General features: G+C 35.7%; 1 protein-coding gene across 2 annotated transcripts; it reads right to left on the bottom strand.

The window, feature by feature from the left end:
- Nucleotides 1-79,596: 79,596 nt before the first annotated feature.
- Nucleotides 79,597-214,791, bottom strand: RNF180 (ring finger protein 180). Of its 2 annotated transcripts, XM_045566071.1 has the most exons (7): nt 182,565-182,699; nt 170,616-170,711; nt 168,266-169,225; nt 165,309-165,344; nt 121,823-122,048; nt 102,909-103,034; nt 79,597-80,651 (listed from the first exon to the last, which is right to left on the bottom strand). In XM_045566071.1, exons 1-7 carry the CDS (start codon nt 182,697-182,699, stop codon nt 80,452-80,454), a joined length of 1,779 nt encoding a protein of 592 aa, XP_045422027.1. In that variant the 3' UTR covers nt 79,597-80,451. The 2 variants fall into 2 exon arrangements, with proteins under 2 accessions (XP_045422027.1, XP_045422028.1); XM_045566072.1 differs by lacking the exons at nt 79,597-80,651; nt 102,909-103,034; nt 121,823-122,048; nt 168,266-169,225 and adding an exon at nt 214,681-214,791 and having other exon boundaries at nt 165,285-165,344.
- Between the last annotated feature and the right edge of the window lie 73,567 nt (nt 214,792-288,358).

Below are 288,358 nucleotides of genomic sequence, written 5' to 3'. Positions count from 1 at the left end.
TATTTTCTTTGTTGCTGTATTGAAGGGTATTGAGTCTTTGATTTGGTTCTCAGTTTGACTGTTGTTGATGTACAGGAATGCTAGTGATTTCTGTACCTTGATTTTGTAACCTCAGACTTTCCTGAACTTGTTTATCAATTCCAGTAGTCTCATGGAAGAATCTTTGGGATTTTCTAGATATAAGATCATATTATCAGCAAAGAGCGATAATTTGACCTCTTCTGCCCCCATATGGATGCCCTTGATTTCCTTCTCTTTTCTGATTGCTCTGGCTAGGACTTCCAGCACTACGTTGAATAGAAGCAGTGATAGAGGGCAAGGGTTCCGGTTCTAAGTGGGAATGCTTTCAGTTTTTCCTCATTCGGTATGATGTTGGCTGTGGGTTTGTCATATATGGCTTGTATCATTGTTAGGTAATTCCCATCTATGCCTATTTTGTTAAGCATTCTTATCCTAAAAGGGTGTTGAATTTTGTCTAATGCTTTTTCTGCATCTATTGAGAAGACCATATGGTCTTTGTTTTTGCTTCTATTTATGTGGTGAATTACATTTATAGATTTGTGTATGTTGAACCATCCCTGCATCTCTGGGATGAAGTCCACTTGATTGTGATGGATAATTTTTTTGATAAGCACCTAAATTCGGTTTGCTAGGATTTTGTTGAGAATTTTTGCATCTATATTCATAAGGGATATTGGTCTATAGTTTTCTTTTTGTGTTACATCCTTTCCCAGTTTTGGTATCAAGTTGATGTTGGCTTCATAAAATGTGTTGGGGATGATTCCTTCCTTCTTGATGTCATGGAATAATTTCTGCAGGATAGGCACCAGTTCTTCTTTGTAGGTCTGGTAAAATTCAGGTGTGAAACCATCTGGTCTGGGACTTTTCTTTTTCGGAAGATTTTTGATTGCTGCTTCAATTTCAGTACTTGATATTGGTCTGTTCAGGAATTGTATTTCTTCCTGTTTGAGCCTAGGGAGGCTGTGTGTTTATAAGAATTTGTCCATTTCCTCCATATTTTCAAGTTTATGTTTTTATAGTATTCAAGTTTAGGTTTTTAGTTTATAGTATTCAAGTTTAGGTTTTTATAGTATTCATAGATGATATTTTGTATTTCTGTAACATCAGTTGTACTTTCTCCTTTTTCATTCCTGATGGAACTTATCAGAGTCCTTTCTTTTCTGCTCTCATTAATCTAGCAAGAGGCTGTCAATTTTGTTTATTTTTTCCAAGAACCAACTTTTTGTTTTATTAATCTTCCGTGTAGTTTCTTATTACCAATTTCATTTAGTTCTGCTCTGATATTTGCTATTTCTTTTCTTCTGCTAAGTTTGGAGTCAATTTGCTTATCCTTTTCCAGTTCTTTGAGAAAATTCATTAGATTGTTTATTTATGATCTTTCCATTTTGGGGATGTGTAGGCATTTATAGATATAAATTTTCCTGTCAGGACTGCTTTAGCTGTGTCTCAGAGATTTTGATAACTTGTGTCTCCTTTATCACTTAGTTCAAAGAGTCTTTTGATTTCCATCATGATTTCCTCCTTAACACAATAATCATTCAGCAGAAGGTTGTTTAGTTTCCATGACTTTGTGTAGAGATGAGAGTTTCTGTTGGAGTTGATTTCTAATTTTATTTCACTGTGGTCTGAGAAGATGCATGGTATAATTTCTATTTTTAAAATTTGTTGAGACATGCTTTGTGGCCTAGGATATGGTCAATCTTAGAGGATGCTCCATGAGCTGATGAGAAGAATGTATATTCAGTGGTTTTTGGGTAGAATGTTCTGTAAATATCTATTAGGCCCATTTGTTCTAGAGTTCTGTTCAAATCCATTGTTTCTTTGTTTATTTTCTGTTTGGAGGATCTGTCCTGTTTTGACAGAGGGGTGTCGAAGTCCCCAGCTATTATAGTGTTGCTGTTTTTCATTTTGTTTAGATCAGGTAGGATTCGCTTTATGAATGTGGGTGTACCTGAGTTGGGGGCATAAATATTTAGAATTGTTATGTCTTCTTGTTGAATTGTCCCCTTCATCATTATATAGTAACCATTTTTGTCTTTCATTACCTTTGTTGATTTGAAGTCTAAGTTATCTGAGATCAGAACTGCCGTATCAGCTTTCTTTTGGGTTCTGTTTGCTTGAAATATTATTTTACATCCCCTAACCTTGAGTCTGACTGCATCCTTGTGGGTTAGATGTGTTTCCTGAAGACAGCAAATACTTGGCTCATGTATATTTATCCATTCGGCCAGCCTATGTCTCTTTAGTGGGCAGTTCAAGCCATTCACATTTATTAGAGAATTGATAAGTGGGGCAGATTTCTGTTGATCCTGTTGAGTTGAACTTTGTTGCTTTGTTTTCTCTCCTGAGCTATTGTGGCATCTGGCCTTTGACCTTTAGCTTTTGGATGATTTTTACATTCTGGAGTGTTTATTGTGCTAATCCATGTATAACACTGTTTTGAGTACTTCCTGGAGGGTAGGTCTTGTCTTGATGAATTCCCTCAGTCTTTGCTTGTCTGAGAAGGCCTTTATTTCTCCTTCATATATGAAACTTAGTTTCGCAGGGTACAAAAATCTGGGTTGGTCATTATTCTGTTTGAGAAGAGTGAGAATGAGCCCCAGTCTCTTCTTGCTTGTAAGGTCTCAGTTGAGAAGTCTGCTGTTATTCTGATGGGTTTTCCTTTGTAGGTTACCTGCTTCTTTTGCCTTACAGCTCTTAGGAGGGCTTCTTTGGTGGTTATTTTGGTCACTCTGATGACTGTGTGTTGTTGTGTCCTCCTGTTTGCAATGAATCTCCCAGGAGTCCTTTGAGCTTCTTCTACCTGGATATCTAGATTTTTAGCAAGGCCTGGGAAATTTTCCTCTATTATACCCTCAAATAGCTTCTCCAGCCCTCATGTAGTTTCTCTGTCACCCTCAGGGATGCCTATGATTCTCATGTTAGGGCTCTTCACGTAATTCCACATTTCTTATAGGCTTTGCTCTTTTCTCTTATTTCTCTGCTCTATCTTTGTGACTGACTTATTTAATTGAAAAGTGTTATCTTCAATCCCTGAGATTCTTTTGTCTATTTGATCTACACAGTTCTTGAGGCTTTTCACTGTGTTTTTTAATTCCTTGAATAAATTCTTCATTTCTAGAAGTTCTGTTTGATGTTTCTTTTAATATTTCAATTTCTTTAGTGAATTTTTCTTCCAAGTCCTGGATTTTGTTATGGTTTCTTTGTGTTGGTTATCCACTTTCTGTTGTAAATCATTGACTTTTCTTACAATCCCTGCTTGAAATTCTTCTTCTGTCATTTTAGTGTTCTGAATTTGGTTGATATCCATTGCTAGAGAGCTGGTGTTCCACTTTAGGGGTGTGCTTTCCATTTGATTCTTCATATTTCCAGAGTTCTTTCCCTGATTCCTTCCCATTTGGATCAGCTGTGGCTTCTTACATTTAGATTTTCATTTGGATAATGACAGGCCCTGTTTAGTCTCTGAGCCAGTAGGTGGTGTTTGTGGGTGAGATTCGACCATACCCTATATGATGAGTCAGTAGATGTAGTAAAAGGGTGTGCAAATTTCCCTGTCAGTAAGTGGTGCTTGCTGGGAGGGGCAAGCTGCAGTGTTGTTTTTGGGTCCTATAACCAGCTCTTGTTCCTCTGGAGAGGCACTCTAGTGCCTCAGGTGGCGCGTGGGCCCTGGGACTTCCAAGTGTGTCCTTATTCTCCACCTCAGTGGTGGCAGGCGGGGGAGTGAGGCTGGGTGGAGCTGGGTTGGGTGAGCCTGCCCTCAAGCTCCACAAATGCTGTTAGCAGGGGTCAAAGTTCTGTTTTCTACTTCTGGGCAAAGCTGCCAGGGAGTGGCTGAAATGGCCCCACTCAGCCGAAAAATCTATGTGTCGGAGTGGGGCTGTCTGAGACCTGCAGTCTGGAGCATGCCTGGCTCCTTTCCACCCTTCCCTATTCTGTGGTTTCTCCCAGGCCTCTGCCAAGAAGCAGGACCTCAAGCCAGTGAATCTCCCCTGGCTGTGATGCCGGCTAGGAGGTTCCCTGCTCAGGATCACAGCCTAAGCTGGGAGCACGGCCGTCCCATGCGAGGACGGTTGCCCCTAACGCATGCTGATCTGCCCCTGAAGGCACACACACTTCAGTAGGCTCCTTCACAAATATCCCTTCTGTGCCTCCAGGCAATGGAATCGAGACCTGGGTGTACAGAATCTGGTCTATAGGCCTGTCCCCTGGGCCCTGGAGATCAATCCCTGACCCTGCCAGGGGAAAGAGTGCTGGTCTGAAGTCACACACACAGTGCCCAAGCTGGATCAATGTTTCTCCACCTCAGGATTTGCCCTGCTCTCCTGGAGTCACCAGGGAAGTAGCACCTGGAAGGACTGGTGGGTAGGGAGCTCACAGTCTGAGTGCCCCTCAGTCCACTGTAGGGCCCCAAAAGGGAAGGTCCCGTTCCCTGCAGATGCCTCTGGGTGGTGGCTAAATTGTCTCTCTGCAGCCACCACGGGTAGGGAAGAGGAAGGAGAGAATGAAGCAATATGGTGCCTGCCTGTTGGCTCGGGTCTGCAGGCTGGCAGGTGTCCTGAGGGAGCTGAGAGCCTGGTGCTCTGTCTGCAAGAGACTCACTGGTCACTGGCAACAGCCGTCTCTGGGTGTGTTAGCAGGTCTCTCCAACTGCTTAAGAGCCCACCAGAAGTCCGAGATGCAAGGGAGGGGAAATTTAACTGCTCCACCTACCCTTGTTGCTGGTCTCCAAGCCTCTCCCAGACCTTTCTCCTTCCAGTTCTCCTCTGCAACTTCTTCCCGTGGAGTCTCCTGTGGTTTCAGGCATGCTTCCTTTTGACCGTCATCTGATCTATATTTGCCTGTTTATTTTTTTCACTTCCTTCTAAAATCTGTCTTTCTTGCAAAGACACTCTGGCTGGTGGTTTTTCTCATTCTCCATCTTTCCCCCAAGGACCACTTAACTTTATCAAAGACTTATTGCATCATTTGCCATAATCATTTAATTTTCTATTTAATACATTAATATGGTGAATTACATTGATAGATTTTTCTGACTTTAAAACATTCTTAACATTCTTGGGATAAACTCTGAACAATGTAATTTTGAATTTTGCATAAATCTGGATTTATTTTTAAAAGGTAATTATATGCCCTCATTTATAAATAAAATAAATAAAATTATCTTATAAAAAGATAAAAGTATAAAAATCATTTATACTTTTATCTTCCTCTGTTATTATCTGGTTTTGGAATCATGATTACACTACATAAAATAACCTGAGCAGCTTTGCACAACTCACCTATTAAACATGCTTGGCCTGTAGCTTTTTGGAAGGAGAGATCGTTGACTACTGTTTCAATTTCTTTAATGTTCACTTATTTGTTCAAGTTTTATTTTTCTTATTTTATCAAATTTGGCATTTTGTATTCTTCTAAATGTATCCATTTAATAGAGATTCAGTTGAGTAAATGGACAACTAACAATATTCCAATGGGTTGCAGCACTCTGTGGTAACATAGTGATTGACTGGGTTCCATCAATCCACAATAACTACTGTAAAATATAAGTCAACAGAAACATTAGTTTTTCACTTGCTCTGTTCTCACAACAATGTCAGAGCCCATACCACAAAAGAAGACAGTATTTTATTGTCATATAGTTAGATGAGATGGAAAACTACAATTGAAGAATCACATGGTAAATCAGAAAACAAATTGTGATGTGCCTAGATTTTAAGTAAAAATGAAAGAAGGAAAGGCTCATTTGGATTATCGTAGGGACAGTAAGGCGGCCCCAGGATTATGGCAAAGTTTAGAAAGAAAGGACCCACGGTGAGGTGAAGGCATCCTGTATAGTCTCCCCAGGACAAGCACTATTTTGTTCATTTCTTAGCACCATGCACAAGTAGCTGGTATAAAAGTGTTTAATTACTTTAAATTAATGGATAAATTGAAGGACCCGCTTAGAGAGACAGAGGAGGAACCATAGAATTGGGTGCAAGTAAGGTTTTATTGAAAGAGTTCTGACTAACAGCCTTCTATTTTTCTGTAAAGGCGGCAAAACGCATACAGAGCGGAGGCATAGGGATAATCATCAAAAATGTTTGCACAGCAAGATTTTACAGAAATGACTTTGGACTACACTTCCTAAACCATGAGTGCGGCTAGTTTGAAATTTGCTTCACACATCCTGGGAAAAGAAAAGATCAAAGGCACTAGAGTGGCCGTTAGGCTCTCAACGGCCCTCACGCCCGTGGCCCGGACGTCTCCAGCCCGAGGCCGGCCAAGCTGCTCTCGCAGACCGCGGCTAGCGCGGGAGGCGTAGGGAGAGCCCCGAGCAGCGCGCAGGCCGCGCCCGTGCTGCGCATGCTTCGGCCGCCATCCCGGCTCTCTCATCCGGGGCACCGAGGCTGAGAGGACATCGCAGCCACCGCCTACTCCTTCCCCCGGAAATGGAGGCCGCGGAGGAGGCTTCTGCAGTGGCACCACCTCAGCCTTTTGAGCTGGAGGCAGAGCGTTCTCCAGTCACCTGGGGGGAGAAGTCGGGAGACATCGGTCCTAACGACTTGACCATCCTTCATTTCAACGACGTTTACGACGTGGACCCGAGGCCTGAGGAGCCCGTAGGAGGCGCCGCTAGGTGTGGGCCGCCATCTTCCCCGTCAAATCCCGGGGGGAATTCGCGGTGGTGACTTTGGAAACCTGCGAAGAAGGCTTGGAAGCTGTGAGGTCTTCTTCCGCAGGTCTTTGTGGGCCACTGTTGCAGCTCCCTGCTGGTCCTAGTTAGAAAATTGGGTGGTTTTTGAAGCCAGGAGTTAGTGGCAAGGCTAAAGGGAAGAACCTGGAACTAGTGCCATCACTTGTCAGAACGGGAATGAAAACTTTTATTTACATGTGAGCTATGGGAAATGCCCTTAATATGTTTAATTTAAACTTGGGTTCAAATCCAGCTTTTCCACTAACCATTTGTGTGATTTTGGACAAAGACACTTCTTGAGCATGGTTTCATCATTTGTAAAAAGAATTGTTTTTTGTTCCTCCTCAGCATTAAGTGGGGTAATTTATGCTAAGTATCTGTTACAGGGCATGCCTGTGGTAAGCAGTTGTTAGGTTCCAGTTTTTAATTTCTTTTTCCTTTTCTGTATTATGAAATTGTCAGTGTTCAATGAGACTTCTATAGCTACTAATAGTCAGGAACCTAAATATTTTTAGCACATCTTTTCTTTCTCCGTTGCCAAGACTGTTACAAACTAGTAACTCGGGAGTGATCAAGAAAGGCCTTTGAATGATATTTAAAGAATGGATAAGGTATAAATAGATGGCTAGGGGAAAGATTTCAGGATTGACATTTAGGGAAACTAGGCTCTTCTAGGTTTTTTTTTTTTTGTTGTTGTTGTTGTTTTAGTGCTACTTATGTGATATGAGCCAAGTCACTTTAACCTTCTCTCTGGGATTTATTTTTATTTATTTTTCTTTTTAAATTAGGAGGTTGGACTTCATACATCTGATATTGCTCACAGATTCAAAGATGGAAAATAGTAGGAAATAGGGAAATAGAATGGGTAAGGCAGTGTGGTGCTAATGTAAAGGAGAAGTGAGATATAAAACTAGGGCTTGTAGAAAACTTTGAATGCTTGGCTAGCAGTTGGAGAACTAGTCCAGGTTTTTGAGGATGATCAAAAAGGTGTTTGTGATATGACTCAAGAGGTGTTTTGGAAATATTAAGGGTAATTTTGGGTGGAAAAGCTTAGAATGGGGGAAAATCTGTTAGGAGAAATCAGTGAGGCTCTTTGCCTTAGTATAGTTAAAGTCAGTCAGGTGGGGGAATAAGGATCAACAGCAATAGATGGATTTGAGAGAGCAGATACAGTGAGCAAGACATGATTGCTCAATTATGTGTGTGCGAGAAAGTGTATGTGTGCATATATACATACACAGAAAGGGAAGGCATGGGCTCAAGTGGAAGAAAAGGGAGCGATCTACAATTGTTCTGTTGTTTAATTCTGGGTAGCCATAGCATTGAACTATCTCTGAAGGAGTAACTAGTATGGTAGGAATTGGTGTTGGAAAGGGAATGTTAAGTCATTTGAATTTGAGATGATTACCGACTATGTAGGTAGACATAAATAGTAACTAGCTGGGCCTATAATATCGCCCAACTATTCTTTCTCTTTCCAGCATTTTAATTCTTTTTTTCCCCCACAAGCTCTTTTGTACATGTATAGCTCTTCTGTATCTTGGGAAGAGGGTCCTACCCTTTAAATTATGTGTCTTCTCAGCTGGCCGCGGTGGCTCACGCCTGTAATCCTAGCACTCTGGGAGGGCGAGGCGGGCGGATCGTTTGAGCTCAGGAGTTCGAGACCAGCCTGAGCAAGAGCGAGACCCCGTCTCTACTAAAAATAGAAAGAAATTAGCCAAACAACTAAAATATATACAAAAAAATTAGCCAGGCATGGTGGTGCATGCCTGTAGTCCCAGCTACTCGGGAGGCTGAGGCAGGAGGATCACCTGAGCCCAGGAGTTTGAGGTTGCTGTGAGCTAGGCTGACGCCATGGCACTCTAGCCTGGGGAACAGAGTGAGACTGTGTCTCAAAAAAAAAAAAAAAAAAAATTGTGTCTTCTCTATGGAGAAGTCCATTTGTTGTGGTTCCAGCCATTTTGGGGACTACTTAGTACCCCTTCATAGGGATAGGCTAGTTTCTTTTCTTCAGATACTCTTGCTTACAGTTGGACCATAGGTTTCCAGTAAAGACTGGCTATTTCTAGACAGTCTTGAGTATATACTTGGGATCATATTCTGATGATCAGGAAGGAAGCTTCATATATCCTTGATTGTCTTTAAAATCTATGGTGTTTGCATTTACATCAGAATATAAACTACTCAAAGCATGAAACTTGTTTTTACTATCACTTTATTTTCAACACCCATAATAATTTCTGGTACAAAGTAGGTACAGAATAAATAATTTTTGAATGGATAAGTATGGGAAATGATGGTACAAGCTGAACCAGATAAGAATGGGTCTGAAGGGCGACATTCATTGTAAGTTAATCTGACTGTGGTGGTGGTGGTGAACTGAAGTCTATGGAATCCTGGTCATTGATTTATTTTTAATAAACTTTATTTTTTGAACTATTTCAGATTTATAGAAAAACTATGAAGACTATTTTCACTTATAAGTGAGAGATGAGCAATGGGTATACATGGGACATACAGAGTAGAATAATAGACATTGGAGACTCCAAAAGGTGGGAAGGTAGGAGGTGGTGAGGGCTGAAAAATTTTCTATTGGGTACAGTGCACACTATTCAGGTGATGGGTACACTGAAAGCCCAGACTGTGCAATATATCCATGTAAAAAAACTGGTCTTGTACCCCCTAAATCTATAAAAATAAAAAAAGAGAAAAATTACAAAGATAGTACAAAGAGTTTGTAGATTCCCCCTATTATTTACATTTTGCATTAGTATGGTGTGTTGGTTACAATTAATGAACCAAAGTTGATACATTATTGTTAACCAATATTCACACTTGATTCATATGTCTTTAGTTTTTACCTAATATCCTTTTTCTGTTTCAGTAGCCCATACAGGGTACCACTACATACTATCTGTTATTCGTAAGTCCTTAGGCTGCTTTTAGCTCTGATAGTTTTCTAGTCCTTGTTTTTAGTGACGTTGACAGTTTTGAGCAGTACTGGTCAGGTATTTTGTAAGACGTCCTTTACTTGGGATTTGTAAAACATCCTTTATTTGGGATCATGATGTTTTTCTGATGATTAGATTGTGGTTTTGATTTTTTAAGAGGAAAACCATAGAAGTCAAGTGCCATATTTATCACATTTCAAGGGTACCTATTTTCTACATGACTTATGACTGTTTATATTGACCTTTGTGAGGTTTTTTCCACTGTAAAGTTACTTTTTTCTCCACTTCCCATACTGTACTCTTTGGAAGGAAGTAACTTTGAGCAGCTGACACTTAAGGAGTAAGGAGTTATGCTCTATGTACTTGATGGGGAAGTGTCTGCATAAATTATTTGGAATACTTTTGAATGGGAGATTTGTGTCTTCTTCCTCGTTTATTTATTTAGCTAATCATTTATTTATCAGTATTATGTTAGTTTCCTAGGAATCCTGTAACAAAGTACTACAAATTACGTGTCTTAAATAATAGAGATTTAATCTCTCACAGTTCTGGAGGTTGGAAGTCTGAAATCAAGGCATTGGCAGGGTTGGTTCCTGTAAAGGTTTTGAGGGAGAAACTGTTGTATGCTTCCCTCCTACCTTTTGGTGAAGGCCCGCAATCCTTGCCTTGGTGTTCTTTGGCTTGTAGATGTATTATTCCTATCTCTGGTTCTGTCTTCAAATAGAATTCTCCCTCTGGGAGTTTCTGTGCCCAAATTTCCCTTGTCTTATATGGACCTTAGTCATTGAATTAAGGCTCACCCTGATGACCTTGTCTTAACTTGATTACATATGTACAGACCCTGTTTCTAAATAAGGTCACATTCACAGGTACCAGAGGTTAGTACTTCAACATATCTTTTTGGAGAGGCAATTCAACCTTTTAAAAGTGTAGATTCATGGATGCCATTGATTTTTAAAATTATTTTTAATTGATACAATAATTGTATATATTTATGGAGTACAATGTGATATGTCCATTCATGTATGCATTGTGTAATGATTAAATCAGTATAACAAGCATATCCATTACCTCAAACATTTATCATTTCTTTGGGTTAGGAACATTCAAAAATCTCTCATAGCTGTTTGAAAATATACAGTAAACTATAGTCACCCTGCAGTGCTATGGAATACTACTTTTCTCTAGCTGTAATTTTGTGTCTATTAACCATACATCTTTCTATCCCCCCCCACCCTTTCCAGTCTCTAGTAACTGCTATTCTATTTCTATAAGATCAACTTTTTTTTAGCTTCTACATATGAGTGAGAAAAAGTAGTATTTATCTTTCCGTACTTAACATAATATCCTCCAGGCTCATCCATGTTGCTGTGAATGACAGGATTTCATTCTTTTTTTTTTTTTATAGCTGAATAGTATTTTATTGTGTACATATACCACATTTTTTTTTTTTTTTTTATTTCAGCTCATCATGGGGGTACATAAGTTCAGGTCATATACATTGTCCCTGTCCCGCCCATCCCCCCGAGTCAGAGTCCCAAGCGCGTCCGCTCCCACTCTCCAGACAGTGCGCCTGGCACTCGCCATGTATTCATACCTCGATCCCCTCCCCCCCCACCTCCCCGGGTCTGCACCCTCAAGCATGACCATTCCCCAGAGGGTGCGCAATGCACTCGTCATGTAGGCATACACCCATCCCCTCCCCCCACCCCCCCCATCCCAGTCTGATATCCAATTGGTATCCTTCCCTGATGTACATTTAGGTGATGATCAGGGAAACCAGTTTTCTGGTGAGTACATGTGATGCTTGTTTTTCCATTCTTTGGATACTTCACTTAGTATAATGGGTTCCAGCTCTCTCCAGGAGAACCAAAGAGATGTCGTATCATCGTTATTTCTTATAGCTGAGTAGTACTCCATGGTATACATATACCACAGTTTACTAATCCATTCGTGGATTGATGGGCACTTGGGTTGTTTCCACATCTTTGCGATTGTGAATTGTGCTGCTATAAACATTCGGGTACAGGTGTCTTTGTTAAAGAATGACTTTTGTTCTTCTGGGTATATGCCCAATAATGGAATTGCTGGATCAAATGGTAGGTCTACTTGAATCTGTTTAAGGTATCTCCATATTGCTTTCCATAGGGGTTGCACTAGTTTGCATTCCCACCAGCAGTGTATGAGTGTTCCTGTCTCTCCGCATCCACGCCAACACGTGTTGTTTTGGGATTTTTTGATAAAGGCCATTCTCACCGGAGTTAAGTGGTATCTCATTGTGGTTTTGATTTGCATTTCCCTGATGATTAGGGATGTTGAGCATTTTTTGATACGTTTTTTGGCCATTCTTATGTCTTCTTTTGAAAAATTTCTATTCATGTCATTTGCCCATTTTTTGATAGGATTGTTTGATTTTTTCTTGCTGATTTTCCTGAGTTCTAAATAGATTCTTGTTATCAGTCTTTTATCTGATGTGTAGTATGCGAAAATTTTTTCCCATTCTGTAGGCTGTCTGTTTATTTTCGTGACTGTTTCTTTGGCTGTGCAGAAGCTTTTTAATTTAATCAGGTCCCATTCGTTTATTTTTGTTGTTGCTGCAATTGCCTTAGGGGTTTTCTTCATAAATTCTTTGCCTAGACCAACGTCTGTGAGAGTCTTTCCTACATTTTCTTCTAGAATTCTAATCGTTTCCCATTTAAGGTTTAAATCTGTTATCCACCGTGATTTGATTTTTGTGAGAGGTGAAATCTGTGGGTCCTGTTTCAGTCTTCTACATGTGGCTATCCAGTTTTCCCAGCACCATTTATTGAATAGGGACTCTTGTCCCCAGAGTATGTTTTTGTCTATTTTGTCAAAGATTAGATGATTATATGAGGATGGTTTTATATTTGGGTTTTCTGTTCTGTTCCACTGGTCTGTGTCCCTGCCCTTGTGCCAATACCAAGCAGTTTTAAGCACCACAGCTTTGTAGTATAGTTTGAAGTCTGGCAAATCAATACCTCCCATTTTGTTTTTATTGCTTAAGATTGCTTTTGCTATACGGGGTCTTCTCTGTTTCCATACAAAGTGTATAATTATTTTTTCTAAATCTGTGAAAAATGATGTTGGTAATTTAATAGGAATTGCATTGAATCTATAGATTACTTTGGGTAGTATAGACATTTTAACGATGTTAATTCTTCCAATCCATGAGCATGGTATGGATTTCCACTTATTTACGTGTTCTGCAATTTCCTTCCTTAGCGTTTCATAGTTCTCTTTATAGAGGTCCTTTACCTCTTTAGTTAAATATATTCCTAGATATTTTATTTTCTTTGTTGCTATTTTGAAAGCATATACCACATTTTGAAATCCATTCTTTCATGATGGTCAGTTAGGTTGATGTCATATCCTTGCTATTATAAATTGTGTTGCAGTAAACATGGGAGTGACGATATCTGTTTGACATACTGATTTCCTTTCTTTTGGATGTATAGCCAGTAGTGGGACTGCTGGCTCATATGGCAGTTCTAGTCTTAGTTTTTGAGGAACCTCCATACATTTCCCATAATGGCTATTCTGATTTACATTCACACCAGCAGTGTATAAGAGTTCTTTTTTTACCACATCTTTGCCATCCTCTGTTTTATTTTTGTGTCTTTCTGATGACAGCAGCCATTCTAACTGGGGTGAGGTGATAACTTATTGTAATTTTGATTTGCATTTCTGTGATGATTAATGATGTTGAGCATTTTTTTCATATACTTGGGCATTTTTATGTCTTATTTTGAGAAATGGCTATCAGGTCTTTTGTCTATTTTTTATTTAGATTGTTTTTACATTATTGAGTTGTTTGAGTTTCTTACATATTTTGGTTATTAATCCCTTGTCAGATAGATAGTTTGCAAATACTTTCTCCCATTCTCTTCACTTTGTTGATTGTTTCCTTTGCTGTGCAGAAGCTTTTTATCTTAATGTAATTCCATTTGTCTGTTTTTGCCTTGGTTGCCTGTGCTTTTGAGGTCATTCACAAAAAAATCTTTGCCCAGACTAATGTCATGTATCAATTCCCCAATGTTTTCTTTTAGTAGTTTCAGACTTTCAGGTCTTACATTTAAATCTGTAATCCATATTGAGTTGATTTTTACATATGGTGAAAGATAGGGATCTAGTTTCATTCTTCTGTATATGGATATCTAGTTTCCCCAGCAGTATTTATTAAAGAAACTGTTCTTTCGCAATGTATGCTCTTGGCACCTTTGTTGAAAATAAGTTGACTGTAAGTGTGTGGATTTATTTCTGGGTTCCATATTCTGTTCCGTTGGCTTGTGTGTCTGTTTTTGTGCCGGTTCCATGCTGATTTGGTTACTATAGCTTTGTAATATATTTTGAAGTCAGGTAGTGTGATGCCTACAGCTTTGTTCTTTTTGCTCAGGATTACTTTGTCTATTTGAGGTCTTTTCGTAATTCCTTAACATTTTAGGATTGTTTTCTCCATTTCTGTGAAGAATGTCATTGGTATTACATTGAATCTGTAGATCACTTTGGGTAGTATCATCATTTTAACAATATTAAAATCATAGGATGTTTTCCATTTTTTTATATCCTCTTCAATTTATTTCATCAGTGTTTCATTGTAGAGATATTTTACCTCCTTGGTTAAATTTATTCCAACGTATCTTATTTTTTGGTAGCTATTGTAAATCAGATTGTGTTCTTGATTTCTTTTTCAGTTAGTTTGTTATTGATATATAGAAATGCTGCTCATTATTATATGATGATTTTGAACATTGCAACTTTACTGGATTCATTTATTAAATCTAAGAGTATTTTGGTGGAATCTTGAGGTTTTTCTGTATATAAGATCATGTTGTCTGCAAATAGGGGCATTTGACTTTCTCCTTTCCAATTTTCGTGTCTTTTATTTTTTTCTCTTGCATAATTGCTTTGGTTAGGACTTCCAATATCATGTTGAATAAGAGTGGTGAAATTGGGCATCCTCGTCTCATTCCAGTTCTTGGAAGAAAAGATTTCAACTTTTTTTCCATTGAGTATGATGTTAACTGTAGGTTTGTCATATATGACCTGTATTGTATTGAGATATGTTTCTTCCATATTTGATTTGTTCAACGTTATTATCATGAAGGGATGTTGAATTTTATCAGATGTTTTTTCTTCATCTGTTGAGATGTTCATCTGGCTTTTGTCTTTGAGTCTATTGATGTGATGTTTATTGATTTGCATATTTGAGCCATCATTGAATCTCTGGGATAAATCCAACTTGATCATGGATTATAATCTTATTGATGTGCTGTTGCATTCTATTTGCTAGTATTTTGTCGAGAAATTTTACATATATGTTCATTAGGAATATTGGCCTATAGTTTCATTTTTTAGTTATGTTCTTGTCTGGTTTTGGTATCAGTGTAATGTTGGGCTCATAGAATGTGTTTGAAAGAATTCTTTTCACTTTAATTTTTTAAAATAGTTTGAGAAGAATTGATGTTAGTTCATTTACTTTAGGTAGAATTCAGCAGTTAAAGCTATCTAGTCCTTGACTTTTCTTTGTTGGGGGACTTTTTATTATTGCTTTAATTTTGTTACTTATTATTGGTCTGTTCAGGTTTTTTGTTTCTTCCTGGTTCAATCTTGGCAGGCTGTATGTGTCCAGGAATTTATCCGTTTTCTCTAGGTTTTCCAATTTGTTGGCATGTCTCTAATGATCCTTTGTATTTCTGTGGTATCAGTTGTAATGTCTTCTTTTTTGTTTCTGATTTTATTTATTTGAGACTTCTCTCTGTTTTTTATTAATCTAGCTAAAGGTTTATTGATTGTTTTTCAAATACTTTTTTAAAAATTTCAGAATATTATAGGGGTACAAATATTTTGATTACATGTTTTGCTTTTGAGTCAAAGTTGATTCAAAGTTGTAAGTGTGCCCATCACCAAGGTAGCGTGCATTGTACCCATTAGGTGTAAATTTACCCATCCCCTCCTCCACCCTCCCACCTACTTGATTTCCATTGAGTTTTACTACCATTTGTGCACATGGGTGTTGATTGATTGGTTCCAATTTAATAGTGAGTACATGTGGTGTTTGTTTTTCCATTATTGCAATACTTCACTTAGAAGGATGGTCTCTAGTTCTATCCAGGTTGTTACAAAGGGTATCAGTTCACCATTTTTTATGGCTATGTAGTATTCCATAGTAAACATATACCACATTTTATTAATCCACTCATGTATTGATGGGCAATTGGGTTGATTCCACATCTTTGTGATTATGAATTGTGCTGCAATAAACATTCAAGTGCAAGTAAAATTACTTTTTTCCCTTGGGCAAATACCCAATAGTGGGATTGCTGGATCAAATGACAGGTCTACTTTTAGTTCTTTGAAGTTTCTCCATACTATTTTCCATAGAGGTTGTACTAGTTTGCAGTCCCACCAACAGTGTATAAGTGTTCCCTTCTCTCCACATCCATGCTAGCATCTGTTGTTTGGGGACTTTTTAATAAAAAGCCATTCTCACTGGGGTTATGTGATATCTCATTGGGGTTTTGATTTGCATTTCCATGATGATTAGTGACGTTGAGCATTTTTTCATATGTTTATTAGCCATTTGTCTATCTTCTTTTGAAAAGGTTCTCTTCATGTCTTTTGCCCACTTTCTTATGGGGTTGTTTGATTTTTTCTTGCTGATTTGAGTTCTTTATAGATTTTGGTTATTAGCCTTTTATCAGATATATAGCATGTAAATATTTTCTCCCATTCTGTAGGTTGTGTATTCACTCTATTGATTGTTTGTTTGGCTTTACAGAAGCTTTTTAGTTTAATCAAGTTCGATTTGTTAATGTTTGTTGTTGCTGTGGTTGCCTTTGGGATCTTCTTCACAAATTCTTTGCCTAGGCTGATATCTAGAAGAGACATAAACCTATGGATCAGAACAGGGAACTCAGATATAAAACCATCCTCATATTGCCATCTGATCTTTGACAAAGCAGACAAACACATACAGTGGGGGAAATAATCCCTATTCAACAAATAGTGCTGGGAAAATTGGATAGCTACCTGTAGAAGACTGAAACAGGATCCATACCTCTCACCATTTACAAAAAAATTACTTCATGATGGATAACAGAAAAAAAAATTAATTCATGGTGGATAACAGACTTAAACCTAAGACATGAAATTATAAGAATTCTAGAATAAAATGTTTGTTGATTTTATCTTTTAAAAACACCAACTTTTTGTTGATGTTTTGTATTTTTTTAATGTCTATTTCATTTATTTCTGCTCTGATCTTTATTATTTCTTTCCTTCTACTAATTTTATGTTTGATTTGTTCTTACTTTTCTAGTACCTTGAGGTGCATTGTTAGATTGTTTATCTTTCTACCGTTTTGATGTAGGCATTTATTACTGTAAAATTCCCCCTTAGTACTGCTTTTGCTGCAACCCATAGGTTTTGCTGTATTGTGTTTCTGTTTTCATTTGTTTCAAGAAATTTTTAAATGTCCTTAATTTCTTCATTGACCCATTGGTTATTCAGGAACATATTGTTTAATATTTGTGTATATGTATAGTTTCCAGTGTTTCTGTTGTTATTCATTTCTAGTTTTATTCCATTGTGGTCAGAAAAAATACTGGAAATGATTTTGATTTTTAAAAATTTTTCAGCTTGTTTTGTGGCCTAACATATGGTTTATCCTGTAGATAGTTCCATGTGCTGTTAAGAAGAATGTGTATTCTGCAGTTGTTGATCTGTTCTGCAAGTGTTCAGGTCTATTTGGTCTATAGTGCAGTTTAAATGTAATGTTTCTGTGTTGATTTTTTTGTCTAGATGACCTGTACAATGCTGAGATTGGGGTACGAATGTCCCTAATTATTATTATATTGGAGTCTATCTTTTCCTTTAGATCTAATAATATTTGCTTTATATATCTGGGTCTTTTGCTGTTGGGTGCATGCATATTTCCAATCATTATATCCTCTTGCTGAATTGATCTTTTTATCATTGTATGATGATCTTCTTTAAAGTTTTTGAATTAAAGTCTATTTTATCTGATGTAAGTATAGCTATTCTTACCCATTTTTGGTTTCTGTTTGTGTGGAATGTCTTTTTCCATCCCTACAATTTCAATCTATGTGTGTCTTTATTGTAGGCAGCATATAACTGTGTCTTGTTTTTTATCCATTCAGCTAGTCTATATCTTTTAATTGGAGAATTTAATCTATTTACATTCAAAGTTATTATTGATAAGTGAGGACTTACTCCTGTCATTTCTGTTGTTTTATGTATCCTTTCTTCTTTTTGTCATCTCTTATTGTTTATCTTTTTGGTTTAGTGGGTTTTTTTTTTTTTTGTAGTGATATGGTTTAATTCCTTTCTCTTTCTCACTTCTTATATGCTCTACCAGTGAGCTTTATACTTTCCTGTGTTTTCATGATGGTAGTTATTGTTCTTTAACTTCCAGATGTATGATTGTCTTAAGCATTTCCTTAAGGCTTGTCTCATGGTAATGAATTCCCTCATCATTTGCTTGTCTGGGAAAGACTTTATTTCTCCTTCATTTCTGAAGGATAGCTTTGCTGGGCATAGCATTCTTGACTGACAGTTTTTTTGTTTTTCCTTTCAGTACTTTGAATATATCATTGCATTCTCTCCTGGCTTATAAGATTTCTGTGAAGAAATCTGTTGTTAGTCTACCGGAGATTCCCTTATATGTGACTTTGATACTTTTCTCTTGATGTTTTCAGAATTCTTTTTTTCTTTTAATATTTTGACTATAATGTGCTTTGTGTAAGTCCTTTTGTGGTTGAATTTATTTGGGGACCTTAGATCTTCCTGGATCTGGATGTCCATATTTATACCTAGATTTGGAAGTTTTCAGCTATTATTTACTTAAATAGATTTTCGATACCTTTCCCTGTCTCTTCTCCTGCTCGCACTCTTATAAGGAGGATATTTGTTCACTTAATGGTGTCGCATAAGTCCTATAGGCCTTCTTCTTTTTTTTTTTTAATTTTTAATTTTTGTCTTTTTGGGTTATTCCAAAAGACCTGTCTTGAAGTTCAGAAATCCGTCCTTCTGCTTGGTCTAGTCTGTTTTTTAGGTTCTCTATTTTGTTATTATTTCATTTATTGAATTCTTCTGCTCCAAGATTTCTATTTGGTTCTTTCTTATATCTGTCTCTTTGTCATATTTTTCATTAAGAACATGAATTGTTAGGGATTTTACATTAACCTTTTTACCACAATGGGGGTCTTTCTTAGCTACAAGCCACTACTAGCTGGGTTTTCTGCTTTATTCTAGATGCTGCCATCTAGAGTCTTATGCTTCAGAGAATTTTTGTCACTTCCATGCTGAATTCTAGTGTTTTCCTTTAGACATTCTACTTGCAGTGCAGTTATTTATTGTTGTTATGGTCTGTCTTTGTGGAAAAGATGAGCATCTTGATGTCTCCTGAATGTCATTGATTTTTAATAGGATGCTTTTTAGTTTTTGTACAAGCCCAAGGAAAAGCCACAGATTGACTTTTGATGCATTAAAAACAATACATTATATATCAAGTGGCAAAGTGGCATTTAGGGAATGCATTTTTCTATAGATTGTATAGTTCAAAAACTTCTTGGTTTTATTGTAGGATTTCATCTCACCTCTTATTCAAACATATCATTCATATACACGTTAGTCATATAAATGAAAATGTCAGCCTCAGGTAAAGATCAGGAGATTATGGAGCTGCAATGTCTTTGGAAGGTCACAGGTATGAAACTCAAGAGAGCATATCAAGAGATGTTAATAAATAGAAAATACTTAGTGACTGACCTTTGAAGGAACCATGAAAGTATCCATCTCATTTCTAGACTATTCTGATGATGAAAAGATGAAAAGAAACCTAAGCTCATTGAGTGAATATTCTTCTATGGTTGGCATTTCGGGAAACATTTCTGTTCATAGTTGTTCTTCCTAGCAAAGATATTGCCTGTAAGTTACCTGCTGCTTTTGCCTTATGGCTCTTAAGAGCACCTCTTTTGTGTTTATTTTGGCCAGTCTGATACACTGAAGTTATGAATATATCCTCCCATGATTTCTTTTAGAAGATTTATTGTTTGGGTTTTTACATTGGATCTGTGATCAACTTTGAATTAATTTTTGTATATAATTCAAGTAGGGGGGTCACCTTTTTCTCCTTGCATCATTCATATATATTTATAGTTATATATTTATATTTAATGTCATCAGTACCTTTATTGAAAAGACTGTCCTTTCCACATTGAATTCAGGGGTGCCTTTGTATTTAATGATAAATCAAGTGACTGTGTATATGTCTGTCTAGTTCTGGACTCAAAATAATACTATATGGTCTTAATTACTATAGCTTTATAATATGTCTCAGTGCTCAGCTGTGTAAGTCCTTGGTTTTCTTGTTCTTCAGTATTTACTTGTCTATTCTAGGACTTTTGCATTTCCATATAAATTTTATATCAAAATTTATCAGGTCAATTTCTATCTAAAAGGTTTTCTATCCCAAACCCATGTATTCCTAGTTTGCCAATAATAATTCTTTTTTTAATCAAATAGCTTTTGAATTTTCACATGCTTTTTCTGTGCCTTTTTTAGATAGGTGCAGGAAATCATGATTTTTATCCTTTATTAATGTGATAAAGTTATATTTATTTTTGAATGTTAAACTATTCTCACATTCCTGGAATAAATCCTTCTTAGTTTTGATGTCTTATTCTTTTTACATATACTAGATTAATTTTGGTAAAATTTGCTTAAGAATTTTGTGACTGTATTCATGAGGGATATTGACCTGTAATTTTCTTTTCTTGTAATGTTTTTTAGGTTTTGGTATTAAGATAATGCTGACCTTATAAAATCAGTTGGAAAGTGTTACTCTTTTTCTCTTCTATGGAACAATTTATGAAAGACAAGTATTTCCTTTTAAAAATATTTGGGAGAATTCAGTAGTGAAAATCGATTACTGGAGTTTCTGTTGTTGAAATGTTTTAAATTATGGTTTCAATTTCTTTAATAGATAAAGGAAAATTCAGATTTTTATATCTTTTTGTGCTCATTTTGATAAGTTGTATTTTTCAAGAAATTTGTCTATATTATCTAAATTGTCAAATGTATTGACAGAAGTATATTTATAATATATCCTCTTTTTAAAATATGTTGGATTTGTAGTGATATTTATTTTTTTATTTCTCTTATTTGTGATTTTTTTCTCAGTCTTGCTAGTGTGTATCAATTTTATTAATTTTTTCAATGAGCACATTCTAGCTTTGTTAATATTTTTCTTTGTTGCATATTTGCTATTTTGTTTATTTTTACTTTTTTCTTTCTGCTTTATTTCAGCTTAATTTGCCATTTGTTTTCTAGCTTTTCTTGAGATGAAAGTTTGATTATATATTTTTGAATCTATTTTTTTGTTATATGCATTTCAAGCTATAAATTGTCATTTAAGCACTGCCCTATTTCCATTCTACAAGCTATAATGTGTTGTGTTTTCATTATTATTCACTTCAAAATTCCAGTGTGCTTATTTCTTTGACCTACAGGTCATTTAGATTTGTGTTGCCTAATTTCTAAATATTTAGAGCTTTTTGAATTATCTTTTTATTATTGAGTGCTTGTTTAATTTCATTATGGTCAGAGAGCAGACTCTTTATGTTACAGAACTTTGAGGTTTCTGATACTTATTTTATGACCCATCTGCTCTATTTTGTTACCTAATTCATGTCCTCTGAAGCAGAAGTATATTTTTTTGTTGGGTATCATGATCTATATGTCAAATTTGTCAAACTAGTTAATTATGTTCATCAAATATTTTGTATCTTAACTCATTTTTTGTTTGCTTATTCTATGAGATAGAAGTCCTTCAAAATTGACAACTATGATCATGAATTTTTTCCCCTTCCCCTTTTATCTCTGTCAACTTTTGTTTTATCCATCTTGGGGCAGTGTTGTTAGGTATATACAAATCTAGGATTTTATATCTTTATGTTGAATTAACACTAATAACTAAAAAACTTATCTTTTTATCTGTAGTAATACTCGTAATACTTCTTGCTTTAAAGTCTACCTTTTTCTTAATATAGCTATATCAACTTTCTTTTGGTTGGTGTTTATATAGTATATCCTTTACCATTTCTCTCAACTTTTAGTATCCTTATATTTAAAATGCATCTCTTGTAAGCATATAGGATTTTTTATTTTTAAATTCAGTCTATGGATCTCTCTTATTTAATGGGAGTTTTTAGTCCATTCACATGTAATCTGTATATCCTTTACTATAGTCTACCTCAGGTTAGTATATCTGTTACTTCCTAAACGATGTATAATAAGAACCTTAGAGTACTTTAACTCTACCTTCCTCCTGTCCTTTGTGTTATTATTGCCATATATCTTACCTCTATCTAGTTCGTAGATTTGTATAATCAATTTTTTTAAAAAAACACTCACATATTTACCTTTTCTAGTGCAAGTTGAATAGCAATATATTTGCTCAGTTTTTGTCTGTAAATGTTCTTATTTCATTTTCATTTTTTAAAATAATTTCTTGTTAACTGTAAAATTCTAGGTTAGCAGGTTTTTTCCCCCAGTACTTTAAAAATACCATTCTAATGTTTTGTTGTTTCCAAGGCTTATTTTGCAGTGTCAGCCATCAGTAGTTTCCTACCACCATCGCCCTTGCCCTACTTTAATTTTTTTCTCTTTCTTTTGTTAGCAGGTTGACTACGATGTACCAAGGTATGTTTTTCTTTGTATTAATATTTCTTTTGTGTGGTTCACTGAGATTCTTGAAAATGTGAGTAGGTATTTTTTATTATCCTTGGGAAATTATTGGTCATATCTCTTCAAATATTATATTTGATCCATTCTATTTTTCCTCTCCTTCTGAGATTTTAATTACTTATATGTTGTATGTGTTAGACTTTTTTTAAAAAATACTTTTCCCATGTCTTTTATGCTCTATTTTTTCCCCATTCTTTTTTCTCTGTGCTTCATTTTGAGTATTTTCCTAAAATAAATAATAATAATTTTGCAGTTTTATAAATTCTATTTGGTTTTCTATTGGAATTTTCATCTCTTTATTCTGCCCATTTTGCTTCTGATTTCTTTATGATTTTAAATTATTTTAAAGCCTTTGAAATTCCAATATCTGTATCATCTGTGGGTCTTTTATTTTTTAAAAAAATCTTGATTATCGGATATATTTGTGTCTCTTTTCATGCATGTGTTTAGTAATTTTTTTTTATTGCATGCCAGTCATTATATATAAGGAACTATGGAAGTTCTGATACTTCTTCCAGAAATGGATTCCCCTTTTTTTGTCATATAGATGAGGTGCTAATCACCTCAGTCCTATCAGCTGAGTCAGTTTTGATTGCAGTTTTAGTGAAATGTGTTCTGCCTTTGGTTCTTCCTTATTCCTCAGACTTATCCTTTCTGTGCGTTTTATTGAGAATCTGCTGGATCTTTACTTCATTAACCTTGAAAGGTGGGGAGATTCAGTCTGCTCTTTGAAACTTTGTTCTTTGGCTTTCCATTCCACACTGTTTATAGATTTGGCAGCCATCACCTCTGGTAGTACTTAGTCACTTATCTACCATAAGACTACAGTACATTTTATTCTACCCTATAGAAGTTTCCTACACTTCTCAGAAGCACCAAAATGTAGCAAACATATTGTAGGTTAGCTATACATTTAGGACTCCTGAAATTTCCAATTTGTTACAGCAAAGAATTTCAGGTCACTTACTTCTTTTTACTGCCTTAGATCGCTAATGTCTTACTTTTGTTTGTTGAAGTGGGTATGTGATCTGCCACAACTTATTGCATTCTACCAAAGACTAAAAGTTAAAGTTAGTCACCAACTAGATTTTTAAAGCTCAAGTTTAGGTAATATTCCTCATACTTTTTATAGTACAGTACTTAACTAAATATTTGGTAATTGAGCTGAGATTTTGATTTGGGTATTATATAAAAATATAGACTGTAGTTGAGAACAAGTGAATGGATAAGTTTTGTAACAGAGGAATGTAAATTTGGGATATATTTATTGAATATATTATGAGTGCCAGGCATTCCACAAATTTAAAAACACTGGGAATTTAAAGATGACTTAGACAAAAATATTTGTCCTCAGAAGCTTAACAGTTTTAGGGGATGGGGGGAGACATGTAGATAGATTAAATGCCATACCCACATCATGAGGGTAGCAGCAGATTCTTCACAGAGCTAACCAGCCTTAAACTGAATCTTAGGGAACAAGTGAGAGTTTCCTGGATTGGGTTGGGAAAGGGTATTCTAGTTTTGAAGGAAGCTTCTCCAAGGTCCCTGTTACTAGAGTGTATTTTGAAAAAGGAGGTAAAGCTGAAAAGACATGCAGAAACCAGGTAGATCTTAAAAAGGTCTTTTTGATGGCCAATGCAGGCATAACAGTGAGTTGCTGAAGTGGACTGGAGATGGTCATTAAAGTAGAGGAGCCTACTAAAGCTTCTTCTCCAGGGTGTTAAAGTCACCAAGATGGCATCAGAATGTGAGGTAAAGGGAAAGGTGTAAGCCATGTGAATGTGGGGAAATGAATGGTTGTTTTCACTGGGGAAAGCAGATCAGAATCACCTGGGTAGAGATTTCCAAATATATGGGTTGGTGGTCCCCAAAGCTAAGGCTGTTATTAGATACACGTCAGAACCTCCTGGCATGCAGGGTGATAGATTTAGATCCTTTGAGGCTTACAAAGGAGGAGAGTTTTTGTCCAGTCTGAAATTAGCATCAGGGAATGCCTGCCTCTTTTCTCCTTACTCCCCTCATTATCTATTCTGCTTATTGTGGGGAATCAGAGACTGGGTAGTGGCCAATAGAGAGGGCTAGCATAGTAACTGCTTTCCTCAGGGGAAGTTCATATTTCAATGAAAAGCAAGGGGAGGCAGTAGGATGAAGGAAGTATTCAGTAATGAGGTTGAGGAGATTTGTTTACCATTGGAACATTAGATTATAGGGCTGCGGAAGGGAATTATCTTACATCAAACTTGATGCAATAAATTTAATTTTAAAAACCTAGTAAGACGTCAGGAAAATCTCCTTTCATCTTGCTCCCAGGGGATATAATTTATATTTAAGGGTTTATATTTTGTAGCATAGCTTGAATTTTCCTCTGTGCTTTACAGTGTTTTCTTTTAAGTGATTTCAGATTATAATTTGAGGTATAATATATTTCATATTTAAATGGAAAATATGATTAACGAATTTCAGAAATTTGTTTTTTAGCTTATCCTTTCAGAATACAAATATGTTAAAAGGTGAAGTATGTTGGTTATAGCAAATGATCTTATTAAAAACATTTTTGTTTTCAGGCTTTAGTTTTTATTCTAATTTTAAGAAAAATTTTTCATATTGCTATTTAAAATATTTTCTTTGTTTTTAATAAAGGCATAAAATTACAGCACATAAAATTATTTTTTAGATTTGCGACAGCTGTGAAGAAGTTCGGTTTCCTGAATCCACTTTTGATTTTTAGCGGGGACTGCTTAAATCCTTCAGTTTTAAGTACAATAACGAAAGGAAAGCACATGATTCCTATATTAAATGAATTGGGAGTACATTTTGCAGTTTTTGGTAAGTATTCATAAGCTATCCTTTTTATTGTTATTTGAAGTTTATGAAGTAATTACAGATTACTTTTAGATTATTTGATGTAAGAACAGTTGAATAATCTTGTTTATCAGCAGATAGGCCCTGAGAGCATTCGGAAGCTCATTAACAGGATTGTTCAATGAATCTGAAAATTTGTAATCAAACCCAGGTTTGATATTATGTGGTAAGATTTTTAATTGTGTCTCTACAAAAGTGAGATATGTTATTATAGTAGTTAAGATCATGAACTTTGGAGTTAGCTGGGCCTGGGTCTGAATCCTGGTTCCATCATCCTCTAGTTAAGTGATTTTAAGAAAGTGACTAATCTCTTAAAGACTCAGTTTTATCAGAGGTAAAATTGGGAGAAAAGGGTACCTACCTTTCAGAATATTTATGAGGATTAAATAAGATAATATATAAAGTAAATGAAACAATGCCAGGCACATAGTAAGCACTCAATATATTTTAGCTGTTTTTATTAAGATGAAAAAGAATATATTTGAACTGTTCATAAAATGTGTTAGAGTTTTGTGAGAAGATAGCAGTTTAGATATTATTTTCCTATGTTGAAGAGATAATTAGAGAATTTAGATAGAGGCTGAGATTAATAGGGATCTCTCCCTGTATCTAACCACTATCTTATTGTAGGAATATATATAGTGGTTAATAGTGGTTATATTTGGATGGTATAAGAGATTTTTATTTTTTCCTGTGAGCTTCTTTAGATTTTTATACAACGAACTAATGGGATCATTGATTCCCATTGTTTGGCCATTTGTTCCCATTGGTTCGTCATACTAAAAGAATACTTGATAATACATTGTGAACATTTTGCCATATTATGAAATAATATTTTTTATTGTAAAATATACATAACATAAAATTTATAATTTTAACCATTTTTAAATGTACTGTTCACTGGTTTAAGTACATTCACATTGTGTATGAAATAATTTTCATAACATTTTTAATGGTTGCCTAGTATTCCAATGAATGGATGATGTTTCATTGTTTACCTAATCTATTATTAGATATTTAGGTTATTTTCATTTTTTTGTTATTACAGTAAAACCGGGAATTTGGAAAGGATCAAGGGAACAAAAGGATGTTGGCATATTTTAGACAGATACTAGCAAATGTATATTGTAAAAGTAGGTAGGATGGCAAGACCAAGTAGTTAATGAATGAAATGGCTCCATAGAGTTCTATAATTTATGCCATCTTTCCCAAATCCTGAATGGATTTGTTTCTTTGAGTGACAAAGAAGATAAAGAAGCAGGAAGAGGCAGAATCAGCCCCAGGATTTAACTGTTCTTTCTTTATTTTAACCTACTTACCATGTTCTTTGTTTTGTCTGCCACAGACTTCTGGAACTCATTACCATGTGGATTAAGAAGTCAGAATCTAAAAATGTTCCACATTTAAATCTAGTATATATTTGGTTACTAATTTTAGTCCACACATTGAATTGGACCATATGTCCTGACTTTCTTCTACTTATCTATATTATGAAGAAGGGAACTGTGAATGTTGAAAACCTGATATACTAGTAGCATACTTTGAGCTCTGTAGTGTTTGACTCCCTTTTCTGAGGAATGTATAGATTTAACTGTAAGTGATATTATTTTCAGTTTATTTGACACTCTGTTTATACTGCAAATATATATTTGAATGATTTCAGTTTTCTTTTTGTAGGCTTTTTGTGAGTGGGTTCTATTGTAAGAAGGTGAGAACAAATAGTCAATCCCTGTTGGTTATTTTCAGCTTATCAGTTTGCTAAGTATTATATTGCATTTGTGTTTTGACATGTTAAATTATTTTTTATGAATTTAATGCAATTTGAAGAGTACAGAAAAGTATCAAGAAACAAAAGGTAATCACTCATAATGCCATCATTTTAGGTTAATATTTTGTGATATTTCCTTCTAGTTTCTTTTACATACATTTTTCATGTAGTTGAGATCATACTGTAATTGTACAATTTTGCATGCTACTTTTTCTTGAACATTATATCAAGCATTTTCCGATGTGTATCAGCTTCATCCTGGTGGAAAAGAGTTGACATAGGCATATGGGTAATTTAAGGAGAGTTTAATAAAGACTATTTACAGAAGAATGAGGAGGAGGAGGGAAGCCATAAGGGAGAGATAATATAATATTGAGCACTTAAAAATGTGGCTAGTATGAATTGAGGTGCACAGTAATTTTAATGTATGCACTGGATTTCTAAGACTTAGTATTAAAACAGAAGAATATAAAATATGTCATTCATTTTTTAATTGAATACATGCTGAAATGATAATATTTTGGGCATGTATTGAATGACCTATACTAAAATTACCTTCACCTATTTTTTTAAATGTGGCTGCTAGAAAAATTAAAATTACACACATTGCTTACATTATATTTCTATTAATGCTAGTATGGAGTACAGTGTAAAGAGGCATCTCTAAGCCTGAAAAGGGAAGGGAAGAGTCACATGGAAAGCTCAGCTGATAGGATACATGACCTTCAGTAGAGGGTTGCAGCTAATCTACATGGACCTGGAAGGAAGGAAGGAAGATGTCTGGGGAATAAATACCTGGTCCTATTCTCTTCCTTGACCATTTGTTCTCAAATTCCTACCTATGCCTACTATTGGTTTAATCTAATAGAAAGCCAGCAGATAAGGAAGCCAGTTGATGCAATCCATAGAGGTTGACTTACCTGATCTCGGGGCAGGGTAGAAAAGGTAGAGAGTGAATCTGGAGAATCCTATGAAGATTTCTAGCATATTTTGTCATTAAAATGCTTTGCAAATCTAATTTTCAAGAACTGCAATTCTATTTTATGTATTATTAATATATTATATTGTGAATGTTTTGGGAAAAGTTATAATGTCTAATTGTGGGAATTATTTAGGGTATGTTGTTTAGTTTAATATAAATAAACATAAATCAAATGGGGCTTTTAGTTGAAATAGCAATCAAACTGTACCCTGATAGAGGTTTATTAAGTGTACTCCAGAATTTGAAAATTGATAGAATTTTGACATTGCCTGGTTTAAGTATGTCAATACTTAAAAGTAACGTTTTCTATACGATTAAATTTTTTTCTATCTAAACTGATGGTGGGGTATACAACCTTGATTTATTGGGTTGAATTTCTTTACATTGTTTTCATTTATTGCTTTAAAACTGAGATATTGATTGATAACCATTTTAATGGAACTTGATTCCAAGGTGATGTAATTTTTAAATTATACTTTGTGATTAAATATAAATTACATTTAATTTTTAATAATTTAATAATTATAAAATTGTAAAATACAAAATGAATTACAAAATTATAAGATAAAGTGTAAAAATGTAATGAAATTTAAATGCAATTTTATTCATTAAAAGCATGAATTTTGCTGTTAATAAATTTTAATAAATATTAAATTGTTAACAAAAATTTGGTAAATAGAAGACTTAAAAGGCTGTCTAGGACCTTTTCTTACATTTATCTAAAGAATTGAATATCTGTTAAATACAGTGTGAATATATTATGATTTCTTACGCTAAGGAGAATGTACTATCATCATCAAAATCCTTAAAATTTGTTCTCAAGTAGTTTGAGCTGTGCCCCTACAATATACTTCTGCTTTGTACTTTGTTACAGACATTACAATGTAAATATCTGTTTAGTTCTAAAATCTAATATTCATTCAAAATTAGTGGAATCAACATTACTATTTTTATTTAAAAATTTTTCCTTTTATCTATGCTTTTATTAGTAGTAATATTTTGGAATTAAACTTATAGCATATGAAAGTTTTAGTAGATGATTATTTTGATCATTGATATGTAAAGAGAGACAAAACTCAACTGTAGTTTGTATTACATTTAGTAATGATTACCTAGTTCTGAAAATGTTTTAAGACTAAATGATAATCCTTGTTCTCTGAAATAAACTTGCTGTGGGTAACTTAATTATTGTTTTATAGTGTATATTATTTTATTAATAATGTAATAGTATACTGTGGTATACTAAATAGTAAATATACTAAAATAGTGTAATAAAATATACCATTTTATTAATGTATTCAACTTTTTCATATAGGTAATATATTCACATGGTTCAATAACCCAAATTTTTAATTATAGAGTAAAACAGCTCTTTCCTATGCTTGATTCCTTTTGCCCAGTTTGTATTCTCCCAGGTAACCTTCCTTTTAAGTTTTGTAGGTTTCTTTCCAGGGTTTCTTTATGAAACAATGAAAAGATGAACAAATAATAATAGTGATGTGATGCTTATTATTTTTCCCCTTTATTACACAAATGGAGCATATTACATTACATATTACATATACTTTTTTCATTTACTCTTGTCTTGCCACTTTTTCCTACATTTAAAAAAATTTGTGCTTGTGGCCTTTCTTACTTTTAATTTTTTTAATTATTGGAGAAATATTTTGTCAACATTTTAATCTCTATTGTGGGAAGATTTTTTTGAATATTGTTCCTTGTCTGGTAAGTTTTGCTGCTTTTCTTATCTTTTTTCTTTTACCAGGGTTGTGCCAGGTAGGATTCAGTGCAAGCTAATAATGGGGAATCGTATTTGGAGTTGTTCCCATAGCTTGTGGGTTCCCAGGAAACTGAGTCTCTCATCTTCTTTTTAGGGAAGTAAAAGCACTTACCCCAGCACGTGCTAATGGATGAAAGTAGTGACATGATATATTGTATCTGCTCTTGTATCAGATTGTTCCCGAGAGTTGGTTATTGGTCTCTTGCTTTTTTAGTCTAGCTGTTTGTTGTTCTGGCTTTTAATGAAAGTGACTCAACATTCAGGGATGAGCTCCCCAGGTACATTGAAAATGTTTAGGAGCCCGACCAGGAAAAAGTAACCTATAAATCTTTGTAAAGTATATAGCTAAAAGTTACACTCTGAAATTTCAAAAATAACATTGATATCTGAATTCAAGTTTGTGATAGCTAACTTCATATCTAAATTGAACTGTAGTCTCCAGCTATTTTAGAAGAAAGTCTGATGTCCAAATAAAAACTAAATCTTATTTAGAGTTTGTCTGATCTTATTTAGATTGTAAGCATTCTTGCCACAAAAAATAAGAATGTGAGGTAACACATATGTTTTTTGACTATAAATTGTTATGTATATTTTATTTTAAATTTTTTTATTTTTGAAATTAATATTTTAATTGAATAGTCATAATTATATTTCATTTATGGAGTACATTGTGATGTTTTGAGATACACACACACACACACAAACAAACAAAATGTGGGATGATTAAATCAAGCTAATTAACATATCCATCACCTCACTTAATACTTTTCTGTGGTGATGCATTTGATTATTTGAAATATACAATCCATTATTATTGACCACTGTCACCCTGCTGTGCAGTAGATCTCAAAACTAATTTCTCCTGTCTAGCTGAAACTTTGTACCCTTTAACCAGCAACTCCCTTCCCCAGTCCCTCCACATCCTTCACCTCTGGTTACCATCATTCTACTCTCCACTTCTATAAATTCAACTTTTTTTAGATTACACATAGAAGTAAGGTTGTGTGGCATGTGTCTTTCTGTGCCTGGCTTATTTCACTTATGTTCTCTAGATTTATCCACATTGTCACAATGGCAGAATTTCATTCTTTTTAATAGCTGTATGGTATTTCATTATCTATATATACACATTTTCTTTATCCATGCATTCATTGATGGCTACTTAGGTTGATTCCATATCTTGGCTATTGTGAATAAGCCTGTAGTGAACATGGGAGTGCAGATATTGCACTTTGATATATCGATTTCAATTCTTTTGAATACATTCCCAGAAGTGGGATTGCTGGATCATATGGTAGTTCTATTTTTAGTTTTTTAAGGACCCTCCATACTATTTTTCTTACTGGTTGTCTAATTTATATTTTACCAACACTATAGAAGGGTTTTTTTTTCTCTGTATCCTCTCTAACACTTACTGTCTTTCATCTTTTTGATAAAAGCCATTCTAACAGGTGAGGTGATGTCTCACCGTGGTTTTAATTTGCATTTCCCTTATGATTAGTGATTCAGAACATCTTTTTCATAAATCTGTTGGCTATTTGCATGTTTCTTTTGGAGAAGTATCTGTTCAGGTCATTTTTAAATTGAGTTATTTATTTTCTTACTATTGAGTTGAGTTCCTTACACATTTTGGATATTAACCCCTTATCAGATATATGGTTTGCAAATATTTCTTAATCTTTTATTTTTATATATTATTTATTTTGCATGCAGAAGCCTTTTAGTTTGATACAATCCAATTTGTCCACTTTTGCTTTTGTTGCCTGAGCTTTTGGGGTCATATCTACAATATCCTTGCCCAAACTAATATTTCTTTCCCTAAGTGTTCTTCTATTAGTTTCATAGTTTCTAGTCTTACATTTAAGTCTTTAATTTATTTTGAGTTGATTTTTGTGCCTGGCATCAGGTAAGGGTCTAATTTCATTATTTTGTATGTGTACAACCATTTTTCCCAGAACCATGTATTGAATAGACTGGCCTTTCCCCATTTTATGTTCTTGGCAACTTGATTAAAAATCATTTGATTGTAAATTTGTGGGTTTATTTCTGGTCTTTCTCTCCTGTTTCATTGGTTAATGAGTCTGTTTTTATGCTAATATTATGCTGTTTTGATTACAATTGCTTTATAAATATTTTGAAGTCAGGCAGTGTTATGCCTCCAGCTTTGTTCTTTTTGCTGAAGATTGTTTTGGCTATTGAAGTCTTTTGTGGTTCCATACAAATTTAGGGATTTGTTTTATTTCTGTGAAAAACGACATTGAAATTTTGATTGGGATTGTATTGAATCTGTAGGTCACTTTGCATAGTATAGACATTTTAACAATATTAATTCTTTCAATCCACGAGCATGGGATATTTTTGTATTTATTTTTGTTTTCTTCAGTTTTTTTCATCAATGATTTATAGTTTTCAGTATAGAGGTCTTTCACCTTAGCTAAATTTATGTCTATTTTATTTTTTTGTTGTTGCTGTTGTAAGTAGGATTTCTAAAAATTTCTTTTTGAATAGCTTATTTGTAAAGTATAGAAATCTACTGATTTTTGTTTGTTGATTTTGTATCCTGAAACTGTACTGAATTCTTTTATCAGTTCTAACAGTCTGTCTTTTTTTTTTTTTTGAGTCTTTAGGATTTTCTATATACAATCACGTCGTTCATCAGAGATACTGGCCTGTAGTTTTCTCTTGTGGTTGTATCTTTGTCTGGTTTTGGTATTAGGGTAATTCACCAGTGAAGCAATTGGGTCCTGGGATTTGCTTTGATGGGAAACTTTTTATTATGGCTTCAGTCTTATTATTTATTACTGGTTTGTTGAGGTTTTGGATTTTTTCTTCATTAAGTTTTGGTAGGTTGTATGTGTCTGGGAATATATCTGCTTCTTCCAGGTTTTCCATTTTGTTGGGATATAGTTGCTCATAATAATTTCTAATGATCTTTTGTATTTCTGTGGAATCAGTTGTAATGTCTCATTTTCTTATTTTATTTACTGGGTCTTCTGTCTTTTTTCTTAGTCTAGCTAAAGGCTTGTCAATTTTGTTTATCTTTTCAAAAAACCAACTTTTTGTTTTGTTATCTTCTGTTTTTTTAAAAAAATAGTTTTAATTTCTTTTATTTATGCTCTGCTCTTTATTATTTCTTTTATTAATTTTAGGTTTTATTCTTAGTTATTTAGTTTTTTGAGGTACTTCATTACTTTGTTTATCTGAAGTCTTTGTACTTTTTCGATGTAGGTATTTTATTGCTATAAACTTCCTGCTTAGTACTATTTTTACTGTTTCCCATAGGTTTTGGTATGTTGTAATTCCATTTTCATTTGTTTCAAAAAGATTTTTAATTTCCTTCTTAATTTTTTTGTCAACCCATTCATCATTTGGGAGCATGTTTAATTTCCAAGTGTTTGTGTGTTTTCCGAGTTCCTTTTATCATTGATTTCTAGTTTTATTTCATGTGGTCAGAGAAGATACTTGTATGATTTCTATTTTTTTGAATTTGTTGAGACTCGTTTTGTGGCCTAAGATATGGTCTATTCTGTAGAACATTCCATATGCTAATAAAGAGAATGTGTATTTTGCAGCTGTTGGGTGAAATGGTCTGCAAATGTCAGTTAGGTCTGTTTGATCTAGTGTGTAGTTTAACTCCAATGTGTCTTTGTCGATTTTCTCTCTGGATAATCTTTCCATTACTAAGAGTGAAGTATTGAAGTCTCCTACTATTATTGTATTACAGTTTATCTCTCCTGTTAGATTTATTGTTTGCTTTATATACTTGGGAGCTTTGATGTTGGGTGCATAAATATTTATAATTGTTATATCCTCTTGTGGAATTGTTCTTTTTGTCATTATTTAGTGACCTTCTTTGTCTCTTCTTACAGTTTCTGATTCATGGCCTATTTTATGTGATATAAGTATAGCTACTCCTGTTCTTTTTTGGTTTCCAGTTGCATGGAATATCTTTTTCCATCCCTTCACTTTCAGTCTATGTGTGTCTTTGAGGTGAATTGCATTTCTTGTAGGCAGCTTATATTTGGATCTTGTTTATTTATCCATTCAGCCACTCTCTTTTAACTGGAGAATTGAGTTCATTTGCACTCAAAGTTATTATTGATAAGGATTTACTACTGCTATTTTGTTGCTTGTTTTGTAACTCCTGTCTTCCTTTCTTACTGTCTTCTTTTGTGGTTAAGTGATTTTTCCTGATAGTATGTTTTAAATCATTGCTTTATATTTTCTTTGAATCTATTATAGATTTTTGCATTGTAGTTGCCATGAGGCTTTCAAAAAACATCTTATAGATATAACAAATTATTTTAAAGAGATGAAAAGTTATCTTAGATCATAAAGAATAGAAACAGAAAAAATGAAAAAATTCCACTACACTGTAACCTCATCCTTCCCCCTCTTTTGACTTTGTTGTCTCAATTTACGTATTTTTATATTGAATATCTCTTAACAGGTTGCTGTAGCTATTATTGTTTTTTAAAGATTGGTCTTTTGACCTTCATGCTAGAGTTATGAATGGATCACCAGACCACAATTTTACTATTAGCACATTCTGGATTTATCCATGTGCATAATTTTACCAGTGGGTTTTATACCTTCAAATGTTTTCTTTTTGCATTTTGTTGTTTTTTTCCTTTCAGATTGAAAAACTCCCTTTAGCATTTCTTGTAAGTTGGTTCTGGTGCTGGTGGATTTTCTAAACTTTTGTTTGTCTGGGAGCAACTTTTATCTCTCCTTTATAGTTGAAGGGTAGCTTTGCTGGAACAATATTCTTGGATGGCAGGTTTTTTTTCTTTCAGCACTTTGAAAATGTCCCACTTCTTTCTGATTTGTATGGTTTCCATTGAGAAGTCTGTTGAATAGATGAATTTTAGCTTCTTTATATGCTATTTGTTTCTTTTCTCTTTTTGTTTTTTGGATTGTCTATTTTTCCTTAACCTTTGAAAGTTTGCTTATTATATGCATTGGGGTAGTCTGATTTGGGTCAAATCTGTTTGGTGTTCCTGTAATTGGATATTTATATCTTCCTTACATTTTGAAGGTTTTTTATTATTTCTGTGAATAAGCTTTCTACCCCTTGCTCTTGTTCAACTCTCTTTTGAACACCAATAATTCTTAGATTTGGTTTTTTGAGGTAATTTGCTCTGTCTTGTAGGCAATCTTTGTTCCTTTTTATTCTTTTTTCTTCTCTCTCCTCCGACTCTATGTTTAAGTAGCCTGTTTTCGAGCTTATTGATTCTTTCCTCTACTTGATCCATTCTGCTGTTGAGATCCAATAATGAATTTTTTAGTACAGCAAATACATTTCTTAGTTTCAAGATTTTAAAAATTATTTCAATATTTTGTTATATTTTTCTGATAAGTTTCTGAATTGCTTTTCTATGTTACTTTTGGAGATCATTGAGTTTCCTTAAAACTGCTATTGTGAATTCTTGATGAAAGAGTTCACATATCATGATCTCATTAGTGTCATTTACTGGTTCCTTTCTTTATCTGTTTGGGAGGTCATAGGTTCCTGTTTGCTCTTGTTTCTTGTGAATGTGCATTTATGTCTTTGCACTGATACTTATTTTCATCTTTTCTGTCTAGCTTATTTTGGGGTTTTTTTGGATATGTTTTCTTTGAGATTCTTTGTAATTTACCTGTTTTATTTTTCCTCTAGGTCACTGCTTCCTTTTTGGCACTAGATGGCACCTTCATCCCAGGTTTGCTTTGGTTCTAGTAAACAATTAGAGTGCTGGCCATCCCAAATGGAGGAGGTCCCAAAGGAGATATCCTGGTATCCTGGGAAGCCTGGCTAGGTTCCTGGTTCATGCCCAGAGAATCTGTGGAATGAACCTCTGACAGTGTGATGCTGCTAAACAGCCACTCTGCTTTGGCATCTCCTTTGGCCGAGTTATAGGGCAGAGTTTCTAAGGCTGGGGATGGTAGATTTGCCTACTTCCATTGTCTCTGGCTATCCACAGGGCACTTGAGATATTTCAGACACTTGAGATATTTCCCATGGGTTGAGGCCAGGACAGGTCTCCTGCCAGGGAACCCAAGATGGCAGGGAAGCTGGTGGTCTACCTTGGTCCCACTTTTTCCAGTGTAGAAAACTTGAGTTTGGGGGAAGTTTTCTACGTGCTTAGTGCCAGATTGGGGGAGGGACATTGCAGATATGGAAGTCTGATTCTGTTACCATCTGCTCAGAATTTTTTCACTGTGCTGTGGCCCTGGAAATGATCTCATCCTCATATTTGAGTTCTGTGATATTTTGGTGATAGTCTCAGCACTGTATATTTGTTTTCATTTTCTGTAGTGGGTTGAGGAGACTGGATCCGGTTTGCTTCTGTGCTGTCTTTGGAACTAGAAGTCATTAAATGCCCAGAAAAACTAACATCTTGAGAATATTTTCTCTCTGTCCATGAACATGGAATATCTCTCCATTTATTTAGTCCTTCTTTTTTTCTGTCATCATGGTTTTGTAGTTTTCCTCATATAGATCTTATACGTATTTTGTTAGATTTATACCTATTTCATTTTCAGGGTGCTGGTGTAAGTGTATTGTGTTTTTAATTTCGAATTTCAGTTGTTCATTGCTGGTTACAGTAGTTTATCTCTACTGTATAGGAAACTACTACTTGGAGAGTTACAATATTTCAGTTTGAAAATGGAATAACATTCTAGTGAATTAATTCTAAAACTTTTTGTTTTTATTTTTAGGAAACCATGAGTTTGATTTTGGTGTGGATATTTTGGAAGAATACATGAAACAAATGCACTTTACATGGTTTCTCAGTAATGTCTATGACAGATTTACTTCTGAACCTCTTGGACATGGTGCAGTAAAAAAAATAGTTAATTGGAACAATATAAAAATTGGCTTAATGGGGTTAGTTGAAGAAGATTGGCTTGATACATTGGCTACAGTTAATAAGTCAAATGTAAACTATAAAGATTATGTCGAAGTTGCTAATGAAATAGCAGTAGAACTTAAAGAAGAAGGAGCAGATCTTGTTATTGCAATAACTCATATGAAATGGGGAAATGATACAAGGCTTGCCCAAAGAGCAGAAGCGGTCAATTTGATTCTAGGAGGCCATGACCATGATTATGGAATCAAGAAGGTGAATGAAACTTGGATTGTCAAAAGTGGATCTGATTTTAAAACCTTGACAAAAATCAATATAAGACTCTTTGGTGCATCTTTCCAATATGTATTTGAGAAAGTAGACATTTTGAATTACTTGGAAGAAGATTCATATATTAAAGCAATAGTAAAAGATTTTACTCAAAACATACAGGTGGGTGGATATAGCTTATATCATTTAGCAAAATTAAAAATTGATGACATGTACATTTACTGTACAATACTGTAACATAATAGCATGTAATTAATGAATAACCAACACTGTAAATGGCATCTTTAGTCATAATACATTAAATTCTCATTTTAGCTTTATTGGATTTTAATTTTCATATTCAATTTATATTTTATTTTGTCTCTATATTTAAGAGGAATTTAGACCTATATAATGCTTGGGATTATTTCAACTATCATGAAAATATTTATTTTTTAATACTCAAATTCTGCAAGAATCTGTTTCTTTACTAAAGGGATTACTACTTCAATTTAGGAAGCACTGGGTTAAGAAAAGAACAGGTGAATTTTACATCAGCATGTAATGAAAAGGTGCTTTTTCCTGCCTTCTCTTCTACATAACTACCTTAAATTTCAAGTAGTTTGCAGTCAGGCCACATCAACTTTTATACGTGTTTGAAACCTTGAGACTTGTCTTTTTTCCAGGGCCTCACACACTTGGAAAACCTGCAGTGCCCTAACGGGGAGTATCTGTGTGTTATATTTGTAAGAGCTAATGGGAAATATGAGCCAGGTTCTATTTATTTCTGTGCATGCATCTCATATAACCTCTGGTACTTGAATTGGTTCTATGTCAATGGAGCTCCCTATTCTGATTTGGGTCTAATATTAATGGATGCTACACATTTAGAACAGCTTAGTGTCATGAATATTAGATATTTTTATGACAGTTTTCTGGCTCTGGAAGGTGTAGATGGGGGCTCCTAAAATTTATGATAACCTGGCTCATTAAATGGCTCTGAAGAGTAAATCATTGTTAGGATATGCAGTATTTTGATATCCCTTTAGTACTTTGATATTTGGAGAGGAAGAATTTCAGTAAATTATCTGATTTTGAGCTGGAGGTGAATAAATGGTCAAGAGGAGAAAAAAAATTTTAAAATAGCTTATTTTTTCTTTTTTTAGTATATGTTAAAAGAAGTTCTCTGCCCAATTGATATGGAACTAGATGGCCGTGAAATTACTGTAAGAAGATCTGAGAGCAATCTTGGAAATTTGGTAACTAATGCAATGTTGGAAGCTACTCGTGCTGATGTAGCACTACTTAATTCAGGTGATTTAATTATTTAATTTGTGAAAATTAGGCAATTATGCTTTAAAAATGACTAAAATTAGTTTTTCAAAATTTATAGTAGCAGTAGACTGCTTTTATGACATGCAAAGTCCTATTAAGAAATCTGTTCCATTAACTTCATGAGATAAGCTCTTCATGTTTTGTTTTGTTCAGGTACAACATTTAGAATTAGATAGTTTGGTTTATTTGAAAATTAAAGCATCAGGTTTTAAAAATTTTAACTTTTGTATTCAATGATATTTTGAATTAGGATGTTGCCTTGTCATTTTTCTGTTTTAAACTTGGTATTCAGTCAAGCCTTGATTATATCAGAAGCATTGGACTTTATAAAAGCTTTCATTAGAATTTTTGTTCTTTTACCAATTCTCCCTTCTTAGCTGCAGTAAGAAGTAGTGAGAGAAATCTTGTAAGTTGAATGGGTAATCTGCTCCCTAACCTAACCATTTTTGTGTACTACTATAGTATTTTGAAGTTGGTCTAGCTAGGGTTGTAAGCTAGGGTGTTAAGAATCTCTATAGATAATAGGAAATTAAAACTTCTATTAAACCAACCTCAGTTCATATGCCATAATACAGAGCTTTAGACACTATGACTATATATAGTTACAGTGATTAGATGACCGATTATTTTAAAAATGTATAATGTGACACATTTAACATCCTAATAATAAACTTTTTATAATGCCATTTCACTGAAAATACAAGTGATTTTAATCTCCCATATGAATAATTTAGGTTAGTTTGTGGAAAAATTTCCTAAAAGTGAAATTTGTTAAGCCTTAGAATTATTTACTTATAAAATTTTTCCCTTTAGAGATCTTTAAAAATAGATGATATTTGCTTTGGGCTGCCTTAGGCATGATCCTATCTGAAAGCAGAGGCAGAGGTAGTGGCTTTTCACTTGTTACATTCTGTAATTAAAGACAAAATGATAGATAACATGAAATTAAATCTTCTAAAAATGAATATGCTAGATACAACCACATGATTAAGATGGAAGTAAACATGGGGAGGGGTTTGGAAAAATGATTAGGAACTTTTGGCAATGTGGTGTATAACTTTGTAATTTTGAATATAACAGAGTCATATATAATTGAGTCAATATAATTGAGTCATAAAGGTGACATTTATGCAAAAAATGAAATCAAGATATGTATTTTTTTCCCTTAAATTACTATAGGTACTCTCAGATCTGATCGAATACATCCAGCAGGGAATTTCACTTTGCATGATCTTTTGGCTATTCTTCCCATAGTGGATCCAGTTTTAGTTGTCAGAATAACAGGTGCTCAGCTGCTTGAAGCACTTGAAAATGGGGTTTACAAGTACCCAGCTCTAGATGGGAGGTATGTATATATGTTCCTACTAGTTGATGTACTCATCAATTATTTTTTGTATAGTGGAACTGAAATAAAACTCTGAATTTAAATGTGGTTTAACATCTTTAAAATTTAAATGTATAAAGCTTTAAAATATTGGTATATCAGGATAGTTTTTTAAAAACCCATTCTTTTTTTTTCACTAAATAGTGTGAAATTGGCAAAACATTAGTCTGTAAAAATTGTACTTCCTATTAAAAAATAGGATTACTTTTAGTTGTATATGGGTATATTTGGGAAGGCCCTGAATTTAAGTATTTAGGTACCTAAAATTCTTCTTTTTCTCCTTTTTGTTATTTAAGAAATAAGATACTACTTTGTTGGCTGGGTTTATTCTCACTGCAGAATTCTTAGGTAAATGATGCTAAACTAGCAGATTTAAGGGGTTGGGATGCTTCTCTCCCTTCTTTTAATCCTTGAGCCAAAATGTAGGACAAACCTGCAGCTCAATATCATAATCTATGGTATCATTATACTGTATATATTATAGGGTACCATGGTGACAAGAATTAAGAAGAGGCTGAAAAAAGAATGAGACCAACCATCTGGAGAGAAAGCTTATAGAAAAATCTTTTGATTTTATAAAATGTTACATCAAGTTTTATTTAAAAAGCTTTATTGAGATATCGTTCATATACCATATAGTTCATCCATTTAAAGTGTGTAATTTAGTGGTTTTTAGTATGTTCATAGAATTGTGTAACTATCATCACAATCAGTTTTAGAAAATTTTTATCACCCTCAAAAGAAACCCTTGTATGCATTACTGGTCACTCACTATTTCCTCCCAAACCCCGCAGCTCTAGGCAAACACTAATCGACGTTCTGCCTCTGTGGATTTGCCTTTTCTGTACATTCCATATAAATAGAATCATATAATATGTGACCTTTCAACTGGCTTCTTTCACTTAGTATGCATTCGAGGTCCATCCATGTTATATCATGTATCAGTACTTTTCATTTTGTTGTTGAATAACATTCCATTGTGTAGATAACACATTTATCCATTTACCAGTTGATGGACATTTGGATTATTCCCTCTTTTTGGCTATTATGAATAATGCTGCTATGAAAAGTCATGTTCCAGTGTTTGTGTAGACATATGTGTTCATGTTTCTTGTGTATATATGTAGGAGTAGAATTGCTTTGTCATATGTTAACTCTGATCTTTTGAGAAACTGACAGACTGTTTTCCAAAGTAGTTGCACCATGTTATATTCCTTTCAGCAGTATATGAAGGGTTCAGTTTCTCCACTTTCTTGTAAACACTTGTTATCTATCTTCTTGATACTAGCCATCCTAGTAGATGGGAAGTGATATCTCATTTTGGTTTGGATTTGCATTTCTCTGATGGCTATTGATATTGAGCAGCTTTTTCATGTGCATATTTTCCATTTGTATGTCTCCTTTGGAGAAATGTCTATTTATATCTTTTGCTGTTTAAAAAATTTGGTAGTTTAAAAAATACTGAGTTATAGGGGTTCTTTATATTTTCTAGATATAGGTCTCTTATTAGATGTATGATTTGCAAGCATTTTCTCCAATTCTATAGTTTGCCATTTTATTCACAGAGATTTATGCCTCGAGTTTCTTCCAAGAGTTTTATAATTTTACCTCCTATCTTTGGGTCTTTGATCCATTTTGAGGTAATTTTTGTGTATGGTACAAGAAGGTGGCCCAACTTTATTCTTTCACATGTGTTTGTCCAGTTGTTCTAGACCATTTGTTGAAAAGACTTTTTCCCCCATTCAATTGTCTTGGTACTCTTGTTAAAAATTAATTTATCATAAGCATAAGCATATTTCTGGACTCTCAATTGTGTTTCATTGATCTATATATGTTTATCTTTAATGCAGTAGCACATTGTCTTTATTACTCTACCTTTGTAGTAAGTTTTGAAATCAAGGAAATGTAAGTCCTCCAACTTTGTTTTTTTCTTTCAGGATTGTTTTGGCTATTTTGGGTCCCTTGTATTTACATATGAATCTTAGAATCAGCTTGTCACTTACTGAAAAAAAGGAGCTAGGATTTTGATATGAATTGCATTGAATCTTTAGATTGGGGAGTATTGCTGTCTTAACAATATTAAGTCTTTCAATTTAGCAACACAGAATGTCTTACCATTTATTTAGTTCTAGTTTCTTTAAACAATGCTTTATAGTTTTCAGAAGTCTTGCATTTTTATTACATTTATTCCTAAATATTTTATTCTTTTGGATGGTATCATAAATTTTTATAAATGTTTTCTTAATTTTATTTTTTCTTACTGTTCATTGTTAGTGTATAGAAATACTATTGATTTTTGTATATTGAGTATATTGAGCCAATTATGTTTTAAAATCAAACCAACCTGGTGCTAATATAAACTGGTGCAAATAAACTCAAGGAGAAACTTATATTGGTATATTTGACTTTCTACATATAGAGTTTAAGGCAAAGTGCTTATGAATCTCTATAAATACCTTTTTTTCCCCCAAAAGTAGAAATGGGAGGGTGTGGGGCAAGATGGCTAACTACAAACATTGGTTGCCAGATTATCTCAGAACAAAGGAAAAGTGTTAGATTTTAGCTTAGGTGTAATTCTGAGGGAAAAGTGCCAGAACCTACTAAAGATTCCATAGGAAGAAGTTGTGGAGCAGCACAAGAAGGAGCAAGATTTCAGCAGAGATCAACCCCTTGAGAAACTTGGAGTCCCATGGAAAGGGTAGATGGGGTTTTGTTTCTCCTTCTCTCACACCTCTGGTAGTCAGCAGGCTCCTGAGCTGCCAGAGAGCTGCTCTATCCTCAGAAGTCCAAAAGCTGTTGCAGCCAGTGAACTGGGAACTTCTTAAAAATAAAGCACTGGGCTGCCAACCCCCTCAGAGTTGCTCCTGTCACCACAGACCTAGGCCGGAATGGTGGGCATCATATAGCTTCTCCACCCAGTGTGTGCCTTTGTCTTTCCCAGGGAGCTTCAGCCCTTCAGTTCCTGTGTCACTGGTCCCTACACAAACATTTTCCAACCCCTACTCAGACCGCAATGGCCACAGGGGCCAGCGGGCCCTGGGGGAATTGTGTGATCCCAGAGCTTGGACATTCCAGGTAGTCTGCCTTCTGGGGAGGGGAACAAAGGGGACCAGAGTGCCAGCTTTCCTCCATTCAGATTCTTTTCCTCCCTATTCTATCCTCTACCCACTGTTACTGAGTGGTATGGGTGCTCCAAGGGATGATTGAGCTGAGACTCTCAGGAGCAGCTGCTGCCTTTCTCTTGGTGTGATGGTATGCCCACCACACCAAGGCTTGCACAGAGAGTGGGGCACACACCTTTTCTCTTAGAGACCTGCAATGGACAAAGAGGTGCTCAGACTGTGAGCTCCTTGATTGCCAGCTCTCTCCAGTGCTGCTCGCCTGCCTGCTCCAGTAGGGCAGGGAATACCCTGAAGTGGAGGCACATTAAGCCTACTTGAGCACTCCATGGACAACTCGGGACCAGCACACTTCTCCCTGGCACGGTCAGGGATTGAACTTGGGGGACCAGGGTTCAGGCCTGCAGGCTATATCCCATATCACCAGGAATTGATTGTGTTGTTTCAGGGCATGGTGGGGAGATTTGTGAACTGATCTTGGGAGTCAAGAGAGCTTACGTGGGCAGAACTGAAAGGAGAGTGCAGTGTGAGTCCAAGCTGCAGAGCACTCATGGAGCACTTCTCTCCCCACAGGAAAACCACACTTTTGGTCCAGGGCAGGATCCTGGGCAGTAAGCTTACAGGGCAGGATCCTGGGCAGTAAGTCTACAGCACCATTGTTGATGAGCTCAGCTAGTTTGGGCTGCTGCTTGCAGCCAGGTGTTAGATCTGTGGGACGCAGGAGGAGGAAGAGTAAAACCTGTTCCCAGCAAGCCAGTCTGTGAATCCCAGGTAGTCCCTCTCCCATAAACAGAATTTCTCCCTGGTGGCTTTCCCCAGTAGCCTGGCAACTGACCCTCAACCCTTGCCAAGCCAGCTCTTGTGCCTGCTTTTCTGGAGCCTGAAGGCAGACTAATCTGACTCAGTCCCACCCAGCTGTGCTCCTCCACCCACCTTGGCTGTAGTGGAGCACAAGAAGGAGTCCTCTGGGAGCTTCAGGGCCCTGCCAACCACCTGGGATATCCAAGTGCTTCTCCTGATTGACTATTGCTGGTCAAAAGTCCTAAAAACACCATTGCACCTGGATCTTTCCTGCAAGTGCCACTGATTGGCAGGGAGGACAGCCCATTGTAAAGCCCATTACAGCATTTACCGATTCAGTCATATAGGGCATGGGTGACTCTTACCCATAAGCATCACTTACTGTCTCAGAGATTAAACTGGGCATCACAATGTAATTCACACTGTTAAGAAGACCACAGGGCTGGGGAAATAGAAAGGATTTCAAAGACCTCCATCTTCCCTTGTCAACAGGAGAGATAGAATCTGTCCACACACATAGTATACTACCACTATAGTCTGCAAATAACTAGCAATTGAGAAAACCACCACACTAAGGATATCTACAACCAAGGCATCCATTCAGAAACTAGACCCCCATCAAAATATCCACAAGCAAAGTGAAAGGCCCTTACCCAACATACGCTACAGACACACCCTTAAGAGTGAAGGGGAAAAAAGAAAAATCCCCATCTAAACAAAAGAAAATCTGAAAAAAGAAGTGACAGCTGCTCCAGATGAGAAGGAATCAGTGCAAGAGCTCTGGAAGTATGAAAAATCTGGTGTGGCCATGCACTACATTTGGCGAAGGAATGGTAGCATTCATGACACAAGGCTTGAAAGGGTCTTGTGCTTTGCCATTGCCATGAGAAGAACTTCCCAAGGTAGCACTGCCACTTTGGCCTGGGTGTCTGAATGAGTATACAGAGAATAGATGTAGCTCAATATGCAGTGAGGAGTCAAGCTCAGCTAGACCTACAATTTGAAGCAGAGCCACTGACCTGCTTAGATCACAGCTGAGTTGGGGATCCAGGAGGATGAGAATAGAATGCTTATTGTTGTATGCCATTGAGTTTGGGGTAGTTTGTTAGGTGGTATTATTGTGGCAATTGCTAACTGATATGGCCTCATATGGCATCCTTATTTTTTATTAAATAATTTCCATTACTAATAGAAACTTTCTTAACTAACCTACTTAATTTCCTTTCTGGGTTCACAGACATTCCATTCCCACTCTAAAACAATCTGACTGATGCCCATGATTCATTGATTGTTTGTAGCTGTACCTTACTCTTTATTGTGCTCACATGCTTTTGCTCGTAACAGTTGTTTCATTTTACAAGAATCAGTTTTAGTTGTGCTCAAATTTGCCAATACCAGTTGTACCTCCATGTTTTAATTAAATATTATGTAAATTAGAAAAAATAGAAATGCTTATTTCCCACAGTAAGTTCAATTAAGAAGACTATGTGGTAGCCAGTTGTGTTATTTTTCATAAGCAATCGATTTCTTGATATTAAGTGTAGGCATGTATCCAAAAAGTGATTTTAAACATGATTTTAATTGAGCCTAGATTTTAAACCAACTTTTATTTAGGTGGTTGATTTTTTTTTCAACTTGCAGTTATATTACATCTTACAGATCTTTATCCTATGTCCTCCTTCCCAGTATTTGTTATTTGCTCCAGGGAAATTATAGAGATGGGTAGAAATAGATTTTTATGATGCTTGCCAATATTCTGATCCTTGAGGCAGTTTTTCTTTCTTTTGGAGTCCCCCTGGTATGTTCTATGTCATTTGCCTCTTTGAATGTCCACAGTACAAAAAATAGTATTAATATCTTGCACATAGTAAGATATTTCATAAATTCTTAACTGATTTTATAGTATATTATGAAATTAGGAATAGGCAAGAGTTAATATTTGATCTATTTTGCTGGAATAAAGGCTGAGGGGTAGGCATAGTAGGGGCAGGATGGAGTTTTCAAGTTAAAGTTAAAAAAAATGTAAAATTTATTTTATAGTTTATCAGACTTGACTTTGGTTGACCGGGTTTTAGCCAAATTCTAAGATGTTAGTTTGGTAGGGTTAAGATGGTGTTAGGAAGGATCAAGCAGTAACAAAGAGATAATGTCAAATGAATAGAACTACTTTTTTGTTCCTCCATAACAGTGTGGCTAATGGGTGTTCTAGGAGTAAAACTGATCTGAACTAGTTGACAGATGCTGCTGTTTGCCTGGAGCTGGGCTCACTTAAACAGGCATCATTCTGTCAGCATTAATTGGGCTGTGAACGGGAGACTGAGTCAGATGCCAAAATCAACCCAGCTTCAGGCATATAACAGTATACTTTGTCAGCTTTTCTTAGTGAATAGCTATTTGACAAGCATTTGCATGTACCCTATCTCAGGTAATCATTAAACTGCTGTGTACGTAAATTCTTATATTCTTTAGTGTTAACGAGCGTCAACTAGTAATGTATTTGTAGGAAAATCCTTAGTGATTCAGACACTGAATCTGTTATTAGGAAAAGTCAGAGTTTTTCAGCTAAGGGTTAATTCTGTAATACCAGAACTTAAATTTTATCCTTTTGGGTGAAAACTTATTAAAATGTACTATGTTCTTTTCTGCCTTTAAATGTGTTACTAAAGTTTATCTGATTTAATGGACTCCAGGTCATCAACATTAATTTTAGGTATTATAATGTGCTGAAGATATAATTATATGCAAGTATCAGTGATGTAAGCTCACACAGAAAGAATTCATTTGGATTTTGCTTTCTTACAAAGTTCCAAATATCACTTTTAAGAAAATTAATAGCTTTATTGAGATATAATTCACATATCATACAATTTACCCATTTAAAGCGTATAATTGAATGATATCTAGTACATTCACAGAGTTGTGTAACTATCACCAATTTTAGAATAGTTTCATCATCTCAAGAAGAAACTCTGTACTCATTAGCAATCACTGCCCATTTTCTCTGAAAACCCCCAGTCCTAGGCAGCCACTAGTCTATTCTCTTTCTGTATTGATTTGTCTATGCTGCACATTTCATATAAATGGGATCATATAATTCATGGTATTTGTGATTGGCTTCTTTCACTCAGGAGATATTTTCAAGGTTCATTCATGTTGCAGCAGACATCAGTACTTTATTACCTTTTATTGATGAATAATAGTCCATTATATGTATAAATCACATTTTATCAGTTTGTGGGTTTGATTTTTTCTGCTTTTTGTCTATTATGAATAATAGTATAGTAAATGTTAATGTATAAGTTTTTGTGTGGACTTGTGTTTTCATTACTTTTGGGTATATACCTAGAAGAGGATCCTATTTTTTTTTTTTTTTTTGGTTATTTGCTTTTTTCTCACAACAATGAAGTGAGATATGTACACTGGTAAGACATCTTGGGCAATATAGAATGTAGAATGGCTTCCTTTCTGAAAAATTAATTAGAAGATCAAAGACTGAAGTTTGTTATAAATGGCTCTCCCTCTAGAAATTTACCATCTATTTTTTTTTTTTACTATTGTGGTTTTTTTTCTTACTTGTCAGCACCATTTCAAAACATCATCTAAATATTTTAAGATTGAAAGTCCTGGATAGTACCTGCATGATGGACCAGTTTTATCATGAAGTATTCTCATAGTTCGAATAATACCATTTTCCATAGACTGACCTAGTGTGGGACTACTGGGGAGCAGGAAAATGGAAAAATATTCCTAGTCACTGCAATACTTTGGGGGTAGATTCTAGAATTGTATATTAAAAGAATAGCTTTGATATTCTTTGGTAAGCCTACGATTCTGAAAAGATTATTCAGTAGTTATTTTTAAAAAGATAATAAAATCAGTGATAAAAGTGTTACTTCTTAGCTTATCACTTGTTCTTTTTTTATCAAAAATTTATTGAAATCCTGCCCTGTGCTAGGCACTATAATTGGCTCTGAAGATTAAAAAATGCATAGGGCATGGTTTATACCCATGAGGAGCTTATAGTGTAGTAGATTTTGTATCTATCTATATCTGTATATATATGCCTGTATATATATCTCTGCTAAGAATTACAGTACAGTGCATACTTGAATAATGTCATTTCATTCCACATCATTTCATTATGACATTGATGAGAAAAAAAAATCAATTCCTGGCGGGGGCCATTGTCTCTGTGGAGTTTTCATGTTCTCCTCAGGTCTGCATGGGTTTTCTCCACGTACTCTGGTTTCTTCCCACATCTCAAAGATGTATATTTTAGGTGAACTAGAGGGTCTGTATTGTCCCAGTCTGAGTGAGTGTGCCCTGTAACAGGATGGCCTCCTGTCCAGGGCTGGTTCCGCTTTGTGCCCTGAGCTGCTGGGATAGGTTCTCACCACCCGTGACCCAAACTGGGTGAATAATTATCTTACTTGCTTTTTATTAATCTTGTTTTTATTAATTTTTTTAATTGTATGTATAGCTCACATTTATTTCAATGTTTAATATTAGATGTGGTTTGGGTCTTTAGAACTTTGGTGATGTTTTTGTGACTAGAAATATATCCTAGGAACTTAACTCTTGTTTATATCAGCCTATGGTTAAATTGGTTTTGTTTTATGTCATTTTGCTTAAAGTTGCAGTTTCCAAGAACCTATCAAAGACATTAAATGAGGACTTACTGTATAGTATTCTATAATTAAAATATGTACTTAATATAGGAATAACTAATTTTGCTTAGGGGATTGTCAGAGACCTTACACAGTGGAGGATAACTTTAAAGCTGGCTTTTAAGGATAAGTTTGAGGTAAAGTGGGAAAGGACATTCTAGGCAGAAGGCACAGAATGTTAGATATTCTAACAATCCTGATATGTTAGGCATTATAATGAAGTGGTTCTTATTAAATGGACTAGCAGAAGCATAGAGTGCATGTTAAAGAAAGGTACAGGTTTGTAAAGGTAAGATAAGCCAACTTGGGAATTTATGTCCAAAATTATTGGAACCTTTTACTGTGGTTTATGGGGAATGGTTATTTAATTTTTAGCCAGGGAGTGACATGATCTGATTTATATTTTAGAAAAATAACTAGTGGCTATGACAGAGTGGAGAATAATCTGTAGAGGGGCTGTGGGGGATGGATGCATGAGATATTTCTAAGGTATAATCAGCACTAATTGAAATTTGATTAGACTTGTATACAGAGGTTTTGTCAGAAACTTGATTAGATTTGGATGCAGAGGTATTGTCAGATATCTTTAAATTGTGTTGAGACAAAAGATGCAGATATTTGGAAGCCACTTAAACCGGTCTCCTAGTATGTATTCAGTTGTTCAGCAGAATGCAATTTCAATCTTGAACTTATTCTATATTCATATCTGTTTAATGTTCATTGCATTTCCTGAATCTGATATTCCGCTCTTTCTATGCCTATTTATTTCCTTGAAAAATCATTTTTCCACCTCCAATTTTATTTATAAGTAGACTAAAAATTGTTATCTGATGACTGAATTTGTACACACCTAGAGAAAAGTCTTTAATGTCTGGGTAAAGCATATTGCCTCTAATTGAGAAAAGAAACACTGAAAGAGGATCAGGGTTAGGTTAAAAGCCAATAATGAACAATAGACAATTGTGTATCATTCTTGAAATCTATATGGTGAAATATTTTAAACTTTAAAGATATATTTTATATGACTATGGAGCATTAGCCCAAGGAAGAATAGTCAACCTGTTTTAAACTTGTAGGGTCTTGATTCAGTGGTTCTTGGCAGACTAGAAGTTGTGAAGCATCAAGAGAATTAATATGTGTCATGAGAATTGTAAAGCTCTTGAGGGTATAACTTGTATTGTCTTGTTACAACGTAAGTTAGATCATGTCATTTCTCTGCCCCAGACTCTTCAGTATCTTTCCACTTCATTCAGAGTTAAATCTGAAATCTTGGTTGGGTGCCGTGGCTCATGCCTGTAATCCTAGCACTTTGGGAGGCCAAGGCACAAGAATTACTTGAGTTCAGGAGTTCAAGACCAGCCTGCGCAACATAGCAAGATCGGTCTCTACAAAAAATAGAAAAATTTTCTAGGTGTGGTAGCATATGTCAATAGTTTCAGCTATTCAGGAGGCTGAGGCAGGAGGGTCACTTGAGCCCAGGAGTTTGAGGCTGCAGTGACCTATGATTACACCACTGCCCTCATGGCCAGGCAACAGAGTGAGTCCCTGTTTCCAAAACAAAAACAAAAATAAAAATAAAAACAAAAACAAAAACAAAAACAAAAACATACACAGCCCTACATGTACTGTTCCTTGTTAACTTTCTGACTCCATCTCTTACTACTCTCCTTCAGATTCTTTTGCTCCAGTTAAACTGGCCTCTTTTATCAGTGTGACTCCTTGAATATAGGGAAACTCCTTTTGCCTCAGGGCATTTGCACTTGCAGTATTTCTGCTTGGAAAACTCTTTCCCAGATAGTCACATGCCTTGTTCTCTCACTTTATTCAAGTGTTTATTCAATAGTTACCTTTTTAGTGAGGCCTTCCTTTCTCACACTGCAAAATTTCAACCATTCTAAAATTTTATATCTCCTCCCTCTCTTTAGCATTTACCACTGTCCAAAATAAAATATATTTTATGTATTTATTTTATTGTTTCCTTTCCTCTACTATTACAGAAACTCTGTGAGGGCAGAGATTTTTGTATCTTTTATCTTTCCACTCCTAGAATAATACCTGGCACATAGTAGGTATTCTAAAATATTTGTGGAAGGAAGGCGGAAGGAATAAAAAAGGGCATAAATTCTCTGTGATGCCGTTAAATTTACTATGACTTTCATCAGCTATCGAGGTCTTCTGTAATCATCTGTTTCAGTGTAAAAGCTCAAAGCCAAAAGCCTGGATATCAACACATGGCCCAAGTAAACTCCATTTGCTTTTATATTTTTTTCTGATTTTTCAGTTAACTTTGGACCAGAGGAAGGACACTATTAATCTTTGAATTGTGCTCTCTCTCCCACCAACTCTTTGCCCAGATTCCCATGTTGAAGTCTTAATGCCCAGTACCTCAGAATCTGGAAACAGGATTGTGGATGATATATTAATAATTAATTAGGGTGTGGTTATGCTGGACCACCGTTGGCCCATTATCAAATATGACTAATGTCCTTATGAAAAGGGGAAATCTGGACATAGACATGCCCATGGGGAGAACGTTGGGTGAAGGTGGCAGCAGAGATCTACAAGGCAAGTAATGCCAGCAATTACCAGCAAACCACCAGAAGCTAGGGGAGTGGCATGGAACAGATTCTCCCTTGCCGTCCTCAGAAGGAACAAACCCTGCCAACACCTAGATTGTGGAGTTCTAGCTGCCAGATAGGCAATAAATTACTGTAGTTTAAGTCACTCTGTTTGCTGTATTTTTTATGTCAGCCTTAAGGAACTAATATGGCACTCTCAGATTCCCTCATTGAGAACCGTTTAAAAAGAACCATAATCTATGAATTTGAATTTAAATATACATTTTATATGGTATGTTTATGGTTTTGTCTTTGAAAATATTTTTTAAAATACAGCAAATTTTCAAAGGATAAAATAAGAAAATCTATATTTAACACCTCAAATGAAGTGATGGCCATTTATTCAGATTTTCTTTTTAAAAGCATTTTATTTACAAATAATTATAGATTCATAGAAATTTGCAAAAATAGTAGAACAGAAAACCCAGAAATAGATCCACACAAATATGGTCAATAGATTTTGACTTAAGCCTCACATCTTATATAAACATTAACTCAAAATGGATCACAGACTTACATATAAAATGTAAAATTATAAAAATTTCAGAAAAATGATTATGAGAAAATCTTTGGGACAGAGGGCTAGGCAAAGAGTCCTTAGACTTGACAACAAAAGCATGATACATGAATGAAAAAGTGACAAATTTGACTTTACCAAAATTAGGAACTTTCATGGCCTGAAAAACATTGTGAGGAGGATAAAAACAAGCTACAAACTGGGGGAAATATTTAAAAAAATGTGTGTCTGAAAAAGTGTGTGTTTAGAATATGTAAATACCTCTCAAAATTCAACAGTGATGAAAAAAATTGCCCAATGAACATGTGGACAAAAGACATGTAGAGACAGTTCACCAAAGAGAATAGTCAGTGGATAATCACATGAAAAGATTTTCAATATCATTAGTCATTAGGGAATAAATAATTAAAACTATAATGTATATTACTGCATACCTATGAAAATGGCTAAAGTTAAAAAGTAGTGATAACATGAAATGCTGGTGATGATTTGGAGTGACCATGTTGCTGGTAGAAACATAAAATGACATAGCCACTCTGGAAAAGAATATGGCAGTTTTGTTTTTACCAGAAAATTGTACACTTACCATATGACTGAGCTATTGCATGCTTGGGAATTTATCCCAGAAAAATGAAAACTTATGTTCCCATAAAAATGTATACACAAATGTTCATAGCAGCTTTTTAAATAGTAGCCCAAAACTGCAAACAGTCCAACTGTCCTTTAACAGGTGAATTGTTAGAAAAGCTGTGGTACCTCCATTATTCCCCCAAAAACTCCCTCAGTTTTTATAATGTGGTCCTATCTCCCTGTCATCTGAATTCACTGATCTGTTCCCAATTACTGTATTTTTTCTTTTTGATAATGTCACATAAATGTGATTAACCTTTTAAAAGTAGCTTGTACTCAGTGTAGTACCTTTAAAAATCATTCAATTTGTTGATATACTACTCTGAAATAAAAAAGAAATTATTGATTCACACAATTTGGATGGATCTCAAGGGCATTATGTTGAGTGAAAAAAGCCAATCTCCAAAGGCTATATACTATATGATTCAATTTATATAACTTTTTGAAATGCCAAAATTATGGCAATGAACGGACTAGTGGTTGCCAATGTGTGAGGGAGGCTGTCACTATAAAAGGCTAGCTCTATAGGTCCTTGTAAAACTATTTGGTATTTTTACTGCTGTGGGGTTCACATGAATTTGAACATGTAATAAAATTGCATAGAATTAAATACACAGATATATAAATGCATTCATGTGAAACTGATAAAATCTAAATTAATTTAATCATTTTTTATTAATCAGTATTTTAGTTTTTTTTCTGGAGCTATGGTAAATGGTAATTCTTTAAAAATTTTTGCTTTCCAATTGAAAATTCATAGTATATTGAAATATGGTTGATTTTTCATGTTGTTTGTATGCTGTCACTATGCTATAGTGGTGTAGATTACTTGAGATTTTCATCATGGACAATCATGTCATCTGCAAACAGGGACAATTTAGTTTCTTCCTTTCCAATATTTATACGTTTTATTTATTTTTCTTGCTTTATTGAATGTCTGGGACTTCCAATATGATGATGAATAATTGGTGACTGTGTATGTCCTTGCCTTGTTCCTCATGATATGAGGAAAACATTCAGTCTTTCACTGTTAAGTATGATGCTACCTGTGGGCTTTTTGGTAGATGACCTCTATTATCTCCCAAATGATCGGTGATTGAGGAAGTACCCTTCTATGCCTAGTCACTGAGATTTTTTTTTTTTTAAATCATGAATGGATATTGAATTTTGTCAAAAGCTCTTTTTGTATTAATTGAAGGATCATGTATTTCTTCTTCTTTAAACTGTTGATATGGTGGACTACATTGACCAATTTTCAAATGTTGAATGAGCTTTAAATTTTTAGAATAAACCGTACTTAATCATGGTATATTTTTTTGATATATTGGTGGATTTGATTTGCTAACATATTGTTGAAAAGTTTTTATCATATCTATATGAAAAATATTATTGTGTAATTTTCTTTTTCTATACCGTCTTTGTCAGTTTGGATATGAAGATAATGGCAGTCACGTGTTAACTAATGTTTCTTTCTCTTCTATTTTCTGAAATACATTGTGTAGAAGCATTGTAATTTCTTTTTAAAATGTTTAATGCAGTTTGGCAGTGAAACCATTTGGGCCTAGAGATATCTTTTTTGGAAGGATTTTGACTACAGATAAAATTTCTTAATGTAGTACTATTCAGGTTGTGTCTTTCATTTTGGGTAAGTTTGGCCAGGTTGTGGTTTTGAGGATTTGGTTCATTTTTTTAATCTAAGTTGAATTTATTTGTGTAGAGTTTTTCATAATATTCCTTTACTGTATTTTATAATATCTGTAGGGTATGTAGTGATAGCCTTTCTTTCATACCTGATATGAGTAATTTGTATATTCTTTTATTATTTTCCAATCTTGCCTGATAATTATAATTTTTATTGGTTTTTTATTGATGCTTTCAGAGAACAGATTTTGATTTCATTGATTTTACTTATTGATTTCTGTTTTCAGTTTCATTGATTTCTGGTCTTATTTTTATCATTACCTTCTTTACCTTGCTTTCTGTTTATTTTTCTCTTTTCCTCTAGTTTCTTATGGTGGAATCTTAAATTGTTGATTTGAGATCATTCTTCTATTCTAATATGAGCATTTCATGCTGTAAGTTTCCCTCTAAGTTCTACTTTATCTGCATCACACAGATTTTGATATGCTGTATTCTTATTTTTTAGTTCAGAATATTTTTAAAATTTCCTCGAGACTTCCTCTTTGAACTATGGATTATTTAGAAGTATATAGTATATAAGATTTTCCTATTACCTTTGTTATTATTATCTAGTTTAATTTTGTTATAGTCAGAAAATATACTTTATAGGATTTCAGTTCTTCAATATTGCAAGATTATTTTTTTTATGGCCCTGGATATGGTCTTCTTTGATGTTCCGTTTGTGCTTGATATTCAACTGTTGCTGGTGAAGTATTCTATATATGTAAATTAAATCAATTTGGTTCAGTTTTTCTATATCTGGAAAATTTTCTGCCAACTAATTCTATCTGTTACTGAGTAAGGACTGTTGGACTTTTCAACTATAATTGTGGTTTTGTCTCTTGTTTTAGTTCTATCAGGTTTTACTTCATGTATTTGAAGCTCTGTTGATAGGTACATGCATATGCAGTGTTATATCCTCTTGATCAGTTGACCATTTTACTTTTATATAAAGTGTATGATTCAGCAAACTATGGCTCGTTGGCCAAATCCAGCCTGGCATCTGTTCTTGTAAATACAATTTTACTAGACTACATCCGAGCCTATTAATTTATGTATTCTCAGTGGCTTGTTTTATACCACAATGACAGAATTATATTTTTGCAAGAGAGACTGTATGGCTTGCCAAGACTAAAATGTTTACCTGGCCCTTTGTAGACAAAGTTTGCTGTTACCTGATATAATGTTTCTTTTTGTCACTGGTAATTCTCTTGGTTCTGGTATTACTATATCCAGTCTAGCTTTCTTTTGATTAGTGTTTGCATGGTATATCTTTTTTATCCTTTATTTTTAACTTACCCATGTCATTATATTTTTGAAGTCAGTTACTTATAGACAAAATATAGTTGGTTCATGTTTTTTTTTTTTAAATACAGTTCACAATTTCTGTCTTTTTATTTGTAGGTTAAGAGCATTGCCTCTAATGTAATTATTTTAACATTTGGAGTATTTTTAAAATTTTAGTATTTATTTTTTTGTTTATTCTCTGTTTTTCATTCCTGACATCTTTTGTGTTACTTGACTATTTTTAGTGTTCCATTTTAAAGTATAGTGTTTTATTAATATTATATTTCTTCATTTTTTTAGCTGTTGCTTTAGGGCTTACTATATGTGTATTTAACTTTTCACAGATTACTTGGAATGAATATTTTGCCACTTAAAGTGGAGTATAGAAACCTCACCGCTATGCAGTACTGTGCTCTCTCCTGTTTATGTTATAGTGGTCTTATACATTACATGTAGTTACATTATAAATTTCATCACATGGTATTATAATTTTTGCTTTCAACTGTTAAACATATTTTAAAGAACTCAAGAGGAGAAAAATAGTCTCCTATTTACCCAGGTATTTTTATTTCTATTGCTTTGTTTTTCATTTCTTATATTCTAAATTATTTTCTGTTATTATTTCTTTTGTCTGAAGAAGTTCCTTTAGAATTTCTTTGAAAGACATGTCTGCTGGCAATGAATTCTCTTAATTTTCCTTTATCTGAGAATACCTTTATTCCTGAAGGAATTTTTTCCTGAATATAGAGTTTTTGGCAGACAGTGATTATTTTTCAGCTCTTTAAATATGTTGTTCTACTCCTTTTGAACTCAAGGATTTCTGATGAAAAATTTCAGTCTTTGAAATTATTTTTCATTTATATATATATAGCATTGTTTTTCTCTGGTTGTTTTTCTTTATCTTTCTTTTCAGCAGTATGATTATGATGTTCCTTGGGCGTAATTTCTTTGCATTTCTATTCTTTAGGCTTTGCTGAGCTTTTAAATCTGTATGTTTATGTCTTTTATCAAATTTGTCAAGTTTCTAGTCATTATTTCTTTGAATTTTTTTAGCATCGCACTCTTATTTCTCTTTTTGTGGGACTCAGATGACACAAAATTACACATTTTGTTATAGTCTCATAGGTACCTGAGGCTCTGTTCACTTTTTAAAAAGTCTTTTTTTCTCTCTGTTCAGATTGAATAATTCCTATTGATATAGTTGCTAGTTCACTAACTTTTTTCCCCCTGTTGTCTACATTCTGCTATGGAGGCTATCCAGTGAATTTTAAAGTCTGGTTATTTTATTTTCAGTTTAAAATTTTCTTCAGATTCTTTTTTATATTATCTGTTTCAGTGTAGAGACATTCTATTTATTTCAAGAATGCTTTTGATTGCTTGCTGGAGAATTTTTATAATATAATGGCTACTTTAAAATCTTTGATAATTTCAACATCTGTATTATCTCAGCATTGACATTCTTTGATTATCTTTTCCCCTGTGGCTTGACATTTTCCTGGTTCTTTGCTGAGTAATTTTGGGTTATAATCTGAACATTTTGAAAACTGTCTTATGAGACTTTGGTCTTACTTCAATTCTAGGGAGAATGTTAATAGTTTTGCTTTTGGTAGATAGTCATCCTGGTTAGATTCAGGCCATTGGTTCCAACCCATTTCTGTAGGCTGTGGTTTCAGTGTCAGTCATTTTCAAGGTCTTTGTAGTGCTGTGTATCTTTGCTGCGTGTATACGTACCATCCAGGTGTTCAGTCTTGGACCTGAGCTATGCTTTATATGTTCAGTTTTCAAAGTCACTGTCTGCGGAATAGGATCAGTTCCATACTTGCGCAGGTCAGGGTTGAGCTTAGGAGATCATAAATAACCTTATAGGTTTGCTTTCCTGAGCTTTCACCTCTCTACAATATCCCTCTAATTTTCTAGATTCTTGGGGCTCATTTTTTAGTTTTTCAGCCAGAAAGCTAGGACTTTAGTTACCATACATTGTCATGTACTTCTTCAGTTATTCTGCATCAAGGGCCCAGCGGCAGCGAGCAGGGGGATTGAGGGAGAAAAAAAGCAATGGGAATTTTTCCCACAGTCTTTGAACCACAGTGCCTCTCTTTCAGAGTTTTGGTTCTTGCAGTTTCCTGTTGGCTCTGTGTGTTGCCCTACCACTGTGTTGCTTGGGGCATGGCTATAGGGGAAAGGAGCAGTCTCTGTGAGCTTTAGTACTTATCTTTCCCTTCCTGGAGCCAGAGCTAATGGGCTTCTTTTAGAGCTCTCTCTGCCAACATGCTGGTGCCCACTTCTGGTATGTTGAGGTTAGGCTGGGAGGTTCCTGGAGGGGAAAAAGATAGTAAACTCACTGCTAGTTTAGTGACATTTCAAACTCTGTTTCTTTTCCCCCCAAGAATCCACCTGCAACAGTTTACTGTTCAAAGTCTTTAAATATTTATTCCATCCATTCTGTCATTATTGATGTGTTCATTAGTATAGACAGGGTGGAGTATACTTATATCCAACCCAGAACTGGAACCTCCCCTAGATTGCAGAATGTAAGTATGCGACCACTTTTGGTCAGCCTAAAATATTATGCTATCAAAGACTCCTGGGGCCTGGCGTGGTGGCTCATGCCTGTAATCTTAGCACTTTAGAAGGCTAAGGCAGGAGGACCACTTGAGGCCAGGAGTTTGACACCAGCCTGAGCAACATAGCAAGATCCCATCTCTACAACAAATTAGAAAAATTATCCAGGTGTGGTAGTACACCACAGTAGTCCCAGGTGTTCGAGAGGCTGAGGCAGGAGCATCACTTGAATCAGGAGTTTGAGGTTGCAGTGAGCTATGATGATGCCACTGCACTCTAGCTGGGCCACAGAATGAGATCCTGACTCAAAAAACAAAACAAAACAAAACAAAACAAAAGCAAAACAAGGGCTGAGCATGGTGGCTCACACCTGCAATCTTAGTACTTTGGGAAGCCAAGGTGGGAGGATCCCTTGAGGCCAGGAGTTCAAGATCAGCCTGGGCAACACAGTGAGACCCTGTCTTTACTAAAAAAGATTCTTCCCTACCCCCTTTCTTTTTAGAATCTGGTTGCTTCTGATCTCACGTAAATTGGTAGAGGGGAAATAGAAAGGTGTATGTGACTTTGCTTTTTTCTTCCATCCTAAGGCCAATTTTGTTTTCTTTCTTTTTATTGTTGCCACCATTCCATTGGCCGAGCCTGCTCCTAGCCATCTCTGTTAACATTGCTCTGTTACCGATTGCCATGTCATCCCTGCCAGCAAGCAGATCTGCTCATGGTCAGCTCTGTGTGCTTCTCATTCAGTTTTTTTCTTCTTTTTGTATCTTCTTACTATTCATTTTCTCATACTTCTCTACTTTTATGCAAAATCCTACATGTCAGACCAGTTTTTCTTTTCTACCAATGTACCAATTACAGTGAAAATAAGGTGTATTTTTTTCTCATTGTCTTTGTGTTGTTTCTCTTTGATCAGGACCTGGGGTGTGTGTGTGTGTGTGTGTGTGTGTGTGTGTGTGTGTGTGTAGCAGGGTGGGTACTACGTTAGTGATCTGGAGACCTATTAGAAGCCTAAGGCTTTGGGTAATTTGGTTTTGTTGTTTTTTAAGATTAAAACACCAGTGTGGGTTTTTTCATTTTTTGTGTTAGCTAGCTATATGAATTATTTCTTAGTCTTGATGCTGTGTTTAGCACTTTTCTATTATATCAAAGCTTAAAAGAAAGAATAATTAGGAGATTTGTATCTAATCATGGTTCTAGTACTAGTTAGGTAATATTGAATATTAATTTTACTACTTATTCATTATATTTTATTTATGAATGAAGTAATAATGACTAATTTCTACTCCAAATCTGGGTACCAGGCAGGCTAGTTTGTTTTAGTCTGAAACCTCAAGAGGAATGGCAGGTGCAGTAGGAGAGGAAAAGAGAATACAAGCAGTAGAACCAAAATGAAAAGTCCCCCAAGAAGGTCATGCAAGACTGAGTTTATGAATTTAGAAGGCAGACTCTGTAAGGGAAGAAAGCCATTCTGTTTTTCCTTTCCCCACTTTTCCAGTTTTACCTCAATATTACCAAAAGCCTAAAGGGAATAGAGGAAATGTCTATAAACAGAAGTAATTATTAGAGAAAAATGAAAGGCTATTTAGGTGTACACTTTAGAGATGAGAAATGGACTTTGCCTCTTCCAGGCCAGGGTTTGATACCCCTTTTCTTTGTGAACTCACAGCATCCTGTGCTCACTTCTATTTTATTTTTTTATTTCAGCTTATTATGGGGGTACAAAAGTTCAGGTTATATATATTGCCCATGGCCCCCCCATCCCCCTAGTCAGAGCTTCAAGCGTGTCCATTCCCCAGACAGTGCACATCACACTCATTATGTAGGTATACACCTATCCCCTCCCCCCTCCCCCCACCCCCCACATCTGTCCGCTACTCAATTGGTGTTACTCCCAAATGTGCACTTAGGTGATGATCAGGGAAACCAATTTTCTGGTGAATACATGTGGTGCTTATTTTTCCATTCTTGGGATATTTCACTTAGTAGAATGGGTTCCAACTCTCTCTTAATTCTCATCATTGTGTGACCATTTCCTACTTACTTAACTGTTTTCCTAACTAGATGATAGTATTCTTGATGGTAGGATTTGTATCTTTTTCACTGGATGTTTCTAGTACCAGGCACAGTTCCTGACACAAAGAAGGTGATCAGTGATTATTTTATTAATGAATGTATTTTGAAGATATTGAAAAAATAACCGATAGCAGTAAATTCATTGTAAGCAAAGGAAAATACATGAAAATTGCTTGAGTATTCTAATCGTGAGGTTGAATAAGACAGAAAATGCTTATTAAGATGAAAAGTTATAGCTTACTTATACTCTATAATATTCAGAAGAATAATTAACCATAATAATGACATTTTTAAAATTTCTGCTGCTATTCACTTTGAGCACATTATTATAAAGTCACCCAAATGAGAAGCAATTTGATTCAAATTTCAGAGAAACTGTCCTTAAGACATTCAGTTTGGTGGTTTTGTTTGAAACAAGTTTTCTTTTTCTCTGCCCAAAGTTTCTTAGTATGTATATATTACAATTTGGAATTATGTAAGCTTCTTATACTTTGGTTTCAGTTACTCCAGAGGCTTTCTGCCTGACTCTTTTAAGGTGCTCCCTTGGAAACCCTCAAGTAAAATTCACATTTGCCATTTTAGATAGTCTGTATTTTAAAGCAGACCATCACAATAATGGCCTATAAATGTAGTAAAAATAATTCTAGCCATTTCTTAATGTTGAAATAATAGGCAAGCAGAAGCTAGTTGTTATATACATTTATTATGAGCTGTGTACATAGCAAAATTTTTAATAGACACATCTATTATCTGCTTTACCACTATATTTCGGAATATATTTAGGAATTAAGGATGGAAACTGAGACAACAGAAGTTGTAGTTTAAAGTTGTAGGCAAATAAAAATTCTTGAAATGATCTTTGAGTGAAAGAAAATAAGGATAGAATTTACCATCACCCTTTTATTTCTTGAAAACAGGTCATTTGGCCAGTTCTTTCTAGTTGTGGTATAGCTGCCAATGTGTACCCACACTTTTGGCAGTTTAAGTAGCATAATAAAATGTGCTCACTTAAATTTTAATGCTTTCTCTTATTATGAATATATCTCATGCAGAATTATCAAGAATATATTTTTACATTTCAGATTTCCTCAAGTTGCTGGAATAGAATTTGGATTTGATCCAGATGCAGAACCAGGACACCGAATCATAAGAGATACTGTAAAAGTTCAAGGACAATACTTAAGGAGAAAAAAAATTTACCTTCTTGCTATTAAGGAGTATATTGCAAATGTGAGATTAATTTCTTTTGAAAATGTCTTAAATATTAAGTCATTGTCTTATGTTAATACATTCACGTAGATGCACACGACACACATATAATTTTCTTTTCATGATTTCAAACCCTTGGTAGTTTCAGTAAATGTTTTCCATTGTATTTTTATAATTCATGAATTAAATGGATTTTTATCTTATATGCAGGTATAATTTCACTGTTAATTTTTTGTATTATCAGATTTAAAAATACAGAATGTCCAAAATTCATGCTATTCTTTAAATGATTGGCAAATGGGCCACTAAACAACTATGGAAAAAATGCCATAATGGATTGCTGAATTTTAAATTTAGTAATAAACACTTCTAAACATTTAATGTTCATATTTTAAGTACATTTTAATTGTTTATATCATATTTAGTTATGTACAATAAAGCTTGGATGACTAAATCTATAAGAACTTTTAGGTTTTTAACTCAGTGAGTTCTTTAATAATCAAGTCTAAAGCAGTGTTAGGGTACTAGCAGGAAGCTTGTAAAAAGTACAGATTCCAGAGTTCCAATGCTGACAGCCATATAGTAGGTTTTAGATGAGTTTCAGTAATACTATTCTAAAGAGACCTCCCAGTTGATTCTATTTTACAGCCATGTTTAAGGACAGTAGGCAGCCTGTTCCTAAAGATGTTAGGCAATGTAGGTAAGGACAACAGGTTCATGGATGTCATGACTAGACCCAGGGAGTAGAAGAGGAATTTAAAGTGTATTAGTTTACATATATGGAAATCTATGGCTTTGTACATATTTATGAAATTGCATTTCAATGCCAACTATAAATTTAAAGTATATATTCATCTGGATTTGTTCATATTTCTGTACTAGAAAATTATGTTTTGATATTTCAGGGGAAGGATGGTTACATTATGCTTAAAAGTTGTCCTCGGATGTTTGACACAGAAACTGCACAAGTACTTTCTACAGTAGTGATGAATCACTTTGAATCAATAAAAATTGTGCAGGGAAAGAAGCAGTGCCTTTCAGGCCATCGAATGAGTTTAATTACTGCTACAAACAAATCACCATCACTAACAGGTGATAATATAGTTTTATTTTGTTAGAAGTGTTTCTTTTTTGAATAATTGTTTTGTCAAATTCTGGGCATTGGATAAATATTATTTGGCACTCTATTTTCTTATGTTTGGGGAAATATAATAAAAGATAAACAGAATAATAAAGACTAAGCTTTAGGAGCTCTACTTGCACAATCAGCGCATGGTACTGATAAGACTAAGCTTTATGTTCAAAGACAAAAGGCTAAGCTTGAGGGAAATACAAACAATTATAAGAAAGATATAACTAAAAATTCAATGCTAAAAAGCACAAATAAGTTCTATATATATATTTATATATTTTTCGAAGTCTTCTAAATTCACAATCTTGCTACCTTTACAGTTTTTTCTCTTGCTTTTATCCACATAAACCATTCTAATTAGTCAAATTGGCTTACTTAGTATTCTGTAAAACATCTTGTCTTTTCCTACCTAATAAGTACTGTGCCTTGGCATATAGAGCTCATTTTATTGATTTAGCTTAGAAGTTTTATTCTTTTTAAAAAAGTCACTTAGCAATAATTTGAGACCTGATTGGACCAAATTCATAATGGGCTTTAAACTGGTTATTTGATAGAATAATTGTCTTCATAAATGTACCCAATTTCTGAAAGTAAAATGCACCATATTTTAAAGAATCAATGTCCTTTCAATTCTGTATATATTGTATGTATGTCTCCAGTGAAGTTTTATTCATGGTCATATAATTGTGGAGAATGGATATTCAGAGAAATTCAAATTTTATAATTGATATGAATTTCATTTCCTGCATTCTGAAAACTTTAAGGCTTAATTTTAGAATATTTATTGTGGGGGACATGATGTATTTTAACTGGTTTTACTGTACTTACAGCCTTTGAGGAAGAATCAGATAAACCATCGGCAGTAATTGCAGTACCTGGCATAGAAGGACGGATTTGTCATATTTCTCAGGACATGAAAGAACATTTGCACCAACTTAGAACTGAAAAGAAACAAGGCTTAAGAGCTTTCTCCACTGTTAGTGATAATACATCTGAAAATTCTGATTCTGATTGAAATACTTTATAGGCAATATGTTTTATTAGTCAATGTCAAAATCATCTGATCAATTAACATACAACTTTAGCATTGTTAAGTATAGTAATATAATTTCTATTCTTTTGTATTGTTCTGGAATTAATTTTAATACTAGTGATATTGCTGTAAATGGTCTTCTTTTCATTTTATTCTTATCAAGTCATGTAACTTTCACTGTTCAGTATGTTATACAGGAAACGATACATGTACACTTATGAACATGTTGTTTGCTATTTAAGTATATACATTGCATAATGTTTCCAGATTAAATGACTTCGATGCTCACCTTTTCACAGTACTTATTTATATATTATCCCTTTTCCCACTTAATCTTGTTTAGCTTAATTTTTTTCTGTCTGAATGAAATATATGTCCTTTTCCTTCTGTTGGCTTAAAGCCACTTTATTCATTCTCTATTATGACTCATACTTGATGCAGAGTAGGGAAAAATAAGACAAATGTATATACCACTGATTATTATTATTTTTTCCAGTAAATGATGATGAAGTTATAACGTATAGCAATGTGATATTAAATATTTTATATTTAGAAGTCCTGAGTTTTTCATCTTAATGAAATAATGTATATTTTTTATACAGTTTGTTTACCTGTTATAATTTCAGTTAAAACAGTCTTTATCCTTACCAGAAAGAAATGAGAGGGAATATTGTAGCACTTACAAGAAAATATGATAAAAATTTCACTTCTCAATAATTTAAAACCTGATTGGACCAGATTTATGAGTTTGTAACTCATTAATTGATAAAATAACAGTTCCAAGTATACCTCATCTCTGATAGTTTTAAATTTATAATTTTTGAAAGTAAAATGTACCACCCTTTAAATCTTCCTGCCTTTTCTCAGCTGAAATCTGTACATATCATAATTAGGGCAAAGGGTCATTTCTTTTCTAGGGATGCCATGTATGTCTTTTTCTATTGTAAAAAGAAAGTTTCCATCCAATTAGTATCTAGATAAGAAATGGTGTATAGCAGTAATTGTGAGATATGCACAATAGCATAGTTAATATAAGGGGAAGTTTATCTGGTAGAAAGAGCTGTGATGTTCATGACCAGCCTGGGCAACATAGCAAGACCCTGTCTCTACAAAAAATAATTTTTATTAGCTGGGTGTGGTGGCACGCACCTGTAATCATCCTAGTTACTTGGGAGGCTGAGGCAGAAGGATCATTTGAGCCGAGGAGTTTGAGGCTACAGTGACCTATGATTGTGCCACTGTACCTCCAGCCTGGGTGACAGAGTGAGACCCTGTCTCAAAAACAAAAACAAAAACAAACAGAATTGTGGTGGTGTAATTTTCATGTGCTAACATACATATATACTGATTATCTCTGATGAATCCATGGGTATACAAAGCAGAGATGAGTAGAAAACTGCTTCCAACAGTGGTGAGCATTGTAGAAGGGAAGGGCATGCCTCTAATCCTTGCTTGGGCGAGACAAAGACATAAAATGTAGCCAAAATGTTTGTACCCTCATAATGTCCTGAAATAAAAAAAAAAAAAATCAAGTGAGACCCATGAAAGAATATAAGCAGCCCTTCATTCTGCTAGAAATGAGGGCTAGAAAACTTGACCTGTAGTCGTTTTGCCTGACGGCCTAGTTAATGGCTCAATGCCTGGCTGTGCTATGGTGATCAGCTTCAGGGAATATAAATTATAATAGTTAAGATTTTAGTTGTGCATGAACAATAAGTCTATTTTTACCCTACGTATATCTTTAAAAAATAAGAGTTTTTCTTAGCTCTTTCATAAGCTTTTTTAAATAAGGGGAAGGAAAGAGAAACACATTGAATGCTTGCTTTTACTAGCATTATCTCTTTTAATCCAAAGTATTATATTTTCACTTTTTATAAATGAAGAAACAAAAAATCACAGAGGTTAAATAACTTGCCTGTTATCAAATATTTGATCAGTATTGCCCTGTCTTTGCATAATTCAGGTCTGGTTTTAGTGACTTTCTTGGTGAACAGAAAGGAGCAGAAACATTCTAAGACTTCTGAGCCTGGTCATAATAACCTTTGAAGCTTCTGCCTCAGTTTTATGGACACTCCTTCTGAGAGTCCTGAGCCACCATGTGAGGTATCTGGCTGCCTGAGACTGCCATGCTTGAGAGACCATGTGATTTAGGTGCTCCATTTGACTGTTTCAGCTGAGCCCAGTTTTTCAGCCATCTCTACTAAGACACCAGTCATGTGAGGGAAGCTATCTTAGACCCTCCAGACCAGTCCATCTGTCAGCTGAATACCACCAGCTAATCTGTTGATGCCAAGTGGAACAGAACAATCATCCAGCTGAGCCCCGTCTGATTCTCTGACCCACAAAATTGTGAGATAAAATAAAATTTTTAAGTCATTAAATTTGTAGTAGATTGTTACTTAGGAATAAATAACCAAATTGCTTACATAGAACATCTAAGCATTTTTATGGTATGGGAGAAGAATTATTACAAGTTATGCTATAAGCTTTTAATTTAGGTTTATCTTGATTTTAAGGTTGGTTATTTATTTTTTTTTTTTATGAATAGCACAAGGTTAAAATTTAGTGAAAGGGCAGTTAGTTGACCATACCAAGTATGATGGCTTTGTGGTATGTCATCTTGGCTAGGCTAAATAAACTCTATTCCCTAGAATTTCCTTTCCAGTACATTTCTAGTTAAATGGGCTAAAAGAGATATTCTCTCAAGAGTTGGAAGATGGAAGAGAAGCCTCAGCTGCTTTGTAGTATACACATGTTCTCCTAATTATTGAATCAAACACTGGTGTGAAGAGGTTTTGATTAAAGCCCCTAGTCAATCAGGGAGATTGTTCTGGATGGGCCTCATTTAATCAGTTGAAAGGCTTTAAAAGAGAACTTAGATCTTCTCTGGAGAGAGAATTAAAACTGCTCATGGACAACAGCTTCAGCCAGTGTCTGTGGGGCTCCAGCCTTCTTGTGATCTTTGCTTTTTGACTGCCTGGTTGCCCTCTGGATTTGATTAACCAGACTCCAATACTGGGTAAGCCAATTCCTTGTTATATGTGCATGTATACACACACACACACACACGTACACACAAACACACTTAACATGCATGAATAGATAGACATCCCCTACTGGTTCTAATTGTCTGGTTGGACCCAGATTTTTGTACCAGAAGTGGTTCCAGAGGAACAGGTTTTAAGCATAAGTTCTCTGAATTGGTTCTCTAATCTGATAAAATTTGAAGACATTAATAAGCCTGTTTACACTGTTTTAAAAGACACTGGTAGTCTATGGCACGATGTGGTGGAAGAGTTGCTCAATTTATTACCTTTGGATACTATAATGGAGTACCTGCAGAAGGTGAGATTCAAGGTGACTAAGTATGAGCCACTTGAGAACATTTTAGTCAAAATAAGGGGTAAAATGGAATTGGTTGATTATTCTTAACTGCACTGGAGAAAGTGGGCAAAGAAAAATGAGCTTATGGCTTTAAATTGCTAGTTAAATGACCTGAAAGCTTCTATATCTGCCCTCTAAGAAATTCTCTCCTGTAGTTATAAGGCTGTGGTTTCTGAAAATGAAAGCCAGAGATTACTCCCGTGAGTTGAAAACTGAATTCCCAGCCACTTCTCTTAAAGTTTAGTCATTGGTTGGGAAGGAATGGGTTTCTACAAGTGGAAGTGGCAAAATATGGGTAGATTCTGATAAAGCTGGAGATCTCAACCTCCCAAATGAAACTGAATCTTCTTTGCTGGTAAAAGCAGTCCTTCCACCTCTGCCTGAGGAAGTGAGACAGTTAATTTTATGTGTCGACTTGACTGGGCCACAGGGTGCCTATATATTTTGTCAAACCTTATTCTGGATGTTTATGTGAGGGTGTTTTGGGGTGAGATTAACATTTAAGTCAGTAGAATGGATAAAGCACATTGTGTTCCATAATGTGGGTGGGCTTCATCTATCAGATGAATGTCTAAATAGAACAAAAGGCTGCTCCTCCTCAATAAGAAAGAGAATTAATTATCTTGTCTGACAGACTTTGAATTGGAAAATCAGCTATTCCTGGTTCTACCAGGTTCTGCCAGACTTTAGCTGGAACATTTTTGGCTCTTCTTGGTTCTGCACAGCTTTTGGGTTTTAGATTTGAACTAGGACATCAACTCTAAAGATTTTGGACTTGCCAGTTCTTGCCAGTTTCTGTAAGTGTGTGAGCCAATTTCAGAGATATATATATATCATTAGGCTATCGATACAATTTTATATATATTCTGTTTCTCTGGAGAACCCTGATTAATACAGGAAGCTAGCCCCTCTACCTAAAGAACCAGGGAAGACCTCCTGAGGAAGTTGCTTACCAGGTACTCCTCCTGATCCTCCTCAGGACTCTCTTCCTAACATCGCTTTTTGTTTCAAATGTATAACTAGACTCAAATTGAAGCATCCCTCAAAAGATGAGGTACAAGATGTGACTCATGATGAGGTGTGATATATACCATAAAAACTGCATGGCTTTTTTCAATTTATATAGAAATCTAGGGGGGATGTATGTGAGAATGGATATTAAGGGTATGTGAAGGAATATAAAATTATCAGGCTAAATTTACAGGCTCACTAATCAGAGATTCAATGTTTTAGCTCAAGGAGTTAGGAAGGGCTTAACTGGTTGGTTGGTTGATTGGTTGGCTGGACCAAAAGGATGGCCTACACTAAATAAAGTTGAAACACCTTGTTACATTGTAGAGAAAGGTACCTATTCAAAGGCTTGAGGAAATTGCAATGTTAGGGTATATTTACCATGCAAGACATAATTACTATGCAAGATTGCTCGCCAATCCTGGGAGGACATGTCTTTCACAACAGCTTGAAAAATAAATTTGTTGGGGAGTGTCAGCATCCTTGAAAGCTCTGTGGTCTCTCTTCTTTTTAGGTCAGAAATTACAGAGGAAACTGCTACCATTGAACTAGTATTCCTAACCTAAATAGAGATAATAGGACCCTGGGATGTCAGGGGACAAATGGTGGCACTTAATTGCCAAAGATGAGATAGACATGGTTACCATAATGGATAATGGAGTCAAAATAGTAATCAGAATAGTTTGACTTACAGAGATTATGGTGTTCATGAATTATGATGTCCCTTTAATAGAAATAGATGGCCAACCTATTAAATTCTTATTTGATCTGTATAAGCAAAGGAGTTCTGGGTCTAGTGAATAGAAGTCTGATTTGAATTCCCAAATATAGAGTCAATTCCTTCAATCAATTCCAAATTTGAGTCAGTTAACAGACTCAAAACCCATTGAGAAAGGATCCCACTACACTGCCAAAAACTTAGACTGTTAATATTTATCTCAGTCTTCCCGAAAAAAGGTCTTTTAACAAGTGGACTACGCATTGGGGGAAGGGAATTCTGAGGAATGAGGTTTAGCCTAGCTTGGTTGACATACCACAAAGCCATCACAGTCTACTCCTTGTCAGTTTGGTACCCATAAACATTTCCTTAAAACTTCTCCTTAAAACATACTGCATGATACAACTATGCTATATGCAACTGCAAACATGCCAACCCTTTCCCCAGAAGAGGATTCAAAAATCCTTGGGTGGCAATGTAAAATCTCGGGCCTACCCTACACCTTCTGAATAAAAATATGCATTTTTAATGAGATTTATTATAGGCATATGAAGGTTTTTTTTTTTTTTTTATTTCAGCTCATCATGGGGGTACATAAGTTCAGGTCATATACATTGTCCATGTCTCGCCCATCCCCCCGAGTCAGAGTCCCAAGCGCGTCCATTCTCATTCTCCAGACAGTGTGCCTGGCACTCACCATGTAGTCATACCCCCATCCCCTCCCCCCCCACCTCCCTGGGTCTGCACCTTCAAGCATGACCATTCCCCAGAGGGTGTGCAACGCACTCATCATGTAGGCATACACCCATCCCCTCCCCCCACCCCCCATCCCAGTCTGATATCCAATTGGTATCCTTCCCTGATGTACATTTAAGTGATGATCAGGGAAACCAGTTTTCTGGTGAGTACATGTGATGCTTGTTTTTCCATTCTTTGGATACTTCACTTAATATAATGGGTTCCAGCTCTCTCCAGGAGAACCAAAGAGATGTCGTATCATCGTTATTTCTTACAGCTGAGTAGTACTCCATGGTATACATATACCACAGTTTACTAATCCATTCGTGAATTGATGGGCACTTGGGTTGTTTCCACATCTTTGCTATTGTGAATTGTGCTGCTGTAAACATTCGGGTACAGGTGTCTTTGTTAAAGAATGACTTTTGTTCTTCTGGGTATATGCCCAATAATGGGATTGCTGGATCAAATGGTAGGTCTACTTGAATCTGTTTAAGGTATCTCCATATTGCTTCCCATAGGGGTTGCACTAGTTTGCATTCCCACCAGCAGTGTATGAGTGTTCCTGTCTCTCCGCATCCACGCCAACATGTGTTGTTTTGGGATTTTTTGATAAAGGCCATTCTCACTGGAGTTAAGTGGTATCTCATTGTGGTTTTGATTTGCATTTCCCTGATGATTAGGGATGTTGAGCATTTTTTCTTACATTTTTTAGCCATTCTTATGTCTTCTTTTGAAAAATTTCTATTGATGTCATTTGCCCACTCTTTGATAGGATTGTTTGATTTTTTCTTGCTGATTTTCCTGAGTTCTAAATAGATTCTTGTTATCAGTCTTTTATCTGATGTGTAATATGCGAAAATTTTTTCCCATTCTGTAGGCTGTCTGTTTATTTTCGTGACTGTTTCTTTGGCTGTGCAGAAGCTTTTTAATTTAATCAGGTCCCCTTCGTTTATTTTTGTTGTTGCTGCGATTGCCTTAGGGGTTTTCTTCATAAATTCTTTGCCTAGACCAATGTCTGTAAGAGTCTTTCCTACATTTTCTTCTAGAATTCTAGTCGTTTCCCATTTAAGGTATAAATCTGTTATCTACCGTGATTTGATTTTTGTGAGAGGTGAAATCTGTGGGTCCTGTTTCAGTCTTCTACATGTGGCTATCCAGTTTTCCCAGCACCATTTATTGAATAGGGATTCTTGTCCCCAGAGTATGTTTTTGTCTATTTTGTCAAAGATTAGATGGTTATATGAGGATGGTTTTATATTTGGATTTTCTGTTCTGTTCCACTGGTCTGTGTCCCTGCCCTTGTGCCAATACCAAGCAGTTTTAAGAACCACAGCTTTGTAGTATAGTTTGAAGTCTGGCAAATGAATACCTCCCATTTTGTTTTTATTGCTTAAGATTGCTTTTGCTATATGGGGTCTTCTCTGATTCCATACAAAGTGTATAATTATTTTTTCTAAATCTGTGAAAAATGATGTTGGTAATTTAATAGGAATTGCATTGAATCTATAGATTACTTTGGGTAGTATAGACATTTTAACAATGTTAATTCTTCCAATCCATGAGCATGGTATGGATTTCCACTTATTTACGTGTTCTGCAATTTCCTTCCTAAGCGTTTCATAGTTCTCTTTATAGAGGTCCTTTACCGCTTTAGTTAAATATATTCCTAGATATTTTATTTTCTTTGTTGCTATTTTGAAAGGTACTGAGTCCTTAATTTGGTTCTCCGATTGAATGGTATTGGCATATATGAATGCCTCTGATTTGTGTGTATTGATTTGATAACCTGAGACTTTACTGAATTCATTAATTAATTCCAAGAGTCTCTTGGTTGAGTCCTTGGGGTTTTCCAGATACAACATCATGTCATCAGCGAAGAGTGAGAGTTTGATCTCTTCTGTCCTCATTTGGACACCCTTGATTCTGCTCTCTTGTCTGATAGCTCTCGCAAGGACTTCCAATACTATGTTGAAAAGTAATGGGGACAGTGGGCAGCCTTGTCTGGTTCCAGTTCTGAGTGGGAATGCATATGAAGGTTTAACACTGCTGTTGACTTCTGATCTAGGTTGACTGCTATTCTATACTCTTGTCTGCATGATTTACCTTCAGATACTGGAATTAGAATAGCCAACAGCGTCCATTTAGTCCTGTAGAACTTGTAAATCAGGGCTCTACTTTGTTTTTTGAATTATAGTTTATATTTTTCTGAAATGAGAAAATTAAACTACATGGCGGCTATATCATTATGTTTTAAACATGTATGTATTTCACAACTAGGTTCCTATTAAGCTTCTGTTTTAAGTAGTTTACTATTATAGTTAAGTTGGAATGCATCACAGTGTTATTAATTATAGTAAGGAAACTACATTTTTTCCTCCTCAACAAATGGAAAGACCAGATTCTAAAATGTTTATTACTTTCTGTGCCCTTATCCAAGGATGAAAAATGTCTGAAATTGCTGGATTCTCTCTCATTAGTCTTTCCCCCAGTAATGTGATCAGCAAAGTAAGATATAGAAGTTTCATAAATAAACGTTAGCTGCTGTCTTCTCACATTTCTCTTTTCCTCTTAATGGTTTTGTTGGTAGACAAAGTGACACCTGTAAAGCAAGTAAAATATTTGCAAGGTTCTTACAAGAACAGTATTTGTCTCTTGCAATGCTGTTATTAATAATAAAATTTCACTCTAGTGGGCAGTTACTTAACCATTCTGTTACTTACTGGATATGCTTCAGGTGAGGTTTTTAGACTTTATGTGAAAGAGTAAGGGAAACTTAGAAGGACTGTGTCTTACAGTACTTAATATATTGATTAAGAGTAAGGAAAACTGAGGAGGACTGTGTCTTAATAGATTGATGGTTACATGTACAAAAAGAAGTAACCATAAACTTTGTGGTAACAGTCCAATCACTATTTTAGAAATGTTAAAATAAGAAAAATGATGCTCAAAGTATATCTACTGTGCTATATGAGAGATCCTAAACAACAGTGGGAATGGTATTTTTTTTCATGATCCTGTAATAGGAACATGAATGTAAGAAAACTACGTATTGCAGTGGGTACTTATTATTGTAATAGGATGTTAATACCATAGTCTAAAGATACTTCTTGATGATGGTTCTCCTAGGATCTATATAAGAAAAAATAAGAACTGAAATGTGTAAAGCAATTTTTATTATAGCTGTTATCTTCAAGAAAAAGGAAAAGGAACTGAAACTTTACAAGCAAGAAGAAGTTGGGGCCCCATTCTCACTCTTCTGAAACAGAATAACGCCCAGCCTAGAATCTTGTACCCAGCTAAGCTAAGCTTTCTATATGAAGGAGAAATTAAGACATTCTCAGATAAACAAGGACTGAGGGAATTCACCAAGACAAGACCACCCCTCCAAGAAGTACTCAAAAGACAGTTACACATGGATCAGCACAACAAAGACCCATGAATGTAAAACCACCCAAGAGCTAAAGATCAAATTCCAGCCACCACAATGGCTCAAGAGAGAAAACATAGCAATGAAGTTCTACCCAACAAGATGAACAGAAATCTGTCCCACTTATCAGTTCTCTCACTAAATGTCAATGGCCTGAGTTCCCCACTCAAGAGACATAGACTGGGCCAATGGATAAAAAAACACAAATCTGCTGTCTTTGGGAAACTCACCTAACCTACAAAAATGCATTTAGACTGAAAATAAAAGGATGGAAATCGATATTTCAAGCAAACGGTAGCCAAAAGAAAGCTGGTGTGGCAGTTTTAATTTCCAATAACTTAGCCTTTAAACCAACAAAAGTAAGAAAAGACAAAGATGGTTACTGCATACTGGTGAAAGGCACAATTCAACAAGAAGACATAACCGTACTTAATGTATATGCACCCAACCTAGGTGCACCCAGATTCATAAAGCAAACCCTACTTGATCTGAACCAAATTATAGACAACAATACTGTAATAGCTGGAGACTTTAACACTCCACTGACAGCACAGGACAGATCCTCCAAGCAGAAAATAAGCAAAGAAATAGTAGACTTAAATACAATGCTAGAACAAATGGGCCTGACTGACATCTACAGGACATTCTACATGAAATCCACTGAATATACATTCTTCTCATCAGCTCATGGGACAGTCTCTAAGATTGACCATATCCTAGGACATAAAGCATGTCTTAAAAAATTTAAAAAATAGAAATCATACCCTGCATCTTCTCAGATCACAGTGGAATAAAAGTAATAATGAACCCTAACAGGAACTCTCATTCCTACTCAAAGTCATGGAAGCTAAACAACCTTCTCCTGAACAACTATTTCGTAAAGGAAGAAATCCAGTCAGAAATCAAAACATTCTTTGAATTAAATGACAAAGGAGACACAACATATCAAAATCTATGGGACACAGCTAAAGCAGTCCTGAGAGGAAAATTCATTTCCATAAATGCCTATTTCAAAAAGACAGAAAACTTACAAATAGAGAACTTAATGAATAGACTCAAAGAACTGGAGAAAGAAGAATAGACTGACCCCAAACCCAGCAGAAGGCGAGAAATTATTAAGATCAAATCAGAATTAAATGAAAAGGACAACAAAAATACTATAAGGGAAATTAATAAAACAAAAAGTTGGTTCTTTGAAAAGATAAATAAAATAGACACACCACTGGCTAGACTAACCAAGAGCAGAAAAGAAAAATCTCTAATAACTTCCATCAGGAACATGAAAGGAGAAATCACGACCAATGCCACAGAGATATATGACATCATCTATGAATTTTACAAAAATCTTTATGTACACAAATTGGAAAATGAGGAGGAAATGGACACATTTTTAGAAACACACAGCCTTCCCAAGCTCAACCAGGAAGAAATAGAATTCCTGAATAGACCAATATCAAGAACTGAAATTGAAACAGCAATAAAAAACCTTCCCAAAAAGAAAAGTCCTGGTCCAGATGGGTTCACACCAGAATTTTACCACACATACAAAGATGAACTGGTGCCCATCCTACATAAACTATTCTCCAATATCGAGAAGGATGGAATTCTCCCCAACACATTTTACCAAGCCAATATAACATTGATACCAAAACCAGGAAAGGATGCAACAAAAAAAGAAAACTACAGACCAATTTCTCTCATGAACATAGATGCAAAAATTCTCAATAAAATCCTAGCAAATCATATCCAAGTGCTTATTAAAAAAATAATTCATCATGACCAAGTAGGCTTCATCCAAGAGATGCAGGGGTGGTTCAACATACGAAAATCTATAAACATAATTCACCACATAAATAGAAGCAAAAATAAAGACCATATGATCCTCTCAATAGATGCAGAAAAAGCATTTGACAAAATTCAACACCCTTTTATGATAAGAACGCTTAACAAAATAGGCATAAATGGGACCTACCTAAAAATGATACAAGCCATATATGACAAACCCATAGCCAACATCATACTGAACGGGGAAAAATCGAAAGCATTCCCACTCAGAACTGGAACCAGACAAGGCTGCCCACTGTCCCCATTACTTTTCAACATAGTATTGGAAGTCCTTACAAGAGCTATCAGGCAAGAGAGCAGAATCAAGGGTGTCCAAATAGGGACAGAAGAGATCAAACTCTCACTCTTCGCTGATGATATGATGTTGTATCTGGAAAACCCCAAGGACTCAACCAAGAGACTCTTGGAATTAATTAATGAATTCAGTAAAGTCTCAGGTTATCAAATCAATACACACAAATCAGAGGCATTCATATATGCCAATAACATTCAATCAGAGAACCAAATTAAGGACTCAATACCCTTCAAAATAGCAACAAAGAAAATAAAATATCTAGGAATACCTTTAACTAAAGAGGTAAAGGACTTCTATAGAGAGAACTATGAAACACTAAGGAAGGAAATTGCAGAACACATAAATAGGTGGAAAACCATACCATGCTCATGGATTGGAAGAATCAACATTGTTAAAATGTCTATACTACCCAAAGTAATCTATAGATTCAATGCAATTCCTATTAAATTACCAACATCATTTTTCACAGATTTAGAAAAAATAATTATACACTTTGTATGGAATCAGAGAAGACCCCATATAACAAAAGCAATTTTAAGCAATAAAAACAAAATAGGAGGTATTCATTTGCCAGACTTCAAACTATACTACAAGGCTGTGGTTCTTAAAACTGCCTGGTATTGGCACAAGGGCAGGGACACAGACCAGTGGAACAGAACAGAAAATCCAAATATAAAACCATCCTCATATAGCCATCTAATCTTGACAAAATAGACAAAAACATACTCTGGGGACAAGAATCCCTATTCAATAAATGGTGCTGGGAAAACTGGATAGCCACATGTAGAAGACTGAAACAGGACCCACAGATTTCACCTCTCACAAAAATCAAACCACGGTGGATAACAGATTTATACCTTAAATGGGAAACCATTAGAATTCTAGAAGAAAATGTAGGAAAGACTCTTACAGACATTGGTCTAGGCAAAGAATTTATGAAGAAAACCCCTAAGGCAATCGCAGCAACAACAAAAATAAACGAAGGGGACCTGATTAAATTAAAAAGCTTCTGCACAGCCAAAGAAACAGTCACGAAAATAAACAGACAGCCTACAGAATGGGAAAAAATTTTCGCATACTACACATCAGATAAAAGACTGATAACAAGAATCTATTTAGAACTCAGGAAAATCAGCAAGAAAAAATCAAACAATCCTATCAAAGAGTGGGCAAATGACATCAATAGAAATTTTTCAAAAGAAGATATAAGAATGGCTAACAAACATATGAAAAAATGCTCAACATCTCTAATCATCAGGGAAATGCAAATCAAAACCACAATGAGATACCACTTAACTCCAGTGAAAATGGCCTTTAACAAAAAATCCCAAAACAACACATGTTGGCGTGGATGCGGAGAGACAGGAACACTCATACACTGCTGGTGGGAATGCCAACTAGTGCAACTCCTGTGGAAAGCATTATGGAGATACCTTAAACAGATTCAAGTAGGCCTACCATTTGATCCAGCAATCCCATTATTGGGCATATACCCAGAAGAACAAAAGTCATTCTATAACAAAGACACCTGTACTCGAATGTTTATAGCAGCACAATTCACAATAGCAAAGATGTGGAAAGAACCCAAGTGCCCATCAATCCACGAATGGATTAGTAAACTGTGGTATATGTATACCATGGAGTATTACTCAGCTATAAGAAATAACGATGATACGACATCTCTTTGGTTCTCCTGGAGAGAGTTGGAACCCATTATACTAAGTGAAGTATCCAAATAATGGAAAAACAAGCATCACATGTACTCACCAGAAAACTGGTTTCCCTGATCATCACCTAAATGCACATCAGGGAAGGATACCAATTGGACATCAGACTGAAATGGGGGTGGGGTGGGGGGGAGGGGTTGGATGCATGCCTACATGATGAGTGCATTGTGCACCGTCTGGGGAATGGTCATGCTTGAAGGTGCTGAGTTGGGGAGGTGGGGGGAGGGGATGGGGGTATGACTACATGGTGAGTGCCAGACGCACTGTCTGGAGAGTGGACACGCCTGAGGCTCTGACTCAGGGGAATTGGCGGGACATAGACAATGTATATAACCTGAGCTTTTGTACTCCCATGAAGAGCTGAAATAATTAAAAAAAAAAAAGAATAGGAAAAAGGAAAATAAATGTATTCTGGAGAAAAGCAGACATTAGTAGAATTGTAATATTCTCTAAAAATTTACTGAATATCAGAAGCTCTTCAACAAGTAAAAACTAAGCTTGTTAAAGTATGCAAAACTTTCAGAACACTTTCCAAGATGACAGTGTTCTCTGGCTTCACCTATAGAATTCTGTGAAAAATCAAAGACTTTAACTGCCATTGCATGTAATCAGAGAATGCTCTTCTATAAGACATTCCTTAACAAATGATCCATATAAAAGTCAGATTTTTAAGAATATGTATTCATTTAGCAAGAGAAGACATTTAAGTGAAAATTTTATTAACTGGTTGTCTTTGTTATGCCATTAGAACTATCTTAGGAGCAAGATTCCAAGGCAAAAGTGAAACTGATGGTGGTAGTGCTATTATATTATATTTAGCATTTAATACTAGTATGGCATTAGTAATATATAAGACGTAGAAATATTGTTTTTTTTTTTTTTTACCATTCTTGAATTTGGTAATTCACAGTAGAATCTCTGTACAACATAAATTCTGATCCCTTTTCCATTTTGTCTAATTTAGATCCCCCTAGCTTCTGCTGAGTATAAAATAAATGGGTCTTGGATTGTAAATTTACTTTTTTAAAATTAAGAAATAAATTATCTGCTGAAAATATTCAGATATATACCTCAATCTGGGCACTCTTCTTCTTTTTTCTTTCCTTTTTTAAATTATTTTTTATTTCAGCATATTACGGGGGTACAAATGTTTAGGTTACATATATTACCTTTGCCCCACCTGAGTCAGAGCTTCAAGCATGTCCATCCCCCAGATGATGTGCACTGCACCCATTAGGTGTGACTATACCATTCCCTCCTCCCCCCTCCCATCTGCCCGACACCCAATGAATGTTATTACTATATGTGCACTTAAGTATTGATCAGTTAATACCAATTTGATGGTGAGTACATGTGATGCTTGTTTTTCCATTCTTGTGATACTTCACTTAGGAGAATGGGTTCCAGCTCTATCCAGGATAATACAAGAGGTGTTAGATCACCATTGTTTTTTGTGGCTGAGTAGAACTCCATGGTGTACATATACCACATTTTATTAATCCACTCATGTATTTGACGGGCACTTGGGTTGTTTCCACATCTTTGCAATTGTGAATTGTGCTGCTATAAACATTCTAGTGCAGGTGTCTTTTTTATAGAATGTCTTTTGTTCTTTTGGGTAGATGCCCAGCAATGGGATTGCTGGATCAAGTGGTAGTTCTACTTGTATCTCTTTAAGGTATCTCCATATTGCTTTCCACAGAGGTTGCACTAGTTTGCAGTCCTTCCAGCAGTGTAAGAGTGTTTCCATCTCTCTGTATCCACGCCAACATTTATTGTTTTGATAACTTTTTGATAAAGGCCATTCTCACTGGGTATAAGTGAATATCTCATTGTGGTTTTGATTTACATTTCCCTGATTTTTGGGCATTGTTTTAATAAACATGTAAACATGTTTAAAATTAACCTTCACCACAATTAAGCTCAGTAGAAATAGAAATTGTTAGTGATAGCTCATAAAATTAAACTTATGAAATTTATTAATGACAAATTTTATAATTCTTTAGTTTTAGAATTTTTCTTTTTGTTTGGCTCTTTATTGGAAAATGAGTTTTTATGTTATCAATACTGTGAGAGATGCCAAAGAACAGCATGAGAATTTTTTGTTTTACCCCAAAGCTCATCCATATATTTTATTTATAAATCCAATTATCTATTGAATGGCTGCTGTGTTCTATATGCCAGAAGAAAATGGTTTCTTTTCATCTCAGGTTTTATCTGGCTTCTTATAAACTTATAGCTTTAGGAAATGCTATACTTCTTATTTAGTAGCTTTCAGCACCATTTGTATACAATTTGAAAACATTTTAAAGTAAAACTAGTAACTTAAAATTTTCTAAATTTACTTTTGACAAATTATGTAATTTTCAGATGATGTTATTCATCAAGATATATATGATAAATCCATTTGGAATGCTCTTCCAAATTATGCTGTCTTTTCTTTGAGTGTATTTATTTAAGGGCATTATATATATTAGTATATAGTTTGTAGATACAGATCTATAAACTAATATGTATCACTGACCTAACAAATATATAGCGAATCAACTTTGTTTCCCTGAGAAATCTGTATCTATATTACTACTTATTTACTTTAATTTACATACAATTAAAGTAAACTTTTAAAGTAATATAGGGATGAATGAAGACATTTGCTAGAGCATATAAGCCAGGAATTTCCTGGGAAATGGTTGCAATTTATTTTAAAATTCTTAAGACATTTTATCCCCTCCATACATGTTTTGTCAATTTTAAATCTTAATATATATTTTAGGAGGACTGACATTTTCCCTTATATTTTTACATTGAGCAATAAGTTAGTGATTATATCCATTTATGAACATAAATTTATCGCTGTTTCTGAATTGTATTTAGTTTTCTGCTTTCTGGATTTGATGATGTCTAATGTATACTTATTTTATAGACATAATTTTAAACACAATGAAAATAGTATTAGAATAAGAATCTGTACCATTCTTCTATATTTCTGGGAACATTACATACCATCATACAAGTGCTTTGGCTCAAATACAGTTAATAGAAATAAGGCTGAATTTTGACTTTTCATAGATTGAATTGTTAAGGCCTGGTTGCTCCCAGCTTTGTTTTGGATGGTGGTAGTATTTGTAGTACCATGACAGACTCATCTATTTTTATGTAAAAATATGCCTATTTAATTATTAGGTATATGACATCATAGTGTAGTAATGTTGGAATAATAGTTCATAATCAGAACTTCTGTCCTAGGTTTCACCAAGATCACCTGAGTAATTGAATAAATAAGCTCATGTCTCTTTCTGCTTCAGTTTTCTCACTTTTAAAATTGGAATACATGCCCCAATTCCTTCCCACATCGTAATGATTCAGATCTCTTTTTTCCTTTTAATAAGAAAAATATTATAGGATTATTGTAATTACAAATAAAAATAAATGTCAGGTTTTCTTTCTAAAAGAAAGAAATAGGCTAATAGGCTAATTTCCAACAATTCTTTATTCCAGACATCAAATCACTTAATAACAATAAAAAATTAAAAAGCCATTCTTTATTGCACATTTACAATATATTTGACAATCTTCTAGTTAAATAAATGATAAATTAATTATATTTTGGACATGCATTGTTCTTTTAGACTACTGAAAATTGGTGAATTTTTTATTTCTTCAGGTTATTCATCCTGTAATTTGGAAAGTGTTAATATAGGTCTCTAAAGTGTCTATTGGAGGGGGTTAGTTTCAAAGTTTGTAGTATTAACATAGTTTTACTCTTCTGTTGCCTATAACAATTAAAACTGCTGTACTAATTAGATCTGTACAAAAAGGATAGTCAGTTTTCTTGGTAATAGAAGGGGACGTAAGTAAAGATATTGCTAGATTAGTTCCCAGAAAATGTTATTTATCTTTAATGCATATAAGTTGCTTGAGAATAAATAATGATTGACTACATATTTTATCAGTTAAGATATTGTCTATTCAGATTATCATTTCTTTTTGTATTTTTACTATTTTTAAGAGGGAAAAACCTCAGTCTTTACAATTAAAATAAGTACAAAAGTGACATAGTAAAATTCGAACCCCAAATCCTAAACCAAAACAACTATGAAATTAATAGTGCATTGTTGCTAAGTGCTGGATAGATTAGCTCTTAAATAAAGTTGGTTTGTTACAAGAAAACATTAATAAATCCATTATTGTCAGGCTTTCTATAAACACCAACAATTTATATAATGCAACATTATGAAAACTTCAAAGCACATTTAAAAAATGTTTAAGCAATTGTTATTTACATCATTTATGATTGTTCAACTGTAATACTAAGGTATGAAAATTCCTAAAACGGAAAGAAAAAATAGCAAAGAAAGCAGAAAACAATGAATCCAATGACCCAGTTCACTGAATAAATATAGATGATCACCATATCCATGTCAAACCACCATCCACGGCTGTCATCTTCAAAGTGCAGGTAATCCATCCTGTGAGCACCATGTGGGAACTGCCTTCTCGTAACTGGAGCTGCACGTCTGTGGAAACCTAGAAGATGTATGAACATATTAAAGCTCATTAAATTCAGATAAGTGCTCGGAAAGAAAGCTGAATTATGAATACAAGTACCATGAACAGAGCATATCTTGATTTCACTGAATGGTATGTTGTATTCCTGACCGTTTTTTCAATGATGAGCAACTACCAGAAGCTTCTTCTAACGGAGAGTGTTAGGGGAAGGGACGGTGAAGTTACCAAAGAGCACAGGATATAGAGTCAGGAGACTCACCTAGTTCTGTCACTTTACTCGGCAAGTTATTTATCTCTGAGTCTCAGAATTCTCATCTATAACATATAATCACTTCAAATATTGTGAGGATCAAATGTAATTATTTCCACATAAGGACATTTTCTAAATAGACTCTTTATCACATTTTATTTTTACAACTGCTGTCACTGTTTGTAACTTCTGATCACTAACTTAACTTTGAATCTTATGCCTTGAATTTCATTCAGTCCAGTTACTGCATCAAAATTTTGAGAAGAATGTCTCTTATCTTGTTTTAGCACTGAGTAAACTGGAGAGACATAATGGTTCTGTGAAGTTCTAGCTTGAAACAAATTCTGGTTTATCCATTTTAACAATTGAGTAATGTTAAATATTATGTTGTAGATCAGGCTGCTTATTCTGACTGTAAGGTTACATTCATTTGGGTATTAGTATAGTTATTTAAAAGTCAAACCTTGCTGTTTCTGTAACCTGAGACTTTGCTGAATATATCAATTCCAGGAGTCTCTTGGTGGAACCTTTGGGGTTTTCTAGATATAAGATCATATTATCAGCAAAAAGTGATAGTTTGACTTCCTCTTTCCCAATTTCGATACCCATAATTTCCTTCTCTTGCATACACAAATCAGTAGCATTCATATACACCAAGAACAGTCAAGCTGAAAGTCAAATCAAAGACTCAATACCATTCACAACAGCTATAAAGAAAATAAAATATCTAGAAATATACTTAACCAAGGAGGTGAAAGATCCCTACAAAGAGAACTACTAAACACTGACAAAAGAAATCGCTGATGATACAAACAAATGGGGAAATATATCATGCTAATGGATTAGGAGAATCAACATTGTTAAAATGTCCATACTTCCCAAAGTGATTTATAGATTCATTATAATCCCCATCAAGATATCAAAGTCATATTTCACACATCTAGAAAAAATAATTCTATGCTTCCTTTGAAACCAGAAAAGAGCCTGAATACTCAAAGCAATCTTGAGCAAAAGGAACAAATCTGGAGGCATCACATTACCAGACTTCAAACTATACTACAAGGCTATAGTAACCAAAACAGTATGGCATTGGCACAAAAATAGAGACATACACCAATGGACCAGAACCAAGAACCCATATATATATAACCATCCACATACAGCCAATTGATCTTTGACAAAGCAGACAACAATATACACTGGGGAAAAGAATCCCTCTTTAAAAAAGGTACAGGACAACTGGATAACCATATGCAGAAGAATGAAACAGGACCCTTATCTTTCACCACTCACAAAAATGAATTCAATATGGATAAAAGACTTAAATGTAAGGTATGAAATCATAAGAACTCTAGAAGAAAATGTTGGAAAAACTCTTCTAGATATCAGCTTAGGCAAAGAATTTATGAAGAAGACCCCAATGGCAATCATAGCAACAACAAAAATAAGTAAGTGGGACTTGATTAAATCAAAAGCTTCTGGCAAATAGATCACCTACAGAACAGGAGAAAATATTCACAAGCTATACATCCGATAAGGGACTAATAACCAGAATCTACAAAGAATTCAAGCAAATCAGCAAGAAAAATACTCAAACAACCTCATTAAAAAATGGGCAAAAGACATGAACAGAAGCTTCTCAAGACAGGCAGATGGACAATAAACATATGAAAAAATGCTCAACATCACTAATCATCAGGGAAATGCAAATTAAAACCACAATGAGATTTCATTTTACCGTAGTTAGAATGGCTTTTATTAAAAAGTCCAAAAACAGCAGATACTGGTGTGGATGCAGAGAGAAAGGAACACTTATACACCTTTTGTGGAACTGCAAATTAGTATATCCCCTATGGAAAATAGTATGGAGATTCCTCAAAGAACTAAAAGTAGACCTACCATTTGATCTAGCAATCCCACTACTGGGTATTTACCCAAAGGAAAAGAAACCATTTTATCAAAAAGACACATGTACTTGAATGTTTATTGCACCACAATTCACAGTTGCAAAGATGTGGAATCAACCCAAGTGCCCATCAATTCATGAGTGGATTAACAAAATGTGGTGTGTGTATACCATGGAATACTACTCAGCCATGAGGAAGGATGAATTAATGCCTTTCACAACAATATGGATGGAATTGGAGATCATTATCATAAATGAAGTATCTAAAGAATGGAAAAACAAACACCACATATACTTACTATTAAATTGGATCTAATTTATGAGCACACATATGCATAGAGGGAAGTATAACTCAATGGAAATCAATCAGGGGGAGGGGTGAGGAAGGGCTGTGCAAAAACCTACCTAATGTGTACAATGAACACTATCTGGGTGACAGGGACACTTATAACCCTGACTCAAGCATTACAAAAGTGATCCATGTAACCAAAAACATTTGTACCCCATAATACTTTGAAATAAAAAAAAGTTAAACCTCTTTAGTCAAGAATGATCCTATTTTAAGCTTATGTATGCTTATTTGTAAATTATGTTTACTTGTATAGATATAAAATGTGAAATTAAAAGGGATGAGATAATGAAATAAGTGATGTTTTGCAATAAATTGTAGAGTCATATTTCAAATAGTTTTGATAATTTCTAATTGTTTTTGGCTGATTTTCTATATTTGATTTGATTTTTAAAAATGACACATAATATTTGTACATACTTATGGAGTACATGTGATATTTTGTTACATATATAGGCTGTAATGACCAAGTCAGGGTATTTGGGGTGTCCATTACCTCAAGTATTTATCATTTCTATGTGTTAGGAACATTTGAAGTTTTCTCTTCTAGCTAATTTCAAATATGCAAAATATTGTTAACTATAATAACCCTGCTGCGCTTTTGAACATTAGAACTTATTCCTTCTATTTAACTGTACCTTTGTGCCCATTAACCAACCCCTTTTTATCCTCCCCCACCCAAACATCCTTCATCCTTCCCAGCATCTGGTATCTATTATTCTACTCTCTACTCCCACGCGATCAATTTTTTTTTAGCTTCAATAAATAAGTGAGAACATGTGATATTTGCCTTTCTGTGTCTAGCTTATTTCACTCAGCATGATCTCCAGGTCCATACCTGTTGCTGAAAATGACATTTCATACTTTTGTGAGGCTGAATAGTATTCCATTGTACATATATACCACATTTTTTTTATACCTTTGTTCATTGATGGACACTTCCATATCTTTGCTATTGTGAATAGTGCTGTAATAAACAGACAGCTTTGTCATATGGATTTCCTTTCCTTTGGGTAGAAACCCAGTAGTAGGATTGCTGAATCATATGGTAGTTTTTCATTTTTTGAGAAATCTCCATGCTGTATTCCATAGTGGCTGTACTAATTTACATTTCCACCAACAATACATAAGAGTTCCCTTTTCTCTGTATCCTCACCAGTATCTGTTATTTTTATCTTTAATTATAGACATTCTAACTGTTTATAAAAACAATTTTACTTCAGAATGATTTCTCTCTCATTTCCTAGAAAATAAGGCTATCACTTTTTTTTCCTATAGAATATGATTCAAACATACTCATCATCAAAGACCATAAGGTGAGCTCCATTATTTTGAAGTTTCTTTCAGAGATAGAAAAACTGTCTCTGAACAGTTGTCTCTCTCATTTTTGCAATTTCAGCAGTTTGCACTATGCTTATAGTAGATACTCAATATGTTAGCTGAATGGATGGGTGCGTACCTGCATATAAGGATAGACTTTAGAGAATTAAGATGAATAATTGGAATATTTTCTGAGAATGTCCTAAATCAAGACTTCCAAATGTATTTTCAGCAAGAGTTGAATATTATTATGAATGTATTTGAAAGAAATTTTACAGTTCTTATGAAAAAATATTCTTTAGAAGCTAATCCAGAGGGCCTTGAAATCAGTATTAATGTCCTATCTTTCACATGTGATGGGACAGACAAAAGGTTAAAGCACAGTGTTTTACTGTTCAATATCCTTCATATTACCTAAGAATTTTGTTATGTTAAAGTTGATTGATATAAGTAGGTCTTAGCAGAGGTGGAGTGATATATTTATAGTTATAAATAAGTATAGAGCCATTGTTAATATGCTTAAAAATTTAATGCAAAATAGATTTCAAATTTCATCTTTTCTCCTATATATTCAGGCTTCCAAAGTCAAATGTATTAATCCTTAAAAAATTAACCTTTTATAATGAATAAATTAAAATGTATTGCAGATTATTTACAACTCTGTAACACCTGCTTAAATTTCAATATAGTTTATGAAGTTAGGCTAAATTACAAATTTTTAAATGTTTAGGTTCTAGAACAAGGTAAAAAGTGAGTACCAAGTGTTTTGTAAAAATATTTTTATTGGTTAAAATATATATAACAAAGTTTGTATTTTAACCATTTTTAAGTGTATAATTCAGTTAGGAGCATTAATTACATTTACCATGTTCTACAACTATTACTGCTATTTCAAATTTTTTTCATCATCAGAAACTGTTTGGGATGATGAAAAAAATAATTCTCCTCTACCCCCTATCCTCAGCCCCTAGTAATCTCTGTCTATATGAATTTGCCTATTCTCGGTATCTTATAAGTGGGATCATATAATCTCCTTTTGTGTCTGAGTTATTTCACTTAGTGTATAATGTTTTCAAGGTTCATCCATATTGCAGTATGTATCAGAACTTCATTCATTTTTATGGATTTTATTCTTTTTTATGCATTATATTTTTATACCACATTTTATTTATCCATTCAACTGCTGATGGAAAATTGGGTTGTTTAACTTTTTGGCTACTGTGAATAATGCGAAATGAACACTCGTATACAAGTATATGTTTGAGTCCCTGTTTTTAATTCTTTTGGGCATATACTCAGCAGTGGTACTGTAGAGTCATTTGGTAATTCTATGTTTAGCTTTTTGAGGAACATCCAAACTGTTTTCACTTTGGGCTCCACCATTTTACATTCCTATCAGCAATGTACAAGAGTTCCAATTTCTCCTTGACAACACCTTATATGGTCTGAATATTAAACTCTTCTCAGATATGATTTACAAATATTTTCTTCCAGTCTGCAGGTGGACAGGTTGCTTTTTCACTTTCTTGATAAAGACCCTTGTACAAAATTTTTAATTTTGTTCAATTTACTTATTTTTTCTTTTATTGCTTGTGCTTTTGGTGTCATATCTAAGACTCAATTGGTCATAAATATTTACCTCTCTGTTTTATTCTAAGAGTTTAAAGATTTTTAGCTCACATTTAAATTCAGTTCAAAGTTGCTGATTCATTTATTAGCTCCAGTACCTTTCTTCTGAATTATTTGGGATTCTCTCTATACAGAACTGTGTCATCTGTAAAAAGAGATGGGTTTACATCTTCTTTTCCAATTTGTATGCCTTTTATTTATTTACTTTTTATCTAATTGCTGGCTAGAGTTTCCAGCACAACGTTAATAGCAGTGGTGAAAGCAAGCATCCTTGTCTTGTTCCTAATTTTAGGGGGAAAGCTTTCAGTTTTTCACCATTGAGTGTGGTATTAGCTGTGAGGTATTCATAAATGTTTGTTGACAAGTTGAGGTAGTTCTCTATTCTTAGTTGTCTGAGTATTTTTTTTTCTTATCACGAAAGGGTACTAGATTTTGTCAAATTCCTTTTCTGTATCAATTGAAAAGATCATTTTCCTCCTTTATTTTATTAATGCGGTATATTACCTTGATTTTATTAATGTCGAACCATGCCTGCATTCCTAGGATAAATCCTATTTGGTCATGAGGAATCATCCTTTTAAAATGCTATTGGAATGTATTTGCTAGTATTTGTGGAGGAGTTTTGCATCTACATTCAAAAGTGATATTGGTCTGTAATTTTCTATTCTTGTGTTATCTATGTCTGGCTTTCATATTGGGGTAATGCTGGCCAAATAGAATGAATTATGAGGTATTTCCCTCTCTTCAGTTTTTTCTTTCTTTCTTTTTTTTTTTTGACACAGAGTCTCACTCTGTTGCCCAGGCTAGAGTGCCGTGGCATCAGCCTAGCTCACAGCAACCTCAAACTCCTCGGCTCAAGCAATCTTCCTGCCTCAGCCTCCCGAGTAGCTGGGACTACAGGCATGCGCCGCCATGCCTGGCTAATTTTTTCTATATACATTTTTAGCTGGCCATATAATTTCTTTCTATTTTTAGTAGAGACAGGGTCTTGCTCCTGCTCAGGCTGGTCTCGAACTCCTGAGCCCAAAGGATCGACTTCCCTTGGCCTCCCAGAGTGCTAAGATTACAGGCGTGAGCCACCGTGCCCAGCCTCTCTCTTCAGTTTTTTTTGGAAGAGTTTGAGAAGGATTGGTATTGGTTCTTTAAATATTTCATAGACTTCATTAGTGAAGATATTTGGTTCTGGACTTTTTTTGTTGGGAGGTTTTTGTTACTGATTTAGCCACTTCACTTGTTATGGGTCTGTTGAGATTTTCTATTTCTTTAGTTATTTTGTGAGTTCCTGTAAATTTGTGCATTTTACCTAAGTTATCAAATTTGTAGGTGCACAGTTGCTCATAGTATTCTTTTATAATCCTTTTTATTTCTGTAAAATTAGTAGTAATTTATTCACTTTCACTTCTGATCTTATTTATTTGCATCTTCTCTCTTTTTTGTCAGTATAGGTAAGGCTTGCCAATTTTGTTGATCTTTTCCAAGAACCAGCTTTTGGTTTTGGTGATCCTATTGTTTTTTCTTTTTAATTTCATAATATTAAGGGGGTACAAATGTTTTTGTTACATGTATACCTTGTATAATGCTTAAGTTGGGGATTTTACTGTGCCTGTCACCAGAATAGTGTGCATTATACCTGATAAATAAGTTTTTACCCCTCATCCTCTCACCCCTCCCCATTTCTTGGTTTCCAATGTCCTTTACATCTCTTTGTGCCCATGTGTGCCCATTGTTTAGCTCCCAATTGACCACATGTGGTGTTTGTTTTTCCATTCCTGAGATATTTCACTTTGGATAATGGTGTCTAAGTTGCTGCAAAAGACATTATTTCATTCCATTTTAGGGCTGAGTGGTACTCCATAGTATACATATATACCACATTTTCTTTACCCATTCATCAATTGATGGGTACTTGGGTTGATTCCACATCTTTGCAATTGTGAATTATGTTGTGATAAACATTCAAGTGTGGGTGTCTTTTCTATAAAATGACTTCTTTTCCTTTGCATAGATACCCAATGGTGGGATTGCTGGATTGAATGGTAAATCTACTTTTATTTCTTTGAAGAGTCTCCATACTGTTTACCATAGTGGGTGTACTAATTTGCAGTTGCACCAACAGTGTATAAGTGTTCCTTTCTCTCTGCATCTATGCCAGCATCTACTGTTTCTTCACTTCTTACTAATGGCCATTCTGACAGGGGTAAGGTGGTTTTAATTTGTATTTCTCTGATGATCAGTGATGTTGAGGATTTTATCATGTTTGTTGGCCATTTGTCTATCTTCTTTCAAAGAACTTCTGTTCATGTCTTTTGCCTACTTTTTGATGGGGTTATTTATTCTTTTCTTGCTGATTTGTTAGATGTTTTTGTAAATGCTGGATATTAGCTCTTTACTGGATGTATAGTTTGTAAATATTTTCTCCTATTCTGTAGGTTATTTACTCTGTTGATTATTTCCTTTTCTGTGCAGAAGCTTTTTAGTTTAATTGAATCTCATTTATTTATTTTTGTTATTGCTGTATTTGCCTTTGTGATCTTAGTTGTAAATTCTTTTCCCAGGCCAAAGTCATGTATTGAAATCATATGGGGATTGTTTTTGCTTCTGTTTATGTAGTGAATCATGTTTACTGATTTGCATATGTTGAACCATCATTGCATCTCTCCTGTGAAATCCACTTGATCATGGTGAATTATCTTTTTAATGTACTGTTTAATTAAGTTTGCAAATATTATGTTGAGGATTTTTATACCTATGTTAATGAAGGAAATTGGGCTGTAGTTTTCTATTTTTGTTGTGTCCTTTCCCGGCTTTGGTATCAGGAGATACTGGCTTCATAGAATGAGTTAGAGAGGATCACTTCTTTCTCAATATTATGTAATACTTTCTATAGGATAGGTAGTAGTTCTTCTTTGTAGGTCTTGGAAGAATTTGGCTGTGATTTGGTCTGGTCCGGGGGTTCTTTTGTTGGGAGATTTTTTATTACTGCTTCAATCATGCAGCCATTATTGGTCTGTTCAGGGTTTCTTTCCTTCTGATTCAGGTTTGGGAGGTTGTGTGTTTACAGGAATTTACCCATTTTCTCTATGTTTTGTAATTTGTGTGCATTATAGTTTTCATAATATTCACAGATGATATTTTGCATTTCTGTTGCATTGGTTATAATGTTTCCTTTTTCATTTCTCATTGAGCTTATTTGAATCCTTTCTATTTCTGGATAATATGGATAATGGTCTATCAATTTTGTTTATCTTTTCAAAGAACCAACTTGTTATTTGATTTTTTTTTTTTAATTTTTAATTTTTTTTTTTTTGAGACAGAGTCTCACTCTGTTGCCCAGGCTAGAGTGCCGTGGCGTCAGCCCAGCTCACAGCAACCTCAAACTCCTGGGCTTAAGCAACCCTCCTGCCTCAGCCTCCCAAGTAGCTGGAACTACAGGCACACACCACCATGCCCGGCTAATTTTTTCTATTTTCGTTTGGCTAATTTCTTCCTATTTTTAGTAGAGGCGGGGTCTCACTCATGCTCAGGCTGGGCTCGAACTCCTGAGCTCAAGCAATCCTCCAGCTTCGCCCTCCCAGAGGGCTAGGATAAAAGGCGGGAGGCACTGCGCCTGGCCTTCATTGATCTTTTATACATTTTGGTTTCCATTTTGTATAGTTCTGCTCTGAGCTTTTCTATTTCCTTTCTTCTGCTGGCTTTGGGTTTGGATTGCTCTTCTTTTTCTAGCTCTTTGATATGTGACATTAGATCGTTAATTTGTGCTCTTTCTGTCTTTTTGATGTAGGCATTTAAGGCTATGAACTTTCTCCTAAAGACTGCTTTTACTGTGACCCCTAGATTTTGAATGGTTGTGTCCCCTTTGTCATTCAATTCAAGGAATCTTTTTATTTCCATCTTAATTTCATGTCAGATGCAGGGATCAGTAGGTTGTTTAATTTCTGTCACTTTTTATAGATTTGAATGTTTCTCTTGGAATTCATTTTCTAGGTTTATTCCACTATAGTATGAAAAAACACACTGTATGATTTCAATTTTTTTTGTATTAACTGAGACTTGTTTTGTAGCCTAGGATATGATCAATCTCAGAAAATGCCTCATGTGCTGATGAGAAGAATGTATGTTCAGTAGTTTTTGTGTAGAACATTTAATGTTTTTCTTCCCTAATATATAAAATGTTTTTTTCCTTACTTCTGTCAATATAGAATACAGAATAATCTAGATTTTATCAATTAGTCTATTTATAATTGTAACCATTTGTTAAAAATTTAAGTATCAGTATAACAGCAAATATAGCTTAGCGATCTCAACTCTTAAATTTAACCTGATCTCTAACATATTACAAAAGAATCTTTTGTCAAGAAATATATCAAAAAGCCTCACTTAGGTTGTGACACAGAGTGTACTGGATCATTATTATTATCAGCAAGTTATTTAGGATAGCGATGTTCTTCCATTTTACAGATTAAAATTTAAAAAGACGACTCTAGGCTTTGAGAATGCAGTTGATTTGCCACGGGTCACATATAAGTGATAGAGCTGAGTCTTCAGCCAGTTTCTGTTTATATATCTATGAGAGTCCTGTAAATTTCAGATATATCAAAACTATAAGACAATTCAAGTATCTTCTTTCAGTAGCCTGACATTTTATAAAAAATATTTCACAAAATTTCTATTCGAGAAGACAGCTATTTTTTAAAACCATTTTATCTATTCCCTCTGAATATTTAAATATATCACACTTTAAATTCTTTCTGTGACATTAAAATAATGAGCAACCCTAATTAATATTTGAATCTATTTGTAACCTCAGTTGTTCTCAAGGAGTGGTGATGGGAGACACTTGGAAATACATGGGGACTTTTTTTGAATCAAAAGTTGGGGGATCTATTTCTGGTCAGGTATGTTAAATGACCAGCAGTGTTAGGTTAGCCTCATAGCAGCATTGGGTTAGAATTGACCAAGCGTGTGCTTTTGGGAACACTGTAGAATTCACTTATTTGACAATCTTTTTGAAACAAAATAAAGAATTGAGAAGAAAATGGCCCATGGATGGTTCAAATCATAACTAAAGCTTATTATTGGCTAAGTCTATCTTATCAAATCATGGCTCAGACAAGGAATCAGTTAAGTAGCAATATCCATATCAAACAGAAAAATTATTTCTATAATTTCTAAATCTACAAATAGAATTTATTAGAATGACTTGGTGAATAATTCATCTTCTGAGTTATATCACTTGGTAATCAGTTTTATAAATACACATTAGTTCCTTAGAGAAAGAAAAGGAATATATTTTATAATTTTTGACCTATTTAGAGATTTTATGTTACTAGTTGTTAATATTTTGAATATTATCCTAATAGGAAATGTTGTTCAGAAAAGTCAGACTCCACTAATTTAACGATAACACAATTCAGTAAAAAACATTTTATCTGATTGAGAGATTATTTTCTTTGAGGGTTTAAAAGAAAAAAGCACCATTGATTCAGCTATGTCTTATCTTTTCAAAGCTTTGCTAGTATTTTTGACAAAGTCAGTGTCCATTTGATAGAAGTCATATTATCGAGTGCAGCTTGAAAAACCTCATAGATGGCCACCAGTTTATATAATCTCTTAAAAGTGAAATAGTAACCTATTCTTTTGTTGTATGTGAACTCTTAGTACATACTTAAGGAATGTAGAATAAAATAACTTGAAAGCATAATGCTTATTTCATAGTGAACTCAAAGTTTCAAGTAATTTAAATTCTCTCTGGAATATTTTGAGAAATTATGCTATGGCCTTTCATTTTCTCAGACTAGAAAAAAGTAACAAATGAAAAAGCAGTCCCTGTGACATACAGTATTGTTCTCTCTCTTTGCTATTTTAGGAAAAAAAGGATAAAATGTAGTATTGAATAAAAAATTAATGAGACTGAAACTAAATATTTTCAGATAGATTATATTTAAGTTTATATTATAAAAGCTATAAATTATATATAATTGCATTATATACAATTTACCTTTAAAATACTTCAGCACACCAGAAATGCAGAAGAATATATATTTTAAGAGACAATATAATGTGGTAGCATTACCAATTATAATACCAATTATAATACATACCATATTGTATTACCAAAATAATGGGCGTCTTCATAAAATAGTATCTATTACTTCTCAACAAAACCTGAATTATTAATATTACAATATAACCTTAGTGAAGTTAATACATGTATGCAGAGTAACATTTTGCTAATAAAAACTATTTCACTGCCAGCATAGTTATGAAGTTTTTCTATAATGCTTTATTTTTGAGTGAATAAAATCTTAAGCTGCTTTAATTGTGACACAAGCCTGACACCAGTGATGGTAAAGAAGAAGTTTTAAACTGTTCAATTTTTGCAAATTTTTGATATCAATTATAAATCTATAGACATTAAAACATTTTCATATCATCCTATTCATTTTAATGAATACTCTAAGAACTGTTGAAATTTATGAACATACATCTCATTTAATATTCATTTGTTTTAAGCCATAATAAATAAGTCCACTACTTCATATGTACTGCAAAAATGAAAGATACAGCTACAGTTATGATATGGTAGTAGCTCCACCAGCTGGCAAAAAAGGTCTGAAACTTTCAAGCCTATCAGATCATTAACATATTCCTCATGTCCCCAAAGGGAAGAAATTGGGACTGTCCTGCCCCTCTTTTCCAGATACTTGTTACCTTTCATTTTGGGACAACTTTTCCTCTGCCAAGACTACGCTGATATGTATTTTAACCCACTTTCTTCTTTTTTACAGATTTTTTTTAATGTAATTCTTTACAGATGATAAAACAGGCCCACAAACTTAATGCCTTGGATACAATATTGAAGTACTAAAAACACTTTGTGGTCTCCCAAATCGCATGGCATTTTCCCCAGAGTGCTGTTGTTCTAAGCATATTGGTTAAACTCTAATTTGTGTAATTACTTGCAGATTTCTTAAATTTGCACCATATTTTCAATTAAATTTCTATTTGCTATCCAAAGCAAATAGACAATTACTATGTGCTATTAAACTATCACTATATTATGCCAGGGTTAACTTCATTTCCATGTAAGACAAACACTGTTCATCTCTTTTATAGCATTGCATTCCTTCTGACTAATACATTCTTTATAATAATTCAGATATGTTACTGCCTGGAAGTCAGAGAATAAAAACAGGATCTTTTAAAGTTCCTTTGCATTCTGATCCCACAATTCTGTTCTGCCTTATATTCACAAGCCCTATCAGCTTCTAGAGCAGTGTATTTTATCCTTGATGCTTTGGCTGCTCATTGGAATCACCCAGGGAGCTTTAAATAATACTGATGTTTGAGACCCATCTCCCAAGATTCTGAATTAACTGGTCTGGGATATGGCTGGGGCATTAGGATTTATTCGAAGTTATAAGTGTGAAAGAATAGAAACTAATACCTGGAACTGTTTTGCTTCTTCTCTTCTCACGTGCAAAAAATAATAATTTTCTCTTTCTCATCTGTCAAAGTGAATTGAGGAATTCTTCAAGATTAGATGAAAAATTCTTTTTCAGAATAATGGTCTTATTTTGTAGTTGCTCTATTTTGGGAAGCCCAATTCCAGAAATTCTGGATTAAGATTATGAATGCTGATGGTTATCTCTCCTGGAAATCCTTTACCTTTTTATTAGTTTTATCAAGCTAACTGCTCATTTGATTGATTGAAATGAGTTGCTGAGTTTACGTTTTACTTTCCCTAAGGAATCAGTGATTACAAAAGGTAATTTCCTAGACGCTGGTTATTTTATGTCATTTTAAAAAATATTTTAACTGTGGAAATATGATCATACTTCACAGGAAAAATCAGAACAAAAATTCCTTCCATAACTTCAGGAATTTTTGGGTTCTTAAATAAATTTATAAGATTGATATATACTCAGAATAACAGCTTATAAACAATACTGGGCTTTTGGTCAGTAATATGAATAATGTTGGATAATTAACCAATCCTTATGTAAAGAAAAGCAAATTATTTATAAAGTGTTCCTTTTTGTGTCTATCATGATAGGTGTTCTGAGTGTTGTTGGTTGGAAGTTGCCCAGCCTTTAAAGAGAAATCCTAGCTTTCAAATAATTTTTTATATATCTGAATGTTGTAGCAAATTCCATTAAGACATTTCTTAGACTATAGACTGCATATCTTCAATCCATTTTTAATTAATACATTTAAAATTAATTTTATTAAATGAAAATCTGCCCATTACTTTATTTTTCTCTTATATAAATGTTTGGGTTATTATGGTACTTTCTGATAAAGTTATGCACACCGGCCAAGAAATAACCCCATGGATAGTTATCTTTTCCAATGGAGAGTCTTTTCTCAGGATCAAGAAGCCAAAACTTTCCCTGTTTATCAGAAAAGAGGACAAGATGTAGAGTGCCATATATGGACAATTCTGCTGTGCTCTGCAGAACTCCAGAGCACCCTTCATAGAGACAACTATGTCAGAGGTACTTCCTGGAGTTGGGAAGTGTGGGATCCCTGATTTCAATGCTCTCATTGCTTTCCTAACTTGGAAGAATCCAGGAGGTACATAAACTCAGGTTGATAATCCTCTATGATGAGGTGGGCTAGAAGCCCCTTAGAGGGCTACAAGCTGAGGCTGTAAGCTATATCTTACAAATTGTATTATCTAGATTCTGGTGAACAGTTCACTAGCCAAATGAGAAACAAAACATTGTTTTCATTAGTACAGGCAATCACAATAACCCCCAATGCAAGGCTTATTAGTAAATTGGTTTGAAAAAATCAGGGGCTTCCTTGTTCCCTTCTCTAGTCTACATCTTGGGATCCACATACAGAGTAAGAGGTAGAACTAAGCCTACAGACTGAAGTCTCAGTTCGTTTATTCAATGAACTCAGCTGCATGGATAAAGGAGCAGAACTCAGAAAAGTATGGCAGGGTTGTATTATGCAATCTGTAACAGCCAAAATAGAATGAGAACAGTGGATTGACTAAATGAGGCCCTTTTTGAATTTAGAGGAAAGAAGTGCAAGGGCACCCATTGTGCTTCAGTATAGGAAGTGCAAGAAGTAGGAGGGAAAAGAGTAGGCAATGCCACTCCAAAGCACTGCCTTTGAACTCAAAAACCCAAGCTACTAATATATTAACAATAACATGAGCCCCAACCTTTGAGATTAGCCACTACTCTTCCCTGGTGAAGGATCTTCTAGATCCTTATTGTGTATGTGTGTTTCTTTTTTTCTACCAGTTCTTGGGAGAGATGTGTTGAAATCTCCAACTGTGATTGTGGATTTATATCTATTTCTACTTTTAATTCTGCCAAATTCTGCTTTATATATTTTGAAACAGTTTTTAAGTTGCATGCAAATTCATGGTTTTATATTTTCCTGTTGAATTGTCCTTTTTATTACCATGAAATGTTCCTTTTCATCTCTAGTAATTTCTGTTCACTTAAAGTGTAAATTTTTTAGATTAACATAACCATATCTGCTTGCTTTTGATTAGTGATTGCATGATATATCATTTTCTATACTTTTACTTTCAACCTTTCTGTGCCTTTATATTTAAACGTTGTCTCTTGTTTAAAAGCATGTAGTTGGTTCTTGTTTTCTTTTTTAATCTATCTGCTAATATTTTAATATGAATGTTTAGGATATTTACATTTGTTTTTTATTTGTTGTATCTGATTTTTATTCCTGTATTTTTCTTTTATTGCTTTCCTATGGATCCCAATCAAACATTTTTTTATTATTCCATTTTCTCCACATATTAGCTTTTTCTTCCTTTTTTTTCCCTTCTTTTTTTTTTTTTTTTTTTGAGACAGGGTCTTGCCCTGTCACCCAGGCTGGAGTGCAGTGGCCTGATCATAGCTTACTGTAACCTGGCTAATGTTAAAATTTTTATAGCGATGGGGTCTTACTCTTGCTCAGGCTGGTCTTGAACTCCTGACCTCAAGCAATCCTCCTGCCTCGGCCTCCCAGAGTGCTAGGATTAAAGGTGTGAGCCACCGTGTTGTATCCATCTAATGCATTCTTAATCCAGATAGTGCACTTTGTATTTTCAGAACGTCTGTCTTATTTTTTTTTTTTATTTTCTAGTTATTTTATTTCTTTTTTTTTTTTTGAGGCAAAAGGAGAATTTATTTACAAAAATGACAAAAATATCAAAGGGAGAGAAAAGCATAGTTGTAATGTAAATAATTTTTTTGTCCTCAGGCACTGCAGCTTAAAGTTTAATGGCAGAGACAGACGTAAACAATAGACAAATACATGAGGCTGAGGAATAATAAAATTTATGAGGATAATGCTGATTCTTAACAATGAACAGGCTGATAACAGACTGCTTTTGCTGGAAAGAGGACAGAAAAGATCCACATTTTTAGATCAATTTATGTACAAATCCAAAAAGTCCAGCTGAATAGACATATAGCAGGATATACTCACACAACCTGCAAATCAAGCTGTCTGCAAAGATTATTTGCCTACGTTAAGTTTTTATTATTATTATTATTATTTCAGAATGTTATGGGGTACATATGTTTTGGTTACATTGATTGCTTTTATACTTCTTGAGTCAAAGTTATAAGTGTGTCCGTCACCCAGATAATGTACAATGTACCTGTTAAATATGATTTCACCCATCCCCTCTCTCCCCACCTGCATGATTTCTGTTGAGTTTTACTTCTGTCTGCATATGAGTGTTGATCAGTTAGTTCCAATGTAATGGTGAGTACATGTGGTGTTTGTTTTTCCATTCTTGTGACACTTCACTTACAACAATGTTCTCCAGTTTCATCCAGGTTGTTGGAAAGATATTAACTAATTTTTTATGGCTGAGTAGTACTCCATGGTATACATATGCCACATTTTACTAATCCAATCATAAATTGATGGGCACTTGGGTTGATCTTTGCCATTGTGAATTGTGCTGCAATGAACAATCTAGTGCAAGTGTCTTTTGGATAAAATGAATTTTTTCCTTTGGATAAATATCTAGTAGTGGAATTGCTGTATTAAATGGTGGGTCTACTTTTACTTCTTTGCAGAATCTCCATACTATTTTCCATAGAGGTTGCACTAGTTTGCAGTCCCACCAGCAGTGTGTAACTGTTCCTTTCTTTCCACATCCACACCAATATCTATTGTTTTGGGACCTATTGATAAAAAACATTCTCACTGGGGTTAGGTGATATCTCACAGAAGTTTTGATTTGCATTTCTCTGATGATTAGTGACGTTGAACATTTTTACATGTGTTTATTGGCGGTTAGTCTATTTTTTCTTTTTTTAATATTATTTATTTCAGCTTATTAGGGGGGTACAAAAGTTCAGGTTATATATATTGCCCATGTCCCGCCCATCCCCCCGAGTCAGAGCTTCAAGCGTGTCCATTCCCCAGACACTGGGGGGTGGGGGGAGGGGATGGGTGTATACCTACATGATGAGTGCAATGCGCACTGTCTGGGGAATGGACACGCTTGAATGCTCTGACTCGAGGGGATGGGGGTGGGGGGAGGGGATAGGGGTACACCTACATGATGAGTGTCTTATTCTTTTTTATAGCTTCCATTTTCTATTGACATTTTCTACCTTTTTATCTATTCTGTCCATCTTTTTCTCTTTTTTCATTGATTTTTTTTCTAATTAGATATTTTAAAGTCCTATTTTGCTAATTCCAACATGTAGATCAACTAGAGATCTGTTTCTATTTTGTGCTTTCTCTGTTGATTATCGGTCACATTTTCCTAACCCTTTGCATATCTCATAATTTTTTCTTGTATAAGAAATTCATGTAGAATAAAGTTGATTATTTCCTTCCAGAGAGGGATGGACCTTTCTTTTGTCAGAAAGATAGCATGAGAGGTTCATCACTTCAATCCAATAATTAACAAGCAGGGTTCGGTTTGAATTTAGGTTGCAGGTTTCATTAGACCCAGTCAATCTCTGATTTCAAATGTCTAAAGTGCATGACCTATGTTGTGTTTACTGCAGTCTCACTCCTTTAATCAGACTTTATTTCCAAAAACACTATGGAGTTCATCATGGCACTGCAGGAAATTTTCAGTGTCTTAGTGTTTAGTGTATTCTGTTTTTCAGGTCTGGACTCCTCCTTTGAGCATGGTCCTCTGGGTTTTTTGCTTAACAGTTTAGAAGGTCTCTAGCTCCTCTAACTTGAAAGTTCTGCTTTTCAGATGTTGTGGATGAAGCTCTTTAGCCTTTCATCCTACATAGGTTTAAAATATAGGAAGTGTTTTAAGGAGTCTTACTGTGTGCTGTAGATCCCTCCCTATAGTATAATTTGATTCATAAACTCTGTTAGACTGTAACAGATTTAATTCTGCCTTTTTGAGTCAGCTATTTAGCCTTTTGTACTGCCACAGCTCTTAGCAAATGTCTCATGTGGAAAACTGGCCATATGTTTGGACTCCTTTTCCAATCTGACATGTTGGTCCATGTGGTTATCAAAACCTCTGCTGATGTGTCTTCCCCTTCGTAAAGTTCTCTGTCTATGGCAAGACTGATTCTCAAATAATTCCCAGACTAAGAAAATACTCCCAGTGAAGCAAATAGCTGGCAATATTAGCTTTCCTACAGGGCTCTCAGAATACTGGAATTTTAATTCACCTAGTCTTCTGAGCTCCTCCACTTCCTTTCTAGCCTTTGCTTATCAAAGGTTCGAAAAATTCAGTTTCCAGTATCAGAGTCATCTTATTACATATTTGAATGCTTTAACTTGATGCCATTTATTCTTCAGCGTAGTTAGGGAAAGCATTAGTTTTGGGACACAGTAGTAAAACTATGGGCTCAGAGACAAGGTCAGGACTACATGGTCACCCTTTCCCACTAAGGTAATTTTTTTCCTGTGCTAATTTCAGAGATCTTGTGGTCAGTGGATTTTTAATGGACATACATATGTATGCATTTGTTTCAAATGCAAGTGTTTTAAAATGAAGGCAGCTTTCTTACCAACACCCAATTTCATATGGAATTAACAAGTAAGTTCTATAAATGTGAAACAATGAAAAGGATGGAATTTTCAGAGTGTGTGTGTGTGTGTGAGAGAGAAAGAGGGAGAAGGAGAGGATAGATGGGGAGAAAGAGAGAGGAGGAAGACTGAGAAAATAAAACACTGCTCATAACTTTTAAAATAACAGGTATGAAGCAATGATATTTGACCAAAATATATAATTTGTAATTTATTTGAATCATAAACAATGTAGAAGGAAAATGCTTCTGAAATAAATTTTAAACTCATAAGTAAACCCTATAACAAAAACATAACCCGATTCGGCCAAAATAAAAAGAAAGAAAAAGACATTTCAGAATTTATAGGCCCCTTCAAAATACCTTGTGAACAAAACTGTGGCTATTTCAGAGGAAATGTAAAGGATAACGCACCTTTCTCCTAAAAGGCAGAAACAAGATTATAGCATATTTTTAAATTTCTGACTTACCTTAAACTTTCTGAGAGGGCAAATTTCTGGGACATATTCCAACTCATGTTGTTTGAGCATGTACCATTTTGTTTTCTATTAGAGACAAACATTGTTTTCCATCTGGATATCCTTTGATTTATAATGAACATGTTTAAACTTGCAGAATCAATTTAACACCTTCAGCCAAACTAATGACCAAATAAAACTCCCCCAGGCTTCATGAGAAATGGATGGATTTGTCATAAATATATGTCAGACACCTGCATTTCAGCTGCGTGTTTTGTTACAGCCAGCAATATTAAGACATGGAATTTTAAAAGCTTTTAAAAAATTTAACTTGAGTATATTTTTTAAAAAATTCAACAATGTGAACTCTTTTTTCAAAAACATTTTAGGAAAACCTCTTAGCTAGCTTGCCTTGTGTATGTATGTATATATATTATACACACATATATAATTATATATATGTATGTGTATATATTTTTATATAATATGTGTGTGTATATATATATGATTAAACCATGTCAAATGGACTGACAAAATAAACTGAGGATGCAATGCCTGGAAATGGTATTTCAGGGAAAGGAAATGCCACTGACAGAGTCATCAGTGCATCTAGTGCCTGATAAGAAATATCTATCTCACATTTACCAAGAGTATTTCCATTCCTTTTCACATTACCCATTTTATGTATTATATTTAATATGAAATATATATTTGTAAGAAGAAAAAAATTAAAACATATCTGCTTACTCATCAATATATTCAAGATACTATTTCATAAAGTGAAAAGGAATGAGTCTATTATAGGTAAGCGTGAGGAAGTTTCATGGCTGAGTTCAAGAAGAGTTTATATACAAGCTTCATTGGTTAGAAAATCTATAACTATGTTAAGATTTTTTGAGTATGGAAAGAAACACTAATTTTGTGAAGCCAAAGGCAGCTACAGAAATGTCTATTCTGGCCGGGCACGGTGGCTCACGCCTGTAATCCTAGCACTCTGGGAGGCCGAGGCGGGTGGATCGCTCAAGGTCAGGAGTTCGAGACCAGCCTGAGCGAGACCCCGTCTCTACTAAAAATAGAAATAAACTATCTGGACAACTAAAAATATATATAGAAAAAATTAGCCGGGCATGGTGGCACATGCCTGTAGTCCCAGCTACTCGGGAGGCTGAGGCAGTAGGATCGCTTAAGCCCAGGAGTTTGAGGTTGCTGTGAGCGAGGCTGACGCCACGGCACTCACTCTAGCCCGGGCAACAAAGTGACACTCTGTCTCAAAAAAAAAAAAAAAAAAAAAAGAAATGTCTATTCTTTCTCATAAGATCCTCCTGCCTACCTTACCTCAGTCTACCAACCATATAAAACTAAGCTGAGAAGTAAATTTGTTAGGGAACCTATTAACCTAGTAGAGGTGGCATCTTATGTTTTATAGTGTGGTATCACTATAGGAATCACAAAGGCTAATTTTTCAATATGATCCTGATTTTGTACAATTTTATTTTTAATCAAGATGATTCTATCAGTATGTAATTAAATGTGGTTTATTATTAAAAATAATTAGAAATCAAGAATAACAAAAATACATGTGATGAAAGGGAAATTTATGGCCTTAAATAATAATTTAAAGAAAGTAAACCTAAACTTTTGTACCCCCCTAATATGCTGAAATAAAAAAAAAAGTAAAAAGGATAAAAATTAATGACTTAGAAAGTCATGTTACTATGATATAAAAAGAACAGAGTAAATCCAAGGAGAATAACAGTAAGGATTTAATAAAGAGCAGAAACTAATGATATAGAAAATAAAGATATAATACAATAAAGTCAATTCCAAAAATTGTTAATTTAAAAGGAATAATAAAATTGACAAATACCTGGCAATATCAGGGGAAAAAACCAAAATAAAGCATAACTAAATAATATAAAAAATACAAAGAGAGCATAATTGTAGATACAGGAGAGATTAAAATATTATAAACAACTTATGCCGACAAATTTGAAAACTAAAAAAACCAAATTCTTAGCAAAAAGATATATAAATTGATGTAAAAAGAAATTAACAAAGCATAGTGTAAAAAAGATACAATCTTAACCATAAATGTAGATGTAAAATTCTCAAATATTAGCAAACCAAATGTAACAGTGTATAAAAATGATCAAGCTGAGTTGATTCCAGGAATACAGCATAAAACGTTAGAAAAATTGATCATAATCTATTAATTCCATGCATTAACAAAGTGAGCAAGTAAAGCCATATGATAATTCAAGAAATGCTGAAAAACATTCACAAGATTTAAACCCAATTCAAGAAAAACTACAGGTATTAGCAAATTAGGAACAGATGAGAACTTTCTTAAAACTTGATGAAAGGTACCTACCAAAAACACATAGCAACAATTATACTCAAGTATTAAGAGCATTTCTTTAAAAATCAGGGATGCTGTTATCACTTTTTATGTTCAAAATCAAATAGAAGTCCTAGCTCAGAATGTAAAGTGAAAAAAGCATATGCATTAGATTGAAAGATGTAAAATTGTCCTTATTTAAGATAATAATACAATTGTCTTCATTGAAAACCACCCAAACCCTATAAATAATTAGATTCACTAAGATAATTTACTAAGGTTGTTAAATATGAGATAGTAATTATAATAATAACATTTCTTTGCAACAATAGTTAGGAAATAACAAAAATTCAGTAAGACTATATAATAAATACTCAGAAAAGTAGGCTATTTTTGAAAATAGACATATGTGAATCCTCTGTAATATAATATAAGGGGTATATTCTATATAAAGACCTAAACATGAAAGGTAAAACTATAAAATAAATATTTAAAAAAATCTAAGTGAGAACCTTTGTGACCTGGGAGTAGGGAAAAACTTCTCAAATAAAAATTCAAAACACAAATGAAAAAGCAAAAAGTGGATTTAATTATATCAAATGTAAGGATTTCTTACAATGAAGAACACTGTGGACAAACTTAATATGCAGATAATAAATTGGGATAAGAAATCTGTAATTTCTAAAGCTGAAAAGGGATTAAGAAATTCTCAAAAATCAATAAGGGCAGAAACCACCTTAGAAAAATGAGCAAAGTAGTTACAAAAGAGGAATCCAAAAGGCTAATAAGCATTAAAAGGGATTTTAAACTATTAGCAATCAGTAAATGCAAATTAAAATAATAATGAGGGTTCCTAATTCCCATTCCCTGCCAACACTAGTTGTTTCCCATAGGTATCCAGACTGGTCATCTGGGAGAACTGTTGACACTATTCAGTCAAGTTAAATATACTCATACTCTATGATCCAGACATTCTGTTCTTGAGTCTATGCACCAAATAGATATTCACAGTTCATATTAGTTTCCTTACCTCCAAAAAGATGGAATGCTTTTTTGCAGCTTGGTAGAGGCCATTTTGCACAGCTGGATTTATGAAAGCTTTGTTTTATTTTCAAATATTCTTTAGTAAAGAATGTTTTTGTGGCATTGTTCAGTTCTAGAGTAAAGCAAAAGAAAATAGTATTTTTAACCATTAATTTGAGTAAAATGGCAAGAATATGACAAATGATTGCTGTGGTATTTTGATAATAAATTCATATGTCTTTAAGTCAGTGAAGACAAAAGTGGATTCAACTTTTTTTTTTTAAATTCAAGTATATACAACTCCCCGAAATTCACATTTGGTGCAACATTGATATGCCTACACATAGAACATACATGTATTGAATTAACTATTATGTCAGGCACTATGCCATGTGAGGAATATACACGAGGCATCATGCCTGCCCTCAAACTGTAGACTAAAAGATGAAAATAAATTAGTAGACAAAAACGGGGAATAATGTGTTACAGGTGTAGCAAAAGAACAGCTAAAATGCAATCAGGACTCAGAAGTGATACTTTTTACTTCATAATCCATTATATTCTATTTGCTTTTACATTAGCTCATTGCTACAGATTTGCTATAAATTTGAGAGTTTAAAAAATGTAAAAATTCTCAAACTTTCAGAAGCCAACTAATGAGTTAAAAAGGAAATATTCAATTGAAGTACGCACAGACCAATCACAGAACACACATGATGACATTCACTTTAGTAGAAAGTCTTTTTATATGAGCCATGGAAAGCCAGGATTGAGTTAGACTGTTTAAATGGAGAAGCTCTTCTTAGGCCAGTGCAGAGTTGGTTACTAATCTGAGAAGCAAACTAGGTTTTCCATCAACCATCCACTCTTACTTTTTATCCCACAATTATCACCTGTAGCATTTCCTTAGTTTTGATACTACTTCAGGCTTTGAGCTTCAGCTCAAGCCAGTTGCATTACATTTTCTCTATTTTTCCTAATCACTGCCTTGGACTGATTATTACCTAAGGAATTCAAAGGGAAAATTGATTCAAAAAGTTTACAATTAACAACCAAAGGAACAATGTAAGAAACAGATTACTCTAGGCAAGTGATGTTATGTATTAAACCTGCAACTCCAACTCCCCTCCAAATTGTGCACCTATGAACCAGTATACAAGTTAGAGAAAAGGTATTTTTGTAGTCTCACCATGTATTCTGAGGGGGTGAGGGTTATTATGGCTAGTACATTTTTTATACCTTACATGCTTAACAGTTAAATCATTTCAGGTTGGATATTCTCACACTGGTTTCTACAATGATACACAGCTGTTTTATTAAAGTCCACTTTGCCCACTGCCTGTTTATAGCCCTTTAGTACAAGATAGTCATGGTACTACCACCTGGTTAAAAGGGCTCATCAGTACCCTTCATATGATTAAGAGAATGGAAGAAGTTATCAAATGACTTGAAACACAATCATTTACAGTAACTATGGTTTTCTTGCAGGACTGATCCTTAAGCCCTGATGACTATGGTTCAGAGTCATTTTCTGAGAAGTTAAAAATCCCCTGATCAGGTTGACTGATAAGGAGCTAAAAAAAAAAAAATCCCCTAAGTGGTATTGTGTTAACAATTAACTCTTGGGCAAATTGAGTCACAGTTTTCTAAATGCCCTTGTATATGAGACCCATGTGGCCGGTCAGTGATGATTTCATATGGGAGATAATACAAACCAAAGTGAAGAGTTTGCAACTCAACACTTTTTATTTCTCTCCTTTCACTCCCTTCTTTTCCTCTCCCTTCTTCCTCCTCCTCCTTGAAAATTTGCGGCCATGTTCTAAATTGTTGACATAATAGCTAGAGAATGCATTGTACTACCCTATCTTATACTGAAAACTTGTTTGGAAATATAATTGAATTCTAGTACAACAGATCAAAAGGACATCATAAGAGTCATCCAATACCTGCAGTTTTGATAACTAGCCACACAATCTTTTTCTAGGGGGTAGGTGAGAGAAGGAAAAGCAAATAATGTCTGTGATATTCTGTTTTCTGGCTTCAAGGAACTTATTACACAATGAACTTTTAAACTATTTCACAAATTCACATATTAACACACCAAAACAGGAAGGTTTAGGAAATATTTTCATAACACCCAAGAAAATTATGATTGGAGAGATTACTTTATTAAAATTTGCAAGATGAGATGGGACTTGTACCTACAACTTATTGAACATATACACCTGTGTATCCATAACATAATCTTATGAGTCCAATGATTTTGGATGATTTAATTTACTATACTTGATCTGAAAGATTGTTGGAGAAGAGAGGATCCAGAAGTCATTTCTTTCCATTGCTGGGCCAAATAAGAACTGGGTTCTAATACCTCTTAACTTGGGGTCTTCCACAAATCACTGAACTTCTCTTTGTACTCACTTTCTGCCCTATCTCTTGCAAACGTTGATTTTGCACCCACTCTGTGCCTGGCACTTTGCTGATCTAGCTAGGAATACGGAGATGAATTAAATGTAATTCCTGCTTTGCAGGGCACTGTACTAGATTAGTGATTCCAACATGCTTGGCTATGCATCAAAATCACTTAGGGTACTTGTTAAAAGGACAAATTCTAGAACCTCACCTAGATGTATTAAAGCAGAATTGTATGTGATGTAGGAGTCTGTGCTTTCTAATAAGCCCCTTGGGTGATTCTGACGCACAGCTAGATTTGATAACCACTGGATGAAATGATCGTAGGTCCTTTTCTGTTCTAAAATGATTTGAATTTATTTAAATATGGTAAGCATTATCTCACTCCACTATAAAACTGTATTAACCTTACCCATGGATATTGTTCTTTCTATAGATCTGTGTTGCCTCCAATCCAGCAGCATTTGAGTTTAGAAATGCAGGATTTGGCAACAAAGAGAATATTCAACAATATATTTCCTAAAATTACCTGGAAGAAACATTAAGAAAAATCTAAGGGTAGACCAAGGTGTAGTGCTCTGAGTAAAAGGTGATGAAAGCTACCTTTATCCCCTCCTCAGCCAATGTTACCAGTAGGGAGTAGTAGATGATTCTTATTAAAACACATATTATAATTTACCAGATTTTATCAGTATTTAATACTGATATTAGATATGCTAGAAAATAAATATGCTAGAAAAATAAAAAATAAACCGAATATCCTGGAAAGATCTAAGTCTATTCCAACCATACACTTAGATAAATGTGGTGGCAGTAGCAGTGGAAACAGCAGCATTTTTGTGTCATGCTATCATCAAAAAAGTAAATGACTGTTCAGATAAAGGAATTCTAGTCTTCTTGATTTGGCTAAGGTCAGGCGCTAACTGCCAACTATATAAAATCTGAATTCACATTATTACAGGGTGTATTATCATGAGATTTCATGGTACTATATCACAAACAATAAAAAAGGACAATCACATGCATATTGGGATAATTTTGAACTACAGAGTGCATCAATAAGGTGGTGCAACTTTGGTTTCAGCTGCATGCTTAAATGTTGGTAACTTTATTTTCTATTTCAGCATATTATGGGGGTACAAATGTTTAGGTTATGTATATTGCCCTTGCCCCTCTCCATCAGAGCTTCAAGCGTGTCCATCCCTCAGACGGTGCGCATTGCACTCTTTATGTATGTATACACCCCCCCATCTGCCTGATGCCCGATGACTGTTATTCCTATAGGTGTTGATCAGGTAAAACCAATTTAAACAATTCATTATAATTACATAAAGAGTTGTTTAGAATAGTTTCAAGCATTCTACTAAGTGCAGGAATTAAAGCTGTGTAATAGGCATAGTACCTCCAGTAAGTCCTGTCTAGTAACAAGGCCATCCTAAAGTTATGAGGTAAGTGTTCTGATAGGGTTAATTCACGGTACCCTAGAGTCTTATTTAGCAGGGGAACTTGATAAGAATATTATTATAAATATAAGGCATAGTCATTTAAGTGGACCCAATGATATTATGTTCTATTTAAAAGACTACGAGGTGTGTATATGGCTATCTTATTCAAATTATTAAAGGCCTTGTTTACCCATTTAAAATTATTTCTCATTATTCTGAAAACTTTTCCCCCACAATTCTTAGTTCTATGTTGTTTGATATATAATATTTCATTTTTTTTCTGGAGATGCAAAGCACAAAAAATCATCTGACAAAGAGGAAAATTGTAACATGTTGTAATAATAATAAAAAGACTACTTCTTCAAGAGTTTTGAATTATATACGTGTACCAGGATGGGTCCTGAATTTGAGTAAAGACCCAACTCTCCCAATTTTCAGTAGGTGCTCGTGTGTGCTTGTTCACAGGCATTATTTGGTTCAAGGAAATTAATGTACAATAAAGGACATTTGCAAGCAATAGAACAAGATTGGGAATTAGAGTCCCAGTCAGTGGACATTTGTGTAAAAAGGGAGATCTCTAAAAAAAACAATCTTTATTAGCTGATGCTAAATCCTCGTTACTTAACATAGCTTTTGGTTTAGTAATATCTTGTGAATGATCTTTGAAACTTTTCAATTAGTTTTATCTCACTCTTATCCCTTAATATGTTGATTTTATTATATTTCAATAATATATACATTAAAATAGTTTTCTCTGTGCAAGAGTAAGGCTGAGTTAGGATGCTGTACAAGGACATCCTTCCCTTCCACAAGAATGGAGAAGGGTTAATAAATTTGGCATTTGAACCTGCTTTACTGTGTATTTACGACAATCTCAAAACTATCTTCAGGGCTTCAGGGGCAATGCTTACTTTGCACCTCTGAAAAAAGGGCAAAAAGGGCAAAAAAATCCCACTCCTGATGAAACTCATTTTGTACCCATGTGAGGCACCCAGAAATGCTCATCTGTCTATAAGGTGAACAACACAAGTTAGAAAAAAGTTTGGATCTGCTGTTACAGCTTATATTCAACAGAAAATTATCAGTTTGAATCACAGAAATACGTAATGTAAGTCTGTAAGTCACATACCCAGGTCTTGCGACCTGGCAGGTGATCACCATGTGGTAGCTGCAAGGTCTCACTGTACATCCTGTGGGATTTGGGGGCCAAGAAGGGCTTTGTATGCTAGGAAAGCAGAGGCCAACCAGGAATATCTCACCCAATATCGATGAATACTTACCTATGTATCCTTTGACAGTAAATCTGAATCTGATTTTCATACCTTTTCCTAGTGAACTGTTCAAGGTTAAAATCTACTTTGGGAAATCCCATTGTCCAGCTGAATATGCAGCCTGATGACAGGCATATATAACAGGGACAGAAATAAAAACCATAAATTCTTTACCTGACATTTTCAAAATGGAGTTATGGGTTTTATAATATCTAAGTCATTATAGAAAGCAAATTATTGTAATTTAAGAGCTCCTATTTTATTAGCTAGATAAGCACTATTTAAAAATTTATCCATTTTAAGTCGATAATTCCATTTGGTATTTGGAACTATAATATTTAGTGCTTACAATTCAATATAATATTTGTACCAGGATAAAGAGTTGTTGCAATCATTTTTTTAACCATTTGCTCCAGGAGAAATCTGCTAATAAGACTTTCTTAGGTTAGAGCCTTTACCCAAGCTTTTTACCTGAGGCAGTTATATTTACCTTGTGTTACTGATGTCCTTTAACGGCTTTGGAGCATTAAAAAATCATTTCAGTAAATGTTTCATTACTCAAGAATAACTATAATAGTTTGCCCTTTGTTAGAGGGATTATAAGGCCAAAAGGAAATCTATTAAATTAAGTCCAATTCAACCATAACATTTGTTGAGCTCTTACTATAAGCTCTACTTATACCACAAGTATTTTGTACTGTTCTGATGTTTATTATTATTTTGTATGTGAAGTTACAGTTCAGGATTTAGGACAAGTCTATGGAGGGATATATTAGTGGCTCCACAAAAGGTGAGCACTGCATCCATCTCAAGCCATGATTCTCCTGTATGAAAAGAAATAGGACTTCACCTTCCCTGCTCACCCTCATCTTCAAATTATCCCCAGGACAGAGGATAATTTTTCATTGTGTGGGACTGGCCCAAATGCTATAGGATATTTGTCATCCTTTCACTGCTGACTAGATGCTAGAAGAATCCTCCAATTATTGTGACAGCCTAAATATTCCTGGTGAAAAATTGCAGGTCTGTTCTATGCTTTAAAATCCTAGATTAGCTTAAATGTCATTTCCTTACTTAGTTTGGGACTTCTATAAACAAGGTAGAGAATTAGATATTTCCTTTTCCAGTGGAGTTCACCAGTGTATCTGCTCATCAGCACCGAGTTCCACCATGTAAAGGCCCAAGAGTAGTGGCACTGGAGGGTAGGAGAGTGGTCAAAAGGGAGAGTGGGATTGATGAGAGGAAAAAAATGGAACATGGATAGGAATCTTCCTTGCCGAGGTCTGGGTGCATTGTGAACGTGGATGGGGTGAGAGCAGGGAGTGATTTCACAGTTGGGAGGTAGGTTGCACTGGTCCTGTGGCTCCCCTTGTAACACCTGCGACACTATCATCTTTCACATGACTGTGGGCTGGGATCCCTGAACAGTTGATACGAGGTGTGTTAGCAGGAATGCCTGCAGGAGGGTCCTCTAGAGTCCATTCACAATGGGGGAAATGGCATGCTTGGTTTGAAGGCTGCAGTCAAAAAGTCCATTCAACAAAAGATGATGTCTTTCCTCAAAATAAGACCATGATCTCCTTGGCTGAGGGATTCCTCCTCCCTTACCTGGATAATGCCACTCCACATTGTTTGCAAATCCTGGCCTTTTCTCTTCCTTGGCCTGCAGATTCTTTTGTGTAGCATTTAGCACCTCCCTGAACAGGCCTACTATTGAGATGATAATGTGAGAGCTCCCAGTATCAAAACATGTAGTGAAGTTATCAATGAATGGGAAATGTCCCACCTATCCTGAGGCCTTTTTCCCAAGCCTTACCCATCCCAGGGTCCTTCTCATTTCCACAGATAAAAGAACTCTAGTTAATTTGGGACATACCCAGAACTCTTCCCAACCTACAAGCAGACTTGGAGTCTGCTGTGTTGAAAATTTATTAAACTGTTTTCCAAAATGACCACATTTTAAATTCCAATCAGAAATATATACAGGTCCCAAATTGTCCATATCTCTACCAACACTTGTTATTGTCTATCTTTTTGATTACAACCATTCTAGTGGGTATGAAGTGGTATCTCAAAATAGTTTTTATTTGCATTTCATTAGTGGCCAATGATGTTGAGCATCTTTTCATGTGCTTATTGACCATTTTTATATCTTTTGGAGAATTATCTGTTTAAATCCTTTGGGTTATTTGTCTTTTTACTGTTGAGTTGTAAGTGTTCTTGATATATTGCAGATACTAGATCCTTATCACATACATAATTTACAAATATTTTCTTTCATTCTGTGGTTGGCTTTTCACTCTCTTGATAATATCCTTTAAAGCAAGGAAATTTTCAATTTTGACAAAGTCTATTTTTTTCTTTGTTTTATTTTATTTTTTTTATTTCAGCTCATCATGGGGGTACATAAGTTTAGGTCATATACATTGTCCATGTCCCATCCATCCCCCCGAGTCAGAGTCCCAAGCGCGTCCATTCTCATTCTCCAGACAGTGCGCCTGGCACTCATCATGTAGTCATACCTCCATCCCCTCCCCCCCACCTCCCCGGGTCTGCACCTTCGAGCATGACCATTCCCCAGAGGGTGTGCAACGCACTCGTCATGTAGGCATACACCCATCCCCTCCCCCCACCCCCCATCCCAGTCTGATATCCAATTGGTATCCTTCCCTGATGTACATTTAGGTGATGATCAGGGAAACCAGTTTTCTGGTGAGTACATGTGATGCTTGTTTTTCCATTCTTTGGATAATTCACTTAGTATAATGGGTTCCAGCTCTCTCCAGGAGAACCAAAGAGATGTCGTATCATCGCTATTTCTTATAGCTGAGTAGTACTCCATGGTATACATATACCACAGTTTACTAATCCATTCATGGATTGATGGGCACTTGGGTTGTTTCCACATCTTTGCGATTGTGAATTGTGCTGCTGTAAACATTCGGGTACAGGTGTCTTTGTTAAAGAATGACTTTTGTTCTTCTGGGTATATGCCCAATAATGGGATTGCTGGATCAAATGGTAGGTCTACTTGAATCTGTTTAAGGTTATCTCCATATTGCTTCCCATAGGGGTTGCACTAGTTTGCATTCCCACCAGCAGTGTATGAGTGTTCCTGTCTCTCCGCATCCACACCAACATGTGTTGTTTTGGGATTTTTTGATAAAGGCCATTCTCACCGGAGTTAAGTGGTATCTCATTGTGGTTTTGATTTGCATTTCCCTGATGATTAGGGATGTTGAGCATTTTTTGATACGTTTTTTGGCCATTCTTATATCTTCTTTTGAAAAATTTCTATTCATGTCATTTGCCCATTTTTTGATAGGATTGTTTGATTTTTTCTTGCTGATTTTCCTGAGTTCTAAATAGATTCTTGTTATCAGTCTTTTATCTGATGTGTAGTATGCAAAAATTTTTTCCCATTCTGTAGGCTGTCTGTTTATTTTCATGACTGTTTCTTTGGCTGTGCAGAACCTTTTTAATTTAATCAGGTCCCAGTCGTTTATTTTTGTTGTTGCTGCGATTGCCTTAGGGGTTTTCTTCATAAATTCTTTGCCTAGACCAATGTCTGTAAGAGTCTTTCCTACATTTTCTTCTAGAATTCTAATCGTTTCCCATTTAAGGTTTAAATCTGTTATCCACCGTGATTTGATTTTTGTGAGAGGTGAAATCTGTGGGTCCTGTTTCAGTCTTCTACATGTGGCTATCCAGTTTTCCCAGCACCATTTATTGAATAGGGACTCTTGTCCCCAGAGTATGTTTTTGTCTATTTTGTCAAAGATTAGATGGTTATATGAGGATGGTTTCATATTTGGGTTTTCTGTTCTGTTCCACTGGTCTGTGTCCCTGCCCTTGTGCCAATACCAAGCAGTTTTAAGAACCACAGCTTTGTAGTATAGTTTGAAGTCTGGCAAATCAATACCTCCCATTTTGTTTTTATTGCTTAAGATTGCTTTTGCTATACGGGGTCTTCTCTGATTCCATACAAAGTGTATAATTATTTTTTCTAAATCTGTGAAAAATGATGTTGGTATTTTAATAGGAATTGCATTGAATCTATAGATTACTTTGGGTAGTATAGACATTTTAACGATGTTAATTCTTCCAATCCATGAGCATGGCATGGAACTTTAGGTGTTATATCTAAAAAAACCATTGCTTAACCCAAGTTCACAAAGATTTATACCTGTATTTTCTTCTAAGAATTTTATATTTTTAACTCTCATAATTAGGTCTTTGTTCCATTTTGAGTTAACATATATATGGTGTGAGACAGAGGTCCAAATTAAATCTTTTGCATGTGATTATACAGTTGTCCCAGCACCATTTAGTGAAATGACACAAAGACTAATTCTTGGAACACTTGTTAAAAATCAGTTGACCACAGATGTATGAGTTTCTTCTGGACTCTCCTCCATGGAGCTTGTTTTGGTTATTGTTTCTTTATTTGTTCAATGAGTTGGATGGACTAATTTAATGAAGCCTATTTCCCCCACCGTGTGCAGCCTCTCATCGTGCTCCACAGAGCACAAGCTTAGGCACACACCCAGTTTTACTGACCACCAGGGATGACTGTACTTAGTTTTAGCCCAGTCTGCTTTGACTCTCTTTCCCTGATCACTCCTTTAAGCTCTGGCTGGGCTTCCATTATTAGTATTACACACAGCTGTTAGCCTCTACCAATTGCTTGTTGATTGTTCTATTGTTTTCCACAATGCCCTGGGGTATAACATGCTCTACGGTCTGATTCATAAGTCAGGTTCTTTTGCAGGGGCACAGTGTTGCCAGTCTCTGAGGCTTACTACACCTTAGGAAGCCTCTTCTTAGCTTGCTCTTGCCATGATTATCTTCTAGCATATTAAGTATTTTGCTTTTTGCTACTAGAGTCATGGAGCTACCAGTCTGCCCTAAATTGCTTACCACCAAAATCTCCATTGTTTTCAACAACGCACTTAGGTATGAACTTCCCCACATTCTGTTCTAGATGAAGTCAGTTCCCTGAGAGCTGCGGAGCTCTCTGCTCTTACTGTTTGCCACCCTCCTTGGCAGAAACTCTGCATCACTGCATTGGAGCTGGGCATGGGGACAGTGGTCTGTTTGTCCCAGAGTGACACCTTTCCCCTATGAATAGGGTACTCGCTCCTGATATTTTTTGACTTGGCTTGGCTCTCCTGGCTTGGAATCTCTGCCCTATAAGCAAACTGGGTTGGGTAGATCAGGGCTCAGCATACTTGGACTGCTGTACCTAGAGTAGAACTTCCACCCTGCAACTAGGGGATAGGTGGGGAAGGGAGCTCCAGTACTCTTGGCTGTGACTGTCTGAAATAGAGCCTCTGCAACATGGAGCTGGGGAATGAGAGATATCAATAGTCTGCTTTGCCTAGAGTGAAACTGTAGCCCTAGACTGGCGGTAGGAGAATGGATGGAGGGAGTCCCATCTTCCTGGATGTATCCACCCGAAGTAGAGCTTTTATCACATTGAGCTGGCAACTAGGGGTTTAGAAGCTGGTCCTGTATCGAATCCTATAGGCTCTTGCTGTTCTTACCTACAACAGCAGTAGGTTTTAGTAGATATTTTTGAATAAATGCTTTTCCATTTGCTGTATGTCCTTAGGATAATTTACGTAGACTTTGATTTTTTAAAAATTATTTTCATCAGTTAAATGGTTGTTTTGCTGGGGGAAGGGTCCATTGAGTATCTCACACTATAATTCCAGAAATCTTCTTTACTATTTCTTGATTTATAAACTTTAAATATTATTGATTTCCCTCTAAGAGGATTTAAGTTTTTTATCCTATCTTTCTTCTCACCTCTCAAATTTTTGTGAATCATATCATTTTTAGTTTTTTTTTCTGATTATCATTATAATATGCTTATATCAGGTAGGTTGCTCTTGGTTGAAACTATTAATAACAGAAAATTGACTCAAATTGACTTAGTTAACAAGTAATATTTCATGTAACAGAAAATTCAAAGCTAGGGTGGGGTTCAAAGTTGACTGAATTGGTGGTTTAACAATGTAATCAAGAGCCCACATTCATGTCTTTTGTTCTGCCATCCAAAATAAAAGCTTCATACTAAGGCTGGTTCCCAATTGCTTATAAGATGGCTTCCAGTAACTATCTCTGTTATACACTTTCTTGTTCCTGTTCAAAGGGAGAATGAATGGTTTTTCCATTTCATGTCTTAAAAGTAAAGACACACTTTCTTCTCATCTCATTGGCCAAAACTGGATCACATGCCCATTTGTGAACCAATCACTGGCAAAGGGAATAGATTACCAAGGCACAGAGGATGGGGTCTGCTGCCAAGAGCCACTGGGTCTATGTTGGGAGACTTGAATACTCAGGGTTATGTTAGGAAGAAAGAAGGAGGTTATGGATACTAATTAGCAAACAACATTGACCCCCACAAATTTGATTTCTTTTCTATTAGCTGTCAACAATATATACTGACCTCCATTAAAAAAAATAGATATTAATGCATCTTACCCTTTTGTGTACATATCCTATCCCACTTCACCTTTTCAACTAACAGCCAACAGTGGTTAGTAATTTATGTGAGAAACTAGTGAATGTTATAGTTTAGATTTAAAATCACTAATTTGCTAGAGAACACTCTCTATGGAATATATCTGGGAGGAATTTCACTGTATTTCTATCCCTTGAGCTACTATTATAGAATTCTGTTACAAGCAACTTCTTATTCATTGTATTGTACAAATATCTTCCTTTTAAAAAATAATAGCCTTCCCACATTAACCTTTGACAATAACTATCTCCCCTGGCTTGTACACAACTGGAATGGAGATACTAGGTAACCAAGATAATAATTATTTAATAAATAACTTTTCTGTTACTAGTCACCTTACTGAAACCTAAGAGTCTAAAACTGGGAAACTAAGTTTCCCATAATATTTAATATCAACAAAAGCAGCAATAATAAGAGAAAAAAGATCTCATTTACAATAGCAACACCAAACATATAGGCATAAAGATAACAGGAAATGTACAGAGCCTTTAGGAAGGAATTATAGAACATTACTGAAAGATGATATACCATAAAAACAATCACTCAATATTATAAAAATGTCAATTAAAATGCCAATTATCCTTAAATTAACTTATAGTTTGATTCACTTGTGAGTTACTAAAATGCTAGAATAATTATAAGAGTGAAGTAATAGGATATGACAAGATAGATGAATGAAAAAGAATGGCTGCCAAGAAACACATACTTCAATAACAATAATAATAATTTTTTAAAGGAAGACAATCCAATCAGCATAGAAAGAATGGATTGTTAAATGAATGTTGCTGGGATATATGGCTAAGGAATGGAAAAGAAAGATATTTTATTTTTTTTACCAAATCATACACCTGAACAAATGGATTGGAGTTCAATGTGGAGAAATGAGAACAAAATGAAACCTAAAATAAATATAGGTAAAGAGAAGGTCTATATAATTCTGTAGTGAGTAAAGCTTTTTAATACCTAAAATGATATTGAAATCAGAAATTATAAAGGCAAAGGTCACTACATGAGACTACATAAAAATATAGAAATTCTGTACATTCAGAAAATACCATAAACAAATTTAAAGTACAAAATGATAAAAATGGAATATTATTTGCCATATATGACAGAAGTTGACATCAAATATTTTTTAAAAGACCCTTATCATGAGGGATTTAAAAGGAAAATGAGGATAGTCAAGGCAGCAGAGACAAAAAGCCCTCATACACTGCTGCTTACAATAATTTTGGAGAGTAATTTTGCACATATATACCCTCAGAAATAGGTAGGCTTTAACTAACGTATCTGCTTCTAGAAATTCCTCCTAAGGAAATACTCTGTGATGTATTCAAATATTCTCTGTGATGTATTCAAATATTTATCCACATATATTGGTAAATAAATTATATATAAAAAACAAACTCAATGTCTCATAACAGTATATTGGTTAAGTAGAACATGATATAATCATAAGAACTTTAAGTTAAAGCATATTAAATACCATATTTATATTATAATCTGATTTTTCTTGGTAAAAACAAAGAAAAAAATTAAGTATATACATAAGAAATATTCTGGAAGGCAACTCACTAAATGCCTTTAATATAGACAAGAATATGGGTGATTTTGAGCTTATAATATTTATTTGTATTTTCTGACTTTTCTATAATAAAATTGTATTATATAGTTTTGAAAGTTATCTTTGTAAGAAAACTGGACCATATTTTTTTGGCTACTAAAAATATTGCTTTCATGAATTTATACTCTTATTTCCTCAGCTTTTATCAAAGAATACCATAAGAAATAATGTAAGAACTATTATTTTTGAGGACATTGCCTACTCCATCTCAACATGCCCCAGAGGAGGAACTACATAAAAAATTCTTTTTGAAGGTAAGTGTCAGAAACCTTTCCTTACACTGAGGAATTTTTTTTTTTCCCATGGACCTAGAATCATGTAACTGTACTTACTTTTCTTTCTGTTTTGTTTTTTTTAATTTCAGAATATTACAGGGGTGCAAACATTTTGGTTACATGAATAGCTTCTGTACAATCTGAGTTAAAGTTATAAGTGTGCCCATCACCCAGATAGTGTGCATTGCCCTGTTAGTTGTGTATTTACCCATTCCTTCCTCCCTCCTCCCCCCTGCTTGATTTCCATTGAGTTTTACTACCATATGTGTACATGACTGTTGATCGATTAATTCCAATTTAATAGGGAGTACATATGGTATTTGATTTTCTATTCTCGAGCTACTTCACTTAGAAGAATGGTCTCAAGTTCCATCCAGATAGTGACTTAAAGGTATGAGTTCACCATCTTTTTTTTTATGGCTGAGTAGTACTTCATGGTATACATATACCACATTTTATTAATCCACTTATGTAATGATGGGGACTTGGTTTGATTCCATATCTTTGCAATTATGAATTGTGCTGCAATAAACATTCTAGTGCAAGTGTCTTTTTGATAAAATGACTTTTTTTCCTTTTGGGTAAATACCCAATAATGGGATTGCTAGATCAAATGGTAGGTCCACATTAGTCCTTTGAGGTATCTCCATACTACTTTCCCTCAAGGTTTGTTTTTTTCTGATATAAACATAACCATTCTTCCTTGTTTTTGGTATGCATTTTCTGTGAATATATTCTTCTACCCCTTTACCTTGATTCTATGAGAATCTTTGTGGTTATGTGGGTCTCTTGGAAACACTAGATATTTTGGCTGTGTTTTTTCATTCATTCCACCAATTTATATCTTTTAAGTGGGACAATTAGACCATTTATGTATAATGTTAAAATTGGTATGTGAGATACTGTCCAGACATTGTGTTGATTGTTATTTGGTTAATTTGTATTCTCCCTTCTGTTACTGTTTGATAAAAGCTGTGAGTTTTTTTCTTTTTTAAACTTTGGGGTGTTTTTACACTGGTGAGTATTGACTTTTCATTTTGATGCTTAACCCTTTGAGCATTTCTTGAAGGGCTGGTGTGGCAGTCACAAATTCCCTTAGCATTTGCTTGTCTGGGAAAGACTTTTTCTCCTTCATTCATGAAACTTAGTTTTATAGCATACAAAATTCTTGGCTGGCTGTTATTCTTTTTAAGAATACTAAAAATTGGACCCAATTCCTTCTGGCTTGTAAGGTTTCTGCTTAGAAATCTGCCAAGAGTCTGATGGGTTTTCCTCTGTAAGTTACTTGATGTTTTCATCATAGCTTGTAGGATTTTCACTTTCACGTTCACTTTGTCTACTCTGACTATATGCCTTGGTGATGTCTTCTTGCAATGAACCTTCCAGGAGTTTACTGAGCTTCTTATACCTGGATGTCTAAATATCTAGCAAGGTCAGGGAAATTCTCTTCCATTATTACCTCAAATACAGTTATCATGTTTTTTGCTTTATCTTCTTCTCCATCAGGGATACCTATGATTCTTATGTCTGGATGTTTTACATATTCTCATATTTCTCTAAGATTTTGTTCATTGCTTTTGATTCTTTTTTCTTTATTTTTGACTGTCTAGGTTCATTCAAAAGTCCTAAAGGGGTGGGGAACCTGTGGCCTTCTGGATCCTTGAGTGCAGCCTTTTGACTGAATCCAAATTTTATAGAACAAATGCTTTTAATAAAGGGATTTGTTCTGTGAAGTTTGGATTTTATCGAGGGGCTGCACTTGGGGATCTGGAGGGCTACATTTGGACCTGAGGCCACAGGTTCCCTACCCCATTCCCTAAATGACTCTTTCATTTCAAGCAGTTTGTTTTTTTTAAATCTATCCGTTTAGTGAATTTTTTCATTCATGTTCTGAATTATTATTATTTTTTGGTTACTTTGTGTTGATTTTCAACTTTCTCATTGATCCCATTGAGCTTGCTTGTAATCCATATTTTGAATTCTATATCTGACATTTCAAAAATTTCCTTTTGGTTGGAGCCCATTGCTAGAGAGCTAGCTAGCGTGATCATTTGCAGGGTGTTGAAACAGCTTGTTTTTTTCATATTGCTGGAGTTCCCATGCTGGTTCCTTCTCATCTGGAACTGCTTCCCTCAGTTCAAAACAGACAGCTTTGCAGTTTGTTCTCCTCTTCCAGGAACTCTTGCTGCTCACTGTAGAGAGGCAGAGGTACACTGCCTTTGGCTTGTGCAGGAAGAACCCACTGTAGTGTTGCTGGAAATTTGGGTGGGTTGGACCTCAGACCCCTGGGAGAGTGTTCAGGTGCCACTGGTGGTGGTCTAGGTTAGGTAATCCTTGGTCCCCAGGCCTCTGGATAGTGTGCTTGAGTCCCGAGGGACCAGACTGAGACTGGGCTCAAATCTTAAACCTCCCTGAGTTCAGGTGCTGGTTGTGATAGGGAGGGGTGGGGTGATCTCCTGGTCTGGAAGAATGCTCAGGCAGGAGAAGGGTGGGATGCACTGTGAGCCTGTCATAAGGCAGGCGGGTCCCTCTTGATGAGATTAGCAGAAGCAGGCAACTGTGGGGTACACAAACCACTCATACCTTTTTCCCTCAGCAGAGGTGGTAGTTTTTGTTTTTGGGGTACCCCAAAGTACCTGGATTCCCAGCTCCCTTCCTGGCTGGCTGTAGGAGAGGTGGCGGAGAAAGTTCAAACCTCTGTGTGCTGGGCTTCCAGAATGGCTGGGGACTATCGCTGAAGTGCTCCCGCAGGGGAGGGGCAGCTGTGCTAGGGAACTGCCTCCAGAGAGGGTAGGCTCTTCCCAGAGGAGACAGCCCGGGGAGGGGAGAGGATGGCTCACCGTGCCCTCCCTCAGCAGAGGTGGTAGTTATTGTTCTTGGCATACAAAAGCACCTGGGTTCCCAGCCCCCTTCTCGGCCTGGCTGTGGCAAAGGTGGCAGACGAAGCTTGAACCTCTGTATGTAGGCTCCCAGAATGGCTGGGGTTGCTGAAGTGCCCTGGCAGGGGAAGTGTAGTTTTGCCAGGGACTTGCCTCCAGGAAGGGTAGGTTCCTCCTACAAGAGTTAGCTCAGGGAGAAACTGCTAGCCCTGCCTTTCCTCAGTGGAGCTCTTGTTGTAGCTTTCTAAAGGGAAAAGAGTGTGCCCCACACTCCGTGAGAGCCTGGATGTGATAGGTGCTCTGTCAGAAGGAGGCAGCTGCTTCCAAGTGTCCTGGCTTAATCATCCCTGTGGAACCCTCGCCGGCTCTTCAGAAACTTTTCTGTAGGCAGTTGGAACACTTGAAACTGAATACTTCATTTGATTTAGTTACTATGTAGGGCCATATGGCTTATATATCTGTCCATTTCCCCTCACCTAGTCTTTATATTCCATTTCAATTTATAATTCCCTTGCCCTGCTATTTCATTATATGTATTTTATAAGTTATTTCAAATCTTTCTGAGGGTATAAATTTTAATTAATTTATAGACAGGGTCTCACTCTGTCACCCAGGCTGGAGGTGCAATGGCACATCACAATTCAGTGTAGCGTTGAACTTCTGGGCATTAGCCATCCTCCTCCCTCAGCCTCCTGAGTAGCTAGGATTACAGGTGTACTCCACCATGCCTAGCTAATTCTTTTATTTTTTGTAGAGATGGGGTCTTGCTATGTTGTTCAGGCTGGTCTCAAACTCCTGGCCTCAAGCAATCCTCCTGCTTTGGCCTCCCAAAGCGCTGGAATTATAGGCGTGAACCACTGTGCCCAGCCAAGGGTATAAATAATTAAGTAGGATATTCCTATTTTTATTATCAGTCTCTAAATGACAGTACACAACCAAATATAGTCTATATTGGAAGAGACTATAAGTATTCCCAGTATAATTTTAGAATCATTCATTTTTAAAATAAAGGAAAATACGAAATTGTTGTTTTGATAAATGAACCAAGAGAGACTTGAGTCATAAGATGTGATGGAAATAAATTTTAAAATCCCGATCAGTGTTAAACAAGATCATGGAAGGCAGGGACAGCATCACTTTAAGCACCATGTCCACCACCTTGATGTTTCCTATCAAAATAAGCTTTTAGTAAATGTTTGCTTGCATAGCTGGCCAGAGGAAGAAGTGTCATTGGTGCTCCTCTTTTTGGTCACCTCAACAAGGAATCTGATATTAGAAAAGAACCTTTGTCTCCCACCTCAATGTTCCAGACATAGGCCAGAACAGAAGGGTGTCCAGTAAGCTTCTGCCTTTTCATGGAAGTGCTTCCTTTCCTTTCTCCACCCTTTACTGGCTCAGGAAAGGAGGAGTAACTGAAGTGCCTGGTGAGACTGATGACAGCCTGGTGTCCTGACCACATTACTGGGTAGAATTACAACTGTGTTTGGCAGGTCCTTTCGTGTCTCGATCTGCCTAAGCTCACTGCAGTGATTTTGTGTGGCAGTCTACGTGCACTAGGCAGATCAGAGAGGCATATCTTTACATTCTCTTCATCATCCGATTACTGAGCCTGTAAGGCAGTTTGCAAGTCTTCATGCAGCCGGTTAGGTTAGAACACTCAAAGCTTACTTTAATAATCTAATTCTTCCATGTAGGTGGGTCCTTGGATTTCTTTCAGAGAAGTAAAATGCAATGTGTAGCCTATACAGTTTTACTACTAATGAAGTTCACACTTTGATCCTCATTTGGCTCCTGTATGGCTGAGATGAGAAGATAGAAAATTTCCCCCTAACATTTAGCATACAGTAGTGCATTCTATCATTCTACCCTTTATCCTTAGTTCTCTATGTTCTACATTCATTAGTTTTTAATCTCTCCATTAATGTTTTAAATACTGTGTTATATATGCCATCTTTATATGACAATTAGGCCAGCAAATCCTTGCTCAATTTTATTTTTTTCTGTTTAAGAAGAAAGACCTCAAGAACATTAAGAAGATTTAGATTTTGAGTTTGAGGGGTAAGATGTAATAATTGTCCTCAGATATTTACAGATCTATTCTCTGTGACTCCAGAGGAAATAACAAGGACTGAAAAATGAGCAGTAGTGGAAGGCAGATGTGAGGAATAATCAACACCTCAAATGGAATTTCCTTGACAATGGAGATGTTCAAGTAGAGACTGAACAACAACTAGTTATGACATTTTAGACAGGATCTGAGTGTAGAGTAGGGGATTAGAGATGAGGATTTAGTCTCATCTATAATTCTATGATTTTAACACAGTGTTCAGGTATAAAAGCACTGTTTGATAAAGTGGAGTCTAACAAAGTATGCTGTACATGATTTTCAAGAACTTTTTTATAATTTATAAAGTACGTTAGAACTAGAACAAAGAGGCAGTCAGAATAATCAGACAATCATGTTAGTGAAAGAGAACAGTTACCTGTCTGGAAAAAGACTCTAGAAATAATTGTCCGACATAATGGGCAAGGAGTGCTTGCAGGATTGTCTTTGGCCAGAGTTCGTAAGCAGGGCTCACAGAAGATGTGGTGGCAAGGGTAACACATGTAAGGGTTGAAATAAACATCCAAACACACTGCACAGATGTAGCTATCCTTTTCTTCTGCATATTCATTGTCATCATCTGTACTCATCTCATTATTCAAAGTCTGCAAAACATAAAAACAATTTTTCTTAGTTCAGTATGAGATTGGTTTCCTTGAGATTGACTTTATATTTTGTTAAAATGAATGAAAATATTTATGAGACACACATATCTTTTTCTGTGACATAGTCAGTGACAGAAGTGCTGCCTTTCAAAGTGAGAAGAAACTGAAAATATATACAGGAAAAACCCAGAAGTCTAATTATTCTTCTTAGTATTTTTACAAATTGCTAAATGCTAAAATATACCAGAGCATATTAAGTACACCTGTGTCTCCATTTAACTAGCCCTATTTAAGTGTTAGGTGTACCAGTCCCAGGAATATAGATTCTTCTTCTGTCTCACCTCTACCACAGCAAATAAGCTGACTGTCACAAAATTATAGAGCCTTAATATTGGCATCCACACATGATGAGAAGTAAAAGCCGGAGGCCGTCATACCTCATCCCCATACTGTGCATGAAGCATTCTCTATTCTATACTTTGCAGCTTCCAGGACCTCAAAGCCAAGAAAGATCCAAAGCCTAGAGTTGTTAGGAGGTAGGCATGGCAAAGAAACCTGGGATAACTAAGGGATTAGCCATGCAGCTGGGAAGCATGATGAGCCTCTTCACTCTTCAAATGGAAGGGTTAGGAAAAAGGTACAGCAGGTCCTCGAATAACATCATTTTGCTCAATGTCATTTAGTTACAATGTTGATGAGAAAAAAAATCACCTCCTAGCTGGGGCCACTGTGTGGAGTTTGCATGTTCTCCCCATGTCTATGTGTACGTGGGCTTTTTCTGGGTACTCCGGTTTCCTCCCACATCCCAAAGATATGCCTGTTAGATAAACTGGTGTGTCTACATGATCCCAGTCTGAGTGGGCGTGAGTGTACCCTGTGATGGGCTGGTGTCCTGTCCAGAGCTGCAGGGAGAGGCTCCAGCCATTCCCCATTCTTACCTGGAATAAGTGGGTGAATAATTATCTTGTTTTTATTAATCTTTTTAGAATATATATAGAGCTCACATTTATTTTAATGTTTAATATCAGAAGTGTTATTTAGAAGTTTGGTGATGTTTTTGTTACTAGAAATAGGCTATGGGAACTTAACTCTTGTTAATTAGCCTATAGTTTCATTATATGTCATTTTGCTTAAAGTCATAGTTTCCATGAAACTATTGGTGAGAACTTTGAGGACTTACTGTAGTTAGGAACTAGGCAGCTCAGAGGTTAGTAGCACAAAGTCTATTAGCAGAATTCCTGTTACTCAACCTAACAATTTCCTCATCTGTGCAGTAGATATAAGGATGGAATGAGGTAATTTACTTAAAGTGTTTAGTACAGTACCCGGCATGTAGTAAATATTCAATAAATGTTAGCCATGGCGATACTCCTCCTCCCTTCTCCATTCCTTCTCTTCCTTCCCCACAGGCTCTGTAGTTATGCTAAAGCCTTGAACATTTTCCTCAAACCAGGCCTGGACTCAGTCCAGTGAGGCATAATGGGAGTCTACAGGGTGTATTTCTTTTCTCCTCCCTTTGATGTTTATAAAAATGGAGATCAGTGATTAATACTTGAAGGAGCCTTGGTTTTAATAAATATTTGTAAGTTACATGAAATGTAAAAGTTATGTAAATGAGGCAACAGAACTTTGAGAACACAGGAAAACCTTCTGCTATGGTTTGAACGTTTGTGTCCCCTCCATAATTCATGCTACCATTTAAACCCCAACCAAACAGTATTAAAAGGTGAGACATTTAGGAGGTGATTAAATCATGAGGGCGCAGTGTTATATAAGCAACCTTATACAAGGGCTAGAAGGAACAGCCTTTATCTGTTTTGCTCTTCCACCATGTAAGGACACAGCATTTATCCCCTCCAAGGAAGCAGTGCTCAAGGTGCCATCTTATGTCATTTAATCTCTTCACACAAACTTTTAGCATGTCTACTTTTCTGTAAATCTTATGCTATTACATTTTTTATGCCTGACACAAAATCCCCATTATGTCATGGAAAAAATTTTAGATACTAAGGTTATCAGAAAATAGCAGTGATTAAGAAATAACATATGGAAGTTGCTTTAAATATATAGACATATATGTTACAGAATTCTTTTAATTTCTTATTCTTAAATGTAAATTTTTATAAATGTCATTGTTGTGTCATAAGAATTTGTATTTCTAGTCTCGGAATGACTTCAAATTTGCATAAATACATATTCCAAATTTGACAGTTTTGGATTTCTAACATATGCTAGCTTACATACCAGTCATCAAAATATATATTTTAAGAAACAACTAGAAAAGTTTTTTTATATAGTCATAAAAGACTTTTGGTCTATATGTTGAACCAAGGTGATGCAGGAAGTCTCCCTCTAGTGCTAATTAGATAAAAATTCTAGTAAAAGCTTTAAAACCCTAATATATATAGTGGGGATATAGGTTGGGAGTTAAAACTCTAGGCTGTATGTATAGTAGCAAGGTAGAAAGGGCTGTTTGGTCCCAGGAATATGGTACAGAAGCCAGCTACTCTGGACAAAGCATAGAAAAAGAATCACCAGAAGGATACCAACACTCCAAACCTGCACAATTTGTGGGTGTAAAGCTGTATTACCACTTCCCAAGAAGCCAGGAAGAGAAACCAAGATGGACACTTGTCAGACCGTCCCAGTGGGAAGGTAGGATATTGGACTGAGGAGAGGGGAGAAAAGTCACAGCTCAGGTGTGGATCTCAGACAGTGACAACAGAGACAGCTGGGAACCCCATGGAGAAAAACTGCGAAGCTGAGATGGAAGATAAAGAGAAGATATCGTAGAGGATCAAACCCAGAGAGGCTTGGAGCCCAGTGAAAGGGTAAGGGGGGATTCCCCTCCCCTCCTACATGCCTTTGGTGACCAGCAGGCCACTAAACTTACGGAAAGCTTTTCTACCCTCCACAAGCCCAGGTGTGGTGGAAAGTAAGGAACAGTGGGCCCCAGGAATTGGGGCAGTCCATGAGGGGCTTCCCCTGGCAGAGCGCCACTAGAGGCCTGAGTGTTGACTTTCTTCCATCCAGACACTTCCTCTTCTGTACCTCCTCTAACTATTGCAGCAAAGAAAGCAGTCTGAGCTCAGATTGACCAGGAGTCATGGCCCCACCTGACCCATTACAACTGTGAGAGTAGTTTAAGCCCAGAAGTTCCCAAACAGCAGCTTTTCTCCCACAGGGTGCACACTGGGGCTCAGATAAACCTGGTCTTGGTGTCCACTGGACATGAGAGCGGTGAAGGGGGATGCAGAGGAGAAGTCTGGGAGCTGGACTTGGGTAGCAAGGAAGCCCACCTGGACATATCTGAAAGGAGAGTGTGGTGGGGTACTGAGGGACAGGGATCTGGGAGCATGCCCATCCCCCCCCGCCCACTGGAGAACCACCATATTGGATAAGAGTATGGCATTTGGAGAGGAACAGCCTAGCTCCTGGCTCCATGGCAATCAAATGCCTCACACTCAGGCCTGCTGGCTGACTGGGTGCTGTGGCCCCTCCTCCCACTCATTACAACAGAGAGAGCAATATGCATCAAGAAGTTTGTGAGCGCTCAGTTCTCTCCAGAGGGCAGTACTCCAGGCTGAGGTCCCCACAGAGGGGCCTGTACCTCTTTCTTTGAGGACTTGTAGTGGAACAGGGGTGCACAATCTGGGAACTTCCTGCCTGCCAGTGTTTTGTGGAGATGCACACAAGTGGGTCAGACACACAGACTGGGGGAGGTCTGAGGGCTGGATTTGGATGATGAGGGAGCATACACGGGCTGATCTGAGGGAGCGTGCTGTGGGGGTCAAAGGAGTGGTAATTTGAGTGAGTACCCACCCCTCCCCACAGAAAAACTGCACTACTGGATAAGGGTGGTATGATCCCAGCCTGGGCCTTAGTGCTAAAGCCTTTAGGCCCCTCTCCAGAAAACAGGCGTACCAGTTTGGAGAGCTTGTCCTGACCCTCCTACCGGTGGCTCCCCCTAGGGGCCAGAAAACTAACTTCTGAGCCCTGCTGGGTTTTGCAAAGCCTTTCAGGCTCCCGAGACCTAGTCACAAACTGCCTCGCTCCTCCCTCCACTTCAGTGGTGGCAGAGATCAAGCACCACCCTGGGAGCTACAGGGTCCCTCCTAAAGCTTGGGGCACTCAAGTACTCCACCTGGGGGACCAGAGCCTACAGGCGGCACAAAAGAACATCTCGGCAGCTGGTTCTTTCACACAAATATCAATCAATGACAGGGAGAACAACTCTACAACTCATCATAGTAGCTCCCTATTCAAGTAAACAGGGTGTGGCACATTCATACTCACACACACCACCCACATTATCAGATTAAGCTGGGGGACCCAACACAATTCACACTGCTGGGAAGAAGTGAAGACACCAGGACAGGGGCAAACTGAGAAGATCATCAAACCTGCTTGAACACCCCATAGGCAACTTGAGACAAGCACTCCTCTCCCTGTCACAGATAAGGACAAGCAAGCCAGTCCCAGTATTCCCAGGACTCAACCAAGAGGCCAGATAAGAAGGAATCAGCAAAAGAACTCTGGAAATATGAAAAAATCAGAACAAAAGGACACCCCCAAAAGGAAACAACAATTCTTCACCAATGAATATGAACGAAAACAAAAATAACGAAATGACAGATAAAGAATTCCAAGTTTGGATTATAAGGAAGCTCAACGAAATACAACACAAAGAAACCACACACACACACAAAATACAGAAACTGAATGAAAAATTCACTAAAGAAATCAAATTATTTAAAAAGAATGAAATAAACTTCAGGAAATGAAAATTTCATTCAAGGAAATACAAAACACAGTGGAAAGTTTTAAGAATAGACTACACCAGGTAAAAGAATGAATCTCAGAGCCTGATAACACCTTCAAAATAAACCAGATAGTCAAAGATAAAGAACAGAGAAATAAGAGGAATGAACAAAGCCTACAAAATATGGCATTATGTAAAAAAGTCAAACATAAGATTCTCAGGCATACCTGAAAGTGAAGAAGAAAACACACAAGGGTTGGAAAACATATTTGAGGGAATAATTAAGGAAAACTACCCTGGCCTTGCTAGAAATTTAGATATCCAGACACAAGAACCTCAGTGAACACCTGGGAGATTCATCCTAAAAGAGGCACAACTCATAGTCATCAGAGTGGCCAAAGTCAATGTGAAGGAGCAACTCCTGTGAGTCATAAGGTGAAAACATCAGGTAGCTTACAAAGGAAAACCCATATGGCTAACTGCAGAATTCTCAACTGAGACCTTATAAGACAGAAGCGATTGGAGCCCCATTCTCAGTTTTCCTAAACAGAACAATGGCCAGCCTAGAATTTTGTATTCTGCAAAACTAAGTTTCCTATATGAGGGGCAAATAAAGATGTTTTCATATAAGCAAACACTGAGGGAATTTGTCAAGACCAGATAAATCCTGCAGGACGTAGTCAGATATGCATTATACATCAATCAGCACAACAGACACCTACCAGTGTAAAATCACCGAAGAGCTAAAGCTCAGAGCCCATACAAAATAACAGCTCAAGAAGTAAAACAAAGCAATAAGGTTCTACACAACAGGATGAACAGAAATGCATCTTACTTGTCAATTCTTTCAATAAATGTGGATGGCTTGAACTCCCCAGTCAAAAGACATGGGTTGGCTGACTGGATAAAAAAATACAAGCCAAGTATCTTCTGTCTCTAGGAAACACATGTAACCCATAAGGACTCATTCACACTCAAGGTGAAGTGATGGAAGAAATATTCCATGCAAATAGAAATCAAAAGAAAGCTGGTATAGCCATTTTCATATCAGATAACCTAGAGTTCAAATCAACAATAGTAAAGAAAAAGATGGTCATTATATAATGGTAAAGGGAGGGAATTCAGCAAGACATAACAATCCTAAATGTGTATGCATCTAACACAGGTGCACCCAGACTCATAAATCAAACCCTATTATATCTAAATAAAGTAATAAACAACAGCATCGTAATAGCCAGGGATTTCAACACCCCACTGACAGAACTGGACAGATCCTCCAAGAAGAAAATAAACAAAGAAACACTGGACTTAAACAAGACTCTAGAGCAAATGGGCTTAACAGACTTTTACAGAACATTCTACCCCAAAACTACTATATTCATACATTCTTCTCATCAGCACATGGAACATTCTCTAAGACTGATCACATCTTATGCCACAAAACATGTCTCAACAAACACAAAAAACAAATTATGCCATGTATCTTATCATTCCACAGTGGAATAAAATCAGACATCAACTCCAACAAAAATACTCAGTTCCACACAAAGTCATAGAAATTAAACAACCTACTGCTTAGCAATTATTGGGTTAAAGAGCAGATTAAGGTGAAAATCAAAAGATTCTTTGAACTAGATGAAAAAGGGGAAACAAGTTATCAAAATACATGGGGTTCAACAAAACCAGTCCTAAGGGAAAAATCATGGCCTTAAATGCCTACATTGAAAAGACAGATCACAAATCAACAGTCTAATGAATCACTTCAAGGAACTAGAAAAGAAAGTGGAAACCAAACCCAAACCCAGTAGAAGAAAAGAAATAACTAAGGTCAGAGCAGACTAAATGAAATCAAAAACAAAAAAATAATACAGAAGAGGTTAATAAAAAAAAGTTGGCTCTTGAAAAGATCAAACAAAATGAATAGACCACTCAGTAGATTAACCAGAAATAAGAAAAGGAACGACTCAAAGAAGCTTAATCATAAATGAAAAAGGAAATATTATGGCCGATACCACAGAAATACAAAATATTATCTGTGAATACTGTAAGAATCTCTATGCACATAAACTCTAAAATACTGAGGAAATGGACAAATTCCTGGAAACTCACAAACTCCCAAGGCTCAATCTAGAAGCAGTAGAACTCCTATACAGACCAATAATGAGCAACAAAATAGAAGCAGCAATAAAAAAAATTTTCCAACAAAAAAAAGTCTTGGACCAGATGGTTTCAGAGCCGAACCAGGAAGAATTGGTACTCATACTGCAGAAATTATTTCATAACATCAAGAAGGAAGGAATCCTCTCCAACTCATTCTGTGAAGCCAGTATCACCTTGATACCACAGCCAGGAAAGGACACAACAACAACAAAAAAGAAAAATGCAGACCATATCCCTAATGAATATAGATATAAAAATTCTCTATAAAATTCTAGCAAACTGAATTTAGCAGCATATCAAAAAAATAACCCACCACAACCAAGTGGGCTTCATCTGGGGATGCAAGGATGGTTCAACATATGTAAATTCATAAATGTGATTCATCATATAAACAGAAGCAAAATCAAATACCATATGATCATCTCAATAGATGCAGAAAAAAATTTGACAAAATTCAACACACTTTTATGATAAAAAATCTTAAAATAGGCATAGATAGCATATATCTCAAAATTATAAAAGACATATAAGGCAAACCTACAGCCAACATCATACTGATGAAGAAAAGTTGAAAGCATTCCCACTTAGAACTGGAACAAGATAAGGATGCCCACTGTCACCACTTCTATTCAACACAGTGCTGGAAATCATAGCCAGAGCAATCAGGCAAGAGAAGGAAATGAAGGGTATCCAAATGGGGGCAGAAGAGGTGAAGCTATCACTCTTTGCTGATGATATAATCTTATATCCAGAAAACTCCAAAGATTCCACGAAGAGACTCCTAGAATAGAAAAATAAATTCAGCGAAGTCTCAGGCTACAAAATCAATGTAAAAAATCAGTAGCATTCCTATACACCAATAACGGTCAAGCTGAAAATTAAATTAAAGACTCAATACCTTTCACAATAGCAACAAAGAAAATAAAATTTTTAGGAATATATTTAACCAAGGAGGTGAAAGATCTCTACAAAGAGAACTACAAATTACTGAGGAAGGAAACTGCAGATGATGTAAGCAAATGGTAAACCATAGCATGCTCACGGATCAGCAGACTCAACACTGTTAAAATGTTTATACTAACCAAAGCAATTTCCAGATTCAATGCAATCCCCATCAAAATACCAACATCATTTTTTGTAGGTCTAGAAAAAATAATTCTATGCTGCGTTTGGAACCAGAAAAGAGCCCAAATAGCCAAAGCAACCTTAAGCAAAAGGAACAAATCTGGAGGTATCACTTTACCAGACTTTATAAGACTATAGTAACCAAAACAGCATGGTAGTGGCACCAAAATAGAGACATAGACCAATGGAATAGAACAGAGAACCCAAATATAAAACCATTTACATATTGCCATCTGATCTTTGATGAAACAGACAACAATATACACGGGGGAAAAGAACCCCTATTCAATAAGTAGTGCTGGGAAAATTGGATAGCCACACGCAGAAGAATGAAACAGGATCCAAATCTCTCCTAACTCACAAAAATTAATTCAAGATGTATAACAGATTTAAAACTAAGACATGAAACCATAAGAATTCTAGAAGAAAATGTTGGAAAAACTCTTATAGATATTGGCATAGGCAAGGAATTTATGAAGAAGATCCCAAAGACAATCACAGCAAAAAAAAAAAAAAAAAAAAATTAAAAAACGGGACTTGATTAAATGAAAAAGCTCCTGCACAGCCAAGGAAACAATTAACAGAGCAAACGGACAACCAACAGAATGGGAAAAAATATTTGCATGATATACATCTGACAGAGGATTAATAACCTGAATCTACAAAGATCTCAAGCAAATCAGGAAGAGAAAATCAAACAACCCCATTAAAAAGGGGGCTAAAGACATGAACAGAAGCTTTCCAAAGAAGATAATTGCCAATAAACATATGAAAAAATATTCAACATCACTAAATTGTCAGGGAAATTCAAATCAAAACCACAATGAGATATCACTTAACCCAGTGAGAATGGCTTTTATCAAAAAGTCTCAAAACAACAGATGCTGGTGTGGATGTGGAGAGAAAGAACACTTATACAATGTTGGTAAGACTGTAAACTAGTACAAACTCTTTGGAAAATAGTATGGAGATTCCTCAAAGAAGGAAAAGTAGCCTAACCATTTGATCCAGCAATCCCACTATTGGATATTTATCCAAAGGGAAAAAGTCATTTTATCAAAAAGATACATGCACCTTGAATGTTTACTGCTGTATCATTTACAATCACAAAGATGTGGAATCAACTCAAGTGCCCATCAATTCATGAGTGGATTAATAAAATGTGATATATGTATACCATGGAGTACTACTCACCAATAAAAATGAATTAATACTTTTTGTAACAATCTGATGGAACTGGAAAACATTCTCCTAACTATTGCAAGAATGTAAAATCACCACAGGTACTCACTATTAAATTGGAATGAACCAATGCACAGATGGAAATAAAACTTAGAAATCAAGCAGGTGTGAGTGGGGAGAAGGGGACAGTTGTAATCATATTTAACGGGGACAATGTACACTATCTGTGTGGAGGGTACACTTATAACTTTGTCTCAAGCAGTACAAAAGCAATCCATGTAACCAAAACATTTGTACCCCTGTAATATTCTGAAATAATAAAAAATAGAAGCCTGGAAATCCTGAGCAGAGAAAATAATATTAAAACAGGTTCTTTACTAGTAAAAGTCATAAGCTCACAGCAAAGTCAAAAAAAACGAGCCCTACAGAGTTGATTCCACAATTCAGGACACACAAGACTCACACAGAAACAACTTCCATTAAAGACAAGCTCACAGTTATAAATTACACAGTATGTAAGAAAACAACTTCTAATCAAGTATAAGCAGATGTATGAATAGAAGAATTCACTTTTGAAGACTATATGTATCTGAGAAATCTATAAGAAACTTTAAAATGAATATGTTAAAAGAGATTTGAAAAGACAAATATTGTCAATAAGGTAAGAACAGGCCATGATAAAAAAGAAAGAGTAACTTTGAAAAAGTTCTCAAATGAAGATTTTAAAGAGGAAAAGTCAAGTTTAAGAAGATTGATTTAGTAAATTGGAAAACATTATTAAAGAAAACATGGAACAATTAACCTTCGAGATTCTCAGTTTATTTTAGAGAGACGAGGTAGAGGCTCCTTGAACCCTTCTAAGTCATAGCTTAGTGCTATAAAGAATTTTTAGAAAATCATCTCATGCAAAAGTAAAGTCTGGAGCTTCCCTGAAAGTCTCTTTCAAATAATGCTCTATACATATACATAATTCAACTGTACTGTATTCTTCTAGATTGGCACTCATCTATTCCATGGTCAGAGTTGTGGGAATAATTCTAAGATGTTTTTTTCTGGCCTCCACATTAAGCCACTGACTGGCTCTCTGATAAGATTCTGCTGAACCTTCACCATTCCTTTCAAATTCTTCCCAGATCTATAACTTTTTTCCCTCTAATGGCTTCTCACATTTAAAAACCAAAAACACAAAATCCAATAGTACTTTCTTAGTCTTGGCTTTTCTTCCAGCTACTTCCCTGTCTTTCCTGTCACAGCCAAACTCCTCAAAACATTGTCTGTACTTTTCTTAATTTTCTTACTTCCACAAGCATTCTTCAACCAATTTCTTGCTGCTACTAGATTCAATAAACATTTTTCAGTCTTCATCTTTTTTGACTCCTTGGTTATATTTGACACTGTTGACCATTCCCTTCTTAACCATTTTAAAATGTCTTGAAATAGGTGTAACTTTTCTTTATCTTTATGATACAAAATTCTATTTTCCTACCTTCTTGCTCGTTCTTCAAGTGCATCTTTCTCTATCCTCCCATAAAGTTGGAGTTCATTAATGCTTGGTCCTAAGCTGCAATCTCTTTTTTTCTTCTCAATTTAGGCAATGGACCCACAGGTTCCGTTAATATTTATATACATATGAACTTCAGATTTAGAACTTCAACCTTAACCTCTCTTTTAAGATCCAAAACTATACATTTAAGAGTATATTGGATATTTTCATCATGATGTCTTAAAGGCACCTCAATTCAATATGCCCATACTGACCTCACAAACCACTTCTAATTTTCCCTGATTCATTTCATCCAGCTCCACAAGCTAGTACCCTAGGTGTTATCCGTGACATTTATTGCCAGTTTACTAGTAAACCCTGTTGATTCTGGGCCCTGAATTTCTCCATTGCTATTTTTTTATGTTTACAACCACCACTCACTCTCACTTGGACCACTTCAATAAGCTACTAACATGGTCCTTACGTCCTTTCTTACATCTCTGCAATAATTTTTGCACATTTTGCCAAAATGCTTTCTTAAAACTGTTATTCTTATCATGCCCCTCCATCATTTAAAACCTCCGATATCTTCCTATTTCTCTCAAGCTAAGTACCAACATCTGTACCATGGTCCTTTCTACCCCACTCCAACCTCACCTAGTTCATCTTTCACCACCTATATCATTGTCTTCTGAGTCCCAGCACGTCCTTTTCTTCTTTAAATGTACCATTCTCCTTTAGGATATGGACCTTGGCACACGTTGGTCTGTTTTATCTGTAATGTTTGGCACTCACACCTCTTTACCTTGTTAACTCCTACTCATTTATTAGATCTTGGCCAAAAAAGATACTTTTTCAAGAAAGCCTTCCCTGACTCCTCAGTCTAAAATAGGTCCCCCACTTACATGTTCTCATAGCAACGTGTACTTCTCCTTCATAGCATTGATCATACTTTGAATTTTACATATTTGTGTGAGAGCTTGATTAATGTGTGCCACTTCCACTAGACTTTAATCTCTACATTGCCTGATATAGTAGCCACTCAATATTTGTTAAATGATATATCACAATAATACATGTTTAACAGTTATATACGTTTGCAAATAATTTAGTTTTCAAATTCCTTATTTCTAGTCTATTCTATTTTATATATTTTAAGTCTATCTGCATTCTAATTTTCTTTTTTGACTGAGAGAGAAGGGGAAGGGTTACAATTGGGGAACTGGGAACTATGCATAAATCTGGAGATGTCCCTGAGAATGTGTGTGAAATTCTTCTTCATTTGTGTCAGCGTGGGAAAACAAAAAATAAAAACAAAAAAAACCCCCTCATAATTGCTGCTCTAGATTGCCAACTAATAGCTTGTTTGTTTATTTAAATACAACTAAAGTTCTAAGAAAAGTAAAAATAATCTTGAAACACAGTATGCCTCTTTAGGATGGTCAGCAACATGTGACTGAGAGAAGTCATATTTTATTCACTCCATTGTATCTGCTGTGTGGTGTCCTAGTTTTAATCGTCCCTCCAGGAATAAGCAAGCTTTTTTGATAAGTAACTGTAACAGGCAGAAAGTAGAACAATAATTCAGTTCTCCAAATTAATGCTTCAAATTTAGGGGATATTATATTCTTTATACTGGTAGTTACACAAAAAAAGAAAATTAGGTACACGCTTTATTCTAGTTTCATGAGATCAATAGGATCAATAGGATCAAAGTTAAATTCACATACACAATATTTACTTTAGCCTTTCAAGCATGATGCAGTATATAATATTCTAAAGTAAATTTAAATGTCTTGTATTATCTGTGGAAATTTATGATATCTTCCATTTAAATGGTTGAATGTTATATAGGACATATTTTTCTGATTAAAAAGGTAATAAATGGAAGAAAAACACAAAGGAAATAAAACCCCAAATCACATTTTATTCTAATCACCAAGATAACCATTGTTAATATTTTACATATCATTTGAGTTTTGGTTTTGGTGGTTTTTTTTTTTTTTAATATCATCATGTTCATATTTTCCCATTGTGAACATTTTGCAAATCTGTATTGTTTCCTATTCTTCATAATGGATGCAAAATACTCTAGGTGGTTTTTAACCAGGATAATTTTGCTCCAAGGGGACATTTGGTAGCGTCTAGAAACATTGTTTTTTGTTATGACTGGGTGACCACTGGGGATATGAGAATACTATTGGCATTTAGTGTGTAGAGGCTAGCAATGCTGCTAAACATTTTACAATGCACGGGCAGCCCCTATAACAAAATTATTCAGTCCAAAATGTCAATAGTGATAAGGTTGAGAAACCCTGTTTTATTATACAGTGCATTTTAAATGCTGCAATACATTGATAGCGAAATTAAACCTTACACTGCATTGTCGTTAATTTCTGAAGATATATTATTAAATCTCCACTGTACTATTTCTATGAGGATGCATAACGTTCCTTTTAATATTCCTAAAATTCTTTGTGATTTATTACTATTGGGTAGCTTTTGAAAAGCAAAGACAAATCCTGACATTCAATCCCTAAACATTTGATTGTGAAAAATGTAATTCTTAACTGAGCATTGTACACTTTCATAATGCTGTGAACCTCTTCTTCCTAGAATTTATCACAATGTAATTTTATATTGATTTATGTCTCCTCCATTAAATTATAACTTCCATAAGGGTAAGGACCATGTCTGTCTTTTCTTGTCCTTATTGTTCCCTAGCACGAGGCTTTACATAAAACATAGCAAGCACTTAAATATTAAATGAACGAATAATATTTGTAACCAGTACAATAACGTATTGCTTAATGTGTTGCTTAATGACAAGGATACATTCTGAGAAATGCATCGTTAGGCAAATTTTGTCATTGTGCAAACCTCATAAAGTACACTTACACAAACCTGGATGGCATAGCCTACTATGTGTCTAGGCTATGTGGTATATAGGCTACTGCTCCTAGGCTACAAACTGGCATAGTATGTTACTGGCTTATGGGATCACTGTCATATATGCAGCCTGTTGTTGACTGAAACGTCATTATATGGGGCATGATTATAATTACCTTTTATGTTTTAGTTACAAAAATCAAAGAACATATAAATATAAATAAAGTGAAAGTAATAACGTGTAACTATTTAACATTCAAAAGCAACATATACATTTATTATATCAAATGTCTAACATTTGAGGGATCAGGATAGTTAAAATGTCAGAAAATACCACAGTAGGCATTTATATACCTTGTACTTTGTGATTTTTAAAATAAACGATTTAATATAATAATCTGGTTTACAAGTAGCTGTAGTTTTTTGTTTAATTTCTACATTTACTAGTTCATCTCTCTACTTTTAGTTCAGATCAGTACACAGGTATAGAAGATCAATCATTACCAAGCACATGAAATATTGAATCCCTTCAAATTAAGTGTTTTATTGCCCAATTCTGTTTTGTTTCTTTCAACTCTAGTAGGAGTCAACGATCAAGAATTATATTTTAAAAAGTCCATTAAAAGTATTTATAAAACTGTAAGCTGATATTTCAATGGTACAAGGTAAACAAAAAATACATCAGTTATTTTGTGGTCATGATCACTTCCTTGTTTTCATTAAAATTATCTGAATTTACCTTCAGGTAAAATTTTAGTAAGAACAAAAGATTTTGAAATTATATCCTTTTCTCACCAACTCTAATTCTAATTGAAAGAAGCAAAAATAGACAAATAGCTAACAATTAGAGTACAGGTAAGACATAGACATAAATTTTTAAAATCCTTAAAGGCATAAGTTGAATTCCCAATTTTGCAATTTAATGGATTTTGTGATCTTAGACACAAATTATTTGATCTGAGTCTCAGTTTACTCATCTACACAATGGGAATAATACCACTTACTTCACAGAGTTGTTGTAAGAATTAAATGAGATCACATACATGAAGGGCCTGACACAAGAGTGCATTAAATAAATGTGCTTAAGGCTGTGGGTATTTTCAGCAAACATAATCCAGAATCTCTCAGATTCCTGAGGAAGAAAAGTAAGAACATTTTGCAGTAGTTGCGAACTGGTTAGATGGCTATATAGAGAAACGAATAAGCACATTTGTACAATTAATTTCCCTTTGCCCTACGCAGCTATTTACTGTCAAATTGAAGAAAGAAGGATACAGACTCACTGCTTTGGTTGTGTAAAATCTGGCACCACTAAAGCCCACCATTTAATTTCTCACTTGGGCAGGGCTGGTTATTAATAACTATACTCCCCTCCAAAATGTGATAAACATAGACAAGGTAAATACAGTGGCTTACCCATTTATTCCAAAGGGATCTTTTCATGTATTTCTATGAAATATGGTTGTGTTGGGAAGGAGAAAGGAGTGAGGAGGTAACTCTCATTAGCAGGGTATTGTGGTGGGTTGGTTTTATTAATACCCGGCCCATGAATTTTAGCCAGGCAATGAATGCCTGCAGCATTTCCTACAGTGAATGCCTACAATAACTGAAAATTGATGGCTACCTTTAAGTTCCAAACTGAAAGTTTAAAAATAAAAAGTAGGTCATTATTTCAAATATACACCAGAACCTTTGGCACTCCTTATTTCAAAAGTAAACTTTGAAGTTTGAAAATACAGTCAGAGGTGAACAACTGTGGTCCTAATTACAATTTCCAAAGGCACATGTGGTTGACTCTTATGTCCCGCAGCTTAGCTGAACAGTGCTTATTAGAAGAGCAATTTATCTCAGAGAAACACCTCAGAGCCTTCAGTAAGTTTTTTTTGAAATAATATCCACTTCTACTTAGAAAGAAACAAATAATTTTCAAGCTTTTACCTGGGCACACAGGAACACTAAAAAAAGACTGCAGTGTTCTATGAGGCACAAGGAAACACAGAAGTACCTCAAATTTGCCACATGTGGCCTGCTGCTGGCAGTGACAGTCCATTATGGGGGAAATTTTAGGGACAGCAAAACCATCACACATTTCCTCTTTAAAGTTATGACAGAGAGGCATGATAATTTTCAATGGGGAAATATATAAATTAAGACAGCATAAAAATAGTTAATGTATGTCAAAAAAAAGTGACTAGAGGAGGATGTGTCATTGGGTAGACTGTAAGAAATCATTCCTCAAAGGAAGCAATAGACTAGCAAAGAAAGGAGAGAAAGAACACAAAAGAGACAAGAAGAGTCTGAGCAAGGCTACTATGGACATGGGAACTAAAAATTTGGATGTAGGTATACAATGAATAGCAAGGATATTAGAAGTAACAATAAGCAAATGTGGGCTGGCGGTTCCCTGATAGGGGATTTTGATGCTATGCTATGAATCAGTATAGGTTTCAGGGATGGGTTCCTGCAGTAAAAAGTAGCATTTAAGGAAGAATTTTTAAGAAAGACTGTTTAAGGAAGAGCTGGAAGCTCTGCATATAACTGACAGAAGTTAAGAGGAACTAAAGTCAGGACACCTTCCCCAAGACTGTGGCTGAACAAGGGGCTAGATTATGTTTTCATCTGTAGCATTGTAGAGTAATGAGCAACAGCAAACAGTAAATTTTGCTTTGGAAAGAAATTAGAAAACATGGGTTCTTCTGGAATTAATCAGATGGTTCCTGAGAGTGTGAGGTCTTCTACCCTACAGGTCAAGATATTATCATTTGAAATGGCTCAGATGTATTGACCAAATGACTTTCTAAGGCCCCTTTATGAACCTGTGAATCTAGGAAATTATTAATACATTTAATTATTGATTGCTGGAGAAAAATATAGGAATTTAATTCTTCTTCATTGTTGTTCTAAACATTTTTTTAGGACTTTGTTTTATATAATTTACTTGAAGTTTGCCCTACTGGTATAATTAGCTAAATTCAAGCAAAAAGATTATATAAAAAGAATGGATAATCTTCACAGACTGTCCCAATACTTTTACTAGGGGTTGCTTTATGGCTGTGTAAAGACACAAAACCAAGTTTCATTTGATAAGTCCATTTACAAATTATTTTTCTCCAGTTCAACTCTCTGAAATGCTTTTTTAAACATAAACCTCTATAAAAAGTATGTTGCAAAATGTCAGAAGTTTTTTGATCTCCCCAAGGCATTAAATACTTTTTTGCCATTTAAACAAAAGAAGAAATAAACAAGTCCCATTGAGGAGCCATATATTATCAGAAATGAGGCACAAATATGGTTCTGCTATATAGTCCTCTGAGGAGAAGGAATTATTAGATGAAACACCACCTCCACAATTTTCATCTTTATTTTGTCATCAGGCCCTATTTGTCACCACTCCAACATCACTTCTTAAATAGTAACTTCCTTAAAAATAGCTAAAGGTGGACTCAAAAGGTTTAGTTCTTTAAAGATTTCAGCTCTACTGAATTTCAGCTCTACCCATTCTACTAAGTGAAGTATCACAAGAATGGAAAAACAAGTAGCACATGTACGCACCATAAAATTGGTATTAACTGATCAACACTTACGTGCACACATAGTAGTAACATTCATTGGGTGTCGGGCAGATGGGAGGGGGAGGAAGAGATGGGTATATTCACACCTAATGGGTGCGCTGCACACCGTCTGGGGGATGGACACGCTTGAAGCTCTGACTCTGGTGGGGTAATTGCAATACATGTAACCTAAACATTTGTACCCCCGTAATATGCTGAAATAAAAAAAATTAAAAAGAAAAGATTTTAGCTCTCTTTAAACTTAAAAACTACTTGCCTTCAGAATCCTGATTTTCAACCTTTTATATAACTGAATAGAATTTTTAAATAATTTCCATTTATCAAAGGTGAAGTAGTAGGATTTGGGCCTAGTTTTCAAGCTTGAAATACCTAAATGTTCAATTTTGCCTTTTAGAATATTGGTGTAATTATTAAAAATTTCTGAAGGTCTGAAAAGAGAGGGTCAACTCCTAGCAGTGGGTAAATTAAATATAAAAATAAGTTTCACTTTAACAATAATAGCTATTATTTATTGCTTACTATATAATGATAACAGCTAGTATTTATTGCTTATTAGATGTAAAATACTATCCTAAAATTAAAATGTATTATCTCATTGAATCTCCCCAATAACCCTAGGTGGTGAGTACTATTATCTCTAATTTACAGATAAGGACACAGAAACCCAGAGATGATGAGTAACTTGACAGCTAGTAACTGGAAGAGCCAGGACTCAACAGAATAGGTCTGATTCCAGAATCGAGGTTCTTAATCACTGTATTAAGCTGCTTAACCTCTTGGGCTACTAATCAAGTGATAATTAATTTAAAACACATTGAAATTTATAAAGCAGACAAATATCTTTTAAACAGCTAACAATTTTTTTTTTACTTAATGCTTTTTAAATGATTTGACTCATAAGTAGTGATTTATATGCATTTTTCTTTTCAGCCACACACCCAGAGCTCACTCATTCAACTAGTATTTATTTAGCTAGGCACTATGATGTGCCAGGCATAGTTCTAAGTACTACGTTTATCGGAATAAAATAGCTAAAGCACTCCCATGAATTTTACCTTATTACAGAAGTGAGAGATAATAACAAGATAATTTCAAGATAAGTACTATGAAGAAAATAAAACAGGGTTAGGTGAAAGCTATCAGTGATCAGAAAAGGCCTCTTTGAGAAGACAGCATTCAATTAAAAACAAGAAAGAACCAGCCATGCAGAGATTGGGGGAGAAAAAGAGCCAAAGGCCTGAAGGCAGAACTACATTTGAATATAACTAGGAAACAGCAAGAATAGCATAGTCAAAATGAAGTGAGCAAGTGGGAGAATGGTGGAGGAATGGTCAAGGAGACAGGCCAGGTTACAGGGCAGATCATTAGGGCCTTGAGGATGGGGTAAGGATTTTTTTTGTCTTTGAAGAAAAAGAGGTGTTAGTGTTCCACTAATTTACAGAGAACATTACTTCAGTTGTGATGGTTAAATGATGAGAGGTATATATGATACGAAAAATTCATAGAAATTGAAAGCTCAGCTGACACATGTTTTATAAGATATTCTTCTACAGGAGACATAAATTCCACTGACATGTCTTGAACTCTTTGTATTAAGAAAGAACAACTCATAGAATGAATGGAAGCCTAAAGCTTCATAAATGTTTATGATCTAGCAAGCATGAATTTCAAAGTTGACAAACACAGGTGCAAAAATAACGATTTCTCGGCAAGTGAACCTAACTTGTCTCTTTGGCTCTTATTTGCTATGTAGACTAGGACGATAGTCTTCAGGGTAAATCATTAGCTTCCAGTCTAAAGCTCAGTTTCTCAGTGGTAAATAGTCAGTTCAGGATTCTCTCCTTGTACCTTCTCTTTCCCTTCTCCTGTCCTTGATCCCTCAGAGGACTTGGGAAGGTACAGAGCTTACTTGAATGAGATTACCTGAGGAGTATGTGTGGGATGAGGGGAGGGCTAAATGGTTCACAAATGCCTTCTGCCCTTCACCACTGTGTCCCAGCATCTACTATTAAGTCCTGTGTGCCCATAAGACCTCTAGCCAACACGTCCATCAGATCGCCCTAACATGAAGCCCCTTTAGATCCACTGTCCTCTTCTCAGACATGCCCTGATCTCTTTAAGGCATGTGAAACTTTCATGTTTTCTATGACCACTAAACTATGGGCAGCTATCCTCACATCCATCCATCCATTTGTACACTTATTAATAACAGCTGGCACTGAAATAGATGGCATTTCTACAAGACTTGCCATCTTCCCAAGCCCTGCTTTCTATTTTATTAATATGTATTTTTTCAATGACAGATAAAATTGTGTATTTACCATATAAAACATGTTTTGAAGGACATATAATTATATGACTAAATATAGCTAATTGACATGTGCTTTACCTAACATAGTTATCATTTTTATGGTGAGGACACTTTACATCCTTTCTCTTTAATTTCAATAGATTTAGGGGAGTACAAGAGCTTTTTATTACATGGATGAATTATATAATGCTGAAGTCAGGGCTTCCAGTGTACCTGTCACCAGAGTGTACACTTTATGTGATAGGTAGATTTTTATCCTTCAAGCCCCCAACTTCCTCCTTCTTAGTATTCAACGTCCATTACACTGATTTACGATTACATATATATCCTTTATTTAGCTCCTACTCATAAGTGAAAACAGGTGGTATTTGTTTTTCCATTCCTGAGATACTTCACTTAAGATAATGGTCTCCAGTTTCATCCAAGTTGCTACAAAAAACATTTCATTCCTTTTTATGGCTGAGTATTCCATAATGTGTGTATACATATATATATACACATACACACACACATACACACACCCCCTGCCATTTTTGTTATCTACTAATCAGTTAATGGGCATTTGGGTTGATTCCATATCTTTGCAACTGTGAATTGTGCTGCGATAAACATTCAGGTGAAGGTGTCTTTTTTTTTATAAAATGGCTTCTTTTCCTTTGGACAAATACACAGTAGTGGGTTTGCTAGATCAAATGGTAGGTCTACTTTTAGTTCTTTGAGGAAATCTCCATACTGTTTTCCACAGAGGTCGTACTAGTTTATATTTCCACCAACATTATGTAAGCATTCCCTTTTTACCACAGCTACACCAGTATCTCACGTTTCTGACTTTTTACTCAAGGCCATTCTGAAGGGGTAAGGTGGTATCTCACTGTGGTTTTAATTTGCATTTCCCTTATAATTAGTAATGGTGAGCATTTTTTCATATGTTTGTTGGCCGTCTATCTTCTCTGGAAAAAAATCTATTCATATCTTTTGCCCATATTTTGATAGGGTTATTTGGTTTTTTCTTGCCAATTTGTTTGAGTTCTTTGTGGATTCTGGATATTAGATCTTTGTCAGATGTATAGTTTGCAAATATTTTCTCCCTTTCTGTAAATTGTATATTTACTATGTTCATAATTTCCTTTGCTGTACAGAAACATTTTACTTTGAGTCCCACTGATTTATTTTTGTTGTTGCTGTATTTCCTTTTGGGTTCTTAGTCATAAGCTCTTTGCCTAGGCCAATGCCAGAGAGTTTTTCCTGTATTTTCTTTGAGAATTTTTATGGTTTCAGGTCTTACATTTAAGTTTCAATCCATCTTCACTTAAGTTTTGTATATAAAGAGAGATAAAGATTCAGTTTCATTCTTCTTCTTATAGCTATTCAGTGTTCCTAGTACCATTTATTGAATAGGGCATCCTTTCCCCAGTGTATGTTTTTGTCTGCTTTGTCAAAAAGCAGTTGGTTGTAGCTATATGGCTTTATCTGTTCTCTATTCTGTTCCACTGGTCTGTGCATCTGCCTTCATACCCAAACCATGCTGTTTTGCTTACTATAGACTTGTAGTATAATTTAAAGTCAGGTAATGTGATGCCTCCATATTTGTTCTTTTTGCTTAGGATTACTTTAGCTATTTGGGCTCTTTTTTGGTTTCATATGAAGTTTAGGAGTACTTTTTCCTAGATCTATGAAAAATGACATTGGTATTTGAAGGAAATTGTGTTGAATCTCTAAATCACTTAGGGCAGTATGGGGATTTTAACATTGTTGATTCTTCTAATGCATGAGCATGGGATGTTTGTCCATTTGTATCATCTATGATTTCTTTCATCAGTGTTTTGTAATTCTCCTTGTAGAGATCTTTCACCTCCCTGGTTAAGTATATTCTTAGGTATTTTATTTTCATTGCAGCTATTATAAATGTAAATGATACTGATTTCTTGATATGACTCTCAGCTTGATTGTAATTAGTATATGGAAATGCTACTGACTTGTAGAATAATTTTGTAACCTGAAACTTTACTGAATTTATTTATCAATTCTAGGATTATTTTGGTGGAGTCTTTACGGTTTTATAAATATATCTTCAGCAAACAGGAATAGTTTGACCTCTCTTTCTCAATTTGGATGCCATTGTATCTTTCTCTTGTTTAATTGCTCTGGTTAGAACTTCTAGCACTATGTTAAATAGAAGTGGTAACAGTTATCATCCTTGTTCTGGTTCTTAGGAGGAATTCTTTCAACTTTTCCCCATTCAGGATGATTTTGGCTGTGGGTTTGCCATATATGACTTTTATAATTTTTAGGTATGTTCCTTCTATGCCTAGTTTGTTAAGGATTTTTATCATGAAAGGGTGCTGGATTTTATCAAATGCTTTTTATGCATCTGTTGAAATGATCATATAGTCTTTGTTTTTATTTCCATTTTAGTGAATCACACTTATTGATTTGTGTATGCTGAACCATCCTTGCATCCCTAGGATAAAACCCAGTTGATTATGGTAAATTATCTTTTTTGATGTGCTGTTGAATTTGGTTTGATACTATTATATGGAGGATTTTTGCATCTATGTTCATGAGGGATACTGGTCTGTAGTTTTCTATTTCTGTTGTGTCCTTTCCTGGTTTTGGTATCAGGGTGATACTAACTTCATAGGATGAGTTAGGGAGAACTCCCTTCTTCTTGATGTTATTGAACAGTTTCAGTAGGATAGATGCCAGTTCTTCTTTGTATATCTGGTAGAATTCAGTTATGAATACATCTGGGACAAGGTTTTTTTTGTTGTTGGGAGAATTTTTATCACAGTTCCAATCTTGCTACTCATTATTGGTCTGTATAGGATGTCTATTTCATTCTGATTCAAACTTAGGAGGTTGTGTTTTTCTAAAAATTTATCCATTTCCTCTAGATTTTCTAGTTCTGGTGCATAGAGGTTTTCATAGAGGTCAAGTATGATATTTTGTATTTCTGTGGTATCAGTTTGTTTTGAGGGACTCCTCTACATAAAGTCAGGCAAGGAAGAAGGCAGCTAGAAATAGGTGTGAAATTAGTGAGCTAACAATGTCTGCCACAATTATATCTGATACAGCTCCAAAATTATGTAACTAATGTTAAAAATACAACTGGGAGAAGCCCAAATATAAATCTTATTTCTTATTTGTCCAGCACAACGCAAAAAAGACCTTTTTCTTGTGGAGTCTACTGGGGATAGAGAAACAATAAAACATATATCAGGTCACCGTAAGTACTATGAAGACAATAAACTACATATGTAGAGAAGTAGAGAATTTATGTTCAAGATACTGCTTTAGACAGTGTATTCAAATAAGGCCTTTTAAAGGAAGTGACATTTGAGTAGTGATGTGAATGAGGTGAAAGACTCATGTAGATATCTGAGAGCAGAGCCTTTTAAACAGAAGGAACAGTAAGTACTTGGTGTGGTCAAGAGATGGTGAGGAGGCCAGTGTGGGTATAGCTGAGTCAATGAGAGGACAAATGATCAGCAATGCAATCAGAGAGAGAGTATCACAGTAGGAGGTTGTAGTAAACCCCACTTTTAGGGGAGTATTTACTGCTTAAAAGTTCTTAAGTAGCCCTATCACCAAGTTTCTATTGGAAAGGTTAAACCAATGACTGTGTATCAGGTACTTCAACACATGTTAGCTTGTTTAACAACCCACTTAGAAATGAGGAATCTGAGACTCATAATAGTTAAGATTTTCATAGGCTCTATTATAAACACAATATGTCCCTATCATTTAGGCATATAGGCTGCTGGTCCTTGTCATACAATTGTGTTAAAAATGCTGGATAAAGCAAAATTCATTAGATTTATTTCAGAGGATCCACCAGAGCCTTTGTTACACTGATCTGTGTTTTGAGTCTTCAAAAAGAGGATATAGTTCATAGAGTATTTCTATATTTATTATACTATGAAAACACTGGTTAACATTTTATGAAAAGCAACCTATGAAATGCTGTTATATTTATAGTTCTATGTATGTTATATTTATAGTTCTGTGTATATTGTCCTGATGGTTAATGTGGAAGAAATATACAAGTATCTCCTCCTAATTAAAATCTATTTGGTTCTTAAGTTCAGACAGTGAGAAGGACGCAGAAAGGAAATGCATATCTCTGAAAATGTGTTGAAATCTATCAGTTTCTGAGTTTAAATAGTGAGAGATACCTGTATATGGATAAGCAGTACTTTAGCCATTCCACCCAAAATTTGGAAAGGTAATATCTAAAAATATGTTTTTATATACAGCAAACAATTGTAATCTCAAGTAAAATTTTTAGCATGTTTCTAATTTATAGTATAGATTTGGTCTCCTTGAAACAATGAATTGGCAAAGTGAGCATTTTCAGATGAAGGTAATGCTGTTTTTTTAAGATGATAGTTACTTATTTCTATCCAGGCAGATACATCATAAAATATTCATCAGCACAGAATACTTTTAAGAGAAAGATAACAGATTCATGACACAGAGCACTATGTTTCATATGATCACTGATTTTAAAATGTTTCTACCTGCCAAATGATGACAAATTAATAATTCAGCTAGCTCTAAAGTGCCACAATCAATACAATAGCTTTTAACTCAACTGAGGAACAATATTTTAAAAGACAATTGCCTTATAAAATAGACTATTCTTGTTTCAAACCAGACACATAAAAAAGCAAGCTTTTCCAAAGAAAGGGTAGTATTTACTAGCAGACAGGAAAATGTAACATACAGCAAAAGCAATTACTATCAGGAGTGAAGTAAGCTGTCTATAAAGCTGGAATGAGCTGGAAACAAAATAGCTGAAAGCAATGACTCAAAAATTAAAGAGCACATGAATTACGCCTGGGAAATGTAACATGCAGATTCTGATTCAGCAGTAGTAGGCCTAAGATAAGTATGTTTCTAATAAGTTATCAAGTGATCCTGATGTTGCTTGTCCATGGACCCCACCTTGAAGCATACCCTAAAAGTATACTATTTCTAAAGTTCCTATATCTATGATGCTGTTGGGAGAATTATACTGCACGGGTCAAATAATACTCAGATTCTTTTCTTAAAAAAATTATATTTAACTGGTAGGAGAAGCAATGATAAATTCTACAAAGACAAAATCAAAGAGACAAAACACTCATAAAGCAGGAATCATCACTATGAAACTAATCTTCAAAATTATTACCCATTTCATCCAACTCATTTTTTAATTAATATTTGAGAATGGGAAGAGATAATTTGAATATTAAGAACTTCAGGGTCTCCTTGGCAAAGATTTCATGGATATGACACTAAAAGCACAGGCAATAAAAATAAAAATAAATAAGTGGGGCTAATCAAACCAAAAAGCTTCTGCACAGCAAAGAAAACAATCAACAGAGTAAAACGCAACCATGAAAAGGGAGAAAATATCTGCAAACCACATATCTGCTAAGAGGTTAATCTCCAAGATATATAAGGAACTCCTATAACTCCATAGTAAAAAATAATATTAATAATAAAAACCCAATTAAAAAATGGGCTGAGGACTGAACAGACATTTCTCTAAAGATGACATACAAATGGCCAACAGATACATGAAAAAATAATCATTATCAATAATTATCAGGGAAATGCAAATCAAAACCACAATGAGATGTCACCTCATGCTTGCTGGGATGGTTATTATCAATAGAAATCAAAAGACAACATGCTAGTGAGGATGTACAGAAAAGGGCACCCATATACTATTGGTGGGAATGACAAATGGTATAACCACTATGGAAAACAGTATGGAAATTCCTCCAAAAACGTAGAACTACCATATGATCCAGGAATACCTCTTACAGATATTTATCCAACAGAATCGAAGTCAGCATCTAATAGAGATATTAGCACCCATATGTTCACTGCAGGATTATTCACACTAGCAAGTTGTAGAAATGACCCAAATGTCCATGGACAGATGAATGGATAAAGAAAATATACTATATACATAAAATATGATACTATACAGCCTTTAAAAAGAAGGAAATTATGATCTAAAGATCTGCTGTACAACACTGAACCTAGAGTCAACAATAATGTATTGTGCACTTAAAAATTTGTTAAAAGTAAATCTCATGTTAAGTATTCTTATCAAAACAAACAAACAAAAACAAAAAACCCCCACAAAAGTCAAAGAAAGGTTGAAAACAAAAAACCCACAAGAGAACCTAAGGGTCTCTTTCTAAGGAGATGCCAGTCTCCTCGGGTAAAAACTGGGGATGGCTAGCTAAAAGACCTGTGAATCTTTGAGGGAATAATGACAGTACAGCAAATGGATGGCAGCAAGGGTATGAAGTTAAACAACACTATGCCCAGCAATAGTCACTTCAAGGAATTTATCCTGAGGAAATGACAAGACTGGAAATGTTTGTACAAAATAGGTTATATCAGCCAAAAAGTATAAACTAACAAAGTACCAAAGAAGGTATTTGGTTAAATAAATTATGATATATTCATAAAATTAAATAATGTGTGGTCATAAAATATTGTTATAAAGCTATAGTTAATGACATGGGAAAATGTTTAGAGATCACTGCTAAGAAAAAAAGGCTAGAGAACAGTATGCACAAAATTATTTCACTTAAATATATGCATATATGGGTAGATTAAAGGTATTTGGGGAAGGCTTTTTTGCTTATCTGAATATTCTATTTTGCTTAAAACAGATTACTTTGTTTAATAAAAGCAAATAAAGAAATCAATATATTTTTCCTGAGCACAAATATATTTGTTTTACAGCTACATCCCCAAAATCTAGATATTAACCTACTTAATCTCTTTGTATGTGATTCAGTTTCCTCACCTATAAAAAGGGGAAAATAACATTACCAACTTCACAGGGTGGTTATGAGAATTAATATGAACTAATAGATGTAATGTGCTTCAAACAGAACCTGGCACATAGTAAGAGCTATATAAGAGTTGGCTACAAGGTTTTTTAAAATGATTAAACTGTTCTCTGGCTAATGCCATGTCTGATATTATTGTTATAATTCTGCTTTGGCTTCTGACTTTACTAACTTTAGGACTTTTGGAGATAACTAGCCAGAAGAAAAAGTCTAAATCAGAACAAGAATACCATGAAGCAAAGCAAAGCAGAACTTTGTACCCAGCTACCCAGTGATTTTAAACACGCAGTAAAAAGGCTCTTCATGAACTGCTGGTAGGTAGGAAGGTAAACTGGTTAAATCTTTCTGAGATACAATTTTGTAATGTGTATCAAACCAAGATCTTACAATTCTGCTTCTAGGAATTTAGCTTAAGAAAAGTAGTAGAGATATTTAGAACACAATGATTTATAATTTAAGGATCCAGTATATAATAACCAAAACTGGGAAACAATCTAAGTTTTCAATAGAATATAGCTCTAAAAACGTTAGATACATTCACATATTGCAATTTTATTTACAGAATATTTAGTGACATAGAATGTTAAATTTTTAAAAAGCAAATACAGAATTGGAGATAGAATAGGAACACAATGTTTTTTGTTTGTTTGTTTTCTTTAAAGATTTCCAATTTAAGATGCATAGGAGAGTTTATAGGAAGTCAATATGTTAAAAGAAAAATAAACATTTAACATTTAAAGAAAAATTCCCTGTCAGATATATTTCCTCTATCTAGGTATTCTGGGGACATGGTTTATACACCAAAAGAAAGGATATAAATGAAGTCAAGTACATTATTTGGGTCTTTATTCAGGATGTATGCATCAACTATAAAAATACACCTAAAAATGAAGATGTAAGATTTTTTCTTTTTTTTTTTTTTTTTTTTTTTTTACCAGTAATGCATGTTGAACTTTCCTATTCCTTAAAAGTAATAACATAGTTTGTTTTTCTCAAAAGTGGCATTTTAAAGCCTTTCAAGCATTTATTTCTTCACCAGATCTGGTCAGTATTTATGAAAGTCCTGATAGGTGCCAGGTGAAAATATGAATGAGAAATAGTCAATACCTTCAAAGAGCTTAGAGTAAAAGCTGTAATCATATAATACATGACTCTCTGTCATGGTTCTCCAGACCAGGCATTTACATATAGACAAGGAGAAAATGCTAAGTGACAGTTTCATTTGCTTTTTATAAAACAAAAACAACTTTTTATGGACACTCTGCAATGACATAATTAAGTTTACTTTCTAAACTTAAACTTCAAAACATAATATAGACCAAATATATTTTTAAATAATTTGAATTCAAATAGTATACTTTATTATCTTAAATTAAAAATAACTCTTTTAATAATTTCATTTTTTTTCATATATACGAGGAATATATTTAGGTATATACCTGCCCTTAAGAGTCCCTCACTTGGATAGAATCCCTCAGAAGTATTACAGGTTGAGTAATTCTTACCTGAAATGCTTAACACCAGAAATTTTTGGATTTTGGATTTTTTGTTTTTTGATTTAGGAATGTTTGCATATACACAATGAGATTATCTTGGAGATGGAACCTAAGTCTAAACACAAAACTCATTTATGTTTCATATACACCAGCCTGAATATAATTTTATGTATTTTTTAAAATGTTTAAGGTATTTTTATTTGTTTTATTTTTTAATTTTTTTAATTCAGGATATTAAATAGTAAATTAGCACACCTTATATTATCCTGGATAGAGATTAAGCCCATCCTTCGAAGTGAGGTATCACAAGGATGGAAAAACATGCATCACATGTATTCGACATTAAATTGGTAATTTTATGTATTTTTAATAATTTTGTACAATGAAACAAAAGTTTTGATGATTGCATTTTGACTGTGACCTGTCACATGATCATGTGTAGAATTTTCCACCTGTGGTAACATATCAGTGCTCAAAACATTTCGGATTTTGGGGTTTGGGATGCTCAACCTGTACCTCATTGTTAAAGAAAGATATTAAAGGCAGATTCCTTAATAATGCTTGCTCTCAGACAAACATTTACTTAAAAAATAAAAATTCTTAGGGAAAAAATATTGAGATACTTTTCATTTAGAATTCATGTTGGTTTGCTCTTATTATTATATTCTATTGGTTATATTCTATTGGTTAGCTATTATTATTAATGCTAACTTTTATTCAGTGTTTTTGTTAAGTGCCCACTCTGTTCTATTTTATATTTATTAGCTCATCCGGTCATGGCCACCATATAAGGAAAAGGGTCACAATCCTTATGATATATTGTCTACAATGATGGTCATAACTCTTCTCATGCCTGTATGGATATTCCTTGTCAATGTGACTTTGTTATTTCTCTCATCAAGAGGAAGAATCTCTTTCTCTACCCCACCAATCTTGTGATTTGCTTTGACCAACACTATGTGGTAGAAGCAATGTTTTGTGACTTCCAAGCCTAAGCCTGATGTGGTTTTCAGCTTCTACTCCAAGCCTCTTAGAAGACAATGTCGCCATGTAAAGAAACCCAGTTGAGTCCCAGATGATGTGGGTGAGACCAGCAGAAGAAATGAACAGCTAATGCTACCCCAAATTGCTGACCAACAGAATTGGAAACAAATAAAATTGATATTGTCTCAAGCCAGTAAGTTGTCGGATAGCATATAGTAAGAGATAACTAATATAGTAGTCTTAATGGATGTGATAAATATTAAAGACAAAGTAATAATTTCTTCCCTACTTTGCAAAAAATAATTTTTATGTGCTCTAAATACTTGTCTATGTATTTTAAAAAGACAAAGAAAGAAACCAAATGTATAACTGAGCAGACATATTTCTGTTTTCTCTATTAATAATTCAAAAACAGGTACTTAGATTAGAACATGAAGGGTCAAAATATAAGAAAACACTGTAAATCATAAAACCAATTATTATAAAAATAATTCTATATCATTTCACGCACATTCTAGATTTTAAAATGTGTGGATTTCCCACTTTGTATTATGAAAAGGCTCACAAGTCAGGAAGCTCACAAGTCTCAAAACTTTTAAAAGTAAGCCTAATACTAAGTATATACTTCAGGTTGAGCATCCCTAATCCAAAAATTTGAAGTGCAAAATGCTCCAAAATCTGAAACTTTTTGACCACCAACATCCACAAGTAGATAATTCATGCTTGACCTCTTATATAAGACAGGCTGCAGTCAAAATATAGTAAAAACTTCATCTCATGTACAAAATTATTAAAAATATTCTATGAAATTACCTTCAGATTATGTACACAAGGTGTTTGTGAAACATAAATGAATTTTGTGTTTAGACTTAGGTTCTATCCCCAAGATATCTCATTATATATATGCAAATATTCCAAAATCCAAAACACTTCAGGTCCTAGCATTTCGGATAAGGAATACTCAAGCTAAGGATGAATCCATGAAATAACTCATAATTATGTAAAGTTTCAGTATATTGCCTTTTCACAAAAATTCACTAAATGGCTCTCATATTAATCCATTCATTTAATAACTATTCATTGAGTGTCTATATGCAAAGCACTGTGTTAGAGGTTATCCATGGACGACCCACAGACATCTGGTTTAGTAATTTTTCACTGACTTATAGTAAATATAGTAGAGGAAATAAAGCAAGTTTTGGGGGTTACAAGTAAAAAAACAAAAATTTATGCTTAAATAGGTAATGGAAGACTCCAAGGAAAAGATGTTCTTTTAATTGCACGTTAAGCAATTCAAGAGGATGTTCTGGGTTTGGGAGGACAATACAGGCAAGTGAAACCTCAAAAGGAAGCTAAGAGATGAAAAACATTCACAGTACAGTAAGCAGTCCAACATGGCTGAAACATACAGTATATGTACAAAAATCATGGGTTACAACTGACACTAGATCAGCGAAGGCCTCAAATGGAAACTTAGATATTAATTTATTCAGTAGACAATCTATAGTCAAAGAGGTTTAGGAAGACAATAGTAAAAAGAACAAAGGTGGAGCTATAAACACAGTAATACAGATTGCAAAAAAAAAAAAAGAAGAGACTAGTAAAGGAGGCCAAATGAGAAGAATCTTATCTATTAGTGTAATAAGCAGTAATCCTGGAAGTATCAAGCGCAAGAAGTAAAATTAGGAAAGTATGTATTAATATAAGAAGCAAAGGGAAATTATAAGGATAGTAAGTCATTCCACAGGTAGTGATATGATGATATTGCATACAACTTCCCAGATGTCCCAGCATTCAGGGAAAAAAAAAAAAAAACTACTTGTAAGTTAAAAGTCAAGCCCTGAAAATTTTTTTTTCCTCTTTGTTGTTCAGGATCAAGATAACTTCATGTAAGAAAATTACTTAAGTGGCATATCAAAAACACCAAGAATTGCCCAAAGGCTATTTCCCCAGATATGTCTTCTGTTTCTTGGGAGTTCTCACCATTGGCCACTATAATCCTCTTGGGAGACCCTCATAGTGCTTCCTTATTGAAATTCCCTATAGCCTTTTGGTACTCCCTGCAGCCACGAGTCCCTGGAGATGGACCACCTGTGCCTGGTGTTTAGATCTATGGTCTTAACTTTTATGACACATAAACTATGACTAATATCCAAACCACAGGACCCTTTAAAATTACTGATGCTTTAAATTGGCCCTTCTAGATTATTTCTGTACAGCAAACGATAGATTTCTATTGCCTCACTTGAGAATTTTTGCTAGAATGTTCACATAGCCCTACAACTGCTAAAGTCTAACCTGCCAGTACTTTTTGCAGTCTTGTTTGCCAATAATTTTTCATTTTTTTAGGCTTCTTAACTATTTAATGTCTCAGAACTTAATATAATAATGATAAGTACAAATGACTGGGTACTTATATAAAACACATGTGTTCTACATTTGGAAAACATTTCTTAATTCAGTCTTACCAACAACCTTACAAGTAATATATGGTAAACTTCATTTTTTGGATGAGGAAACTAACACCCACAAAGGGTAAATAATAATTCACTTAAGAGATTACTTTGCCAGTGCTGTGTAGAATCTACCCACAAAGCCCGTGGTTTCAAACCAGCTTAACTGTGCTGCTTCTCATTATTGATATAGGACTCCACAGCATAAAGGAATCAGGAGATAAAATGAAAAGCAGAGGATAGTGCATAATGGTTAAGAGCACAGCTACTTAAGCCTCGTGGCCTGGGTTTGAATCCCAGCTCTACCACTTACTAGCTGGGTGGCCCTGGGCAAGATTCCTAACATCCATATGTAACACGGCAATAAAGTAACTACCACACAGGGTTGCCATGAAGATTAGGTGAATAATATATCTAAAAGGACTGGAACAGTACCTGGCATATAGTAAGCGCTAGGCAAATGTTTTTGTTTTCTACTGCTGTTATTGTTTATCATTATTGTTATTGCCATTCTTTGATTCCAAAGTAAAAACATTTACCTTTGAAGCCAATCCTTTAAATGTGGCAAACCATTTAAGAAGGCTTATTAATTTTCATTCATCAATATTGATCTTATTACTTTTAAAAGATGTAGTCTAATAACAGCAAGGAGAAAATAATCTCCTAAACTTTAAGTCCAGTTGACTTTGGAACAAACATTCTAAGAGTTACCAAGTCTGGTTGCACATTAGGATTAATCAGTGTGCTTTTAAAAATTGTCTGGGGCCCATCTCAGACTTACAAAACTACCATCTCCAGTGAAATTGTATAAAGCTCCCCTGGTGATTTTGATGTAGCTGCTCCACAGATGAGCATTTGAGAATCAATGCACTATACATTTCTCTAAGGGATAAAGAAATCAATCCAAAGAGATTAAAATCTCCAACTCTTCCTTAAACATGTTCCTGAGGTCAAGTTCTAATAAAAGGCTAGAAATATAAACCTAGTCTATACTCTGAGATCCTTGTGAAGGTGAAGCCATTACATTCTCAATATTTATTACTAACTAATAGATAGGAAACTTCTGACACTCAGTATGACAACAGTTGTCTAATAGGTGACAATCAAGCAGTAGGTATAAAGATTATTGATTTCTCAAGAATGTAGTCCTGAACTTTGATAAAATCTTTTGTGAAAAAGCAAAATATCCTAACACAGAGACTAGTCACATAAAATGAAGGGACACCTTTCTACAATTACAAGTGTGTTGAGATGAGCACTTCTCTTTGGCTCATAAGTATTCCTAGTGGCTGCAAATGCTTTTTGCTCTCTTGGATGACCCCAATAATGAACATATTCATCTAATCTAGGCTAGAAGATGTCACTGCATAAAATTTAGGGACTACACAGAATGCTCCAGAGCTTGCCAGCAGAGCAGAATTTTGCAACTCATTTCTGATCAAGCAGAAAATCTTAAACATACCACAACATACACCATTCCCCAAACTATTACTGATTAGTTTAAAGGCTAAAGTTATAGCTTCAATATTTAGCATAATCATTTGGGACCTACATAAATAATGAACTCAAAGAGAGCTTAACTCTTATCAAACTTTGCAAATTTGTGGCATCTTTATCTCATTAAATTTATACCACCTGAGAAGAACTTAAGATTGTCTTTCATATGGCATTTTGGACTTTTAGGCTCATTAATAAGTGCAAAAAACTAACACACACAGGCACCCAAATGAAAGCTATTGTCTTTACCATTAATACATATTTGGTCTGTGACTGTTTTTGTTTTGTTTTGTTGTTTTTGTTTTTTATTGTTTTGGTTTTTTTTAGGGAGGGTAGAGATGAGGTCTAGCAATGTTTCTCAGGATGGTCTTGGACTCCCAGCCTCAAGTGATCCTCCCAACATGGCCTACCAAAGTACTAGGATCACAAGCATGAGACACCACACCCAGCCAGTGTGACTGTTATTTTTATGGACTAAAATGGACCCTAGTAGTCTGAAGCTCTTGACATAGCCTAATGCAACTTGGGAGTTATTTATGTACCAAGAGGATGTGGTTTACTGTCTAATGTTTCTTCACGCAGAGCCCTGGGTCCAGGCAACACTGCAGGGTAAGTCAATATTAACTTTAGCACTATACCTTTTATCTAAGCAGCCCTTGCTGTCGTGAGGTTTTCTCTGTTCAGAGTCCTCTAAATCTTTCAAACAATGCCTTGTGCCTCTTAGCTTTCTTGATACAGCTCCCCCATGCAAACTTAATTGCCTTTATCCTACTTAAGCAAGACCTAATAGACTAATCTGATCATTTCTGCCAAATTATGATACTTATGGCAGATATATAATTAATGAATTATGCCTCCTAGAACACATACTCATTTTCAGAACCCCAAGAAAAACTAGAGAAATGAATGATGTGGAAATTCCAGGGAAGGTCAAAGAAACCATTCATTTTTCTAGAAGCTATGAAGACTTATAAGTAGCTGCCTCTTCTCTTTCAAGTCTGGCCTGACTCAAAGATTCCACCAAAACCATCTGTGGTGAGTAGAATAATACTTCCCTCCCTCCTCCACAGAGGTCCACATGCTAAACCCTAGAACTTGTGAATATATTATGTTAAATGACAGTAGGGAATTAAGATTGCAGATGGAATTAAGGTTGCTAAGCAGCTGACCTTAAAATAAAGAGATTATCATGGATTAATTGGGGGGCAGTGTAATCACAGGTCCTGAAATGAGGTAGAAGGCAGAGGCAGAGAGATGGCATTATCAGAGAGACTCAACCAGCTGTTGCTGGCTTTGAGGAAAGTAGTTATGAGCCAAGAAACAGTCAGACTTTAGAATCTAGAAAAGTCAAGAAAACAGATTCGCCCCTGGAGCACTCCTGCCAAGACCTTGATTTTAGCCCTGTGAGCTCCATTTCAGACTTCTGACCTCCAGAATTATATTTTTGTGTATTAAGCAATTCAATTTGTGATAATTTGTTATAGCAGCAATAGGAAACAAGTGCACCATCAAAGTAAGTATATAGAAGGACGTAGTGCCTTTACTTCCTTAAAATACATGCTTTGTATTAATATTTATCCCACTGGATTATGCTGCTGCTTTATAGAAGTTGCCTCATTTGTATTTGCTAGTGATTAGACAACCTAAATAGATTATCAATTGTTGTGGCCAGAGATAAAAGAGAAAAAGGAAAATATAGTAGCCAGAGACAATTTAGGGCAATGTAAAAATATCTTTAAATGTTTAATTGGACAAAAAAAGCATAATTAGTGAAAAGAAATCATTGACTGCTTTGGCCTTGTTCCAATCATTTTTATTTAAGAATGAGGGAAGGATAATCTATCAAATGTAAGTTAAGAAAACTCTGCTAAACATCAGTGTATATGAATGGCTCACTGAAATCTACTGGCTTACATTATTTCACTCCTCTCTGTCAGCACTCCACTCCATACTGAAGCACAACACTTGCCATTGATATTTTACCCCTAATTTAGGGAACATGCCTATTTTCAGAAAACTGCACATGCCACCTAAAAGTTAAAACCAGAATAGATGACATATCTGTAGAGCCTTAAAAATAAGTTATCCCAAACACTAACCCAGAGTAGCAGTTTTATTCCCCCTGAACAAACAATTGCTTTTGCAATTTAGCAAAAGCTCTGGCAGATTCTTAGCTGATGGCAGCAAGAGAAAGCCCTATTATGATTCTCTAAACTCTTTCTCACAAAACACAAAATCTCTTACTTTTTTGATCTGTCAAGAAAGTAAAAGTATACCATTCCATATTCTACCCAGTGTATGAAATTATTTGATGGAAAAAAATTATTTTGATTATTTTGCTCCAAGAGGAAATTTGGTGCCCTCTGGTGTTGGAAAACAAGATGATTCATTTTACCTTTACAATTTAGCACTTTAGAGAGGGTCATAAAAGCACAGAATTTAAGAGCTGAATATCATATCCCAGTACAGCACAGATATGTAATTACTTTTTAGTGGAAAGTTTTGGTCATGGATTATTAAATATTCAATTTTTATTCTGATGGAGTAGAAAAGCATTATTAAAAAATGGAGCCTCTCATATAAAACAATACTTGTCTATATGATCTGTTGGAGATTTTCCCTTTAAAATTTTATGAGGAGCACAAAGGTGAATCATCTGAGATTTTGCAGCAAAGTAATGAATGAAAAGAGCATGACATTATTAGGGTAGTATGATTTACAACCAATTCTTCAATGTTTTATAAAATAGTGGAGATATATAAAATGGAACAAAACAGAACATCTGTGATAATACCATCCAGCTTAAGAAATAAAACATAACCAATACAGTTGGAGGCCTCTATACAGCACTCCAGATCACATTCCTCTTCCCTTTCATAGGTAACCACTCTCTTAAGTTTGGCATTTAAATGAATTTTAAATACACTTTTCAGTTTTCTGTACTTTCTCTAACACTGTTATACTGTTTATAAAATCAAAAATTAAAATACTTGGTGCAAAAGAAATCTCAAGTGATAATTACAGTTGATATACTGAGCCAAGCAGAGGATTCCAGGCACCTTCCTAGTTTGGGGGCAAATGGAAGCTGATATTTTGAGGTCTCCACATGGGAGAAAAAGGACTAGGGCTTGGCTCTTAGCATGGGATAAGTTTTAAGGAGATTTGACCAGAACAATGAGCGAGGCACTGCCAAAAGTGACTGTGGTTTTAAAAATGGGACAGTGAGGCAGAAAAACAGGTGGGCAGTGTTTATCTTGGATGATGTGGTAAATAAGCCAAGAGTGGAGGTTTAGAATAAAAACCAGACAGTCTTCAGTGCACAAGGACAAAAGAGCTGAAGGCATCGCCTAGTTCTATTAATCAAACACAGCTAGCGCTAACCTCACACCTATATAGTGAGTTTTCTGTATGTATCACTCTGAGGACTCCGGGACTAGCTCACCGATAATTCTGATTTTTCCCTTCCCCAAACAAGTCGGCCTTACACAAAACTTTAGTGTCTTAGTCTGTTTATGCTGCTATAATAGAATCTGGGACTGGGTAATTTATAGAGAACAAAAATGTATTTTCTCATGGTTTTGGAGGCTGGAAATCTAAGATCAAGTTGCCAGCATTTGGTCTGGTGAGGGCCATCTTGCTGTGTCCTCACATGGCAGAAGGTGGGAGGGCAAGACGGCAAGCTAGCCAAATGCTGCCTGAAGCCTGTTTTATAAGGGCCTTAATCCCATAAATGAGGAAGAAGCACTCAAGGCCTCATCACCTTTTACAGGCCCCATCTCTGAATACTATCACATAGGCAGTACCAGAATTTTGGAGGGGACACATTCAAACCTTAGTACTTACAAAACAGAACATGCATCTCTACTGTTCTCCTACCTCCCAGTTGCCTTTCTCCAGCACTCCCCCACCACCCCAGCACCTGAGGAGGTCAGGGCTCCTTTCTAGCTGTCCAAAGCCTGCTCTCCTGAGAGCTTCCCTATGCTCAGTGACCTAAGAGCTCATGTAAATCAGGTAATACAAGTAAAACACCTCCTATTGTACCTAGAACACAGTAAAGCTCATTAAAAGTTAACTGCTGCTGTCATCGCTCCCTTCCTCCCCTTAGTGCCTAATCGAAATTCTCCTTTTCTAAGTATCAGGCTAAGAAAAGAAAAGCTATCTGAATATACTAAATGTTACTTGGACACAGATATTTATACGATCTTTTACTAAGTGCAAGGAGCTATATTAGGTGTTGGAAAGTACAGGATCAAAATATCTTGTCCCCCTAAGTATGGCTCTTTATCTAATTCCTTCTCTGTCTGGCAACCATGGAGGTCAGCTGCCTTTCCCTCTGTAACATCCATCAGAATTAATTTTCTCTGCTCTTGTTAATAAATGTTTTGCCAAGGACTTTATCAACTTGCATCTAAACCTCTCCTCATTCCTTTCTGTTGACCTCTCTTCCTTCTGATAGTTCTCAACAACCCTGGATACACATTGGAATCACTTAAGAATTTAAAAAGAGAGACACACACACATTCTGCCCAGCCTAGGCCAACTGAAGCATAATCTGAGAGAACCCAGAGCACTGGGATATTTTAAAATTCCTAAGGGGACTTGTAGCCAGGTTTAAGAATGACTATTTGCTTTTATCTACAAATCATTTGTCATGCCTAAAGCATCAGATACATCATTTATTTGTTCAATTCATCTACTGAGTAACAATTTACTGAGCTCAGTGGGCCATGTGTAGTGCCACTCACAACTCCTCAGCAGCTCCACAGCATCCTCAGAGTCAAATGTAAATTTCTGACCACTGCATCATAATTCTTCATCAGCTGATCATCTTCCCCCTTTTCTGTCATCAATTTTCCCACTTCTGCACAGTCTTCCCACCTTCTCCCAATCAAACTTGCTCCTTTGTGACTGCTCTAGAATTTTGAGTTGCATTTCAAGGTCTTGGCCAAAGCAATCCCATATTAAGTAAACTGTTGGCCAAAATTCTCTGTGATATTGGATTTTTGCAAATACCCAAGAAAATGGTGACTGAAATTGATATGTGTCTTTCCCATTCACTCAAAGGTCTCTGAGGGGAGGGGTGATATTTCATTCATTGTTGTGTCCTCAATACTTAGCACTGTTTCTGGCAAACAGTAAACTACTAAATGATCATAAGTTAAATGAAGAAAACAGTATTAAGAATAAAAGTATATGATAGTAAAATATTTTCTGAACCATCAAAGAAAGATAAAAATGGGAGGATTTTCATTCTTGAAAGGTTATAGAATAATGGTTAAGAGCAGAAACATTGGAACCTAGATCTATTATCAAATACTAGGTTTGCAGGTGTAGGGAAGTTATTTAACCTCTCTGAGCCTCAGTTTCTCCATCTATAAAATGGAGACAGTAATAGAAATTATCTCATAAAATTGTGTCAGGATTATATGAAATAAAGTGCTCAGAACGTTAAGGTGAGGTAGGTAGAATAATGACTCCCCAAAGATGTCTACATCCTAATCCTATCCTAGAACCTGTGAATATGTTACTATACATGGCAAATGGGACTTTGCAGCTTTAAGTTAAGGACTTGAGATGGGGAGATCATTTTGGATTATCCAGATGAACCCAATGTAATCCCAGGGGCCCCCTAAGAGGGTCAGAGAGAAGATGTGATGAAAGACAACAGGGGTTGGAGTGATGCTATTGCTGGAAGGGTGTCACAAGCCAAGAAATGAGGACAGACTTTAGAAGCTGGAAAAAGCAAGGAACATATTTTTCCCTAGAGCCTCTAGAAGGAATGCAACCCAGCCAACACCTTGATTTTGGTCCCACAAGGCCCATTTTTAGACTTATGACCTCCAGAACTATAAGACAATAAAGCTGTTATTTTAAGCAACTATGTTTGTGGTACTTTGTTACAGCAGCAATAGAAAACTATGTAATATAAGGAATATATAAGTATAACTATTATTATTTTTCCTCTCTGTTACAAAACATTCCTGAGTTAACATCAACAGTGATAAGTCGCATTGATAGTATATATTCTTGTAATGTGATGAGAATGGCATTTTATCTCTGTGGTCTTCCTCCCAAAAATCCACATGCAGATAAGAGTTAATATATGAGTCCTGTCTTTACTTACAAGGCTGGCCCTTGGCTGGCACCAGGAACTTGAATTTTTGGAGGGCTCCTACCATCCTAATTGACAAAAGTGGTTCACTGTGCCTAAACTTTTTGTACAATGTGGTTTATGCCAAACACTAGCACTTTCCTTCTGGGAGTCTGGAATTTTGGTATATGCCAGAAAGAGGGTGCCTACACGACCATCCCCCAATAAAAACCTTAGGCACTAAGTCTATAATGAGCTTCCCTGGTACACATCATTTCACCTTTGTAGTCTGAACTTATTGCTGGGGAATTAAACAATTCTATGTAACCTCAAAGGGAAAAGACTCTTAGAAGCTTGTACCTGATTTCCTCCACATTTTGCCCCATGCACCTTTTCCTTTTGCTGATGATGGTTTGTATCCTTTTGCTGTAATGAAGCATAGCTGGGAGTGTGACTATATGCTAATTTCTATGAGTCCTCTTAGTGAAGCATCAAACATGGGGGTGGTTTGGGGAACCCATGACAGAACCCATAACTCTAATTTAATCAGGGGAAACCATCAGACAAATCCCAGGTGAGGGACAGCTCACAAGATACCTAACCAGTGACCTCAAAACTGTCAAGGTCATCCCCAAACAAGGATAGTCTGAGAAATTGTCACAGTCAAGAGGAATCTAATAAAACATGACACCTAAATGTAATGTGTGATCCCAGATGAGATACTGGAACAAAAAAGTGAACATTAGGTAAAAACTAAGGAAATCTAAATAAAGTATACACTGAGAATAATAACGTATCAATATTGGTTCATTAATTGTGACAAATGTACCACATTAAAGGAAGAAATTAATAGCAGGAAAGACTGGGTGTGGGGCACATGGGAACTCTCTGTACTACCTTCACACCTTTTCTATAAATCTAAAACTATCCTAAAATAAAAAATACTTATTTTTAAAAATTCCTGAATAATAGTCATTGGAGACTCAGAAGGGGGAGGGAGGATGGGAAGAAGTTGAGGAATGAGAAATTACTTAATGGATACAATGTACACTATTCAAGGTGATGGTTACACCAAAAGTCCACATTTCACCACTACACAATATATCTATGTAACAAAACTGCACTTGTATCCCCCTCAAATTTATAAAATAAAAAGATTAAAAAAAACCCCAAAAATTTCTGAGGACCTATTAATATTATGTACAAAGTACTGTGCTAAGCATAAGAAAATTTAGATCTATGTAATTACTTAAGGTAAAGGCATTATCAATTCTATATAACTTTGCTCAACACCTACTCATTTATCTATATTTTAAAATTAATCAAAATGGCAGGAAGGAAATTTAAGGCAAATTAAGATATTTAGTCATGTTTACTTAAACTGACTGCATATTTTTATATCATCCTACTAAATGGTGACTTCCTGTAAGGTAGAGGGAAACTAGAAGTATTAGCTAATAGAGCAAGCCCTAGATATTTTTGCATTTATAAAATGAAGAGTGGCAAGCTTATGCTGAAATAGTAATCTGACACAAGGTAGAGTAAGCAATAAATACTGATGATCATGATGTTCTTTCAATCTATTATCTTCTTTCCTAAATGACCATTTCATGATTAAGTTTCTGTGTTTACTAAAACCATAAAAGATCTGTATTCTCTAATTAAAATATTCACATTAGAGAAGCTTTTCATTGCAATAAGCCATTAATTTTCTGCTTGAGGAAGAGGAGAATGAATGGGGAATTCTTTAATATTTGAATTCATATTAGAATTCTGAAGTACAAACAACCAAATATGTATCTTGAGTATGATTTGTATAAGATTTGAAGATGATGAATCAAGTGATAAAAGATTAAATGGACTTTTTTAAAAACTGAAAATTTCAAAATAATCCCCATGTACAAATCAATAAAAATGAAACTTAGTGCCTTGGCAGAAGATAAATCTTTTCTAGATAAACCTGAATGTACAGGTCTTTAATATAATTCATTGGCCTATATTCTCCCCAGTGCCTAAATCACACCCTTTTAATAATACAAATCGCCTCAACTCATTTAGCTCGCTGAAAATAATATAATAGAATTATTGTAGATAATTCAGTGATTTGTTACAAACAATAATATATGGTCAATTATTTCAAATTTTCATGCACAATACTCCACAGAAACCTAAGGCAAACTCTTTTCACAATTTTTTCCTGTGGCCTTTTTTAAAGAGACTTTTTCTTTTATTCATATTCAATCGGTCCAAGGTTAAGAAATGCAAACACAGCAGATTGAAACATTGTTTAAATAGAATTATTTAGAAATATTATGCAATTATACTAGTGGTGTCTTTATTTTCTCTCAATTCAGAGGAGAAAATATTTTTCCCAGGATTAAATTTTTTATTAATTTCCTCAAAATGCTGATATTTTAGCCTTTTCATGATTATACTAACACCTTCAACAAACTAGTTGGACCAAATGAAGTCTCAGTGGAAATTAGAAAAGTTTGAACTGAATTAAAATATAAATATAACACAATAAAATTTATAGTATATAGCTAATGCACTAATTAAAGGGAAATTTATGGCATTAAATGCTTAGATGAGAAAAAAGAAAGATTTCACATATAAATTTCTATCATAAAAAGTTAGGAAAGGAGTGAAAAATAAACTGAAAACAAAGGAAGTAAATAATGAAGATATAAGTAGATATCAATGACTATACAAACAGTAAAACAATAGAGAAAAACAGGTGAAACCAAAAAGTGTTTCTTTGAACAGATCTGTAAAATTTATAAACCTCTATCAACTAAAATAAAAAGAGAGAAGACATAAATTGCCATTATCAGGATTGAAATGAGGATATCATTACAGACCCAACAGACATTAAAAGACTAATAAATAATGAATACTATGAACACAATGCTACACACGTAATTTTTACAACTTCCTTGAAAACCACAAACTGCCAAAACTTACCTCATGTAAAATAGATAACCTAAATTGTCCTATAATTATTAAAGAAATTACATTCATAGTTAAATCCCTGCCAACAAAGAAATCTCCAGGCTCAGGTAGTTTCACTGCCAAATATTTAAGTAAAAATAATATTAATTCTCCACAATATTTTTCAGAAAATAGAGGGGAAAGAACTCATTTTATAAGGCCAGCAATACTGTAGTACCAAAACCAGACAAATACAGTACAAAAATAGAGAATATTTCAGACCAATAGCCTTCATAGACAGAGGCAAAAAAAAAAAAAATCCTCAAAAAGTATTATCAAATAGTATTCAGCAATACATAGAAAGAATAATAAAAAACCTTAATAAAAAGAAAGACACTATATTTATGGATTTGAGAAATCAATATAAAGATTTTAATTCTCTCCAAGTTAATTCACAGGTTTAATATAATTCCAGCCAAAATCCCCAAAATATATTTCTATAACTATAAGCAGGCTGATTTTAAATTTCATATAAAAAGTCAAAGGAACTAAAATATCTAAAACAATTTTGAAATAAAAACCAATAAAATCAGAGTATTTTTTTGACTTGCTATAAATCTACGATAAGAAGGAAAAATGCTACTAACTAGAGGACAGACATAAAGATAAACTGAACAAAACAGAGAGCCCACACATACACAGTCAGTTGATTTTTGACAAATCTGCAAAAGCATTTCAATGGAGAAAGGACAGTGTTAACAATAATTGGTGCTGGAAAAATTGAGCATCCGTATGCAAAATGATGGACCTTGACTTAAACCTCACACCTTATCTTAAAAAATTAATTCAAAATGAATCATAATTCTCAATGTAAAACTAAAACCTATAAAACTTTTAGAAAAAAACCCACAGAAGAATATCTTCATAACCTAGGATGAGTCAGCGTCCTTAGATATGCCATCTAAAGCACAATCCATTAAAAAAATTTGAGAAATTGGACATAATCAAAATTAAACATGTTCACTCTGCAGGAAAAAAATGTTAAGAGAATAAAACAACAAGCTACAGACTGAGAAAACTACTTAAAAATTACATATTCAATGAAGGACTTGTATCCAAAATGTATAAGGAACTCTCAAAACTCAATGGGAAGAAAATAACCCAATTAAAGAGTGAACAAAAGATTTGAATAGACACTTCACTAGAGAATATATACAAATGAATAAAAAGCCCATGAAAAATGTTCAACATCATTACGGAAATGCAAATTAAAATGATAATGTGATCCTGCTGCATACTTATTTGAATGACTAAAATAAAAAATATTGAGAACACCAGGTGCCTGCTTTCAAGGATGCACAGCAAATGGAACTCTCATACATTGCTGCTTGGAATGCAAAATGGTACAGCCATTCTAGAAAACAATTTGACAGTTTCTCATATAGTTAAATATACACTTACCATTTGATTCAGCAATCCCATTCCTGGGTATTTACCCTAGAGAAATAAAAATTTAGGTTCACACAAAAATACATATATGAACATTTACAACAGTTCTATTCATAATTGCCAAACCTGAAACAATCCACCTGTCATTCAAAAGTGCTAAATGGATAGACTGTGGTTCATTCACACAATGGGATAATACTGAGCAATAAAAAAGAACAAACTACAGATATATGCAACAACTTAGATGAAACTCATAGGCCATTTTCGTGAGTAAAAGAAGCCCATCTCAAAAGGTTACATACTATATGAGTCTATTTTTAATAATATTGTATTAATTTTTTATAACATTAACAAAAAGATAAAACAAAAGTAATGGAGAACAGATCAATGGTTTTTAGGGATCGGGGATGGGATAAAGATGTGATTATAAAGGTATGTAGCACAAGGGAGTTTTGAGAGTGACAAAACTGTTCTGCATCCCCACGGTGGCGGTCATGACATAAACCTGTAACATGTTTAAATCAGAGATCTGTATGCTAAGGATGAATCAATTTTATTGCATGATAATTTAAAAAAATAAAAATAAAACACAAAACAATTATGCTGGATAAAAAACCCAGTAGGTCTGCTGGTTAAATGCAGCTGAGTGCTATGTCTTTCTCCAAAATAGATACTCAATTAACATTTGCTGAACAAAAACACTGAAAATTGGCTGTAGTTTCTGCTTTATAGCAATCTCATCTACATCCCTAAGATTCAAAAACTTAAATAACTTTTTGTAGTACCATTAACACTTTCTATCATGGTATATATATATATATATATGTATATATATATATATATATATGTTAATATCATTGAAAGATGTCTAGCTTACAGGAAAATGCATTAAAAATATCAAGTGAAAGTCAGAAATCCAGATTTCTCAACCTATTATTTTAAACCTTTTAATTATCACTAATAATTATAACTTTTATTTAACATTTTATGTACTGTATGTTTATCTACCTCATTAAAAAAGGGCAGGATCCGTATTGAAGTCATTACCCAAAGGCACAGTATCCCAAACAAGCATTTGATAAATGTTTATAGAATTAATCTTTAGTAAACATGGAATGAGTCACATAACTACACCATTAATTTATTTCAGACATTAACTCATTCTAGGATTTGTCTTTTTGCTTGAATTAGCAAGACAGACTTTTAAAAATTATGATTATTCTTTCTGGCTCTAACCATGGTATGTACTCACATCACTAACTCACAAAATTTCTAAGCTGCTCTATCTACTCCTAAATTTTCTTTGCTAAAGAGACATTGGGAATTTGTTTGCCTGTAGCTATTGTGCAACCAATCAAACCTATTAGGATCCATATCATTCCCTACACTGATCTGTGACAACAGGTTTGACTAAGAATTATTAATTCTGATCAATTGGCTAAGCAGATTGGTTAAATCACATGTAAATGAATGAAAATAACTTCATCTATACAAAAGTAAAAAACCCTTAACCTTACACTTAAACTATATATTAAATACAATAGAGTATTCCCATGCTGGAAAATGATTAATAATATAGTTGAGGTTTTCTAAAATACCTAGCCCGAGAATTAAACATATTTTTAAAATCATGAAGATGTCATCTACATATTATAGTACAAAAGAAGTATAATTTTCACACTTCTTTAAAATTTCTATTTGCTAGAGAATTAATTATTTTAGAGCCCTTCACATTGCATTAATCATTTTATGGTATTAGTTCTGAATATTCATTTAACATATGATCACCTCCAATTTATCTAGATATAAGTGAAATTCTCAATAAAAATTCTGAATTTTACAGCTTCAATAAGTTAAACTATGAAGTATATTATATTGATGCTAAAATATATTCACTTTTTATATTCTATAATATATATTTTGATTTATTACACCATCACTTGCAAATAAACCAAACTGGAATGTTCTTGTTAGCAATCAGTCAAAAATATGAGCAATTATCTATAATTATAATTACACTATGTAAAAGATGAAAAAACACCTAATTTGACTGAAGCAGTCAATGCAGTGATTTTATTTTATTGAGTCTACAACTAGGATCATAAGCCATGTGTTCACTTAGCTTTTTAAAAGAATAACTATTATATGAAGTTGCAGCTTTTTATATTTTAGTTCTAAGGATATTGTTAATATTCAACACACTGATTAACAAAGACTACTATCTATAATGAATAAGCAACTAATAATGGCAATTTGCAAAAAAGATTTACCCAGAAATATACAAGTCCTCAAACTTCCAAATTTTCACAAGTGTCTCATCCATTGGTTTAACTGGTTTCCACAGCACCTAACACTTATTGTTCAGTCCCTTCACACATCCCACTCTGGAACACATATTCATGGGAACTGATGTGGTTCAAATCATAGAGAAGCACACTCTCCTACAAAATTACAGTAAGGGCAAATTGCCCTTTAGATAATTTTCACAATTCAGCACAGTTAATCTGGATCATGTGGACACATAATTAAATAAGCTCCTTAAAAATATTTATTTAAGCTAAATGTGATGAAAAGTGAATACATTTGTCACCTGATTGAATTTAGAGAAACATTTTTTCCAATTTAACCTGAAATAAAATCACTGCAAAACAATTCTAACACGTAATAAATTTAAATGTATGTGACAAACAATCCAGTCTCAATAACATAAGATTAATATTCCTCTAAAATATTAGAATTGGGAAAACTACATAAAGGCTTTTTCTAAACATGTATGAAGCACAGAGACAGGGTTATACATGTCAATTACAATAGGGCTGCATGCTTACTAAATGTACTTAAAAAGAGCATTTCAAATATTATTAAAACCTAGTTTTTGTAATACAGGTATTGAAAGTTAGCTCCACTCCCCAAATCCCAATATTTATAAAACAGAATTTTTAGTAAACTCTTTTTTTAAAAAAAATTACCTGTTTCTGTAGCCATCTTTCATGCCTTCGTTGTTTCTTTCTTAGATTCTTCAATTTGCTCCTTTCTTTCTTATTGAGCCTCTGATTAATGTTGCCCAATGAAAAACTGGCCGAGTGCAGGAAGTCCAGAGGGGAGAGGTGCTCTTCTTCCTCCGAGGCCTCCAGCATGCTCCTGCCAGCCGAGGGCAGGTCCATCAGGAAAGCGAGGTTGTTAGTACTAGCATGGTCAGAGTACACTGAAGAAGCTTCTAGACCACACTGAAATTCTCCTCCTCTTTGTGTCTGGGTCTCGTGGGGGGCCACTGAAAATCTTTGCAGCAGCATATGAGGATCAAAACTGGATGGATTCTGAAAGGAACATCTATTTTTACTAGATTGTAAAGGCAAGCCAGAAAGGTCAATAGGCTGTGTTTCATTTAGCCTGGAATAGGCAGTAGTCTTACTATGGATTTCATATAAGGTGGGTAATAAAGTCAGTTTTTCACTGATGTTCAGATCCAAACTATGTGATTTTCTATGAAAAGCTCTTGTAGTGCATCTGCCAGTCACAAGCTGGGGAACAAAAAGCTGATACTTTGGTTCTGGTTCTTTGAAGAGCAGTTTTTCATTCTTCATCTCAAAATATGTTGATCGCACCTCCAGGCACAGTGCTTCTGTTAATCTTCCAGGGTCATTATTATTTTGGGCCATGTTTAAAAGCCTATGATTTCTGTTTTTGGAGCCACCACCTGTCAGCAGAGTTTTCTTGTCACAACCTGACTGAACTCTAGGATGTGACAAGTATTTCAGTGATGGTCTCATTAGTCTGTCTGCCTGTGCTGGCTGATAATCGGTCCGGCTCTTGGAGAGATGTACAGCTGCAAGCTGGCCACAGGAACATTTTGGAGTGCTGACAAAATTAAAGCCCCCTAAACGGGCCCCACAGAAAGGGCAATTCAGTTTTCCAACTGTCCACTGGGCCTACAGGTAATAAAGGAAAATAAAGACAATGCTTTCATTGTGAAGTAACCAAAGAGAATGTGAGTTAAAAAAAAAAAAAAAAGCCTACCACATTAAAGTTTTTATGCCACAGAAAGGGCTAGCTTCCTGTTTTCCGATTAGTAGAGAGAACAGCAAATGGAAACAAGCCTTCCAATAAATAGAGATAAGCAGCACCAAAGTTCTAGAATGATAACATATTGCAAATCATGTCCATCCAAATAAAACTCCTAAGAATTATAAAAGAGGGTCTCTTAAACAATCGGTTGAATATAGATACAGTGTGAACTAATGAAAAGCAAAATACACTATGTAACCAGGAAGCAAATTAGTGTACAGAGCTTAATTTGCAAGTAAAATCTCACAGAAAAGTGTCTGTTTTGATACACTTCTTGCATACCAAGCACTGTGGGAGGGAACTTTACTCAACCAAAAGAATAAAGCTCTTCCTGGCTTTTTACATACAACCAAAAGATATTGATTGCACACAACAAATAGTGTATTTTCTATATTCAGAATGAAAATTAATAATGAACTGGCTTCAAATTACCTTTTCAACAGAGATACGGACACATCTGCAGTGTGCTAATACATTTTGTAAAGTTCAGGACACTTAGAAGCCATGCCCTGGCATTTTCCCAGGAAATTGTTGCAGTGTGAGAATGGATGCAAGGGATATCTATCAAATGTTAATTTTTTTTAACAAAAAAGCTACTCAGTGGAAAGATGTAATTATATTTTTCTAAAACCATGTTACTTATACTTTTCTAAGACAAGTGTTTTGAACTGTGAGAAATAACTATGCCATATTATTAATAAAGTGAGGTCTTGCTGTTATTTCATTAAGAGTCCTTTAAAGTGTAGTATTTTCATTTTGATTATACCAATAAGTCATTGATTACTCAGTTTATATGTGTGTATATATGTATATGTGTATGGCTATTAATGATACATACGGGATATTTCATTTACTCAACAGGTACTAATACAGGTGCTGAGGACATAGTAATGAACAAAATATAAAAATCCCTGACTTCATGAAGCTTATATTCTGGTGGAAGTGGAGAGTTAGGCAATTAACAAGGTAAGTAAGCTATTGTGTATGTGTATATGTGTATATGTATAATAATATATATTTACTTATGTCACATATATGCTTATGTACATTTATGAGTAATGTAAATTACTTATAGTATGAATGTATCTATAAAAGATAAATAGGTATATAAGACAGAAGGGAGAAAAGTGCAAAGAGGTGGGGGCAGCTCATAGGTTAGCTAAGCAATGCATTCAAGAAAAATAACTCTAAAATGAGGAAAAAAACATTCTGAAGGTTGTATTAATAAATTCCCAATTTTACTCAGAAACTTACTTTTTGTATTAAGCAGTTTATCCATTCTGGAAGGGCTTCTACATTCATGTGCCACACATGACAAATATTTTGAGCACCATCTGGATCACATTTATCCTGTTAAATAAAAATCAGTGATATTTATAATTACCAGTTCAGAATTTATTTCACAAATTTCATACTTAAAACTCAAAAATACAAATGCACTTTTAGCTAGAAAGCAGATATACACTGCCCTCCTTTCCTCACTCTCACAATCAAAAACAAACCCACAAAGAAAACAAAAAAAAAAAATGTTTTTCCGGGAATAGATACCTGTGACTTAAAACAAAACAGAACCCTCTCCATTTCACCGAGCTTATCAAATGAAGTTTAAAATTTAGCAGTAAGTTCCTGAATGGACAAATCCAGCACTGCCTTTTTTTTTTTCCCTGTGTGTGAGACAAAATAGTGCCATTCATGGCAGCTTTCCCCAGCCTTCAATCTCTGATTCTATCTAAATTATACTAATGACAGAATAAAGAAGTTGCTATATTCTCTATAAAGATGCTAGATAAATGATGGGGGAGATAGGGGACAGGAATGATGGAGTTGAGGACACATTACCCCAAAATATGCCACCTTGGCATACTGAAAAACAGCAGAAGCAAGAAGGTCTTTTCTCTACCCTTACCCCCGTGCCCCTTGCCCTTTTCCCCTGAAGTAGGTCAAAAACTTATGAAGGATTTTCTGACCCCCCCTAAAGTAAGTCATAAGAGACCTACTGTGAGAGGTGCCTTCCCCTATACCAGGAATAAAGGTATCTTCAAAACTGCAGTTGCAGCAGGCCCTCTAAATAAGTCTACCAATCCATCTGATACACTGAGCAGGAGCATGTATACTTCAGTGCAGGTCTGTACATGGATAAGCATATGACAGACTAATAGATCTTTTGAAAAGTAAATCTTCAATTTTAGCATGAGAAGAGAAACTTTAAGTTACAATCTGTGTCCCACTGGTTTAGCAGCAAGAAAACTGCACGAATACAAGCAAACACCCTTAGATTCTTTTTCTTAAACCCATGACATAATACAAATATTAATAGTTGTTATCAGATTTGCCCCCTAAAGGGAGAAATGCTGGCATTATTTAGTCATTGGTAATCCCAAGACTTCAAACTTTAATTATTCTAAGAAATCTGAGGATGCCAATTTCTACAGACAGTTTGAGAGAGAATAGCAACACTGTGGTAAGTGCAAGGTTTTCTTTTGATTAGCACTAATAAATATAACCTAGATAAAGATCAAGAGCTCTGTAAAGGGCCACCTGAGAAGAGAATTTCCCAAAATGTGGTCCCTACAGCAATAATATCAGAGGTACTGAAAGTTTGTAGTAGAGGCTCAAATACTCTAAATGAGCCTCTACTATGATTCTTACATACATTAACGTTAAGAATCTAGACATTTTTTTAGAATCTAATTTTGTGCACTTTTGGTCATCTGCCTTTTCCAACACTTTAAGTTCTTTTTTCTTTTTATTTCAGCACATTATGAGGGTACAGAGGGAAAGAATCTGTAGCCATTTAATTTAAAAATATATATATATGTTTAAATGATTCTAAATGCTTTATGTTGCTCCAGATTTTACATATTTCTGTACTTCATGTTAATATTTTTAGTATTATCATGTTCATAAATATATTCTTCCAGGGAAAAAATATTTTCCAAATAATTTTATTTTCTATATGTCCAAAGAATTAAAATATAATTACATTTTCTTTATGCTTATGACACATGACCCTGGTTTTCATCCTGGAAATAATCTTTTATCTCCTGAAAATCTCTAATCTAAATGGTAGAATGATTTTTTTTGTTTTAATTCCCAGGTCTAATACTGGTAGTTGGTAACTTCCACGGAACATGCACTTAAGTCTTCTTTGTACCCTCAGGTCATGAGACAGTGCCTGAAATATAATAGGTACTTAATAAATGCTGGGTGATTGAAAGATGCGTATTCTGTATAAAATTTTATATTTTTCACTGTAGTCTTTATACTTTACCTTCCTAAGCCCCTTTAATTTTTAAAGTATTTTCTTCTAAATATTGAAGACCACCAAAAATGTACACTGATAGCAGTGTGTTTGTTTTTACTTTCTGCACTGTTAGAAAATTTTCATTTAAAAATCTGAATTCTCAACAATTTGTACCAATATGAGTCAAGACCCATTGTAAAAAATTTAAATGACTATACAAATCTATTTTTAAAAGAACATTAGAAAGTTATTGGAAATGACTCAATAAAGAGTATACCTTTACTTTAATACTGTGCTTCAGAAACAAAATAAAGGTATGGAAAAAGTTTATGAAACATAGAATTAATCTTTTGAAGAATCAATATCATACATATCAGCTCCTTCCTTTAGGAACTGACAGTTATGCAGATTAGTATAACTCCAATTAATTCTTTTTTTTTTTTTTTTGAGACAGAGTCTCACTTTGTTGCCCTGGCTAGAGTGAGTGCCGTGGTGTCAGCCTAGCTCACAGCAACCTCAAACTCCTGGGCTCAAGCGATCCTCCTGCCTCAGCATCCCAGAGTGCTAGGATTACAGGCGTGAGCCACTGTGCCCGGCCTCCAATTAATTCTTAAAAAGGCTCTTATAGAGAATACAAACTGGAATTGACAAAGTCACTTTTTCATTATTAGATCTAGGATTTTTTCTGACTTTTTAAGATTCTGTCTATAAAGAAAGGAAGGAAGGAAAAAATTTCTACATTGGTAGAAAGAATAAGAGATTATTTATGTCAAGGTAAGTTAATGGCAATCAACCTATCAATATTTATTGATTGATTACTATATATGCAGTGTTAACCACAGAAAGCAAGTAAAGAGACATGCTTGTTAATACACCAGGGACTGTGGTGGGTACCTTACGTTTATTATTTCATATGCACATTTCATTATTTCATTTATGTAACACTGATCACAACACTATCCACTATAAATTCTTAAAGTGCTTTATGAATATGCCTATGATAATAAACACTGGAGTCACAGTTGTAGGTGGATGAAAGAAGTTTTATAATGTACTTTCTCTTCTTATTTTTACTAAGTAACAAACATTTACATTGTGCTTACTATGCCTCAGGCACTGTTTGAAGAGTTTTTACTATCTTACAGATATGGAAACTGAAACAAGAGAAATTAAGTAACTTGTCAAGGTCACACAGTAAGTAGCTATGCAAGGATTTCCATCCAGGCAGTCTTGCTTCAAAATTCAGGGCCCTAGCCAATAAGCTTCCACTGTTACTTCTTATACCCCCAAAATACTATAAAATTTTTAAGATAATAAACTTTCTAACATCTCTAGCATGAGTATGTTTTAAGGTATGACATTGCTATTCTTCCCTAAGCTTACAAAAAAGCAAAACTAAAACTGAGGCAACAACTTACTATTAAATTAACCAAAAATAATACACTCATGTGGGGAGAGGTAGGTTTAGAAAAAAAATCCCAAAGCTGATTCTGCAACTTGATGCCTCATCCCAACCTTCTTTATTTGAGAACTATTAATATGAAGCAAGCACACATTTTTCTTTAAATAGTTAAAAGTTAAAGCATACTTTCATGCCAATAAAAAAACAGAGGAAAATAAGTTACAGCAATTTATACAGGGGAGTGTAGCATAAAAGCCTGGGTTGATTGTACAGTATTCTGTTTCCTTTTCTGAAAACACCTATATAGACCTCAGGCAAAAAAAAAAAAAAAAAAGACAACCATGATAGAATGCCAACTACTTCATCTATCTCACACCTACATTTCCATACACACATGCTTAGAAAAATAAATATATGTGTAATATCTGTGATATTTATTTACAATATAATTTTACAGGTAAAAAAAGCACATATCAAATATTATATTTAAGTTTCTAAGTCTTAGTTGCTTAATTTTAAAATATCATATGCATATGATAAAACAAGTTTTAATGGGCATATTTTAAGATGAATGATGAAACTGGAAGCAACTTTTTTTGAAGAATTTAAACCTTTTAAAGTATTGGCACAACAGGTTATCTCCCTGGGGCAAATTAAACTAAAAATTAGAAACAATTGTTTTAGTAGGATTAAAAAACTTTACTATTAATAGATAGTTTTTCATATCTCAAATTTATCACATGGGGAAAGGAGAAACAAAAAGAGGAAAAAGTAACTAACAGCCAATTTCACATACTGCTGTCAGAAAAAGGTTGACAAAATAATGTTTGTAAATGAAATAATTTGTTCAAGCAGCAGAGGGAGCTAATGTATTGCTATTTTGTTTCTTACTGAAAGGCAGGAAACGTTTTCATCATTTAATTTAAAATTACAAATTTAATGCATTTTTTTCATATTATCTTTAATATTTGTGATTAAGTAGAACAGGTTAAGTGTAAAAAGTTGATGAACAATATTATTATATAATATTTTGAAAGACATTTAATGCTTGGCATTTCCAACGTAAGCAATACAATTCCCTTAGCTAATTCTTTAAAAGTGAGCCAACTAGATTATTTAATTACTGCAGATATAAACACCACAGGGAAAAGATTATATAACCAAAACATCATTTAGATTAACATTATTAATTAAATGTTTAATGTGTTGCAAATGTAAACAAACCAAAATTTAACCTGGTTTTTCGGTACTTCAGTGGTAAAAACTTTTCTAAATCAAAAAGTCACAATGAATAGAAAAAAATGGAAAGCTTCACTTAAGAGCAAACAAGCTCCCTGTATCAATTCTTGCTGCCTTTCTAATTCACTCTTCACACTATTGCCAAAGTGATCTTTTTAAAATTCAGAGACTATGTCACTCCCTTTCATTGACTTTCCAGCTCCTAAGATAAAGATTAAAGTCTTTTTATTTTTTAATTGTTTTAATTTTTATTTATTTTTTTTTCAGGATATTATGAAGGTACAAACATTTTGGTTACATTTTATGCCTTTGCCTCACCCAAGTGAGGATTAGAGGCATGCCCTTCCTCCCTACAATGCTCACCAAGTCCATTATTCCATTAGTTGTGAGTTTACCACTCCCTCCCCGCCCCAACACCCTAATCCCTGGAGAATATTACTACCATGTGAGCACCATAGTGTTGATCAGTTAGTGCCAATTTAATGGTGAGTGCATGTGGAGCCTATTCTTCCAATCTTGTGATACCTCACTTCGGATAATAGGCTCAAGCTCAATCCAGGAAAATATAAGAGGTGCTAGATCACTGTCCTTTCTTATAATTGAGTAATATTCCATTGTATACATATACCAAATTTTAATAATCCACTCATGAATTGACGGGCACTTGGGTTGTTTCCACATCCTTGCAATAGTGAATTGTGCTACCATAGACATTCAGGTGCAGATGTCTTTAATTATAGAATATTTTTTGCTCTTTTGGGTAGATGCCTAATAGTGCTATTGCTGGATCAAACGGTATTTCTATTTCTAGTTCTTTGAGGTATCTCCATATTCTTTTCCATAGAGGTTGCACCAATTTGCAGTCCCACCAGCACTGTAAGAGTGTTCCTGTCTCTCCACATCCTCACCAGCATTTGTTGTTTTGGGATTTTTTGATAGAGGCCAATCTCACTGGGGTTAGGTGATATCTCATTGTAGTTTTGATTTGCACTTCTCTAATGATTAGAGATGTTGAGCATTTTTTTATGTTTGCTGGCCACTATTCTGTCTTCTTTTGAAAAGTTTCTGTTCATTTCCTTTAAGATCAAAGTCTTTAATTTGACTATGAGACCATAAATGATCTGATCAATACCTATTCTAACCCCAAATCTTGCCAAACTCCCTCTTGATCTCTGAACTCCACACACCAATCTCTTTTAGCTCTGTGAATCCATCACAACTACTTTAAACATGGTGGTTCTGAAGCTTGAAATGTTCTTCCTCCCACACTGCCCTCACTTAGCCATCATATCTCCACACAAGTTGGTCCCTTAGGAAAGTCTTCTCCTTAGAGCTAGGTCCAGCATCCTATCTATATCCTAACTCTTATGGCTCCATATACTTTTCTTTCTTGCCACTTATACAGCTAATAATTTATACTTATATAATTGTCCAATATCTAATATTTACATGATTGGTCAATGTAAATATTAAATTCTTAATTTAATACTAAACTATCAATATTATATAATAATATAATGCATTTGTAATTATAATACATTAATAATTATGATAAATTATATTAACATTAAATTGTAAATCCTTAAACTTCACAAGGACTGACCATCTCTTTTCTGCATATCTTTGCATTTCCAGTGTCTATTATAGGACCTGTGGTGTCTTAGTCTGTTTGCGCTGCCAAAACAAAATGCCATAGACTCTGAATGACTTAAACAACAGAAATTTATTTTCGCACAGTTCTAGAGGCTGAAAGTCCAAGATCAGGGTGCCAGCATGTTTGGGTTCTGATAAGGGTACTCTTCCTAGCTTGCAGATAGATGGCCACCTTCTCACTGTCCTCACATGCTCTGTCTCTTCTCTCCCTCTCTTCTTATAGGACCACATTCCTATTGATTAGGGCCGCATCCTTATGACTTCATTTAACCTTAATCAACTCCTAATGACCCTCCAGATTATCTCCAGATACAGTCACACTCTGCCTTCAAAATATGCATTTGGGGGGCACACAATTCAGTCCACAGCACAGCATGTGGCAAGACTAAGTATGGAATAAATATATGCTGATACTGAGAAAAGAGAACCCAAAATATTACAAATGTAATAAGCAGATATATGATTTACTTCAATATTATAGCTATGATAGGAAAGATACCACCAGAATAATGAAGCCAGAGAGAAAACAAGCAAATTATCTAACCAAAAAAGGTGAAGGAGGAGGTATATATTAATATTAATTCAATAATAAATTCAACATTCATCAATCCTATTCATGGCAGTGATGGCCTGATGTAAGATGAAACAGTTCACAGCCCAGCTGAGTGAAAAAACTCAACAACAACCCAATAATTAAGTAACCCAATAATTAAAGTACTCTATAGTAAGTGTTAGATCATTCCTCAGTTCTCAATTTCATCAACCCACTAGAATTTGGTACCTGTCCCTACAGCTCTCACAGCTACAATCAATGCTGACCAATGATCTCTTTGCTAAAACCAATGCACACTTTTAACTCTCATTCAGTCTTTACATATGGCTATACAATTTGTATGCCAACTCAGCACAAATCGAGGAGCACCTTTCACAGACTAGCACCCTGGAGAATTGTACAGTGCACAACATGTACGTTGAAGGCAGTGTCTGGTGGTCTTCCCTTGTAGATATCCCTACAACATTCAACACTATTAATGTCCGAATGACATGTCTAAAACTGTAATAAAATTAAGAACACCACTCTCCACCAGAGATTGCACAAATGGAGACTCTATTATTTTATTTTTACATTTTTAGGGTTTTTGTTATTTTGCTTTTGGTTCTTGCCCATATTTCAAGGCAAGGTAGAAGTCCCCTTTGCTCCCTGTGGATATTGCAGATTGTCTCAAAACTACATTCTAAGTTTCCTGTTCTCATGCCTTCCTGTGTGCCAGTGGCTGGAAAACTAAAGCTCAAATGTCCTACATTCCCTTACAGCTCAAGTTTCACACCACCTTAGCTTCAACAAAGCTGATGTACCTGCTCAATATTACGAAAGCAGAAGTGATGACTATATTCATGCTTTTTCGTGTAGCATGCTTGCTTTTGGAGGTATTTGGTTATTCTGCAGCAAAGATCACAGCAATTCTAGTTTCCAGTTCCTAGTTTTGTAAGGGCTGGGAGACTGTGTGAGAATTCCATTTCCTGACAGTGGTTAGTGGTCCTAGAGCCAATGGATATGGATGTTGTTTCCCCAGTTTCCTGATACTCTATGTTGTTCTGAGGGCCATTTCATGTCGGCATGTGCAAGACAGGAGATAAACCTCAGTGCTTGCTTGCGTGAAAGAACCTAAAGAGGAACTTAGGTTAAAACCTCAGTATAAAGGTGAATGAGAAATAAACCTGGTGCTAAGAAAAACACACAAGGATACTTGCCTATCACAACTTTGGGGTTTAGTAGAAGAAATGGAAAAAAAAATCTTCCCCTCACATTATAGATGAATTTCTTTTTAAAAAAGTACAAAACATGAAGAAAAGAATTAATAAATTCATCATCTACATTATAATATGACTTCTATTCATCAAAAGATACCACAAATGTGAAATATAAGTTATGTAAACTGGGAAAAATATTTTCAATACAATAAGCAATAAAGGTTTAATATTTAGACTACTTAAAAAACCTCCAAAAATCAAAATGAAACAACCTAATAGAAACATGGACAAGAAAAAAAGACATTTCACAGAAAACACAAATGGTCTTTGAGAATGAGATGTTAAATATTGGTGAAATGTGGAATCACAGCAATGCTCAACAACTGCTGGTAAGACTGTCCTTTGAAAACAGCTTAGCATTGTCCAATAAAGTTGAACATGCACATACCCTGGGATGCTGCAACTCCACTTCTAGTAATATCCTCCCTCCCATATATGTGAAGATACTTACAAGAAAGCTCATAGCAGCACTGTTTATAAGAGCAAAACAACTAGATGCAACTCAAACGTCTATCAATAGCAGAATGCATTACAAAGTGTTATATATTAATATACTGGATTATACAAAAGTAAAAATAAAGTAAAACTATACTTAAACATGGTGATATTGAGTAAAAGCAGCAATTCCCAGAACAACACCTACCTACAGTGTGATTTCACTTACTGAAAGTTCAAAAAAAGGACACATTTTATACATATATATTTAAACTGTATAGTTACTTTAATAGGGAACATATTTAGACAATCTTATAGGTGATAAATTTAGCATCCTTTTAGGTTCCAATAATTTGTTTTACGGTATCCTTTAATTAAAAGATCCTTTCATGTTCATTTTTTAATATTTTTATGAAGTTTATAAATTTATAAAATCTAAAACATGTTTTTATAAGGAGGATTAAAGAAAAGCAAATACCAATATATTCACTACCCAGATTAAGAAATATAATATTAACATTACTAATTTTAGAAGCCTCCCTCAGTCAGAGTCACTGCATCCGTCTAGACTTAACCATAATATTGAATTATTCCTTTGTCTTTTTTTAATAGTTTTTAGTATATATTTTATTTTACATATTTTAGTGTACATATGTAATTTTATCCATAATTTATATAAAGTTATATATACTTTTAATATAAATTATATGTAAAATTAAAACTTTCATAAAATAGTTTTAATAGTTTACATATCTTATTATGTATGTATTAATGCACATAGATTTTATTTTATATATAAATCTATACAGATAGAAATCAGATTGGTGGTTGCCCGAAGAAGGGAGCAGGACGAATGGGCATGAGGAAACTTTATGGGGTAAGGGAAATGTTTCAAAACTGTATTGTGGTGGTAGTTGCACAACTAAAAATCATTAAATCGTATTCTTACAATCAGTGACTTTTATGGTCTACAAATTATACTTAAAAAGCTGTAAAAAAAAATACACACACACACACACACACACACACAGACATACACATATCTGTTCACACATTACCTCTTCCAGGCAGCCTTCTGTGACCAGCCCAGGTAGAAGTTTGTTTCATTCCTCAGTATTCATCAACTCAGGCTACACTCACTGGCATATTTTCAAATTAGAGCTCCTAGAGGGCTGGAATGTGTGTTTTCGATTCTATATCACTCTTTACTATCCATCCCAATACATCCTAGAGCAGTACTTCAACTGTTCTTGCTTATTAAATATTTGTTTAATGAATGAAAAAGTGGGAGTTCTCTAGGTAGATAAAAGGATCAGCCACTTTACTAAGACGTGAAATTGCATGATATCTTCAGGGAGGACCAAAAGGCAGCAGACAGAGTATGGATGTTAAGAGCACTGGCTCTGTAGCCTCACTGCCCAGTCCAATCACAGCTGCACTGCTTAGTAGCAGTGTGAACTTGGGCAAAGTACTTATCCTACTGTGTCTCAGTTTCCTTATCTGTGAAATGGAGATGATAGATTGCCTTCTTCAAGGAGTTACTATAAAGGATAAATAACATAAATAAAACATTTAAAATAGTGCCTAACCAATAAAGCACACGACATCAACATCATTAGTCACCAAGGAAATACAAATTAAAACTAGTGATATACCACTATACATCTATCAGAATAGCTAAAATTACAAAGACTGAAAACGTAAGTGTTGGCAAAGATGTACAGCAATTGAAATTCTCATACGTTGCTACTGGAAGTGAATATTTACCTTGGAAAACTACTAGCAGTTTCTGACAATATTAAACTACACCAAGTGTGGTGGCTCACGCCTGTAATCCTAGCACTTTGGAAGGCCAAGACAGGAGGATCACCTGAGCCCAGGAGTTCGAAACCAGCCTAGGCAATAGTGAGACCCCTATTTCCGTAAAAAATATGAACAAAAAAATTAGCTGGGCATGGTGATGCAGACCTGCAGTTCCAGCTACTCAGGAGGCTGAGGCAAGAGGATCGCTTGAGACCAAAGGTTCAAGGCTGCAATAAGATACAACGACATCACTGCATTCTAGCCTAGGCAACAGACTGAGATCCTGTCTCAAAAAAAAAAAAAAAAAATTAAACTACACCTACCCCTATGATCCAAAATATTCACTCCTATGTATATATCAAAAAGAAATAATAAAACATAACCACAGAAAGACTTTCACAAAAATTTTGATAGCAGTTTTGTTCATGACTTAAGACTGGAATGAGTACAAATATCCATCAGCAGAAAAAACTCAACATAATTGTGGTATATTGATAAATGGCACACTGCTCAATAATGAAAAGAACTGCTGATACATGCAAAACATAAATGAATCTCTAAATCTTTATGCTGAGGAAAATAAGTCAGGCACAAAAGAGTGTTATATTATTCCATTTGAAAGAAGGCAAAGTAAATTCAAAACTAGGCTTTGGTGATAGACATCAGTACAGCAGTTGGCTTTTGAGAGGGAGAACACTGCCTGGAAAAAGGCAAGACAGAAATTTCTAGGGCGATGCAAATGTATGTCTTGATTTGAGTCACAGCAGGTAGAATTTATCAAGTTGTATACTTAATTTTTTTTACTCTATGTACATTATATCCAATAAAATACTCTTAGCATGAAAAGTTTGGGGATTTTTCCCAATTAAAATGTTATATCAAGTTATTACAAAGTGTCTGGTATGTGGTAAATATCCATTCAAAATTATCTACCATTATCAATCCAGGTTGGCTAATTTGTTAGCGTGGAGAGGAATAATAATGATCAAGTATGGCCAAAAAAAAAAAAAAAAAAGTATGGCTGTGGCAAAAAAAAAAAAAAAAAAAAAGGCTGAGTGTCTCTCAAAGAAAGGGAAGATTGAGAAGATTAGGTACTTCTGTTTTTGTTGTTTTAAAAATATTTATTTTTATCAGGATGAACAAACATTGTTAAATATTATTCAGGTTTTCCTATGGGTTACTTTTATATTATATGTGAACTTTCTCTTCTCTCCTAAGCCCATATTGAATATTTAAAAATTATATATATGTGTGTGTATATATATATATAAAACAGCTTTTCCAATTCCAGCTAGGATCCTGAATTGTGCAGTGATCATTAAGGTACACTCATGATAGGGGTAAAATATAATGACTACTATCTTCAACTTATGTCTATGATATTGCACTTAGAAATTTGAGGTCATGTTAATATTAGCAGCTAAAGGTATAATTAATTGTAACCGTGGAAGGTGGGATGTCTTCTGAATACCACTTTGGAAAGTTTTAAATGAGTCAGGTAAAATGAGGTAAAAGCTTAATCAGCCATAGAGCAGGAAGTATGCACATGTATGGGTGTACCCACAGCATTTCTATACTAGGAAATTGTTTCAAGACTGGAGTTAGCAATACTCACCTCAATCACTTGATTTTCAAGATGTTCCATGAAACAACCAGAACTTGCTATACATTTTCTACATTTCCAACAACGAAGAATACTTATTTCCTCTTGATTATGATTTTTAGTTATCGATTCTTTACTTCTTTTCATCTGTGGGAACATTAATGCATTTTTAAAAGGTTAAACTGTCAGATAAACTTGCTCTTCTAAATCCTTTGCACAGAATTAGCTACAAATGGAGCATAAAGAAGAGAACTATCATTTATTGAGGTACCTGCTAGTTACTAGGTCTTAGGCTAGGGGCACTCCATAAACTACACCTGGAATTGAGAATTCCATTTAATTATGATGATGATGCATTATGCTAGTGACTACAAGCTTATTTCTTTTTGCAGAACATTTTATGTCTATTGCTTTCTATTTGTCTCTCACTAAAAGTGGTAAGAAGGAACTGCTGTATAGTCAGTGACTACACTGATTTCAAAGAGTTATGACAAAGAACTATAAATACACTTGTGAGTAGGGTGTTTTGAATAGCTGTAGCATTGAATTTTAAATATAATACAATTTATCAAGTTGTAGTTAATTCTGTAAAATTTGGAAATGCTTACTTTAAATTGATGGCAAAAATCCTGTACCATGAATGCAATAATTTCTCCTTTATATTGTACTCATTGGAACAGCTAACTATACTACATCTCATAATGAGATATACTGAACAAGAATACCCCCACTGATTTTTTTAGTCTATTTTTATACCTGAGTTTTTATGTCAATACTTTGATTTAGACAAATTTCAGGTAATAGTTTCACAGTAATATGTAAGAATTCCAAAATACCACAGTGTATTTAACAACTTACCTGGTAATCGTCCATTATTTTTCATTCATTCAACATCTACTGAAAGCTAAATATGTGCCAGACAATGAATAAGTCAAACTCCAGGACCATGAAGATAAGTAAACCTCATTTTCTTAGAGATGCTATAGATGAATAATTTTCTACCTTAGCACATTAGAATGACTTGGGAGGCTTTTTTTAAAAAAGTGATGCCTACGACCTGCTCCTAGAAATTTTGACTTACTCTGAGAAGGGGATGGGCGTAGGAATGAGTGCTTTTAAAAAAATTCCCCAGGGAATAGTGTGGTCAGGGTAAAGATGGAGATGTGTGTACACACAAGAAATTAACTAAAATGCAGCAGCTACAAGAACTATAAGAGAGGGAACATAGACCCTAACCAAGTTAAAAGCAAGGATTTAAAGAACTCTGGCTGGGAAGGCACAGCAAGTCCCTCTTGCAGCCAATCTAGCTCAAACTTTAAAAGCAGTTAGCATGAGGTTCTGTCTCCTCTGACCCATCTTCAGAACCCATCTTAGCCCAGTTTAAGCCACTCTATTTAAACTACAACCTCAATGATCATCAAAAATCTCTTAATTTGCAAATGTCCTACCCTCATCTTTCTTCACTGTTGAATCACTACCCTCCCACCTTATTTAACTTTTTTAGTACTTATCTCTCTCTATCCTTCTTAGTCTCTTTGATCCTCATCTCCCTTTTAACCAGTGGTTCTTAGCCAGGAGTGGGGACTGCAGGGGGGAATCACATCAGAATCAAGTATACAGAAACTCCGTATCTGCCTGTGTCAGCTAATCCCGAGACACCTGCCTCCTCCATGAGATTGTTCCATGCTCTCTTAGGAGTGCAGGAGTGCAACTATGTAGTAGAAAAAACCCTGTAGGAGATTCTAGAAAATCTTCAACAAAAACTACTGAAAACTATACTCTTTCTGTGTGACAACTCTATTACATATCAATGATTTTTAAATCTATATATCTAGTTTTGATCTTATTCTAAAGCTCTAGACCAATTATTTTCAACTTCTAGATGCCAAATGAACATCTCTGTATGAATTTCCTTCAGGGCCTTTGCACTGGCAGCTTGCATTATATTTCTATTGAACAGCACTTATCTAGACCTCCTCGCCCCACCCAGGTCTTTGCATGGTTGGCTGTTTTCTCATCATTCAGATCTCAGCTCAAAGTCACCTCCTCAAAGATATGGTATAAGGAGCACCTGGGGAGTTTATTTAAATACAGGTCACAGGGCCACGATCCAAGAGATTCTAATTTGATTTTCCTAGGGTAGGACCTGGAAATTAGCATATTTAACAAACATGTTAGTTGATTCTGTTACAGGTGATCCGATGACTATGTTTTGAAAGACATCGACCTACAGAATACAGCCTAAGCTTCTTACTACATCATGAAAGGCCTTTTAGGTACCACATGTGATCCTTGTGACAGAACTGTTCTGTATGATTATAGCAGTGGTCACATGAATCTACACAAGTGATAAAATTGCGTAGAACTAAATACACACACACAAATAAGTCCATGTAACTAGTAAAATCTGAATAAAGTAGATGGACTGAAGAATGTGCAGAGTTCTCTTGGTGTATCTACAATTCAGAATTCACCCTTCAATCGACAGTTATTCAAAAAGTGAAAAAAAAAACTTTAAAAACATACATTAGAAACTCCAAATTATAAAGAGTTGTAATAGTATTTTGAGAGGCTGAGGTGGGAGGATCACTTGAAGCCAGGAGTTCAAGACCAGCCTGGGCAACATGGTGAGACTCTGTCTCTACAAAAAAAGAGGCCTTCCCTACTCCCAACTAGGTTCATGGAATAATCTGAAATCCTTTCTTATAATTTCAACAACATTCATGGCATCTTCAACAGGGATAGATTCCATCTCAAGAAACTACTTTCTTTGCTCATAAGAAGCAGCTCCAAATCCATTCAAGTTTTATCATGAGACTGTAGCAATTCAGGCTCCACTTCTAATTCTAGTTCTCTTGCTATTAATATTACCACCACATATACAGTTACTTCCTCCACTGAAGTCTTGAACCCCACAAAGTCATCCATGATGGTTGGAATCAACTTCTTTCCAACTCCTGTTAATGTTGATATTTTAACCTCTTCCCATGCATCACCAATGTTTTTAATAGCATCTAGAATAGTGAATCTTTTCCAGAAATGTTTCAGTTTACTTTCCTCAGATCCATCAGAGGAATCACTATCTATGGAAGCTATAGCCTTACAAAATGTATTTCTTAAACAGTAAGACTTGAAAGTTGGAATTACTCCTTGATCCATAGGCTGCAGAACGAATGTTTTGTTAGCAGACATGAAAACAATCTTCCTGTACATCACCATCAAAGCTCTTGGGTAACTAGGTGCATTGTCAATGAGCAGTAATATGTTGAAAAAAATTCCTTTTTCTAAGTAGTAGGTCTCAACAGAAGGCTTAAAATATTCAGTAATTTATGCCTCTGTAAACAGATAAGCTGACACACAGACTTTGTTTTTCCACTTACAGAGCACAGGCAGAGTAGATTTAGCATAACTCTTAAGGGCCCTCAGATTTTCAGAATGGTAAACGAGCACTGGCTTCAACTTAAAGTCACCAGCTGTATTATCTCCTAACGAGAGTTAGCTTCTCCATTGAAGCTTTAAGTCATTGATTTCTCCTGTCTAGACATGAAAGTGTTAGATGGCACTTGTTCCAATAGAAGGCTATTTCTTCTACATTGAAAATATGTTGTTTAGTTAGCTACCTTCACCGATTATCTTAGCTAAATCTTCTGCATAGCTTGCTGTAGCTTCTACATCAGCACTTGCTCCTTCACCTTGCACTTTTATGTTATGGAGACAACGACTTTTCTTAAACTTCATGAACCAACCTCTGCTAGCTTCATACTTTTCTTCCGCAGCTTCCTCAACTCCCTCAGCCTTCATAGAATTGAAAAGATTTAGGGCCTTGCTCTGGGTTAGGCTTTGGCTTAAGGGAATATTATGGCTGCTTTAGTCTTCTATCCATCCAGACCACTAAAACTTTCTCCATATCCACAATAAGGCTGTTTCCTTTCTTATCATTTGTGCACTTTTAATTTCCTTCAAGAACTTTTGCTTTGCATTTACAGCTTGGCTGTTTGGTACAGGAGGCCTAGCTTTCTGTCTGTCTCAGCTTTCATCATGCCTTCCTCAGCTTATTTTTAGTTTTTGATTTAAACTGAGATATGTGTGACTCTTCCTTTCACTTGCACACTTGGAGGCCACTGTGGGGTTATTAATTCACCTAAATTATTGTCTAAGGGAATAGGAAATCCTAAGGAGAGGAAGAGGGGTGAGGCTGGTTGATAGAGCAATCAGAACACGCACATTTATCAATTAAGTTTGCCATCTCATATGGGCACAGTTATGGTGCCCAAAAACAATGACAACAGTAAGTCTGAAGATCACTGATCACAGATCACCAAGATGGATATGATGGAAAAGTTTGAAATATTGCAACAATTACCAAAATATGACAGAGACATGAAGTGAGCACACTTTTTGGAAAAATCACAGCAATAGACTTGTTTGATGCAGGGTTTCCACAAATCTTCAATTTGTAAAATGTAAAATGTGTGAAGTACAATAAAACAATGTATGTCTGTACCGTTTTGTGCTTTTCCACTTTCAAATTTGCTGGTCTTTCTTCCTGTGATATCATTTCCCTATCCTTTAACTTTATGTTAAGAAATAGTTCTCATCCTTTAAGGTTGACCTCAAATTTCCTTTTCAAGATGCTCGCCAGGAAAAGGTAATTGCTCTCTCCTTTGTGTTACCATAGCACTTTTCACACACCTGAACAGTAGCACTAGTCATGTTGTATTACACTTGTCTCTGTGTATGTGTGCCTTACGGATTTAACTGTCAACTCCTAAAAAAGCACCATACTCTATGCAATTCTATTCTTACAATCAAAACATGATACCTGGCACCAAAAAAGTCCCTCCACAAATGTTTGTTGAAATCAAATGAACAGGATGTGGCAGAGAGCTCAGCTCATAGCCTTTCTCCAATACTAAGTGCTGAGTATGTCTGGCCAACTAATGAAACAAACCAAATGGAAGTCCTTTTGCAACAATCATGAGAAGCCTACTGGGGACAAATATAGCTGTGTTTATACGTATCTGAGCTTGCAAGGAGAACTGCAGGCTACCCAACAGTGATCTATTTATAGGACAACTGAGGTGGCTTCTGTCAGAAAATTTATGCTAAAAGAAGGGGTCAAACCTGGAAAATCAATCTATTAACAAAATGGCAGTCTTTCTGAAGAGATCTGAATACAGCATGTTTGTTGGCTGCTAACTCAAATCTACCGCCAACTCAACACCTTAGACACTAGTATGGGTTTTAGGAAGAGAGGGAACCGCATAAATAAACTGAAAACCCTATTTCCTGAACTCTGTAATACAGGGGGTCTAAACAATTTTGAGTAGCATACATCACATGGCTTCAATACTCTAGGGACTTTAGGGAGCAACTAGAGAACTACTGATGCAAGCAGAGAAGGTGCAAAGGCAAGGTGATCTTGGGAAACAATACAACAAAACACGGAAATGAACTTATTGCTGAGTACATTTGAGATGCCCCACATACTCAGAAATACCTGGAGGGACTCTGCAGGGGATTAAGTTCTGAGCCAACAGGTCAGGATAATAAACAGTAAGATTCTGACATTAACATTCATATGACTACCATAGAACTTACAGACTAAGGCCTAAGAAATTCAGGAATGTTAGTCTTCTGCTTTCCTCCCAAATCCTGTTTCTCGTCTCTTATTCCGGTTCTAATCAGATCAGACACATGTGCTTTCTAAGATGGAATACTCCCCCAGACCCCAGTTTTATTCCTACTTATGTCACAGTCTACGTCACTCGACCTTGCTATCTCCTGTGCCCCCTTGGTCTCTTTGACCAACTATCTGCTAACATCTGCTTGAATTTCTTAATATTGCCTGCTCATAGATTTCTTCTTGCCACACCTCACTACCTATCCTGATATTTCTGTTGCTTTTTGGCATTTCCTGAATGCACTGGGCATTTGGAAAATAATGTTTTGTTGAGTTATGTATCTCTCTCAAATACTGAAACATTTCATTATACAATATGGGAAAAAACCACATTAATATTACCACCAACCTCAGCAAAAAAGTTCTTTATTGGGCAGCAGTCAAGGTCATAGTGGTGGATACAAGTTTTCCAACATTTTAGTTTTTGTTTAAAGTTCAAATTTTATCACTTGGAACAAACACTGCCAAATATCCATGTCTAACCATATGTTGTCAATCATTCAAGTAAAAATGATGTCTCATAAAAAGGTGCCTTGTTCAGCTCTCAACTAAAACAACTGAATAAGGGCTTTTCCTTAAGACTATCATCAGCTTTCGGTAGACTACAAAATGCTTTATGCATTCCTCCCATTTTTTCACTAAGAATATTAAAAAGACATATATTTAAAAGTAAAGAGTTAATAAAATCAAAAGTATGTACTGCTTCAGCACTTTTTTTAACTACATGTGTGTGGCGGTAAAGAATAAAATGACTCCTAGTGAAATTTGTTGCCACTGTCTTGATTTGGCTAAGAAACTAGCAGTTTTACCTAGCATTGCTTTTGCATTATTAGTGGAAATGACAACACAATAAGAAAGGCAAATAACATCTTAGTATCACCAAAAAAATAGTTTTAACCTGATTCCCTGAAAGGAGCTTAGAGACAGCAGGGGCATGGATCACATTTTGAGAGCTATGACTTTATGCAAAACAGCTGTCCCAAAAATGTCTATGAAAATCTTATTTCCCAATAACATCCTTTAAAATATTTAGGAAGGAGAGATGAGTCTCTATAGAGAAACATATTTAGAAAAGATTAGGTTGAAATTTTCTAGAACACCAAGTACTAGAATTATAACCTTCATAATGAAGTTCCATTCCTTTGTCTACATTTTGCTACTTGCTATTCTTTATGGTAAAATACCAGCATTTGGCCCAGATGTAATTCCACACTCCTGGGTCTTCAATCTTTGCTGACCTTGTTATTCATAAATTTAAAGTCAAGATGAAGTAGACAAAATTATAAGTTATAATTATTAAAATTAACCTAAAATTAGAAAACCAAAACAATTTTTAGAATTGAAATAGAACTCAGTTATCTCCTCAAAAACAAGCAAAAAAAAATTGAAAGGGGATATAGGCACAAATGCTCTAACTGGCAAATTTTACCAATCTGTTAAGAAATCGACAATATGTATAACTTATGTAAGTGTAGTCCATAAAATAGAAAAGGAAGAACAGCTCCCCCAAACAATTCTATAAGACAAATATAACTTTGACATATTAAAAGACAAGGATATATTAAACTAAATGAGAATATAAGAAAATTATAGACCAATCTATTTATAAACAAAGATGCTAAAATACTAAATATTGGCCAACAGAATCCATCAATGAGTTATAAGAATAATGTATTTTCACCAAGTATGATTACTTTCAGGAATTCAGGAAAAAATCTATTCAATATATTCAACAAACTAAAAGATTAAAAAAAAATACATGTTCATCTTAGAAGTTGTAAAAATAAAACTTTTTTTGGAATCCAACATTTAGTCATGACTGAAAAACAAAAACACTACTCTAATAATAAAAGGAAATGTCCTTATCCTGATAAAGAGGGAGTCTATCAAAAGTTTTAGCAATTATAATACTTGATGATGAAACGTTAAAAGCATTCCATGAAAATCAGGAAGAACACAATGATGCTTATTATAATATTTGCCCTATTACTGACCTTTGTACCAGCACTCCTAGTTAATCCAATAGAAGCAGAAAAGTAAATAAGAACTATAGGAGGCACTTGCTGGGAGGAGCAGGCTGCAGTGTTGTTTTTGGGTCCTATAACCAGCTCTTGTTCTTCTGGAGAGCGTATACTACCCAAAGTGATCGACAGATTCAATGCAATCCCTATTAAAATATCAACATCATTTTTCACAGATCTACAAAAAATAATTCTATGCTTCGTATGGAACCAGAGAAGACCCTGTATAGCAAAAGCAATCTTAGCAAAAAGAACAAGTTGGGAGGCATCAATGTACCAGACTTCAAACTATACTGCAAGGCTAGAGTAACTAAAACAGCACGGTACTGGCATAAGAACAGAGACATAGACCAATGGAACAAAACTGAGAACCCAGGTATAAAAGCATCTTCATATAGCCATCTAACCTTTGACAAAGCAGACAAAACATACACTGGGGAAAAGAATCGTTATTCAATAAATGGTGCTGGGAAAACTGGACAGCCACATGTAGAAGACTGAAACAGGATCTGCACCTTTCATATCTCACAAAAAGCAACTCATGGTGGATAACAGACTTAAACCTAAGGCATGCAACTTTAAGAATTCTAGAAGAAAATATTGTAAAAACTCTTATAGACATCGGTCTTGGCAAAGAACTTATGAAGAAGACCCCTAATGCAATCACAGCAACAACAAAAATAAATGGAACCTGATCAAATTAAAAAGCTTCTGCACAGCCAAGGACACTATCATGACAGCAAACAGACAACCTATAGAATGGGAGGAAATATTTGCATGCTACACATCCGATAAAGGGCTGATAACTAGAATCTACATAGAACTCAGGAAAATCAGCAAGAAAAAAATCAAACAACCCTATCAAAAAGTGGGCAAAGGACATGAACAGAAACTTTTCAAAAGAAGATAGACTAATGGTCAACAAACATATGAAAAAACGCTCAACATCTCTAATCATCAAGGAAATGCAAATCAAAACCACAATGAGATATCACTTATCCCCAGTGAGAATGGCCTTTATCAAAAAGTTCCAAAACCATAAATGTTAGCATGGATGTGGAGATAGGAACACTCAAACACTGCTGGTGGGACTGCAAACTAGTACAACCTCTGTGGAAAGTAATATAAACATATCTCAAAGAGCTACAAGTGGAACTACCATTTGATCCAGCGATCCCATTACTAAGCATCTACCTAAAGGAATAAAAGAAATTCTATAAAAAAACACATCTGCACTAGAATGTTTATAGCAGGACAATTCACAATTGCAAAGATGTGGAAACAACCCAAGTGCCCATCAATACATGAGTGGATTAATAAAATGTGGTATATGTATACCATGGAGTTCTACTCAGCCACAAAAAACAATGGTGATCTAGCACCTCTTGTATTATCTTGGACAGAGCTGGAGCCCATTCTACTAAGTATCACAAGAATGGAAAAACAAGCATCACGTGTATTCACCATCAAATTGGTATTAACTGATCAACACTTAAGTGCACATATGGTAGTAACATTCATTGGGTGTTAGGCAGATGGGAGGGGGTAGGAGGGGATGGGTATATACACACCTAATGGGTGTGGTGTGCACTGTCTGGGGGATGGACATGCTTGAAGCTCTGACTTGGGTGGGGCAAAGTCAACATATGTAACTTAAACATATGTACCACTGTAATATGCTGAAATAAAAAAATTTAAAAGAAAACATAAAAAGAAATATAGGATTGGAAAGCATTCATCAATGAAAAATAAACTAAGAGCCTGTTAATATATGCCATCACTTTTTTTTTTTAGGCTACAGATGTTTCCATATTGTTAGAACTACAGCAGTTCCTTGAATAACATCATTTTGTTCAATGTCATTCAGTTATAACATGAGGGAAAAAAAAATCAATTCCTAGCCAGGGCCACTGTTTGTGTAGAGTGTGCACATTCTCATGTCTGTGTGGGTTTTCTCTGGGTATTCTGGTTTCCTCCCACATCCCAAAGGTATGCACGTTAAGTGAACTGTTGTGTCGAAATTGTACCAGCAGGAATGAGTGTGGATGTATGTGAGTGTGCCCTGTGACGGGATGGCATCCTGTCCAGAGCTGGTTCCTGCCTTGCATCCTGAACTGCTGGGATTAGGCTCCAGCCACCTGAGACCCTGAACTGGAATAACTGAGTAAATAATTATCTTACTCATTTTTATTAATCCTTCTTAAATGTGTGTATAGCTCACATTTATTTCAATGTTTAATATTAGAAGTGTTTTGGTCTTTAGAAGTTCGATGATGTTTGTGACCAGAAATAGGCCATAGGCAATTAACTCTTGTTTATATCAATTAGCCTATGGTAAAACTGGTTTCATTATAAGTGGTTTGCTTAAAGTTGGTATCCAAGAACCTATCAACAACATAAGGAGGTACATACTTACATAAATCACACTGATTAGCAAGTTCATTCTTTGATGCTGAAGAGCTGAGGAGAACACAAGTATGAAGAAATAATACATTATATTACACACACACACATCCCCTTTGATGCGGTATGTCTTCATTCCCTAACTACATAGGAGATGGTTAATGACCATTTGCTCACTATGAAGATTTTATCTCAACTTTCATATACTTGGTATATAAAACTTCACTATGGTAGTAAATATGCTCAGTTTAAAGTATTTAAATTCAACTTTTGGACTTATATTCTATACTTTCAGTATTACCAATTGGCCAAAAGATACCCTACCCCTGATATGTACATTTCTCACTAGATTACACGAATAAAATCATGGAAAACATTGTCCTACAGGATTTTCCTTATTGAAGGGAAAATTGTGCTGCTCAAAGAAATCTGGGATACAATGGTAAATTTAAAAATAAGCTAATGTGATACTTGATAAGCTTCTGTGGTACTAGAAATACAGTAACTTCTAATATAATATTAGTTTCTTGCTCTGGGTACTGGTTATTTATATAGGTATGTTCACTTTGTGAAAATTCATCAAGCTGTACATTTGTGATCTGTTCATTCTTCTATATGTATATTTCAATACAGAAATTGCTTTAAAAACTTGTCACTTCAAAGTGTGTCTCTCTCTTCCTTTCCCTCTTTCCTTGTCTCTCATCAAAATATCCCCAGGCTGGCCTCCATTTGAGAACAGTGGATAAAGAATGCTCCATATGGAACAATGTCTACAGGATCAATTCTTATATCTGGCCCTGGTTAAGAGGCCTAAAAGATCGGCGTTTTATGACAGGTGGAAATCAAGTACTTCCAACGAGACAAAGGAGCACAGACGTATTTTTCCTACCCCTGTCCATATGGGGATTACTTATCAATCACCAAGGAAAAACTGGAGAATGGGAAAGTGTTGGAATATGTCCAGGCTGCTCTCACATTATAAAAGTTATATATAACAAAGGTCAGTTTATATGTGGATAGAACAGTGCCAACCCTTTCAAAACCAAAGAATTGATTAAATGCTAAAGAAGACTTTCATAATCCAAATCCTGAACAACTGGGAATGGGCCAACATGGCAAAATCTAATGTAAAGGTGAAGACCTCTCACGTACAGGTAACTTTGTGATTTGCTTTTCTTCATATTGACTGACATATTAATCTTTTCTTGAAAGCTTTAAGGGATAATTGATATACAAAAATTGAACATATCTAACGTATACATTTTGATGAATTTGGACATAGGTATATACCCATGATACTATCATCACAATCAGTGTACTAAGTATATCCATCACTTCCAAAATTTCCTTGTGTCCCTTTGTGGGATTTTGTCTTGATTAAGAACACTTAAAATAAGATCTATCCCTTTAACATATTTTAAAGTGCAAAATACTATATTGTGAACTGTAGGTATTATGTTGTATAGCTGAGCTCTAGAACTTACTCGTCCTGCATAACTAAAACTGTATACCCATTAAGCAACAATTCCCCATTTCCTCCTACCCCATCCCCTAGTAGTCACAATTCTATTCTCTGCTTCTATGAGCTTGACTATTTTAGATACCTCACATGAGTGAAATAATGCAATACTTGTCCTTCTACAACTGGCTTATTTCACTTAGCATAATGTTCTCTAGGTTCATCCATGTTGTTGCAAATGGTAGAGTTTCCTTCTTTTTTACTGCTGAATAAGTTCCATTACATGTACATGCCACATTTTCTTCATTCATGTGTTGAACCGTTTGTTTGTTTTCCTCATCTTGGCTACTGTTATTAATGCTGCAATGAACATGAGGATGTAGATATCTCTTTGAGATCCTGATTTCAATTCTTCTGGATATACATATATATCAAACATGAGATTGCTGGATCATATGGTAGTTTATTTTTTTAATTTTTTGAAGAACCTCCATACTATTTTTAACAGTAACTGCACCATTATATAAATATATTCCTACTAACAGTAGGGTGCCAATTTCTTCTCCACATCCTCACCAACACTTGTCATCTTTTCTTTTTTTTGATAATAGTCATCCCAACACGTGTGAGGTAATATCTCATTGTAATTCTGATCTGCATTTCCCTGATGATCAGCGATGTTGAGAACCCTTTAAAATACCTGGTGGCCATTTGTATGTCTTCTTTGGAAAGCTGTCTATTCAAGTATTTTACCCATGTTTCCACTGGAGTTTTTTTTTTTTTTTGGTTTGTTTTGCCATAGAGAAATATGGTCAGACATATACAATCAAATGGTCTTCAAACAAGGGTGTTAAGAACACACAATGGAGAAACGACAGTCTCCTTAACAAATGGTGCTGAGAAAACTGTATACCCACATGCAAAAGAATTCAATTGGGCCCCTATCATACATCATACACAAAAGTCAACTTAAAATGAATTACACACTTAAGACCTGAAACTATAAAACTCATGGAAGAAAATAGGGAAAAAGTTTCTTGGCATTGGTCTTGGCAAGGATTTCATGGATTTGACACCAAAATCACAGGTAACAATACCAAAAATAGACAAGTGAAACTATATTAAACTAAAAAGCTCTGTGAGAGCAAAGAAACAATCAACAGAGTGAAAAGGCAACTTATAATATGGGATGGGAGAAAACATCTGCAAACCATCTAAATGATAAGTGGTCAATATAAAAAATATATAAGAATCTCTTAAAATGCAATAGCAAAAAAATTAAATAACTGTTAGGTTTACTTAGAGTGGGATCCCGAAAAGAATGCAGAGGATGTAATACACTACAGAGGTAGTGATCAGAAGGCTTGTGAAACAAAAGTTGCAGGAGTCTGGAGAGTCCAGAGGTTGTATATCTAACAGACAGCTACGGCATTCCCATCCCTCCCCTATCTCTGCAGGTGTTGCTCAATCCCCCCGGAGAAACGGTCTATAAAACCCAAAGCTTTCCCCTTCCTTGTGGTGGATGCTCTTTTGGCCTACACCCATCTGCACCCAGATGCTCAAAATAAACAGCATTTTGCTACACCTCAGGCTTCATGTGTCTCCCTCTTGGCTCCGGACCTAACAATAACCCTAACAATAAGATTGACATGTTAATCTTTAAAATCAGAGAACAGAAAAAATATTTCTATATTTCATGCAGAGAATGTTAAGTATTCTAAATTTTCCATCAGAATAGTAAAGAAACAAAATTTCAAATTAGTGTTTTCTAGCAGTTTCATCATCTTTTTATATTAACAATTATTTGTGGGGAGGAAGAGAAGGGTAAATAGGTGAAACAAGAGAATTTTAGGGCAGTGAAACTATACGGTATGATACTGTAATGGTAAAGACACAACATTATACGTTTGTCAAAACCCATAGAATTATACAACACAGAGTGAATCCTAATGTAAATTATAGACTCTAGCTAATAATAACGTATCACTATTCATTCATCAATTGTAACAAGTATACCACACCAATACAATATGTTGTTAACAGGAGCAACTGTGTGTAGGAGAAAAGGGAATGTTCTGCACTGTCTACACATAAATAACAATGGGAGCTTTCTGTACTTTTTGCTCAATTTTTCAGTAAATCTGAAACTCCTCTAAAAATAATGTCTATTAATTTTAAAAAGCTAATTATTTTGATATCTAATAATAGTATCACCTGCTCAAAGTTATTAGTATTCATTAACAAAAAAGGGGAAGTTTATTTCTGTCTTGGTTATTTAGATTCTTCCTTTGAAATTTTATATTAACATTCGTTCTCTAAATTAAGAAAATTTCTACCTTGTCAGTATGGTACCAGTACTAGTCTGCTAGGGCTATCTATAACAACAGAATACCACAGACTGGGTAGCTTAAACAACAGAAATTTATTTTCTCACAGTAGTGAGGGATAGAAGTCCAAGAGCAAGATATCTACAGGGCTGTTTTCTGGTGAGGCCTCTCATTCTGGCTTGCAGAGATCCACGTTCTCACTGTGTCCTCACGTGGCCTTTCCTCTGTGCATGCATACTTCTGGTGTCTCTTCATCTTCTTATAACAACAGGAGTGCTATTGTATTAGAGCCCCACCCTTTTGACCTCATTTAACTTTAACCACCTCCTTATCTCCAAATGGTCACATTGGGGGTTAGTACTTCAAGGTATAGATTGGTGTGGGGGGGATATAGTTCAACTGATAACATTCTTTCCTGTGGCCCCTAAAATTCATGTCCTTTTCACATACAAAAAACAGGCACCCCATCCCAAAAGCCCCCAAAAGTCTTAACCTATGCCAGTATGAACTCCAAGTCCAAAGTCTCATCTAAATAACATCTATATTAGGTATGGTTGAGACTTGAGGTATGATTAATCCTGAGGCAAAATTGTTCTCCAGCTATGAAACTGTGAAACCACACAACTTATGGGCTTCTAAAATGCAATGGTGGGGCATACATAAGATAGCCATTCCCATTCGAAAGGGGAGAAATCAGAATGAAGAAAGAGGTGACAGGTCCCAAGAAAATCCAAAACCTAGCAAGGCAAATTCCATTAGATCTTAAGGCACACGAATAATCCTCTTTGGTTTGATGCTATGCCCTACAGGCACACTGCAACCAACATAGCTTTGTATTCTGGGCCCTCTGGGATGGAAGCCTACTGCCTTGGCTCTAGGTGACAGCCTTGCCCTACGAGGGAGCCTGGCCTTCTGAAACTGAGGCGGAGACAGCTTTGTCCTCCTGGGCCTGTGGAGGCAGTGGCAATCCTGCTGATCTCTGAATAACCCCCTGGGTCACTCTTCCCGTTTCTTGAAGGATAAGGCATGTTGACAGCCAGATAGGTCTACTGTCCCTATAGAATCACAGAAGTCCAAAAACCTTTCTTTATTTTATCCCATCTGCCCCCTTTGATATAAAGTGGCAGTGCCTCTGCTGGTATAATCCCAACATTCTTCTTAGCTTCTGCCAAGATGGCTGATTAAACTATGGGTAATCTCTTTATGGAAAGATTGTCTGGCCACACATTGGGTGTTCTCTCCAGAACATGCTCTTGTAATATGGACGTACTGAGAATTTTCCAAATCTCAGTTCCTGGTTCCTTTTTGCTTAATAATTCCTTCTATAATAAATCTCTCTCCTCTCAAATTTTACTATAAGCAGTAAAGAGAAATCAACCTATACTTTCAAGACTTTGCTTAGAAATTTCCTTTGCTAAATATCCATGCTCATCACTCACAAGTTCTATTTTTCACAAAATATTAGAATACAATTCCGCCAAATTTTTGCCACTTCATAACAAGGACTGCCTTTTTTCCAGTTTCCTATAACATTTCTCATTTCCATCTGAGACCTCACCAGAATCATCTTTAACATCCACATTCTCACCAATGATTCCTTTAAGGCAATCGAGGCCTTTTCTAAAATATACATCAAAACTCTTCCTGCCTCTACACATTACCTAATTCTAAAGCCACTCCACATTTTTAGGTGTTTGTTACAGTAGAACTCCATTTCACAGTACCAAAATCTGCATTATTCTGCTCGGGCTTCCGTAACACAATACCGGGTAGTTTAAACAACAGAAATTTATTTTCTCACAGTTCTGTAGGCTAGAAGTCCAAGATTAAGATACTGGTAGGGTTTCTCTCTAGTAAGGCCTCTCCTTCCTGACGTGCAGATGGCCGCCTTCTTGCTGAGTCCTCAAATGGCCTTTCCTCTGTGAGTGCATACTTCTGGTATCTCTTCCTCATCTTATAATGACACTAGTACTATCAGATTAGGGCCTCACCCTTATGACCTCATTTAATCTTAATAATCTTCTTAAAGGCTTTATCGCCAAAAAACAGTCACATTGGGAGTTAGGGATTTAACATATGGGTTTGGGGGAAGAGGGTACAATTCAGTCTATAACAGTACCTACAGAACCCATGCCAGTCCTGCATTCTGTAGGTACTTCACATTATTAGAATGCACGTGTTTTTTTTTCTGTTATACTTCAAGCATAGAATAAAGTCATGGCACAAAAGAGAAAAATACTGAAATCATAATTTCTCAAAATGTAAAAATCTTATTAGTGAACAAGAAAGAAAAATAAAAAAGTTAAATGACCAAAGAATTTGAAGATCTCTTACCAATTATCAGTTTATTTCTAAAAAATTATGAAAAGATCAAAAGCCAACTAAGTTAAAATTGGTAAATGTATGCAATATATGTCAACTTAAAAAATAAAATCCTTAAATGACTTAGCTAGGGCAAACCATCTCAGAGCAAATAATATTTCTAAATTTTGGTCTTTTCTTTTTAAGCTGATCCTACCCCTCTGGGAATTTATTTATTTTTAAATTTTTATTTATTTTGAGAAAGAATCTTGCTCTGTTGCCCAGGCTAGAGTGCAGTGGAGTCATCATAGCTGACTTCCTCAAACTCCTGAGTTCAAGCAATCCTCCCATCTCAGCCTCCCAAAGTGCTACGATTATAGGAACAAGCCACCATATCTGGCTTGCTCTGAGGATTCAAATTAAAATATGTATAAACATTTTTTGCTTATAAGAACCATGATGTATTTGTATTTGTAACCATTAGATTACAGCATAATCAATTACCTACAACTTGCACACTGGAAGTGCTCAGTACATCATGTCTCCATAAAATGAGAAGGAATATTCCTTTTGTAGATGTAAAGAAATAGCATGTCCTTAATGTAAGAGAAATCTTATTCTTACACAGGACACAGTAACCCCAGAAGTAATCCACAATTGCTCTGCAAAAGTGGGTTTGGGAATCAGTGACTTCACACGAACAGAACATCATACATAATGACTGTTGGGAATGAGCTACACAGACATTAATTATTTAGTAAAATTGATAATTTGGCAGCTCCCTCTACTGATGTTGAATCTTCTTGATATCTGTTGTGAGCACAGAAGAACTAGAATAAAAGGTGCCCAAATCCACACAGGCCACAGCAAAAAAGTACCAAGAACACTGCAATCAATGATCACTATGCAATACTACAAAAATGTCAATTGACTGAGTTTTCAACAAAGCAATAGACAATCCCTAATTTGTTTGTGAACCATTTAAGAATGCATCAGGACACACAAAGTAATCCTACGGTAAGGAGAGATTAAAACAGCTTCTTACAGTTGTGACTAGATTCCTGTGGAATTTATGTGCCTTATTTAGCTCAATGAATATTTCAAGCACATATATTATTTAGTGAAAGCTTGCTTGTAATCTATGATCCCTCTCATATTAGCTTTCAATCTTTGTCAAGGATATGAGATACTTTTATCTGTGCAAGTAGGAGACTGGATCAGGCTATTTCTAAACTCAATTTTATAATTTTAGGCTTAGTAGCTGCAATGACTAAAATAGCATTTGAAGCTTCTAATTTATTAACTCTAAAACTGTCTCAATCTTGAATTACATAGAAGGACCTCAATCTTCAATTATTGTTGATGGTTTGAACATGATAAACTCAACTTCAACAGTTTAAATGGTTCTACATACACTTTGGTACTCACATTCATAAACATTTCTCTTAGAAAGCACCCAACTTTTGTTGATTAAAAAAAAATATTCAATTGCCCAAACTAACATTTCTAGCTAGTCACCTCTCATCCTACTCACCTCTACTTCTCTTCTATTAATACCTGCTGAGTTCCTAGGCATGATGCAATGCATATCCAACCTTAATGAGAAAAAGTAACAAGAATTTGACACTATAGTAGCTACCAGATCCTTCCTACTCTGTCCCATAGGTTTTTAAGTCACACACTTCAACTGAAGTTGAACACAACCCTCTTTATTCTTATAAATTTCCTCCTCTTCCCTTTTCTTTCTCTCACAAACATATCTCAGGCACTTGGTCTTGAATACCCACTATAGTATTTACATCCTAGTGGTGCCTTTAAGAATTGTAAAATATTACAAAAAAAAATGCAGACATGTATTCTGATTAGTTTTGCCCATTTTAACTGTTACACCTCTTTCCTAAAAGAAGGAATGAATTTTAAAGATGACTGAAAGTAATAATGAGTAAGACCCATATACTCACTCACTTCTCACACACTACTTTCTTACAAGGAAAATATAAGAAAAGGTAGAAATTTCATGCAGAATTAAGAGAGTTGTACGGAATGCTGAAATACACTTTTCAAAATGGTCTGTGTATATTTGTATTTGTATAACCCTTAGAAATCACTATGAGTCCATGAGTTTTTGTTCCGAAGAATAGGTTTAGTCATCTTTGGAGATTCTTAAGCAATCTAGAGCATGACACATCTAAATATAATTTTAATAAAGGTGCCAATAATATTTTTGATTGCACCAAGAAGATACAGTAGAGAGAATAAAATCAGGTGATTTTTTTTCAGTTAATTTTAAGTTGTGTTTTGAAGCTACAAATATTCATTCAGTAAATATTTGTGGAGCATCTACTGTTTTGTCAGAGGACACAAAGAATAACAAAGATGTGCTGTGAAAGCATATGAGAGCATGAGAGGGGTTCTAAGCTAGTTGGGGGGTAGGGCAGAGTAGGCAAAAATTGTCAAGGCCCTCAAAGTGAATCATCTAAGGCAAGAGTTGAGCCTGAGGTCAAATGGAGCCTTCTTTCCCCAATTGCTTTTTGGGCTGACTTCTTAGAAGGGGAAATAGGGCTAAAACGCATTTACTTTATGTGAAATATATTTGTATGACATGAAGCATGGTTTTAACCAAATCTGATAATAAGTATTTGTCTAACTTGCCATACTTTTACTAGATGGATAAATTCTTTTTGATGGGTCAAAGTATCAATAATCAAGAAAGGATTCAGCTGAAAAGTAGCAGCATAGATAAGCACATTGACCTGACTTCGAAATCTTTTTTTTCCCAAGGCAAAAGGAGTAGTTACACAGAGAGACATTATTTTTTTTAGAGACAGGGTCTCACTCTGTTGCCCAGGCTCGAGTGCAGTGGTGCAAGCACAGTTCACTGCAACCTTGAACTGCTGGGCTCAAGTGAACCTCCCACCTCAGCCTCTGGAGCAGCTAGGACTACAGGCATGTGCACCACACCCAGCTCAGTGAGACTTTTTGTTGGATACAGAGGGAGCCATTCTAGGTTATCCCAAAAGATTTTTAGCTCCCCAAAATTGCTACATAATGGAGACAAAAAAGAAGTGGTCTGTTCTTGTAGATAAAACACTGACTAACCTATAAAGCACTGACCAAGAGGCCAAGAGATCTGGGCTTGTTTAATTACGTATCCAACCCTCTTCTCCAGAAGGTTTAAAGCTCCTAGCACTTTTATTGTTTGCTCTGTTCTTCCTGAATATCCTTTGAGTAGTTCATCTGTTACCTATCCCTCTGTTTAGTATTCATGATAGTGTATCAGCAGGCATCACACTAATGTGTACATGTGTTTCTTCCTCTACTTATAAATTCCCAGAGAAAGGGCATAAGCAGTATCTTAAGTTCTATCTTAAGTATCTTAAGGTATTTGTAGTCCCTCACAATACCACAGGATGCTTAATACGTGACTATATATGTTGCTGAAATGAATTAGAGGCAACTAGACCTACAGTTCTCTCTGGGTATTGAAAAGAAATTTAAACATATCAGGTATAAACTACATTCTTAATTTCATTTAAACTCACCTGTGAGCCAAACCAATATCTAAGTACATTACACTGAATTACATGGGAGGAAAAGCCTAATTCAGAGACTAAATTATGATTTAAATTCTCATATGATTCTGGTTCAATCAAAATTCAAACTCTAGTATACAATGTGCTTCTAGAAGATTCTGCCTCCTCCCTAGAAAACTCTTAATTTACTCATAAAGTTAGAAAAGAAAAATGGGATAAAGTAGCACCTTTTAAATGAACTATGGGATTAGTTTTAAATAGAATTCTCTGATTGCAAAGCAGAAATATGATTGTGAAAACTACCACTAACTCTTCTACCAAACTGTACTATGATGAAAAACATTGCTATAGTAATATAACCAAAAAGTAAGGCTCAGATCAAGGTGATGGCAGTGAAGGTGGTAAATAAGGGTCAACTTCTGGTTATATACGGAAGGTACAACAGACAGGATTTCCAGACAGATTGGATATGGAGTCTAAGAGGAGTCAAGGATGGCTCCAGGTAGAACAGAAAGGGCAGATCAATTATTCAGTCTGGGATATACTTAGGTTTGAGATGTCTGAGCTGGAGATTTAAATGTGGGATAGTTCTCTAAAGTTCAAAGTTATTTTCAGTAAAAAAAGGCTGCAGAAATATACACATTAAAGAATACAGAACAGTAAGAGTTATAAAAAGTTTTAAAGCATGTGAAACAATGTTACATTTTTTTTACTGATACATGCACGTGTAGCATAGGTACAGAAACATGCACGGGAATGATAGACACAAAGTTTAGGATAACAGTAACCTCTAGGAAGAAATCTAAGGGGGCTTAGATTTTATATGCATTTTTGTTTTTTAAAAATAAGAAAAATACTAAAATGTTAACCTTTTATGAAGCTAAGTGATGGGAACATGGGTATTCAGTATATTATTCTCTGTGTTGTATATATTCAAAGTATTTTATAACTTTACAAAACTTTAAAATTTATTTGTCTTATTAGGGATATGGAAACCATATATTTTACATCCCTTATCATAAGCATTTCTCAATATTAAAAATATAAGACATTTATTTTGCTTTGAAGAGTACATAAAACAGCATTAGATTTCCGTTTAAGCCTGAATTACTAAAGAGTCTTTTACATATACATATATACACACATACATATGTGTGCATGCACATGCACGCACACAGAAAGGAAAGGAGATGCAACAATAAAAATTTGTGTCAAAATGATTATCTGTGCAAGTGGTTCTCATTTAGTGCACATCTGGAAGTTTTTTAAAAGAACAGATGCTCAGCTCTCATCCTAAACCTGCTTTAATCAGAATGTCTACACTGAGGACCACATATACCAAGACTGAAAACCACTAATCTATGAAAATGACACAAAGAAAAAAATGAGCAACCCTGATTTCGATAAATCACATAGTTGAAATGGTGAAGGGACAGTTTTGCTAATGGCCATGCGGACAGTTCTATGTATTCCACCTGTGCACTGTAAAAGCAATAGATAAAATATGAAAAAATAAATCACTGAGGAGACAAATTTAATAATACCACACCAGCTAATAACATAACAAAAAAGGGATAGTGGTTGCATTTCATGTGAAATGCATCAATCATATGCATTTCTTGGATGCTAATAACTACATTAGACTAGAAATACACAGGTGTGCCTTTTAGGAAATAAAGACAGCACAAAAAAGCTTATATAACTGCAAAGAAAACATTCCCTGATGAACACAGATGCAAAAATCCTCAACAAAATACTAGCAAACCAAATTCAATAACATACTAAAAAGATCATTCACCATGATAAAATGGAATTCATCCCAGAAATTCAAGGATGGTTTAACATAAAAAAATCAAAAACATTATACATCACATTAACATAATCAACGACAAAAAACATATGATCATTTCAATGGACACATAAAATGCATTTGATAAAATTCAACATCCTTTCATGATAAAAATTAGGTATAGAAGAAACACAATAAAGGCCATATATGACAAATCCACAGCCAACATCATACTGAATGGGGAAAAGCTAAAAGCTTTTCCTCTAAGATCAAGACAAGAATTACCTACTATCACCACTCTTATTCAACATAGCACTGGAAGTTCTAGCCAGAAAAATTAGAAAGAAAGAAAAAATTAGAAAGAAAAAATTAAAAGACAACCAAATTGAAAAGGAGAAAGTCAAGTTGTCCCTGTTTGCAGAAGACATGATCTTATATCTAGAAACTGCTAAAGACTAAAAAAAAAAAAAAAAGAAAAAAAAAAACCAAAAACCTGTTAGAATAACCAAATTCAGCAAAGTTGCAGGATACAAAATCAATATATAAAAATCAGTAGCACTTCTATATGCCAATAGCAAGCTATTTGAAAAAGAAATCAAAAAAGCAACACTATTTTCAATAGCTATAAAAAAAGATACCTGGGAATAAATTTAACTAAGGATATCCACAATAAAAACCACAAAACATTGATGAAATTGAAGAGGACATACAAAAAAATTTAAAGATAATCCCTATTCATGGATTGGAAGAATATTATTAAAATGTCCACACTACTCAAATTGATCTATAGATTCAATGCAATAGTTATCAAAATACCAGTGAAATTGTTTGAAGAAAAAGAAAAACCAATCCTAAAATTCATCTGAAACCACAAAAGGCCCGGAATAACCAAAGCAATCTTGAGTGAAAAGAACAAAGGTGAAGGTATTATACCATCCGACTTTAAAATATACTACAAAGCTATAATAACTGAAGAAGCATAGCAGTGGCATAAAAATAGATAGACCAATGGAACAGAATAGAGAATACAGAAATAAATCTACACACTTAGAGGCAACAGATTTTCAATAAAAGTGTCAAGAACATACACTGGGGAAAGGACACTCTCTTCAATAAACGATGCTGGAAAAACTGGATATCCACATGTAGAAGAATGAAACTAGACCCCTATCTTTCACCATATAAAAAAGTCAACTCAAAATGGATTAAAGAATTAAACGCAAGACCCCAAACTATGAAACTGCTAGAACAACACATGGGGGAAATGCTTTATGACATTGGTCTAGACAAGGACATTTGGATAAGACTTCAAAAACACAAGCAACAAAAACAAAAATAGACAAATGTGATTACATCTACCTAAAAAGCATCTGCACAGCAAAAGAAACAATCAACAGAGTGAAGAAACAACCTACAGAAAGGGAGAAAATATTTGCAAACTATGCTTCTGACAAGCGGTTAATATCCAGAATACATAAGGAGCTCGAGCAACTCAATAGCAAATAATAATAATCCATTCAAAAATAGGCAAAAGACCTGAATAGACATTTCTCAAAAGAAGACACACAAATGGTGAATAAGTATACGAAAAATAGCTCAACATCACTAATCATTTAGGAAATGCAAATCAGAACCACAATGAGATATCAGCTCACCCCAATTAGAATGGTTATTATCAAAAAGGCAAAAAATATCAAATGCTGGAGTGGATGTGGAGAAAGGGGAACTCTTATACACTGTTGGCAGGAATACAAATTAGGACAGTCATTATGTAAAAGGGTGTGGAGGTTCCTCAAAAAATTAAAAATAGTACTACCATATATTTGATTCAGCAATCCCACAATTGAGCATATAGCCAAAGGAAATGAAATCAGTATGCCAAAGAGATATCTGCATTCCCATGTTCATTGCAGCATTATTTACAATAGCTGAAATATGGAATAAACCTATGTCCCTCAACAGATAAGTAAATAAAATGTGGTATATATACACAACGGAATATTATTCAGCCATAAAAATAATGAAATCCTGTAATTTGCAACAACATGGATAAATATGGAGGACATTACAGTTAAGAGAAATAAGCCAGGCACAGACAGACAAAATCTTCATGATCTCACTCACATGCAGAATCTAAAAAAGTTGACCTCATAGAAGTAAAGAGTAGAATACCGGTTACCATTATCTGGGGTGAAGAGGGGAGTGGGTAGGGGGAGAGATTGGTCAATAGGTAAAAAGTTAGGAGGAAAAACTTTTGGTGATCTATTGCACAGTAAGGTAACTATAATTAACAATATTGTATATTTGAAAATAGCTAGAAGAAAGGATTCTGAATGTTTTCACATAAAGAAATTATAAATTTTTGAGTTGAATATGTTAAATACTCTGATTTAATCATTATACAATGTATACATGTATCAAAATATCACTATATTCTATAAATATGTACAATTAGTATGTGTCAAAAAATGTACCAATTAAAAATAAAATTTTTAAAAAGCATAGTGAAATAAAAGGGCTATGTTAAAAGAATATGGCCTTAAAGAAATATGCAAAATGATTCACACTAAAATGTTAACAGGTGGTTATCTTTGGCTGGGAATTCAAGTGATTAAAACTTTGTAACAAACAAAAACACCCTTGTTAATTAAGTAATGTTTACTGTACCAAGGATACTTGTTTCGGGTTAATACGATTCTATTTTTTTGTATATCTTATTGTATACTAGGCACAAAAACCTGACAAGAGGGGATGGCAATTTGTTCAGGATCTAAGTAAGAGTCATTGCCAGGATAGTTATTCCTCATTTCCCAGTGGTTCCAAACTCTAATACTCTTTTGTCTCAGGTTCCCAGATTCTAAAGAGTTTACAGTGGTAGACTTATGTTCAGCCATCTTTAGCATTCCAGCTAATCTTGGCAGTCAATACTTGTTTGCTTTCACTTGGAATCAACAATGTATCTGGAAAGTCATGTCTCAGGGGTTCATTGAAGCCCACTGCTATTTCTCTCAAGTGCTGCATCAAGACTTGAGCATCCTTGAGTTTCCTAGAGGCTCTACTCTCCTGCAATATGTGGATGACCTCTTTGTTCATTTACTGAGGAGGCATTCCAAACAGTATTCTATTTATTACAATAGTTAACAGAGAAGGGACATAAGATCTCCCAAGATAAATTAGTTATCATCAGATACTGTTCACTATTGAGGACATGATCTTAATGCTGCATGTGTCCACTGTCCTCTAATAAAGTTAGGCTTGTTCAAGAGTTTCCTAGGCAATAAGAGGAAACTTCATGGGTTATTAGAGTTAGTTGGATTATGTCAACCATGTGTCCCTAATTTTTGACTCTTAGCATCCTCACTTCATAAACTCCACTAAAATCTTACTTCCTGAACCCCCTCCTTGGGAAGAAAAACATGAGACAGCCTTTATAGAATGAAAAAGGGCATACTACCAGCCGCCCCACTTAGGATTGACCCATTATTCAAAACTTTTCACCCTTTTTGTACATGAAAGTAGGCCTCAGGGAATGCTTGCACAGGAACATGGTGATAAGCTTAGGCCCCTCACTTACTACAGTGCTCAATTAGATTCAGTCACCCAGGCATACCCAAATTGCCCTCAAGCTGCATCTGTAGCTGCAAAACTGGAGCTCTGCAGATTTGGTCTTAGGTAATGATGTTTACCTACCACACACAAAATGCATACACTACATGCAGTACAAAGTCTTCTCAATTATGAGCTTACCCAACATCTTTCTGTGAGAAGACTAACTTCTCATGACATCCTTTTACTCTCTCATCTCCTAATCTTCAGCTGAAATGCTGTAACATTCTCAAATTTGCTGCTTTCTTGCCTTTCTTTCTGACAAAGGTGAACCAGATATGACTGTAAAACGGTAACATCCCAGTTAGTTACATTTCACCTAATCTACAGAACATTCCTTTACAAAATACTGATTTGATCATTTTTATGGATGGGTTTTATGCTGAAAATCAGGCAGGAAATTTTTGTGCTACATATGCAGTCACCACCCAATATGAGCTCATTGAGAGCAGCAAATTGCCCCACTTCAAGTCTGCTCAACAGGTAGAACTTTATCTAAAAATAAGTCTGTCCACATTTACACTGACAGTCATTATGCCTTTGGGGTGGTTCATGATTTTGGAATGCTTGGAAAGCAAAGACATGTCCTCACTTCTGCAGGCATATCAATAAAAAATGGCCCACAGGTTGATGAGCTCCTTGCTGGATACTGCCGCCCAAAGAGATGACTGTCATAAAAATACAGGCTCATACAAAGAGAACTGATCCTGAATATCAGGGAAGTAGTCTAGCTGGCTTTCATGCCAAAATATTACTCAGCTCTGTGAGGTCTGTTATCTAAATCCAACAGCTAGAAACAGTAAGGAATGCTGCCTGACTTTGCTTCCTTACACCCAGATGCTGTTGCTGATGAACAACAAAATGTCCCTAAAGATTAAAAAGAATACTGGAAATCAGAAGGATGCTATTTTAATTTCCTTTCCAAGTTGTGGGAAAGCCAAGACAGCCACTTAGTGCTCCCAGACTCCCTTAAGGGAACTATGTTATGATTCTTACATTCTCTTACCCATAATGGTATTATTGGTAAGCTGGTCCAATCAACAAGTGTTGGTGGGGAAACTGTTAAAAAGTTAGAAAAGCTATTTATAATCGATATTTAACCTCCCAAACTCATAAGCCAAGAAAGTCTCTTTATAGTCTCCCTGGAATGACACCCCCTGCCTGCTCCCCCAGCCTATCCATTTGAACATCTACAATTAGACTTCATCCAACCAAGTATGGATTATTACTATGTACTTGTTACAGTATGTTCTTTGGATGGATTGAGGCCTTCCCATGCCCAAAGGCTAATGCCCTCACTGTAGCAAAACAAAAAATGTCACAAGTTTAATTCTGACCTGAGGTATTCTGAATGCCATTTCAAGTAACTGACTCATTTTACCAGAGAGGTAATTCAAGTACTACATAAATTTTTACAAACAGTCTAGCATTATCATTGTCCTTACCACTCTCAGTCCGCTAGTAAGGTGGAAAGAACTAATGGGATACTTAAGCTCAGAATTTCCAAATTATCTAAAACCATTGGCCTTCCTTGGCCTAAAATTCTGCCTCTGGCTCTCATGAGTCTTTGGAGCACCCCCGGTGAAAAACACAGGTTAAATCCTTATGAAATTATTACTGGTCAACCTATGCCTCTGGGTATTATTACACCAAATGCAGACTCCCAACTGATCCAGCTGAAATGACATGTATTATAAATTCTTAATGTACTATGTTAAAAGTTATCATCTATAGGTCAAAGACGCCATTCAAGACACAGATCCAAAAAGTCTTGCTGGACATAGCCTGGAATCTGGCAATTGGGTGTTCAGGAAACACCATCAAAGACTTCCCTTGAGCCCCACTTGAAAGGATCCTCCCAAGTGGTCCTGACTACAGACAAAGCAGCTAAACTCAAATTACAAGAACAACTCCTGATACCACCTACAACTCCTAAGTACAAGAATACATTCTGATACCAACTGGTCTTCTTCTCAAACCAGAGACTTTAAGGTGGGGGGTGGGGGGTGGGGGGAGGGGATGGTGATGATGAGTGCAATGCGCACTGTCTGGGAAATGGACACGCTTGAAGCTCTGACTCGGGGGGATGGGAAGTACATGGGCAATATATATAACCTGAACTTTTATACCCCCATAATAAGTTGAAATTTAAAAAAAAAAATCAGGTTAACCAGGATGAGAAGCTGATGACTTCAAACTGTGTACAACTTTTCCCAAGACATAAGAACAAGACTCCCAATCATAATAAGACTCTCACTCCTCTTAATTTTTCCTTACTTATATCTACCTCTTCTGCTCAGCAGGATAACACTATAACTAGAATTTTACAATCAGTAGCTTTTGCAGGTAACTTCACGAAGTGTTGGATCTGTTATGCCAAACCCAAGTCTTCACGTAACTTGAGAGATCCTTTAGTCTACCCACTGTCTAATTTAGCAACATTCCTAACACAATTGTTTTTTCAAATTGTACTAGTGTTCCCTTTTACAGAGTCAGACTTCTAGATCCACTTGTTGTTATTCCCTGTTTCAATTTAACCCAGTCATGGAATACAAGAACCAGCTCCAAATGAGTATATCACAAGACAGGATTATACCAAAAGCCCAAATGGAGTTTCTTACAAATTGACTTATGTGCCAGGGTATCATAGTGCTTTTAACCTGTAAAAACTCCACGAGACCCTTGGCTAGGACTGCTAAATCCACCATTTCAACCAATATACCCATGAACAACAGAACTGGAAAGAGGGCCTTATGTGCACCCAAAGGGTAAACCCTTTATTTATGGAAGATTTGTGGCCAGTGTTATGTATGGGCAACCTCATGCCTTGACAGGTAGAGAATGAAGAGCCAATGTGGGTTAAGAATTTTAATGGTGACCTTGTAACTCCATAATCAGTCAGAAGTGGAACACTGGTCCTCTCCTCTTAACCTCTTAACCTTTACCATCATAGGTTAAAGAGAACATTGCCAGGAGGCATTACCCCTTCTGGATAAACATCATTTGTTAGGTCCCTTTTCTTGTGGCTTGGAGTAAAAATAAATGAAGTAATGATTAGAACTTTATCCCTCACAATAGCCTCTACAGCAGACTCTACTGCAAATGCTATAGCTGCACAACAGATTTCTTTGTATTCTCTTGCAAAAATTATACTAGATCATAGAATTGTTCTAGATTATCTACTGGCCAAACAAGGAAGAGCCTGTGTAGTTGCTAACACTTCTTGTTGCTAACACTTCTTGTTGCACATGGATAAATATGTCACGTACTATAGAGACTCAGTTGCAAAAAACTGAAGAACAGGCTACTTGCTTAAAATAGGTGAATCCTTTACCTGGCCCATTCTTTGATCTGTTCGATTTTAGTTGGTTTGGTTCATGGGGACCTTGATTAAGGAGCATGTTCCCAACTCTTGCTATTATCCTCCTGCTAGACATAAGAGTAGTCTTCCTAGTGTGCCGTATTCTCTCAAAAGTTTTAAATGACTGCACACCAGCCATCTGCTGAATGCCAAATGCTCTCTCTCTCCAGCCAGAATGACTAAAGCTCAAAGAAACCTGTGATAATGAGGATACCTAACCTATGAATGACCTGTTGAGACTGAAAACCCAGAATGATGGTAACTCAGAATAGGCTAATGCCCTAAGTTTTGGTCATGCACCTAAGTGATAGACCAAAGGAGGAGGGGATTAGTTAAATAAAATTTATAGGAGGCCATTGTTTAGACTGATCTCCTGTGCTAGGCCACAACAGACCAAACCAAATGGAGTCACTCATGCTGCCACATAATCAAAATGAAACTTCAAGCAAGCAGGTAAAACCCAAACAGACCAGTTTTTCCTCAAAACAGGAGATTCACTGCAACCAATCTGAAGGGGCCCAGTCAACGTGAGCTGGCATGATAAGGAAGTACCCCCTACACTAACCCTTATAGAAAAGTAACCTGAAGTAATCAGATGTTAACCAGTCCTCCCTTTAATTGTTTCCTTGTTCCTACCTTACAAAAATCAACTATTCTGCCATGCCCAGTGGAACACACATTCTATTTTGTAGAATGAGATGCTTCCCAATTCTAGACTTGCTAATAAAAGCCAACTATATATTTAAACTAAATTTAGTGAAATTTTGTCTTTTGACAGTGGTGTGATCAGGAAAGTCTGTTGCACACACAACTTGCTAGTAATTTTCTTTGAAAACAGTAATTTTATATTTTGATGAGGCTATTTTGCCCCAGGTATATTACACTTAAAACATAAAACATGAAGCCAAATTTTATGATTTCAAACTATGACAAAGATTTACACTTAAATTTAAGTTCCAAATATACTCCCAACATAATACTGCTCCAGTATGATATCTGATCTACTTAATGTAGTCTGCTTGACATATATGTGGAATATCTGATTCCCAAAAAAATCAATGTGATGAAAAGAGGTAGCTGGTTGTAATACAGCTTATCAGTTTCAAAATGTTTAATAGCATGCAAATGTACACATAAGTATAGACATTTAGCCTACAAGTAAGCACTGCCCCCTTCAGAGTAATCCTCTGGGAAGGTGGCAAATTCATTCCACTGATGTTTCCCACTATTTTAAACCATTTCTAAACTGCCATTTGAAATTGCCTTCACAGCCATCAGGATAATCCTTTAAACATCCTTAATAGTGGCGAAATCTTGAAGGTAAAACTGAGTTTTGCAACCACGTAGAAATCATTCTCCCAAGTTTAGCAGATAAAATAAGTGCTAGAGCTGAGTAACAGCTTTTTTGATTAAAAAAACAAAAACAAGTGTTTATAAAAGTGATCATAAAATGTTTTTATTTTGCTTATAAATTGACTAGAATTTTCAAAAGATTCAAAATAATTATAAATTACAGCAGCACTATTGTAATAAGTTCTTAGCCTCCTAAGGTGACTACTTGGAATGACCACTCTCTTTGAAAATATAAAGGAGGGGAAAGTGTTTGATAATTCTATATCACACTCTGAAGTTACAAAGCAGCTTTCTTCCATGGAGTTCAAACCATTTTCCAGACATTAGTTCATTAATCCTCCTAATATCCCTATAAAGGAAAGGATAGGTCATTATTCTTTTCTCAGATAGCTGAGTGGAGGAGCTATAAGGGAAAGAGAATTGTGTTTGTTCCATGAGAGAACAATTAAGTCTAGGCACATTGTTCCCTAAATTTGTGCTATATAGTTAACAAAATTTAAGTGAAATTTTTTATCTTTGTGCTCCTTGATTAAAAACAGTTTATATGAGTAAAAACTATTATTATTCAGGTAGGTATGTCATAAATTACAGAGATCTATTAAAAGTGATTATTAATTTATTACACACTTGCCTAGAAGAATTCCTGCTTGATGTATGAGAGTTACTTATTAAAGAGTCTGGCATGTGACCACAGATACACTCATAAAAGTCCTAGTTAAGTATATTTTACCAAGAAAGAAAGCTTGTTGCTTTTTTCCAATACTCTTCCTTATATTTTATAAGAAAAAAACCTTTACTTTGAAAAACCAATACATAAAAACAAAAGAGAGGAAGAAAAATAGGGCATTAAAAGATTCATTGGCAAAACTGTTTAAGAGCAAACCCTAGGAAAACTGGTAAATTGTTGATGGCTCTGGGGAGATAAGAAAGCACAGCATAATATGCACACAATTACAAGTTAATTTTCATTGAACTAATCCCAAATTTTCAATTCTTTATGAGAAAAGAAAACTGCTGCTGCTCAATATTAAGGGCTATCTAGGAGCTTGCCTCCTCTTTTATACTTATTTATTGAATAAATATTGACAGTCTTTGTTATTACCATCAGCAAGTATCTTTGGGCTGCCAGTGGCATATATTTACACAGAAGATGAAAGATTTGACAGATAAAAGACAAATGAATTTTATGCCTTACTGTGACTCTAGTGAGCATAGCAGTCAACAACTGAAATGATTCTGATCTTTTAAGTATAACTTTTAGGAGTACTATGCCAGGAGTTTGAAAGGATTCAACTCTATAACAAAGATTTTAATTTTTAACGAGGAAATGAAAATAGAGTGAGTATCAGACTGGCACTCTTTGCTTGCTAAATTTTGTTTGAGGCTGAAAGACTAACTGGACCAAGGACAACTCTCAGTAGACAAGTTCTAATCACAGCTCCACAAGCACTGCTTAGTTTTGATAAAATCACCTTCCTTCCTGGGTGCCTCAGCTGACTAGTCTATAAAATGGGGGTAATTTAATAGTAACCTGCCCACATAATACTCCTTTGAAGTTAACTAATGAACGCTCTCACAGGTGCACTTAAAACTATTAGATGCTACAAGAATATTGAGCACCACCTCGAAAAGAACACGGGAATACACACATGTTACTGCTATGATGACAGTAATGATAATGTCCCCTCAAAGGACCTCCTCCCGACTTCCACCCCGTACATTTCGGAGCTCACTCACGACCTCTGCCCAGACGCAAGTCTGCACACTCCGGACCCGAGGCTGCAACAAAAGCAACCGAAACGCCGACACAGAAATGGACCAGACAAAAGCAAGTGGATCTACGCAGGGGGAAGCGGCCGCGGAGGTGGGTGTGTGCCGAGTCTCCCCAGCAGCTCTGAGATGAAGCAGGACGCAGTTCCTCGCCCCGACCTGGACGGCGTTCGACACTGGCCCCCTCGCACGCAGCCCACCCACCCCCAGCTCGGGCCGCCGGGGCTCAGCTTTCCAACCACTGTAATTCCACCCCGCGGCAGGGCGCGCCCGGAGGCCGCCACGGAGAGCCTCAGGTGCGAAAGTGAAGCCGCCGCTGCGTCACCTGAGGCCGGGTCGGGAGCCAGCCCGGCAGCTCAGCCCGGCCCCAGCTCCATCCCAGCCCCTCGGCCCGTCCTCGCTCGGGCCGGCGTGGGAGCCCGAACCGCGGACACTCGGCAGGGCCAGGCCGAGGCCGGGCCCCCTCGGGAAGGCGCCGCCGCCGCCGCCGCCGCCCCCAGGCTCCGAGCCGTCGGCCCTCACCTGTGTCCGCGTCCCGGAGCCTCCCGCTCCGCGCCCCCTCCCGGCGCTCCCGGTCGCCCGCAGCCCGGCTGTGAGGACTCGCGGCGGCTCCGGAGGCTGCGATGCCGGTTCAGCGAGACGGGAAGCGACAGGAGCCAAACCCCGCGGAAAGCGCTCGAGCTGCGCCGGCGGCCCCGACCCCGCGGCCTCGGACTGGGCGCCCGGGCGCTCGCTGCCGCCGCCGCCGCCGCCGGGCCTGCTCGCGCCGCCTCCGCCCGCTCCCACCACAGCCGCGCGGGGGCGGCGCCGGGCTCTGACCCCGCGCAGAGCGACGGGCAGCGCGGCCAGGCAGGACCGTGGGAAAGTTTGTCTCTCTCGTTTTGCCCTTTGCAGAGCAACAGAAATTGTCCGCACGGCCTCTCTTGTCCTTACTCTGCCCTTTCTGGAGTTCCCAGCTCCCCGCCCACTGCTGGGTCTGTTCCCTGCTAAAATCGGCAGGCGTCCCAGCCACCCATCTTCAGGCCCAAGACTTCCTAAGGCGGCACCACTACCTGGGTAGTTTTACCTTGTGGTATCACGGGCTTCGCTGCTTACTTTCTTGGGCCTAAGGTTCCACCCAGGTGCAACCGGGCTTAACTATTAAAGTGTGCTTGACGCCACTCTTGACAAATTACAGCTGGGAGGTGAGTTGATGACTGGAGATAAATCAAAAGTGCTTATTCTGGGAGCGAGGGGGCCGGCCGCTTGCAGTAAATGATGACTTGCCAGCGCGTCCTAGATGATTGATTGAGAGACAGTAAGATTTGGAATATGAAAAGCAAGTTTTATTGGCTTGAGAAAGGAGAAGGAAGCTAGGAAGGAACCTTAAAGAATTGTATACCTTTCTTTTCTCTCCTACATACAGAAATTTTGATTTGCCTTTAGTGGCTTATTTGGAGTCTTGTGACTAGGGCTATATGCAATGAATTCCCACCTGAAAATTCAATGAAATGGATAACAAAATCAAAGACACCACAAAACCTGTGGCCAATATACCTTATGGATAGTAACAAAAAAATCCTCAATAAAATACTAGCAAACCAAACCTAGCAATATAGAAAAAGGATACTACAACACGACCAAGTGGGATTTATCTCAAGAATGCAAGGTTGGCGTAACATACAAAATTAATCAATATAATTCACCATTTTAATAGACTAAAGAACAAAACCACATACCCTCTCAATAGATGAAGAAAAAGCATTTGACAAAATCCAACACCTTCTGAGTAAAAAAAAAACCCAAAAAACACTTAAACTAGGAATAAAAGGGAACTTCCTCAACCTGATAAAGGGAATCTATGAAAAATCCACAGTTAACATCATACTTAATTGTGAAAAAATGAACGTTTTCACCTAAAGTCAAGAATAAGACAAGGATGTCAATTGTTGCCACAGCTTTTCAAGGTTATACTGGAGATTCTAGCAAGGGCAATTAGGCAAAGAAAGGTGGGCTATCCACCAGGTAATAAAGCAAATAAAGAGAATTATCAAAGAAAACCAGAACAACAGTTCTCAAAACTGAAGGACAGCAGCATTCAAGCTCTCAGCTCAATAGATAAATATTATCTACACCAAAGTATATTATTGTGGAATTTCAAAGCACATGGGTTGGAGAGCTCTTAATAGCTTCCAGGGAGGAAAAAAATAAGAGATTATTTGTGAAGATTCAGAAATCAGAATGGCACTGGACTTCTCAACAGAAATATAAATAAAAGATAAATTCCAAGGAAAATAATTTCCAGTCTTGAAATTGATAAATTGTGAGGTTTAAAAAGACATTTTCAAATATGCAAAGATTTAAATATTTTTCTTCACTCGGGAAGCAATTACAGGATGTGTTCTATAATACTGGCATAAAACAGAGGGTCTGATAGAAGAGAGAGGTGAAGGTTACACCTTAGACAACTGTGGTAGGCAGAATGCCCCCCCCCCGAAATGACCACATCCTAATTCCTGGAACCTGTGAATATGTTACATTATATAGCAAAAGGGACTTTACTGATGTAATTAAAGTGATGGGCCCAAATGGGAAGATGATTTTGAATTACCAAGGTAGGCCCAATCTAATCACATGAGCCTTTAAAAGCAGAAAACTTTTTTCAGCTGTAGTCAGATGACCCATCAAGAAATGTCAGAGGGCCTGGCGGGTGTGGTGGCTCACACCTGTAATCCTAGCACTCCGGGAGGCCGAGGGAGGTGGATCCTTTGAGCTCAGGAGTTCGACACCAGCCTGAGCAAGAGCGAGATCCCGTCTCCACTAAAAATAAAAAGATACTAGCTGGACAACTAAAAATATATTAAAAAAATTAGCTAGGTGTGGTGGCACATGCCTGTAGTCCCAGCTACTCAGGAGGCTGAGGCAGAAGAATTGCTTGAGCCCAAGAGTTTGAGGTTGCTGTGAGCTAGGCTGATGCCATGGCACTCTAGCCCGGGCAACAGAGTGAGACTCTGTCTCAAAAAAAAAAAAAAGAAAAAAATTGTCAGAGATATTTGAAACCTGAAAGGAATCTGATCTTCCATTGCTAGAGAGAACCACATGGAAAACACAAGGAGAATGTGGGCTGCTTTCTAGAGGAAAAGATCAGCCCCCCTGGCTGAATTTGTATTGCTTTATTTTTAAAGAATTGAACTTTTAGAGGTATAATGTTTATTATCAACAGGCCTGAAGAAAGAAAGACAAATCAAAAAGTCTTAGTGCTTTCTGATTGAGAAACAAGTGGATAGTGTCCAATGGGGCAAAGAGATTAAGGAAGACGAGGAAAGCTGCTAGATTTGCCGACTCCTGAGGGACCACAGTGGCCTGGCTTGAATCCCCACTCTGCCACTTACAAGTGTATAACCTTAGGACAAGTTTCTTAGTCTCTCTGTGCCTCAGTTTCTTCATCTGTAAATAGGAGGTAATAGTGACATTATAGAGTTATTGTGAAGTTTTAATAGCTTTATCCAAGTTAAGTGCTTAAAGTGATATCTGGTATACAGTAGGCACTCAATAATTATCAGCTGTTATTGTTATTATTAAGGAAAACCTTTAAGAAAACAGTTTCTGTAGAGTAGAGCATTAGTTAGGACTCATTTGAGTGAAATGACAGAAACCCAGCTCAAGTTGGCCCAAGGAAAATATTCAGTAATTTATAGGAATAAGCCTGTGAAAGCTTCAGGCATGTTTGGATCTAAGTGCTCAAATGATGTCATCAGCAGTATATTTTCATCTTTTGGCCTTATATTTCTCTTTCTTGGCTTCTTTGTTAGGCAAAATCAGTCTATGTAATGACAAGATTGGCCACTAGTAGCTCCAGGCTTAAATTCAACCAGTTTAGCAACCAAAATGCAAAAAGAATACCTCTCCCAACAGTTCTAGCAAAGTTTTGGAACCAAGTCTCAGCATACAGACTTGGCCCACATGCTTATTCTCACAGAGGGAGAGAACTAGCAAGTTGGTCAATTGAGTGTCATTTGCTCGCCCATAAAACAGGGCTGGAGGTGGGAATCAGCCCCCCTACTCAGACCACATAGGTTGAAAGTGGGAGAGGCATAATTGCCCAAAGGAACACGAAAGTGCTGTTATCAGAACAAATGAAAATGGATATTTGGGCAGGAAAAAAAGAAAGATATTCATTATATGTGGTGAGTGTGTGGTTATTTGAACACAAAATAAAAGATTACTAAACATCAGAGGGAGCCCAGCTGAGGCTCGAATGATGGCAGAAATTTGCATATAGGATTTGATACTTTCTTCAAAATGTTCAACAGCCCAAAAGAGAAACAAAGAAAGTACAATGATGTGATTTACATAAGAGTCAGGATTGGGAAAGTGAGCATGGCCAAAGGACTGGGCAAAGGAATGAAGTTGTCATTAAAAGCACAATTGAAATGGTCCATAGGGCCCAGGTTATACAGGGATGCAATAAGGCCAGAAAGACATTGACAAAATAATGCCTACGTTGTATCTGGATGTTTGTAGTAGAAAAGTCATGACGCTAATGCTAAAATGATTGAGTAAGTTAGGCAATGCTCCTGGAGCTTTGTAGGTAACAGCATAGGAGATGGAGAGAGACCTCAGGAAAAGGTACCTTAATTTTAGTTTTCACTGTCTTTCCTCGGTAAGTGTTAGATTAAGTGGACATATTCCAAATTTAAATGAGGTCACATAACATCTAAAAAAGATGAAAAAATCTGATTTTGTATTTGTAGTTAACCAATACATGCTAATTTTTATTTTACTATTACTAGAATGAATGTAATTCCATTCAAAATACTCTAGTAAATCAGGAATTTATTAATTAGCTCATATTGTTAATATATAAAACTTATATGTATTATAGTTATACATACTAATAATATAATTTATTTTATAATACATAATATAAAAATTAATATAAGTATTAGTAAAACTCAAGTAAGAATTTTTTTTACCAGATATTATCATTCTCCAAATCCTTAAAACACATAATAGGAAATATCTTCTATCAAAGAAGGAAAAGCATGACATTGTGAAAATACCAGAGAAGACTTGAGACTCATAATTTTCAGCCATGTGATCTTGGGCAAGTCCCATAATAACTTTGACCCCAAGTTTTCTCTACTGTAACAATGCTTGATCTTAAATGGTATCTTTTAATCAGTTGTGATTATGGACTGAGAACATTATGTGTTTTGTAAACAATAAAATCATTTAAGTATGTTATTTTCTACTAGCAACTTGCACAATTTAGATGGTTACTACAGTAATCATTAGGTGGATTTAACATTAATTTACTAACCTAATTTTAAAGGATATACATTTTTAACACTAACTTTTCATTTAAGTAGTTTCTCCCAGATAATTGTAGTAACTTCCTGATCAATGAAGAGTCTGCTGCTCCTCACCTTAGCATTGTCTTTTCTAAGTTAATTCAAAGCAATTTTGTACAACCAATTCATTTATCTACACTGAGAATTTTACTAGTATCAAAGAGGTCACATATCCTTTCTATCTTCAAATATTGTTATGTACCCTTTTCCAAATGCTGGTTGTTTAGTTTCAGAGTTTAAATAAAATTGGCTTGTGGAAGCAATTGTTATTTATCAGGGAATAAGAAAGAGGGAAGGGAGAGAAAACAAAAACAAAAACAAAAACGAAAGCAAAACTTGTGATTTATATGTCCTGTCTCTTCAAAGTAATCCAAGCAAACATAACCTCTTAAATATTGAGATACAGCCAGGTGTGGTGGCATGAGCCTGTAGTTCTAGCTACTCAGGAGGCTGAAGAGGGAAGATTGCTTGAGCCCAGGAGTTCAGGCTGTAATGAACTATGATTGCACCACTGCACTCTGGCCGGGGTGAGAGAGTGAGACCTGTCTCTAAAAATAATAATAATAATAATATCGTAATACTTCTCACTCTAACTCACTCTCTGGCAGCAGCAAGATCTGAACCTGTCAGACAGCCTATTGATTTCCCTGCAAAAGGCTGAATTTATAGTGTGCCCTAATATTTAAAAGTTTATGATCTTGTGCTTTATGAATATGAAATTTACAAATTTACCAAAATAGCATCATTAATGCTGGTGCATATTATTTCACATGTCTTTCTGTCCATATCCTTAATGTTCAGAGTGGCTGTCACTTCTGCCCTTTACTGAAGGGATCACGAGTTTGCAGTCTGAGAGTTTTATTTGCTAACTTTACTATTAGCTACCCCGTAAGTAAAGAAGCACATGTTAGTGGTTCTTCAACGACAACAACAAAAAGTTGTAATTTTAGATTTGCTCTGAGAGAGTATTACTTATATGGCAAAGTTCTAGATACACTGCATCCACGAAATTAGATATTTTAATTATATATTTAATAGTTTTATCCTTTGGAATATACACAATGGATCAGCGTCACCACCACTCTACTCTGATGGAAGGCTTAAGCCTGTTTCCTACACTAATCACCTGTGCTGCTTTTGGACAAACCACTCAACCTACTAGAAACTCAATTTCCTTATCTATAAGATAACAGAATCATAGAATTTTATGACTGAAAGGCAACCTAGAAACCAAGCATACACGGAAGTTTAGCTCTACCTTATCCAGCCAGAATCTACAGTCTTGAGACGGTATCCAGTTTGAACTTTAGCCTCAGTCTTTGGAGAGCCAAAAAGTTAAATGCTGAGTAGAGTGTCATTTCTGATAATGTAGAGACATCTTTTTATATTTTGGAACCCAATTATATTACTATTTTGTTATATTTCTATATTCAAGATTTAAGAAAAAAAATTCTCTCAAGTGATTGTGTGAAGCGATGAATGCAATATAATTCCATTCAAAACCCTCTACTGAGGCCAGGCGTGTGGCTCATGCCTGTAATCCTAGCACTCAGGGAGGCCGAGGCAGGAGGATCGCTCAAGGTCAGGAGTTCGAGACCAGCCTGAGCAAGAGCAAGACCCGTCTCTACCAAAAATAGAAAGAAATTAGCTGGAAAACTAAAAATATATAGGAAGAATTAGCTGGGCATGGTGGCACATGCCTGTAGTCCCAGCTACTCGGAAGGCTGAGGCAGAAGGATTGCTTGAGCCCAGGAGTTTGAGGTTGCTGTGAGCTAGGCTGATGCCACAGCATTCTAGCCCGGGCATCAGAGCAAGACTCTGTCTCCAAAAAAAAAAAACAAAACAAAACAAAACAAAACAAACAACTACCCTCTACTGACAGTGAAGTAAACAAACAACACCCCCAAAAGGAGGGCAACTTATTAAGTCTGCTTCAGGAAGCATTTTGTTCAGTCATGGCCTGAAGCTTCAGTGTTCGTGACTGTTAATGAAATTGCATCCTTCACCAATAACAGATAAGGGTAAGCCATGTGGATACATGAGGATATGCGCATTCCAGGGGCAGCAAGTACACAGGCACATTGCTGCAGACATAGTCTGCTAATGCAAAGTACAGAGGAGTTTTCATCTCCCTTGACCATTGCATTATATGTCCATTATTGCAGTCAAAGATTGTAGTAGCTTTCTTGTGGCAGTCATACTCTTTGTTTATGATGGGCTTATCATCAACTTAAATCCAATTCATCTGATTCATTAAAGTTTGGGAACAAACTACAGGATTTTACATTTATCCCCATTAACTTTCATATTTTTGTCATTAAATAAATATTTATTAAACACCTATGATGTGTCAGATATTGTGCTAGATTTTGGTAATTTAATGAGAAATAAAATAAGAATGGTTTCTAACCTCATTGAAGTTTTAGCCTAGTGTAAGAGACAGTCAAATATTACACAAATAAAAGTAAAATTAAAATAATAAGTGCTGCATAATGGAGGTATGAAATAGTATGAGAGAATACACTAGGAGGATTTGACTAAGTCTGGAGACTCAGGAAGGCTTTTCTGAGTAAATGATCTGAAGAGATAGATCTGAAGAAAAAATAATAGTGGGCAGTTTGGTGAAATGGGAGATTAAACCCATTATAAAGAAATAAAAGAGCCTGTGCATAGGCCCTGGGGCTGGACCATGAATCATAAGTTCAAGAAACTAAAAAGAAGCCTCTGGGCCTGGTATACAGCCAGAGAGTGAGAGTGGAATATAAAATGAGGCTGGCAAGGCAGAAAGGGGTTAGATCATGCAGGGCTTCACTGACTATGGTAAATATTTTATTCTTTGTCCCCAAAGGAGTAAGAATCCATTGAAGAGTTCAAGTAATTGGGTGAATTTGGTCAGATTTTTATTTTAAGAATATCACTCTGGCAACAGTGTGGAAAATGAATAGGAAGGGGTTAAGAATAGATCCAAGAAGACCAATTAGGAGCTATTGCAGTAGTTTCGAGGAGAAATGTTGAGATCATGGCAGAAATTGAATAATTTTTATATTTTAGAGATCTTAAAAAGGTTAAATTGTCAGGTAAGGGGAAACTAGTGACTGCAATGACTATGTTGTTTTAGGTTTGTATAATTGACTACATGGTAGTAGCATTCAGATTAAATAAGAAACATTGGAAGAGAAACATATTTTAGAAAGGGAGATTAAGTTTGGTGTTGGCTATATGAAACTTAAGGTTCCCATAAGCTATCCAAGAAGAGAGGTAAAGTAGACAGATGAAAATGTGGCTCTGGCACTCAAAAGACAGGTCTCTATATAACTGGTACTCTATATAGCTGATAGTCATATTGGTTTTGCTTTTTGATACAAATCTATCAATATTTTAAAAATCTTGATTCTATTATTTGGAGTGCTAGCTACTGCTTTACTCTCTAAAATTTCATAACAGCTTTCCATGTGTTTATCCAAATCAGTGACCAAATCAAGAGGTAGGTTTGGATTATAAGTGGATGCTGGTTGTAATTTGAAATAGCACTTTCCATAGCTTTCCACTTTCCACTTCCCAATATCTGTGACTGTTCTTTAGGTGTTTTAGTTCATTTTCTTTACTATAGCAGAATACTATAGATTGGTTAATTTATAAAGAAAATACATTTATTTGGCTCTCATTGTTATGGAGGCTGGGAAGTTCAAGAGCATGGCATTGGCATCTGGCGAGGGACTTCCTGCTGTATCATAACAGGATGGAAGGGCAAGCGAGCACACCAGACAGAGAGGAAATCAGACCAAACTTGAACTTACGATAATCATTGTCTAGGTCTAATATTCTATGAGTCTATGATTATATTACATGGAGTAAAGGTAGAGTTTGGACTAGTTTATGGCTAGCTAAAGAGTAGAGAAGGTCAGAGTAGACAGGGGAAGCAATTCCTTTAACCAGTCCTGTTTGGCAGATAGCTTGGTCAGGGTCTAGTAAACCAGCCATTTGAAGGGAAGAGCAAGTGTGTAATGAGAAGCTGCAAAATTATTTTAAAATTAAATACTACAGATTGAGCAGCTTCTGTGTGCCAAAGATACAGATAAAGAATGGGCAAGTCATTACTAGTTGTAGCAGTTTAGGTTTCTGCCTCTCAAACTGTAATGGACAAACAAATCACGTAAGGATTTTTTTTTTAAAAAACCACAGATACTTAGGCTGTATTTCTAAGAAGTTCCCAGGTGACACCTGTACTGCTGATGCACAGACACAGTTTGAGTGGTAAGATGCAATAGAAACATAATGTAAGATATATGTGTAATTTTAAATTTGTTAGCAGCCACAGTAAAAATGTAGAAAAATGGTGACATTAATTTTATAATATACTTTGACTCAATATATCCAACATATTATCATTTCAACAGTCAATATGAAAATTAATGAGATATTTTATACACACTTTTTAAATTAAGTCTTCAAAATCCATTTTGTATTTTACACTTATTGGACATCCCAATTCAGATGCTTCATTTTTACTGAAAATGTATATATTTGTATTTCATAATATTTATAGTCCAAAGTATGTTCCTGTATGCAAGTTATTCCAAACATGCTTAAACATTTTCCAATAACTGAATAAAGCATGAGCTTTTAAATGTAAATGTAAATAAAAATTAAATAAAATTTAAAATTCAGTTCCGCAGTTTCATGTACTAGTCACACCTGCGATGTTCCAGAGCCACATGTGGCCAGTGGCCACCACTTTACACAGAGTAGCTCTAAATCATGCAATGAAGATGAGAAGAATGCTGAGTGGAACATGAGGAAAAAGGAAACTGGGACGTAGCTTGAAGAGATTAAAACAAAGAGTTGAAACAACTATGGTACAAATTATTATTATTATTTTTTAATTTGGGGAATGATGATTTCTTAGGGAGTAAATGAAAAAGCGAGTGAATAATGCAAAAAAGCCTCTTTTTCTGAGCAACCATGGCTAGAATTATTTTTCCTTGTTTTGATAATTCAAAAGCATCAATATTTCTCTTCAGGGGAAAGAAAATAATTAACAGATGATAAAAACTTGTCAGAACACTTTCCCAGAGCCGGGAGGAAACACTGTCAGGCCATGTGTTGACAGGAAAGCAAAGAGCTGCAGCAAAAGCTATTCCATGCCTGGTCTAGTTTGGCTTTCAACAATCAGAGATTACTTGCTGGAGCTGTTTCCTGTCTCTGAGGTTTGCTCAAGGGCCTCCAGATGGCTGAATTACCCGATGCCAGTTGTTCACTGGGCAACGGATTACTCCATAAATGATGTTAAGTCTCATCCTCTCTGTAGGCCTTGTCTTCTCTATACAAGCTTCCGTTCCTCCCTTTCTACCTTGCCAGCCTCATTTTTTTTTTATTCTACTCTCACTCTCTGGCTGCACAGCAGCCCCAGAGGCTTCTTTTTAGCTTCTTAAACTTATGATTAATGGTGTAGCCCCAGGACCTTCGCACAGGCTCTTTTCTTCCTATATAATGCTGGTTTTCTTCTGCAGCAACCTGCGCCTAAGCACTTGCCATCTTTGTTTCTATTCAACAAAAGATAAGATGTGGAACATTTCAGTGATTAAAAGAAACACTTTCCTCAGGGACTACGTGTTGGGACCAGCATAATTCCCCACCTGTCTTCTTAGAGGTAGGTATATTTTGACTCCCAGACTCTGGATACAATGATAAATAGACTTATCTGAAGGGAATGCCTCTCTGTGAATACTATTAATAGGTTGCCTGACTTTGCTGGGATAATTTGTCAAATTCTCCAGCACTTGATTAAGTTCCTTGATTACCTACCTGTTCACTTCCTGAACCACTAGTGGGAGTCTTACTCTCCTGGACAAGCCTTGTCTTTCTTTCTCTCTTCCTGCCTTTCTCCATGCTTCTTGGTAAGGACACAGTCCTCCCCAGCTCTCTGGCCTCACCTCCTTCAGCTTGGACTCCCTGGCCAAGCCTGCTCTGCTTACCAGGAGCTGCCCCTCTGCATTGCTGACCCAGCAGATGGCCAGTTGCTGGGCTGCTGAAGCTTTGCTGCCCCCTTCTGGCCTGAATGTTTAGCAACTCTTTGTTTAACTAATTCTGGAAATAGAATTGAATACCTTTCCAAGATGCTAGTGTGTAATGAAAAGCTGCATTAAAAAAATGAAATAGTATTTACTGAGCATATTCTGTATTCCAGAAATACTAGGCACTGGCTATAAAGCAGTGAGTGAAATGGACAAACATTTGTGCCCTCATTGAACAGTCAGGAGGAGACAGACAAGACATACATAAACACGAAAACGTGATAAACCAGAGATTACATGAGCAATAAAGCTGGGAATGGAGATACTGAGTGGGAAGACATTTATATTTTAGATAAGGCCAGGGAAGCTCTGCCTGAGACTAAAGGACATGAAGGAAGAGAAAAATAAACACTGAGGCAAGAGGCTACTTGATATGTTTGAAGAACACCAAGGAGGCACTGGAGCAGAGGGACTGAGGGGGAGAGTAGGGCACGGGTCAGTGAGCTGAGTGTGAAGGACAAGTGAGGGCAGATCACACAGGGTCTTGTGGGCAATTTTATAGGTACATACGTATGCATGCCCACATGCTCTCACACATACATGGGTACAGTATATATATACACATACAGATGCACACATGGACACGCATAGATACATGTCCAGAGACACAGACACACAGAGACACACAGTGACATGCACACAGACATGCACAGAGACACCCACAGAAACATACACAGATACACACACACACACACAGAGACACACACAGACACACATGCACAGAGACATAGATGTACACACAGACAGAGACACACAGACACACAGAGTCACACTCAATGACATGCACACAAAGACATGCACAGAAACAGACACACAGACATGCACAGAGACATACACAGACACACAGAGACATGCACAGACACACAGACGCACACAGTGACACGTACTCAAAGACATGCACAGTGACACACAAACACACAGAGTGACACACATAGACATATGTATCTGAATCAGATTGGAAGCCGGGGAGTTTTGAAGAGAGAGGGGCTATGGAATAACATATTTAAATAAATCACTCTGCAGATTGTATGAATAATAGACTGTAGGAATGAAGGTAGAGAGAACGAGAGTTGTTATTTAGAAACGTTTAATTTGAGATGCCTTATTGAGAAGATCAGAGGAGAAATCTAGGGTAGTGATAAAATATTTGGAGATACACTCTATACACTCTATAGATGCTATTTGTAAATATTTATAAGACTAGATGTTATCAAATTAAGAATATTAATTCAACATGGCAGAAGTTGTTATCACTTCCAATCTGAACATGGTCCTGACTTCAATGAAGCTCTGAGATTTAAGTTTCCACTTTTTCCATGTGATACATGATGACTGTATTATCCTGCTGTCTTCTATTTGAATTGTTGTAAAACTGTGGCTCATATAGCTCCCTCCGTAATTATCTGTTTTTCATGTGGCCATGACTGTATCCTTTATGAATTTATTCTACCTCTGTCTTTTTCTACTTAGTTCATCGCAGTTAAAATGGCTGCTAGTAGCAACAGGATTGTGAACACCAGGGCAAATACTGGCAGTGTTACAGAGTGCTTCCCACATCTGCCCCATTTGCACATCCTCTTGTTTAAGTAGCAAAGTTCTGCATACCCTTTAAGACTCAGTTGAAAATGTCATCCCCTCTGAGAAGCCCTTCTTGATGTCTCTGGGCAGTGCCTACTGTTCCCTTTTCTCTATTTTCATCATGCCTTGTTTATACCTTTTTTATAGCCCTTGCCATGTAACTAATTATTAGCTTTCATATCCTTTCTACATGGATTGTAATTCCCAAGGGGGAAGGGATTGTGCTTTGCTCATTTTTATATACTTGGTGACAGAGTTACTGGCAAATAGTAAGTGCTTGATAAATATTAAATGAGTAAATAGATACCATTTATGCTAAACTAGTTATGGGCTTTTCATTTGGGCCACTTTTATGTTGAACAAATTAAAATTGTATAATTCCATAAGCTATTTCAGGTCTAGGTGCCTTCAAATAAAGCAGGAAAAGGGCTCTTTACTTCTCTCTGGGCTATATAAGTGGCTGCCTAGGTTTTTATTTTGTTTGACATTAATTTAGTTGGCCAAAGCAGATTCTATCTGAAGAGCTGTCGGACTTCATCCTTCACTGCTGCTCTTTGGCAAGTCTCACATCAAAGAGCTGTTTGGAAGTTTATTCATGTTGAAGCTTTCTGGCTCCTCGGAGCAGTTTGGAATGAGAATCTATTTGGGAGATTAACTGTGTGGTTCCCTGTATTGGTTGAATCTTTTTGTCAGGAATTATTGCTGTGCTTTTCCTTGGCTTAACCCTAGACCTGTTTCTGGGAAAACAATGGCCCAGCAATTTCAGTCCTTTTTGTCTTTGGTTCTAATCCAGTTTAAATTTTGTTGCCATTAGCCATTTATTTTGCAAGTTTTATTTAGCTGTTAAATAATTTTCCATATAGGAATATGCTTTAAGGTCTTCCTATTCCAAGAAGTTCAGATTAAAAACAGCAGCCATTTAAACTTTTATTTAGGCAAACAATCTTTAGATTTCCTAATTTTATTTCCTAATTTTCCTTGTAATTTTCTTCTTTGGTGCATTGGTTGTTAAAGAGTGTGTTGTTTAATTTCCACAAATTTGTAAAGTTTTAATTTTCCTCTGTTACTGATTTCTAATTTCATCCTGTTGTGGCCAGGGAAGATACTTTGCATGATGTCTATTTTTTTATAAGTCTATTGAGACTTAATTTGTGTCCTAACATACAGTCAATCTTGGAAAATGTCTTATGTGCTCTTGAAAAGAATATGTATTCTGTTGTTAGGCAGAGTGTTCTGTATATGTCTGTCAGATCTAGTTGGTCTATTATGTTGTTCAATTTGTCTATTTCCTTACTTCTGTCTTGTTCTGTCTACTATTGACTGTGGGGTATTGAAGTCTCCAACTATTTACTATAGACTCTCTATTTTTCCCTTCAATTCTGTCAATTTTTGTTTCATATATTTATGATTTTCTAGTAGGTGTATAAATGTTAATAATTGTTATTTCTTCTTGCTATATTCAATCTTTTATTAGTATATAATGTCCTCCTTTGTCTCTTGTAATCTTTTTGATTTAAAGTTTATTTTGTCTTATATTGGTATAACCACATCTCTTCTTGGTTGCTATTTGCATGGAATAACCTTTTCCACACTTTCACTTTTAACCTATTTGTGTCTTTAGAGCTAAAGTGAATCTTTTGTACACAGCATATAGTTGAATCATGGTTTTAAAATACATTCTTCTAATCTCTGTCTTTTGATTGGAGAGTTTCATCCATTCACATTTAAGTAATTACCAGTAAGAAGAAACTTACTTCTGTCATTTTGCCATTTGTTTTCCTGTCCCTCATTACCTGCATTACTGTCTTCTTTATTGCTCAGTTGATTTTTTGTAGTGAAACATTTAAATTCATTTCTCATTTCCTTTTGTATATATTCTATAGCTATTTTCTTTGTGGTTGCCATGAGGATTATATTTAACATCCTAAAATTATAACACCCTAGTTCAATGTATACCAACTTAACTTCAATAATATACAAAAACTTTGCTCCTTTAACAGCTCTGTCCCCACCCCTTTCAGTTGTTGATGTCACAAAATTACATCTTTATACATATATGCCCACAAACTCATAATTCTTTTAAATGTAATAGTCTTTTAAATTATGTAAAAATAAAATGTGGAGTTACAAACAAAAATCACACTAATACTAGGTTTTAAACTAGTAATTTTCTTTTAAAATGTATAGTCTCTTAAACTATGTAGAAAATAGAGAGTGGAGTTACACACTATTGTTATAATAATACTAGCTTTTATAATTACCAATGTATTTACCTTTATTGAGATGATTATTTCTTCAGAAACCTTTGAGTTCTGTCTGGTATCCTTTCATTTCAACTGGCAGGACTCCCTCTAGTATTTCTTGCAGGGCTGGTATGGTGGTAACCAACTCCCTCAGATTTTGTTTATCTGGGAATGTCAATTTCTCCCTCACTTTTGAAAGACAGTTTTGCCAAATATAGTAGAATGTTCTTGGTTAATAGTTCTTTAAATTTTGCTTTTAACACCTTGATTATATCAGCCCACAGCCTTCTGGCTGCCAAAGTTTCTGATGAGAAATCTGCTAATAATCTTACTGAGGATTCTTTGCGTATGATGAGTCACTTCTCTCTTGTTGATTTAACAATTCTCTTTGTCCTTGGCTTCCAACAGTTTGATAATAATGTGTGTCAGTGTGGGTGTCTTTGAGTGCACCTTACTTATAGTTCATTAAATGTCTGGTATGTTTACATTCATGTCTTTCATGAAGTTTATGAAGTTTTGGCCATTATTTCTTCAAATACTCTCTTTGCCCCTTTCTGTGTTTTGGAACTCCCACAACGCATATGCTGGCCCACTTGATGGTGTTCCACATGTCCTTTATTCTCTGTTTACTTTTTTCAATCTTTATTCTTCCTGTTCCTCAACTTGATTATTTACATTGTCCTGTCTTCAGGTTCACAGGATTCTTTCTTCTGCCTGCTCAAATCTACCTTTAAATACCTCAATGATCCTGAAATTTCATTTATTGTAATTTTCAGATCCAGCATTTCTTTTTGGTTCATTTTTCAGTTTTATATCTCTTTATGGATCCTAAAATTTTGCTCATACACAATTTTCTTTACTTTCTCCATTTCTTCCTTTAGTTCTTTGAGCATTTTTAAGACAGTTGTTTTACAGTCTTGTTTTAACAGATCCACCATCAGGTCTTTTACAGGGACAGTTTAAGTATAAGCATGGAAGATTAAAGATTAAAAAGAGAGCAAAATCTAACTTCTAGAGATGAAACTACAATGTGTAAAATAAAAAAAATATACTGGATTGGATGAAAGTAGATTATTCATTGCAGGAAACTTCTACACCGAAGATTACAAATCATTGCTAAGAGAAATTTAAGAAGATTTGAATAAATGGATATTCATAAGGTGGAAAGCTCAAAATTGTTAACAGTCATTTAACCCAAATTAATTTATCTATAGTTTTAATGTAATCTCAATCAGGTTTTTTTGTTTGTTTTTTTTTTAAGAAATTTACAAACAGATTCTAAAATTCACCTGGAAATGCAAAGACTCTAGCACAGCCAAAGAAACTCTGAAAAAAAATGAATAAACTAGAGGATTAATGCTACCTTATTTCACGATTTAAAGTTACAGTAATCAAGAAGTGTGATATTAACACAGAGACAGAAAAATAGATTAATGAAGTAGAAAAGGGACTTCAGAAATAGACCCACACAAGAATGGACAACTAATTTTTAAAAGAAGGTGCTAAGATGATTTAATGGAGAAAGGACAGTCTTTTCAACAAGTGATGTTAGAAAAATTGGAGAGCCATATGTACAAAAATAAACTTTGATTCTCACCTTGGATCATATAACTATTCTGGGGTTTAATTTTATGTGTCGACTTGACTTAGCTAAAAGTTGACCAGATAGCTGGTAAAACATTATTTATGGATGTGTCTGTGAGGGTATTTCTGGAAGAGACTGGCATTTGGATTAGTAGACTATGTAAAGAAAAGCACCCTCGTTAATGTGAGTGAGCATCAGCCAATCTGTTGCAGCCCTGAATAGAACAAAAGGGCAAAGGAAGGGTAAATTTACTCTTTTTTTTTTTTTTTGAGCTAAGCATCCATCTCCTGCCTTTGAACATGGATGCTTTTGGTTCTTGAGCCTTTGGACTAGGACCAGGACCTAGACCATTACCCCCATCCTCAACCACCAGACCTTTGAACTCAGACTGTATTACAACACTGGCTTCCTGGTTCTCTCTCTCTCTGTATCTTTATGCATGTGTATGTGTGTGTGTGTGTGTGTGTGTGTGTGTGTGTGTGTGTGTGTGTGTGTGTATTAGTTTTGTTTCTCTGTATAACCCTAACTAGGGCAGATTTGTACCCGAAAATTCTGAAACTTATAGGATAAAATATAAAAAAAACTTTGTAACCTTGGGTCAGGCAAAGATCTCTCAGATGCAACACGAAAAGTATGATCAATGTAAAGACACACTGATGAACAGAACTTAACCACAATTAGAAACTTCTGCTCTGTTAAGAGAATAAAAAAGCACTGTTAAGAGACCAAAAAGACAAGCCACAGACTGGGAGGAAATATTTGCAAATCTTATACTGATAAAGGACTTTTAACCAGAACATACAAAGAACTCTCAAAACTCAATAATAAGAAAACAAACACCCATTAAAAAATGAGCAAAATCTTTGAACACATTTCACCAAAGGAAATATACAAATGGCAAATAAACAGATGAAAAAATGTTCAACATCATTAGTCATTGGGAAAAAGCAATTACAACCATTATACACCTATTTGAATGGCGAAAAGGGGAAAGACTGATGATACCAAGTGTTGGTGAGGATGTGGAGAAACTGCAACTCTCATACACTGCTAGTTTGAATGTAAAATGATATAAACACTTGAGAAAACAAATTGACAGTTTCATTAAAAGTTATACACATATGAGCCACATAATTCAGCCATTCTACTCCTATTCACTCAAGACAAATGAAAACATACTAATATAAAGACTTGAAACAAATGTTGATGTCACGCTTATTTGTAATAGCTCCAAACTAGAAGCAACCTAAATGTTTGTTCATCAACGGCTGAATGAATAAACAAACTATGGTATATCCATATACTGGACTATGGTTCTGTAATAAAAAGGAATGAACTAGTGAAACACCTAACAACATGGGTGAATCTCAAAATAATTATGCAGAGTGAAAGAATCTAGATATAAAAGAGTAATACTACAGGATTCCATTCATACAAAATTCTAGCAAACTCATACTAATGTTTGTGGCTTGAAAGCATATCAGCATTTGTCAGAATGGAGAAGGGTGTCAGGAGTGGTGGAAGGGAGGAATCACAAAGGGGCATGAGGAATCTCCAGGGGGTGTTGGACATGTTCATCATCTAGATTGTCGTGATAGTTTCATAGGTGCTTACATATGCCAAAATTTATCCAATGGTATACTTTATATATGTGCAATTCATTGTATGCCAATAACATTTCAATAAAGTTGTTAAAAATATTTGTAAAGATAAGGAGATAGTGTAAATTCATTTCCTACACTGTTTCCTCTAACTTTAGGGAAATACTAATCAAAGAGTTAGCAAAACAAGGTTCAGATTGGTTAAAGATTTTTTTAAACAAAATTCACTTACTTCACTCATTTAACAAACACTTATTGTTATAAATGTACTCAGCATTGTACACAAATGAAACTTTGAAGAAATTTTCAGATAAATGCAACTGTTTATTATTTTATCCTATCTTTATACCATTTTTATAAACTGCCTTTAAAATGTATCATTCATTTCCATATTAATTGAGTGGTCTGTAGAAAATTCCCACAGTGTTTGGCTCATGTTTATTTCTTTTTTGTCATTACAAAAATATATTCTATTATTTCCCTACCTCTAATTTTATTGATTTTCTTTCAAGTATATGTTATTTCAATAAAATGCTTCTTAATCTCTTTTCTAATAAGATAGTAGAAGTGCTATTTAATATATGGTGATGTAGTCGACTCTCAATATTTTTTTATTGCCATTCTAGATACTTTCTCCTAGTGTTTTCAAATTCCTAACAGATATTTATCTGCAGAATTTGAGAAAAAGATTTCACAATTCCCAGGAATTCCTGAAATCAAAGTTATTCTTAAAGTTTATCTAACATTCTTCCCACTGCATACTCACTATTATAGATATCGAACATATGGTTTAATGAATAAGAAGTATTGAGTTCATAGCATTTACAAAAAACCATAGCCAATTGTGAATATTCATGCTCTCAGGAATATTCTAGAGAATATTACTGAGTAGCAGTTGAACAATTAAAAGTTTGCATCTCCCAGCAAGGTTAACAGTTCTACACAGAACTGCATGCCAAAATTACCAATTTAAGGACTTGTTTGTTTCCAAACTTGTTATTTCCTGGAATACCACTCATAGGATTTATATGTTTAAATATTAATATCTATTAATATTTACTTTATTTACAAGAATGACTCACCATTAGCAGCATACAGAATGATGAACATACACTTCCAACATGGCAATAGCTGCAGGCAAAATGATTAAATTGTGCTTCTTTGTGCTCCTGATTCATTTCTTGGATATCTTGGATATATTAACCTTAACTTTGGGCTCTGCATGTCAGCATTTCCTGCTCTTGCTTTAGACTTAACTGCAGTGGATTGCTTCTAAACACTGGTGTCTCTATGTTGACATCTAAGATTTAATTCTTGCAAGAGATTTTAATACTTTTTTTAAAAATTTTCTCCATCTATGTTTTTGAAATTCAAGAAATCCTAGGAATGACTCTCTGTATGGAAAAGCTGCTTTCTCCACTAGTTACTGGATATTCCAATGGTTTCCAGTTTTATAATGAAAAACTTTTTTTCTCTTTCAATTTAATATCTTTTTGATCAGATCTACAAATTATATGGCAAACACATTCTTTGAGTACTCACCTCTTTCTAACAACCCATTATAAAAGAACCTTAAACTGTTTTCCAGAAATTCAAATCTTATTCTTTAATATCACTTATGTATTCAGTGATTAACTTCTTCATAGATTTTTTTTTCTTCCAAAATCAACCTTTGGTTGGAAGGCTAGATTAAAGACCATAAGTGCCTCAAGTCTTGGGTTTCCTGCCAAGGACTTAATAACCCTTAGAGAAGATTTCCAGTTCTTTTCTCTGGGAGTCACATACCCCCACAGGGACTGGCAGGAAGAATGAGACTTAGCATACTCTCAATGATTTCTCAGTAACTCTGAGCTTTATTGTCCTCATATTCCTTTTCTCAAAGAACTGTTGCAGATTAAAGCGTGTGCATATGCACATAGTTGTGCAACTATTACAAGGTATCAATGAATGGTCACTATTGTTTACTTATTGTTATTATTAACACTGATTTTTAATTTTATCTCCGCTTTCTCAGAATTGTTATATTACTCCTGAGACTGAGTCCTAACTTCTATCTTGACACTTTTTATCTTTCCTGACAAGACAAAACAGAAAGGGGTTCCTCAAGTCCTCTTACCTTTAGTTCATACTCAGAGACTTGTAATCAAGACACAGTGGGTGAGTGTTTCTGATAGGAGGACAAACACCTCTATCTGTACATCGTTCTCAGACACTGCTGCTGCTGCCCTCTGTGCTCCTCTCCCACAGAGTGCCCACATCCTAGATTAAGAAAAAAGAAAAGAAAAAAGAAAACCTCTCTTTTGTCTGTCCTCGGCTCTGAGCAATGACACCCTTTTTATTCCATCTAGAGCTTTCTCTTCTTACTGCTCCCAATTTAACCCAAACATTTTGCTCTGTGGTAGCATCATTGGACTTATATCAGTTATGAAGAGGGCCAATTTATTTGAATGTATTCAGTCTGATTTTTTAAAATTAAAATTTTCCAGCCTGAGCAAGAGTGAGACCTCATCTCTACTGAGAACAGAAAAAAATAGCCAGGTATGGTGGCGCATGCCTGTAGTCCCAGCTACTCCGGAGGATGAGGCAGGAGGATCACTTGAGCCCAGGAGTTTGAGGTTGCTGTGAGCTAAGCTGATGCCATGGCACTCTAGCCTGGGCAACAGAGTGAGAATCTGTCTCAAAAAAAAAATTAAAATTTTTATTTTGCAATTACATCTCAATCATAATTAAATTACCATCTTGATTGCCAAAAAAGTAAATTAAATAAGAATTTTAAAAACAATAGCAGCAAATTTATTTCAGATATATCTTGTTTTGAGAAAAGTTGTATTGAAATACTCTCTAAGAACCCAATTATACTCTCTAAGAATTTCATAAAAATACCCACAATGAGTGAATTCAAACATGGTCCAGGACTATTTCCATAGGGAAAGATCTCACGATTACAATGTATTGATCCACAGGCAATAGTCTAGGGGAATGCAGTTTCATTCATGAAGCTAGTTTATTGGCATAACTGTCTGCTAAAGTGGATAAAGCTACGTATGGATTGATCCAAAAAATATTGTATGTCTGACCAACCTGTCAGAGACACTTGTTTTGCCTTTTAATTATGCCCTCTAAACACTATTGATACCTCTCTTCCCACCCTACACATCTATCAAACAGTTCCCTAATTACCCTAAACAAGACGAACATGATCACTCTCCTACCCCTACCCATTAAAAGGACAAAATCCAGAACATAATATCCACAAAAAGCCAGGATCTTGGCTATGTGAACCCTGGATACACCATCCTTCTTGACTTCTGCAAGAAGAAGAGAAGAGAGAGGGAGGGGACAGAATTAACAGAGACTAATGATGACAACAAAATAAAATAATGGTGTCTTACCTGTTTCTTTACCTTTTTCCTCCATCTACATTTCACATAATATGATCAATCTCTCTGCTTGGACAGCTGCTGTCTACAACGTGATTTTGTTCTTGAAGTTTCTATTCTCACTTCTTGTCTTCTGGTAGAAATGGCCACAGTTGAATACAAGTGAAATCCACTGTAGCAATTGATTTCTCAAGAGGCTTCATCCTCTGCAGGCCTCAAATAAAGGCTTCTCCCTCTTTCACAGTCTTGAAATGCATTGAGTTTTTCCCATAAATTCCCAACTTTCCTCCTGTTGCTATTTTTTTTTTTTTAGTGAATACTTTGCCTCATAAAGTAAGCCACAAAAACACAGAATTCTAAAGCTTAAAGGCCCTCAAAGATTAACTAGTAAAGTGGTCCCAGGGTTCCCCAATCTTTGATGCAACTTGGCTCTTACCCCAGACATTCTGATTTAATTGATTTGGGTGTGACCTTGCCATTGGGACTGTAAAAACCTCCCAGGTGATTGATTGTAATGTGAAGCAAAGTTTGAAAAATGCTGATAAAGTACTAATCCTTACTTTTTCTTAGGACATATAGATAGCAGGTGCCCAATCCAGGACTTGAAAGAGGGTCAGTTGTTACTTGGGCCAGTGTGCTTTTCATAGTTCAAGTGTTGTGTTTCTTCTAAATGAAATAGCACCAAATGATAGTAAGTGTAAAAATCGGAGCAATTCTTGAGAATTTATTAAGGTATTAAATATACTAAATAAATATTGAAGAATATAGGTTAAAATAGGCCATTCAAAAAGAAAAAGCTTAGTAATAGTGCATTATTTTAGTATTGGGGACATAAATGACATTATCTGATTGCTATCAATAAAATACTGGTGAAATAAAAGCAAGTCTTTGGCAGGCAAATGAATATGCAGTTCTTCATATTGAATCATTAAATGGTGGTTTGGAATGATTTGTCTTTTTGTAGGATGATCTATCTGTTAATATTATTTTATAAACTAGAGAGAAAATTATGTTCATAGAGGCACCAGAATAAAGTTTCTTCCATTCAGTTGATTAGGAAATAATTCTTTAGAAATGCTTAGATATTTAACATACCCAGAATAGTAATAGGAAGGTCATAAGCAAGTAACACAAAAGCAATCTGAGATAACAGAACACCAAATAAAATGTAATAACCAAAAAGGCATTTAAAGGCCCTTGGTCTCAGTGCTACCATTAATAATTGACTATCTGACCTCATTGTTGAACATGTCAAAGTAATGAATGTGTAGTTGGCCTTCATTGTCCTTGTGTTCACCATGCTCTGTCAACACCTCCTAGGTAGCCAACAATTCTCTTAGTTTTCTTCTTTCTGCTGTTTTTATTATTTTTATTAACAGCAGCAAGACACGTTTTGCAGTTTTGATTTAAAGACAAAACTTTGGCTGTAAGTTGAGGCATCAAGTCTACACATACATTGCTACTCACAGTCTTTATTAAAGTTGCTTGTATGTTCAAGGATATACAATTTTTAAAAGCATTCTGAATTTTCTTGAATGGCATTAGTTTCTAATATGCTCTTCCAGAAATACACCACAAGTGTTAATCTTGGGTGGAGAAAATATAATGGTGGTTTTATGCCACTAAATTTGGAGTGGTTTGTTTCACTGCAACAGTAACTAGAATAGTAGTGGATGCATTGTTTTGTTTGTTGGGGAAATGATTCTCTTTTTTTGTCTTTCCCCCAATATAACCAAGAAGCTACCAGTCAAAGTATTTCCCCTTTGGAAATTTTAATCAACACAAGAGTGGGACACAGCCTAGGTTGGAGTCATGATAATATGATGGCCCCTTTGCTAAAGTGATTGACCCAAGGTGTGGCACATGCCCCAGCTAGCGCCAGTCTGAGTCTGTTCCTGGAAGTTTCTAATTAGAGCTGGAGGAAAAAACTCTTTCGCCTGTTAGATCCGGCAAGTGACTGCACTACAGTATGGAGAAAGCCTTCTTGCAGTAGGAGAGAATGAAGTTGCTCAAAGAAGTGACCAGAAAATAGGAAAAGAGAGGGAAGACTGACTGTGCCTGGGCTTCTGGTTCCAGTTGCCAAGTTCATCTGAGTTTCCCTGGGCCTGAAGCTCTTTCTTCATTTCTGAGCCCTATCCTGGTATCCTTTCAATAAATTCTTCTATTTTGTGTAATCTACTTTGAACTAGGATTCTGTGACTTGGCAAAGTGTGAGAACTATCACACTGAGCTTGAATTTCACCCTCATCATCAGATATCCTCAAGAGTATGTGATTTTGAAGAAAGAGGCTATTTGTGGGCCAAAAGGAAAAAAACAAGGGCATATTGAGAGAAAGCATTTGAAAATAACAAAGAATTCTTATTAAGTAAAGGGGTTAAATTAAAGGCAGATACACATGACAGACAGAAGAGATCAATTAATTAACAAGTCTTTTTTCACAGACAGGAGTAGATCCCTCTTGAAGTTGTGAGTCTTTAGTCCCAGTTATAATGCCGTATTTCCTGAGTCACTGCTGCTCATCCCTTGTCCCCCAACCATACCCACAGCCCATTATTAATTTCTCCTAATTTAGGGTTGTGACAAAGTTAATACCGATTGTTTAGAATCTAGCTGTCAATTTAACAGGAACAACACAGACAATTATGTAGAGGGCATTAACTGGACAGAAAATCAATATCCACAAGGAAAACATTGGATGTCATTTAATCACCAATACCTAATCAACAAGAAATAAAAATATAACAAAGAAACAATCTGCTGCTCTTAAAGAAATAATTGAAAAAGAGTGAAATTTAAGCAAAAAAAATCAGAATTGCATAAAACCTTATTAAAAGATTTTTTTATGTTTCTTTTAGAAAGAAAATGACCCCTTATGAATATTACATAGACTCTGGATGGACATTGTTTATGGTTTGTATGGTACTTTAAAATTTGTCTCACCATGGGAATCTTAGCTAATAAGATGCTATTTCTGGTCAAGAAGGATAGTTTGTGATATTTGGTAAAGGGAAAATAACACTTGGATTATGTTTCAGATAAAAACAATCATTTAGAAAGAGCCCTTAAAAATTGAGTTGTTAAATATTTAAAAGTTCAGGAATTTTAGCAAACTACCTAATTTTTTATTGATAATATATTACTGGTAACCATCCTTCATAGGTATGTGTGTTTAACATGGTGATTCAGCCTCTTTTTGTTGGGATTCTTGCCGTAACTCTTACCCACTTCCCAGGAGTCTCTTAGGCTGTTCCTCTCTTCTTATTTTTACCCAAATGTATACTAATGGAATACAAAGTAATTTAATGGAAACCTTAGCAAAATATAACCAAGAAGATAAATTATAGGACTAGAAATTTAGAACTGGAGGGGTCTATGGAGCTCATTTGGTTCGATGACCTTATTTTACAGGTTCGGAAATGAGACTCAAGGAGATTAATTATTTTTCAGCCCAAAGTTATATTTGCTGCTGAGAAAAAATAAAATGCTCCCAAACTATATATAAATGATTCTTAGGTTATTCATGGTTTTGGTGTTTCTGTGCCTCGGTTTTTCTTTCTTACTTTTTTAGAGTCATCTCTGTTTGAATGGTTTTATATTTAAGTTATTGAGTGATAGGATCTAGTGCAGCAATTCTCAAAGTGCAGTCCCTGGACCAATAGCATCAGCATCACCTGGGCAGTTGTTAAAAATGCAAATTCTTGGGCCCCATTCCAGCTGTAGTGAATTAGAAACTCTGTGTGTGTGTGTGTGTGTGTGTGTGTGTGTGTGTGTGTGTGGCGGGGGGGGGGGGGAGGGCAGCAATCTCCGTTTTAATAAGCCCCTTGGTTATTCTGATGTACTAGGTTTGTGGAATGACACATGGTCTGAGTGTTAGGAAAATGAGGTCTTAGTACAAATTCTGTAACTAATTGGTGATTATGAGCAACTCACATCTTATAGCAAATCTAATATTCTTTTTTTTCCTTTACTAAAACCTTCTAAAGTTCTCCCATAGACTACAGAACACAATTTAGCCTTTGCGTAAACCTTTTTTGCCCTATGCAAACAGCCCTCTACTTCTACAACTTCATCTCCCTTCAAGCATTTCCTCCAATTTGGGCTTCAACAGTACCAATCTCTGTTCAATTTCCCTTATTGTTCCCTTGCCAGGAATGCTCTTTCTTCCCTCTTCACTGACTCAGCTCTTTTATGAATCTGACTAGAGGCCCAGAAATTGTAGCAAGTCTTCTTTGGTTTCCTCCCAGGATGAGTTCTGTACCTTCTTTGTTTTCATAATAGTCTATGCATATGACATCACTGAGAACTGAAAATATGTAGGTATTAACTAGTTAATGGAGGACAAATGAGCTTCCTCGGACAAGAGAACGGCTTGTGCAAATGTCCTGGGCTGCTGGGAGGACACAGACAAGGGTCTGAAAGGAGTGGCTGTGTGGCAGGAGTGGAGGGTGTGAGAAAAGTGCAAAGGGAGGCTGGAGAGGTAGATAGGGCCAAATCATGCTGCGTGTTGTAGGCAACAATGGGGATATTTGTCCTTATCCTAAGAGCAATAGGAAAATATGGACATATTTTAAGAAAAAAGTGAATACAATAAGATTTTCATTTTAAGAGGATCACGTTGGCTGCTGTTAGAAGGTAGCAAGAGCAGCTTTTAGGCAGCCAGCTAGGACATCATTGCAGTAGTGTAGGGAAAAGACAATGGTACCTAGGATGGTAACTTCTCTGTTAGTGGTGGTGGAAATGGAGAGAACCAGATGGATTTCATGAGATATTTTAGGACTTAGTGATGGCTGGATAGGAGGGGGTCAGTGAGTGGGAAATGTCAAGGATGACTCCAAAACTTTTGGTTTGTGTAATTAGTGCATTCAGTCATTTAGTTGGGGGATACCAGAAGACTAGGTTTTGGAAGAAAGGTTAGGGACATCAGGAATTTGAGGCAATAACAAGGTAGGTAGTCAAATTCAGAGGGAGATCAGAGATGAATACAAAATTTGGGGGTCATTGCTCAAAGGCAATCTTGATGAGAAAGGTTTTATTGGATTAGTGGGGATGGAAACCACTTTGTAATGGGTTGAGTAATGAGGGAAAAGTTAGGAAGTAGAAAGAGGAATTTAATTTATTAAGTGTCTTGAGAAGTGAAAATGTGAAAGAAAGGAGAAAATAAGAGAGTTGTTGGAATTGAGAGTGTAGACAAATTAGGGTTTTATATGTTTTAGAGACTTGACTGTATTTAAAAGCTGATGAGAAGGACTCAGTTGATGCAGAGAGGATGAACATGTAAAGAGAAGTGATAATTGATAGTAAGGTTCCCAAGAGAGCAGTAAGTGATGGAATCCAAAGCACAGGTGAAGGAACTAACTTTAGACTGGAGTTAGGACAGCTTCTCTATTACAACATTGCCCAGGGAGGTTTTATAAGTCTGATAATCAAAGAGATGGGGAAGTTCCTGTCCCAAGCTTATAGTCTCCCAGTAAAGTTAAGGACTCGAACATCGGCTGATTCTGAAGGGCTTTGCAAACCTTCATTCTGCTGGTTCCCATTACAGGGAGTACTGCAGAGCTTCAAGATAGAACCTTCCTAAGATGTGCCTTGTGCACAGAATGATGCAGTGAGACTATGGGATTTTACCTCAGTGGATTTGAGTTCAAGTATCATCTCTGCACTTCAGAATACTGAACCTTGGTCACCTTCCTCAACCTTATTTTCCTCAGCTGTATTTCGTCATTAATAAATTGGAGAGGATAGTTCTTATCTCACGGGGTGGTTGTAAGGAGTGAGTGTAAATGATAAAACTGCACAAATGTTAGTTATTTTAGTACAGTAGAGTCTAGGGTCATGTACTTTTAGACTTGAAGTTTTCTATGGATCCCCAGTCTAACAACACCCTGGTAGTGGGCATGCAGGAACTGTGGCCCAGGGCAGCAGGGTTAGAATGGGCACTAAGTATCCATCCATTATGCATTTTCCATTATTTTATGTTGTTCACTGTGGCCTTTGGAAGAACTAGTTTATGTGGTTACTTTTTGTTATGTCTTGCTGACCTTTTTTTATTAATTTTTTTCCATTATGGAAAATAAATAAATGGGACCTGATGAGGTTAAAAAGCTTCTGCACAGTCAGGGAATCAATCATTAGAGCAAATAGACAACCTACAGAATGGGAGAAAATATTTGCATGCTATACCTCTGACAAAGTGCTGACAACAAGAATCTATAGAGAACTCAAGCAAATCACCAAGAAAAAAATCAAACAACCTCATTGCAATGTATTTCCAAAATAGGATTTAAAGCATCCTGTAATAAAAATGCTTGTTTTCTTTTATTTTGGGTAAGTGTAGGTTTTAAGTCAGTACCTGATAACTGAAGATATTGGCTATATTGGTTAACCTGACAGATTCACACTGCCAAATAAGGGGAACACTCTCATTTAAATACTCTGAACAAAAGTAACATACATCTCAGTCCCTGTGTATCCCCAGGCATGACCAGTTTATTATAGACATTGCATATTCTAGCACTTCTTTGAGACGATCTTTTAAAGTTGTTAAATGAAACCAGATTCATCTCCTTCAGCTCCCACTATACATTCACACATAGCAATGGAGAACAATCATTCAATTAATTTTGCTGGATTATTTCTGTAACATTCATTTTAAACGTCATCCTTGGCATCTTCTGTTCCCATTAACGCTCCTTGTTCTGCTTATAAATATTTCATATGCATATCTTTTGCTTCATGTTGAGGTTTAATGATCCCCTTTCTCCTTTGCTGTCCCTTTGATGTATTATGCTCATTAGAATGGAAGGGCAAGGGTTGAATGTATTTTTTGAACCAAATCAAAGACTTGTAAAATTTCTAAAATTTTCTGCCCTATCAAAATTTGTGATTTAAAAAAAAAATCTGGCTAGGAGTCTTGAGATGTATTTAACAAACAGATATCGATTTGAGGTCAATAATTTTGGGGGGGAGGGAAAGGATAGAAAAAGAAAACATTTTACATGTGAAAAATTCTTAAATTCTGCATAAAATAGTTAACTAAAATGATCATCTAATTTCAACAATTTTAGATGTTTGACAAAAAATAAGATGAATATGTTGTTATGAAAGCAAGTCCTTGGATAAAACCTGAGGGGGGGCTATAATTTTTTTTTAAATAAAAAACAGAATTATCATTAAGGATTGCTGAATAAATCCATAATGATTCTCTGAAGATGCTAAAGGAGATATTATAGTTGAAGCTTGTCAACAAAATGAGTCAGCTGGTAAGAACCATTTTCTCTTTTCAAAATATGTGGCGGTACTTCCTAGTAGGAATTCCATTTGCATCAATAAGATGTTTCCAGTGGAAGAACACTATAGCATTATGTTTGAGTTGCGTACTGTGAGATTGCTTTATAGATAAGGACCTGTTATACAGTGAAATTTTTGATTTGTCAGTAATCAAGATGGGATATGAGACAAACTCGCTTCTTGATGAAAATGACTGCATAGTTAATTGTTTTAGAAAGAGGTTTCACTCTATTTGCATTTGACAGATGAACAAATTAGTTGCCAGAATTTCTTGATGAAATAAAAGCAAACTGTTAGCAGAATGCAGGCCAGGTCACATCTAATAAGATCTGGGATTATTTAGGTACCTCCTCTGGCCTTCAGAAAAGGAGGAAACCATCTAAAGTTGATAGGAATTGATTATTTCCATTGTCCGTCAGGTAGCTCATTTAAACAGGTAGCAATATGTGCTCTGACTCTATTGCATCATGCTTTAAAGCTGTCTTCTGAATTCTGTCCTCTGGAAAAGGACTAGCTGGTAAACATTTTCTGTTTATTTCCTGATGTTAAAAATTCTTACTGCTATCTCTTTTATCAGCTGAACAAAGCAAATTTATGTAACCTTTTCATACAGAACTTGATTTTCTCACTCCTGACTTTGAGTTCTCCTTGTCCTTAGATTTAATAACTTAATGAGGTTGTCCTGATATTACAGAAGTCCTGGCTTTTTAGTCCCCAAGGCTCAGCTTGACTTTTATCCTGCAGCCTCCCACTACTCACCTTCCTCATATTGCTTTCTCAGATCTCTGTTGTCACCTGTGCCTAGGGAGCAATGCATAGAACAATTCCCCACAGGGCTTACTTGTCAGTGGGGCAGAGATGTAATTCCAGGTTTAACAAGAAAACCCTCCATCACTCACCTCCTTCCTGGAGTCTGCTCTTCCTTCCGTAGGAGGCAAACCCTTAAATCCACAATTAGATAAAGCTTGTACTGCAAATATATTCCAAGAGAGATAATATAGCTACTTAGATTTATTTGTATGAAATTATAAATGCCTGATATAAGACCCAGAAATCATGCTGTATGTTGGAAGGGGAGGAAGCATGAAGACACTGACGGTGTACAACAGGGCTAGAAAAAGTGTCAAATTTGACTTTGCTTACTCCATCCCACTGTCACTTTTTACAAAAGTTATAATGGTCCCTGAAACTATTGGGTAGTAAAGGGATGCCTTCTTGGGCTCTCAGCAAGAGTTGAACTATTCATTGCTTAGACCTAGCTTTGAGTGTATTACTTTTTGATCTATTTTCAGAAGTCCATGATTCTTTACTTGGCTATGTTCGATCTATTGGTATGCCCATCAAAGGCATTCTTCATTTTTGTTACAGTGTTTATAATTTCTAGGATTTCTGAGAGTTTCCACCTCTCTGGTTACATTATCCACCTGTTCTTGCATATTGTCCATTTTTTGTATTAGAGTCCTTAACATATTAATCACAGTTATTATTTTCAATTCCCTTTCTGATTATTCCAACATATGCATCATATTTCAGTGTGGTTTTGATGCTTGCATTTTCTCTTCAGATTGTGCTTTTTTCCTTGTTTTTTGGTATGCCATGTAACTTTTTGTTGAAAGCCTGACGGGTTTGTACTGGGAACAGGAACCAAGGTAAACAGGCCTTTAGTGTGAGGATTTGTGATAATCTGGCTAGGAATTGGGCTGTGCTTAATGTTTGCCATAGCTAAAGGTTTCAGTGCCTTCAGATTTCTCTACTGTTCTTGTTTTGTCTCCTCTCTTGACTTTGGCTTTCCAATATATTCCTCCTCAGAGAGAGCCTGTGTCTTGCAGCTCTTTAGCTATAATCCACTGTTGTTATACTACAGCCCTGGTGGTGTGGCCGCAAGGTATGGGGGAGAGAAAAGCATTCTGTAATATAATTAATTGGGCTTGTATCTCTTACCTGTGACCTTGACAATTATTTTTACATGGTATAGCCTTTATTTTTTCTCTTAGATGAGACAAAAAGGCTGGAAAGTGCAGGAAGATGAGGACTGTCATTCCCTCAGCTGGGCTAAGGCTCTAATAGTCTTCTCCCTTGCTGAGTAAGCCTTTATTATGGAGAACACTTTGGGCCTGGTTCACATTGATTTTTCTTTCCCTCCTCCTGCCAGAGGCATGAAGATATCTTTCTCAAATCTTCACTGTAGGAGTCTGGTGGAATTCTTGGAGGTAAACCCCTTAAAGTGTGGGTCTGCGCTAAGACTGTGGCTTCTACAAGTTTCTCACCCTCATGCTAGTCCACCTGCAGCCTCTAGCAAGTCATCAAAATTATAATTTAATTTTTCCTACCCATGTATGGATCCAGCAGCTTCTGCTCCAGGTAAACAGATCTCGGCTGTGACCTTCTGTATTCATCTCTCTCTTGTTAGATTTTGGGTAGTGGTTTGCCCTGTAACTTCAGTTCCCTGATGGGTCCAAGAAAAGTCACTGATTTTCAATTTATTCAACTTTTTCTTGTAGGGACAGAAGTGATGACTTCCAAGCGGTTTATGTGTCAGAGCTGAAACCAGAGGTCAACATTAGTTCATTACGCAATATCCCTTTGATGTTTTCATTGCATACATCCCAGTTATTTCTCTCAGTGCACCCCTCTCGGGACAAAATGGCTATTTTTTAAAAAATTGAAGTGGCTGTGGTTTATTCATAGGTATATATCAATCAGGTTTGATATTAGAGGAATTGAGAGTAGAACAATGACTTTGGAAGACAGAGAATTTGGAAGATAGGTCCCATAAGTAGAATACAGAATGGATTCTAAAATCTACTTATGGGACCCTTGGAATATGGAAATCTTCTTACTTACCACAACCATTGCTCCCCCATGAAATGCTATGTCAAAGTTTCCTTGATATGAGACTCAAGCTGATATAAACTAAACATTTAAAAACAGGTCTTAGTTATCTAAAATTTCTCCCAGCCAACTTTAATTCTTTGATCTGCCTCTGTAATTATTTTTTTATGCTACAACGCATACAATCAACTTGCAAAAATTCTACTCTCCTTTTAAGGGTCAGATTATATACAACTTCTGATCTCTTAGAGTGAAAGTAAATTCTCTTATCTTATTATTATAGAGGTATGCTGGAGGCAGTTAATATTGGTTCACAAAAGCTGAATATGTGCATGACTCTGTTCCCCATTGTGTGATATGACACTGGTACACTGAAATCAGCTTAGTGGGAGCATTTACACCAAGGAAATTGGAAAACACTATCCATTGGAAATTTATTTTTTTTTTTGTACAGGCAATTAAACATATAACATCACACCACTGTGTGTGTGCCCGTGTGTGTGTATGCGTGGTGATAGATAGATAGAATGAAAGAGAGGCAGAGAGGCAGAGAGAGAGAAACAAAGAGATACATAATAGTTCTTTATGTACTTATGTCTTATTCTAGTCTGTAGTTTCTTAAGTGTAGTGGGCAGATATTAGTTTTTCCTCCCAGGTATCCACTCCCACTTTTTAACTGGGGAATCATTGATCTACTATTTCATTCCTGATCATTTGGGTGGGGCTTAATTATTTCTTGGTTTCTTGGTTCCAAGGGCAGAGATAAATTTGGTAAATGAGTATATTGGTTCTCTCTGGCCATAGTGATTGATTCAAGGGCAGTCACATGACATAAACTGACTCAATCAAAGCTAATGAACACCAGCCCTGGGACTTCAGCTGGAACTCTTGGAAAAGTACTTTCTTTTCACTGAGGTCCTAAGTCGGAACTGCTGGTGAATATGTAGCCAATGCAATAGTAGAACCTGTCTAAGAATAAAGTCAATACAGAGAAACAAAGGACCAAGAGATGGAGAGAGAATTCCTGATCATTTTAAGCACCTGGATCTATCCTTAAGTTGCACTCTTTTTCAAATATGTAAGCCAATTTTTTTTTTTTTGCATTGGCTAGTTTGTACAAGGTTTCTCATTGGCAACCAAGAAAGCCCTAAGAGTAAATAAAATATACTACAGTTTTAAAAACATCATTATAGCCACACAGCAGCATATTGCCCCATCTATGAAGGAGATTAATGACTATTTATTGAATGAAAGAATGAATCTGATGTAAAATACAAATGAAAAGTTTCCTGTCAATGTGGTATGTATTTATTTCTTCCTGAAAACCTCATTAAATATTTGAATGAATTGTTCATATCAGATTTCATTCATTTCTAAAGAGGAAGAATTGTGTCTTATTATATGACCTTCATTGCCTCTCTGCTGTTTGACTTTTACTTATTTGTTATTTGAGGAAATAATTTCTTCAGATAAGTAAGATACATTAAGTACTTCTGTTTTGGTTTTTTTAAGGTAAAGAATTCCATTCTTTAAAACATAAAATGAATTATAAAATCCATGTTATTTAACAGATAAGGTATTTAAAAGTAATATTTAGACATAGAAGAGAACATTAATCTAAAATAACAGAAACTGTAAGAAAGAACAAAATTTTAAAAGGTGACAAATACTATAACTGCTACAAAGTATAGGAAAAATAAAGTGATTTTTTAAAGTTAAGTAACTGCTTGAAAATCTTCATAATAATTGCTTTTTTCTATTTGCATACTCTTTGGTTGCCTCCTCATATGACCACAATTTTATAATATCATTTTCTATAGAGATAATAGAAAGATAATCCCATCTTTCCTCTAGAATGATTTTCCTTTTTGAGGTCATCCTCAATAGTCGTTCATTCAATAAACAAAACAAAACCCATGCCTTTTCTTTTTGACTGGTGTTGCCCTCTTCTGTGCCCTATCTTTTTTTGGCTAAATGTGCTTGACTTTAAACAATTGAAGAGGAAAAGTTTTCATGCTTGGTCCATAAATGCTCAGCTCAGGGACATGCAGATGTCCTTTCTCTTAGTAGCTAATGAAAATTCATTATTAAAAGACCAGAAGCAGCAATGCATTTATTTCATTTTTAGAAGTTGTTTGAACAATTAAGTCGGGATGCTGAGAACAGTTTTCTTTTCATTACTTTAAAATAAGTGGATTCAGCCTGCCCTTCTGTATATTTTTAGGTTTTAGTTGTTTCACCAAGTAATTGGGTGGAGAGCTAACTTTCTCCTTTACATTTTATTTTCTCTTTTCAGTGATCAATTGCTGATTCAGAAAATAGCAGAAGACGCTAAAAGAAGACCTACCATCCAGAGCTAGTCTACAAGTTGTGACTCAAGTGCATTTACGTATCTAGAGTATCAGTTCCGATGACAGCCATGGAAACTGAGCCACGTAGTGAATTCAACATGGCATTTTATGTGCTCCAATATTTTACCCCACAGCTAAATCAAAGGACAATGGAGGAGACTATGCCTGATGATGAATTATTATTTTAAACAAGTGGAGACCTGCACAGAGAAGGTTATAAATACACCAACAGTGTATAAGCACTGGTATTTGTGACTTTAGTTGATCCGAAAGATAGGAGTTAAAAGATTCTTTAGAAACTACATGGAACTAGTGGAAAGCATTGCTATATAGACAGGAATGACTGACTATACTGAAGCAATGAATTAATGTTATGTCAGAAATTGTTAACCCAAAGCTCTTACTTCACTTTTCTATTTATACATGTTAGCATTTAATACCTAACTAATCATAGATGACCCTCTCCTATCTTACATATAAAATGGGAAGAGATAGTGCTTTACTTCAAATTTTGGTAAAATGATATATTTTTTTTTTTATTTCAGCTCATCATGGGGGTACATAAGTTTAGGTTATATACATTTTCCATGTCCCACCCATCCCCCCGAGTCAGAGTCCCAAGCGCGTCCGTTCTCATTCTCCAGACAGTGCGCCTGGCACTCATCATGTAGTCATGGAGGTATGACTAAAATGATATTTTTGTATCTTGAAGCTGTGTGATCACCCAAGGGTAGGGAGGGGCCAGGATTGTCAAGGCCCAAAACTAAAAGTAAAGTCTTTATCAACAGTGAAGTCCTTGGGGTAGACCAGGGAAAAGAGGGTGTTGAAGCTGATGCCTCTGATGCCTTCCTCACTGTGAATGCTGGAAAACCAAGAGGGGAACAGTGGCAACTGGTTTGGAGAAGTGTCACAGAACACCTTGAGATTTACTGGGAAACTGGGTTTTGCTTCTTGCTGACAGTTTCTGTGAGTGACAGAGATTACTGAGATAAACTTGAAAGGCAAAGGATAAAGAAGCCTATCCTCCCTTCTTTTTGCTTGCTACAGGGTGCTTCCCAATCTTAAGCTCTATAGTTTCTTCTTTTTTTTTTTTTTTATCTCAAACCATCAGTTAATTAAACACATCTTCAATGCCTAGTACATTTGGGTGCTGTGTCAAATATATATATGTATACTTACATATATATGTATATGTATGCATAAAATGTGGTCCCTACTTCCAAGAAGTCTAGGGCCAAGTAGGTGAGATGGTCTTTTCCTAAATGACAGAGAGTGATAAGTATCAGGTATGAGGCACAAACCAAATGCCATACACATCCAGAGGAAGGAGGGAGTGCATTCACCTGTAGGATCAAAAATCTTGAAGGAAAGATAGAATTTTACATGGAAACTGGATATTAAAGTGGATTTTTCTGTTCTCTCTGAATTTCAGCAAAAACTCCTCAAGTAGAAAATAGACACAAAGTACCTAAAGAGAATGATAAGGAGCTACTGGGTACTGTGGATTACTAAGAGTTGGCCAGACTGGAGCTGAAGCCCTTATTTCCTTGACCCCATTTAGTGATGCTATGGAATTTTTCCTTTCCTCACTAAGATTAAGAGAAAGAAGCATATTATGGACTGAATTGTGTCCCTACCAAAATGAAACTGTATGTGGAGATACATTTAAAGAGATAACTAAGGTTAAATGTTCATAAGGTTAAATGGTCACAAGGGTGGGGCTCTAATTCAACAGAACTGGTGTCCTTAGAAGAGAGAGAGAGAGATGCACATGAATAGAGAAAGGTCATGTGAAGACACAGTGAAAAGGTGGCCATCTGCAAGCCAAGGAGAGAAGTCTCAGGCGAAACCAACCCTGCTGGCACTGTGATTTTGGACTTTCAGCCTCTAGAACTGTGAAAAAATAAATTTCTGCTGTTTAGGCCATGCAAAATATGGTATTCTATTATGACAGCCCTGACAAACTAATTCAGAGGGCTGCCCTGTTATTGAACCAATTAAGAGGGTCCCAAGAAAACTTCTTACAGGGATTGGAAATGACTATAAGAAGGTGAGACCGACACATTAACCCTCTGAGAATGTGCTGGAGTACATGAAATTAGAGACAGGATGTGAAGTTGGTTTGATTTTGATTTATGGGTTTTAAAAAATGTTTAAAGTTGAACTGTCTTCATTAAAATGGGAATATACTTTGAGATGTCACCAGTGAGCATGGAAGGAAGAGATCATAGACCATGTTTGAAAGGAATAGTTTAACAAAATTGTTTCTTGTTCAAATTGTTCAATAAATTGATCACAGATAAAAACACTAAGATCTTCTGCATGACAAATATCTATCTGTATCACTAATCTCATTGAATATTCTTTAATAGAAGTGATTGTTTTACTTTATGGAATCAGTATTTTTTTAGCCTACTTAGTTTTTGACTCAGAATATAGTCCTCAATAATCATATTTATGAACTAGGAGAGTAATGTAGTTACCTTGGTTTGAGCTATTGTAACAGATTATCATAGACTGGATGGCTTAAACAGACATTTATTTCTCACCATTCTGGAGGTTGGGAAGTCTAAGATCAAGGTGTTGGCAGATCCAGTATCTGATTAGAGTTCCCTTCTTGGTTTGCAGAGGGCTGTCTTCTTGCTATGTCTTCATATGGCAGAGAGCAGAGAGCAAGCTCTTGCATCTTTTTTTATAAGGGCACTAATTCAATTTTTTAGAGCTCCATTCCAAGGATCTAATAATCTTCCAAAAGCCCTACTTCCGAATGCCATCACTTTGGAGGTTAGGATTTCAACACAGGAATTTTGGGGAAGAACACAACTCTTTAGTCCAGATCTTCTTATATTTACATTTTGCCTTTCTTCTCCAAGACTAGAGAAGGGCAGGATTTTCTAAATTCTGACATGACTTACTTTCTGTGTTGCTTTTTTTTTGGAATATCAAATCATGGCTATACCTACTCTCTCTCTCTTTCTTTCTGTGTGTGCGTGTGTGTATGAGAGAGAGAGAGAGAGGAGTTTAAATACTAGAATTCTCTATATTTTAAGATTAACTTTTTTGACCTATAGAAGTATTTAATGGATTATATGGATGGCTCAACAGAGGGAGTTCATTATCTGCTTATTCTTGATTAAGATATTGTATACTTTCAATCAATGGTAATTGAATTTACAAGTCATAAACATCTGATAGCAACACAATTGCCATAATTAACTGACTTGGGTGTTTCAGTGCATTTGCCAGCAGGCATCATACCACCTGCCAATATTATTGGCGTATTTAGTTGGCATCTCACTTGACTAGTTCTTACATCTCCTAGTGAGACAATATGAGCTATGAGTTTTTCCTGTAAGATCTTCTCCTTTAAAGACTGTAGGGTGAATAAAGAAGCTTAGATTTTTTTTTTTTGAGTACTGGGATAGTGCTAGAAGAGTGCTAGAAGAGTGCAGAAGAAGTTCAGAATTCAAGTGAAGAAAGTAAGCAAGTTCATGGTGATTATATGAAGGAGTTGATCAAAAGTCAGAAAATGGTTGAATACTAACTTATATGGTGCCAATGTAAGCAGTTTGCAGGGGAATTCCAAGGCAGTATAACAAGTCATTGTGTATGGTTAGACAAAGTGAATCTTATTAATATTCATGTTATCCTTAATTGTGCTTGATTTGAATTCATTTACAAATACGGATTCAGCCTACATTTCTATCACACTAAGAGATGTAGTCAATGTGTACAACAATTGACCAGAAGGCAGATCCAGAGCATCCCAAATTGGTCATCAATCATATGAAAGGAACTTATATTGCAGCATAAACTACCATCTGTTTTTGAAACTCTACGCAACGAACTGACTTATTTGATTGACAATTATCAGCTTTGTTTACCTCTCCTGTAACCTTTCAGTGATAGAAATACCCTTCTGTTGCTCCTGTTCCCACACCAATTATGGTACAACAAAATAATACTTCCTCCCCCACAAAGATACTCACATCAAATCCCTGGAACCTGAGAACGTTACCTTATTTAGAAAAAGGGTCTTTGCAGATGTATTTAAGTTAAGGATCTTGAGAGAAGGAGGTAATTTGGATTATCTAGGTAGAAAGAAAGAGACAGACAGACAGACATACAGAAGAGAAGACACACGTATAAGAGAAGGCAACACGAAGTTGGAAGCAGAGATTGGAGTGATGCAGCCACAAGCCGAGAAGCCAAGGGGTGCAGACAGACATCAGAAGCTGGAAGAGCCAAAGCTCTCCCTCAGAGCCCTTGAAGCAAGCATGGACCTGTCAACAGACATGTTGATTTCAGATTTATGGCCTCCAAAACTGTGAGAGAATAAATTTGTGTTAAGTAACCAGTTTTTGGTAATTTGTTACAGCGGCAACACACACACATGTACACACCCAAATACTTCTACACAATATTTGGACCAATACTATTAATATTAGTTTAATTTACTCTTAATCTTAAAGTTATGTTGGGCTACTAGATATTTTCCAAAACATTACCATTGGAATAACTCAAGATCAGCTTGAAGAGAATATAACAGATGATGATTCACAGGATTTGGTTCCATTTGACAATTTGACATGGTATTCTAGTTATCTCTTACAGTTTAACAAGTCACCCTGAACCTTAGTGGCTTAAAACAAAATTATGATTTTCTCTCTTGGTGTGTGGATTGACTGAGCTCTGCTGGATGGTTCTTACTTTGGGCCTCTCATGTGAATGAAATCATATGGCTGCTGGGGCATGAGTAATCTGAAAGTTTTATTGGGCTGAATATTTCAGATGACTCAGTCTCATGGCTGAAAGTTCATTCTAGCTTTCTCCTGGGAGCTCAGCTCAGATTGTTGCTTTGGGACAACATGCAGGTTGGGCTTCTCATAGGATGGCATCTACATTCCCAGAGTGAGCATCCCAAAAGAAAGTTTTCTAAGAAAGAAGAAATGGGAGTGCCAGGCCAGAAAATCTATGCCTTAACAGGGCCATTCTGCTATATTTTATTGGTCAAGAAGTACAATTCTAACCCAGATTTAAGAGGGTGGAAAAATTAACCCCTCCATTTATTGATGAAGGAATATCAAGGTCACATTGCAGAAGAGCATGTGAGATGTGAAATATTTTTGTGTCCATTGTTGGAAAATACAATCTTTTATGCATAGTAACCAGGCTCATGAATAACACCAAATTCAGGAAAATTAGTTGTGCTTGAGAAAAAGAGATTAAAATTCAAAGGCACTTTGAGAAGATAAGCTTTTATAGGATTCTCCATTTAATGTGGCATGTGACTATAGCCTCAATTACAGCCTCTCTCCATGTCTCCCAACTTTCCACTAAAAGAAAAAAAAAAAAACAAGAAAAAGTATTACCTCACATTGCATATCTGGGATCTGATTCATGATATAGAATACACCTAAACAAACAAGTAGGAAGACCCTGCTAACCATTACTATTGTCTGTTCCTGGACCCAGATCCCAGGATCTGAATCACTCAGAAAATTAGGCAGTTTTTTCCCCACCCTAAAGGTGCTGAATTGCCTGCCTCCTTGTCGTACCCTCAACCTTCAAATACTATTCCTTCCTACCAAGTTAATACTCTCATCAAAGATATTTCCACCAGAACATACCTGGACAAGCGCTGGGGAGGGGAAGTGGTTCAGAACTGGTGGTGTCACATAGCATAAGGACAGCGTGATACTAAAAAATAGAGTATTTTGGGTGAGGGTTGAAACAGGAGGGACTGGTTTTGGAGTTGAGGGTTTTTTAAAAGTAATATAGCTTTAGGCAGTGAAGGTAGGCAATTATGCTGTTTCAAGAGAGCAGAGGTGAAAAAAATGAAAACTTTCAAGAGCTAGGAGCTCATCTGGGAGAGAAGCACATCAGTTTGCCCTCCAGCTATAAATCTGAAAAGAGGAATGAAACATCTCCCAAGTAGACAGAGAACAGACCACATCAGAGGTCTGTGGACACACGTTGCAGATAAACAGAACTTGTCTTGTTCAAATAGAACAGTAGGGTCCTAGAAGAATCACCACTAAAAATGATCTATGGCAAAATATAGAAGGGCATTTCAAGAAGTTGTATGATATTTTCATCAGAGTTCAAAAATAAAGTATTATAAAATAGGAATAGGAGGAAGAAAGAGATGCAAAGAGATAGACAAGATAAAAAATATGGTAAGAAAACATTATTTTGTTTTTCCCCCTTAAATTTCTAAGCTAATTAAACGTAAGTAAATATTCCTCAAGGACAAACCAATGTTTTAAATTTAAGAAAAAACAAAAGCAGAACATTCAACTACAAGATGGGAAATAATTGGTGGAACTAATAATGGTATAAAGGGACAAAATGGCCTTGGGCAATTCTAAATGTTTTAGTGTTTTATTACTAAACCAAGTACATCAGCAATGTTAGAGATTTAAGGACATGAAAACATTCTACCATAATGTTTTTGTTGATCAGTTTCAGCTAGTTTAGTGTTTAACATTTTAGGATGGATGTTTTGGTAAAAGTAGAAGGAAAGATTAATACAAGATGAAAGTAGTTGGAAATATTTAGTCTAGAGAATGCAATGTTAAATGTTAATTAAATAACCACAGATGTTTTCGTGACTAGGGATAGGCAGATTTCCCATTATTTTTGTGAAATCTGGCTTTGGAAGAAGTATGGTGATCTTAGAGTAGAAAGAATGATCAAGAACAGCCTCATCCTCTTTAGGGACTGAAGGCCTAGGGGTACTGGTGTCAATAGTTGGCTGGTGCCTTGGGACAGGCAGAGAGGCTCCAGGCAGCTGCAGAATGCTGAAGCTTTGGGGCCTGGGAGCAGAAAGAGAACAAAAATGGCTACAGAGAAAGAGAAAAGGACTTGTTAGTGGGGGAATAGGGCTTGGGATTTTGGCAATAAAGCACATAGCTAGAATGGGATTAGGTTCAGTCATGGCTGTAGGCATGAGGGCAATTCATATTCTATAATGTACTGGAAAATATTTTGGCAAAGGCAATCACATGACATAGAGGAAAGACACCTGTTCACAGGTCTTTTAAAAAGGCACCTGCATTGTTGAGCCATGCACAGCAATGAAACAGATAACTTACTTTCAGAAGCACATGTGATCAGCATTCAGAGGCATCAGGAACATCTTTTTTCTATGACACGTTTAATATCTTGCTTAATGACACAAAAATTTATTTTTATTCCCAGCTGTTTTCTTAACCAGAAACATTGATGGAATTTGAAAAAAGATAACTTCAGCTTCAGAGAACTTAGCACAATTCTATAAATCTATACAGTTTTTTTCATGGTTTCTCATTTCTATTATTTAGGTAATTGTGCCTCTATTTACATTTATCTATGTGCTCTTCTGAAATCCCATGGGTAAAATAAATCTGTAACATAGGCTAACTCAGAGGTACAGTCCACATTATTTTTATTAACTTGTGTAATGAAAATACCTTTAATTTCCTCTTATGCCTTCTTAGGTTAGCTCAGAAATGTGCTTCCAAGCTTTACAATACTTGAAGTGGCCTTTAATGGCGTGTGGTGGTCCAGTGACAGTTAAAGCTTCTCCTCTGGGATGAGTTTAAGGGGGAAGGCTACTTTAAACTGTCTGTGCCAACTGCAAGATGTATGAAAACTTCCTGTTATAATTCCTGCGTTACTTCAGGACTTCATTTTAGCAATTAGCTTCAAGTATATCTTTCTTTTCTCTTATGTTTTACAGAAATATTGGAGTCAGCATAGGATTTAGGGTATACATTTCCAAAACTAATTATGAGCCACGGAGATTACTTAGTGCTCTTAATGTGTCATGGCTCTTTTTAAAAATATAGTGAGAGCTAGGGGCCATCTCCCCTGAGCAAAAGCAAATAGACATCAATTTTGTATACAGTTTTAGAAATTTAAGAAATCCCTCTGCTCAGCTGTAAAATAGTTTCAAATCTAGTTCAATTCCATATTTTTAATTTTTTTCAATTCCTTATTTTGTATTTAGAAAACAGTTAAGCAAATGGACAAAGGTTTATTCAAGGGCAGCTTATTAACAGTTATGTTGAAGTGAGCTTAATGTCAGTTTCCATTGAATAAATGTTTTTTTCCCTCTCATCTAGATAACTTTTGACCTATTTAGACAACTGATTAGACTTAGGTGTATTTTATCTTGGCAGATATATGTTTGATTAAGGCACACTGATCACCCTCTTCTCTCCAAGTTGGATGGGGAGATTGTGCAGATGGGAGGGAGTCAAATTCCATTTGTGCATCATCCAAGCCATCATACTTGTATTTCCCTCCTGAAGTTATACTCAACTCATTGAAATATCCTTTAATTGGAAAAAAATGCTGTTTGTGAATCTTGTGTTAAAAAAATCATGCTTACTGATTCAGAGAAACTTCCTTTAACAATCCCTAACCCTAATCTTGCACCAGTATCTACTCATAATGTTTTATATCTTTTTTCCTTTTGTTTGGGTAAGCGTTCATATTTAAAATTTCTGTCATACTTTGTGGTTGTATATCCCATCCTGTTTTTTCCTTTTAAAGTAATAAGTCAACCATACTGCTCTGATATTTTTATTACATAGTATCAACTTTCTCCTCATTTCCAGCAATTGCTATTTAAGAACTCTCTAATCAGTAGCCAATCTGTTCTGCTACATCCTTTCCTCTGGTTACTATAACAACTGAAGAGCTGGTCAAAAATTCACATCCAGTCTCCTTATAATCCAGACAGAGGCCTTCCAGAAATACCAGTATGCTTAAGGAGTTATTTAAGGGACAACAGCAGCAAAATCAATAGATGATTTTCAGCAAGAATGTTTATAGAATGTGTGTAGACTTAGAATTGGAAAGGGCCATAGGATCCATCTACTCTTCCTTCCTACCCAATTCAGGAAATCATCTGTATTAGATCACTGGGAAGTGGCTCTCTAATCTTGGAAAATAAATTGTTTAACAACCCAGCATACATGCAGCAATCTTTATCAGTGTTTAGTGAATCACTGTACTGAAGAGGGTTATCATGATTGATAACAGAGCTATTACAAGGAAAAGTGTATGCTAATATTTTATTGCCTATTTCATATTTTGTAAACATTTAGAATAGAGAAAAATATTGCAATTATTTGCAACAAATTTTTCAGAGTTTCACAATAGATTGGAATTGGAACAAACTATTAATGGATGGCAAATGTGAAAAGGAATCGGCACTATATTCATTAAATTCAGTATCTAAACTCTGTCAGGATTCTGTCCTATTTGTTATAACCAAGTAATGTCTCAATGATTGATTCTTAAGTAACTAAAAATCCCATCAAAATAAAGTGTTCTTTATTTGAAGTTAGGGACAATCTTCAATGTATTTTGGGTTCCTTGGCTCTGTTTTGCTGACTTTTTGGTGTTTGGCCTCCAACTGAACTTATTTTATCTCTTGATCATTAGCTTATTCTTTGTGAGTTGGCTGGGAGACTTGTGTCCCCAGGCAGAAAAACTAATCAGCACTTTGTGAACTCTGCAGATTTACCTGGGCATGAATTTTAGCAAATCTAGGGCAGTTTGGCAGAGGGGTTAGACATAGCTCCCTGGCTGCCGTTTCTGTTGCTCTGCCACATTGTGTTACATCTGTTGTACCAGCAGGTGTCATACTGGGCTGCACTTTCCCACAGAAATACATTAGGTAAAAATTCCAAATCATTTCCTGTTCCATAAAGTCTAAAAATAGAACACTAGCCTCAAGCATTCTACCATATAGAAGTGGTAAGTTGTACCATCTTAATTATGAATGCATCAAATATGAAGGCCTTTTCCCCTCCCAGGTCTCTCATGGGAAATGTGCACAGTTTAGGGTTGTAAATGAAGGCTGCCAGTCTGCCATCTTTAAAGGGGTCAAAGATTCTGCTGTGCTAGGGCTGAGGCTGCCTTCCCAAAGGGAAATGCATTTAACTCCATGGCTGTCATCAGATTTACTTGGAGGGGGCTGCTTGCATCAGAGATTGCTGAGCCCTGCCCAGAGTTTCTGAATCTGTGTTTCTAAGTTCCCAGATGCTACTGTTCCTGGGACCAGGTTTTGAGAGCTACAGCTTTAACTTAAGGGTTTGTTTGCACTTGGCAGACTTACCCAGATGGATGAATTAGGTTTGCTTTGTTTCCTTCTTCGCCATTTAGTAGAACAGCCCAGCATTTGCAGCTTTGGAGACTAGCTCGCATTGGGACACCTTCTTAAAAATAAGAGCATGAGATAAAGTCACATTTCAGATATTCTGTTACATGTTAAGGTTTTTGGATGCAAGTTACAGAAATGGTTTTAGTCAACTTAGATCTACTGTAATAGACACTGTAGTATTCCCATCCAGATCCCCTTTACCAGCCAGTGCACCCATTCTCTGACAGCTGCAAGTGCTGTGGATAATGGCTTACAGCTGTGATTTTCTTCAGAGACTTGCCTTTGATGGTGAGAGCTGCCTCTCTCAGAGCTGCCTAGGAAGTTTCACACCCACTTCTCCTGGTGTAGTCACTAATTGACTGATATGGAGGTACCAAAGTCCCCTTAACTTAAAGTGGGACATTCTGTGTTGTAATTTACAGCCTGCAGTTGTGATGTCCAACATAGTGCTAAGCACATGTGGCTATTGAGGCTTTGAAATGTGGTTAGTCCCAATTATGATATGCTAGAACTGTAACATACACACTGATTTTGAAGACTTACTAAGAAGGAAAGAATGTGAAATATTTCATTAATGATTTTATTTATACTGATTACATGTTCAAATGACAATATTTTATATATTTGGGGTTAAATAAAAGATATTAAAATAATTCATGTATTTATTTTTACATCTGTGGCTCACATTATACTTCTATTGGGCAGTGCTGGTCTAGAGCTTCCACAGCCACAGGGGTCAGGCCAAGGATAGACTTTACTTGAGACTAAATATATCTCTTGAACAAATCAAGTAGATGAGTAGAAGGCTGAGAGCTGCTCAATGAAAAGTCATGATCCCTTAGCCAGTTTCTGTATCTGAACCAATTCTTGTGCCCAGAATCCAGCAACTCAGGAAGAGTCTGTATCCTGATGAGGAAGGACCCTACAACACTAGGGCAAAGGTATACAGTAATGTATACATTTGATTTCCCCATTCCTTCCTCCAAAGACACTTGTAGTCATTTACTGGGGTAAAAATGAACTAGGAAAAAGAGAATACCCATACCTTTTGAGGGCTGTTGGATACAAGATTTGAATTGACACTGACACAAGGGATCTCAGAGCACCATCACTGACCCCTTGTTAGAATAAGGACATGTCAGGGTCCAGTAATAAATAGAATTCTAGCCCACAACCATCTCACACTGGGTCCATTAAGTCCAAGTACACACCTGGTAGTTATTTCTTTGGTACCTAAATATATATGCATAATGGAACACTCACATTTGTTCTTCAATCTGTTAAATCCAAGCTATTTTAGCAGGAAAGGCCAAGTAGTATCCCTAAAGCTGCCCCCTCCCTATTTCTGCCTATGCAGTAAGTCAAATAATAATGCAACCAAGGGAAAATGACAGAGATTAGTGCCATACTCAGAGACTAAAAGGTTGAGGGTATGGTGGTATCAATCATATCTTTATTTAATTTACTGGTCTGAAACTAGCAAAAACTGGATGGATCATAACATAGCAGTGGATTACCACGTACCTAACCAAGTAGTAGTCCCAACTGAAATCTCTAATAAATAGTTTGTAGCTATTGATCCTTTCCATACAAATAGGAAAGAAGAAGTGATTTGCCTTCACATTAACCAGTCAAAAGTATATGTCACAGTCTGTCTCCAGGTCAATGTTAACTCTTCTACCTTCTGCACAATATAATCTGAATGGAACTGGACATGCTGGACATAATTCTGATCATCACTTTCATACAATATTTTGATGGCAGTATGTTAAACAGACCTGATAAGCAAGAAGCTACAAGCCCTCAGAATGCCCGATAAACACATGTACCCAGAATGTGGGAGATAAATTCCACAAAAATTCAGGGGGCTTTCACATTGGTGAAGATGTTATGGGTTCATGGAGCTGAAGTATGCTTAGACCTCCTCTCCAAAGCAAAGGACATGATGTCGGATCCTGTACCTTCTACCATTAAGAGAGAAGCAAAATTCTTGGTATTCCTTTTTAGTTTTTTGATGTAGCATTTGAGAATACTGCTGTGACCATTTATTGGGTAAGGTGAACCTCTGCTAGTTTCGAGTGGGATCTGGAGCAAGAGAAGCCTGTGTAGCAGGTCTAGGATGCAGTACAAGTAGCTCTGCTACTTGAGTCATATGAACTATGGTATCAGAGGTATATTTGGTAGAAAAAGGTGCCACTAGAAAAGTCCCAGTAGAAGAGTTGCAGGGCAGAACCCTAGGATTCTGAAACAAGGCTATTCAAATCTTCTTCAAAGAACTATACCTGACTCATGAAATACTCTCAGAATGTCCCTGGGACATAGAAGGGACTGAGCATCTGAGCATGGGACATCAAGTGACCATATAGCCAAAGTTGCCCATCATGAGTTGGGAGATTATCAAACCCTTCCATTCACAAAGTTACAGCAGCAATCTTCTACAAGTAAGATTGTAAAATCCATGTAAGATGGAAGACAGTCTTGAGATTTTGAGTCTTGGGCACGTCTAGAGGCATAAGCTACATGAAGAGTTGATGCACACCCCCCTATTATCGACATTGCTCAGATACTTATCCCTTAGCTTACACATTTGACTCATGATGGGCATTTCCTATGGTCTGTGGACAAAGGAGTTTAAAAAAACCCAACAAACATAAACAGAACTTGATTCATGGATTGCTTGACTTGCTGTGTTGGTGCAAACACAAAACTGATTATTTTGAACTATTGCTGCACTCAGGGATGACCCAGAAAGACTGGGTGTGGGGGAAATTCTCCCAAAGTTCAAATCTTTGGATAGTGACTCCTATCAACTCTGTGTGGAAAGAGAAGAAGCCCAAGGTAGGGCATACATGCCAGTGGCAAATGGCTTAGCTTGTTGGTCAGGGGCTTGGAAGGAGCAAGATTGGAAGACTAGGGTTAAGGAAATAAAGAGATAGCCATATGTGTAGACATGTAGGAGTGGGCACAATATATAAAGATTTTTATATGCGCACCAGAGAGTAGCCATTCCAGAAGAGGCACTAAAAATCCACATAGAAGAGTTTTGAAAAGATGAGTTTCTTTTTGGTAATTAAACAGGACTGCACATGCAATGCCTAAACTATTTTGATAGTTTTTCTGATTTAAGGATGCAGTGAGGGAAAACAAAAACACCAAGTGTAGTGATTAGGCTATAGAGACTAGAAAACAGAACTTCAGACTCTTCAATACAGTGAAATTAAGCACTGTGAGTTTTATTATTTTAGGTACCAAACGGGTATGACTTCAAAAAATTTACAATCAGTTTTCCATGTTGCACACAGAAGATCTCAAGAAGTGTTTAGGATGAGTTTTCTGGCTACCAAGGTCTTAGGATACTTTAAAAAATATTGTAACATTCTTAGAATATTATTTTAGTTATTCGAATAGTGTGGAAAGAGAATTTAAAAATTCTTCATAATTATATCTAACTCTTAATTTTGGGGCCTGAGGGAAAACTCCGGTGACCTAAATTACCCTTCACTGAATGTCGTAGACAGAATAATGCCCCCTCCAAAAATGACCATGCCCTAATCCCCAGAACCTGTGACTGTGTTACCTTACATGGCAAAAGCGACTTTGGAAGTATGATTAGAGACCTTGAAATGGGGAGAGTAGCCTGTATTATCCAGGTGGGTCCAATCTATTTAATAATTACATGAGCCCTTAGAAGCAGAAAATGTTTGCCAACTGTCGTTAGAGAGCTGAGACAGTAGAAGAATGAGGAGGCATTCAAAGTGGCAAAGACAAACCTTTGTTGCTGGCTTTGAAGATGGAGGAAGGAGACCATGTACCAAGGCATGTGGCTGGCCCTTAGAAGCCAGGAATGGGTCTCAGCTGACAGCCAGCAAGAAAATGGGGCTCTCAGTCTTATAAGGATCTGAATTCTCCCAACAACTTGGATAAACAACAAGATAGATTTTGCCTTTGATCTTTCAGAAAGTAATGCAGCTCTGCCAACACCTTGCTTTTAGCTTAGTGAGACCAGGTTGGATTTGTGACCTACAGAAATGTAAAATAATAAATTTGCATTATTTAGACCACAAAATTGTAAGTTGTTACTATAGCTCACAGATAACTAATAAACTGGACCTCCCTGGCCTTTATCTACTCATCTGCAAGTAGGGATAATACTGTCTCCCTGTCCCACTGAAGACAAAATGAGGCATGAAACAGTGCCTGGAAAACTTTACAATGCTGTACAATCAGGTATTATTAGGTTTAGAACCAGCTGATGGAGTACTCTCAGAGAAGGTCTTGTTGGTGCAAATAGCCAATTACCTTGATTGTTTTCAGTGCTTGGAAATGCACTAAGGTAAAAGAAATATTTCAAATTCGGTTTTGGTACATTAACATTTGACAGTATCTAGACCTAATGAAATCACAAGAATAAACACAGAAAGCCCTTAGTGAAGATTATACATTTGTCACAAGAGGAATAGAAGACCAAGAACAAAACCAGTATTATTTGAATGTAACTCTTGGCTGCTAGAAAGAAAAGCTAATTAACATGTGCTACCCAAGAACTAAATAGTAGATCCATCTCAATTTTAGTTTATTGAGTTTGTTTTGATTATAATGATTCTCTAGCACCAATAGCTACTTGGTATTATCAGTTCCTTTGCTCTGATTTCTTAATCAGTGAGGCAATGCAAAATAGCTGCTTATTTCTTGCACATGGTCAATTATATTGGCTCATTTATTTTGGAAGGGACCACAGAGCTCACTTAGGTAGGTGGATGGGCTACCTCTTTGCTTTGGGGGATAATCACTTCCAAAGAAACTTTTAAAATTTAGGGCAGTTTGCTCTGATTTTTTTAAAGACAATCAGAGCTAGGTGGTTAAGCATCTTAGGGAATATTTATTGCAAGGAAGCTATTCAAGCTAGTTTTAGTGAAGTGAGGGATATTAATTTTAAGGATTCAAAAGGCAGCTTTAAGGGTATAAAAACTGAAATATAGGTATGTTTGTGAAATCAGGAATTGGGAAGCCAGAGACCAAGGCTTCCTCATCCACCTTTAATGGAGTTTTTGGTCTTTTGTCTTTGCTTGTCTCTAAGTACCTGTTCCACCTTCCTGCTGCTGACTACTGACCGCCTGCTTGGTTGTTGGCATGCATGTGGCTAAAATTGACTATCTTGGGCTGCCTCTATGTGCATAGAATTCAATTGCACATCTCATTACCCTCTCCCAATCCATGCCATACCATATCTGTGCCTCTTAGTTTAAATTAAATATAGACAATGTGATTGATCACTAGCTGGTTAAAGCATTGAATACTTTCAGTCCAATGCATATCCCTAGTTCAGTGAGCTGTGGTATTGAGGTCACATGGTACAAATTTGGCTGCAGAGGTCAGTAGGTAGTTCCCAGAGAAGAGGGCTATGGGGAGGCAGGATCCTTAAGACATGTCTCCTTTATTTAGTCACAATTAAAGCTTTAATTTTTTGCACCGGAAAAATGAATCAATTTTCTATTAGGTTCATGCCTTAGATCAAAGTTTTTCACTATTTGACTTTAAAGCCTTATAGTCCCTCTTTTTTTATCAAGCTAATTATTAAAGTGAGTATAATATCTGTAATATATACGTCTCATAGATATTTTTCAAATTAATAAAATTTTTGTCCTTTGTGATTTATAATCATAATTTTCCTATAGTTATTCCCATTAAGGCTAGAAATAATATGTATTCACAGTTTGGATTATGCCAAGCTTGTTCATTTTGTTTTCTTTAAGAAAGAACTGGTATAATGTGCATTGTCTTGGGCTATTTTGAAGACTATGGAAGTTTTTTTTCTCCTTCCTGAGGGTAGGAACTTGCTCTAAGTTTTATGTGTCCTCTGGGACACATACTATCTCCTTCAAATATATATTGATGTATAAATAGTGAATCAAGGAAAGTACTTACAATTTAGCAGTAAGAGTCTGAGTTCACAGAGTCCAAACATGTAATACCGAAACAAAAATCTAAATTCCTCATTTTAGGGGAATCTTTACCCTATTTTACCTGTGATGTTTCATTAAAAGAACATTAAATGGTATTTTGAGCAGTGCAACTAGAAATTTTTATGAGACTAGTAATATTGTGGAAAGTATCTCTAAGGCTGTTTAAGTTCTAGAATTCTAATTAATTTGAAGGTTTTGGAGAAATTGATTACAAAAGGATTTAATGATATAATTTTACTCCCAGATGTATTAGACAAGACCACAAAGGACTGATCCAGGATTAAGAGACTGACAGCAATGACAACACCAACCGGCATGAAGTTACTTTCAGTATGGTTTATTTCTGGACCATTAAATAGAATAAATGACATGAAGGATACAAATGAGCGAATCAATACACTCCTCACAGCATCTGTCTATGTTTTCATGGAGATGACTCTGATATTTGGTGCTCATTGTAGGTTGCATGGACTGAGCAATCCACAGGTCACAAAAGCAAAGAAATTATGTATTTTTTCTCCTTTTTGCAGGAGAAGGGACTAAAATAAGTTATTGCTGCTATTGCTATGGTTATATAATTCCATGTTCTATTTCTTACTGGTTATACAGTATACCTATCCACAGTCTACCACATTAAACTGTTTTATTTTTCATTTTACCTTTGGGAAATTGAGGTCATGAAAAAGAAATCCCAAAACACTGTTTATTGTCAGGTTCTCCATTAGACCACATATTCTGGAGTCATATCAAATGAATTTAGATCCTGAGTTTGCTAAGGTGTAAGAGCTTTGGTAAATTACCTAACTTCTTTTTGTCTCAGTTTCTTCAATTTTAAAATCTAAATAAAAGAATTTCTGATTCCAAATATGACCAAATAATGGGTATCAGAAATACTCTCCTACAAGAAACAATCATAATACTGGAAAAATGTACAAAGCCTCTATGTTTGGGCATTGGACAAGAGGCAGTAGAATGCAGTAGTTCTTGGGAGAAGGAAAACACATGAAGTATTTCACTCCAGCTTTCTGATTAGAGGCACCTTCCAAACTGTGGAACATGTAAGTGGAACTCAAACAGAGATCAACTGTTCAGCTGGGCAAAAGAAACAGAGGTAGGCTTTGAGGCTTCTGGGGTGATGAATTTGTAGGACAGAAGATGAGAGTGTGAGGAGCAGATAAGTATGCAGACAAGAAGGTACATAAATCTACATAGGGATCCCCTTGAAATTTGGCCAAATACTTAGCTGTGTGAAGTCAGAGCAAGATTCCATGAGACCTGGAAAAAAGAAGCTATTAGAGGGCTGTGAGCCTCACGTAGATTCTGGATATTATATTGTTCTTGGAGACACTGGGGTTGGGTTCAGTGTAGACACTTCACTGAACATCCTGGATATTTCACTGATATCACAGAAAAGCCACACCTTAGGACAAGGGCAAATCTACTCCTTGAGTGAGGAGTACTCTAGATGCACAAAACCAAGTCCCAGTAGGATCAAGTCAATCTACCTACATATTAACTACATGCCTGAGATACTCTTTAAGATAACAAATGCAAACTCTCAAATATGTATCATTCCAAATGTTCTGCACACAATAAATAGTAGACACATGTAAGAGGAAGAATGTGTAAACTATAACCAGGAGAATAAACAATCAATAGAGATAGATCAAGAAATGGCCCAGATGTTTAAATGAGTATACAAGGACTTCAAAACAGCTATTAAAATATGTGTGAGGATTAAAAAGAAAATATGGGCAAATGAATGAGTAGGTAGGGAATATCATCAGAGAAATAGAAGCTATAGAATAAACCAAATGGGAATCATTGAAAGAAAAACACAATATTTGAAGTGGAAATTTTTCTGAATGTATTTTCAATGGTCCATTAGACATTATGGATGAACAGATGAGGAAACTTGAAAAAAGGTTAATAGAAACTCCTGCAACTGAAGTACAGAAGAACACAAAAATGACAAAAAGTGAAAAGAGATTCAGTGACCTGTGGGATAAAATTAGGTGGTCTAATATACATGAAATTTGCATTCCAGAAAAAGAAAAGAGAATGACACTGAGGCAGAAAAAAAATTGAAAAAAATAATTATCAAAATTCTCCATATCTGATGAAAAATATCAATACACAGATCCTAGAGGCTTAACAAATCCCAACAGGATAAATTTAAAGAAATCAGACCTAGGCACATCATAGTCAAAGTGCTGAAAATCAAAGATAAAGGGGAAATACTTTAAAAAGCTAGAGAAAAGGGATACATCCCATGTAGGAGAACAATAATAAGAATGATCTCTATTTCTCATCAACAACAATGCAAGCCAGAAGAAAATGGAACTACACTGTTAATGTTCCAAAAGAAAAATGAAACTAATGCAGTTGAAATAAAAATATATAGATCAATGAAAGAGAATGGAAAATTCAGAAAGAGATCCATTCCACAGTTAAATTGTCAGTTAACTTTTGGCAAAGGAGTGAAAACAATTCAATGGAGGAAAGGAAAGTCTTTTTCCTACCCCCTAAATGATATTAGAACAACTGAATATCTATATAGAAAAAAATGAACTTGGACATCTAACTGACATTATACATAAAAAAAAATGTTGAGATGAGTCATAAACCAAAACATAAGATTTAAACCTATAAAGTTTCTAGAATAAAATGTAGGAGAATACCTTTTTTACCTTGGCTTAGAGTTTTCTTATACAGAACACTGCAAACAGTCATCCTAAAAGAAAAAAATGATAAATGGGACTTATCAAAATGAAAAACTTCCACTCATTAAGAGACTCCATTAAGGTAATTAATAGCTGAGCCACACACAGGGAGAAAATATTCATGTTATGTATCTCTGACAAAGGACTTATATCTACAGTATACAAATAACCCTTACCATTCAATAATAACAATACTAACAGCCTCAATTAAAAATAGCAAAGAACTTTAATAACAGACACTTCACAATGGAAGAATACCAATGGTCACTAAGCAAATATGAAACATAAAAATATGTTCAATATCACTATTCATAATGGAAATAAAAATTAAAACAAAAATGAGATATTACTATAAACCCTTAAGAATGAATACATTTAAAAAGGGTGACAACACCAAATGTTGATGAAGGTGTGGAACAACTGGAATTCTCATACATTGTTGGTGGGAATGTCAAATGATACCACCACTTTGGGAAAATGTCTCATGATTTACTATAATATGAAAGAAACATTTAATTATGACACAACAATTCTAATCCTAGATCGAGAGAAATGAAATGATATGTCCAAAAAATATTTTTACAAGAGTATTGACAGGAGCTTTATGATAGCTCAAAACTGGAAGTAACACAAATGTCCAATGGGAAAACAAATTGTGGTATATTCGTACCATGGTTCACTATGCTACAACAGAGATGTATCTTAAAAACATTAATTTGAGCAAAAGAAGACAGACACAAGAGAATATATACTGTATGGTTCCATCTATATGCAGGTCTATAACAGGGTAAACTAAAGTCCAGTGATAGAAATGAGAACAATGGTTATCTCTGGAAATGGTGGCTCAGGAAAGGGAATATTTCTAGGAAGGAGCATGAGAAAATTTTTGAGATGATGGATTGTTCTGTATCTTGTATTTATTTGTCCAAACTCATTTTTCTGTATGTACATCATACCTCAAATTTATAAAAGAAAGAAACTGAGATAACAACAGTAATTATTTTATAAGAGTATTGTGAGAATTAAGTTATCTAGTGCATGTATATGTAAAATGATTACAATAGTGCCTGATAAATAGTAAATATAGTGCCTGACATATAGTGCCTGATAAATAGTAAGTAATAATATATAAGCCTTAGAAATTACTATTATAGTTTATGTTGCCATTTCTAATGCTCCATTCACTTAATGTCCACCTATGTGGTTTTGCACAAATATTCGAGCCATGTAATATATTTAAGACTGTTAGAAATAATACCTCACATTGCATAGAATGAGACTTTCCTGGTATTATATTATTTAGTTCTCTTCAAAAGGCATTGCAGCTGTTTCTACTCGTGAAAGCTCTTGACGCTCCCCAAATTCTCCATCTGTGGTTTCCCCACCAGCTGATTTCTAAATGACTACAAGTTTTCCTTTCCACTAAATTATCTAGAATTTTAAGTACAAGTAATTAATCCCTTGATCAAATGGTATAGAATTAGACTGCTTTGATTGTCCTGTCCCTCAAGGGATCTCAGGCTTCAACAGAACATAACATTTAAAGCACATTTAAACAGAACATAAGGTGGTTTAGAAAATGGTTTTGTGGTAATATCCTCAAAATCCAAAGTGCAAAGCATTCATCTGATGAAATCAAACAAAAATAATCTTTTGCCTGAATTTTATAGAGAGCTTCTTCATCTACACAGCATATGAGCGCCAATGTTTCAGCTAAATGGTAGGGTGAAAATATCAGAGTTACCTCAAGTGACAAATAGGAAGCAAACATTACAGTGATGATGATACAAGGGGTAATTTATTTTTTAAAAGAAATTTGGTTTTTCACCACTCTGCCTGGGAAAGGAAGCATTCCCTGCCAGATGCCAAAGAGTGAAATGTAAACGGTAAAATTGCACGGTTGAAGATAACTTGTTTTTAACCTGTCTCTGACAGCGTCAGCCTCAGTCTAATGTCATTACTTGGGTCTTATCTGTTTCCGTAGAGGTTTCAAAGTTGAAAATAATCTGTCCCCTGTACAAAGTGTGGGTATAATTTCTGGGACAGTGCTTATAAAATAGACAGTAAATCAGAATAAAGATCATAGGAAATTAAAAGAACGAAATAACTTATTAAAGAAGAAAAAAATAAAGCCACATTCTAACTCTAATTTGCTTGGGCATAGAGGTTTCACCTTCGTTGAAAACTAGATGCAATAAAATGTCCACCAGTTGGCTGGCAGTAGCCTCATTACCCCAATTTCACGTAATTGCTATGTTTGATCAAGCAAGGCTGAGTAACAGCTGGCCCAGACATTAGTCTTTGCTCTCATTTTAGATAGAGAAGTTTGCAGGGTGCACAAGCAATTTTGTTTTCTCCATTGCCTGGACTATGGGCATTGTATTCTCTATTCACAGTGAAAGAGCTTTTGAAGCTGGACATGGTATCAGATAAGCCATGCTATGAAAGGCTTTGTCAAGAGACAAAGTTATCAAGGCTTTCCACCACTGTGCCTTATAGCACTTGGAATTGCTCTTCTTAATGAAGAGATTTAGTTTAAAAAAAACTTATTTTTTTCCCTTAAAAATCCCTTGTGTGTCAGTCTTCCCTCCTGCTGGGTCTGTCCCCCGGCTGTGGCCCTGCCCAGCACCTTGCCCTGGCTGGCTGCAGAGGTTCTGGCAGGGGCAGGAGGACCTCATTATCAAAAAGTCACACAAACACAGATCATTTTGTGTACCATAAACGAGTTTCTCTAAAGCATAGATATTAAGACTCAACATTTTAACTGTAGTGGCAGGTCAACCATTTGAGTTCTGAATTTTTCTTGATATAATTTGCCCTTCAATAAAAACTTGTGCACCAGAATTGGCCATCTTAGAAAACCTGGCATGCTTTCGAACCTTCCCATTTATACAAATACTTGCAAGTAGAGGAGCCACAAACCAACTGGGGTGCCTGAAGAGGGTTGTTCTCCTTGTCTTTCTTTATTTTTAAAGGATTTATTTCCCATTCTTCTTTGAATGAATGAGAAAGGCCAATTGAGATTAATTTTGGGAGGAAGAGACAATGGAGAAGATCCTTTAGAATGCACCTCCAGATCAAATTTAGGATCTAAACAACAAATTCCTGGGAAAAGAACCAATAGCTCAGAATAAACTAAGGACCATCAACCACCACGTCTTCTCACACTCCATATAATCAGTGCGAACTACCACTTTTCCTCACACTCCATATAAATGGTACCAACCACCACTTTTCCTCACACTCCAGACAAATAGTATCACAAGACAAAAATTTATCAGACAAGCGGTACAAAAACTCACAAACAATCAAACACAAACAATATAAGGATTCCCAACACAAACAATCTAAAATGTCAAGGCCTATCAATCAAATGGTAATTTTCATTTAACAGCCACTTCTCCTCACACTCCAGACCATTCTCAGTACTGTAAGTTCCAAAGTTTTTTCCCAAAGGGACTTTGAAATGGAGCTTCTTTATGTTACAACAAAACTCACAAACAACAAACAGACAATACAGGGGATACAAAAATGCCAGGGCCTATCGAACAAATGGGAATCAAAGGGGACAAATGCCACCCCAAATGTCACCTCAGGCGGTGTCTCAAATGCCCTACCACAGGTCTAGAAGGTTCACAAATGGGAATCTAAAGGGATAAATGCTACCCCAAATGGCTAGAAGGTTCAAAACCCTCCCCAAATGGATGGACTAATCTTCCCATTCTCTGGGAAACCCTCCCCAAATGGTAACCTAGTCCCGCCATTACCTGGGAACTGCAAATGAGCTCCAAATTCAAAGTGGATTCCCTAGTTCCACTCAACCTCATGACTTTTACCCCCAAAAGGCACCTCCAAACAAATGCCCTGATAGGCATGAATTTTCATTAACTGTTCATCATTTTCTGAAAGCAATTTAGGCTGGTAGGATCTCTAGAGCCAGGAAAGTAACATCCTGGTGAGGAGGTGGAGGGAGGCCAAGCTTCAGCCCACTCCACAGCACTGAGCCTGAGAGCAATTCCACCCACCATGGCAGGAATCCTTCAGGGCCACCAGGCATAGTGTCCCAGACAGCACACAAGCAGCAGCAGTTGGAGATGCAGCTCCTTTCTGTAGGGACTCATAGGCTTGTATCAACTGAATGGCTCAAGTGAACCACAGAATCCTTTTTTACCCCCTTCATCACCACTTCTCCTTAGCCTGCCTCTCTCTCTCTCACTTTTATCTAGAGATTATGGGAGACTACCTTTATTCCGAGGTGACCTCTTTAGGCCCCACCAGCTTTCTTATTTTTCAGGTTTTTGTATTATACAACAGAGAGAGTTGGGAGGAAAAGAGGGATGTGCATCAAGGACTCTGCCTTCCTCAGATGGCTTATAATTTCATTCTCCTTCATCAAGCCCAGTTGAATACAATTAAATGTCCAGTGAATTCTGTTGCCACTGATTTAAAGTTAACAAACTTGGTTTATTTCATTTTGCCTGTTATTATCTTGTCTCAGTGACTTTCTTGATTGGTGTCACAGTTTCCTATTAAGGAGTAGTAAATCACTTAGTAGAGTGAAAAGGCAACCTGCAGAATGGGAGAAAATATTTGCAAATCATGTATCTGATAAGGAGTTAATAACTAAAATGTATAAGAAGTTTCTACAACTTGATAGCAAAAAAACTAATGACCTGATTTTAAAATGGGCTAACAATAGGTATTTTTCCAAAGGTAATATACAAATGGCCAACAGGTATGTAAAAGGATGCTCGAAGTCTCTAATCATCAGGGAAATACAGATTAAAACCACAGTAAGTATCAGTTCGCACATGTTAGGATAGCTATTATCAAAAAAGATAAAAAGTGAAGTATCCCAAGAATGGAAAAACAAGCACCACATGTACTCACTATCAAATTGGAATTAACTGGTCAATACTTAAGTGCACATATAGTAATAACAGTCATCGGGTGTTAGGCAGATGGGAGGGAGGGGGAGGGGATGGGTATATTCACACCTAATGGGTGCGATGTGCACTGTCTGGGGGATGGACACGCTTGAAGCTCTGACTCAGGTGGGGCAAGGGCAATATACATAACGTAAACATTTGTACCCCCATAATATGCTGGGAGAAAAAAGATAAAAAGTAATGAGTGTCAGTGAAAATTTGGAGAAACTGAACCCTTGTACACTGTTGGTGGGAATATAAAATGGTGCAATCACTATGAAAAACAGTAAGGAGGTTCTTCAAAAACTAAAAAATAGAACTACAAAGTGATTCAGCAATCTCACTTCTGGATATTTTCCCCAAAGAATTAAAATTAGTATCTCAGAGAGATGTTAGTACATCCATGTTCATTGCAGTACCGTTCATAATAGCCAAGAAGTTGAAACAAACTAAATGTCCATTGACAGAATGAATAGATTTTTTAAAAATGTGGTATATACATACAATGGAATATTTACTCTTCACAAATGATATGCAATATGCAGAAACATGGGTGAAACTTCAAGACATTGTGCTAAGTGAAATAAACTACAATTTATTTAGAACTGTGGTTGCTAGGGACTGGTGGGACAGAAAATGGGGAGTTGCTAATCAACTGATAAAAATTTTCAATTATACAAGATGAGCAAGTTCTAGAGAGCTGCTGTACAACATTGTGCCTATGGATAATACTGTATTGTCCATTCAAAAATTTGTTAAGAGGATAGATCTCCTGTTAATTATTTTTACCACAGTAGTAAAATAATAAGTTAAGTAAATGAAGTTTCTCTTTAGCTTTGCAAGTCTCCTCTGTAAGTTTAAAATAATATTTTCTTAAATTTTTATTTATACTTTATGAAGTACTCTTTCATTCATTGTCTTGTTTGACTTTTTTCCTTTGCCTTATCTTTTATCAATCCACTTCCACTAATAGATAGGATCACACATGTGGAGAGTTCACAGTGGTTGATTTTATTCTTCAATTTTTTTTTTTTTTGCTAACAATAAAAGACATTAAAAGAAAGTAAGAGTAAGAAGAGAGAATGAAGAGCTCCTCTTAAAATCCTTCATTATCAAAACATTCTAAGGGGTGGATCTGATACCAGACACTTTTATGAATTTAAGCTAATATATTACCTTTCTCAAGGATATTTTCTGAGAAGCTTTATGCTTAATTATGGAATAAAAGATTTGTGTCTGCTAATGAAATTTATGACAGAAGACAATAAGTTGAATGGTTATTTTGAGAATGCCTGCTGAACTGATTATAGACAGTCCCTAATGTCTGATGGTTTGACTTAATTTTTTGACTTTATGATACTGTGATAAGGATACACATTCAGTAGAAACCATATTTCGAGTATCCATACAACCATTCTGTTTCTCACTTTCAGTACAGTCTTCAATTACATGAGACATTCAGCACTTTATTATAAAGTAGGCTTTGTGTTAGGTGATTTTACCCAACTGTAGGCTAATGTCAGTGTTCTGAGCACATTTAAGGTAGGCTAGGCTAAGCTATGTGATATTCTGTAGGTTAGGTATATTAAATGCATTTTTGCCTTATGATATTTTCAACTTAAAGTGGGTTTACTGGGACATAACCCCATTGTAACTCCAGGAGCATCTGTATATTCTGCCCTACTTATAATAATAATAACCCAGAGGAAAGATAATTGGTAGCTGAAGGTATCAGTGCATTTGTATTTTCTTAAATGTAGGATCCTTTCAGCCTTATGCTATGATTGCTAAGCTAGCTGTGGGTGAAGCCATAACCCTCCATAGACATTAAATATTGAGTGATAGCATCCTTTTTATTAGTAAGCCATTCTAAAGTAATATATATTTATATTTTCCATTGATGTGTTTGATCTTAACAGTGCAAATAAAATGTTCATAAGAATGGCTGTCATTCTTGATGAAAGGTTATTTTCATGATAACTTCATAGTGTTATTTTACTGAGAGGTGACATAACTACCTTTGCTGATGTTTGTTTTATGGCCAATTTAATGCTTTATTGTAAATATGATTTTTCTGCCTAGAATTGCTCATAAAGAATGACATCCCTGGTGTCTGGAGTTCATTGAGATCTTACGAGAGTTGGAGTAGTTGGGTGGTTTGTATTTCATTCCAGTCATAATTCAAGGTCTGTGTAGCACAGTTTTATTTTGAACTGGTTGGGAAAATATTCATGTTCTCACACAAGCATTCTTCCTGATAATGGCTCTGTTTAGTAGTGTAAATCAGACATAAACTTATTGACATCCCAGGATAGCTTCAAAAAAATTTTACCTCCTGGTATGTTTGAAGAAGAGGGAGGAGGTCAGTGGTCCTTTTTTCAAGGAGGTTGTTCTGAAGTTCTTGAAACCCTTATTTCCAGGTGTTTTCACACTAAACTGGAAATGCTTCCTTTGTGGACTCTCCAGCTGTAGCTGGCTATGCTATTTATTCACTCACTCAACAATAATGTACTGAATGCATGCAGTGTGCCAAACTCTATTCTAGCTCTTGAGGCTGCAGCGGTGAACAAAACAAGTAAAAAACCCTGACTTGAAGTCGTCTATTTTTGGCAGGGAGAGAGATTATAGGCAAGGTAAACAGCATGTTAGATACTGACCAAGACCTAAGGAGAAAAATAAAGCTGGGAAATGTTGGGAAAGTGTTGGTTTGCAATTTACATACTGTGACCAGGGAAGGCCAACTGGAGGAGGTGATTTTTGCACAAAGACCTGATCAGAGTGAGAAATAAGTTTATGTGCACAGTTAGGGGAGGATTGTTCTTGGTGGAGGGAATAAGTGAAAAATCTCTGAGGCAGGAGCATGTCCGGTGTATTTGAGGAACAGTGAAAATGAGGACAGGGGTGCTGGAATTGAGTGAAGAGGGCGATAAGAGTAGGAATTGAGGCAATGACAGGTGCTGTGGATCAGGTACAGATTAGGTACAGCCGTGTAGGCCATGGTTCAGTCTCCTTTCAAAATTCAAGAGAAACACTATTTCGGGCAAATAAGGAATTCAGTTTCCACACTCAGAAGATACTACTGATACTAGGAACGTTCCCTGCATACTAGGAGACAAGACATAATTCTTCCCATTAGCACTGTGGGATACCTTGTATTTCTTTTCCTAATGAAAACAAAGACTAATGGTTGCTTGGTGTTGTCTAAATTTCTTAATAAAGATTAATTCTTAAGTAGTTACAATCTCCTTGTTTCTTTGCTATTTCTTTTGTGTCCACAATGCAGAAAGCCGTTCCATCTGCCTCCTGGGAAGTACTATACAAGTAGTTATTGTGGCTATTCTTATATTATGTTGTTAAATCTTGTGTCTACTGCCTCAGAGTCAGGGATTTATGGCTTTGACCAGCTTAATCTCAGTTTTGTATTTAAGATCATTCACATAGTGAGCACTCTACATGGCACTGAGTGGAATTAATTCACTCAGGAAAATCAGCAAGAAAAAATCAAACAACCCTACCAAAAAGTGGGCAAATGATGTCGTATTTTTTAATGGCTAAATCTGTCTTTCAAAACTTATTCTCACATTAGAGGCCTCATTTTGTCCATTTCTCCTCACTACTTAGTACAAGTATGGTACAAACTGCATGAATTTGGTGTCAGGTGAAGTTGGATGTGAACTTCTGTCTCTCCACGTAAGTCTCAGTTTATTATTTATTTATTTATCTATTTTACACATTGGGGGAAAAATCAGTTTATTAAACATTTCACGTAACTATATCCAAGCTTTGCCAAACTGGAAACTTGGACATTTTCTGCATAGTGATATTTTCTTTTTGCTCTTAAAAAATATTTTTTATTTTTTAAATTGTGTAGTGACTTTATTTTTTATTTTTTATTTCAGAATATTATAGGGGTACAAACATTTTGAAAGGCATTATTACTATTAATCACCTTAATCTCTGAAGTTATGAGTCTGTAAGAGGAAACAGAAATAATAAAACATGAAAATGGTCACTAATTAGCTGACAATTTATAACATTAGCCCCAATTCTTCTAACACTTCATTTACCATAAATAGTATCTACCCATCACCATAATATCTTTGACATTTTTTTCCTCTGGTTGTTGGATCCTGTAAACATCCCATAATACAATTCACATGTGATGTGAATATTTGTGAAATTTCAAGAACCACAAAAAATATAGGAAATAATGTAGTCCAAGTAAATGATAAAATTATTCACAAAACTATAGATAAGATAAGGAGCTGAGAGAAAATTACAAGGATGATGACAAGAGCATCAGAGGAGAATAATTTGCCTATGCAAGCATTAGAAAAATTGATGAAGTTGGCTAATATGCTTACAAAGGAGATCCTCTTTAGAAAAGTGTTATAAAAATTCAAATGGGAAGCAAAGGCTGCCATACTGTACATTTTATAGAAAAAAATTACACATAAAACCTCAACACATAATTTATTATTTGTTGCAGTTATAACCTATATTGTGTTAAGTATAAGATAACAATAAACATTTTTTATGACTTTGAGTTTGCTTTTTTAAAGATTAAATCCAGGTCAAATTTTTTTTTTAAAAACTGTATTAATTCTTATGAACTTTTGTTCTCTCCGTTAACATGACTCTTTCCAAGTAACAATTGTCCTGGAAAAATGAGCTCTTCCTGTATTCAGTTACTTGTAGACCTTTGGAAGCCATTAGAATGTCAACTCCACGAAAGCAAATTCTAGCCAACATAATACCTTGCACATAAACACTGATGTGCCATTTTCTGTGACCTGGGCACTGATCTTAGCACTATAAATATGAACTCATTTAATCATCAATATAATTCTTCAAGGTAGGTATTATCTTTATTTTACATAAGAGAACACTTAGGCACAGAGAAGTTAAGTAACTTGTCCGAGTCACACAGCTTATAAGTGGTAGAGCTTGAAATCAAATCCAGACAGTTTGGTTCTGGAATCTGGGTTCCTAGCCATTAAACTATGTTGTCTCTACTATTCTAGGCTGCCTCCAGATGTTTGTAGAATAATTTCAGATTTTAATATTTAATAGTCCAAGTATGGTAATATAGTTTGCAGGTCAGATTCAAATGAGCTCTGAGGAGAGGGGATCCATTAAGGAGGCTTATGATATCTTAGCATGTGAGAAAAGCTAGAAGAAAATGCAAACGCAAAAACAAAAACAAATAAAACCCTCCCAAACTTCTCCAATGAATCTAAGACAATCTGGCCTTTTTCAACATCTTCTTTTATTCCATTTGTATCCTCCTTATTTCTTGATTAAAAAATAGAATGGATAAAACATAAATATCACAGAAATATCTTATACATATTTCACTGTATTTTCTACCACATATAGATGTATCTTGCATTATAGTCTGAATTGCTTTGCTACATGTCCACTATTGACAGCGCTGTTTGGTTTCACAGACTTTATTTAACTTTCTCTGTATAGCAGTAGGCATGCGCACCAGCAGCAGGCAAATGCTGGAGTACTTTTTCCTTTTTCACGCTCCACCTACGGTCCCCTTGAGGATTTCTGCTTCCCCAGTTTCCCCCCAGCATCCCCATCCTTGTTTCACTTTACAGCAATCTATTCTCTTTGAGACCTTGTCCAGTCTTTCCTTCTGTGCCTCAATCACTTAGGGAGCTGCTCTGTGCTGGCCAACAAATGCCTAATTTGATGGCCTGCATAAGACTCCCAGGTTTGCTGAGCTCTCTTAGTAGCTGGAGGTCAAATGGTTTGGGGATAGGACTGGAAATGGAAGAAATAGCGAGGCTCTAGGTCCCCCATATCTCCCTCAAGAAGACTATTTCACTGTTCATAGTTCTATATGTACGATGAGGAAAATGGTATTCTCATAGTAAAATTTTTCCTACAAAGGGAAATATAAAGGAGCTGCCTATGTTGGGAGAACACGTTGATACAGGAGACAGAAGGTTAGGGTTGCAGGAACCCAAAGAACAAAAACAGAAGGTTAAACTGATTTGCATGAGAAAGCATGAAGGATTTTTATTTGTTTATTATTCTTTTGTTCTAAGAAGCAGGGGAGGATAAAGGGAGAGAGAAGAGAAAAGTAAGGACATGCATTAGTCAGCGTTCTCCAGAGAAACATAAACACTAAGATATCTATCTATTTACCTATCTATATATAAATTTATCTACATATAGAAACAATATATAATATGTATACATAATATGCATGTGTACATGTGTGTGTGTGTACGTGCTGGTGTGTATGGAATTGGCTTATATGATTATGGAGCCTGAGAAGTCCCAAGACCTGCAGTTCAAAGGTCTGAGAATCAGGCGAACTGATGGTGTAAATTCTAGTCTGAGTCCAGAGGCAGGAGAGACCAATGTTCCAGCTTGAAGACCAGCAGACTGAAAGAGCAAACTCTCTTGCTCAGTCTTGTGTCCCATTCAGGCCCTCAGTGGATTGGCTGAGCCCCACCTACATTGGAGAGGGAGGGCAGTCTGCTTTGCTGTCTGCCAGTTCAAATGTTAACCTCAGCTGGAAATCCTCACAGATACACCCAGAATAATGTTTAATCAAATATCTGGGCACCCCGTGGCCCAGTTGACTTGACACATAAAATTAACACAGGGGGCAAAGAGAAGAGCCAGCAAGATGGTATGAGGTTGGAAACTCTGTGAGGGTGAAGAGTTAATGGAAAATTTCTCTGTGGAAGGACAGCAGAAAAAACTTTCTAGAAGGAAGAATTTTTGAATTTACACTTCTGTGTTTCCTCAATAATTAGAAAAGAATGTAACCCCAAATGATATATGTGAACATGGTGAATATTGAAAGTCATAAGGCGAATGTTTTCACATCAACACAGCACAGAACAGAAGCAGCAGGTATGGGCGAGGCATCTGCAAGCAAAGCAGACCACGCTCTACTCAGTCTCCAGGAAGTCACAGGTGTCATTGCACTGTCACAGGGTAGGGGATTTAGGGCTTTGAAGCAAGCTTATAAATACTGCAAAGATATTGGAGGGGCTGAGTTATAAGCATATTTTTGTTTTTAAAAAAGAGTTCCTCTGATTTAAAAAAGTATGTGTGTGTATGAAACCACTGAACCCCAATCAATGCCACTCAAAAATGTTCATTTGCTCAAGTTGTTTTCCTGCCAGGGAAACACTTAGAAATGATAAGGAGACCCTGTGATGATGAGCTTAGACCAATAGTGTGAGCTTCTAGAGGACAGAAGCTGTGTCTCAGCGCTGAGCACATGCTTGGCAGACAGTAGAGATGCAAATAGTAGAGACTATTAATAGTCATTGACTAGAGTCCAGCGTTTAAGGCAACACCTTTGCTGGCTGGTAAGGTCTTACTCTTGGTAGAAATCTATTGGTACAGGCTAAGTCTGCCTTTAATACCAACCTCAGTGGAAAATGAAATATTTGCTGCTGATCCCTCCTCACTGGCTCATGAGGAAGTCTCCCTCCTGCTGATTTTAATGATGTTTATGTGTGCAACATTAACACCGTGATAATTAGAGCTATACATAGAACTATAGGAAATGTTTTGTTTTTCCAGCACCCAGGTAATAGGATCTTCCCTAATGAGCTTTATTGTAGAGGTTTTGTCTACTTTTGTGCAATCATTCATTTATGGGGAGAGTTTCCCTCATACACTCTTATAGGCATACAAGAATGAGAAAGAAAAGGAGGCAAGGTTCCCCCATCTCCTCACTGCCTCTGCCTGCAAATCATCCAGAACATTTATTTAGTACTGTTGGGATAAAATCATCAGAGGATGAGGGACAGAGAAGGAAGATGCTGCCTCTCCAATGTTTCAGGTCTTACCAGGTTCCCTGCTCTCACTTTCCTCCTCTCCCCACAAATACTCCTAATTTCCTTCCTTTTTTTAATTGCAGATATTGGTTTATTTATTTATTTATATATATATATTTCAGAATATTATGGGGGTACAAATGTTTAGATTACATATATTGCCTTTGCCCCCCCAGCCAGAGCTACAAGTGTGTACATCCCCCAGATGGTGCTCACCACACCCATTAGCTGTGAATATACCCATACCCTCCTCCCCCCACCCCACCTGCCTGAGCCCCGATGAATGTTACTACCATATGTGCACATAAGTGTTGATCAATTAAAAACAATTTGATGGTGAGTGAATGTGGTGCTTATTTTTCCATTCTGGTGATACTTCACTTAGTCAAAGAGCTAAAACTAGAACCAATTTGTTCTTTTGATCCACCAATTTCATTCTTACCTGCAGGCTCAGCCCCAACCAGGGCCAGCCTGGTCAGAGTCAGGGCTGGGTAGAGTACAGCGTAGTGGATCAATACTTACTTTTTCCCTTTAAAAAACAACCCCTCTCTCCTCTCTCTTATTACAATGATGCATGGATTTATTTTTTTTAACTTGATGTGTTCTAATCATTACATATAGATTCAGCAAGCTCTAACAGTGCACCCCATGGCTTGTTCAGGGGATCATGGTTCCTTGTATGGGAAGCAAATCATTTTTTTGTTCCTTTTGGGTTTGTTTGTCTTGACAATTTTTATTGTACCATAGCTCATGGCAACCTCAAGCTCTTGGGCTAAAGTGATCCTCCCGCTTCAGCCTCTCAAGTAGCTGGGACTACAGGGGTGTACCACCCTGCCTGGCTAATTGTTTTTATTTTTTTGTAGAGTTGGGGGTCACACTATATTGTACAAGCTGGTCTTGAACTCCTGACCTCAAGCAATCCTCCCACTTCAGTCTCCCAAAGTGCTGGGATTACAGGTGTGAGCAACCATGCCAGCCCCATCTAACCATTTAGATGTTCCTTTTTCTAGCCTTTGTCCTTCACTCTCAGTTTGGATGATCTCCATCCCATTCTCCCCACCTGACCTGAACGAGTGACAGCCCCTGACATTAGCTCCAGGCTGAGCTCTGATGGACTACATTTTGGGTGGGTTGGGGTGAGCAAGACAAGTCCACAGTTACTCTGAGAAGTACTTTCTAGGAACAAAGAAGACACTAACACTAAGAATTCCCAAAGCATTTTCCCATTTTTTTCTGTATAAATGACAACACTGAATTTTGAATCTAATTTTTTCTTTGGATTAATAGTAGTATGGAATACTACCAAAAATTCAATTTTCCCCAATCATCTCCAAAGTATCTTTTAAGATTTATTCTTTTATTCCAGGATCCACTTAATTTCACTCATTGTATGTGGTTGTGACATCACTTTGATTTCTTTTCCACAACACTTCTACTGACCCTCTTTGAAGTTCATTATCTCTGGAAAACAGACCGTATACTGCCCCTCTGCTCCTGCTCCTTTCTCTCTCATCTCTGTTCCCCTCTGGAGTCTTCACCGCCCTTCATCACTCCCAGCTCTCTAGACCTGGTCCAGTACCCAGTAATATAACCGAGTAGACTTTATACTGTACCTACCATTCTCTTCAGGAAACAGAGGGTAGAGGAAAAAGTTCAGGTGCAGACACACAAACACACAGACACAAACACATAGAAACACACATGAGACCCTTCTCACCTCTGGGATTCCTCTCCTAGAGTTGTTCGTTGTCGGATCAGGAACCCAGGACAAGAGAAACTGAGAATCCCCCCCTGGTTGCCAAGGGTGCCACTTATATCCCACTTTCAGCGTTAAGTAATAACTCCAGTTTCTAGTCGGTGGGCAAATATTGGTCTGGAAAATGACTGTAAGAGTTTGCTGTAGCATCTTTCCAGAAAACAGTCTTCAAATACAGTGATGGCTCAGAAAGGCTGAAGGCAGTTTTACTGCAGAGAGAGGTTTTTAAGTTGTCAGGAAAATATTTCTCCTCAGAGGAAAGACAATAATTAATAGATGATAAAAACTTTTCAGAACACTTTCCCAGAGCCTGGAGGAAATACTGTCAGGCCATATATTAATAGGGAAGCAAAGAGCTGCAGCAAAAGCTGTTCCAGGCCTGGACTAGTTTGGTTTTCAGTAGTCAGAGATTACTTGCTGGTGCTGTTTCCTGTCTCTGAGGTTTGCTCAAGGACCTCAGGATGGCTGAAACACCCTATGCCAGTTCTTCACCGGGTCATGGGTTACTCCATAAGTGATTTTGAATCTCAACCTCTCTGTAGGCTTGTCTTGTCTACAGGAGCTTCCATTCTCCCTCCCTTCCTTTTCTTGTGAGCAGATGAGTGCTGACTGTATCTGAGGCATCATGTTGGGCAGGGGGAAGGACACGGTCATCATCTTTTGTCACATGATGTGTTTGGTGAAGTAGCAAGGCAGGGCTATGCCTTTTATAAATCTGGTCTAGGATTGGCAGGAGCTCAGCAAACCTTCCTTAGTTACCAAAGGGGATCACTCCTTCATCTCTCTTTCCATTTCGCACACATTGAACTCACTGAACTACCTGCGACAACTAGACGATTGTCTTTGAATTTTCAGGTTCCTTGAGCTGAGTAAAAGGGATTATGTGTGGTTGTTAAATCTCATGTTGCTTTTAGTCAACCCCCTGGTTGTTAAAACACCACGAGAGAGGCTGGGAATAAGACTCTGGAATTTGGTAGGAAGTCGGTCTAGCAGGTGCCATAAGAGCCTTGGCTTTTACAGTGAGTTCAAATCTTGGCTGTGCCGTTTACTAGCTATAGACTCCTGGGTAGGCTACATTAACCTCTCCTTATCAGTAGAAGGAGAATTATAATAATAGTAATTACTTCATAAGGCTGTCAGGGGGTTTTGCCACAATGCACATGTAGTGCTTAGTGTATGGCCTGTCCCAGAGTAAGAGCTCAGCAAAAGATAATGATAATTACGGTGGTGGATTTCAGCAGTGACACAGACCGTACATCACAAGGTCTTACATGGTGAAATCAAGGCTTTGGCATCTCTTGACTATTTCATTTAGTATCTTAAAGAATTATTTCTGTAAGTCTTTCCCTAAATTATTAGAGTTTTTTATTTCTAGATTTCCAATATCTCATTCTAAAGAAGCAGTGAAGGACATCACACCCCATTACCTGATGCTGAGGACTTAAGAGATGTCTAATGGAAAATGTTTATAACCCTTTTTAAAGATGTCAATAAAAGTGTAAAAAGCACAAGGAAAAATATAAATATATATTTTTAAAACCCCTCCTTATCTCATAGTAAATGTCTTTAAAAGACACAAGATTGTGAATGAAATTTCTTTAATCTGATTCCAAGGATAATTCTAAAATTTTCTTGCAAAAGAATAAAATAAAAAGCCAAACTCTTCAATGGTGTCCTGCAAAGATAGTTATGAATACTGAAAAGCCATGCCAACTACTGGTGGAAATCCCAGAGGCTTTCATTTTTTGCCTCTGTGTGATGGATATGCTATTTGGTGTTTATCTTCCTTCATATGAATTTTATTTATTTAAATGAAATACATTATCTCTGCATCTAGAGCTAATTATCAAGCTAACCGAAGGCAAGACTGCCATTAGCCATTCCATGAGGAGAGCAATATTATGATAAACAGCAGATTCCCGTGAACTTCATGGAATTCTCTTTTCCCTGATGTCTGCACAGCTTGATCCCTCAGATTTAGGTCCCTGATGAGAGATTACTTAATGAGCACAATGCACAATATTTGGGTGATGGATACCCCAAAAGCCCTGACTTCACCACTGTACAATCTTTGCATGTAACACAATTACACTTGTGTATCATAAATTAATACAAATAAAAAAAGATTCAATTCTCTGCCAAAAAGTCAAGCTTATCCAAAAGAACTTCTTTTAGAGCTTAATCTTAAATAGCATCTCTCATCACCTTCTCCCCTCTAACTCAGATTTATTTTTCATAGCCCTAACCTTTTCCTTAGATAGTACAAATGTAATGATTGTCTGTCTTCTCCCAACTTCCTGCTAATGATCACAAGATACCAAAGGGTAGGGATTTTTCCTGGTATCTGTGTCAGATGTATACCAGTATTTAGAAAAATTTCTGGCATATACTGATGTTCAAGATGTTATTTCATAAATGAATGAAGGAATGAATCTAGCAAGAGGCACAGTGGCATGGTAGAAAAAGTCTAGACTTGAAATTAAGGTACAGTTTTACTCCTGGCTATGTTTGTTCCAGAGATGTTTGTCTATGAGTGAGCCAACTCCTTTTTTGAGCTTTAGCTTCCTCATTTACAAGATGGCAATACTAACATCCACCTTGTAGGGATGTTATGACATTCAAATGAAATGGTATGTATTACAATACTTTATATACTTTTTATAAACAATTTTAATTTAAAGGTATTTGTTATTATTCACAGACTGACAATTATGATTATTGAACTATTCCGTTTCGTATTGAGAAAACATAACAACATTTCATTTTGGCAGTTAGCCAGTTTGACTATATCCTGTTTCAGTTTCTTTTTCTTTCCTCAGAAAACAGAGGTGGACTGTACTGGAGTCACATAATTTTTTTATTTCAGAATATTATGGGGGTACAAATGTTTTGGTTAAATGGATTGATTTTGTACTGCCTGAGTCAAAGTTATAAGTGTGCCCATCACCCAGATAGTGTGCATTGTCCCCTCCTCCTCCCTCCCACCTGCATGTTTTCTATTGAGTTTTACTTCCATCTATGCACATGAGTGCTGATTGGTTAGTTCCAATTTAATAGCGAGTACATGTGGTGTTTGTTTTTCTATTCTTGCAATACTTCAGTTAGGATAATGGTCTACGGTTCCATCCAGATTGTTCCAAAAGGCATTACTTCATTTTTTATGGCTGAGTAGTACTCCATGGTACTGTGAATTGTGCTGCAATAAACATTCTAGTGCAAGTGTCTTTTTGATAAAATGACTTTTGTTCCTTTGGGTAAATACCCAGTAGTGAGATTGAGGGGTCAAATCGTAGGTCTACTTTTAGTTCTCTGAGGAATCTCCATACTATATTTCAAAGAGGTTGTACTAGTCTGCAGTCCGACCGACAGTGTATAGGTGTTCCTTTCTCATGCCAGCATCTATTATATTGGGACTTTTTGATAAAAGCCACTGTCATTGGGTTTAAGTGATATCTCATTGTGGTTTTGATTTGCATTTCTCTGATGCTTAGTGACGTTGAACACTTTTGCATATATTTATCAGCCATTTGTCTATCTTCTTTTGAAAAGCTTCTGTTCATATCTTTTGCCTACTTTTTAATGGGGTCGTTTGACTTTTTTCTTGCAGATTTGCTTGAGTTCTTCGAAGATTCTGGTTATTAGCTCTTTATCAGATGTATAGAATGTGAATATTTTCTCCCATTCTGTAGATTGTCTATCTGCTCTGTTTCCTAGGCTGTGCAGAAACTTTTTAATAAATCAAGTCCCATTTATTTATTTTTGTTGTTTCTGTGATTGCTCTTGAGGTCTTATTCATAAATTCTTTGCCTAGGCCAATATCTAGAAGAGTTTTTCCAACATTTTTTTCTAGAATTCTTATGGTTTCATATCTTAGATTTAAGTCTGTTATCCATCATGAATTAATTTTTGTGAGTGGTAAGAGATATGGAACCTGTTTCAATCTTCTATATGTGGCTATCCAATGTTTCCAGCACCACTTATTCAATAGGGATTCTTATCCCCAATAGTCTGGTAAAGTGATACCTCCAAATTTATTCTTTTTGTTTAAGGTTTCTTTGACTATTTTGGGTTCTTTTCTGTTTCCAAATGAAGTGTAGAATTATTTTTTCTAAGATTAGAATGTTGAAAAATAATTAGATATTGGTCTAATCTGAAAACTCAGATTTTACGTTATACATGTATCACATGTACATGTGTTTGTGCACATAAGTGTGCATGCAGTTTGATGTATTTTTATCATACAGATAGCTTTATGCAACTACCACCACAATTAAGACACGTAACTGTACCATCCCCAAAAGGCTCCTTTGTGTTACCCCTTGTAGCCAACCCCACTCCTGACCTTCATTCTTAACTCTTCAAAACCATTAATCTGTTCTCTATTACCATAATAATTTTGTTATTTCAAGAGCGTTATATAAATAGAATATACAGTATGTAACCATTTGAGAATGCCTTTTTTCCACCCACATAATTGCCTTGAGGTTCATCTAAATTGTTGCAAGTATCAGTAATCTATTTCTTGTTATTTTTGAGTAACATTCCATGTATAGATGTTCCACAGCTTATTTAGCCATTCAGCTACTGAAGGGCATTTGAGTAGTTTCCAGGTTGGGACTATTACAAGTAAGCTGTTGTGAACATTTGTGTACAAGGTTCTGTGCGAACATATGTCTTCATTTCTTTGGAATAAAAACCTAAAGATGCAGTTGCTGGGTCATATGGTAAGTTTATTTTTAGTTTTAAAAGAAATTTTCAAACTGTTTTCTGGAGTGGCTGTGCCATTTTACATTCCCACTAGCAACATTAGTGATTTGCTTTCCCTGCACCCTTGCCAGCATTTTAAGTTATTAATTTTTTTATTTTAGCCATTCTGATAAGTGTGTTCCCTTAGTCTTTAAACAACTTTGACTTAGGTCTTCTGTTACTTTTGACACGAGGAGTCCTAATGGATGTTCCATAGGATGGGACAATTGACTGAGACCACTAGACAGCATATAAAATATGCTTGCTGAGCATGGAATCAGAACAAGGGGGGTTACTTTCTAGATTTAAATATGAATGGCATCAGACTGTAGTAACCTAAATTATCAGGTTATCAAAAGGAATTACCTGTCCAAAACCTGAAGGGGCAGTCCTTGGGCCAAGGCCAAGGACACCTCTTGGACAGTCCACATAGGGCTCTGCAAGCACCAGCCTCGGAGAGGCTCCTTTTTCGTTCCATGTGTTTCTGTGACTGACTAGTCTGACTTTTTTCAGTCCTACTTTTGATAAACCCTACAACAAAAACTAATTTTTCTATGTAATCTTTCTTTACATATATTAATGTATTTAATCAGCTTATACTTATAAAAAATTCCCTTGTCCTCAGGTGGATAATTCTATTCATATAGTCACCTTTAAAAAAATCGCTGTCTAGTAACAAGAACTAATTTAAGAACGAATTCTCTTCTTTTTCTGCATCTCTTACGGAGCGATAAATAGGACCTAAACCAATACTGCGAGAACACTTCTCAAAATCCTCTCTTTCTTTCCCAGTTTCAGCATCCTTCAGTTCCCCCAGAGACTCTCATGAAACCCCCAAACCTTTCTCAAATCTGACATTTTGGCCTATCTGCAAGATCTTTGCTTAACTTCTTTTTTTATATATATTTAAAAAGGTTTTCCAATATTTCAATCCGGTACCTAGATTCTCCACATGAAGGGGAGAGTGGGCCTGGGCATTCACCGAGCAAGCAGAATTCTTCTCTTTACTCTCTGCCTGTCAGTCCCAATTTTCCTCACATTCTCCCTTTTCTATGATACTATAAGCCTAGGGATTTTCTTGTTAAGTCAAGAATTTCCTTAGCAGCCGAGTACTTTGGGGAACCTATAGGGTAGCTGTGCCAGAAAACTAAAAATTCTCTTGTGTAGAAGATTGAGAACATTTCCAAGTCAATGCACCTGATCTCAGCACAGGGTCAGACCCTACAGATCTGGAGGCCATTCTGTCTCCATCGTAACTCCCTGCTCAGTGCGACTTTGTGTTAAAATTAGAGATGAATGCTTAGAGGGCATTGTTATTTTCCATATTTCAAAGTTCTGGAGTGTCAAGGGAATGGGGATGAAGTCAGGGGTGAAGGAAGTGCTAAAGTCTCACTGTAACTCCTAAGTACCAGTACAAGCTCTGATGAGGCCGAAGGCATAAGGTCCATTTCTGGTTAGGTTGATTGGTTTTGTTTTGATTTGTACTACTGGTCGTAGACAGCCTGAAAATCTGTCTCTGCTACTGGGGGGGACTGGCCTCCAGTGTGTGCCCTACTAAGGCAGGGTCGGCAGGCATATATTTAGATATGAAAGAAAGCACAGCCATTACCATATTTTTACATCTATAGTTAGGCTAAAAAGTACTCAGGGCAATTTGCATTCATTTTAGGATTGAAACATTGTACTTGATATGCATATCAGTGAACTGGAGCTATATATAGCATCTCTGTTCACCTTTGCATGCTGTTTCATGGAAAGAGAACTCTCATTTTGTAAACACTTACCTGTCTGTGATCAGCATTTTTGCATACCTTGCCTAATAACATGTTTGTAGCTGCGA

Source organism: Lemur catta, chromosome 12 (assembly GCF_020740605.2).
Source record: "Lemur catta isolate mLemCat1 chromosome 12, mLemCat1.pri, whole genome shotgun sequence".
Taxonomy (NCBI): Eukaryota; Metazoa; Chordata; class Mammalia; order Primates; family Lemuridae; genus Lemur; species Lemur catta.
The sequence above is the reverse complement of the archived record's forward strand: the minus strand, read 5'-3'. Positions and strand labels throughout refer to the sequence as shown.

Bases quoted from the DNA above. Each gene is read 5' to 3' on its own strand.
- RNF180 (XM_045566071.1), bottom strand. From the start codon at position 182,699: ATGAAAAGAAGTAAAGAATCGATAACTAAAAATCATAATCAAGAGGAA. The intron at 170,712-182,564 runs GTGAGTATTGCT...TTTATTTAACAG, and splicing joins TTGAAAATCAAGTGATTGAG to GATAAATGTGATCCAGATGG. The intron at 103,035-121,822 runs GTAACTGTTCTC...GCTTTACTCTAG, and splicing joins TAGAGTCTTTTTCCAGACAG to AACTGAACAATGCCACAAAA.